The 224741-nt window shown below is 45.1% G+C and overlaps 2 protein-coding genes and 1 long non-coding RNA gene across 8 annotated transcripts; 1 reads left to right on the top strand and 2 right to left on the bottom strand.

The window, feature by feature from the left end:
• Nucleotides 1–26151: 26151 nt before the first annotated feature.
• Nucleotides 26152–48993, bottom strand: DDX59 (DEAD-box helicase 59). Of its 5 annotated transcripts, none has more exons than XM_040407737.1 (8): nucleotides 48530–48993; nucleotides 47523–48322; nucleotides 46261–46428; nucleotides 37133–37222; nucleotides 36682–36933; nucleotides 30900–31052; nucleotides 27302–27430; nucleotides 26349–26609 (listed from the first exon to the last, which is right to left on the bottom strand). In XM_040407737.1, the coding sequence occupies exons 1-8, from the start codon at nucleotides 48855–48857 to the stop codon at nucleotides 26349–26351; spliced, it is 2181 nt and encodes a 726-aa protein (XP_040263671.1). In that variant the 5' UTR covers nucleotides 48858–48993. The 5 variants fall into 5 exon arrangements, with proteins under 5 accessions (XP_040263667.1, XP_040263671.1, XP_040263670.1 ...); XM_040407736.1 differs by having other exon boundaries at nucleotides 48479–48993; XM_040407735.1 differs by having other exon boundaries at nucleotides 47523–48376; nucleotides 48479–48993.
• A 38645-nt stretch (nucleotides 48994–87638) lies between these two features.
• On the top strand, nucleotides 87639–216260 carry CAMSAP2 (calmodulin regulated spectrin associated protein family member 2). 2 transcript variants are annotated; one of them, XM_040406809.1, is made up of 18 exons: nucleotides 87639–88486; nucleotides 110444–110703; nucleotides 139318–139479; nucleotides 142468–142551; nucleotides 146601–146633; nucleotides 148969–149110; nucleotides 158054–158193; nucleotides 159626–159716; nucleotides 168907–168979; nucleotides 169240–169274; nucleotides 173721–173790; nucleotides 185123–187313; nucleotides 205355–205491; nucleotides 206781–207004; nucleotides 209546–209618; nucleotides 211414–211538; nucleotides 212289–212407; nucleotides 215824–216260. In XM_040406809.1, the coding sequence occupies exons 1-18, from the start codon at nucleotides 88345–88347 to the stop codon at nucleotides 216127–216129; spliced, it is 4407 nt and encodes a 1468-aa protein (XP_040262743.1). In that variant the 5' UTR covers nucleotides 87639–88344; the 3' UTR covers nucleotides 216130–216260. The 2 variants fall into 2 exon arrangements, with proteins under 2 accessions (XP_040262743.1, XP_040262744.1); XM_040406810.1 differs by lacking the exon at nucleotides 146601–146633.
• LOC120978585 lies at nucleotides 188518–208989 on the bottom strand. Its single transcript, XR_005774129.1, has 3 exons — nucleotides 208979–208989; nucleotides 203966–203968; nucleotides 188518–188659 (listed from the first exon to the last, which is right to left on the bottom strand). It is a non-coding gene; the product is annotated as an uncharacterized LOC120978585 (long non-coding RNA).
• Nucleotides 216261–224741: the final 8481 nt, after the last annotated feature.

Below are 224741 nucleotides of genomic sequence, written 5' to 3' on the forward strand. Positions count from 1 at the left end.
TTTTATAACAAATAGATTTATACAAGTAGGTCTGTCCAAATGCGGCTTGTACTGTATTGCAGACACTGGCGCTATATATATATATATATATATATATATATATATATATTATATACACATACATACACTCACCTAAAGAATTATTAGGAACACCATACTAATACGGTGTTGGACCCCCTTTTGCCTTCAGAACTGCCTTAATTCTACGTGGCATTGATTCAACAAGGTGCTGATAGCATTCTTTAGAAATGGTGGCCCATATTGATAGGATAGCATCTTGCAGTTGATGGAGATTTGAAGGATGCACATCCAGGGCACGAAGCTCCCGTTCCACCACATCCCAAAGATGCTCTATTGGGTTGAGATCTGGTGACTGTGGGGGCCATTTTAGTACAGTGAGCTCATTGTCATGTTCAAGAAACCCATTTGAAATGATTCGAGCTTTGTGACATGGTGCATTATCCTGCTGGAAGTAGCCATCAGAGGATGGATACATGTTCTCATTCTGTTTACGCCAATTCAGACTCTACCATTTGAATGTCTCAACAGAAATCGAGACTCATCAGACCAGGCAACATTTTTCCAGTCTTCAACAGTCCAATTTTGGTGAGCTCGTGCTAATTCTAGCCTCTTTTTCCCATTTGTAGTGGAGATGAGTGGTACCCGGTGGGGTCTTCTGTTGTTGTAGCCCATCCGCCTCAAGGTTGTGCGTGTTGTGGCTTCACAAATGCTTTGCTGCATACCTCGGTTGTAACGAGTGGTTATTTCAGTCAACGTTGCTCTTCTATCAGCTTGAATCAGTCGGCCCATTCTCCTCTGACCTCTACCATCCACAAGGCATTTTTGCCCACAGGACTGCCGCATACTGGATGTTTTTCCCTTTTCACACCATTCTTTGTAAACCCTAGAAATGGTTGTGCGAGAAAATCCCAGTAACTGAGCAGATTGTGAAATACTCAGACCGGCCCGTCTGGCACCAACAACCATGCCACGCTCAAAATTGCTTAAATCACCTTTCTTTCCCATTCTGACATTCAGTTTGGAGTTCAGGAGATTGTCTTGACCAGGAGCACATCCCTAAATGCATTGAAGCAACTGCCATGTGATTGGTTGACTAGATAATTGCATTAATGAGAAATAGAACAGGTGTTTCTAATAATTCTTTAGGTGAGTGTATATACACACACACACACACACACACATATACATATCTACATCTATATCGTCAGCATGTTGTTTTCCATGTCTATGTAGTCTGCTGCTTATTGTTTGTATTTTGTCTCTATCACAACCCTGTTATTGACGTCATCAGTGGCGGACTATTTAAATCCCATATTTTTTGTTTAAATTGTACTTGACAAAGACTCAGTATGTGAGTCGAAACGCGTTGTTTTTCTAGTCCTCTACATGGCAAAATAAAGAAAGATTGAAGATCATACCTTACTGCGATGCCGATCCTTTACTTTACATCACAGCACTGGTGCTTTAAAATCGCTGCGGTGAAGTTGTGGTAAAGGGGTTCAACGTGGTGTATATCAGATCATGTTAGTTGCTCTTTTGCTTGTGCTCTCATAGATAATGTAAATGCCAAGTTAGGGCTTTCTTACCGCAATCATCCTCGGTAACAGGTAAAATCTTTTTCACCAAAAATGCCCTTGGGCGTTCGGCTGGATCCCGTGCTCGTCTTTCCTATTCACCTGGCATGCATGCGCAGTGCAATTCTCTCCATGCTGAATCTCCGAAGGTCAGGTATTTAGTAAGTGCTGTTACATAGAGGTTTAAAACTAGATTTTTGTACTCACTGTAAAATCTCTTTCTCGTAGGATGCATTGGGGGACACAGCACCATGGGTATATGCCCAGCTGCCACTAGAAGTAAAAAAAAGAGTTGTCGCCTCCTATCTGGGCTATACCCACTGCACATGCAGGAGCAAACCAGAAGGTAGAAAAGTAGTAGGAGCACAACTGAAAAAAAAATGAGAAGCCAACAAGTCCTAAACCAGAGAGGATCAACAAAGAGGGTGGGATCTGTGTCCCCCAATGCATCCTACGAGAAAAACATTTTACGGCGAGTACAAAAATCCAGTTTTCTCGTGAATGGCATTGGGGACACAGCACCATCGGACGTCCTAAAGCAGTCCACGAGGGAGGGCAGAAAACAGTCAGGCAAAGCAACAAACTCACGGCTGCTTGTAGAACCCTGCGACCCAAACTGGCATCAGCAGAAGACAAGGAGTGGATGCGGTAAAACTTGGAAAACGTATGGACAGAGGCCCAGGTGGCGGCCTTGCAGACCTGGGAAGCTGAGGCCTGATGTCGAACCACCGAAGAAGCCCCGAACCGCCCTAGTGAAGTGAGCGGTCAACCGAAAGGGAGGAACACTACCCTTTGCAACATAGGCCTCCTTGACAGCCAACCAAATCCAACAGGATATGGTGGCCTTGGAGGCTTGCAGGCCCTTGAGAGGGCCCTCAGGGACTACGAAGAAGGAGTCCGACCGATGCAATAAGACTTTGCCTTCCCCGCAAACCAAATCGCTCTGTGCGCAGTGCCTTGACCCCATGCCTCCTCCTGAGTCTCTGGCCCCCTCTGTGGTGTCGGTCCCTCCTGATTGGGCCGCCTCACTGTCCCAAGTCATAGGGAATCTTGCCAGCCTTTCCCGGTCCATGGTGCAGTCGTTGTATCGCTTGCCTGCTCAAATTGTGGCAGTTTCAGCCCCACGCAGGCACCATGTTGCTGAAGGGGCACGTCTCCGCTCTGACACCAGGTCCTGTAAAAGACCTTGAGTAGTCTCAGCCACGTCCCTCATCCTCGGCATTTCAAGTGTGCTATTTGCATTTGGAATCTGTTGCTGTCAACTCTCAAGATGAGATCCAAAGAGCTGTCACTATCAGTGAAGCAAGCCATCATTAGGCTGAAAAAAACAAAAACAAACCCATTCGAGAGATAGCAAAAAAATTAGGCATGGCCAAAACAACTGTTTGGAACATTCTTAAAAAGAAGGAACGCCCCAGTGAGCTCAGCAACACCAAAAGACCTGGAAGACCACAGAAAACAACTGTAGTGGATGACCGAAGAATTATTTCCCTGGTGAAGAAAACACCCTTCACAACAGTTGGCCAGATCAATAACACTCTCCAGGAGGTAGGTGTATGTGTGTCAAAGTCAACAATCAAGAGAAGACTTCACCAGAGTGAATACAGAGGGTTCACCACAAGATGTAAACCATTGGTGAGCCTCAAAAACAGGAAGGCCAGATTAGAGTTTGCCAAACATCTAAAAAAGCCTTCACAGTTCTGGAACAACATCCTATGGACAAATGAGACCAAAATCAACTTGTACCAGAGGGATGGGAAGAGAAGAGTATGGAGAAGGAAAGGAACTGCTCATGATCCTAAGCATACCACCTCATCAGTGAAGCATAGTGGTGGTAGTGTCTTGGCGTGGGCATGTATGGCTGCCAATGGAACTGGTTCTCTTGTATTTATTGATGATGTGACTGCTGACAAAAGCAGCAGGATGAATTCTGAAGTGTTTTGGGCAATATTATCTGCTCATATTCAGCCAAATGCTTCAGAACTCATTGGACGGCGCTTCACAGTGCAGATGGACAATGACCCAAAGCATACTGCAAAAGCAACCAAAGAGTTTTTTAAGGGAAAGAAGTGGAATGTTATGCAATGGCCAAGTCAATCACCTGACCTGAATCCGATTGAGCATGCATTTCACTTGCTGAAGACAAAACTGAAGGGAAAATGCCCCAAGAACAAGCAGGAACTGAAGACAGTTGCAGTAGAGACCTGGCAGAACATCACCAGGGATGAAACCCAACGTCTGGTGATGTCTATGCGTTCCAGACTTCAGGCTGTAATTGACTGCAAAGGATTTGCAACAAAGTATTAAAAAGTGAAAGTTTGATTTATGATTATTATTCTGTCCCATTACTTTTGGACCCTTAACAAGTGGGAGGCACATATGCAAACTGTTGTAATTCCTACACCGTTCACCTGATTTGGATGTAAATACCCTCAAATACCCTATTAAAGCTGACAGTCTGCAGTTAAAGCACATCTTGCTCATTTCATTTCAAATCCATTGTGGTGGTGTATAGAGCCAAAAATGTTAGAAATGTGTCGATGTCCCAATATTTATGGACCTGACTGTACATATAATATCGGTCATATACAAATAATCATATCATAAATGACCCAAAAAAAATAATATAATAATTCAAATGACATGGATTAATCCTGCTGGTAGGGAGATGGGGGGACTTTACCTGGCACCAAGGATAATTGCGGTAAGAAAGCCCTGACTTGGCATTTAAATTATCTATGAGAGCACAAGCAACAGAGCAACTAACATGATCTGATATACACCACGTTGAACCCCTTTACTTGGCGTTAGGCCTCTTTCACACTTGCGTTGTTGGGATCCGGCATGCACTTCCGTTGCCGGAGGTGCCCGCAGGATCCGGAAAAACGCAAGTGTACTGAAAGCATTTGAAGACGGAACCGTCTTCCAAATGCTTTCAGTGTTACTATGGCACCCAGGACGCTATTAAAGTCCTGGTTGCCATAGTAGGAGCGGGGAGCGGGGGGAGCGGTATACTTACAGTCCGTGCGGCTCCCGGGGCGCTCCAGAATGACGTCATTGTGGAGCGCCCGGGGAGCCGCACGGACGGTAAGTATACTGCTCCCCCGCTCCCCACTGCACTTTACCATGGCTGCCAGGACTTTAGCGTCCCGGCAGCCATGGTAACCATTCAGAAAAAGCTAAATGTCGGCTCCTGCAATGCGCCGAAACGACGTTTAGCTTAAGGCCGGATCCGGATCAATGCCTTCCAATGGGCATTAATTCCGGATCCGGCCTTGCGGCAAGTGTTCCGGATTTTTGGCCGGAGCAAAAAGCGCAGCATGCTGCAGTATTTTCTCCGGCCAAAAAACGTTCCGTTCCGGAACTGAAGACATCCTGAATGGATTTCTCTCCATTCAGAATGCATTAGGATAATCCTGATCAGGATTCTTCCGGCATAGAGCCCCGACGACGGAACTCTATGCCGGAAGACAATAACGCAGGTGTGAAAGAGCCCTTACCGCAACTTCACCGCAGTGATTTTAAAGCACCAGCATACATAGCGCCAGTGTCGGCAATACAGTACAAGCCGCATTTGGACAGACCTACTTGTATAAATCTATTTGTTATAAAAGGGGAAGTTTGCGGACATTTATGCGCATATATAAAAGAGATCATACAGCTGTAATATATACCCCTTTGGATGCAAATTAAAACATTTTGCATATACATAGCGGCAATTATCTGTCACACAGCGCATGAATAACAAACTAACCGTGCTGCAGCAATATATGTCCTCATAAATAGAAGTGTATTACACAAGTGTATTATACATCCGAGAGCTCCACATGTTATAAAAGTGGATGGGACCAAGATCTTATAGTATTTATTATAATATATAGTGCGATTTTTTAAAATATTTTTTAATTTTTATTGATTTTATTGCAACATCGATTTTGTACTAACTATGGCAATATACGTTTAACTAGTGTGTTTAATAAATGTAATACAATTTATATGTTTATGTGAGCCAGTCAATTAGTATATATTATTCAGAATTTAACCATTGCTCTGGTGGTAGGGAGCAGACTGTGCTCCATATTGGTGGATCTGGTGAGCCCAACTGTTTTTCTTCTTTTTTCTTTTCATGCAGATTTATTTCAGGCTAGCAGCTCAGGGGGGTGGCGGGCTGTCCTTTCTGGTGCAGCTCAGGGGGGTGGCGGGCTGTCCTTTCTGGTGCAGCTCAGGGGGGTGGCGGGCTGTCCTTTCTGGTGCAGCTCAGGGGGGTGGCGGGCTGTCCTTTCTGGTGCAGCTCAGGGGGGGTGGCGGGCTGTCCTTTCTGGTGCAGCTCAGGGGGGTGGCGGGCTGTCCTTTCTGGTGCAGCTCAGGGGGGTGGCGGGGTGTCCTTTCTGGTGCAGCTCAGGGGGTGTGTCCTGTCTGCTAAGACTATATGTACTTTTTGATGCCACACTCCACAAAGATTTGTATCTAATCTAGGCAATCCTCTGAGAACTTAAAGGGCCTTTTTCAGCATGATTAACCCTATTAAACCAAGTCAAACTATAATTTTCTTTTCTATAAAGAGTTATTACTGGCCGAGATATATAAACTTTTATATTTATGTAAATACCTAGCAGGAGCACTAGGGGGCTGGCCATAGCATTAGGAGCACTGCTGGCACAACGCCCCATGTCCTCCCTGCACTCCACCCTCCCCCTTGAATGACAGGCTAGACATCTCATATAGCTTTGTGTTCTCACGGCAGCGCCGAAGGTCAGTGACTTAGTGCCAGCGCAGTGGATCTGATAATCTCGGAGAGCAGCACTCTGATCAGATACACTTTGGAAGCGCCTAGTCAAAATGGCAAGGAGGCAGCATCTGACTCACTACACAAGCGACAAGTCACTGAGCCTCAGCGCTGCCGAGAGAACACAGGGCTAGATCAGATATCTCAAAGGGGAGGGGCGAGAACATAGACCATAGGGGGCATTGCACTAGCGCTGCTCCTAACGCTATAGCCAGCCCCCTGGTGCTCCAACTCAACATTTACATAAATATAAAAGTTGATATGTCTCAGCCTTTAATAACCCTTTATAGAACAGAAAGATATTGTTTTACTCAACATCAACCCTTCCAGGCAGTATGCCTAGTTACATAGGGTTGATAATGCAGACAAATAATGAACAGGCCCACAAAACACATTTATTACCTATCCACAGCAGATGTGATAAATGTTTATAGCTAGGGTCCAACCTCTAGGACCCCTAGCGATCACGAGTATGGGGGTCCCCTGTGTGAATGAAATGGTAGAGGGTGTGTGTGACCACTGCTACATTCTTCTCTGAAGAGTGCTGAAGACAGCTAAGTGCAGTACTTGGCAGTCCCATACACATAGGGTGTAGCCAGTTGAGGGTGTCCCCGACACCATCCAGTCAGTGCAGGGACACAACCCCAAATGGTAACACCCATCTGGACCTTCATTGTAAGCTTCTAAGGGTACTTTCACACTAGCGTTTTTCTTTTTCGGCACTGAGTTCTGTCAAAAGGGCTCAATCCAAGGCGACCAGGAATTTGGTCCTGGCGCTTGGGTATTTGTCAGCCCGTTTTCAAAGATGCCTGGGCGACGGGTGGGGAGCTCCGGAGGGGGGCCGTTCTGTCCAGAGGCAGCACAGGAGTGGAGATGAGCAGAGAGCTGTGTGACGGTGCCTTAGGTTCCATATATGCGATATGATCGCGCTCTCGGCGCGCACCATGGTTTCCTGAGCCGGCACAGTGGAGAAGGAGTCCCTCCCTCCCCACTGTGCGCGGCTGCCGCTGACCACCAATGAGAACAGAGTAGGAGGAGGAGGGGAGGGACTGTGGCCACTGCGCCACCAATGAATGCCTGAATACCAATGTGCCGGCCATGATGACGGCCCCTATGACTGCATGCTGTGATACGCGCGATTAACAAATCGCGCGGATCACAGCGTCCTGTCAGAGGTCGGGTGCCGGGAATGTTTGTCTGCATTGGTGACAGTGGGCAGTTCCGATCGGAGTCCCAGCAGTGTAATGCTGGGGCTCCGATCGGTTACCATGGCAGCCAGGAGTCACGCTACTGAAGTACTGGCTGTGATGGTATGTTAGTGAGCAGCATTATACTCACGTGCGCCGTGGCCGCCGGTCGCTCCTTCTGTCTGTGCGGCTCATTGCTAATGCTTATAGCATTAGCAATGCGCCGCACAGACCCATGAGAAGAAGGAGCGCCTGGCGATCACGGTGCAAGTGAGTATAATGCTGCTCACTAACATACCATCGCAGCCAGGACTTCAGTAGCGTACTGGCTGCCATGGTAACCGATCGGAGCCCCAGCATTACACTGCTGGGACTCCGATCGGAACTGCCCACTGCCACCAATGATGGGGGGGGGGACCCTGTGGCCACTGCCACCAATGATTAATACTGGGGAGGGAGGGGGGGGGGGGGGGGTTTGTTTACCAGAGGGGGCTGATAAGAGGGAGGGGCTGATCAGGGGCTGGGGGGCACATGATAGGCTGGCTGCCATGGTCAGATCCCTGCTGTGTGTACTATGCACAGAGCAGCAGGGAGAGTGTACAGTCCTATTCACCCTAATAGAGCTCTATTAGGGTGAATATGACAAAGGTTCTAGCCCTTAAGGAGGCTAATAGTTATTAAATAAAAAGTAAAAAAAATAAATAATTTAAACCCCGCCCCAAATATAGAAAACAATATATTGCGATATATTGCATATCACACATGCTTAAAATTATATTGCAATATAGATTTGAGGCCATATCGCCCACCCCTACACTGTATGTCATAGTCCTATATACTGTACATATATCATGGACCTGTATACTGCATATACCATACTATACAGCTCATGTACACTGCATATGTAACATGGTATACAGCACATGTACACTGCATATGTAACATGGTATACAGCATTATTGGGAAGGAGCACTATGGGAGCATCTACTGGGGACTTTATGACGCGGCTCCGCCTGGCTCCTAACTTTTTTAGCTGGCTCCTAGATTCCAAGAAAATTTGTCAAGCCCTGAGGTATACTCTCCATTCAGAATGCATGAGGGTAAGGGAACTTTCACACTAGCGGCAGGACGGATCCGACAGGCTGTTCACCCTGTCGGATTTGTCCTGCCGCTCCGTCCCCATTGACGGGGGCGGAGCTCCGGCGCAGCACGGCAGTGCGCGGCCGCCAGACTAAAAAGTCGGACATGCAGTACTTTTAGTCCGGCGGCCTCTCGCCGTGCTGCGCCGGAGCTCCTCCCCCGTCCCCATTATAGTCAAGAGGGATGGAGCGGCAGTCAGGCGGCGCGGCGAAAAAGCGGCAGGACGAATCCGACAGGGTGAAAAGCCTGTCGGATCCGTCCTGCCCACCCTGTCGGATTCGTCCTGCCGCTAGTGTGAAAGTAGCCTAATTTGTTCAGGATGCATAAGGATGTCTTCAGTTCAGTCATTATGACTGATCAGGCAAAAGATAAAACTGCAGCATGCTACGGTTTTATCTCCGGCGAAAGAAACTGAAGACTTGCCTGAAAGCCGGCATTTTTTTTCTCCATAGGAATGTAGTAGTGCCGGAGCCGGTATTCAAAATACCAGAATGCCGGCCCCTATGCGCAAACAGAAAAAAAAAAGGTGAAAAAAATAAATGCCGGATCCATTTTGCCGGATGACACCGGAAAGACAGATCCGGCATTTCAATGCATTTTTCTGACTGATCAGGCATTTTTAAGACTGATTAGGATCCTGATCAGTCTTACAAATGCCATCAGTTGGCATACGGAACCGCTTGCCGGATCACTCTGCTGCAAGTGTGAAAGTAGCCTAAGTAATTCATTTATAACTTCTAGTATGAATAGTAGAGGAATGGCACAACAAAGAGTCATAAGAGTAGATACTCCAGTATTGTTGTTACAAGGGGAATCAAAGTAGTTACTAAAACAGACGTTATCTTCTCTTTTAAGGCGGTGTATGCATTTTTTTTTTATAATGATTACTTGTGATGAGCGCAGAGAGCTTCGGATGTTACATCCGAAGTCACTTCGCGCAAAACTTCAGATTAATACTGTCCGTCTTTGTACAGTATTCAAATTTATGGGCTCCAATGAGCTGAGGTTAGTTATTCCGACTGGTACCTCAGAACCGAGGGCCGAGTTCGGTCAAGTTTTAAAGTGGTTTTCCACTTTATACAAAATCAATCACCGAAGTTATTCAATGAAGTCACGCTTGACTTCACGAATAACTAACTTCAGCTCATTGGAGCCCATACATTGTAATTTCCGTACAGTATTAGGGTCCATTCACAGGTCCGTAGAATGTGTCTGCACCCGTTCCACAATTATCCGCAACGGGCGCGGACACAATAATTCTCTATGGGGCAGGAATGGATGCGGACAGCACACAGTGTGCTTTCTTAATTCGCATTTCCGGAGCGCGGCCCGAACTTTCCGTCCGCGGCTCCGGAAAAAAATAGAACATGTCCTATTCTTGTCCGCAATTGCGGACAAGAATAGGCAGTTCTATGGGGGTGCCGGCCGGGTGTATTGCAGATCCGCAATACACTACGGACGTGTGAATGGACCCTAAACCTGAAGTTTTGAGTAAAGCGAATTTGGATGTAGCATTCAAAGCTCGCTTCGCTTATCACTATTGATGATTGGAGGAGATCCGACACCCAGCACCCCCGCCGATCAGCTGTTTGAAGGGAAGGCCGCGCTCGTACATGTGCTGCCTTCTCTTCTCTGTTTGCCTGCCCTCCGTCGCTACTGCAGAGGTGGATGGGTGTAATTCTATCTGAGCTGTCCCATTCACTTGAATAGGAAGGAGCCATCTCATTGAAGTTGTAATTACACTGCTCACCGCTGCACTTCTGGCGGCGAGCAGGTAAACATTGAAGGCAGCGCTTGTATGTGTGTGGCCTTCTCTTCAAATAGCTGATCGTTAGGGGTGCCGAGAATTGGCCCCCTGCCAACCCGTTATTGAGGACCTATCCTGAGAATAGCTCATCAATATAAATAACCCCTTCAAAGGGCAGTTCCCACAAGAAAGACATTCCCTATCCAAAGGAATAAGTGCCCGATCGCCTGGGGTCTGAATGCTGGGCCCCCACAGATCACGAGAACAAGGGGTCCCCCTGTTTGAATGGAGCAGCAGTTGCGCATGTTTCCACTGCAATTGTGTATCTTCTTCAGCACATTTCAGGGTGTATTAGACACCCGATCACGCAGACGATTGTCGGGGGGAAGCGTTCCTTCCCGGCAATCGCCTGCTCGCTTGAGGAGGAGATCACCCCTATTACATGCAGCAATCTCTTCCGCAACAAGGGGAGAAGCGATCATCACTCGTCCCCATGCCGTACAGTGGTTTGCCGGTGGCAGATCGTAATTAGACAGCACGATCTGCCGGTTGTGATGTTTCAGCACACTGAAAGATCTGGATTGCCAGATGAACAAGCATTTGCTCATTCATCATACAATCGGCAGCAGTATTCCACTGCAAGATGATCACTGCCCGCCTAATACACCCTTTACATTAGAATTAATGAGGTTCTCCTGGACTGAACTATTGATGACTTATCTTTAGAATAGGTCATCAATGTAAGATAGCCAGGTGAGGGGGGGACCCTCACATAAGGGTCCATTCACACGTCCACAAAAAATTAGTCCGCATCCGTTCAGCAATTTTGCAGAACAGTGCGGACCCATTCATTTTCAATTCGCACTTCCGTTCCGCAAAGAAAGTAATAAAAAAAAAAAAAAAATTGCGGACAAGAAAAGGCATTTTCTATGAAGTGTCGGCGATGTGCAGTCCGCAAAATGTGGAACGCACATTGCCGCTGTCTGTGTTTTGCGGATCACCAAAACACATACGGACGTGTGAATGGACCCTAACAATCAGCTGTTTTGCAGTCTCCATAGTTCTGTCCGCTGTGTAGTGGTCGGGGCTAATTAATGCAGCGCTGCTCTCATTCACACGAACGGGAGCAGAACTGCAATAACAAGCCTCGACTCCATACATCATATAGTGGTAATGTAGTCCAGATTCCTGGTTCCATGCACTGGAGCTACTCCAAAACAGCCAAACATTCGGTCATCAGTAGTTCAGCCCCAGAGAACCCCTTTAGGTTCCCATGACTTTTTACAAAAAACAAAACAAAATTTAATATAATTTATATCATATGGAATACACGACATTAGGTTGGCGCCCTACTTACCTGGTACTAAAGGGTCTGACTCTCACCGCTACAGTCATTGCACAGTTTTCTGCTGTGAGAAGATCATCCACTGTGGTAGAATGATAACTACTAGTCTCATCCATTTTATGCAATGCCTCAGCTGGAAAGCTTAATTCCCGAGTCTTTTCGGCCTGTCCAACCACTGAAGGGACCTTTCTGTGGGCAGCAGGTAGTGTTCCAACTGGACGTTTTGGTGTTACTGCTGGGCTCTTTATTTCCAGAGCTGAAGTTGATCTCATCAGACTAGAAGGTCCCACTTTTGGTGTTTTTTTGGTTTTCAGACTTCCGTTTTTTGCTCCTGTGGTTTTGTGGATTCTTGGCCCAAACTGCATAAGTTTTTGTCTGAATCGATTCCCTTTGTGTTCTTCAAGCTTTGAAACTTCAGATAATCTGATGATCCATTCACATGCAGATTTCCAGCTTTATGGCCTATTAAAGGAAATTTAGGATGGAGCAGTTTTCCATTCAAGTTGGTCAGTTTAGTCCTTAACTCGGTCTGACTAGAGGAATCATTGTTGGCTGAGACTGGTTGTGTTGGCTTGGCTTTGTCAGTTGAATTTGGAGTCTTCTCAGCATCTTCCTTCTCAATGGACCCAGTTCTAGGCCGTCTCTGTAAAGTCAGGCGCTTTTCCGGTTCATCCCGCTGGCTGACATCCTGACCACATGGCTCCACTTGAGGAGAACTCTTCACCATAGTCTCCCTCCTCTGAAGCTTTAGGTTTCCTGGAGATCTCACATTTTTACATGCAGAAATTACATATGTTCGGTTTATTTCTTTGATATTAGCAGGATGGTGAGCTTTACGTGACATTTCTATAAAAATTTGAAGATCACTTAGTAGGAAAAAAGTTAAAAATCAGCCTTTAATACTAAATTATACTCTTGACTTCAAGGAGGTGGAAGAGCCATCAAACATCGCTGTGAAATTATCCATCAAATGAACTAGGGACACCATCGTTCTGAAAGAAAGAAAACGACTGGTCACTTAGATATCAAACAGAAATCTATGGAAGACTCTGATCATCAATATTATCTTCTTACAGCACCATATTCTGACCTCCATAACTTTTTGAGTTATGACTAGGGATGAGCGAAGCGTGCTTCAGATCCTGGATCCAAAGTCTCTTCGCTCAACACTTGGTTTTAATGCTGTGCAGAGATTCATCTCCGTACAGCATTAAAATGTATGGGCTGCAGCGAGGCAAATTTGTTATCACCGAAGTCTGGATCAACTTGCAGGATGACAGGCCGAACTGGATGGATAAATGTCTTATTTCGGCCTTATGTACTATGTTACTATGTCTCACAAGACTACGGTGAATATAACTTTGGGATTCGATTTTTCAACTTGAAAACTATTTTAAAACTTGGTCCAAAAGTCAGCTTCTGTACCAAGGTACCAGTCAGTACCGAAGACGACTTCGGATTCCTGTCTTAAGATGGTTTTCAAGTTTAATAATCAAATGCCAAAGTTATTCACTGAAGTCTTGCGTGACTCGGAGGATAACTCATTTTGCCCTTACATTTTAATGCAGTACGGAGATTCATAGAAGTGTTGAGCGAAGCAACTTCAGAGCTAGGATCTGAAACTCGCTTCGCTCATCCCCAACTATTAAAAAAAAAAAAAGTATGGCGGTGCAAATATAGCACTGTAAAAAAAATTATTCTTTTTTCAGTATTAAAACACAAAAACCCTATACATAGCTGATTGGTGGAAGTCCCGACATCAGATATTGGTGACCTGTCCTGAGGATAGATCATCAATATTCTGCTCCCAGGAAACCCCTTTAGAGAGGCTTCCAAACCTTCACAAGTGATGACTTAATCTACTTTCACACTTGCGGTAGCCTTTTCCGGCAGGCTGTTTAGGCGGGGGAACAGCCTGCCAGATCCGTGCTACCGCTAGTGCACCGTGCCGCCGGAAGTCCGCTTTAGCCCCATTCACTATAATGGGGCGGGCAGCACGGCAAACATCCCGAGAGGCGGCCGGACAAAAACGACAACATGCTGCGCCCTCTCGGCTTGTTTGCCATGCTGCGGCAGGACTTCCGGCCCGCCCCCATTATAGTGAATGGGGCCAGAGCGGACTTCCGGCGGCACCGTAGACTTGCAGTAGCACGGATCCAGCAGGCTATTCCCCCACCGGAACAGCCTGCCGGAAAAGGATACTGCAAGTGTGAAAGTAGCCTTAGCACTGGCAATCACTATCTTCTCGTCAGGAGTCCGACACCTCGCAATCAGCTGTTCTGTAGTAGCTCAGGTGTCAGAACCACAGAACCAGTCCATTGTGCTGTGGACAGGGCACTGATCTGATTCATGCAGTAACTAGCTGTGTCCACAACACAACAGGTGGCGCTGTGAAGTCCCAGCATCAAAGTTAGGGCAAAACAGCTGATTGGCGGGGTGCTGGGTGCCCCAACCAATCACAGTGCAGCTTTTATTTTTCAGGAGCAGAATATAACATGGAAGCTGTGCTGTTGCTAGGGGCAACAAAGACCATTTCTCTTTTAGACCATTCCCTGCCACCCCCATCTTTATAGCGGGCAGTCTCTGAGCGGCACCACTCTTTTCAAGCATTTTCACATTAAAAATTTTCTATTACTGCAGAGATTTTTCCTTATTGGAAATGTCAAACATTACATGGCCAGTGGTGGCAGCCAAGGCAGGCTCCTGCCAAGAAGTCCCTCCAAGACACCCAACCCCTTTAACGTGGAAACCCCCTTTAAGAAAAACCAAACACAACATGCAGGGACCCCCGACAGCGGCTCTTCCGTCTCTCATACCAAATGCAGTGAAGGGCGGCCATACACTGCGATCAGATCTCAGCAAGCAGCGCGGACCGTACCACTTCTGTTTTCCAGGGGCAGCATCTTCTCCTACTTCTTCCGTTTTGCCAAGGCAGCGACTCATTCGAATCCCCCTCCGCCATCCCGATTGTGGAATGACTGGACAACGTCAGACTGGTGACATCACACGTTCCATATCAGGAAGTAGGGCATATGGCGGCCATTTTTGTTCAGGGCATTCCGACCAGTGTGTGTGACGTATTGCGACGATGCAGAGTGTCTGTTGTGTGGGCAGGCTGAGCTCTGAGAGGCTGTGTGTCCTGCCTTACTTCTATGATTCACAGTATAAATGTAGCAGGACCTGCTGAGGTAGTTACACTGTACTAAGCTTCCTTCACATAATTGTTTTCTTTTTGTGGCGTTTTTCTGGTCAGACATTTTTGATGTATTTTTCCAGGCAATTTTTTTTCCCTATGGAGAAGCCTATAGAAAAATGTCAAAAAAATACCAGGCTGCAGCTTGACAAAAACATCATGGACCCAAAGAACACCAAAACTGAGGAAGAAATGCCACAAAAAAACACACTGGGGGAGATTTATCAAACTGGTGCAAAGTAGAACTGGCTTAGTTGCCCGTAGCAACCAATCAGATTCCACCTTTCATTTGCCAAAGGAGCTGTGAAAAGTGAAAGTAGGAATCTGGTTGCTATGGGCAACTAAGCCAGTTCTACTTTGCACCAGTTTGATAAATCCCCCCTGCTGTGTGTAGTGTGTCTCATACTTTTAGCAAACATCTGGCTGCGGAGTCTTTTGAGAGAAAAAAATGCAGCAAAAATGTTGGGAAAACCAAAAACCTCTACACGACACAAATCTTATCCTTATCCATAACTTTTTCATATTTGTGTTTTCATTTTTTCCTTCCCACATTCAAAGAGCAATAACTTTTTTATTTTTACGTTCATAGACTAGCTGACCTTTCTAATCGCACCATTTAATATTCCATGCAACGTATTAGGGTCCATTCACACGTCCGTAAGTGTTTTGCAGTCCGCAAATTGGGGATCCGCAAAACATGGATACCGGCCATGTGTGTTCCACATCCGTTCAGATAATACAACCGTCTGCATCCGTTCAGAACGGATCCGTTTGTATTATCTGTAACAAAGCCAAGACGGATCCATCTTGAACACCATTGAAAGTCAATGGAGGACGGACCCGTTTTCTATTGTGCCAGATTGTGTCATAGAAGACGGATCCGTTCACATTGACTTACATTGTGTGTCAGGACGGATACGTTTGGCTCAGTTACATCAGATGGACACCAAAACGCTGCAAACAGCGTTTTGGTATCCGTCTCCAAAGTGGAATGGAGACAGAACTGATGCATTCTGAGCAGATCCTTTTCTAGTCAGAATGCATTAGAATGCAAACTGATCCGTTTTGGACCACTTGTGAGAGCCCTGAACGGATCTCAGAAACGGAAACCAAAACGCCAGTGTGAAAGTAGTCTAAAGAAAGTTAATGCAAGACACTAATGTATTGTAATTGTCCATGTTGCCTCCTTTGCTGGCTAGATTTGTTTTTCCATCACATTATACACTGCTTGTTTCCATGGTTACAGACCACCCTCAAATCCATCAGTGGCGGTCGTGCTTGCACACTATAGGAAAAAGTGTCAGCCTCTCTGGTGGCCAGGACCATGGGAGAGCACATAGGCTGATGCTTTTTCTTATATTGTGCAAGCACGACCACCACTGATGGATTGCAGGGTGGTCTGTTACCATGGAAACGAGCCGTGTATAATGTGATTGAAAAATGAATCCAGCCAGCAAAGCAAGCAATATGGACAATAACAATACATAAGTAAGTGCCTTGTATTAACTTTCTCTACATGATAAATGCCACTTACTGAAGTGAGACGACCTCTTTAACCTTTTCAAGAGCAGGTGATTTTCCTTTTTTATTTTTTACACATGGCCATATGAGGGCTTTTTTTTTTTGCAGGACAAGATGCACTTTCTAATGGCACCATTCACGGTTGCATACAATGTAGTGGGAAGTGGAAAAAAAAATTCCAAATGGAAAAAATAACAATTCTGCCACAATTTTATGTTGTTTTTTTTTACAGTTTCCTGTGCGGTAAAACTGATCTGTTACTTTTTTTTTTCCGGGTCGTTACAATTTCAACAATACCACGTATGTAATGTTTTTCTTTAGTTCTAATACTGATAAAAATGTAAACACTTTTTCTTTTGCATTGCCAAATTCTGACCCCCATAACGTTTTTTAATTTTACGTGTACAGAGCTGTGAGGGGGCTTAATTTTTGCCGCACAATCTGTACTTTTCATTGATACCATTCTGGGGAGCGTATGACTTTTTGATAACATTTTATTCATTTTTTTTGTGGGAGGTGAGGCAACCAAAAAGCGGCAAATTGGCCATTTTGACTTTTTTATTTTAAAATGTGTGGGTGTTTTCACACTTGGCAATGCCCATGATTATTTATGTATTTTTCTTTTCATTTTGGGGAAAGGGGAGTGATTTGAATATTTTTATTTATTTTAAAATTGTTAAAAACGTTTTTTGTTTTTTTTACACTTTTGATAGTTCCCCTAGGGACTATAACAAGCAATAATTAGATTGCTTCTCTAATAGACTGTATTGCATTAGCATTAGAGTCTATTAGGGCTGTCTCACACGAGCGAGTCCCTTGCGGAAAATCACGCTCCGTGTGTGAGTGTGATCCTCCGCTCTGGACTTGCAGGAGCGCACGGCATTATCATGATTTATAATGCTGCGTGTCTCTGCATGGCCTTTTTTCCACAGAATCATAGTGACATAAGGCTGTCAGTATGATTCTGTAGAAATAAGGTCAAGCAGAGACACATAGCATTATAAATCATGATGATGCCGTGCGCTCCTGCAAGTCCAGAGCGGAGGATCACACTCACACACGGAGCGTGATTCCCGCAATGGACTCGCTTGTGTGAAACAGCCCTTAGAATTGCACTGTGTTCCTATGAAGCCCCAGGCAGGCTCTCCATATTAACTAGTGTCCGACAGCTCTCTACCACTCCTAAGTACAGGGGCTGCCGCACACTACATCCAGCTCCCTCGATCCTCACCAGGAGAACCGGAGCACAGCCGGGACCGCGCGCTCCCGGTCTTTAATTTTTCAGATGCCAGGGGGTCTCTTGGAGGTGCCACTAGCCAGGTCTGTATTGTGTATATTTCATCAAAAGACCACGGCACTCTGTAAATATTTTAGTTGCTTATTTTATTTCATATCTTTTTTAGATATATATTTTTCTTTTGTATATCCATCCAAAAGTAATAGCCACTGGCCAACGTTTCGGTCTAGTCTTAGACCTTGTTCACGGCCTTAGTTCTGTGGGGTAGGGAGAATACTCCACAGAACTAAGGCCGTGAACAAGGTCTAAGACTAGACCGAAACGTTGGCCAGTGGCTATTACTTTTGGATGGATATACAAAAAGAAAAATATATTCTAAAAAAGTTATGAAATAAAATAAGCAATAAAGCAACTAAAATATTTACAGAGTGCCGTGGTCTTTTGATGAACTTTGCACGTACCCCTACCACTGAGCACCTCCCAACCTCTAACAAGGAGTGCCGCTGAACCCCCTTTTTTCTCAACTGTGTTGTGTATATGTTGTGAATCTTGCTTTTTTTTTATCTAGGTGGGGGAACCACATGGTTTGATTTTGTATTTATTTATACTTGTTTCTTCATCCCACCTTTTCCACTACTTGCAATTAGGGATGAGTGAACTTTGTGTTACAAGTTCAGTGTACAAGGTTCGGGTTATCTAAGAATTCTATTATGGATTCCGCTATCACGGACCATATAAGTTATGGTCCGTGGTAGCGGAATCCATAACAGAATTCTTAGAACACAAAGTTCGCTCAACACTACTTGCATGGCTATAACTTGATGTCCCGACGTGTTTTGTGCACTCACCATGTGGTTGTATTTGTCTTTGCCAATTTATTTGTTTTATCGATTTTAATAAAGATATATTTTTGGATATATATTTTTGTATTCTATTTTTGTATATGCTGAGTGTCTGGGTTTGTCCCATCTCGGAGCTATTCACTTTTGACACTTGCGTTTTATTCGTGCTGTACAACCGTATTCCGGTTTTGTGTTTTATTGCTCATTAGTATCCCATGGCATCTGAGGGGGTTAAATGTATGACATCAATGTTTTCGTCGATCGCATACATTAGTCCCGGGTGTCTGCTGTTTAAAACAGGGGAGGTTTAACCCCTTAAGGACTCGGCCAAATTTCACCTTACGGCCATTTTTTGCAAATGCTGACCAGTGTCACTTTAAGAGTGCTGATAACTTTAAAACGCTTTGACTTATCCAGGGCCATTCTGAGATTTTCTTTCGTCACATATTGTACTTCATGACACTGGTAAAATGAAGTAAAAAAAAATTCATTTTATTTATAAAAAAAATACTAAATTTACAAAAAAAATTAAAAAAATTGCAAATTTACAAGTTTCAATTTCTCTACTTTTATAATACATAGTAATACCTCCAAAAATAGTTATTACTTTACATTCCCCATATGTCTACTTCATGTTTGGATCATTTTGGGAATGACATTTAATTTTTTGGGGATGTTACAAGGCTTAGAAGTTTAGAAGCAAATCTTCAAAAATTTTCAAAAACACAATTTTAGGACCAGTTCAGGTCTGAGTCACTTTGCAAGGCTTACATAATAGAAACCACCCAATAAAAGACCCAATTCTATAAATTACCCCCCCCCCCCTCAAGGTAATTCAAAACTGATTTTACAAACTTTGTTAACCCTTTGGGTGTTCCGCAAGATTAATGGAAAATAGGGATACAATTTCAAAATTCACTTTTTTGGCATATTTTTCCATTTTAATAATTTTTTTTCCAGTTACAAAGCAAGGATTAACAGCCAAACCAAACTCAATAATTATGGCCCTGATTCTGTAGTTTACAGAAACACCCCATATGTGGTCGTAAACTACTGTACGGGCACACGGCAGGGAGCAGAAGGAAAGGAATGCCATACGGTTTTTGGAAGTGCAGATTTTGCTGGACTGGTTTTTTGACACCATGTCTCATTTGAAGCCCCCTGATGCACCCCTAGAGTAGAAACCCCATAAAAGGACCCTATCTAAGAAACTCCACCCCTCAAGGTATTCAAAACAGATTTTACAAACGTCATTAACCCTTTAGGTGTTCCACAAGAGTTATTGGCAAATGGAGATGAAATTTCAGAATTTAAATTTTTGGCATTTCCATTTTAATTCCATTTTTCCCCAGTAACAAAGCAAGGGTTAACAGCCAAACCAATCTCAATATTTATGGCCCTGATGCTGTAGTTTACAGAACACCCATATGTGGTCGTAAACAGCTGTACGGGCACACGGCAGGGTGCAGAAGGAAAGGAATGCCATACGGTTTTTGGAAGGCAGATTTTGCTGTACTGTTTTTTTTTTTTTTGACACCATGTCCCATTTGAAGCCCCCCTGATGCACCCCTAGAGTAGAAACTCAAAAACAGTGGCCCCATTTTAGAAACTACGGGATAGGGTAGCAGTATTGTTGGTACTAGTTTAGGGTACATATGATTTTTGGTTGCTCTACATTACACTTTTTGTGAAGCAAGATAACAAGAAATAGCTGTTTTGGCACCGTTTTTATTTTTGTTATTTACAACATTCATCTGACAGGTTAGATCATGTGATATTTTTATAGACCAGGTTGTCACGGATGCGCGATACATAAATAAAAAAAAAGTATACATATTAGGTAAGTTTTACACAATGATTTCATTTTTGAAGCAAAAAAATCATGTTTTAGTGTTTCCATAGTCCTGAGAGCCATAATTTTTTCCGTTTTTGGGCGATTACCTTGGTAGGGTATGATTTTTTGCGGGATGAGATTACGGTTTTATTGGCACTATTTTGGGGTGCGTGTGACTTTTTGATCGCTTGCTATTACACTTTTTATGATGTAAGGTGACAAAAAATGGTTTATTTAGCACAGTTTTTATTTTTTACGGTGTTCATCTGAGGGGTTAGGTCATGTGATATTTTTATATAGCCGGTCGATACGAACGCGGCGATACCAAATATGTATACTTTTTTTTTATTTATGTAAGTTTTACACAATAACAGCTCTTTTAAAAAATAAAAAAAATCATGTTTTAGTGTCTCCATATTCTGAGAGCCATAGTTCTTTCAGTTTTTGGGCGATTGTCTCAGGTAGGGGCTCATTTTTTGCGGGATGAGGTGACGGTTAGATTGGTACTATTTTGGTGGGCAAACGCCTTTTTGATCGCTTGCTGTTGTACTTTTTGTGATGTAGGGTGACAAAAAAATTGGTTTATTTAGCACAGTTTTTATTTTTTTATTTTTACGGTGTTCATCTGAGATGTTAGGTCATGTGATATGTTTATAGAGCCGGTCGATACGGACGCGGCGATACCTAATATGTATACTTTTTTTTTTCCCTATCTTTTACCAATTTTTTTTTACTTTATTTGGGGAAAATGACGTATTTGTTTATTTTTACTTGAAACTTTTTATTTTTTGGGGGAAAACTTTCTTTTTTCAACTTTTTTTTTCACTTTATTTTTTGTCCCACTTTGGGACTTGAACTTTTGGGGGTCTAATCCTTTACAATGCATTCCAATACTTCTGTATTGGAATGCATTGGCTGTATGAGTAATACTGTGTGTATTACTCATACAGCTTCCAGCCTGTGAGATCCAGGGGGCTGGATCTCACAGTTTCGTCACCGGAAGGCAGCGCAATGCCTTCCTTAGACATTGCGCTGCCTTCCATGCCATCGGGTCCCCCCCACAGCCGCATGGGGACCCGATGGCACCACCGACCACCGCCGCCGCACCAGGTAAAAGCCGCAAACCGCAGGTCTGAATTGACCAGCGGTTTGCGGCGATCGCCGATATGGGGGGGGGTCACATGACCCCCCCGGCGTTGACAGGATGCCCGCTGAATGATTTCAGCGGGCATCCTCTCACAATTAACCCCCGCCGCAATCTACTTTTAAACTTAGGACGTACCGGTACGTCCTGAGTCCTTAAGGACTCTGCAAACGTGGCGTACCGGTACGTCCTAAGTCCCTAAGGGGTTAAAGGTTCTGGGAGGTTGATGGGGAAAAAACAGCAATACTGACACTGAGTTTTTAGGTTATAAATTTTGCAACGTAAATTTTTCGGCATAAATGGCACAATGACTATTCTCTGGGTCAGTATGATTACAGCGATACCAAATACATATAGTTTTTATGTTTTATTACTTTTGCACAATAAAAACCCCTTTTTTTAAAAAAAAAAGTAGAAAATGCTTCAATCTCCTAGATTGTAAACTCTCTCAAAGGGGGTCATTTATTAAGCTGAAATACGCCTATATTAGGAGTATTTCAGGCGCAGATTGCAGCGTCTACATGAATCCCTGAATTGTAAAGCGCTGTGGAATATATTGGCACTATATAAAGATTTTTTTTTTTTTTGCATCACCACATCCCAAGATCCATGTTTTGTTTTTTTTTCCTATAGTGTAAGGCATTTTATTACTATTCCTATAGTGCAATGCATTTTAATGTCAGTGGTACACTGACATTCACCAGCAGCCTGATGGGAAATGCTGTTGGCAGGCCCGCACTGACATCGGCACACTGTGATCTCATTTGCAGGGTGCCGATGGGATAGAGGGAACCCACTCCCTCTGTAACAGCCTACATGCGGCAGGCACCATTGCCCACAGCATGTAAGGGGTTAAACAGCCCCGATCAGCGCTTCTGCCATTCCGGACTGTTAGAGCAGGAGAGTGGCTCTCATATGAGAGCTGGGCCCGTGAAGCGCTTAGTCTGGCCCGCTATAAAAAGGCGGTGTCCCAGTCTATAACCCCCAGTTGAACAAACATCTGGCGAACGTTTGTTTCAAGACACACCCATATACATTTTGGACCACATTGGCCGTTAAAGTTATTCAGACTGCTTGTACACATTTAATGAAACCAGGTGATGGACGAAAGACCCTACTGGGAACGCTCTGTCAAAGAAAGATCTGAACGTTCATTTTAGTTGAAATAATCTGTTTTGATCAATTTAAGACTTGTGTACGGCCACCTTTACATGTAGTTATCAGAGTTCCAGCATCCTTACTTTACATATAGATGTTCCACAGACTTTATTTTGACTAGCATCACTGTTGTTGTTTTGTCTGACACCACTGTTTTTCTCTGCCAAAACAGCCTGCCGGATCAGTAAAGCGGAGGTGTGTACCTACTCTAACAGAACAGTTGGCTGTTGTTGAAGTGTTTACTATGCCTGCAAGTTGAAGGCATGCACCATTTGAAAAGAGCCAAATAGTTCAACTTCAAGAGGCTGGATGGTCCATCAGTCATGTCTCGGAAAGTGCTGGAGGTTTCTATAGTGCATCAGTGGTGGAGGAGTGCATCGTCACATTGGTCAGGGCAGGGCACTCACAAATGTAGAGAAGGTTCTGCATAGTCAAGACAAATAAATTCACACCAAGACCACTGTATATGAAGAGATCCTGTATCTCATTTACAGCAACAACATCACAAATTGTTTCTGAAGTAGCCCGTGGACAGTAAAAAAAAAAAAAAAGTCTACTATCAGGACTGTATCCATGCACTCCACTAGCTTGTTTGCCACTGACCTCTTATCGCAGAGAGCGCCTGCACTGGTGCCACGAGAGTCCACTGTAGGCATGAATGGCAAACAGTAGTGTTCAGTGATAAAAGCAGGTTCTGCCATGGTACCAATGATGGCCACATAAGAGTTCACAGGAGCATCTACTGTCATCATGCATAGTGCAGAGATACACAGCAAAAACATCATATGTCATGGTGCTAGGTGCCATCAGCTACCATGGCTGTTGCCATCTAGTACACTGCGTGCAGAATTATTAGGCAAATACGTATTTTGACCACATCATCCTCTTTATGCATGTTGTCTTACTCCAAGCTGTATAGGCTCGAAAGCCTACTACCAATTAAGCATATTAGGTGATGTGCATCTCTGTAATGAGAAGGGGTGTGGTCTAATGACATCAACACCCTATATCAGGTGTGCATAATTATTAGGCAAAATGGGTCAAAAGAAGGACTTGACAGGCTCAGAAAAGTCAAAAATAGTGAGATATTTTGCAGAGGGATGCAGCACTCTTAAAATTGCAAAGCTTCTGAAGCGTGATCATCGAACAATCAAGCGTTTCATTCAAAATAGTCAACAGGGTCGCAAGAAGCGTGTGGAAAAACCAAGGCGCAAAATAACTGCCCATGAACTGAGAAAAGTCAAGCGTGCAGCTGCCAAGATGCCCCTTGCCACCAGTTTGGCCATATTTCAGAGCTGCAACATCACTGGAGTGCCCAAAAGCACAAGGTGTGCAATACTCAGAGACATGGCCAAGGTAAGAAAGGCTGAAAGACAACCACCACTGAACAAGACACACAAGCTGAAAATTCAAGACTGATTTTTCTAAGGTTTTATGGACTGATGAAATTAGAGTGAGTCTTGATGGGCCAGATGGATGGGCCCGTGGCTGGATTGGTAAAGGGCAGAGAGCTCCAGTCCGACTCAGACGCCAGCAAGGTGGAGGTGGAGTACTGGTTTGGGCTGGTATCATCAAAGATGAGCTTGTGGGGCCTTTTCTGGTTGAGGATGGAGTCAAGCTCAACTCCCAGTCCTACTGCCAGTTTCTGGAAGACACCTTCTTCAAGCAGTGGTACAGGAAGAAGTCTGCATCCTTCAAGAAAAACATGATTTTCATGCAGGACAATGCTCCATCACACGCGTCCAAGTACTCCACAGCGTGGCTGGCAAGAAAGGGTATAAAAGAAGAAAATCTAATGACATGGCCTCCTCGTTCACCTGATCTGAACCCCATTGAGAACCTGTGGTCCATCATCAAATGTGAGATTTACAAGGAGGGAAAACAGTACACCTCTCTGAACAGTGTCTGGGAGGCTGTGGTTGCTGCTGCACGCAATGTTGATGGTGAACAGATCAAAACACTGACAGAATCCATGGATGGCAGGCTTTTGAGTGTCCTTGCAAAAAAAGGTGGCTATATTGGTCACTGATTTGTTTTTGTTTTGTTTTTGAATGTCAGAAATGTATATTTGTGAATGTTGAGATGTTATATTGGTTTCACTGGTAAAAATAAATAATTGAAATGGGTATATATTTGTTTTTTGTTAAGTTGCCTAATAATTATGCACAGTAATAGTCACCTGCACACACAGATATCCCGCTAAAATAGCTAAAACTAAAAACAAACTAAAAACTACTTCCAAAAATATTCAGCTTTGATATTAATGAGTTTTTTGGGTTCATTGAGAACATGGTTGTTGTTCAATAATAAAATTAATCCTCAAAAATACAACTTGCCTAATAATTCTGCACTCCCTGTATTCATGGAGGGACCATTGAGCAGCCTTTAGTATGTCCAGGACATCATGGAAACAGTCCTACTGACTTTATTGACTCAGAAGACATGGTCTTCATCAAAACACCGTCTGCCCACACACTGCCTGTGCTACTTCAGGGTATCCAGCAGCTCCTCTAGACCAGCTGATCTCAAGATCTCTCCATCATCAAGAGTGTCTGATCTCCCATGTACAGCGGCCAACAACCACCTTAGCTGAAATACGGGTGCAAGTTAAAGGAGCTTGTAATACCAAACCACAGGAGCAACATCTGTATGACAGTTACCACACCATAGTCGCAGCCTGTATCACAGCAAGGGGAGATGCATCCCGAAGCTCCTCTGGACCACCTAATCGCAAGATCTCTCTCTCATCAAGAGTGTCTGATCTCCCATGTACAGCAGCAAGGGAAGATGCCACTCAGTATTAATGTGACCCCCTGATGGCCTATCCACAAGATAAGGGTTTATTCACATGACTGTGGGACGGTTGCACCGGTGTTGCAGACCACAAAACACAGACCCGCAAAACACAGGCACTGGCCATGTGCACTCTGCATCATGGTGCGGACCGATTGACTTCACGGTCCGAAAGATGCAACGAAAGATAGGACATAGGACGCAGACACATGGAAGCCCTTCTGTGTACTTCAGGGTCTGTGCCTATGCACAGGCAAAGTTAAAACATGTCCTATCTTTGACCACATCTTGCGGTTCGCGGATCCACTGAAGTCAATATGTCCGCATCACGATGTGGAGTGCACATGGCCAGTCCCCGTGTTGTGCAGGTCCATGGTTTGCGGTCCGCAACATGGGCACGACTGTCTCATGGACCCGAAGCCCTCAATATCTGATGGTGGGGGTCCAAACTCACAACCCCAACTGATTCAAACCCCAGCTGTTTCAAAATAGCTCTGGCTCCGGAAGTCAGCATAAAGACGGCATGCAAAAGATAAACTAAATGTATCACACTGGCACACATTGTATGATAAAATGGGCACATCTTGGTAGAAGACAAACACTTTTCCTCAACTGCAGGGTTAGTTTACACCATTAATGGCAAGCAAATTTGTGTTCTAGAAATTTTTATACACAGACAACTTTACAAAGAAGACAGTAACAAAAAATCCATGAAAAAAACTCTCAATAATGAGAGAAATATTGTTTTTTTCCCTGAGAAAGCATAATTTTCCCAAGGTCAAAAACCGAAAGGAGTCCTTTATATACAAGTCACAGAGTGTTCTGGTCACTTGCGTGGTTTTTTTCTGTCATGTTTTCGGATGAGATTAAGAATCTGGTCTCCTGTGACCACCTTGTTTTGGTCATGATGCTTTCTCTGTTCTGTCCGCTTCTGCTCCTGGAGATACGGTGAGTTCAGCAGCTGCGGGGGAAGCAGGGACCCTGTTGGCTGCACCCTCTTTACCAGATCCCAGAAGAGATTTTTGTTGTTTTTATTAATAAAGGTAATTGCAGTTCCTCGGTGACCCAGTCGTCCTGCTCTTCCAATCTTGAAAGAAACAAATAATTAGTCAAAAATTACATACACATATTGGTTGTGCTAATTATAACTTACAGTGAGACTTTGCTCTTCTAAATAAATGTCCTGTATGTGGCAAAAATAAGAAAAAAAACAACTATGTAGTGTCCCATATGTACACAAAAAGAGTGCGACAGAGCCACTGAATGATACGACCACATGGCTATTTCACATAACTGATGAACGTGACAGTTTTTTTTAATTTTTTATTCAAAGTTGTCCGACGACAAACACTTATCCACTATCCACATAACACATTAGCATTGGAGTCTATGAGAATTTTACTGCTATCCTAGGGAGCCCTGCCAGAGGCAGGCTCTTCATAGGAAGCTATCTGAGGCAGCCTCGGATCATTCAGGAGGACCGAGGCTGCCGCACACACCATCCAGCTTCCTCCATCATTGCTAGGGAGAGCCAGTGCATGTCCAGGTTTTTGAGCTCTCAGATGCCATAGCATCTGAGGGGTTAAATATGTGCAATCGACGTTATCGTCGATCACAAACAGCAGGCACCCGGGTCTGATGTATAAAATAGAAGGCGCCCGCGAGCAGGCACCATGTTTAAATGCTGGACAGCTGATGTAAATTTATGTTAGGCAGTCAAAAAGGGGTTAACAAATGAATTATTTATATGAGCACCACTGTTATATCAAACATCCTCACCTGGTGAACATATTCATCCATGCTTGATGGCATGTCAAAATTCACAACCAATTTCACATGAACTAAATCCAGACCTCTGCCCAGGACACCGGTGCTGACTACAACATCATATTGCCCCTGCAGTAAGCCCTGTAAAAAGAGAGGGATGTGTTACTCCAAGAAACCACATTCCACCATTCAGTGCTTGGCTGAGATCGGAAGAATCCTCATAAGCCTTAAAGGGGTTGTCTCCCTTTAGCAAATAGAATTTATTATGTAGAGACAGTTAACACCAGGCACTTACTAATGTATTGTGAGTGTCCGTATTGCTTCCTTTGTTGGCTTCATTCATTTTCCCATCACATTATACACTGCTTGTTTCCATGATTACGACCACCCTGCAATCTATATCTATCAGTGGTGGTCGTACTTGCACACTTTAGGAAAAAATGTTGGCCTCTCTGGTGGCCGAGACTGTGGGAGCTAACATAGGCTGGTGAGCCATATCCTTATGATATTGGAAACATTCTGACGCAGATATAGGGAATTTTTTTGCGAGAGGCTGATCTTCCTCGGTTGTCACGTGAAGATTGTGAGTCACTTGATGCCCCTATACAACTTGAAGAACTACAGGAAGCGGTGAGATCTATGGCGAATGATAAAGCGCCGGGGTTGGACGGTCTCCCTGTGGAGATTTATAAAAATTTTGCGGACACACTTCTACCTGAATTGCTTAAAGTATTTAATTATTCCCTTGAAAAAGGTGATTTACCTGCCTCCATGCAGGAAGCATTAATTGTAGTTTTTACCCAAACCAGGTAAGGATCCACAGTTGCCGGACTCTTACCGACCCATATCGCTGCTATCGGTAGATGTTAAAATACTTGCGAAGGTCTTGGCCAGGCGTCTTTCCAAAGTAATATTGTCCGTCGTACATTCGGATCAGACGGGATTTATGCCCCAAAAATCCACGGTGATAAATATTCGGAGGGTGTTTGCTAGCTTACAGATACCGGCGGATAATATGGGAGACAGGGCAATCTTCTCTTTAGACGCGGCCAAGGCCTTCGATAGCATAGAGTGGAGATTCCTGTGGAGTACACTGGATCGTATGGGATTTGGATAGACATTCATTTCGTGGGTAAAGGTTTTTTACTCTAGCCCTAAAGCGTGTATCAGGGCGAATGGAGGTGTGTCTGCGAAATTCCAACTCCGAAGGGGGAACCCGTCAAGGGTGCCCCCTATCGCCGATGCTGTTTGCGTTGGCGATAGAACCACTTGCGGCCACGATACGTAAAGCCCAGGACATACAGGGATTCAGATATGGTGGAGTACATAACAAAGTAGCTCTGTATGCAGATGACACACTGCTGTTTTTGGGAGACACTGAACGATCTTTGTCCGCAGCGATGAAGGTCATTGATAAGTTTGGACAACTTTCCGGCTTGACAATTAACTGGCAAGTCGGTATTAATGCTGATAGATAATCAATCCAAATCGCAAGTGTTGGTAGAGAGTCGGATTCCCTGTGAGGAGAGGATTAAATACCTGGGTATACATATCTCACCTAACATTAGAGATTTTGAAGATAGGAATCTAGTCCCACTGTTGAATAAATTTAGGGACAAATGTAAAGCCTGGTGCAAATTATATCTATCTGTAGTGGGAGGGCGAATTTGATAAAAATGATGATGCCGCAGCTCTTATATATTCTGCATAATTCTCCAGTTTAGTTACCTAGGGACAAATTTGGGAAAATTAATACAATATTCAGAGAATTAATTTGGCGTAGGGGTCAACCCAGAATAAAATTAGAAACATTGCAGTATTCTAAAACGGAAGGGGGCTTGGCGATACCGAACCCCTGGATATATTAACACTTCAAGGGCTGGCTAGACCCTAGGGCTACGGACATGACTAGCCAGATTTTAAGGTCACAGTTGCAAGGACAAGATATTATGTTATTACTGGAGGGAGCGGACATAAGAACTGAACGGCTAACTAGATCCCTGCGACGTGCAATGTATACAGTATGGAACAAGGTAAAACAACTTCGAGGGATCAGTGGACTTACGTTGTATACCCCTCTATGGGGAAATCCGATGATGCCAGAATTTAGTTCCCTGGAAGGGTTTGAGATTTGGAGGAGAAAGGGGGTGTTGCGGGTGGAACATTTATTAGAAGGGGGAGTTTTTCGAACATTTAATACTTGGTAAGAAGTATTCGATACTCCTAAAGCACACTTTTATAAGTATTTGCAAATTAGACATGCATATGACACTACGATTAAGAAGGGCTCTATGATACCACAACGTGATTTGGCGCTTCAACTTACTCTCTCTAGAGGAGAGAAGAAAGGGTTAATTTCCGCACTATACAGACTTCTGTTGGATAAACAACTAGAATTCCACCCGCTATGCAGAATGCGCAGATGGGAGTGAGATATAGGTGAAATCTCAAAAGATCAATGGGAAGACATACTGGAAGCAATACCGTTATCATCGTTAAGTGAGGGAGGGAAACTATCGCAATTATTCCTAATCCACAAAGTGTACAAGACGCCAATATTTTTATACCGTTTGGGGTGTAGATCGGATGCTAAGTGCCCGAGGTGTTCAGTGGACTCTGCAGAGCTCTTACATATGTTATGGCAATGTACAGCATTAACACGGTTCTGGGAAAAAGTGTTGGAAAGCGTACAAAACGCGTACAGTGTACAAATACCAAAGGACCCTAAGGTCTGTATCTTGGGGTATACTACAGAACTGACCACTGATAATGTAAGTAAGATAGCGATAGGGCGTCTTTTATATGTGGCGAGAAAGTTGGTGGCGCAGCATTGGATACAAGCTGAGCCGCCGAGGTTTAATGAATATATAACCAAGGTTAATACCATGCTCTTATATGAAAGGATTATCTTTCAGAGAAGAGGTTGTCCCGCCAAATTTGATAAATTGTGGGAACCTTGGAGGGAATACGTGACTTCCACAAGGAATGATAGATAGAACAACCGACACTGGAATAGAGGGGGGGGGGATGGGGGGAGGTTGAACAGTTATATTGTAAATTTGTGTATTAGTGATATAGAACAGCAAGGGATGATCTATGCAATTAATATGTGGATTGCCTTAATTGTAAATTGAGTAATGTAATGTTTATCAAAACGTTCAATAAAAAAGATCTGATTTTAAAAAAAAAAAACATAGGCTGGTGTTTTTTCCTATAGTGTGCAAGCACGACCACTGCTGCTGGATTACAGGGTGGTCGTAACCATGGAAACAAGCAGTGTATAAAGTGTATATATGTAAAAATAATCCAGCCAGCAAAGGAGGCAATATGGACAATCACAATACATTAGTGTCTTGTATTAACTTTCTCTACATAACGAATGGTATTTGCTGAAGTGACACAACCCCTTTAAGAAAAAGTGGACTGAGCTCCGATGTTTCCGTAACTCCCATAAGAGTGAACAAGAACTACACACAAAGTGTTCTATCCATTCACTGCTATGGGAATTATGGAAACAATGGAGCACAGTCCTCTCAGCCGTTTGCTTAGCTCTGGCCATCCCAGCCTGGCGCTTACTAAGGTGACTCCCATCCATCTCAAGTCATTTTACCTGTAGTATCTTAGTCCTTTCTGACTGGGACTTTTCAGAATGAATAGCAACACAATGTAATTCGGTAATCTTATGAACAGCTTCACTGAGCAGATCTGCACCCAGGCGGCAATCCACAAACACCAGTACAGGGGGCTGGAAAAGCTTTGAGTCCTATTGAGAGAAAGGCAAGACGATCATACGTCATATGAGACAATACAGATTAGTCCATCCAAGGCTGTTTTATTTAAATGTCACCTAAAGGGTTTGTATGTCAAGCAGGAAGTGGCTGTCCAAACCAGAAATACATAGATTACTCTTACCGGTAATCTGTTTTCCATGAGCCCATGACAGCACCTGTAAGAGATCCTCCCCCTCACGGACAGGAAACAGGAACTTCCCCGATCTTTAAAAGGATCCTCCACTCCTCAGTTTGTGACAAGATCCATAGGACTGAAATAATTCTATATACAGTGAAACACTCACTTCAAAAACACCTATATACATAGTCAAAAGGTCCAGTCTGTAATGCTTATAAAAAGTATTTGGAGAGCTCCAGGTAGCAGCTCTACAAATGTAATCAATAGAGGCACAGCCTCTCTCTGCCCATGATGTCGCTAGGGCTCTTGTGGAGGGTGCTGAAAATCCCGTAGGAACCTGGAGACCCGCAGAAGAATACACTAAACCTATTGCTCTAACAATCCAGCTAGCAATAGTACGACTTGTGACTTTCAGACCTCTATTTGGACCCTGAATTTGAATGGACAACTGAGAAGCCTTCCTCCAATCTTTAGTAGATTTTAAATAATGACACACACATCTCCTTATGACAACATCTTAATATAAATGGAATCTAAGGGTTCAAATGGACTTTGGGTTAGACTAGAAAGAACCACATGGAGATCCCAAGGACACGATTTGGGCATAAGGGTTGGATTTAATCTGGAGGATGCTCTTCTAAACCTTTTAATCCAGGGGTGAATCACCAATCTAATGTCAAACAAGGCACTAAGTGCTGAACCCTGAACTTTTAGGATACTAGGTATTAATCTCTTATTTTAGCCCTTCCTGCAGAAAGTTTAGGATCAATGGAATATCCGGAGGTGAGGATAAATCCAAATCCGATCTGGAACAATGGATAAATGCTCTCCAGATTCTTCCTTCCCCCATGCTTGCGACAGAGCATCTCACCCCTGAGACTGATCCGCTGGGTTGGGATAAAAAAAAAAAAACTTTTGCATTTCTTGTTCTCTCTGGAAGCAAACAGGTCTATTGAGGGGGCCCCTCATAGATGCACTATTTGGTTTAAGACTTCTTGACAAAGGCACCAATCTCCCTGTTTGATCATATGCCTGCTTAGGAAGTCTGCCTGAATATTTTCTAAACCTTTCAAATGGACTTAAAAGAGAAAGAACCTTTCCTTCCAATAGGTGGAAGATCAGATTTAATAATTGAGGAGACTTTGTCCCCCCCCCCACCTGTTGACATAGGCTACTGCTGTCGGAAAAGATCTTCACGTGCCTATTTATTAAAAAGGAAAGGTATTCTCTCAGATCACAAAATATTGCCCTTAACTCCCTGTAATTCTGACATTGTGATGAAAAAATAAAGTTACGTTAAAACCAAGCACACCATTGTTTTTCTTGTGAAATTCCCAATAAGTTTGATATGTCACATGACCCTCTTCCTATTGAAAAAACTAAAGTTGGATTCAAAATGTCCGACTTCAAAATGGCCACCATGGTCACCACCCATCTTGAAAAGTTTCCCCCCTCACATATACTAATGTGCCACAAACAGGAAGTTAATATCACCAACCATTCCCATTTTATTAAGGTGTATCCATATAAATGGCCCAGCCTGTAGATCCGGGAAAGATACACCCCCCTGTCCTATGGACAGGAAACAGGAAGAAACTGAGGAATGGAGAGAGGAGGATCCTTTTAAAGATCTGGGAAGTTCCTGCTTCCTGTCCGGAAGGGGAGGATTTCTCACAGGTGCTGTCATGGGGCGTAATAGAAAAACCCTTTTGTGGAATTACATATGGTATGGCTTGCTGCAGTTAAGGGCTCATGCACAAGAGCGCGTGTGCTTCGTGCTGCGGACAGAAAATAGAGGTTTGCAATGCACGGGCATCATCCGTGTGCACGTCGTTTGCGGATGCGGACCCATTGACTTGAAAGGATCTGTGATCCGCCGGTTCGCACTACACAAAAAATAGGACTTGTTCTATTTTTTTGGGCGGTGTGGAGGCACGGGCTGAAATCCCACGGAAGCAATTCGTAGTCCTTCTATGGGAATCCAATCGGTGCCTCCACTCTGCAACGCTCCATATCTAGACGATAGCAGACCAATTTAAGTCCATGATACGGAGTGCACACGGCCAGTGCCCGAATATAGTGGATCTGCTGTTTGCGGGCCGCAATACGGGCACGAGGCACACACGCTCGAGTGCATGAGCCCTAAAAAAGGAAACAAGCATGTCCTAAAAAGTTAGTTGCAAAGACTGACATTTTTGAGAGTCTGAGCACTCAAGTGGGTGGGCAATGAACCTGTATCCATGTGAATGGCTTCTATGCAAGCAGGACAGGGGTGAATGTTTGACCACACTACCAGTGGTTTTCCTGTTTTCTCTGCAATAGAAATACATGTGGACGAGTGTATGGAAAAAAGATAAGACAGCCGGAAAATTGGGCAAGAGTGGCGAGCCAGTACGCCTCCAAGATGCTCATAGCCAGTGACATCACCACAATATTTCCAATCTGGCAGAGATGAACGGTTCCCAAAATGTAACATCTAAAAGTATATATATATATATACAAACACACATACAGTACAGACCAAAAGTTTGGACACACCTTCTCATTCAAAGAGTTTTATTTTTTTTCATGACTATGAAGGCATCAAAACTATGAATTAACACATGTGGAATTATATACATAACAAACAAGTGTGAAACAACTGAAAATATGTCATATTCTAGGTTCTTCAAAGTAGCCACCTTTTGCTTTGATTACTGCTTTGCACACTCTTGGCATTCTCTTGATGAGCTTCAAGAGGTAGTCCCCTGAAATGGTCTTCCAACAGTCTTGAAGGAGTTCCCAGAGATGCTTAGCACTTGTTGGCCCTTTTGCCTTCACTCTGCGGTCCAGCTCACCCCAAACCATCTCGATTGGGTTCAGGTCCGGTGACTGTGGAGGCCAGGTCATCTGGCGCAGCACCCCATCACTCTCCTTCATGGTCAAATAGCCCTAACTTTCAAAGTTTTCCCAATTTTTCGGCTGACTGACTGACCTTCATTTCTTAAAGTAATGATGGCCACTCGTTTTTCTTTACTTAGCTGCTTTTTTCTTGCCATAATACAAATTCTAACAGTCTATTCAGTAGGACTATCAGCTGTGTATACACCTGACTTCTCCTCAATGCAACTGATGGTCCCCACCCCATTTATAAGGCAAGAAATCCCACTTATTAAACCTGACAGGGCACACCTGTGAAGTGAAAACCATTTCAGGGGACTACCTCTTGAAGCTCATCAAGAGAATGCCAAGAGTGTGCAAAGCAGTAATCAAAGCAAAAGGTGGCTACTTTGAAGAACCTAGAATATGACATATTTTCAGTTGTTTCACACGTGTTTATTATGTATATAATTCCACATGTGTTAATTCATAGTTTTGATGCCTTCAGTGTGAATCTACAATTTTCATAGTCATGAAAATAAAGAAAACTCTTTGAATGAGAAGGTGTGTCCAAACTTTTGGTCTGTACTGTACATATATACAGTGCCTTGCAAAAGTATTCACCCCCTTGACTTTTTCAGATTTTAGTGCCTCACAACCTGGAATTAACATGGATTGTTTGAGGATTTGCATCATTTAATTTACAGAACATGCCCACAACTTTGAAGAAAAATAACAGAAAAAGTCAATGTGCATAACTATTCACCCCCCTAAAGTCAATACTTTGTAGAGCCACCTTTTGCAGCAATCACAGCTCCAAGTCGCTTTGGATAAGTCTCTATGAGCTTGCCACATCTTACCACTGGGATTTTTGCCCATTCCTCCTTGCAAAACTGCTCCAGCTCCTTCAAGTTGGATGGTTTGCGCTTGTGAACAGCAATCTTCAAGTCTGATCACAGATTTTCCATTGGATTGAGATCTGGGCTTTCACTAGGCCATTCCAATACATTTACATGTTTCCCCTTAAACCACTCATGTGTTGCTTTTGCAGTGTGTTTGGTCATTGTCCTGCTGGAAGGTGAATCTCTGTCCTAGCCTCAGATCACGCACAGAGTGGTACAGGTTTTGCTCATGAATATACCTGTATTTAGCACCATCCATCATTCCCTTAACTCTGACCAGTTTCCCAGTCCCATCCCCACAGCATGATGCTGCCACAACCATGTCTCACTGTGGGGATGGTGTTCTTTGGGTGATGCGATGTGTTGGGTTTGCGTCAGACATAGCGTTTTCTTTGATGGCCGAAAAGTTCAATTTTAGTCTCATCAGACCAGAGCACCTTCCTCCATACATTTTTGGAGTCTCCCACGTGCCTTTTCGCAAACTCACAACGTGCCTTTTTGTTTTTAGCTGAAAGTAATGGCTTTCTTCTGGCCACTCTGCCATAAAGCCCAACTCTATGCAGTGTATGCCTTTTTGTCGTCCTAGTCCTATGTACAGATACTCCAGTCTCTTCTGTGGAACTCTGCAGCTCCTCCAGGGTTACCATAGGTCTTTGTGCTGCCTCTCTGACTACTGCCCTCGTTGCCCGGTCCGTGAGTCTGGGTGGGCGGCCGTCTCTTGGCAGGTTTGCTGTTGTGCCATGTTCTTTCCATTTGGTTATGATAGATTTGATGGTGCTCCTGGGGATCATCAAAGATTTTTATTTTTTATTATTTTTTTACCTAACCCTGACTTCACAACATTGTCCCTTACTTGTTTGGAGAGTTCCTTGGTCTTCATGGCAGTGTTTGGTTAGTGATGCCCCTTGCTTAGGTGTTGCAGCCTCTGGGGCCTTGCAAAAAAGGTGTGTATATGTAATGACAGATCATGTGACACTTAGATTGCACACAGGTGACATCATTTCACTAATTATGTGATTTCTGAAGGTAGTTGGTTGCACCAGAGCTTTTTATGGTCTTCCTAACAAAGGGGGTGAATACATACGCACATGCTAATTTTTTGTTTTATATTTCTAAACAATAGTTTTATTTTTATATTTTTCTCATTTCACTTCACCAACTTAGACTATTGTGTTCTGATCCATCACATACAATTCAGATTAACAAAACATTGAACTTAAGGCTGTAATGTAACAAAATACGAAAAAAGTCAAGGGGGTGAATACTTTTTCAAGGCACTGTGTATGCGTATATGTATATATATATATATATATATATATATATATATATATACACATATATACATACACACACACACTTTATCTGTACTATCTGTTACTTGATAATTCCCTTGTGTAAAGGTGCCAGCCATTGGGTGAAAGCTACGTTGATGTGGACACCTAAATAATAGTTTCTGCACAGCAGATCATGCTGTGTAAACTGTGATCTGCTCCCCAGAAATAATGATTCTCCATAGGGAAAAGCAATTGCTGTAGCGGTCACTCAACCCCATACAGAAGAGATGATTGCCTGTCCAGCAGGCAATTATCAGGAACGAACAGTTCTTTCCCAATAACTGCCTGCTGTGTTAACCCATGTGAATGCCCCTTAAGAAATGGCTGAATAATAAATAAATGCGGTAAATAGGACAACTTCAAGGAAGTTACAGTAAGAAGTGCTTACATTCAGTATTTCAAACAGCTTTTTTTTCTTGGAAGGCTCTTCCACCCAAAGTACAATCTGACGAACATTAGAGCATGGTTGGTTCTTCTCGCCAACAGTTATCCGCACTGGATCCCTCAAAAGCTGCTGGGCAAACCTCTCAATGCTGTCGGGAATGGTGGCTGAGACCAGCACTGTCTGACGATCTGGTGAGCTGTTCTCCAGAACCTCAAGCACTTGCTGCTGAAACCCCATCTTTAGCATGGTGTCTGCCTGCAAACAGAAGCGTATGCCAGACTGTTTTCTGTGTCGTCATTTTAAAGAAATAAATCATTTATAAGGGTAAATGGTTTAGCACATTCTGCATTATAACAAGGGGCAAACAGCCTGCTGGTGCCTAGTGGAAATTTTACACATCCAAGGGACTATGAATATGGAATACACAGGAGTGGAAGTATTAATATTTACTCACCTCATCCAGGATCAGGATCTTCAGTTCCCCAAGGTTCACAGCATTTTGACTAATGATTTCTAAGAGTCTTCCAGGAGTTGCAATAATAACCTGAGAAGATTGTGTGGAGAAAAAAAAAAAAAATAATCAATGGATTAGCAGAGCAAGTAAATCTGGAAAAATGATGTAGGTTTCATCTGTTTTTCATTAATGTTAACCACTTTCCGCACACAGCCATAATAGTACATGGGTAGTTCCAGCACCACGCCATAGTATTAGAGCGCAGGGGTGGCACGCACCATCCACAGCAAGTGTCAGCTGTAACATACTGCTGACACCTCGGTTAAAGTGTTCCTAGATGAATAAACTTTATTAAAACCTATTCTAAATGTGATAAACTGAATTTTTGTAATATTCCTTAAATATTTTTTTCATTTTCCTTGAGAACTAGGAACTTCCGGTGCCTATAGCGCTTTGGAATCCATACACTTGATTCCTCCGTAGGGCCGCAGTGAGCGATGTACACGCAGGAGCAGCGATGTGAGCTCCTGCCCTGTGCTTGCTCCACTCTGCTAAAGCCTGTATAGATGTGGTATGAAAGGCTTTTAGCATAGCGGAGCGAGCACAGGGCAGGAGCTCACATAACACATCGCTGCTCCTGCCTGCACTCACTCCACTATAACCTAACATGCAGAGCTTTTAACGAGTGGAGAGGGTGCAGGAAGAAGCAGCTATGTGAGCTCCTGCCCTGCACTCGATCTGCTAAAAGCCTTGCATACCACATCAGTACAGGCTTTAGCAGAGTGGAACAAGCACAGGCATGGGCTCGCATTGCACATCGCTGCTCCTACCTGTAGATCGCTCACTGCAGCCCTACGGAGGATTCAATACACCAGTTCAGGTCATTGGTGCACGAGTGTACGGATTCCAAAGAGTTATAGGCACCTGAACTTCACATGCCTATTTCACAAGAGAAATGAAAAAAAGTAAAGTATAATATATTACAAATATTCATTTTTATGACATTTAGAATAGGTTTTAATAACGTTTATTCAAAAGTTTAGATACTCTTTAAAGGCTATGGTACATCTTTGGTGGCATTTTATTTTTTGAAATTATTGAATTGTACTCATTTTGAGCAATAAATAATTTTTTCAACTGGTCTTTATTAAATATATTGAGACCTTTTTCCTGAACCGCTTTGAGTTTATCTAGTAGCTGGTTCAGGATTTTCTCTCTGCTGGGGGCTCCTTATCTCTGACATTAAAAACACTCCAGGCTCATTTTCACCTTAAAGACCCGGCCATTTTTTGCAAATCTGACCAGTGTCACTTTAAGTGGTGATAACTTTAAAACGCTTCGACTTAGGGTACTTTCACACTTGCAGCAGGACGGATCCGACAGGCTGTTCACCCTGTCGGATCCGTCCTTCCGCTATTTCGCCGTGCCGCCGGACCGCCGCTACGTCCCCATTGACTATAATGGGGATGGGGCGGAGCTCCGGCGCAGTACGGCAGTTCACGGTGAGAGACCGCCGGACTAAAAAGTCGGACATGCAGGACTTTTAGTCCGGCGGCCTTTCGCCGTGCACTGCCGTGCTGCGCCAGAGCTCCGCCCCCGTCCCCATTATAGTCAATGGGGACGGAGCGACGGTCCGGCGAAATAGCAGAAGGACGGATCCGACAGGGTGAACATCCTGTCGGATCCGTCCTGCCGCAAGTGTGAAAGTAGACTAATCCAGGCCATTCTGAGATTGTTTTTTCGTCACATATTGTACTTCATGACACTGGTAAAATGGAGTAAAAAAAAATCATTTTTATTTATTAAAAAAATACCAAATTTACCAAAAATTTAGAAAATTTAGTAAATTTCAATTTCTCTACTTTTATAATAGATAGTAATACCTCCAAAAATAGTTATTATTTTACATTCCCCATATGTCTACTTCACATTTGGATCATTTTGGGAATGACATTTAATTTTTTGGGGATGTTACAAGGCTTAGAAGTTTAGAAGCAAATCTTGACATTTTTCAGAAATTTTCAAAAACCCACTTTTTAAGAACCAGTTCAGGTCTGAAGTCACTTTGTGAGGCTTACATAATAGAAACCACCCAAAAATGACCCCATTCTAGAAACTACACCCCTCAAGGTATTCAAAACTGATTTTACAAACGTCGTTAACCCTTTAGGTGTTCCACAAGAGTTATTGGCAAATGGAGATGAAATTTAAGAATTTCAATTTTTGGGCTAATTTTCCATTTTAGGGCTCTTTCACACTTGCGTTCTTGTCTTCCGGCATAGAGTTCCGTCGTCGGGGCTCTATGCCGGAAGAATCCCGATCAGGATTATCCTAATGCATTCTGAATGGAGAGAAATCCGTTCAGGATGCATCAGGATGTCTTCAGTTCCGGAACGGAACGTTTTTTGGCCGGAGAAAATACCGCAGCATGCTGCGCTTTTTGCTCCGGCCAAAAATCCGGAACACTTGCCGCAAGGCCGGATCCGGAATTAATGCCCATTGAAAGGCATTGAACCGGATCCGGCCTTAAGCTAAACGTCGTTTCGGCGCATTGCCGGACCCGACATTTAGCTTTTTCTGAATGGTTACCATGGCTGCCGAGACGCTAAAGTCCTGGCAGCCATGGTAAAGTGTAGCGGGGAGCGGGGGAGCAGTGTACTTACCTTCCGTGCGGCTCCCCGGGCGCTCCAGAGTGACGTCAGGGCGCCCCAAGCGCATGGATCATGTGATCGCATGGATCACGTCATCCATGCGCATGGGGCGCTCTGACATCATTCTGGAGCGCCCCGGGAGCCGCACGGACTGTAAGTATACCGCTCCCCCGATCCCCGCTCCTACTATGGCAACCAGGACTTTAATAGCGTCCTGGGTGCCATAGTAACACTGAACGCATTTGGAAGACGTCTTCAAATGCTTTCAGTACACTTGCGTTTTTCCAGATCCGGAGTGTAATTCCGGCAAGTGGAGTACACGCCAGATCCGGACAACGCAAGTGTGAAAGAGGCCTTAATCCATTTTTTCCAATAACAAAGCAAGGGTAAACAGCCAAACAAAACAATATTTATTGCCCCGATTCTGTAGTTTGCATAAACACCCCATATGAGGCCGTAAACTACTGTACGGGCACACGGTAGGGCGTAGAGGGAAACGTGCGCCGTGTGGTTTTTGGAAGGCAGATTTTGCTGGACTGGTTTATTTACATCATGTCCCATTTGAAGCCTCCCTGATGCACCCCTAGAGTAGAAACTCCATAAAAGTGACCTCATTTTGGAAACTACGGGATAAGGTGGCATTTTTATTAGTACTATTTTTAGGGTACATATGATTTTTGGTTGCTCTATATTACATTTTTGTGAGGCAAGGTTACCAAAAATAGAAATTCTGAAATTTCATCTCCATTTGCCATAAACTGTTGAGGAACTCCTAAAGGGTTAATAAAGTTTGTCAAATCGGTTTTGAATACGGCGTTCCTTTCCTTCTGCGCCCTGCCGTTTGGTCATACAGCAGTTTACGACCACATATGGGGTGTTTCTGTAAACTGCAGAATCAGGGTAATAAATATTAAGTATTGTTTGGCTGTTAACCCTTGCTTTGTTACTGGAAAAAAACGGTTTAAAATGGAAAATTTGCCAAAAAGTAGCTGTTTGGGCACCGCTTTTATTTTTTATTTTTTTGACCATGTTCATCTGAGGGGTTAGGTCATGGGGTATTTTTATAGAACAGATTCTTACAGACGCGGCGATACCTAATATGTCTATATTTTTTACATTTATTTAGGTTTTACACTATATTATCCTTTTATTAACAAAAAAAAAAAAAAAAAAACATTTTAGTATCTCTATAGTCTAAGAGTCAGTTTTTAGCCGATTATCTTAGGTAGGGGCTCATTTTTTGCGGGATGAGAGGACGGTTTTGTTGGCACTATTTTGGGGGGCATATGACTTTTTGATCGCTTGCCATTACAGTATTTGTGAAGTAAGTATAAGTAAGTGTAAGTTTTAGTGTTTCAAGTCTAAGAACCATAGGTTGTCAGTGGCTAAATTGGGGAAGGGGAACATAAATTTAGTACTCCATGGAAGTGTGGCACTCCCTGAAGCCACCAATAATGCAGAGGCCCGGATGATCGGGGCATGTGTCGCACTGAGTGGTGGTGGTGTCCTTCCGTATCCCCCTCCTGTGACACATTCTGCACCTTTTTTGGGTCGTTCCCTTCTTTCCAGTATGGGGGACCACACCTGGAAAGTGTTAGCCAGGGACGATCCGGGCCCCTCCAGTTCCCGAGGTACTCCGGCCTGCTCTTTCCCGGTCAGAAAAGATAAGGGCCTTGAGGACTGCCTCATAGAACTGAAGGAATGTCCCTGTGTTGCCAGCGCTCCGGGACAGCACAAAAGAGTTGTACAAGGCAACCTGTACCAAGTAGACGGCAACTTTTTTGTACCATGCCCGGGTTTTGCGCATGGCATTATATGGCTTGAGGACTTGATCAGAGAGATCAACTCCTCCCATATACCGATTGTAGTCGACGATACAATCGGGCTTGAGGACTGTTGCCGCGGTACCTCGCACAGGAAAAGGGGTGATGCCGTTACTGTGAATTGTGGACAATACAAGGACATCCCTCTCGTCCTTATATCTGACCAGCAACAGGTTTCCACTGGTAAGGGTACAGGTCCCACCCCTGGGGATAGGTACCTGGAGGGGGTGGGTTGGGAGGCCGTGTTGATTTTTCCGCAAGGTCCCAGAAGCATACGTGGATCTGGCGGCCAGGGACTGGAAGAAAGGGATACTAGTATAAAAGTTATCCACGTACAGGTGGTAACCCTTATCTAGCAGTGGGTGCATAAGGTCCCACACAAGTTTCCCTCTTAGGCCTCTTTCACACTTGCGTTGTTGGGATCCGGCGTGCACTTCCGTTGCCGGAGGTTCCCGCCGGATCCGGAAAAACGCAAGTGTACTGAAAGCATTTGAAGACGGAGCCGTCTTCAAAATGCTTTCAGTGTTACTATGGCACCCAGGACGCTATTAAAGTCGGGAGCGGGGGAGCGGTATACTTACAGTCCGTGCGGCTCCCGGGGCGCTCCAGAATGACGTCAGAGCTCCCCATGCGCATGGATGACGTGATCCATGTGATCACGTGATCCATGCGCTTGGGGCGCCCTGACGTCACTCTGGAGCGCCCGGAGAGCCGCACGGACGGTAAGTACACTGCTCCCCCGCTCCCCGCTACACTTTACCATGGCTGCCAGGACTTTAGCGTCCCGGCAGCCATGGTAACCACTCTGAAAAAGCTAAATGTCGGGTCCGGAACTGAAGACATCCTGATGCATCCTGAACGGATTTCTCTCCATTCAGAATGCATTAGGATAAAACTGATCAGGATTCTTCCGGCATAGAGCCCCGACGACGGAACTCTATGCCGGAAGAAAAGAACGCAGGTGTGAAAGAGCTCTTACACCCAGAGTGGGGGGACATTCTGGGGGTTGAATATGGGAATCTCGCCCCTCGTACACACAAAACTTGTAAGTTTACCCTGAGGTACTCTCACAAAGTTTGTACAGCTTCACGTCATACCTCGCACGCTTAGAGGGAACATACTGGTGAAAAATTAGTCTCCCCTTGAAAAAAATTAGAGACTCATCAACCACGACCTCCCTTCCAGGTTCATAGGCCTCCAAAAATTTGGCCCCAAAGTGATCGATGACCGGCCTGATTTTATACAGGTGGTCATAGGCAGGATCACTTAGGAAGGGGGGGGGGGGGGGGGGGACATGCTGCATTATCTGCATAACCGGGAGCGTGTCATTGCCTCAAACTAGGAGCGTGTCATTGCCGTACTGTAAAGTGGGTTCTGGTAGAGGAAATCCCGACTCCAGTAATGCCTGACACTATGCTTTTTGACTAGGCCCATGTGCAGCACGAGGCCCCAAAACGTCCTCATCTCGGCTGCACTGACCGGAGTCCAGCCACCGGCCCTAACCAAAAAGGAGCCCGGGTGTTGAGCAACTAACTGTTGGGCGTACAGGTTCGTTTGCTCCACCATCAGATTTACAAAGTGGTCACTGAAAAAAAAGACTAAAATAGTCGTATTCAGTGAAGCCCACTGTGGAAGTCTGGATTCCTGATAGGCCTACAAAATCAGGAATCACAGGCTCAAAACGCTCTGGGGTACACCAGACAAGTTCACCGGCAGGGGGCTCCGGGGGATTTAACTGGTGGGCCGGAAAACTAGTACGAGCCTCAGAGATGCTCGTACTAGTGTGGGCCACAGGGTCCCCTTGCTCCGCCTGGCGGCATCTCCGCCGCCTTGGTGGCTCATCATCATCACTAGATGATGAGGAGGACACGGATGACAAAAGGAAAGTGGGGTCAGCCTCGTCCTCACTGGGGCTCTCAGACTCGGAGGCAAGCTGGGCGCATGCCTCCTCGGCCGAGAAAATCCGGCGGGCCATAGGGGAGTGTGTGTGCGTGTGTGGAAATCTTTATTTGGTGTGCGTGTGTGGGGGGGGGGGCACGGGTGTTCACGTACTTACCCTAAACCTAAACAGACAAACAATAAAATAAAAAATAAAAAAAGGCCAAAAAATGAGAAAAAAAATAAAATAAAAATTCTAACTTGCTGATCAACCGTCCGAAGTTGATCAGCGGTGGGGTGTGTGTTGCACTAACAGTGGCCGGACTCTAAGAGTGCCGGCCACAGTCAGCGTACGCAAAAAAAAAAAAAAAAGGTAGGCAGGGGGACAAGCTGCAGCACCCCTGGGGGGGTCTAGGGTCACACAGGTGTGCTGTGGGCCCCAGACACCCGATTTAGGGTGATGCAACCAAAAACGTTTTTTTTTTTCAAATAAACTTTCCCTGAATATCCCGGCCTATCCTAACCTGTCCCTAACCTTTCCCTAAATACCTTGTCGAAGGTGAAGGGGGTGCTGGGCACAGATGGGGGTGCTGGCTCTGGAGATCCGATGCACAAAAAGGAGGAGGAGAGGAGCGCTGCAATAATTTGAATGGCCCGCCCCGGTAGCCAATGAGAGCCGATCCTGAGAGGTGATGTCACCATCACCTCTCAGGATCACAGGATGGTGATTGGTGGTGTATTATCACACCACCGATCACCATCCTGTTCCGGGTCATCGGGTCCCCAGAGACCCGAATAACCTGGAAACGCAGCAAACTGCCGACACGGGAAGGGGGGAGGGGGGTGTCACAGGGTCACTCCGCGGTGGTGATCAGAACTACACGTGTCCCAAACAGGTTAAAGCTGAATTCTTATCTTACTAATAACAATGTGGCTTAAAGGGGTTCTGCTGTCCCCTGGATAGATCAGCATCTGATCGGCGGGAGTCCGACACCTGGGACCCCTGCCGATCAGCTGTTTGAGAAGGCAGCAGCGTTGGCAGTAGCGCCGCGGCCTTCTCACTGTTTACCGCAGGTCCAGTGACGTCACGACTAGTATCAATGGCCTGGGCGGAGCTAAGCTCTGTTCATTTAAATGGAGCTTAGCCCCACCCATTTGAATGGAGCTTAGCTTCGCCCAGGCAATTGATGCTAGTTGTGACGTCACTGGACCTGCGGTAAAGAGTGAGAAGGCCGCGGCGCTACTGCCAACGCTGCTGCCTTCTCAAACAGCTGATCGGTAGGGGTCCCAGGTGTCAGACCCCGCCGATCAGATGCTGATGATCTATTCAGAGGATTTGCATAATAAGTGTGTGTGCATGAGCCCTAACTTCGAGCCCTGATGTTTATCCTCTCTGATAACATGGCCCATACTAATCATGGTTTAATAGAGGTAGGGGGACTCTCTCTGTAAGCTTGTCTGTGCCCCCTAATAGCCACTAGGTCTGCCATGTATAAAAGCCTAATAACAGATACAGGCATACAGGGGTACTGAAGTGTATTATGCAAGTTTAAAAAAATAAATCTTATACAATGTTTTTATTTATAAATAGAAAAAACAAAACTACACATATTTGGTATTCTTGTATCCATAAGGATCCATACTATAAAACCTAACCAACAATGCCAGAATAGCTGTTTTTTGTTCATTCCACTAAGGTCTTACTCACTCCCCCCCCCCGCAAAAAATAAGTCCTCAAAATAGAAAATACAAATGTCAAGGGTCTTGGAATGCAGCAACTCGAAATAAATTATTCTTTAAGTGCAAATGTAATAAAATGTGCTTTGCGTTAAGGCTGTATCTCACTATACTGCAGGGGATTGTCAGGATGGAAGCCTTCTTTCCCAGCAATCGCCTGCTCGTTAGTGGAGGAGACTAGTATGGGGAGAAGAGATCGCTAATGCCATCACTCTTCCCCATACTGACCCCATTGTTTGCCAGCAGCAGATCATGATTAGACAGCACAATCTGCTTGGATTGCCAAGTGAATGAGGGTTTGCTCGTTGATCATTTCATCGGCAGCATTATTACACTGTCAGCTAACGAGTGTTCCTACGAAGGAAGGAACGGCAGTGTGCAAGTGTGACCCCCCCCCCCCACACACACACTCCAATCAAACTCCTTTGTGACTTAGAATGGGTATCTCACAGCCCCCGTTTTATTTGATTGGTGGATGTCTCACAAACATGACGGCTTTAAAGGGGTTCTCTAGGAAACAAACAAAAAAATCTCAAAATAATGAAAAAATGTTATTATAAATAAACTCCTAAATGCCTTTAATTATTAAAAATGGCTGTTTTGTCTAGGGGCAATCAGTGGAGGAATTAAAATAGCCACTGTCAGATTCTTCAGCATGGAACCTGTCGTAATCACATGGCAGGACGACAGAGCCCTATGTCAGCACCGTTCTATGGCTGTCTCAGCCCTGTGCACCACAATGTTATGTGCAGATCACAGCTGAGGTAAGTGCCGAGCTGTATCTATGTGCACCAGGTACTCACCTCCACTGACTGCACCCCAGACAAATTGAGCCATTACTAATAATTAACCCCTTAACACATAATGCCGTACATGTATGGCATTATACGCCCGCAACTGTATGTGGGTTGTGTACAAGTGACTGTAGGTGTGACAAAAAGTTCTATTGTGACAAAAAAAAAAGTGTATAAAATAAGCTACATGCATAAACCAAGCAATGCCATATAAGATTCTGAAATCCGGACATGTCTCCAATTACCTGCACATTCTGCCGAAGTCGGTGCAGCTGGGGTGGTAATGGCATCCCACCCACAAGTAAAGCAGTCTTCATTTGGGGAAGTTTGAACATCAGCTCCTGGGCCTGTTTCTCTATCTGCACTGCCAGCTCCCTTGTGGGCGTAAGGATGAGTGCAGCGGGGGCGTCCTTCTAAACACAAGATACACAAGAGGTTGAGGACACTTTTCTGATATCTGCAGGCATCCTCCTACACTTTAGTGGTTCCAACCACCCTGTGGCTCTCCAGCTGTTGAGAACTTCCAGTCTCTTTCTGTCAGGGCATGCTGGTAGTTTTGTAATAACAGGAGAGCCGCAGATTGAAAATCAATCCATGCTGCCAGTATCAGAGGAACACGCCTTAAAGGGGTTTTCTCATCTGAGACGATAGGGGCATATCGCTAGGATATACCCCCATTATCTGATAGGCGTGGGTCCCATCGTTGGGACACACTACTATATCGAGAACAGAGCGGGCCATAGTGGTGGCTGGAGGACTCTGGTCCAGCCACCACCAAGCGCTTTCCGCATAGAAGTGAATGGGAGCGCACCGTGCATGACCGGCCACTGCTCTCATTCACTTCTATGGGCTTGGCTATTTTCGGCGGTCCCAAAGAAATGAATGGAGGGCGGCTGTGCATGCGCAGTGCACCTTCCACTACTTTCCTAGCGATAAGCCCCCATTGTCTCAGATGAGACAACCCTTTAATAGACAATGGCTATACCCAGTTGTCAATTTATTCATATATTTCTGGGAGGAATAACACAAAGACCAACGCTAAGAAATAGGTTCTCTAGCACTGACAGTAAATGAGGTATTCCCATCTCAGATGGCCTCACAACTATCTTGTGAATGGCCCTGGACCCACTTTGGCGGCTGCTGTGACTGAATAGGTACCAGTAGTTCTTCCCATCCACTTCTACGATGGGTCCTAAGATTTTTTTTAAACGCCAAAAGAAGTGAATGGAGAGAACCGTACATGTGGGGCCACCTCTTCAATCACAGCAGCCTGGCCTAACGTCTATTGGCCATTTTGAAAAATCCATAAAAAAAAAAAATGAAAGCAACTTGTATGCCTGGCTGCCATATTTAGGATTGTGGGGGGTCCCAGCCATCAGACCTCCACCATGCAAACAATGATGACATCTGGAAATTCCCATCACGAGAAAGGAGAAACAAGCCATGATATATCCTGGAGACACAAATACACAGAACCAGTACTGGGAGATGATTACGTATGGAATACCTGTTCCATACATCTGATGACAGCTGGAAGGAGGAAAGCAGCAGTCTTCCCAGATCCGGTGTCAGCACTCGCCAGGATATCCCTTTCCATCAGTCCAACAGGGATCATCTGCATCTGGATGGGAGTAGGCAGTTCATATCCGGCCCGTTTCAGGTTTGTGCAAAGCGTGGGAGGAAAGTTGCAGTGCTCAAACTCTATGATTGGCCTGCACACCAGGTTTCCATGTACAGATAAGCCAAGCTGCTGTCTTAAAGTGTCAATCTGATCCTGCCCCAGCTGGGTGATGAACTCGTGCTCTCTGTAGGTGTAGCTTGTATCATTTGATCGTGAAGACGCTGCCTCCATGGGCTGATGCACAGGGGGTACAACTGTCACAATGTCACCCGGACTAGAGAAAGGGGATTGTTCTACAGCGGTTACATTAACTGATGACTGGCGAGCAAGTGCGGTGTCTTCCGATGAGGATACCCCTGTAGATTGCAGGAGGTCTTTGGCTTTACACTCTAAACTACACACATCGTGCTCCGTCTGGTCACAGATGTACTCTCCATATCTCTCACATATAACACAGACAGGTTCCCCCTGGAGCGGCCAGCGCTGAAGTTTGCTGTAGGATTTGATGGGTTCATCCTCAGCATCAGAGGCAGGGGGTAAGGATGGCGTAAGAGAGGGAGATGGTGGAAGAGGAGCAGGAGGTGGTACAGGACCCAGAGAAGCAGAAGAGGCTGAGAGATGGGAAGATGGGGTGACATGTGCTGTAGAAGCATGGGCAGATGTTGATGAATACGTTGCAGCATCACCTGCGGTGTCAAGTGTTGAGGCATCAGAAAGGGAGCCAAGCGTTCCAGCATCACCTAGGGTGGTCAGTGTTACGGCAGACGGGGAGCCATGCGTTCCAGCATCTCCTGGGGTGGTCAGTGTTACGGCAGACGGGGAGCCATGCGTCCCAGTATCACCTGGGGTGGTCAGTGTTACGGCAGACGGGGAGCCATGCGTTCCAGCATCACCTGGGGTGGTCAGTGTTACGGCAGACGGGGAGCCATGCGTTCCAGCATCACCTGCGGTGTCAAGTGTTGCAGCATCAGATGGGGATCCATGTGTTGGTACAGCAGCAGGAGGAGGAGGTGAGAGAAGGACAGCACAGGAGGAGGACACTGCAGTGGGGAGCAGGGCATTATGAAGAGAAGTGACAGCAGGTGCTGCTAGAGAAGTCAGACATGAAGAAGCATTACTATTTACTGACGACTGACAGTTCAGGCCCCCCGCCCCCCTCTTCTTCCTCACTGCAGGTCCCTCGGTTTCCTGTCGCCTCTTCACTGCTCTCGGCACAAACATTGTCACATAAAGCCTCTGGCCGGTAATAACGTGTCATCCCGCACAAAGTAACTCTAGTTCCGGTCAGCAGAGGTCGCTATGCAGAAAACCGATCACTAGATGAAATCAGCCAGCTAGCCGCACAGCGGTCCTTCCGTCTCACGCTGATGACGTCATGTCTCGTGGCTCTCTTAATCCTTTCCTTTCCCATAGGGTTGTGAATCGCAGCTTGCCATTAAACTCCATGCGCCGTAAGGACCGTGTGACGTCACCTGGGTTTGAAGGAGCCGTGGGATGTATCAGCAGGGGAATATTTATTTCCCATAAGCCCTGCTAATAAAGATTATTAATTAAAAATGATAAAAACATGCTATTGATGGTGTTAACCGTGAGGCGCATGGTCACTGGGCTTAAGGCTTCCCCTGTGACCAAGAGCCTCTGTGAGCTCTCTTTTAACCCTTTCCTGACATGGCAATTTTCTGTTTTTGCATTTTCGTTTTTCGCTCCCTGCCTTCCCAAAGTCATAACTATTTTATTTTTCCGTTCATGTTTTTTGCGTGACAAGTTGTACTTTCTAATGCTACCATGTAATATTACATAGGATGTAGTGGGAAGCTGGAAAAAAATTACAAATGGGGTTGAATTGGGGAAAAAAAACACAATTTCTCCACCGTTTTTATGTTGGTTTTTTTACAGCGTTCATTATGCGGTAAAACTGACCTGTGCTGTTCATTCTCCAGGTCAGTATGAATCCAGCGATACCACATATGTATAGTTTTCTGTATGTTTTAACACTGAAGAAAAAAAACTTTTGAAATCGCCATATTCTGACCCCATAACTTTTTTATAATTATGTCTATAGAGATGGGGGGGCGCATTTTTTGTGGGACAATCTGTAGTTTTTGATACCATTTTGGTGTGTGTATGACTTTTTGATCACTTTTTATTACCATTGATCGTATGGGCTAATTTTTTTTATATTTTAATAGTATTGGCGTTGTCGCATGCGGTGATGCCTATGTTGTTATTTTTTGTATTGTTCATTTTGATTTTGCAGAAAGGGGTGTGATTTTGAACTCTTATTTTCTCGCCCAATTCCTTGGGGGACACAGGAAACCTTGGGTATAGCTCAACTCCCTAGGAGACGTGACACTAAGTGAAAACTGTTAAGCCCCTCCTCCAGCAGCTATACCCTCAGCCTGGAGAGAGAGACTGCCAGTTTTTGCTTACGCTGGGTTCAGACCTGAGCGTACTCTGTATGCGCGATTTTATCGGGCGTTTACAAACGCGGGAGGGAAACAAGCAAACGCCCATTGTCACGCGTTCCCGGAAGTCTATGTGCGGGAACGCGCGACCATACGCCCCAAAGAAGCTCCTGTACTTCTTGGGGCGTACGGCGTTTTACAGCGTGTTCGTACGCGCTGTAAAACACTCAGGTGAGAACCATGCCCATAGGGGATCATTGTTTTTTGCCTGTTGAGCGTTTTACAGCGCGTAGGAACGCGCTGTAAAACGCTCAGGTGTGAACCCAGCCTAAGTGTCCAAGGAGGCAAGACACTCCCTGCTTTGCATGGCTGTTTTTCTCCTTCATTTTTAATTTTTTCTTTTTACATTTATTTTTGTTTTTTTTCACAGGGACAACAGAGACACCTGGACCTCTCTGTTTCTCCCGGGGTCAAGCTGCGCCAGTGCCGGTCACCCGCACTGCTGCCTCCCCCACAGAAGATAAGGAGGACCAGGGCAGCCCAGCTCCCCTGCATCCCGCCAGTGTAAGGGTCGCCTACGCGCCAAGCCCCTCTCCAGCTTCCTGCCACTGCGGTGCCAGTAGCTGAAGGGGCAACCCTGATGGAATGGACAGACGGTGAAGACGTCAGGATGGTGAGAGTTGCTGTTCCAGCCCTGCTCTCCCCCCCCCCCCCTTTCCCCGCAAGGCCTCCATTCACCGGTCTGCTATGCACGCATGCAGAAGTCCTGGGGCTACAGAGAGCCCCCACCCCCCTTAGAAGGATATCTATCAGGCCTTGCCTTCTCACAGGGGCGATATACAGTGGGGCAGGGGGGAGTGCCTTACAGCATGGACGGAGCGGCGGCACACAGGGATCGCCGGCAGGCAAGGCCTGCCGCAGTATCGGAGGTCCGGCACCCTTTCACTGCCGGCCGGCATTGCGACTGCCGCACAGGAGATCGCAGCATCGCTCTATTTCGTGGATGGTCTTATCTCTCTGCGGCGGCATACATCTTACAGCGCCGCAAACCGCCCCCTCCTCCTCTCCATATATATAATATATATTACAGTAGTCGGCATCCAGCGCCGCAGGCCGTTACTTCAGCCCTTTCATATATAAATCGTGCGCGCGAACAAAGCCGGCGGGGCTTCGCTTTCCGCTTCTCTATGTCCCCACTTTCTGATCAGCCCAGGAGTCCAGCAACTGCTGGTGCCGCTTCTTCCTGAGGAGATCGTGTCGCTCGGAGGGGAATTCTTCTGCTCTGCTCCTGCTGCTGTTTTTTCTGACAAGATCCCTGTGCTGCTGACTGCCCTGAGGTCTTCGGTCTGGTAGGACTGCTAACCCCTTCCTAGCCCCTAGCGTGGACGGCCATACCCTTTTTTTGCCAACATGTTGTCACGGAACCATGAACCAGACGTACAACAAGGGATAAGTGAAAATAAGAAGGCTTTATTGAAAATAAAGCTGTAAAGCAAAAGTCCAAACGGATGGCGAAACCGAAGCAGAGTCTTTGCGAAGCCAGAGGTCAGGAACCAGAAGGGTAGTCAGACGAAGCCAGGATCAGGAACCAGCAGGGTAGTCAGACGAAGCCAGGATCAGGAACCAGCAGGGTAGTCGGACGAAACCAGGATCAGGAACCAGCAGGGTAGTCGGACGAAACCAGGATCAGGAACCAGCAGGGTAGTCGGACGAAACCAGGATCAGGAACCAGAAGCAGCAGCAGTCTAGAAGCATGTGAACACAGGAGGACCAAGCAAGGAACTGAAGCCACAGACCTCCTATATATATGAGCTGGGCATCCAGCTCCTCCCAGTGGGAAGGAGGAGCCGCAGGGTGGGAGGCTACAAGAAACCCAGAAACCAAGATGGCCGCCAGCACATGTCAAACGAAGGAGAACAGCAAGAAGGTAAGACCATGACACATGTCCGACCCCTCAGGGGCCTCTGGGTCCTGATATCACGCCTGCACCGCCTGTGATGCACCCTTTCCACGGGGGCAATCAGACCCGCATTGCTCTGCATGCCAGGTTCCAATACAGGGTCCGCCACTTGCTGTGCCGCCCCCTGTCCTCTTGGATCCTCCTGAATGGGCAAGATCCCTGTCCCAGGCCGTGGAAAGCCTCACTAATGTCGTGGGCCGCCTTGCGAATGCACAGCCTGCCACGCAGCCTGATACACCCCCTGCCGTACCCTCCGGGTCCGCTACATTGGCCGACCCATCTGGGTCCCTCGCTCCCAGTGACGCCTCCAGGGCCCGGCACCCCCAGAAGTGGTCCAGGGCAGAGTGCGTGTCATCCTTGAATGCATCCCTGTCACCTCCAAGGGTACGGTCTCAGTCGGGCCCCTCCTCCTCACAGGACATGCCCTCGGAGGGAGAATTAGTGGATTCGGATTGGGATATGGACTCTGCTTTACCGTCCAAGCTGGCCTCTGCTGTGGGCCTTCTCATTACCAACATTCGTGACACCTTTAAAACTCACGATGACCCTCCCAGCTCTGACAAGGCCGGTGTGTCCTTTTTCCGCCCCAAACAGGCGTCCACAGTATTCCCTCTCCATGCCGACTTCTCGTCGGTAGTCTCTAAGGCTTGGTCTCGCCCTGATGCCCGTTTTACCCCCCCTTAGAAGTTGGATATCTGTTATCCCTTCCCGGCAGATTGCATCTCCACTTGGGCGTCTCCGCCTAAGGTTGACCCTCCCGTGGCCCGCTTGTCTAAAAGCACGGCCATTCCTGTGGCGGACGGCTCCTCTCTTCAGTCCGCTGAGGACCGGCGCATGGAATCCCTTACAAAGGCCATATTTGCCGCCTCCGGTTCAGCCCTCAGGCCGGTCTTTGCTTCCGCCATGGCCGGAAAAGCGGTTTCGGAATGGGTTCCCAGCTGGAGCAGGAACTTGATTCGGACGTCTCCATTCAGGACCTCCGTGCTTTAGCCCAGCTCCTTGTTCAGGCAGGGAAATTCATTTGTGAGGCCTCCCTTGATGCAGGTGCCCTCATGGCCCGTTCCTCTGCTCTGGCCATTTCAGCTAGGAGAGAACTTTGGCTAAAGGTTTGGACGGCGGATGCCGCTTCCAAACGGTCGCTTGCTGCCCTTCCCTTCGCGGGCTCCCGCTTATTCGGGACCCGCCTGGACAAGATCATTTCTGAAGCCACGGGGGGGAAGAGCACCCATCTTCCCCAGCCTAGGACCAAGAGCACCATTCAAGGCCGTCCCGGTTTCTCTCGCTTTAGGTCCTCCCGCAGGGCCTCCGGTCCTCGATCCGCGTCCGGTCCGTCATCTAATTCTTCCCAGGACAGATGTAAAAAGCCTTTTTTTCGGACTCAACCCTCCTGGCAAAAGTCCCAGCCTGCTCGCCCTCCCTCGGCCAAGCAGACCCCCGCCTGAAGGTGCGCCCCCACCCACCCGGGTGGGGGGACGACTCCTCCTGTTCAGGGACATCTGGCAGGCGCACGTCTCCGACGCCTGGGCTCTCGAAGTTGTATCTTCCGGATACAAAATCGAATTCGCGTCCCTCCCTCCGGTTCGCTTCTTTGGCTCCCGTGTCCCGAGGGACCCCCAGTGTGCGGCCGACTTCTCTGAAGCCATTCGCACCCTTCTGGAAAAAGGAGTGATCACTCCCGTTCCTCTAAAGAACCGATTCAAGAGGTTCTACTCTAAACTTTTTGTGGTCCCCAAAAAAGAAGGTTCGGTAAGACCAATATTGGACCTCAAACGGTTAAACCGTTTTCTCAGTCTTCGGCGGTTCAGGATGGAGTCCCTCAGATCCGTGGTGGCCTCTCTGGAAAGAGGGGAGTTTCTGTCGTCTATCGACATCCAGGATGCTTACCTTCACGTCCCGATCGCTCGGTGTCACCAGCGTTTCCTTCGCTTTGCGGTGGGGAACGACCATTATCAATTTGTCGCCCTCCCCTTCGGCCTGGCGACGGCTCCTCGGGTGTTCATCAAGATCCTTGCCCCTGTCCTGGCCTTGCTCCGCTCCAGGGGCGTTTTTCTACTTCCCTACTTGGACGATCTGCTCATCAAGGCTCCTTCCTTTTTCCAGACGTCCACCAGCGTAACCCTTACGCTGCAAACCTTGGAGCGGTTCGGTTGGATAATCAACCTTCCCAAGTCCTCGCTTACCCCATCCAGACAACTCGTCTTTCTGGGGATGCTACTGGATACAGAAGCGGCGGAGGTTCGGCTCCCACCGGAAAAACGTCAGCTCGTTCACCGTTCGATTCTGACCCTGTTTCTCCACCGCCGTTCGTCCTTCCGGTCCAGCATGCGGGTATTGGGACAGATGGTGTCCTGTTTCGAAGAGATTCCTTTCGCGCAATATCACTCCCGCATCTTCCAGACGGCAATTCTGTCTGCCTGGGACAAGTCTCCGGAGAGTCTGGACCGGCCCTTCCCCCTTCCTCCCCATGCTCGGACCTCCCTCCTCTGGTGGTTACGGACTCCCCTCCAGGGAAAATACTTTCTGCCGATGTCCTGGTTGGTGGTTACCACCGATGCCAGTCTGCAGGGTTGGGGGGGGGTGTTTCCTCCCCGGTCCGTCCAGGGCACTTGGTCTCCATCGGAGTCCAAACTACCGATAAATATTCTGGAACTGGGCGGCGGACTTCCTCAGCCGGACGACGATCGACCCGGGCGAGTGGTCTCTGCATCCCGACGTGTTCGAGTCCATTTGCCTCCGTTGGGTTCGTCCGGATGTGGATCTCATGACCTCCAGGTTCAACCACAAGCTCCCCACCTTCCTGTCCAGGTCCAAGGATCCGAGGGCGTACGGCGCCGACGCTCTCGTTCTTCCGTGGATGCAATTTTCCCTCCTGTACGTGTTTCCGCCCCTCCCTCTTCTGCCACGGGTTCTCCGGAAAATCGCGTCAGAGGGCATGCCTACGGTTCTGATAGCCCCGGATTGGCCTCGCCGGCCTTGGTACGCCGATCTAATGCTGCTCCTGGGAGACGCGCCTTGGCCGCTGCCTCTAAGAGAAGACCTCCTCTCTCAAGGGCCGATCTTCCACCAGCATTTAGGGTCGCTACGTTTAACGGCATGGCTATTGAGACCGCAGTTTTAACGCAACAGGGTTTTTCGGCAGATGTGGTTCGTACCATGATCCGCGCACGAAAGCCGGCCTCGTCCAGGATTTATTACCGGACCTGGCAATCTTACCTGGGTTTTTGTGAGAATCTGGATGTTCATCCCCTTTTGTTTTTCCCTTCCCACGGTCTTGTCCTTCTTGCAGTCTGGTCTGCACCTGGGTCTGGGTCTCAGCTCGTTAAAGGGTCAGGTCTCGTCGCTTTCCATCCTCTTCCAGCGCCCTCTGGCCCCTCTCGGACCTGTCAAAACCTTTATCCAGGGAGTCGCTCACTCTGTTACCCCGTATCGCTCTCCCATTCCACCCTGTGATCTTAATGTTGTGCTTGCGGCATTCCAATCTACCCCCTTCGAGCCCTTGCGGAAGGTTTCTCTTCGCCTTTTGTCCTGCAAGGTCATTTTCCTTGTGGCCGTCACGTCCCTTCGACGGGTGTCTGAATTGGCGGCACTCTCTTGCACGGAGCCCCTTTTGGTCTTCCACCAGGATAAGGTGGTTCTCCGTCCGGTTCCTTCCTTCCGAAGGTGGTCTCCGCCTTTCACCTCAATGAGGACATCGTCCTCCCTTCCCTTTGTCCGTCTCCTTCTCATCCTCGAGAATGGGAGCTTCACCGCCTGGATGTTGTTAGGGCTCTGAAGATTTACCTGGAAGTCACCGGACCCTTTCGGCGCACGGATTCTCTCTTTGTGGTTCGGGAAGGTCTGCACAAAGGGTTGGCGGCGTCCAGGGTGTCTATTGCCCGCTTCATCAAGATGGCTATTGCTGAGGCTTACCGCGCCAAGGGCAAGGAGACGCCTTTTGGTGTTACCGCTCATTCTACCAGAGAGGTCGGTGCCTCTTGGGCTCAGAGGCATCGGGCTTCGGCTGAACAACTGTGTAAGGCGGCCACCTGGTCTTCCTTGCACACCTTCACCAAGTTCTACAGGGTGAACACCTATGCATCGGCGGATGCTGCTTTGAGCTGCCTGGTCTTGCAGGCGGCGGTTTCTTGATACCTCCGGTGGTTTTCGCCTTGGGCTGTAGTCCCTCCCCTCTTGGACTGCTCTTGAACGTCCCAAGGTTTTCTGTGTCTCCCAAGGAATTGGGCGAGAAAACAAGATTTTTGTATAACTTACCAGTAAAATCTCTTTCTCGCTCTCCCTTGGGGGACACAGCAACCACCTATTGTTCTGGTTTACCGTTACGGTTTAGTTGCCCCTGTCGGGTAGTTGACTTGTTTGGTTTTACATGGTTGGTCATTACCTTTCTTTCACTACTTGGACACGCAACTGGTAGCCTCTCTCTCCAGGCTGAGGGTATAGCTGCTGGAGGAGGGGCTTAACAGTTTTCACTTAGTGTCACACCTCCTAGAAAGTTGAGCTATACCCAAGGTTTCCTGTGTCCCCCAAGGAAGAGCGAGAAAGAGATTTTACTGGTAAGTTATACAAAAATCTCATTTTTACAGGTGAACTTATGCAGTACATTGTATTATACTGCCAGGCACTATAAGGCATTGCAGGCGGACCTGGGGCTCCTCATTAAGCCCCTCAGCACCTCACAATCTCATTTGCGGGGGTGTTGATGCCTGAGAGAGGAAGACCTATCTCTCTAGACCACTTCGATGTCACAGTTGCTATTAAACACGGCATCTGAGGGGTTAATCGGCCCAGATCAGTGCTTCTGCCAATCTGGGCCACTAGAGCAGGAGCCTAGTTGTCATGAGTGGGCCAGGCCTAAGTGAGGGTTATAAAAAGGTATATTGGCAGTCACTAAGGGGTTAATTGTGCTCCCTTTTTTTTTTTACATATAAAACAGCTGTAATTTTGCTACTGTTTAATCAGTGTACCAGATTAGTGTCTTCTCATCGTTTAAATAGGACTCATAATAACGTCTGCTAAATGACAGAGTGGGAAATACCTGTTCCTCGTCATTCGCGAGTCAGAAACAGTACATGAAATACCCCCGCTTAGTGCCCGCAGTTGAGCTAATGTCCCCATAATGTATGCCAGTATAAAATACCCCTATATAGTGCCCCAGTAAATGCCTTCATAGTGCTCCTCTCCCTATTCCCCATAGTGTCCCCCATAATATGCCAGTAAAAAAAATGCCCCTTCTTAGTGCCCCCAGCAGATGCCCCTATAGTGCTCCTCTCGCCCACAATGTGCCAGTAAAAAATGCCCCTTTCTTAGTGCCACCATATACCCCAATAGTGCTCCACTCCCCGATAGTGCCCACAAATAATGCCCCATAGTGCCGCTCTCCCCTATAGTGCCTCCCATAATGTGCCAGTAAAAAATGCCCCTTAGTGCCACCAAATGCCATAGTGCCCCCCATAATGTGCCAATACAAAAGGCTTCTTTAGAGCCCCCACTTCCCCATAGTGCCCCCAAATAATGCCCCTATAGTAACACCAGATGCCCCATAGTGCCTCTCTCCCCTATAGTGCCCCCCATAATGTGCCAATAATAAAAAAAAAGCCCATTTAGAGCCCCCAGAATGAATTAACTGACGTAGCAGAGGGGGCGGCGCCGTTAAACTAGGCTGTGCGACGATACTACATAGCGAGAAGGCGTGCTTAGCCTCTAATCTAAGGCAGGCTAGGCACTGCAGGGGGGGCGTTACTGGGCACAGAGGGTGAAGAATAATGCCCCTCTGGGCACCTTCAGGGTTCATTTGCATAATACAATGATCGCTTTTTTAGCAAAATTAAAGCATGAATATAAGAAAGAAAACCACTGCAGGAGATAAGGTATTTTATTAAACATAGCAATGGTGAAAGCTTAATATGGTCAAACCAGGTGACAGATTCCCTTTAACCCTTTTAGGACACAGCCTTATCTCACCTTAAGGACCAGGCCATTTTTTGCAAATCTGACCAGTGTCACTTTAAGTACTGATAACTTTAAAACGCTTTGACTTATCCAGGCCATTCTGAGATTGTTTTTTCGTCACATATTGTACTTCATGACACTGGTAAAATGAAGTAAAAATAAATAAATTTTTATTTATAAAAAAAAATACCAAATTTAACAAAAAAATTAAAAAAATGGCACATTTCCAAGTTTCAATTTCTCTACTTCTATAATACATAGTAATACCTCCAAAAATAGTTTACTTTACATTCCCCATATGTCTACTTTATGTTTGGATCATTTTGGGAATGATATTTTATTTTTTGGGGATGGCTTAGAAGTTTAGAAGCAAATCTTGAAATTTTTCTGAAATTTTCAAAAACCCAATTTTTAGGGACCAGTTGAGGTCTGAAGTCACTTTGCGAGGCTTACATAATAGAAACCACCCAATTATGACCCCATTCTATAAACAACACTCCTCAAGGTATTCAAAACTGATTTTACAAACTTTGTTAACCCTTTACGTGTTCCACAAGAATTAATGGAAAATAGAGATACAATTTAAAAATTTCACTTTTTTGGCTGATTTTCTATTTTAATAATTTTTTTCCAGTTACAAAGCAAGGTTTAACAGCCAAACCAAACTCAAGATTTATGGCTCTGATTCTGTAGTTTACAGAAACACCTCATATGTGGTCGTAAACTGCTATACGGGCACACGGTAGGGCGCAGAAGGAAAGGAATGCCATACAGTTTTTGGAAGGCAGATTTTGCTGGACAGTTTTTTTTGACACCATGTCCCATTTGAAGCCCCCCTGATGCAACCCTAGAGTAGAAACTCCATAAAAGTGACCCCATCTAAGAAACTACACCCCTCAAGGTATTCAAAACTGATTTTACAAACGTCGTTAACCCTTTAGGTGTTCCACAAGAGTTATTGGCAAATGGAGATGAAATTTCAGAATTTAAATTTTTTGGCAAATTTTCCATTTTTTCCAGTAACAAAGCAAGGGTTAACAGCCAAACAAAACTCAATATTTATTGCCCGGATTCTTTAGTTTACAGAAACACCTCATATGTGGTCGTAAACTGCTGTACGGGCACACGGCAGGGCGCAGAAGGAAAGAAATGCCATACGGTTTTTGGAAGTCAGATTTTGCTGGACTGTTTTTTTTTGACACCATGTCCCATTTGAAGCCCCCCTGATGCACCCCTAGAGTAGAAACTCCAAAAAAGTGACCCCATTTTAGAAACTACGGGATAGAGTGGAAGTTTTGCTGGTACTAGTTTAGGGTACATATGATTTTTGGTTGCTCTATATTACACTTTTTGTGAGGCAAGGTAACGAGAAATAGCTGTTTTGGCACCGTTTTTATTTTTTGTTATTTACAACATTCATCTGACAGGTTAGATCCGTGGTATTTTATAGACCAGGTGGTCACGGACGTGGCGATACCTAATATGTATACTTTTTATTTATTTATTTATTTATGTAAGTTTTACACAATGATTTCTTTTTTGAAACAAAAAAAAATCATGTTTTAGTGTTTCCATATTCTGAGCCATATTTTTTTTATTTTTTTGGCGATTGTCTCAGGTAGGGGCTCATTTTTTGCAGGATGAGGTGACGGTTAGATTGGTATTATTTTGGTGGGTAAACGTTTTTTTGATCGCTTGCTAAAAAAATGGTTTATTTAGCAGTTTTTATTTTTTACGGTGTTCATCTCAGGGGTTAAGTCATGTTATATGTTTATAGAGCCGGTCGATACGGACGTGGCGATACTTAATATGTATACTTTTTTTTTTTCCCCCTATTTTATACCAATTTTTTTAACTTTATTTGGGGGAAATGACGTTTTTGTTTATTTTTACTTGAAACTTTTAATTTTTTTGGGGGAAAACTTTATTTTTTCAACTTTTTTTTTTTTCACTTTATTTTTTGTCCCACTTTGGGACTTGAACTTTTGGGGGTCTAATCCCTTTACAATGCATTCCAATACATCTGTATTGGAATGCATTGGCTGTATGAGTAATACAGTGTGTATTACTCATGCAGCTTCCGGCCTGTGAGATCCATGGGGCTGGATCTCACAGGCTTGTCACCGGAAGGCAGCGCGATGCCTTCCTTAGGCATCGCACTGCCTTCCATGCCATTGGGTCCCCCCTACAGCCGCATGGGGACCCGATGGCACCGCCGCAACCGCAGGTAAAAGCCGCAAACTGCAGGTCTGAATTGACCTGCGGTTTGCGGCGATCGCTGACACGGGACCCCCCCGCGCATTTAGCCAAGGTGCCTGCTCAATGATTTGAGCAGGCACCGGGTTCCAATCATCGGGCGGCGGTGATCGGAACAACACAGGACGTACCGGTACGTCTTGTGTCCTTAAGTACCAGGACAACATGCCGTACCGGTACGTCATGTGTCCTGAAGAGGTTAAGTAAGTCTCCAGACTCTGATTAGTGTCCCACGATCCGAGACCACGTCAGAGGGAATGCCATGAAGTTTCACAATGTTGTCAACAAACACTTGTGCAAGTGTTTTAGCATTAGGTAGGCCAGAGAATGCTATAAAGTGCACCATTTTACTAAAGCGATCAACTACCAACAGAATAACTGTCTTTCCTGATGAATTAGGTAGATCCAGGGGCGGACTGAGCGGTCGGGCACTTCGGACGTGGTCCGAGGGCCCGGCCGGGAAGGGGGCCCGCCAGCCGGCCTTTGGGGTGTGCGGAGGGCGGAAAAAAATGAATGACCTTTTTTTTTTTTTGCACCTGTGACCTACTTGAACCCGCCGCCCGCCCTGCGTGTGCCGGTGTTCCGAAATTTTTTGCTACCCACGTCACTTCCGGTAGTGACGTGGGAGGTGTGTCTCTCACCTCGGCTTCTCATTGGCTCTGCCGGGGGTTTGTCGGCGGAGGATTCACCCATAGCGTGAACGCGCCCAGGGTAGCAGAAAATTCCGGACCACTGCGCATGCGCGATAAAACACGGCCGAAGGCAGCAGAAAATTCCAGCCCACTGCGCATGCGCGAAGAAGACCGACCGAAGAAAGCAGAAAATTCCGGCTTCGCGCATGCGCAGTAGGCCGGAATTTTCTGCTACCTTCGGCTCCTACTGCGCCGAGCCGTCTTTCCTAGCGAGCCGAAGGTAGCAGATCATTCTGGCCCACTGCGCATGCGCGAAAAAGGACGGTTTGGCTCAGGCGCAGTAGCGCCGAGTCAGTTAACAATAAAGTTTAACAAAATTCAAATATCTAGACCTCTTCAGCACCTCTGTGACGTTTACTTGACAGTATTATGTCTATATTGTGGAAGATAGTTTTAAGGAAATGAAATAAAGATTTAAAGTGTTATATTAGTCAGCACTTCAAGCTAGACGTAATGTGGTCTGAGTGACCAATTAAGAAAAATACTGTGAACGTGCCGAAGGTAGCATAAAATTCCGGCCCACTGCGAATGCGTGAAGCCGGAATTTTCTGCTACCTTCGGTCGTCTTCTTCGCACATGCGCAGTGGCCCGGAATTTTCTGCTACCTTCGGCGCGTTCACGCCACTGCCCAATTTTGAATGTTATTTTATAATAATTATTATTATTAGTTATTTATAATAATGTAGCTTCGCTTGTGTTGGCAAAAATCCTTGCACCGGCCCTGCCTGCAGCTTACCGAGTCCCGCCCATCCCCAGCCTGCTGCTTGTGATAGGTAGCCCGGCCGCCACTGGCACTGCCCTCTGCCTCAGCAACATGGGATCAGGGCAGGCCACGGGGGCGTGACGAGCGGTGCCTCGGCGGCGGGAAGCAGGAGACAGGAGTGCAGCCGCAGGTCCTACCTAGAGGTGAGCTGACTGACTGTCTGTGTGTCAACCGCCCTCAGCCCAGAGCCCCAGATTGAAGACGCTGAGCGCAGGTCACACAGCCAGCAGCAGGAGACAGCTGGACAGGAGAGTCAACTCAGCCTCAGGACAGCTGTTAGGGTAGGTGGTGACGTGGTGTGATGATGATGATGATGATGATGAATCATACAGTGTCTGTCTCAGATGTCTGAACTCTGGACTGAAGTCTGTCGGTGATCTTCTAAGTTGTAAATGATGAGAGAAATCTTCCATTAAATGCAGGCAGGCAGTGGCCTAGCTAGCAGCCATGAAAATGTACCAAGGGTATGGGCAGGCACAGCAGCATCCATTAAATGCAGGCAGGGGGGCCTAGCTAGCAGCCATGATAAAAATGTACCAAGGGCAGGCACAGCAGCATCCAACTAAGTGGCCTAGCGCTCATCTTCTCAGAGAAGATGAGCGCTAGGGCCTAGGCCACTTAGTTGGATGCTGCTGTGCCTGCCCGTGGTACATTTTCATGGCTGCTAGCTAGGCCACTGCCTGCATTTAAGGGCCCATTCGCACGGCCGTATGAACGGATCCGTACCCGTTCTGCAATTTTGCACTTTATGTTGCACTTGTTAATAAATTATTGCACTTTTGTTCTTTGTGTAGTGCGTGGCTGGAGGCGGGATAGGGGCATGGCTGGAGGTGGGACATGGGCGTGGCTGAAGGTGGAACATGGGTGGGGCCTGGAAAGGGGCCCTTGATTTATTTTGCCCAGGGGCCCTGAGGGTTCTCAGTCCGCCCCTGGGTAGATCAGTAATTAAATCCATAGACAAGTGAGGCCATGGTCTGGACGGGATGGGCAATGGAACTAGAGATCCAGAAGGTCGAGACAGTGTCACCTTAGCGCGTGCACAGATATTACAGGCCGACACATAGTCCTCAACACACTTGCGCAACCCCGGCCACCAGAATCTACGAGAGATGAGGTCGGAAGTGGATCTACTCCCAGGGTGTCCCGTGAGAACCGTACAGTAATGTTCCTCAAACACCTTATGACGTAATTCTGATGGAACAAACAATTTCCCAGAGGGACAAGACTCTGGTGTTTCTCCCTGAGCCTCTAACACCTTCACCTCTAGGTCAGGGTATAGAGCAGATATCACCACCCCTTCCGACAGTATCGGACTCATATTTCCAAAATCACCACCTCCAGGAAAACTACGTGACAAGGCATCTGCCTTGACGTTCTTAACCCCAGGACAATAAGTGACAATGAAATTAAATCTGGTGAAAAACAAAGACCATCTGGCCTGCCTCGGGTTCAGTCGTTTAGCCGACTCCAGGTAAGACAGATTTTTGTGATCTGTGAACACTGTGATCGGATAATTCGCCTCTTCCAACCAATGACACCACTCCTCAAAAGCCAACTTAATGGCCAGCAACTCTGTTACCCACATCATAATTTCTCTAATTTTGCGTACAATTTATTATCTCTTAGGATCTGTAATACCTGTCTAACGTGATCCTGATAAGTCTCCACATCTGGAGAATAAATTAGTATGTCATCCAAATACACGACAACAAGCCTCCCCACCAGGTGATGAAAAATGTAATTCACAAAATGCTGGAAAACCGCAGGAGCATTGGTCAACCCAAAAGGCATGACCAGGTTCTTAAAGGGAGTCTTTCACGCCGATTCACCATATTAACCTAATAACAGACTTATGTACACGGCATCCCCCCTATTAAAACTGTGCTTACCTTATGTTGCTTGCTATCATCGTTCTGCCGAAAAACACTTTTAATCCATATGCAAATTAGGCTGTGAAGGTGCCCAGGGTCGGCGTTACAACGGCCGGTGCCCAGGCCCCTGGGTCATTTTCATACGAATCCAGTCCCCCTCCGCCGCGTTTGCCCGCCCTTGGTCTCTGCTCTAACCTCCCTCCTCCCGTCCGTAATCCCGAGCATGCGCCGATATCGGCGCGTGCGCATTGAATGACCACAGTCTGGCCGGGGCATCACAGTTTACCGTGCGCATGCCCCGGCCTAACTTACGTTCTTGCCGTGATCACAGCGCATCACGGCACCTCTGGGACTGGATTCGTATGAAAATGACCCAGGGGCCTGGGCACCGGCCGTTGTAACGCCGCCCCTGGGCACCTTCACAGCCTAATTTGCATATGGATTAAAAGAGTTTTTCGGCAGAACGATGATAGCAAGCAACATACGGTAAGCACAGTTTTAATAAGGGAGATGCCGTGGACATAAGTCTGTTATTAGGTTAACACGGTGAATCAGCGTGAGTAAGACTCCCTTTAAAGTGACCCTCTAGTGTATTAAAAGCCGTCTTCCATTCATCCCCTTCCTTGATCCTGACCAGATTACATGCCCCCCTTAAGTCCAACTTGGATAACACCTTGGCATCAACAATCTGGTTAAACAAATTTGGAAATGACGTGCACAGCATCATTGTAATCTATGATGCTGTGTACTCCCGTGCACACGATCGATGCTGCTTCGGGACATATGGCCGTGTGCAAGGGCCCTAAGGTTGATAGGACAATCATATTCCCCATGCGGAGGTAAATCTTGGCATTTACTTTCAGAAAATACATTGGCAAAATCATATATATAGAGGGTAATGTTTTAGTGGTTAAAGCAGAAAGAGATGTATTCAAACAATTGTCAACCTAAGAATCACCCCAATCCAGAATCTGTTTAGCTTGTCAATCGATGGTTGGATTGTGCCTGCTTAACCACGGTAAACCCAGAACCAACGGAGCAGGGAGACCCTCCAACACGAAACACAAGATGAATTCCTGATGAAAGTCACCCACTCTTAATTGGATGTCATGCACCATGTGAGATAAAAACTTCTGAGTTAGGCCTCATGCACACGACCGTTGTGTGCATCCGTGGCCGTGGTGCCGTTTTCCGGTTTTTTTCGTGGACATATTGACTTTTAATGGGTCCGTGCAAAAATCGGAAAATGCACCAGTTTGCAGCCGCATCCGTGATCCGTGTTTCCTGTCCGTCAAAAAAATATGACCTGTCCTATTTTTTTGACGGACAACGGTTCACGGACCCATTCAAGTCAATGGGTCCGTGAAAGAACACGGATGCACACAAGATTGGCATCCGCGTCCGTGATCCGTGGCCGTAGGTTACTTTCATACAGACGGATCTGAAGATCCGTCTGCATAAAAGCTTTTTCTGAGCTGAGTTTTCACTTCGTGAAAACTCAGAACCGACAGTATATTCTAACACAGAGGCGTTCCCATAGTGATGGGGACGCTTCTAGTTAGAATATACTACGAACTGTGTACATGACTGCCCCCTACTGCCTGGCAGCACCCGATCTCTTACAGGGGGCTGTCATCCGCACAATTAACCCCTCAGGTGCTGCACCTGAGGGGTTAATTGTGCATATCATAGCCCCCTATAAGAGATCAGGGGCTGCCAGGCAGCAGGGGGCAGACCCCCCTCCCTCCCCAGTTTGAATATCATTGGTGGCCAGTGTGCGGCCCCCCCTATATTGTAATATCATTGGTGGCCAGTGTGCGGCCTCCCCCCCCCCCCACTGGTAAGTGACAGGTCTGTGCGGCGCATTGCTTAATGATCTGTCACTTACCAGTAGGAGGAGCTCCTGGCCGGACACAGACAGCGCTGCAGCCAGCAGGTAAGTATGATGCTTCTAATATTGTAATATTGCTAAGTAACCATGGCAACCAGGCCTGCAGTAGCGTCCTGGTTGCCATGGTTACCGATCGGAGCCCCAGAGCGATTAAACTGGGACTCCGATCGGAATCTCCGCTGCCACCAATGATCGGGGGGGGGGAGAGAGAGGGGAGGCCGCACACTGGCCACCAATGATATTAATACAATAGAGTGGGGGGGGGGGGCGCACACTGGCCACCAATGATAATACAATACAGGGAGGGGGGGGGGCGGCGACGGAGGCCGCACACTGGCCACCAATGAAATTACAATAGAGGGAGGGGGGGGGGGGGGCGGCGACGGAGGCCGCACACTGGCCACCAATGAAATTACAATAGAGGGGGGGAGGGGGGCCGACGGAGGCCGCACACTGGCCACCAATGATATTACAATAGAGGGGGGGGGAGGGGGGCCGACGGAGGCCGCACACTGGCCACCAATGATATTACAATAGAGGGGGGGCCCGCACACTGGCCACCAATGATATTCAAACTGGGGAGGGAGGGGGGTCTGCCCCCTGCTGCCTGACAGCCCCTGATCTCTTACAGGGGGCTATGATACGCAGAATTAACCCCTTCAGGTGCGGCACCTGAAGGGTTAATTGTGCTGATCACAGCCCCCTGTAAGAGATCGGGTACTGCCAGGCAGCAGGGGGCAGTCATGTACACAGTTTGTAGTATATTCTAACTAGAAGCGTCCCCATCACTATGGGAACGCCTCTGTGTTAGAATATACTGTCGGATATGAGTTTCACGATGTAACTCAAATCCGATGGTATATTCTAACATAGAGGCGTTCCCATGGTGATGGGGACGCTTCAAGTTAAAATATACCATCGGATTGGAGAAAACTCAGATCCTATGGTATATTAACTCCTGACTTTACATTGAAAGTCAATGGGGGACGGATCCGTTTGAAATTGCACCATATTGTGTCAACGTCAAACGGATCCGTCCCCATTGACTTGCATTGTAATTCAGGACGGATCTGTTTGGCTCCGCACCGCCAGGCGGACACCAAAACGACTCAGGAAGACTCATGGACGAAAAAATGGTCACGGAAAAACGGAACCCCGTTTTGCGGACCGTGAAAAAATACTGTCGTGTGCATGAGGCCTTAGAGGTGCAGAATCAATGGCAAAAATTGAAATGTTTTTCTCTAATGCACTTGGAGAGGACCCGTGTAAACGGACAAACTGACCATCGATCAGATTCACCCCTGCCCCACTGTCGATAAACACCTCAATCCCCACAGTCTTGGACTCTAGCGCCACCTCAGCAGTCAGGAGAAATCGGGTACTACCAGGCAAAGACAAATGCACATTTTCTGACTCTTCTCCTATCCCTCCAAGAGTCAGATGGGAATTAAACGTCCCTTTTTTTTTTTTCTTTTTAAGGCTGAATGCATGGACATACATCGATAAAATGTCCTTTCTGTCCGCAGAAAAAACACACTCCCTTCCTCCGACTCTATCAAAAGCTTTTTCAGCATCAAGCGATAGAAAGATAGTGGGGGTCCTGGACCAAGTTAATAAGATGTCTCGTTCCATCTCTACATTGATGTTTGGGGTCAAAGCCCACCTGGTCTTCTGCAACCAATTCAGGCAATACTGGGTATAATCTAGTTGCTAGTAGTTTAGAAAAGAGTTTCAGATCCACATTTAACAGCGAGGTGGGTCTAAAATTAGCCGAGTGGTTCGGAGTCTTTCCTGGTGTAGGTAATGTGACTATAGTGGCTGATAACAGATCTCTAGGGATGTTCCCCGTGAATAGTTTGGTCAGGTAAGGTGCGAGTACAGAAGCGTAGATCTTATAATATACAACATATCCATCTGGGCCAGGGGCTTTATTGGGCTTAAGGGATTTGAGGGCAGATTTTACTTCTGACTCAGAGATAAGGGTATTGATCACAGCTAAATCCTCCGTAGACAAGGAAGATAGGGCGATAGAGTCCAGAAACGACTTGACCTCAGGTGTAGAGGGTTGGGGGGTGGCTAAATCGTCTCAGAGATTATATAGAGAGGAGTAAAATTTAGCAAATGCATCAGCAATCTGCTGGGGATGTGTTATTACTGAGCCATCTGGGAACTGGAACGACTATTCTGCTAGACGCCGCCCTTCGATGCAAACGTTTAGCCAGTACGACACCTGATCTGTCTCCCATGTGGTAAAATGTTGCCTTCTTGTGGCGAACTCAGTGTTCATATTCATACAGTAAGGCCTCATGCACACGACCGTATGTGTTTTGCGGTCCGCAAATTGCAGATCCGCAAAAAAACGGATGACGTTCCGTATGGCATCCGTTTTTTTTGCGGATCCATTGTAATAATGCCTATCCTTGCCTGCAAGCTAGAAGAAAATAGGACATGCACTATTTATTTTGCGGAGCAACGGAAAGGACATACTGATGCGGACAGCACACGGTGTGCTGTCCGTGTTTTTTGCGGACCCATTGAAATGAATGGGTCCGCATCCTATCCGCAAAAAAACGGATCGGACACGGAAACCAAATACGGTCGTGTGCATGAGGCCTAATAGGGAGCGTAGTTTAAAGAGTAGAGCTATGAGTTGCTGTTGGAGGGCTAGTATGGGTGTGGTTTTGTGTTTCTACAGTGTGTAGAGCTTGAATCGGCTCTCCCCCGTGCTTTTTTAAGTCTGGAAGCGGTTTTGATAAATAGACCCCTCATATATGCCTTTTGAGTTCCCCACAGTGAGATAATAGATATTAGTGATAAGCGGCATAGGCAATATTCGTTTTTGCGATATTTCGCGAATTTTTCATATAACATTTGAAAATGTCATTATTTTCGTGATTGCGCAAATCGGCACTAATGATGCGCATATTATATTTTTTCCACAATACATGCAACTTCACATTTTATCAGGTCTGAGTACATATTACTGATTGGTGCACTAAGTATTGTTGTGACATCACAGCACTATGTCTATAGCATGTACTGTATGTATGGACAGCAGAGAAACAGTAATTCCTATCACACTGCCTAACACCCTGCACTGGAACCTATCAGCTACACTATATCACTATCTAACCTACACTGACTATCTCCCACTAACTATCTATCTATCTATATATATATATATATATATATATATATATATATATATATATATATATATATATATACACACAGTACAGACCAAAAGTTTGGACACACCTTCTCATTCAAAGAGTTTTCTTTATTTTCATGACTATGAAAATTGTAGATTCACACTGAAGGCATCAAAACTATGAATTAACACATGTGGAATTATATACATAACAAACAAGTGTGAAACAACTGAAAATATGTCATATTCTAGGTTCTTCAAAGTAGCCACCTTTTGCTTTGATCACTGCTTTGCACACTCTTGGCATTCTCTTGATGAGCTTCAAGAGGTAGTCCCCTGAAATGGTTTTCACTTCACAGGTGTGCCCTGTCAGGTTTAATAAGTGGGATTTCTTGCCTTATAAATGGGGTTGGGACCATCAGTGGCGTTGAGGAGAAGTCAGGTGGATACACAGCTGATAGTCCTACTGAATAGACTGTTAGAATTTGTATTATGGCAAGAAAAAAGCAGCTAAGTAAAGAAAAACGAGTGGCCATCATTACTTTAAGAAATGAAGGTCAATCAGTCAGCCGGAAAAATTGGGAAATATTTGAAAGTAAGGGCTATTTGACCATGAAGGAGAGTGATGGGGTGCTGCGCCAGATGACCTGGCCTCCACAGTCACCGGACCTGAACCCAATCGAGATGGTTTGGGGTGAGCTGGACCGCAGAGTAAAGGCAAAAGGGCCAACAAGTGCTAAGCATCTCTGGGAACTCCTTCAAGACTGTTGGAAGACTATTTCAGGGGACTACCTCTTGAAGCTCATCAAGAGAATGCCAAGAGTGTGCAAAGCAGTAATCAAAGCAAAAGGTGGCTACTTTGAAGAACCTAGAATATGACATATTTTCTGTTGTTTCACACTTGTTTGTTATGTATATAATTCCACATGTGTTAATTCATAGTTTTAATGCCTTCATAGTCATGAAAAAAAATAAAACTCTTTGAATGAGAAGGTGTGTCCAAACTTTTGGTCTGTACTGTATATATATATATATATATATATATATATATATATATATGAGCTAACTAACTATCTAATGTAATTGGATAAGGAATATGATCCAGATGAAAGCACAGAGCACAGCAATGACACTGCTCTCTCTCTCTCAAAACTGCAAAAAAACAGCAGAAAATGTAGTAAGGGGTAGGCAACTTTCCTATTGGTTGCTAGGGATGTTGCTAAGCTCAGACAAAGATATTGCAGCCTTCTCATTGGCCCACAAGCAAGAAGGGAGGTTAGTGATGGAAAAAAAAAAACAATATTTGCGATTACGAATCTATATCACTATACTCTACATCTTCACAAATTCTCGAAGTGCCGATATTCACGTTTAGAATATTCGCGATCAACACTAATAGATATACCTTCTACATCATTAAGATTGAAGAATTCTTTCAAGGTAGATAGAAAGTCTTCCGTTCTGGTTGGGCATCGGAGTAGATATGGATTGAGCCGCCATTGTGGAGGAGTTGGACTCGAGACAATATTGTCAACTACCACAGTGATGGGAGCGTAATCTGTCCTTGTGGCACATCCAATATGAAAGGAAGTGACTTTGTGTATCAGGTCAGCTGACACCAGAAAATAATCCAGTCGGGATTGGGATACATGGGCCTGGGAAATAAAAGTATAATCCCTCTCTCCCGCATGTTGATATCACCAGATGTCATGTAGGGGGTAATCCCTGAGAATTTGTTTAAGTTCCCCCTGGCAAAGGAGGAAACTCTGTCACAGTCCATCTTAATGTCTATTGGTAAATGGAAGTCCCCCCCAACGAGGATTGAACCACTAGCTACGTACATCACCTTATTAAGAAACTGCTTCAAGAACCTGAGCTGATGTGCATTGGGAGCGTATACTGCTGCTAGGGTTAAGGGAACATTATCAATCAGACAGACTAAAATCACATATTTTCCAAGAGGGTGCGAGATACACATCTGTACTGAGAAGGACGTCATATTCCTAACAGCTATAAACACACCACCTTGGCGCTTTTTAAGAGTGTGAGAGCGATATGTACAGGTAAAACTCAAAAAATTTGAATATCGTGCAAAAGTCCATTTATTTCAGTAATGCAAATGAAAAGGAATTGCATTAATGTAGCTTAAAATTAGAATTTTGTGAAAAAGGTTCAATATTCTAGGCTCAAAATGTCACACTCTAGTCAGCTAATTAATCCATACCCCGTGAGCAAAGGGGACCTCAAAATTGTGACTTTGGGGTTTCATAAGCTATAAGCCATAATCATCCAAATTATAACAAATAAAGGCTTGAAATATCTCGCTTTGTATGTAATGAGTCTATCTCATATATTAGTTTCATCTTTTAAGTTGCATTACTGAAATAAATGAAGTTTGCACAATATTCAATTTTTTCGAGTTTCACCTGTATAAGCGGTGTGAGCACCTATGCACATCTGCAGATAACAAATGTGTCTCTTGCACAAAAAGAACATCACAATGGGACTAAATGGCATCCCGCCATAGCTGTGCTCATTTAAAGGGGGAGTTTAATCCCTTAACATTCAGAGATATGCAAAATAACTGTGGAGCCCCAGTTATGGGTCTTCAATACAGAGAAAGCCAGATATCATTCAAAGGAAGGAAAACCGAGCAAAGGGGTGTCTCCATTACAGAGATCACCAGATCCACCATTTTAAGTGGCCCCTATGTCAAGATCCCACTCCTTTACAAGCTTTAAGGATGTGATAGGGAAGACCTAAGCTGGTTATCCATCCACAGACAGCTGTTTCGGGGTGTTGCCCCTCATCAGTGTGGAGTAGGATTCTGGCTAACGAGGAGCAATGCCTTGGAGACTACTCAAACAAAACAATAGCTGATCTTAAAGAGGACCTTTCATCTGAATCAAGTAAGTAAACTGAATATACATACATGGAGAGCGGCGCCCAGGGATCCCCCTGCACTTACTGTTATCCCCGGGCGCCGCTCCGTTCTCCGGTTATAGGCTCCGGTAAAGTCACAGTTAGGCTCCACCCATTTGAGCCTGCCGCGGTCTCCTTCTCCTATGCTGTAGCGCTGGCCAATCGCAGCGCTCAGCTCTTAGCCATGCTATGAGCTGAGCGCTGCGATTGGCCAGCGCTACAACATAGGAGAAAGAGACGCCGGCAGGCTCAAATGGGTGGAGCCTAACTGTGACTTTACCGGAGCCTATAACCGGAGAACGGAGCGGCGCCCGGGGATAACAGTAAGTGCAGGGGGATCCCTGGGCGCCGCTCTCCATGTATGTATATTCAGTTTACTTGATTCAGATGAAAGGTCCTCTTTAAGGAGACCAGCTAAAGAAAACACTGTGGAGCCTCATTTAAGAGTCTCAACACAGCAATCCAAAGTGCAAAGCTCCCTGGGAAACAGTAATATGCAAAATAACTGTGGAGCCCCAGTTATGGGTCTTCAACAAAGAGAAAGCCAGATATCCTTCAAAGGTAGGAAAACTGGGCTGGCTTTCTCTGTGTTGAGGACCCATAACTGGGGCTCCACAGTTATTTTGCATATTATTGTTTCCCAGGGAGCTTTGCACTTTGGATTGCTGTGTTGAGACTCTTAAATGAGGCCCCACAGTGTTTTCTTTAGCTGGTCTCCTTAAGATCAGCTATTGTTTTGTTTAACATTCAGAGAGAGAACCTTTACCCTCCCCCCCCCCACCCCCATTGTGTGAAGGAGGTAGATCTACTGAGGTAGCGGCATTCCAGATAAGCATGTGCATAGTGTACTTAAGGTTCTGTGCAAAATGTCTAAGTAACAGAGGATGGTCATACCATGAAAAAGAATATATATAACAGGTCAAAAAAGTAACAAAGAAGAAAATATGGAAAAAAACTGAGAAGATACTCAGCCAGGAGTCCTGAGAGACGTGACTCTTTCATAAGTCACACCTAGAAAGGGGTAAAAACTGAACCAAACGGCGGGTCCATAACACACCTCAGGAGGTAGCAAAGAAAATGGGGAGCACCCCATATAACAAATATCTTGAAGTGTCTTTAAACCATGTCCCATTCAGGACAGACCTTGTCAGGCTTGTCCTGTTGGACATCAGGGTTTCAGGTCGACGGAGATAGGAGGCACCATTCCTGGAGCTTCTGAGAGGCTATCTAAGAGGTGCGGCACACGTGTTGCACTCCATTGTAGAAGATGAGAAGGTGAACCGGGGAACCCCACGGTATCTGACCTGTGGTCTCGGAGAATCTTGGTGGTTTTGCTAATTCCTGGCCCTTAGCTAGAGTGGTCACAGATAAATCAGGTAAAACGGAAATTCTGCAGAAAATATCCGCCGGCATAGGGTTTTGGCGTAAAGCACGCAGAAAGGCCTCTTTGGTCTGAAAAAAGTGCACTCGGGCCAATACATCCCTAGGTGTTAATGGGCCTAGTCCTGATGGTTTGGGAATTTTGTGGATGCGGTCGATAGTGACATCCATATCTGAGGTTGTGGAAAGTACAGCCTTTAGCATGTCCTTGAGTAGTGGCTCCAAGTCGGCAAGCCCCACCGTCTCCGGAACACCAGGAAGACGCACATTATTGCGGCGGTGTCTGTCCTCTATATATCACATATCTTGGCAGACAGTCTACTGACCTCTCCCTCCAATGCTTCGTTTTCGTCAATGAGAACGTTGTGCGACGAGGCCAGCTCCCCCATCTGAGGCCAGCTCCCCCATCTTGTGCTCCAGGTAGGCTGTGCAGTCTCCGAGATGTATTTCTCGCCTCATTTCCTGTATCATCCCTCACATGTCGTCTTTGAGGGAAGCCCTCAGGGAATATAGGAGAGCGCGGAGTGTACCCTCCGTGAGTGGATGAGGGTACAAGCCCGGGCGATCGTCTGCCCCAGAGCCTGAACACAGGCTTAACGAGGACGCAGTTGAGGCCGCAAGCGCAGGTGGTGAGGCATGCAGTAGGCCCGAGTCCGGGGTCGCCGCTTTACCAAAGAATTCGGTGAGTTTAGCCAGGGCTGGCCTCCTTTTTATCTTTCCCATGATGTGGATCAAGTATGTGGCCCGTAAGGGTTGCTCTACAAACGCTGGGTTAACCGCTTTGGGGTGGTTATGGATTTTCTAGGTCCAGAGCTACAACATCAAGCAGCCGGCGCCATCAGTGTGCAGGCCATGCCCCTAAAATATAATTAATTTTTAACACAAAACTGAATTCATGCTGAAAATGTAGTAAAACAGAAAAAAAACTATATAAATCTGGTATCACCATAACTGTATCAACTCACAAAATAAAATCATCATATCATATATACCGCATGATATTCAATTTTTGCACACCTCCAAAAAAAGAATAAAAAAGTCATATGTACCCCCAAATGATACCAATAAAAACGTTAGCCCGTCCAGCAAAAAATAAGCCCTCATGCAGCTCTGTAAAAAAAAAAAGTTATGGCCCTTGAACGCTGCCGTCTGCCCATACAGCAGTTTATGAACACGTATGAGGTTTTGCCGTATTCAGGAGAAAATGGCAAAAAAATTGTGGGGTGCATTTTCTCCTGTTATCCCTTGTGAAAATGAAAAATGTGAGACTAAGGCTACATTCACATGACTTGTTGTTTGGGTCCGCATTCGTGCCGCATTATTTGCAGCCTGGATGCGGACCCATTCACTTCAATGGGGCCACAAAAGATGCGGACAGGAATCCATGTACTGTCCTCATCCGTTGCTCCATTCCATAGCCCCGTTTTGTAGACAAGAATAGATACAGTGTAATACAGCCTCTTGCATCCACTGACGTCTCCTCTCTGATGTACATATTCTCTGTCCTCATCTTCTCCATTCAGACCAGACCACCATGATGATTTCTTTCAGCCATCTCTTCTCTCTGCAGAGTTTGACAAACAGACATCTTAGGCTACTTTCACACCTGCGTTAGGTGCGGATCTGTCTGGTATCTGCACAGACGGATCCGCACCTAGAAATGCAAACGCTGTTATCCGTTTAGTACAGATCCGTCTGCATAACTAAGTTTAAAAAAAAAGTCTAAGTGTAAGTCAAACGGATCCGTCCTGACTTACATTGAAAGTCAATGGGGGACGAATCCGTTTACAATTGCACCAATATTGTGTCAATGTAAACGGATCCGTTCCCATTGACTTACATTGTAAGTCAGGACGGATCCGTTTGGCTCTGCACTGCCAGGCAGACACCAAAACGCCTGGCATTCTGATGCATTCTGAACAGATCCTCATCCATTCAGAATGCATTGGGGCTGAACTGATCCGTTTGGGGCCGCTTGTGAGAGCCTTGAAACGGATCTCACAGGCGGACCCCAAAAAGGCAGTGTGAAAGTAGCCTTAGTTTCCTACTTTTCCATCATCCTCCTCACTTTCTGAACACCCCATCCTGCCACCCCCAATACTGTGCCCGCTGTGCTCCCCAATACTATCCTGCAGAAACAGTTCCCCTGAAAATACTGGTACCACACAGATAGTGCGCCAGTACAAAAAATACCCCCTTACCTTTCAGATCAGACCCCCATATCAAACCTCAGATGAGACCTCCATGTCAGAAACCCCCCAATCTCAGACCAAACCCCCATGTATCAGACCTCAGACCAGACCCCCATTAGACCTCTCAGACCCCCATATCAGACCTCAGACCAGACCTCCAGACCCCCATATCAGACCCCATTAGACTTCCAGACCCCCGTATAAGACCTCCAGATCCCCATATCAGACCCCCATTAGACATCCAGACCCCTATATCAGACTCCCATTAGACCTCCATACCCCATATCAGACCTCAGACCAGACTTCTATACCCCTATATCAGACCCCCATTAGACCTCCATACCCCATATCAGACCTCAGACCAGACTTCTATACCCCTATATCAGACCCCCATTAGACCTCCAAATCCCCATACTAGACCCCATTAGACCTCCAGGCCCCCATATCAGACCCCCATTAGACCTCCGAAGACCGAGCAGGAGGAGGGGGTAAGTACAGTGCTCACAGCGCTTCTCTCCCCCACCTCCTGCATACTAGTGAGTGCTTCCATAATGGAAGCGCTCACTAGTATTCCCTTTATAAGATGAACTGCATCTTATAAAGGGAAAAGTAAAGCACTACTGGCAAGGGGGGCATCGCCTGATTCTCATCTCGCCTCATAGCAAAAGTGGGCCTGGTCGAGTCACGTGTTAAATGCGACTTGTGATGCGCAACACAAAATTCAACATGTCTGGATTTCTAACAACAGTCACGTTGCACTGCGACACCACTGACAAACATTACATTAAATGTCGCCGTGTAGCCAAACCCTGATGGTCTGGCACAGAAATATTCCATAAATCCCAGGCATTACTCCCTCACCACAGGCCTATGCCCTCCTTCTGCTTGGTGGGAAGAGAAGTGGCTTTTAAAGACTGAGGCACATTTACTATAGTGTTTGTGCCTGTTCTTAGTCTAAAAAATGCTGTTGAATGGGTCTGCATCCGCCTGTGCCAGCCACACGGACTGTGCCCGTGCATTAGGGACCGCAATTTGCAGTCCCCAATGCATGGAACGGGTGGCACACGTTCGTGTGCATGAACCCTTAGACAGTCTTATTTTTTTAAATCACCATTACCACCAAAATTGCCTCTTTTGGAGGCTTTTGCACCTCGTTCGGCTATTTAGATTTTTTAGACTAATTTAGATGTTTTCTTACTTTATTTACTAATACTAATTTAGATGTGACTTTTTTCTAATCTATTTATGGTCTGGTGTAGTTTTCTTTGTCTGCTTTCAGTGCTGAAGTGCAACTTTTTTTTGCATTAAAAGTCACACTTAACTGGAGACATGCGACTTTTCTCCACAAAGATGCAACTTTTTTAATCCGTAAATAAATTAGACCAGTCTTAAGCACTAAAAACAGATGAAGAAAACTACACCAGCCCTAACTAAAAAACAACGAGAGGTCAGACTAATAAAAATATGCCCAGTCTAATTCATCAACGAGAGGTCAGACTAATAAAAATATGCCCAGTCTAATTCATCAACGAGAGGTCAGACTAATAAAAATATGCCCAGTCTAATTCATCAACGAGAGGTCAGACTAATAAAAATATGCCCAGTCTAATTCATCAACGACTTTTAATAAATACTTGGCAAAAGAAAGACAGCAGAATGAAATACGCCAGTCTAATTTTGTGGCCAAAAACAGGCTGAGTTCACACTTCCGTTATTTGGTCAGTTATTTCCATCAGTTATTGGGAGCCAAAACGAGGTGCAGGAGGAAATCTTTTCGTTAGGGCTTGTTCACACGAATGTGCTGTATTTTGCGGTCCGCAAATTGCGGATCCACAAAACACAGATGCCGCCCGTGTGCCTTCTGCAATTTGCAGAACGGACGGCCCTTTATAGAAATGCCTATTCTTGTCTGCAAAACGGACAAGAATAGGACATGACTAATAATTTCTGCGGGACCACGGAACGGAGCAACACACTTTTGCGGCCCCATTGAAGTGAATGGGTGCGCACCCGAGACGCAAAAAATGTGGCTTGGATACGGAACCAAACCATGGTCGTGTGAATGAGCCCTTATACCATATTTCTGAGTAGGCTTCACTACTGGTTTTGGCTCACAGTAACTGATGGAAATAATTGACGAAATAACTGAAATGTGAACTCGGTCTAGCTACACGTCTCGCACCCATCTAATTATGGCACCCAGGTCTTACATCCCTGTCACCATCTTAGCTTGGTGGCAGCCTAACACCTGTTTTAAGGCAGCCACCCAAACCAGAACAACAAAGGATGCGACCAGCCACACTACCATATAATAACAGCAGCTGCTTGCACCTTGAGCCAAACCTTACAAACACAGTTAAAACATGACACCAATTCACACCAGGGCTCGATCTTTACCACCAATCAAAAACAAGCAATAAACTAGCAATAACAGTCCTGAGCATGTCCGGGGGAAGTCACTGCACCACCTTCTAAGTGTATGATACTGCGAGTTAATGCTTTTGATGATCAAAAGTATTTATTTTATTTTTGTTTCAGTCATTATTGTATTATTTTATGAGATAAAATACAATATAAAACAATAATTAATATAACAATAGTTAATAATAGTAACATGTGAAAAGATGGTTACAGCAAATAGGATCCTGGCCTCTACAACCAGTGTCTTGCTTAAATTAGACAAGATTGGGATTCAGACGAGTTCTGAAAATATTGCCATCCAGATAGTGCGGTTCTCTCATTCTTCTGAAATGATCTGTTCTCTTAAAGGGGTTGTCCAACCTTTTACAAGTGATGGCCTATCCTCAGGATAGACCATACTTCTGGATTGGCGGTGGTCAGACCCTTCGATGATCAGTCATTCTGCAGTAGCTCCAGTGTCTGAACTACACAGCGTTCTGCACTGGACGGAGATGGTTACGGCCACACTGCTTCTGTCCACTGCACAACCAACTGAGTAGTAGGGTGTAGTTCTGGCACCATGTTTAGGGCTGGAGCTGCTGCAGAACATCTGATTGTATGGGGGTGTGGGGTGTCAGACTCCCACTGATCAGCTAGTGGTGGCAAATCCTCAGGATTAGGACCCTTTCACACGGATGAGAATTCCGCGCAGGTGCAATGCGTGAGGTGAACGCATTGCACCCGCACTGAATCCGGACCCATTCACTTCAATGGGGCTGTTCAGATGAGCGGTGATTTTTACGCATCACTTGTGCGTTGTGAGAAAATCGCAGCATGGTCTATATTCTGCGTTTTTAACACAACGCAGGCCCCATAGAAGTGAATGGGGATGTGTGAAAATCGCAAGCATCCGCAAGCAGGTGCGGATGCAATGCGATTTTCACGCATGGTTGCTAAGGAGACGAGGGATGAGTTACCCGGGACCCCATTTACTTTATTATTTTCCATTATAACATGGTTATAATGGAAAATAATAGCATTCTTTAATACAGAATGCTTAGTAGAAGGTCTTTTGTGGGGTTAAAAATAAAACAATTTAACTCACCTCATCCACTTGATCGGGCAGCCGGGCACTTTTTCCAGCCAGGTCCTGAAAGAAGAAGAAGAAATAATACGAGCCCGGCTGTGCGATCAAGTGGATGAGGTGAGTTACATCTTTTTTTTTAACTCCACAATGGACCTTTTACCTAGCATTCTGAATTAAAGAATGCTATTATTTTCCCTTATGACCATGTTATAATGGAAAATAATAAAATATACAGAACACCGATCCCAAGCCCGAACTTCTGTGAAGAAGTCCAGGTTCGGGTCTGGGTACCACAGTTAGTTTTTTATCACACGCGTGCAAAACGCATTGCACCTGAGCGATAAAAACTGAACAATGGAACGCAATTGTAACATCCCAGAATTATGTTACTAAACTCTTTTACCCCGCTACAACCTGTTAAGTGTATCTGCATTGTCATCCTGTGTAATTTAACATCACATTCTCACAAATGTGCATATTGAAACCCTTGTTAAAGGGCTTCTACCACCTCATTTTGACCTAATTAGCTCTCAGACACTAGCGATCTGCTAGTGTCTGATCTACCTAACCATGCTATTCTCAGACCTGTGTGTGGATCCGTTTCACAAAAAAAAGAACTTTTATTAATATGCTAATGAGCCTCTAGGTGCTATGGGGGCGTCTTTTCAGCACCTAGAGGCTCGGTCTACTCACATTGTATGCCGCCCCGCTCGTCCGTTAAGCCCGCCCATCTCCTCTTGAATGCCATCCTCCATCTGAGCCAGCGGACGAATTCTCGCGCCTGCGCCGTGCGCGTCTGTATTCGGCGCAGACGCAGTGAATGTCTGACCGCTGCCTGCACAGACATCTCGGTCATCGGCGCAGTGGAGATGTCTGTGCAGGGAGCGGTAATTTTTTTAGTGAAACGGATCCACACACAGGTCTGAGAATAGCATTGTTAGGTAGATCAGACACTAGCAGATCGCTAGTGTCTGAGAGCTAATTAGGTCAAAATGAGGCGGTAGAAACCCTTTAAATGTATTTGCTGTAATTTCCATGTACACCAGCAGGTGGCAGCAATGTGTTACCAGGGCCTTAGTTCAGTTTAGCATATCTAGACTGGAATAGTACATTCCAGTTTAGCCCCCCCCCCCTCTATGAGCAGAAGTGGGCTGGCCCATGTCCTGCCTCATGGGGAGGGAAGGAAGTTCAGTTAGTGTGCCAGCCACCCCGGCTAGGGGAAGGCTGTGCTGGTAGGAGCTCCCAGTTCTAGGGTTCCAACCCAGGATCGTGTCTCGGCTGAGACCAAAGATCTTCACCCCCAGTCTGAGCCTTCAGCCTCAGCTGGTTGACAAGTAAGCAGCCACCTCCAGATCTCCAGAAAGAACCATTCCCTGTGAGCTGTGAGTACATCCCTAGACCAGGAGAAGCCAAATTCCTCCTCAGCTAGTCAGTCCCCAACACAGCAGAAGATAGACAGAGCAGAACACAGATTCCTGCCATATTCTCTAGGCATATGATAGACGCAGAAGAGATAGTAATCCCTGCCATATATTGCCAATACCTGCTGGGACCCAAGACTATAGCTGTATCTCATGTGGATTAATGCTGCCTCCAGTAAAGACAAGTTTGAATTATATTTCAAGTCTGGATCTCATTCATTGCTACCAAGTTCCTCAATTACTCCTACTAGCAACACACTCATTTATTGCAAGTGAGCCAGGATCCAGGAGTCCAGCCGTACCAAGGTAGGAGACACAGTTGACACTATTACTACTGCTACACAGAGACATTACACCACTCTGGCATTCCTAACCTGGTATGTGAGTTGCAACACCTTAAAGGGCCCTGAGACTGTACCCTGCGCACGCTGCAATTGGCGTCACAAACAAAAACTCTTAACTATAATTTACACCTGACCCAGTCATTGCATATTATAGCGTCGGTGTGCATAACCCCAATCCGGCTTACTGCACAATCGCAGTCAAAACTGACTGCAATCGCACGATTTTCCCTAATCACAGACGCAACGCATCCGGACCTAATCCGGACATGCTCGTCTGTAAGGGGCCTTAGAGATGAGCCAAATTTACAAAAATTCAATTTGGCTGCTTCACCGAATTTCACAAAGAAATTCACTTTGTGACGAATTACTTCATCACGAAGCGCATTTCTTTGTAAGTACAACAACAACAACAACGAAACATTTGTAAAGCGCTTTTCTCCCGTAGGACTCAAAGCGCATAAGCTTGTCTCAGATCGGTACATAGTGATATGTACAGGGGGAAAAAGTTATGTGATCGTAAATGCCAGGCTAAACATGTGGCTTTTCAGTTTTGATTTAAATGTGTCCAGGGTTGGAGCTGTCTTGATTGCGTTTGGCCGGGCATTCCACAAGGTAGGGGCAGCATGACAGAAAGCTCTGGCTCCAAAGGTTTTTAGTTGAATTCTGGTGGTGGTCAAGTTATTGGATCCTTTTGTTCTGAGGTTGTGTGAGGTGTGACGCAGATGCAACAACACCTTCAGGTATCTGGGGCCTAGGTCGTAGGGATTTGAATGTTAGCATGCCAATTTTAAAAAAGGATTCTCCATTTTATGGGTAACCAGTGTAGTGAGCGGAGGATTGGTGTTATGTGACAGTGGCGGGGTTGGCTTGTTAACAGTCTTGCGGCAGCATTCTGTACTAGCTGCAGGCGGTGTAGGTCTTTATTAGGAAGGCCTACATAGAGGGCTTTGCAATAGTCTAGCCGTGATGTGATGAAGGTGTGAACTAGGGTTGGAAGATCTTCTGAAGGAATGAGGTGCTTAATTTTTGCAATATTCCTTAGGTGAAAAAAGGAGTGTTTCACCACAGCTGAAATTTGGTTCCTGAGGTTTAACTCCTTATCCATCAGTAAACCCAAGCTGTGCAGAGTGTTGGAGCTAGTAAGGTCTGAGTTCCCTACCCTCAGTGGTGTTGACTGTGTCTGGAGCTGTTTTGCTGTTAGGCGCTGGCCTCCGATGACAAGAACCTCTGTTTTGTCAGCATTTATTTTGAGCCAGTTTCCATTCATCCACTCCTGAAGCTCGGCTAAGCATGGGTTTATTTTTGGGATTGGGTCTGTCATATGGGGTTTGAATGACATATATAGCTGGGTGTCATCAGCATAGCAGTGGTATGTTAGACCGTGTTTTTGGATGATTTTCCCGAGTGGCAGCATGTATATGGTAAACAACAAAGGGGATAGGATTGAGCCCTGGGGCACACCATATTTTAGTGGTACAGGGTAGGACTGGAAAGGCCCAAAGGCTACCCTTTGAGTTCTGCCAGCCAGGAAGGAGGAGAACCATTGGAGGACTAAACCATCAATGCAACAGTACTCTTGCAGATTTCTTGATCAATTGTATCAAAAGCCGCTGAGAGATCAAGCAGTACCAGGATGGAACACTCGCCTCTGTCTCCGGACAAGAGCTGTTTCACAGCTGTGGTGCTTCTTGAAGCCAGATTGTAGGGGGTCAAAGATGTTGTTCATTGAGAGCCTGGCTTCAAGTTGGAGATATGCAGCCTTCTCAATAACTTTTCCCAAAAAGGGAAGGTTGGAGACCGGTCTGTAGTTGCTCAGAATATCCTGATCTAGGGATGGTTTCTTGAGTAGTGGCCTGATGATTGCTTCTTTCAGACAGGTAGGAAACTTCCCCACTTGCAAGGAGCAGTTGACTATCTTATGGAATGCTGGCATGAACAGATCAGGGCATTTCAACATGAACTGTGTGGGTCCAGGGTCCAGGTAGTCTGGCGAAGGTTTAGATTAGAAGGATGTTTGAGATGGCGGGTGCAATGACAGGGAACGGTGATTGTGCTGTCCCCCTTCATTGAACTTCTCAGATGCCGCGTTCATCGTTGATCATGGCATCTAAAATAAAAAAATGAAGGCTTTCAGGGGTTAATCAGTTAAAAAAAGATACTCATCTCATCTATTTGAGCGCGAAGAGGCCGCCGCGGCCATCTTGCTTGAAGATGCCACACAAAATCTTGTGCGGTGCATGATGTCATCACACTGGCCGGTTATATATGTAACCGCACTCGAGATTTTGCACGGTATCTTCAATCAAGATGGCCGCAGCAGCCTCTTTGCGTTCAAATAAATGAGATGAGTATGATTATTTTTTTTACCGCCATTTCAGTGAAAATTGATTCGTTACCACGAAGCATAAGGTAATTCGGCTACGCAGTCAATTAAATTTTTCCTGAAATTCGGATTGAAGCCCACTTTGGATACTTCGATTTGCTCAACACTACTAAGGAAAGGTAAAGGGTTGGAAAAACAAATGAAAAAAGCTACAGCTAAAGCTGCATTTTGAAAAATATACAACTGATGTAAAAAACAAACCACGAGAAAACAAGCTGCTTGTGGAGTGTTTTTAATTTCTCAGCTGTACTCGGGTCTCTCCGGTGCTCCTATAGAAAGAAATTGAGGGGCAACGTGCATTTCCGATCAGCCGTTCCATTCATTGGAGGGAGGGAGGTAGGAGGCACCTGTTCACGTGATCGGTGGGGGTCCCAGCAGTTGGACCCCTACCGATCTAATAATCATCCCTATCCTGTGTATAGGGCATAACTTTCTCTAACAGGAATAGCCCTTTAACCTCCTCCCGACCGCCTAACGCAGGGATGCGTCCTGCGGGCGGCCGGGTTATTCCTCCTAGACGCATATACGCGTCATCTCGCGATACGCGAGATTTCCTGTGAACGCGCGTTCACAGGATTGCAAGGTAAACAAGTTGATCTACAGCCTGCTAGCGGCGATCATTCGCTGGCAGGCTGTAGATGCGATTTTTTTTTTAACCCCAGAAAGGTATATCAGACGCTGTTTTGTTAACAGCGTCTGATATACCTGCTACCTGGTCCTCTGGTCCCTTTTGCTTGGATCGACCACCAGGCAGCTCTGTAAGTAGCACCAAGCACCACACTACTGTACACTACACCCCCCCCCCCCCCTGTCACTTAGTAACCCCTTATTAACCCCTGATCCCCCCATATAGACTCCCTGATCACCCCCCTGTCATTGATCACCCCCCTGTAAGGCTCCATTCAGACGTCCGTATGTGTTTTGCGGATCCACGGATCCGCAAAACACGGACACCGGCAATGTGCTTTCCGCATTTTGCGGATCCGCACATTGCCAGAACTATATAGAAAATGCCTTTTCTTGTCCGCAATTGCGGACAAGAATAGGACATGTTCTATATTTTTGCGGAACGGAAGTGCGGACCCGGAAGTGCAGATCAGCAATTCCGGATCCGAGCGGGACAAAGTCTGTCCCCATAGAAATGAATGGGTACGCAATTCCGTTCCTCAAAATGCGGAACAGAATTGCGGACGTGTGAATGGGGTCTAAGGGTCCTTTATCAACGCCAGTTAGTTAGCCACTTGTTAGGTAGTTAGCGCCCACCACACCGCAGTCACTGATTAGCGTCATCGCTGTCGCTAATCAGCACTAGTACTATATAGTATCTGTAAGTGATTAAGACTGATCGCAATCAGATCTATATCAGTACATTAGGGTCACCTTAGGCTCTACAAAAAACGCAGTGTTCGCCCGATCAGGCCTGATCTTGTGCACACACTTGCGTTCAGTCTGCCCCTAAGGAAGTGACAGAAATGGGTTTTTTTTCTGATCACTGCAAAAACACCGTAAAATCGCTGCGGCGCTATAAAGATTACTTTTGAGCTTTTTGGATCTTTATTAGCAATCGCACATTTTTTGGCAGAGATTTTTTCATCCACATTGATCGATGCGAATGAAGAAATCTGTGCCGTTCATTTTTTCTTTCAGCCCAGAGGCTGAACGGAAAAAAAAAATCTCATTACCCCTATGCTCAATATAAGGCCTCATGCACACGACCGTGCCGTTTTTTGCGGTCTGCAAAGCGCGGACAAGAATAGGACATGTTATATTTTTTTAGCAGGGCCGCGGAACGGAGCCACGGATGCGGACAGCACACGGAGTGCTGTCCGCATCTTTTGCGGCCCCATTGAAATGAATGGGTCCGCAACCGAGCCGCCAAAACGGCGGCTCGGATGCGGACCCAAACAACGGTCGTGTGCATGAGGCCTAAGCAGAATAGCAGAAACTCCTAATGCTGGCCATACATGTAATGATTGCGGAGACCCTCAAATGCAAGTACAAACACCCCACAAATGACCCCATTTTGGAAAGAAGACACCCCAAGGTATTCGCTGAGGGGCATATTGAGTCCATGAAAGATTAAACTTTTTGTCACAAGTTAGCGGAAACAAGAAAAAATCAATTTACGCTAACTTGTGCCCAAAAAATAAATCTTCTATGAACTCGCCATGCTCCTCACGGAATACCTTGGGGTGTCTTCTTTCCAAAATGGTGTCACATGTGGGGTATTTATACTGCCCTGGCATTTTAGGGGCCCTAAAGCGTGAGAAGAAGTCTGGAATCTAAAATGCCTAAAAATGCCCTCCTAAAAGGTACTCGTTGGACTTTCGGCCCCTTTGCGCATCTTGGCTGCAAAAAAGTGTCACACATGTGGTATCGCCGTACTCAAGAGAAGTAGGGCAATGTGTTTTGGGGTGTATTTTTACATATAACCATACTGGGTGAGAGAAATATCTCTGTAAAATGACAACTTTGTATAAAAAAATGTAAAAAGTTGTCATTTACAGAGATATTTCTCTCACACAGTATGGGTATATGTAAAAATACACCCCAAAACACATTGCCCTACTTCTTCTGAGTACGGTGATACCACATGTGTGACACTTTTTTGCAGCCTAGGTGGGCAAAGGGGCCCAAATTCCAATGAGTACTTTTAGGATTTCACAGGGCATTTTTTACGCATTTGGATTCCAAACTACTTCTCACGCTTTAGGGCCCCTAAAATACCAGGGCAGTATAAATACCCCATAAGTGACCCCATTTTGGAAAGAAGACACCCCAAGGTATTTCGTGAGGGGCATGGCGAGTTCATGTAAAATTTTATTTTTTGTCACAAGTTAGTGGAATATGAGACTTTGTAAGAGAAAAAAATATATATATCATTTTCCGCTAACTTGTGCCAAAAAAAAAATATTCTAGGAACTCGCCATGCCCCTCATGGAATACATTGGGGTGTCTTCTTTCCAAAATGGGGTCACTTGTGGGGTATTTATACTGCCCTGGTATTTTAGGGGCCCTAAAGCGTGAGAAGTAGTTTGGAATCCAAATGCGTAAAAAATGCCCTGTGAAATTCTAAAAGTACTCATTGGAATTTTGGCCCCTTTGCCCACCTAGGCTGCAAAAAAGTGTCACACATGTGGTATTGCCATACTCAGGAGAAGTAGGGCAATGTGTTTTGGGGTGTATTTTTACATATACCCATACTGTGTGTGAGAAATATCTCTGTAAATGAGAACTTTTAAAAAAAAATTATACAAAGTTGTCAATTTACAGAGATATTTCTCTCACCCAGCATGGGTATTTGTAAAAATACACCCCAAAACAGGTTGCCCTACTTCTCCTGAGTACGGCGATACCACATGTGTGACAATTTTTTGCAGCCTAGGTGCGTAAAGGGGCCGAAAGTCCAACGAGTACATTTAGGCTTTACAGGGTTGCTCACAATTTAGCCCCGCCCAAAATGCCAGAACAGTAAACACACCCCACAAATGACCCCATTTCGGAAAGTAGACACCCCAAGGTATTCATTGAGGGGCATAGTGAGTCCGTGGGAGATTTATTTTATTTTTTTTGCCAGAATATTTTATTCTCAGAAAATGTCATTTTCTGCTAACTTGTGAAAAAAAATTAAATCATACATGAACTCACCATGCCCCTCCGCGAATACTTTGGGGTGTCTTCTTTCTAAAATGGGGTCATTTGGGGGGTATTTATACTATCCTGGCATTCTAGCACCTCAAGAAACATGACAGGTGCTCAGAAAGTCAGAGCTGCTTCAAAATGCGGAAATTCACATTTTTGTACCATAGTTTGTAAATGCTATAATTTTTGCGCAAACCAATAAATATACACTTATTGGATTTTTTTTTATCAAAGACATGTAGCACAATAAATTCTGACACAAACTTGTATAGAAATGTAATTATATTTGAACAATTTAACCAGAGAAAGTTAAAAATACACTTTCTTTGAGAAAATTGCGGTCTATTTTGATTAATATCGGAAAAACGAAAAATCTTAGCAGCAATGAAATACCACCAAAAGAAAGCTGTATCTGTGAGAAGAGAAGGAGGTAAAATTCATTTGAGTGGTAAGTTGTATGACCGAGCAATAAACGGTGAAAGTAGTGTAGTGCAGAATTGTAAAAAGTGGTCTGGTCATTAAGGGGGTTTAAGCTAGGGGGGCTAAAGTGGTTAACAATACAGACCCACTGAACAGTGTGGTCTTGATTAGTTTAGAGAGGCCACTGAGATCCTTTTGGCCACGCGGTTCTGAAACGCAGCATGGGTGTGTTAGAACTGTAACACGACCAGGCTCTGCGGTCATACAGTTGTGCTCAAATCGTGGTAAGTGTGCACATAGAACTGGAATAATTGCCCATATCAACCAATCAAATTCCACCTTTCATTTTTGACAGCTCTGTTGGAAAATGAAAGGTGGAATCTGATTGGTTGCTATGGGCTACTAAGCCAGTTCTACTTTACACCAGTGTGATAAATGACCCCCATAGGCTCATTGAATGGCGCTCATCTGTGGTCAAACTCAAAGGTCAGCCTTGGATTTCTGCGACACGTACAGGTCTGAATTTTCTGGCGTGTGAACATACCCATACCCTGCAATACTGCCACCCATATATTTGTGTGAGGGAATAAGCTTTACGTCTGTGTTCTAGCTTTATTGGTGGAACGTAAATGAAAAGCATTCCAGATAGCAGCACCGTGTGCATGTGCACATACAAGGAATTGCTCAGGTTAGTGTTACACACAAACATCACAACGTCCGCCACTGACAAGATGCTCCCAGAGCGAGCGCCAGGCCGCGCATGCGTACAAGAATCCTGCTCGGCTCTCTGGCTGCGCCTGCGTCTCTCCCGCCTCTTGCAGACAACGCGCATGCGCTCTATTGACGACTGTGTCTCCTGTCCAGTGCGGCAGGAAAACCCGCAGCGGCGGCGGGCGGGGAGGAAAGGAAACTGGGGAGGGAGACAGGGAAGAGGGTGGAGGAGGAGAGGGGAAGGCGAGGGCGATAACCGGACGGGGGGAGGACGCCAAAATAGGAAGAAACCTAATTGATTTTACCGCTGCCCGGGCCTGGATATCAGCTGCATCTACCAGACATCATCGGAGCCCGGTCATTGGGGCGATAACGGAGCCGCGGTTACCACGGATGACCGGCTACTATGGAAGATATGACAGCTGTCAGCCGGGAATGTATTCTCAATGAATGGGACGTGTGGCCCCGGGGGCCCCGGCACGTCTGAATGTGTGTACCTGGAGGATCACATGACCCGAGGAGAGGAGCTGACAGATTGCTGTAGATCGGAGCATGGAGATCAGCAGGTCGTGTCCTCCCTCACCATGACATCTGTGCTCCCCATCACCTGGCAGTCCCATGTAAACACTACCTTATATATATAGGATCCTGTGGAGGCTGCTATAATTTAAAGGAATAGTCCATGGACGTGAAATCGCTCATGTGATCCTGTCCAGTGGACGGCATTGGATCAGAAAGGTTCTCCGGGTGCGGAGTCTGGTGATGGTGCAGGATTTCCCTCCATACTCCGCTTGTGTTGGAGCCTGATATCTTACATTGACTGGTTTGATGCCGAAAATCATGTAAGTTGCAAGGCCAGCCGATATCAACCATGGTGGATATAGCGGAAAGTGGCCAGGAGGTGAAGAAGACCTTCATTGTTCCAGCCATCAAACCTTTTGATCATTATGACTTCAACAGGGCCAAGGTGGCCAGTAACTTGGCCTGGTTGGTTGCCAAAGCCTTTGGTGCAGGTAAGTCATTGCCGTCCAGAGAAGGGATGTATGCCTGTAGGTTCCTAATGGCAGTAATTGGGGCCTTTCAAGAGTCAGGAATCAAATTTGCGATGCCAGGTTCCCCACCAGTGCGCTTCAAGGGGCCCGACAACCCAACACATTGGTAGGCCCTTCTGGGTTGTATGATTCTGAATAGCTCCAGGTAACATCCCATTCATGTCGTTGGTGCATATCCAAAACCCAAGGAGTTGGACTAAGGCCACTTTCACACAGTCAGGCCTCGTTCACACTTCAGTGTTTGGTCAGTGATTTCCATCAGTGATTTGTGAGCCAAAGCCAGTAGTGAAGGCTGCACAGAGATAAGATATAATGCAAAGATCTGCACCTGTTCTATGTTTAGACCTGCACCTGGTTTTGGCTCACAATCACTGATGGAAATCACTGACCGAACTCTGACAGTGTGAAAGCGGCCTTAGGGCTCATGCACACGACCGTATGTATTTTGCTGTTCGCAAAAAATACGGATGACGTCCGTGTGCATTGCGTATTTTCCGGAACGGAACAGCTGGCCCCTTATAGAACAGTTCTATCCTTGTCCGTAATGCGAACAATAATAGGACATATTCAATTTTTTTTTTTTGCGTAATGGAAATACGGACATATGGAAATGAAATGCACACAGAGTAACTTAGTTTTTTTTGTGTACCCATAAAAATGAATGGTTCCGTATACAGTCCGCAAAAAAAATTGAACGGACACGGAAAGAAAATACGTTTGTGTGAACGAGCCCTTACTTCGAGCTGGCGGCCTTTGGTATAAGTGTGGGCCTAGTTCCTGGATCCTGTCCAGCAGACCCACCATTCCTGAATGACTATCACTTCGAAACCCCATTTACAACTTGTGTGAGTCACATTTTTAGGGCGCATGCACACAACTGTATGTATCTTGCGATTCGCAAAACGCAGATCCGCAAAAAATATGGATGACGTCTGTGTGCTTTCCGTATTTTGCGGAACGGAACAGCTGGCTCCTAATAGAACAGTCCTATATTTGTTCGTAATGCCGACAATAATAGGACATGTTTTTTCTTTGCGGAATCGGAATGCACTCGGAGTAACTTCTGTTTTTGTTTGCGGACCCATTGAAATGAATGGTTCCGCATACAGTCCCCCCCAAAAAACGGAACGGGCACGGAAAGAAAATACGTTTGTGTGCATGAGCCCTTACAGTGACAGTCCTGCTGATGACTGTGGCGCCCTCTGTTGGACAGGAAGGTGCTTGTAATCCAATCCTAGCCTTGGGTAAGTGTTTATAGCAGAATCCAGCAGATGACAGGCTATACCCTGACCTAGAAGATGCTCCTGAGGAGATTTGGTGGCCACCTCCACCATACAAGGTGGCAGATCCTTCCTGGGTGGCCTAGTAATACTCCGGCAAACTTATTGTTTTACCTAGTGCCACAAGTTCAGTTGCTATGGATTAATAGGATTATACATGCAGCTTGGTGTCTGCTGAGGACGCAGATAAAAGTCTGGAAATAAATCTCCTTCTAAGAATTCTCTAATACTGTACATGGCGGTCCTTTTTCATTTGAAGTCAATAGGAGGCGGTTGGTGGTGATTTGTTAGCGGATTCTGCAGCAGAAGACAACTGTTTTCCACAAAGAAATCCAAGGTAGATTTTAATTGTGGAAACATAGCCTGAAGGTATGACTGCACGGCGCAGTCACGTTGCTGCGGTAAACTAATTAGGACCACGCTGTTTATTAACAGTATAGACGACTAAGCAGTGTGGTCATAATTAGTTTAATTGCAGCCCACTGTGGCTCCTAGGGCCACACAGCACCCGGCTGCAGCACAGCCATGTCGTGGTCAGGCCGAGACTTGCAGCTGTTATAAGGATGTCAAAATGCCGCCACATAACAGCTGTCTGAATGAGGTCTTAAAAGGGGCTTATCCCCTCAGATTATACTTGCCCTGATCCCTGCACTGCGGCTGCTGCACCTTCCCATCGCGCAGATCAAAACATGCGGGGATGAGCCTCTCTAGCGCCACCCGCGTCACGGCCGGCTATTGGCTGCTCCCCCCGTCACCGGATGCTTTGATGCAGTGGCTGCCATGCGGGGATGAGGAGTGATGCGGATGCCGGGGAGCAGGGTAAGTATAATCTATATGAGGGGCCCGGGCATTGGGGGGGGCATGTTTTATACTTTGGATAGCCCCTTTAAGCTCATCTCAGTCCATGAAATACGCTCCATGTGACATTAGCATTTCCGGGACCAAGCACATAATGATTTATAAAGCTGTGTGTTCCTGCCGGACCTCAGCTGTACTGAACTGCAGCCACATCATGCCCTCAGTCCCATTCAGTACAGTGACTATACTAGTGTGAGATTAGCCTTAGACCTCTTTCACAAGACCATTGGTGGAGCAATGGTGCATCATGCGGAGTAACTCCACCCAAGGTGCGCCAAAAGCCTTACTTGTATAAGAATGAGAAATCGGTGTTGAGTGTTCCCCAAGTCCAGGCCTCAGGGCCCACCTACCGGTCAGGATTTGAGAATATCCCAAAGAATGAATACCTGCTGGGGTAAGTCCTGATGCACTATCCTTGGGATAGCCCATCAATATCTGATTGATAATCAGCCATTTGGGAACAGCTGAGGCACTGGAACCTTAAAGGAGTTGTCCATGTTTTACTATTGACGACCTATCCTCAGGATAGGTCATCAATATCAGATCAGCGGGGGTCCGACACCCGGCTGACGTGAATCAAGGCAGCCATAAACATTCAGTAGCTGTCTGCCGACCGCCATCTCTCCCAACTCCCTTGTACACGTTCGGCTTGGCTGAATATATGTATTAATGCAGAGCGTTTACTTGCACGCCATCGACATTGTAGCGGCTCTGCAGTGTAAGTTCTAGACTTGACAGCGGCGAATCAATGGATGTCGTGTATCTGGACTTCTCCAAAGCATTTGACACTGTACCACATAAAAGGTTAGTATATAAAATGAGAATGCTTGGACTGGGAGAAAACGTCTGTATGTGGGTAAGTAACTGGCTGAGGGATAGAAAACAGAGGGTGGTTATTAGGCTACTTTCACACCTGCGTTTAGGTCGGATCCGTCTGGTATGTGCCCAGACGGATCCGCACCTATAATGCAAACGCTTAGATCCGTTCAGAACGGATCCGTTTGCATTGCCATGAATAAAAAAAAAATTATTATTATTTTTTTGTTCATGATAATGCAAACGGATCCGTTTTGACTTTACATTGAAAGTCAATGGGAGACGGATCCGTTTTAAAATTGAGCCATATCTGTGTCAACTTCAAACGGATCCGTCCCCATTGACTTACATTGTAAGTCTGGACGGATCCGTTTGCCTCCGCACGGCCAGGCGGACACCTGAACGCTGCAAGCTGCGTTCAGGTGTCCGCCTGCTGAGCGGAGCGGAGGACAAACGGAGCCAGACTGATGCATTCTGAGCGGATCTGCGTCCACTCAGAATGCATTAGGGCTGGACGGATCCGTTCGGGGCCGCTTGTGAGAGCCTTCAAACGGAACTCACAAGCGGAGCCCCGAACGCTAGTGTGAAAGTAGCCTTAACGGTACACACTCAGATTGGGTCACTGTCACTAGTGGAGTACCTCAGGGGTCAGTATTGGGCCCTATTCTCTTCAATATATTTATTAATGATCTTGTAGAAGGCTTGCATAGTAAAGTATCAATTTTCGCAGATGACACTAAACTGTGTAAAGTAATTAACACTGAAGAGGACAGTATACTACTACAGAGGGATCTGGATAGACTGGAGGCTTGGGCAGATAAGTGGCAGATGAGGTTTAACACTGAGAAATGTAAAGTTATGCACATGGGAAGGAATAATGCAAGTCACCCGTACATACTAAATGGTAAAACACTCGGTAACACTGACATGGAAAAGGATCTAGGAATTTTAATAAACAGCAAACTAAGCTGCAAAAACCAGTGTCAGGCAGCTGCTGCCAAGGCCAATAAGATAATGGGTTGCATCAGAAGGGGTATAGATGCCCGTGATGAGAACATATTCCTACCACTTTACAAATCATTAGTCAGACCACACATGGAGTACTGTGTACAGTTCTGGGCTCCAGTGAACAAGGCAGACATAGCAGAGCTGGAGAGGGTTCAGAGGAGGGCAACTAAAGTAATAACTGGAATAGGGCAACTACAGTACCCTGAAAGATTATCAAAATTAGGGTTATTCACTTTAGAAAAAAGACGACTGAGGGGAGATCTAATTACTATGTATAAATATATCAGGGGTCAGTACAGAGATCTATCCCATCATCTATTTATCCCCAGGACTGTGACGAGGGGACATCCTCTGCGTTTGGAGGAAAGAAGGTTTGTACACAAACATAGAAGAGGATTCTTTACGGTAAGAGCAGTGAGACTATGGAACTCTCTGCCTGAGGAGGTGGTGATGGTGAGTACAATAAAGGACTTCAAGAGGGGCCTGGACGTATTTCTGGAGCGTAATAATATTATAGGTTATTGCTACTAGAGAGGGGTCGTTGATCCAGGGAGATATTCTGATTGCCTGATTGGAGTCGGGAAGGAATCCCCCCCCCCCCTAAAATGAGGAGTTTTTTTTTTTTGCCTTCTGGATCAACTTTCAGGATAACAGGCCGAACTGGATGGACAGATGTCTTTTTTTTGGCCTTATGTACTATGTTAGAAAACTACTGGGATATGATGTTCCACCTATTCATGGTGAATGAGAGCAGCCCCTAAAATTATATTTTCTAAATTTCATCTACACAGTAAAAAAAATGTATGAATTTTTTTTAATGCACAAATTGACCTGCAGTGCAGATTTAGAAACTTGCGCTATGTCGGTTGTCTGTGCAGATTTTACCCTTTGCAATGGATAATGGATGAGATCCGGGGCAAATGCACATCTTCTGATCCGTCAGAAGAACAGAAAAAAATAAGAAAAACTGGTCTGTTATTTTGATCATTGGTTTGTATCACCTTCGTCAGAGATCAGTTATTTTTGACGGATCAGTTTTTTTTTTGTTTTGTTTTTCTGATGGATCAGAAAAAAGGAAAGCTAAATGGTGAACTCACCCTAAGGCCTCCTGCACACGGCCGTTGGGCGGCTGTGGCCGTATTGCTGCCCGCAAACGGCTGGTCGGCAATCCACGGCCGCTGGCCGTGTGCACCCCACATCACGGATGCGGACCCATTCACTTGAATGGATCCGCAATTCCGGAGATGCGGAACGGAACACCGGAAGCACTACGGAGTGCTTCTGTGGTGTCTCTTTCCGCAGTCAAATTTTTTTGCGGTGCGGACTAACCATGGGTCCGGCTCGCTGTATGGATGTTGCCCGTGCTATGGGGACCGCAATTGCGGTTCCCAATGCACGGAGCAGCCACACAACGACCGTGTGCATGAGGCCTAACACATGCTGATTTTGGTGGTGATTTGTTACAGAAAAGCAGTGAAATCCAAGGGAAAATGAGTGCGTAAAATCCCCATAAACTACACTGCCTGAGGCTTCTTTCACATGGGCGTTAGGGATTTTCTCAGGGTGCGTTCAGTTAAACCTGCATCATTCTGCAAGCAAGTTCTGTCAGTTTTGTCTGCAATTGCATCCAGTGTTTGTTTTTCCGCACGGGTGCAATCGGTTTTGATGCGTTTTTCACACGCGTGAAAAAAAGCCTGAAGAATTCCAAGCATCATTTCCTAACAACCATCAGTGAAAAACGCATTGCATTCAGATTGCGTCCAGGTTACATCCGGATGCAATGCGTTTTTCGCGGAAGCCCCATGCACTTCTAGGGGCCAGGGCTCTAGAACATGCTGCGATTCTCACGCAAAGCAGAAATGATGCGTAAAAAACAACGCTCATGTACACAGACCCATTGAAATGAATACGTCGCCAGCGAGTTTTCCACACGGATGCAATGCATGAAGTGAACGCATAGCACCTGCGCGGAAAAGGGACCTAAAGCTTTCACTTTATGCATTTTTTGCTGAAAATCATTAGGTCTAGATGTTAGCTGAAAGTCTATGGGAAATAGGAAATACAGGGCATGCTACTGGTTGTGTTTTTTTTGTGTTTCTGGTGTTTTTTTTAATTCTGGCAATCCGTTTCTCCTCTGGAGGACCTTCTATGTAGGAAAAATGTCATTCAAATGTGTTATTACAAAATGCCACTTAAAAAATAAGTATGTGCTATGCAATAAAAAGTGTCATTCTGCCGGCCTATGCTTGCGGGGTCGATGATCGGAGAGGGGGGACATGCCCCATTACTTGGTTTCTCTAATGACATCAGAGATATCTAGCAGCCACGTATCGCCCCACGTAATGCAACACACATGCATGCCTACCCGATCTGAATGTGCATGTACAAGGGTCTGTTCTAGGAGTACGACACCGGGGGCTGGGACTTCAGCCCTGACAAATTTACAGGCAGAAAAACCGGCTTCAATGTTAGCGTAAAACAGCAGGACCACCCATACAGTCAGATGGGTGTACATTTGGTGGGTGCTTGAGGTATTCACAGCATCATGTTGTCCCCTTTCTCCATGGACCACGGTCTTCAGTGGTGTTTTTTTTAATCTGTGGACCTCTTTGGGGGATGATTATGGGAATATGTCATCTTTTTGTGCCCTTTCAAACCCATTCTTCTCCCTGGCCTCCTGTTCTCCCTGTGTATTAGGCCCCATGCTTACGACCATATCCGTTTTTGTGGTCTGCCAATAGTGGATCCGCTAAACATAGATACAGCCGTGTGCATGCTTCATTTTCCCTATCTGCACGTCTCGTTCTATGTTAGAAATGCTTATTCTTGTCTGCAAAACGGACGAGAAATATAATCATTTTTTTTATTTTTTTTTAGCGGTGCTGGGGAGTGGACATACAGATGCAGATCGCATACAGTAGGCAACGCAGAACTTTTGCAGCCCCACTGAAATGGATAGGTCCGCCGACCTATTGTCCTTGCACCAACAATGTGGCGATTCCCTCTGGTCTGGGGTTCGGGTCACCAGTTGCTGCAGGAATTTCTTCCACTCTCCCATTTTAAATCCATATCGTCCGTTTTTTGCCAGATTTCCCCCCTTGCCCTTTACATTCCATGTGGACGCAGCCTATACCATGTGGAGAGATGATTTGGTCTTTCCTGGGGTAAACCACATTCATGTTCAGCAGCAGGCATTGCTTGTTCGGCCATTGTATATTCTCCATCTCAGTACTCCTATTACCCAAACAGCCCAATTTTTGTGTTAGATTCGTCGGGTCAGTGACCCCCCTGAGAAGCCCTGCATCGTCTTCCCATTACTGGTCTTGTGGAGCTGTTGGAATTTTACTGTTATTGTGACATCCTGAAGAGCAGGGTAGGAGCTCGTGCTGTGACATGTCCTCCATCAGCTTTACCTCCATGACGTGGACATGGAAGATGAAGGTGCGAAGAAATATGTGCTGAGATGCTTGAAGTGCGTGAGTCAGATGAGTCCTTAGCAGCCATGTAATGCCGGTTAATCCGCACCGCCGGATATGTGTAATTACTGTGAAAGCCTCTGTGCAAATCACACTTATTCCTTCCTCCTATAAAGAAGAAGGTCCCGGATTTCAAGACTTTATCCCAAAAAGCTAGTCAGTCATTATTTATTTCTTAATGAAATTCCTTCTGAAAAGAAATGAGCACTTTATGACTCGTCACAGTGATTAAGGCGTGAAGGTTAATAAGACGCAGCGCTTGTTCCTTCTCATCTGGTGATGTGTGCCCATACCTGCTGAAGAAGGGTCCGCAGCTTCGGTAAAGGCACATTCACACGGGCGGGTGAACAGATTGTCGGGTGCTTGTTCAGTGGAGGTGAAGCTCTACATTCAGATGCAGCGATCACCTCCACAGTATGACGACGAGGGATCGCAATTGTGATCCCTCGTCAAAATACATACAGTGCCTTGCAAAAGTATTCACCCCCTTGACTTTTTTTCGTATTTTGGTGCCTCACAATCTAGGATTAACATGGAATGTTTGAGGATTTGCATCATTTAATTTACAGAACATGCCCATAACTTTCAAGATGTTTTTTTATTATTTTTTTTTTTTATTGTGAAGCAAACGACAAAAAGAAAAAAATAACAGAAAAGGTCAATGTGCATAACTATTCACCCCCCTAAAGTCAATACTTTGTAGAGCCACCTTTTGCAGCAATCACAGCTCCAAGTCGCTTTGGATAAGTCTCTATGAGCTTGCCACATCTTACCACTGGGATTTTTGCCCATTCCTCCTTGTAAAACTGCTCCAGCTCCTTCAAGTTGGATGGTTTGCGCTTGTGAACAGCAATCTTTAAGTCTGATCACAGATTTTCCATTGGATTGAGATCTGGGCTTTGACTAGGCCATTCCAATACATTTACATGTTTCCCCTTAAACCACTCATGTGTTGCTTTTGCAGTGTGTTTGGTCATTGTCCTGCTGGAAGGTGAACCACCGTCCTAGCCTCAGATCACGCACAGAGTGGTACAGGTTTTGCTGAAGAATATCCCTGTATTTAGCACCATCCATCATTCCCTTAACTCTGACCAGTTTCCCAGTCCCATCCCCACAGCATGATGCTGCCACCACCATGTCTCACTGTGGGGATGGTGTTCTTTGGGTGATGTGATGTGTTGGGTTTGCACCAGACAAAGCATTTTCTTTGATGGCTGAAAAGTTCAATTTTAGTCTCATCAGACCAGAGCACCTTCCTCCATACATTTTGGGAGTCTCCCACATTCCTTTTTGCAAACTCACAACGTGCCTTTTTGTTTTTAGCTGAAAGTAATGGCTTTCTTCTGGCCACTCTGCCATAAAGCTCAACTCTATGCAGTGTACGGCTTATTGTCGTCCTATGTACAGATACTCCAGTCTCTGCTGTGGAACTCTGCAGCTTCTCCAGGGTTACCTTAGGTCTCTGTGCTGCTTCTCTGATTACTGCCCTCCTTGCCCGGTCCGTGAGTCTTGGTGGGTGGCCGTCTCTTGGCAGGTTTGCTGTTGTGCCATGTTCTTTCCATTTGGTTCTGATAGATTTGATGATGCTCCTGGGCATCATCAAAGATTTGGATATTTTTTTATAACCTAACCCTGACTTGTACTTCTCAACAACATTGTCCCTTACTTGTTTGGAGAGTTCCTTGGTCTTCATGGCAGTGTTTGGTTAGTGATGCCTCTTGCTTAGGTGTTGCAGCCTCTGGGGCCTTGCAAATAAGGTGTGTATATGTAATGACAGATCATGTGACACTTAGATTGCACACAGGTGGACATCATCTCACTAATGATGTGACTTCTGAAGGTAATTGGTTGCACCAGAGCTTTTTTATGGTCTTCCTAACAAAGGGGGTGAATACATACGCACATGCCAATTTTCTGTTTTCTATTTCTAAACAATAGTTTTATTTATATATTTTTCTCATTTCACTTCACCAACTTAGACTATTGTGTTCTGATCAATCACATACAATTCAGATTAACAAAACATTGAACTTAAGGCTGTAATGTAACAAAATACGAAAAAAGTCAAGGGGGTGAATACTTTTGTAAGGCACTGTAGTTACATAGTTAATACGGTTGAAAAAAGACACAAGTCCATCAAGTTCAGTAGAATCATGGCTTCTGAGCAGCAGGTTACTCTTTAGACCACATGATCTGTTGCCCAGAAACTATGATCGGTGGCGCCTGCACGAATCACAGGGTCAGTGGCAGATGTCGGGAAGGTGCGTGTTGATATCTAACTTGACGTGAGGCCTGCAAAAGAGGGTGTAGACCCATTGGGGACGGATTTGACATGGGACGCTAAACCAGATATGGGAGTTTAAGGACTGTATTACACCAGGTGATCAGTCAGACAATTGTCGGAAAGGAAGCGTTCTAGAAGTCGGCAAGGAAAAAAACTGCACAAAAATGCACCAAATCGCTAATAAATAGTGTGGATTTATGTGCGGGTTTGGTGCAGATTTTCCGCACACTAATCCCCACTGTGCAGGAAGCCTAAGGGTACCTGGACATAGGTGGGGGTGAACGCGCAAAATATCTGTACAAACTTCCCTGCAGATTTCTGTGTGTTTCTGCACCCAAACTGCACCAAAAACCTCAATTTCTAAATGCGTTTTTTGGTATGGAATTGATGCAGTTTTGCAACAGATCTCATCCTTCATTTGAATAGGGTGAAATCTGCAGCTAACGCCGTAAACATAATTGACATGCAGATTTGGAAATCCTAACCGCGGGTCTATTTTCGCACAGAAAAATTATGCAAAGTTTAGATGAGATTTGGCAAATGTCCTTCACTTTGTTGAAACTTTATTACGCTTCGGTTTTTCCACACAAAAATCCATGTGGAAAAACCGCATGAAATCCATTATATGTGCAGGTGGCTGCATTGCAAAGGGTGAAATCTGCACAGAAGAACCGCACAAAAAATGGACATACTGCGGTTTTCAAAATCTGTATGGCAGGTCAATTTCTGCACGGAACAAAAAAAAGCTAAGTTTACATGTACAGTCGTGGCCAAAAGTTTTGAGAATTACATAAATATTGGAAATTGGAAAAGTTGCTGCTTAATTTTTTATACTAGCAATTTGCATATACTCCAGAATGTTATGTAGAGTGATCAGATGAATTGCATAGTCCTTCTTTGCCATGAAAATTAACTTAATCCCAAAAAAAACTTTCCACTGCATTTCATTGCTGTCATTAAAGGACCTGCTGAGATCATTTCAGTAATCGTCTTGTTAACTCAGGTGAGAATGTTGACGAGCACAAGGCTGGAGATCATTATGTCAGGCTGATTGGGTTAAAATGGCAGACTTGACATGTTAAAAGGAGGGTGATACTTGAAATCATTGTTTTTCCATTGTTAACCATGGTGACCTGCAAAGAAACGCGTTGCATAAAAATGGCTTCACAGGCAAGGATATTGTGGCTACTAAGATTGCACCTCAATCAACAATTTATAGGATCATCAAGAACTTCAAGGAAAGAGGTTCAATTCTTGTTAAGAAGGCTTCAGGGCGTCCAAGAAAGTCCAGCAAGCGCCAGGATCGTCTCCTAAAGAGGATTCAGCTGCGGGATCGGAGTGCCACCAGTGCAGAGCTTGCTCAGGAATGGCAGCAGGCAGGTGTGAGCGCATCTGCACGCACAGTGAGGCGAAGACTCTTGGAAGATGGCCTGGTGTCAAGAAGGGCAGCAAAGAAGCCACTTCTCTCCAAAAAAAACATCAGGGACAGATTGATCTTCTGCAGAAAGTATGGTGAATGGACTGCTGAGGACTGGGGCAAAGTCATATTCTCCGATGAAGCCACTTTCCAATTGTTTGGGGCATCTGGAAAAAGGCTTGTCCGGAGAAGAAAAGGTGAGCGCTACCATCAGTCCTGTGTCATGCCAACAGTAAAGCATCCTGAGACCATTCATGTGTGGGGTTTCTTCTCATCCAAGGGAGTGGGCTCACTCACAATTTTGCCCAAAAACACAGCCATGAATAAAGAATGGTACCAAAACACCCTCCAACAGCAACTTCTTCCAACAATCCAACAACAGTTTGGTGAAGAACAATGCATTTTCCAGCACGATGGAGCACCGTGCCATAAGGCAAAAGTGATAACTAAGTGACATTTTGGGTCCATGGCCTGGAAACTCCCCAGATCTTAATCCCATTGAGAACTTGTGGTCAATCCTTAAGAGGCGGGTGGACAAACAAAAACCCACTAATTCTGACAAACTCCAAGAAGTGATTATGAAAGAATGGGTTGCTATCAGTCAGGAATTGGCCCAGAAGTTGATTGAGAGCATGCCCAGTCGAATTGCAGAGGTCCTGAAAAAGAAGGGCCAACACTGCAAATACTGACTCTTTGCATAAATGTCATGTAATTGTCGATAAAAGCCTTTGAAACGTATGAAGTGCGTGTAATTATATTTCACTACATCACAGAAACAACTGAAACAAAGATCTAAAAGCAGTTTAGCAGCAAACTTTGTGAAAACTAATATTTGTGTCATTCTCAAAACTTTTGGCCACGACTGTACTGTGTTACGTGTTTTTTCCGTTCCAGAATCTTGCAGAAAAACCACATGTAATCCTCAATGTGTGCAGGTAGCCTTAGGCCTCATGCACACGACGGTTGTTGTGGTCCGCATCCGAGCCGCATTTTTTGCTGCTCGGGTGCTGACCCATTCACTTCAATGGGGCCGCAAAAGATGCGGACATCACTCTGTGTGCTGTCTGCATTCGTTGCTCCGTTTCGTGGCCCCGCAACAAAAATATAGCATGTCCTATTTTTGTCTGTTTTGCGGACAAGAATAGTCATTTCTACAATGGGCCGCCCGTTCCGTTCATTGTGAAAGGCACGCAGGCGGCTTCCGTTTTTTTTGCGGATCCGTGGTTTGCGGACCGCAAAATTCGGAACGGTCGTGTGCATGAGGCCTTAGGGTAAGTTCAGATGAGAGATTTTGTCCCACTTCAGAAAAACCACTGGTGCGGACCCGCCATCGAATGGAGAGAAACCATGAGCAGGCTCCCTCTGCAGCTTTGTGAGGGGTCCGCACGATAACCAGGCCAAGAATGGACCTCTACATTCTTGACGCGGTCTGATAAACCATGTGACAAAAACCCTTCACCGCATGAATGCAACTGCTGCCTCCCCATAAAAACAATGGGAGGCAGTTTTTGCGGATTTGGCCCGGTTTTCAGTGCTGAAGCTCGCTCCCTGTGTTCTGCATGGACAGCACATGTTCCCATTCATTTTAGAGTGAATTCACATGACTTTGCAAAAGGCAGATCCGCAAAAAATATGGGTGACGTCCGTGTTACATCCATTTTTTTTTTTTTTTTGCTGACCCATTCCGAAATGGACAAGAACAGGACGTGCTATCTTTTTTGCGAGACTGCAGAACAGACATACGGATGCAACTTTTTGAAATGAATGGGTCCACATCCAATCTGCCAAAAATGTGGATCGGATGCGGACCAAAAATACGGTTGTGTGAATGGGGCCTTCATTAGTGTATGCACACATCAGTGTTTTAGCACGGAGGCATGCCCTGCTTTTGTCCATGTTTACAGATCAATCACGCCATCCGTGTTTCACAGACCATTGAAAGGAGATGGTCTGACAATGAATTTTCAGCCTAGCGGGTTCCGTGGAACACATGGACCAAACAGATTCTTCACAGATATTTTCACAGATCAATCACTGACCATCTTATCACGGACTTCATTACGGACATGGATGTGTAAATAAGGCTATGGTGAGGGGATTGATGGCCATGGATTTCTACCTACCGACGTGATCAGTGACTGAGGCGTGTACTGAACTGAGATCATGAATAAGCCTTTGTATCAACATCCATTCAGCCGATTATCAGCCTTTAGTCCTTGAAGAGACGTATTAAGATTTACTTTACTAAAAATATTACATTTGTCAACTTTTTTGCCTGAATACTTTTTTGATTACACATTTCTATCAGAAGGGACACAACCCCTTTATCATATGAAAACATGATCTATGATTTGTCCTGTTTTCAGGGACCAAATTGCTGCAGAAAGTATCTTATAAAATGTCCTCCCATCCGCTGCTCAGCTCACTCTTCTGTATCCATACTACCCAGTAGAACGGGGGTAGGCAACCTCTGGCACTCCTGTTGTGGTGAAACTACAACTCCCAGCATGCATAGTTACTCTGCTCTTCTCTGGACTCTGATAGAAATGAATGGAAGGAGGTTGCTGACCCCTGCGGTAGGAAATACATTTTGCGCCGCTGCCGTTGTCAGAATGACACTACTGTGTGCAGGAGGTGAAAAGTGGACAAATCACTTACTGTACCGTTTGTATGTTTCAGAGAGAAACTTGAACTAGATTAGGATGGTAATGCAGCCAGGTTTGTCATTGTGATTAAAGTGAAAAGCATTTGGCTTTTTTCCACTGTCGAATCCTTGACTATTGTATTTTGCATGTGTTTCAGGTTAAAGGGGTAAAATAAAAAATGTAATCTTTTTTTTAAAGTGTTATAATGGCTTAACATAGTACATAAGGCCGAAAAAAGACATCTGTCCATCCAGTTCGGCCTGTTATCCTGCAAGTTGATCCAGAGGAAGGCAAAAAAAAGCCTGTGAGGTAGAAGCCAATTTTCCTCACTTAAGGGGGAAAAAATCCCTTCCCGACTCCAATCAGGCAATCAGAATAACTCCCTGGATCAAAGACCCTTCTCTAGTAGCCATAGCCAGAAATACATCCCGGCCCCTCTTGTACCCTTTTATTGTACTCACCATCACCACCTCCTCAGGCAGAGAGTTCCATAGTCTCACTGCTCTTACCGTAAAGAATCCTCTTCTATGTTTGTGTACAAACCTTCTTTCCTCCAGACGCAGAGGATGTCCCCTCGTCACAGTCCTGGGGATAAATAGATGAAACTAGTGAATAACCCTAATTTTGATAATCTTTCAGGGTACTGTAGTTGCCCCATTCCAGTTATTACTTTAGTTGCCCTCCTCTGGACCCTCTCCAGCTCTGCTATGTCTGCCTTGTTCACAGCAGTCCAGAACTGTACACAGTCCTCCGTGTGTGGTCTGACTAGTGATTTGTAAAGTAGTAGGAATATGTTCTCATCACGGGCATCTATGCCCCTTATGATGCAACCCATTATCTTATTGGCCTTGGCAGCAGCTGCCTGACACTGGTTGTTACTGCTTAGTTTGCTGTTTATTATAATTCCTAGGTCCTTTTCCATGTCAGTGTTACCGAGTGTTTTACCATTTAGTATGTACGGGTGACTTGCATTATTCCTTCCCATGTGCATAACCTTACATTTGTCAGTGTTAAACCTCATCTGCCACTTATCTGCCCAAGCCTCCAATCTATCCAGATCCCTCTGTAGTAGTATACTGTCCTCTTCAGTGTTAATTACTTTACACAGTTTAGTGTCATCTACAAAAATTTATATTTTACTGTGCAAGCCTTCTACAAGATCATTAATAAATATATTGAAGAGAATATGGCCCAATACTGACCCCTGAGGTACCCCACTAGTGACAGTGACCCAATCTGAGTGTGTACCATTAATAACCACCCTCTGTTTTCTATTATTGAGCCAGTTACTTACCCACATACAGACATTTTCTCCCAGTCCGAGCATTCTCATTTTATATACTAACCTTTTATGTGGTACAATGTCAAATGCTTTGGAGAAGTCCAGATATACGACATCCATTGATTCGCCGCTGTCAAGTCTAGAACTAACCTCCTCATAGAAACTGATTAAATTAGTTTGACATGACCGATCCCTCATGAAGCCATGCTGATATGATGTTATTTGCTTTTATTGAGATCCTCCAAGATAGCATCTCTTAGAAAACCTTCAAACAGTTTACCCACAACAGATGTTAAACTTACCGGCCTATAGTTTCCAGGCTCTGTTTTTGCACCCTTTTTGAAAATTGGCACCACATTTCCCATGCGCCAATCCTGTGGAACACTCCCTGTCAGTATAGAGTCTGTAAATATCAGAAATAAGGGTCTGGCTATGACATTACTTTATTATTTTAGGATACGGGGGTGTATGCCATCTGGTCCTGGCGATTTGTCTATTTTAATCTTTTTAAGTCGCTGTTGTACTTCTTCCTGGGTCAGACGGGACACTTTTAATGGGGAATTTACTTTTACATTCTGCATGTCATCTGACAGTTTATTTTCCTCAGTGAATACAGTGGACAAAAAAATATTTAATAGCTTTGCTTTCTCCTCGTCGCTCTCTGCAGTTTCCCCCTCATTGCTCTGTAGAGGGCCGACACCTTCAGATTTATACTTTTTACCATTTATATAATTGAAGAACATTTTAGGGTTAGTTTTGCTCTCTTTGGCAATTAATCTCTCGGTCTCTAGTTTGGCGGCTTTTATTAGTTTTTTACATATTCAATTTTTTTCAGTGCTTCCTCGCTACCGTCCTGTTTTAGTGATTTTAAATGTTTTCTTTTTGTCATTTATTGCCTTCTTTACAGTTCTACTTATCCACATTGGTTTCTTCTTGTTCCTTAACCCTTTATTCCTATAAGGTATGTACCTCTCACAATTAGATTTTAGGATGCTTTTAAAAATATCCCTTTTTGTGGCGGTATTTTTATTTTTGAGGACTTTGTCCCAGTTAGTTAGGCCTATGGCCTCTCTTAGTTGGCTAAAGTTAGCTTTTTTGAAGTTTGGTATTTTTGTTCCTCCCTGTAGAAACGCTCGTTTGAAGGATAATTGGAAGGTTATTAATTTATGGTTACTATTTCCCAGGTGTCCCCCAACCTGCACATCTGTTGTTCTGTCAGGTCTATTAGTTAATACTAAGTCCAGTATGGCCGTCCCTCTAGTCGGGTCCTGAACCATTTGGGAGAGGTAATTGTCTTTGGTTATTGCCAAGAACCTGTTTCCTTTATGACAGGGCTCGACAAATCCCAGGCGCCAGGTCGCCATGGCGACCAGGAATTTAGTCCTGGCGCTTGGGTATTTGTCAGCCCGTTTTCAAAGGTGCCCGGGCGATGGGTGAGGAGCTGCCGTTCTGTCCGGATGCAGCACCGTTTGAAACAGCTCCTCAGTCAGTGAGGCACAGCACACAGAGAGCGAGACGCTGGCAGCAGGGAGGGGAGGGGCTCGGGAGGAGTGTAATCTGATCCTAGAGTGGAAGCTGCTTCTGCCAGCCCCTCCCCTCCCCGCCCACCAACCAATCAGAGCTGAGGCAAGGCAAGCACTAGCAGCTCCGAGTCACACAAATAAGTACAGGGAGTCTAAGTTAGGCCTCTTTCACACTTGCGTTGTCCGGATCCGGCGTGTACTCCACTTGCCGGAATTACACGCCGGATCCGGAAAAACGCAAGTGTACTGAAAGCATTTGAAGACGGAACCGTCTTCCAAATGCTTTCAGTGTTACTATGGCACCCAGGACGCTATTAAAGTCCTGGTTGCCATAGTAGGAGCGGGGAGCGGGGGAGCGGTATACTTACAGTCCGTGCGGCTCCCGGGGCGCTCCAGAATGACGTCAGAGCGCCCCATGCGCATGGATGACGTGATCCATGTGATCACATGATCCATGCGCTTGGGGCGCCCTGACGTCACTCTGGAGCGCCCGGGGAGCCGCACGGACGGTAAGTACACTGCTCCCCGCTCCCCACTACACTTTACCATGGCTGCCAGGACTTTAGCGTCCCGGCAGCCATGGTAACCACTCTGAAAAAGCTAAATGTCGGCTCCGGCAATGCGCCGAAACGACGTTTAGCTTAAGGCCGGATCCGGATCAATGCCTTTCAATGGGCATTAATTCCGGATCCGGCCTTGCGGCAAGTGTTCCGGATTTTTGGCCGGAGCAAAAAGCGCAGCATGCTGCGGTATTTTCTCCGGCCAAAAAACGTTCCGTTCCGGAACTGAAGACATCCTGATGCATCCTGAACGGATTTCTCTCCATTCAGAATGCATTAGGATAATCCTGATCAGGATTCTTCCGGCATAGAGCCCCAACGACGGAACTCTATGCCGGAAGACAAGAACGCAAGTGTGAAAGAGCCCTAAGAAAGAATCGAATGAGTCACAGGTTAAAAGAATCTAAAGATCCGACTTAGTTAGTGACTCATTCGATTCTTTGAGTTAAAACAGGGGTCTCCAAACTTTTCAACAGGAGGGCCACATTGAAGATTTTACAAGTATTCGGGGGCCGGAAAAAAAAATCAGTTATGTATTAAATTAAATGTATATATTTTACATGGATCGTTTTTGTAATCAGCATGATATGACTGAGAACAAAAGAGAAAAAACTTTAGCAAAACAACGCAAAGACACCCGTGTCCCTATCAGCGGTGTCCCCATCAGCACAAAAATGTCCCCATCAGCACAGCAATGTCCCAATCAGCACAGCAATGTCCCCATCAGCACAGCAATGTCCCCATCAGCACAGCAATGTCCCCATCAGCACAGCAATGTCCCCATCAGCACAGCAATGTCAGCATCAGCACAGCAATGTCAGCATCAGCACAGCAATGTCAGCATCAGCACACCAATGTCAGCATCAGCACAGCAATGTCAGCATCAGCACAGCAATGTCAGCATCAGCACAGCAATGTCAGCATCAGCACAGCAATGTCAGCATCAGCACAGCAATGTCAGCATCAGCACAGCAATGTCCCCATCAGCACAGCAATGTCCCCATCAGCACAGCAATGTCAGCATCAGCACAGCAATGTCAGCATCAGCACAGCAATGTCCCCATCAGCACAGCAATGTCCCCATCAGCACAGCAATGTCCCCATCAGCACAGCAATGTCAGCATCAGCACAGCAATGTCAGCATCAGCACAGCAATGTCCCCATCAGCCGTGTCACCCTTAAGCACAGCAATGTCCCCATCAACGATGTCCCCATCAGAACAGCAATGTCCCCATCAGCGGAGTCCCCATTAGCAGCTGATAGGGGCCACCACTGATGGGGACACTGCTGTTGGGGACGCGGCTGATGGGGACACCATTGATGGGGACACCCGTGTCCCTATCAGCGGTGTCCCCATCAGAACAGCAATGGCCAAATCAGAACAGCAATGTCCCCATCAGAAAAGCAATATTCCCATAAAAAAATAAATATTCCCATCAAAAAAACAATATTCCCATCAGAAAAACAATATTCCCATCATGGGGACACCCACTGATGGGGACGCTGCTGTTGGGGACATTGCTGTGCTGATGGGGACACCACTGATGGGGACACCATTGATGGGGACACCCGTGTCCCTATCAGCGTTGTCCCCATCAGCACAGCAATGTCCCCATCAGCGGTGTCCCCATCAGCACAGCAATGTCCCCATCAGCGGTGTCCCCATCAGCACAGCAATGTCCCCATCAGAACAGCAATGTCAGCATCAGCACAGCAATGTCCCCATTAATGATGTCCCCATCAGAACAGCAATGTCCCCATCAGCGGAGTCCCCATTAGCAGCTGATGGGGACACCACTGATGGGGACACTGCCTTTGGGGACGCGGTTGATGGGGACACCCGTGTCCCTATCAGTGGTGTCCCCATCAGAACAGCAATGTCCCCATCAGAATGGGGACGCTGATGGGGACATTGCTGTACTGATGGGGACACCATTGATGGGGACACCTTTGTCCCCATCAGCAGTGTGCCAATCAGCGGTGTCCTCAGCAATGTCCCCATCAGCACAGCAATGTTCACATCAGCAGTTTCCACATTAGCAGCGTCCCCATCATTGCTGATGGGGACGCCGCTGTGCTGATGTGGAAACCGATGATGGGTCACCGCTGATGGGGATACCCATGTCCCCATCAGCGGTGTCCCCAGCAATGTCCCATCAGAACAGCAATGTCCCCATCAGCAGTGTCCACCGCAACATCCCCATCAGCACAGCAATGTCCCTGTCAGCGGTGTCCCCAGCAGCATGTGTCCCCATCACCGCTGATGGGGACACCTCTGATGGGGACATTGCTGTGCTGATGGGGACATCGATTATGGGGTTACCGCTGATGGGGACATTGCTATCCTGATGGGGACACCATTGATGTGGACACCCATGTCCCCATCAGCAGTGTGCCAAACAGCGGTGTCCCCAGCAATGTCCCCATCAGAACAGAATTGTCCCCATCAGCAGTGTGCCCATCATCGCTGATGGGGACACCTCTGATGGGGACATTGCTGTGCTGATGGGGACACCATTGATGGGGACACCCGTGTCCTCATCAACGGTGTCCCCATCAGAACAGCAATGTCCCCATCAGCACAGCAATATCCCCATCAGTATGTGTCCTCAGCAGCTTGTGTCCCCATCAGCGCAGCACAGCAATGTCAGCGTTCCCCATTGTGTCCCCATCAGCGTTGTGCAACACTTGCCTCCGCTGTAGCCGGCTTCTGCTCCTCTTCTTTTTTTTTTCTTCTTGGACTCCTGAGTCCCGACTCCCGCCCGCTGCTACACACGTGGATTTGTTATTTCAAACAGCGGGCGGGAAGAGGGGAGGTGCCGCACCTGTGACGTCACTGGTTGCCGGGACATCGGCGGTCCCAGCAGCCAATCAAAAAGCACAGCGTGACAGCATGGGCGGTTGTGCGGCTTTCGTTCCTGCAACCTGTCAGCTGCGGGCGGGCGCGGAATCGAACACACAACACAAGCGTGACAGCATGGGCGGTTGTGCGGATTTGGTTCCTGCAACCTGCCAGCTGCGGGCGGGCCGGATCGAACGCACAAGCGGGCCGGTTCTGGCCCGCGGGCCGGGGTTTGGAGACCCCTGAGTTAAAAGAACAGGTTACACTGAGGCTGTGCTGATGCTTTTGCAGCAGTGATGTGACAGTGACAGGACACAGTTTAGATTACAGTGTGAATTAACCCTTTAGGATCAAATTGGCTTCTCAAGGAGATCTATATGTTAAAGGCATCCCTTCTCCTGTCTCATTCAGTAGCTATAGAACTAAGGCTACTTTCACACTTGCAGCAGGATGGATCTGGCAGGCGGTTCACCCTGTCAGATCCGTCCTTCCGCTGTTTCGCCGGACCGCAGCTCTGACCCCATTGACTATAATGGGGGCAGAGCTCTGGCGCAGCACGGCAGTGCATGGTAAAAGTACTGCATGTCCAACTTTTTAGTCCGGCGGCCTCTCACCGCGAACTGCCATGCTGCGCCGGAGCTCCACCCCCGTCCCCATTATAGTCAATAGGGTCCGGGGACAGAGCGGCGGTATATGTAACATGGTATACAGCATTATTGGGGGGGCTCTATGGAGAAGTGGGGGGGAAGCACTATGGGGGCACCTACTGGGGGCTTTATGACACGGCTCCGCCTGGCTCCTAACTTTTTTAGCTGGCTCCTAGATTCCAAGGAAATTTGTCAAGCCCTGCTTTATGAGATGTACAGCTTTCAGTTTCCCAGTTTATATCTGGGTAGTTGAAGTCCCCCATAATAACCACCTCATTATGATTTGCCGCCTCGTCTATCTCGTTTAGTAGTAGATTTCCTTAAAAAATCATAAAAGTAATACTCACCTCTGCTCCGATTCCTATGCCTTTTGGTCCCTGGCGGTCTCTGCTTCCCGGCCCCTCTTGATACAGAAATGGCTGAGGTGAGTCACTGCTGAGGCCAGTGATTGGGTGGTTACACTTCCTGTATCGAGAGGGACCTGGAACTGGAGACTGGCACGGCACGGGGGCAGCAGGGTACCAGTGAGGTGAGTATTTAAGACCTTTTAGGCTCCATTCACACGACCGCAAATGGTTCCTCATCCGTTCCGCAATTTTGCGGAACGGGTGCGGACCCATTCATTTTCTATAGGGACAGAATGGATGCGGACAGCACACAGTGTGCTGTCAGCATCCGCATTTGCGGAGCGCGGCCCCAGTCTTCAGGTCCGCAAAAGATAGAACATGTCCTATTCTTGTCCGCAGCTTGCGGACAAGAATAGGCATTTCTATAGGGCTGCCGGGCGGGTGTGTTGCGGATCTGCAATTTGCGGGTCCGCAACACACCACGGACGTGTGAATGGAGCCTTAAGCAGATGGACAGCCCCTTGAAGCTAAACCTTTCCAGGAGTCTTGAATGGGAGTTTGGATAAGCAGTAATCCATCTGCTGTGTTCATTTCATAACTAGGCAGGAGTGCGGGAAACTATGTGGTGAGCCTCGTAGGAGTTGGCAGCCATATTAGATGTCACCCAGCAGATATAACCAATGAAAGGCTTAATTTGGTTACAGATGATAGTGTGATTATATAAAGTCACTAATGTGTGTGTGTGTGTGTGTGTATATATGTATATGTGTGTATATATGTATATATATATATATATATATATATATATATATACACACACATATACATACACATACAAATTCTGGCTCAGATGTTCTTTGGTATCTTGGGCATGAAGACGTCTGATGACTTGTTCTATCGAAGCTAAATCCTTTCATTTTTTTTATCACCCAGAGAATATCCCAGAGGAGCTTCAGGAACCCTACTATACGGATCAGTATGACCAGGAGCATATGAAGCCGCCGGTGGTGAACCTTCTTCTTTCTGCGGACTTGTACTGCCGAGCAGGGAGCCTTATTCTGAAGAGTGATACGGCCAAACCACTTCTGGGGCACGACGCTGTCATCCAAGCCCTGGCACAGCGTGGGCTCTATGTGACAGACCATGAAAAGCTGGTGACTGAGAGAGACCTGAGGAAGAAGCCGATTCAGATGGTAAGGGAGCGATGTGTATAAGTCGCTGGTCTGATACCAGCAGTAATGAGAATGGCTGACCACACGAATAATGGCCTGACATTAATAGATGCTGACCCCGCTGTATGTAAAAACGTTGGAATATGGGGTTTTGTTTCGAGACTATTTGTGACTTATCACCATGGTCTGGATTTGGAGGTTCTTCCATAATAAGAACTGATGTACACTTTGGGTTTTTAAGTTCTTAGTCTCACATTAACTTATAATAGGGTCCATAAGATTTCACAGAGGTGTAGTTTTAACAGAAAAACACTTCTATCAAATATGGCATCGGAGGCTCCAAACAAGGTCCTGACAAAGGTGTGAACACGGCCTTAGTGATGGTGCCTTCTGGTTTAGCTAATAATATGAATCTTTAGAAACATATTGAATAAAAAAGTAAAGTACATAAGAGCAAAGTGTGGCGCCATAAGAGCACGCGGGACGTGTTTGTACACTGTGCAATTTGCTGTCAATCCATTGCAAAAATAGAGCATGGGTGAAAATCTGCAGCAAAGCCACCACCTATATGGCATGCAGTGAATTAGAAAACTGGTATTATCATGCCCTTAAATTCATTTTCCACCATGTGTGTGTGGGGGGGGGGGGGGGGGGGGGGTTGTCTCCTTATAGAGGGAGAGCGCGTCCTGGCAGCTCCACCATCTGTGAGGAAGGTGTTGTCTCTGTATAGAAGGAGAGTGCGTCCTGGCAGCTCCACCATCTGTGAGGAAGGTGTTGTCTCTGTATAGAGGGAGAGTGAGTCCTGGCAGCTCCACCATCTGTGAGGGGGGTTTAAGTGCGTCCTGGCACCTCCACCATGTGTGAGGGGGGTGTTGTCCCCATATAGAGGGAGAGCAGGTCCTGGCAGCTCCACCATCTGTGAGGGGGGTGTTGTCCCCATATAGAGGGAGAGCAGGTCCTGGCAGCTCCACCATCTGTGAGGGGGTTGTTGTCCCCATATAGAGGGAGAGCGCATCCTGGCAGCTCCACCATCTGTTAGGGGGGTGTTGTCCTCATATAGAGGGAGAGCAGGTCCTGGCAGCTCCACCATCTGTGAGGGGGGTGTTGTCCCCATATAGAGGGAGAGCAGGTCCTGGCAGCTCCACCATCTGTGAGGGGGGTGTTGTCCCCATATAGAGGGAGAGCAGGTCCTGGCAGCTCCACCATCTGTGAGGGGGGTGTTGTCCCCATATAGAGGGAGAGCAGGTCCTGGCAGCTCCACCATCTGTGAGGGGGGTGTTGTCCCCATATAGAGGGAGAGCAGGTACTGGCAGCTCCACCATCTGTGAGGGGGGTGTTGTCCCCATATAGAGGGAGAGCAGGTACTGGCAGCTCCACCATCTGTGAGGGGGGTGTTGTCCTCATATAGAGGGAGAGCAGGTCCTGGCAGCTCCACCATCTGTGAGGGGGGTGTTGTCTCCACATAGAGGGAGAGCAGGTACTGGCAGCTCCACCATCTGTGAGGGGGGTGTTGTCTCTGTATAGAGGGAGAGCAGGTCCTGGCAGCTCCACCATCTGTGAGGGGGGTGTTGTCTCTGTATAGAGGGAGAGCAGGTCCTGGCAGCTCCACCATCTGTGAGGGGGGTGTTGTCTCCACATAGAGGGAGAGCAGGTACTGGCAGCTCCACCATCTGTGAGGGGGGTGTTGTCTCTGTATAGAGGGAGAGCAGGTCCTGGCAGCTCCACCATCTGTGAGGGGGGTGTTGTCTCTGTATAGAGGGAGAGCAGGTCCTGGCAGCTCCACCATCTGTGAGGGGGGTGTTGTCTCCACATAGAGGGAGAGCAGGTCCTGGCAGCTCCACCATCTGTGAGGGGGGTGTTGTCTCCACATAGAGGGAGAGCAGGTACTGGCAGCTCCACCATCTGTGAGGGGGGTGTTGTCCCCATATAGAGGGAGAGCAGGTCCTGGCAGCTCCACCATCTGTGAGGGGGGTGTTGTCTCTGTATAGAGGGAGAGCAGGTCCTGGCAGCTCCACCATCTGTGAGGGGGGTGTTGTCTCTGTATAGAGGGAGAGCGCATCCTGGCAGCTCCACCATCTGTGAGGGGGTGTTGTCCCCATATAGAGGGAGAGCAGGTACTGGCAGCTCCACCATCTGTGAGGGGGGTGTTGTCCCCATATAGAGGGAGAGCGCATCCTGGCAGCTCCACCATCTGTGAGGGGGGTGTTGTCTCTGTATAGAGGGAGAGCAGGTCCTGGCAGCTCCACCATCTGTGAGGGGGGTGTTGTCTCCACATAGAGGGAGAGCAGGTACTGGCAGCTCCACCATCTGTGAGGGGGGTGTTGTCTCTGTATAGAGGGAGAGCAGGTCCTGGCAGCTCCACCATCTGTGAGGGGGGTGTTGTCTCTGTATAGAGGGAGAGCAGGTCCTGGCAGCTCCACCATCTGTGAGGGGGGTGTTGTCCTCATATAGAGGGAGAGCAGGTCCTGGCAGCTCCACCATCTGTGAGGGGGTTTTGCAAACAGAATCTGTAGTAAGAATCAGCAGTACCTCTGCTCATGCCTCCGTCTAGGACTGCTCTTGCCCTGACAATGGCTGTTGTATTGCTGAGGGACAAGCGGTAAATAATGGGCAGTCTATTATCCGGCATCATACTGTCTGATGTGTCGTGTCCACTTCTCCAGTGCCAGGCCCCATGAAGGAGCTCATAATCCGCTCTCTATTTCCTGCCATGTGAATCCTATTCTTCATGATAAATTAAAGGGGTCGTCTCACTTCAGCAAGTGGCATTTATCATGTAGAGAAAGGTAATACAAGCCACTTACTAATGTATTATGATTGTCCATATTGTCTCCTTTGCTGGCTGGATTCATTTTCCCATGGTTACGACCACCCAATCCATCAGCAGTGGCCGCACTTGCACACTATAGAAAAAAGCACCAGCCTATGTGAGCTCCCAGGAGAGAGGTCGTCACTTTTTCCTATAGTGTGCAAGCATGGCCATCGCTGATGGATTGCAGGGGGGTCGTAACCATGGAAACGAGCAGTGTATAATGTGATAATATAACGAACCAAGTCAGCAAAGGAAGCAATATGGACAATCACCATACATTAGTAACTGCCTTGTATTACCTTTACTACATGATGAATGGCACTTACCGAAGTGAGACAACCCCTTTAAGTAAATTTAGTGCGGAATGTGTCGTTTTATATAATTAACCTTATTCTTCAGCTGTACCCGTAATGAGTCAGAAAGCAGAAGAATGTATCTGATCTATATCCTATGGGTAATATCCAGTTGCTATGATGCAAGCACAGTAATGTATGAAAACCACTGTGCCCTTCTCACTATGCCAGCTGCTCTGCCCCCCCCCCCCCCCCCCCCCCCCCCCGCACTGTGCCAGCCACTGTGTCTCACATATCATTAGAAATAGTATCTTCTCATAATCAGAGGCAGTACTGAGCTAACCAGGTCATGTACCCAGGATAGGCCATCAATATCTGATGGGTGGGGGACACCCTGCACCCCTGCCGATCAGGTATCCAAGAGTACCTCCAGCACTGGACCCACACAGCTCTGTCCATTGTGTAGAGGATGGAGCTGCAGAAACTACCCCAGTCAGTGAGGACAGGACAAGGAGAGGACAACCCCTAGTCACATGCAGGAGTTTCGGTGACTGTTCCCTTCATCTGAATGCGGACTGCAGAAGTCCACGCACTTGTCATCTTAACCCCATTCAGAACAGATTTTTCAATCGCGGCATTGTCTGCCACATGTGAATATACCCAAACTGTGCGCTGTCACTGAGACATTCAGAAGATGGCATCAGTAAGGGTATGTGAGCTGGCGCCCCACCAAAATGAATGGGTTGCAGTGCCAAGCACGATGCATCCTTCTGTTTAACTCTCTGATGTCTGCATCTCTGTGTTATGTTGACAGCTCCCCCCCAAAAACTTATCATGTACTTCCCTGCTGCATCCATGTGGCCTCTTATTACTTGGTGGCGTGGTCTTGACGTGACACTGTGCGCCACATTTCATGCCCTTTATACTGCTCGTCTGCCCATCGCCCCTTCTTTTTTCCTGCACAACCTCATTTACAGTGCATCCTTATATCATAAAAAAACTGATAGTAAGGACCCCCTAAATCCTAAGGACCCTGTGAGCGTTTGCCCAGCTGTCCTGTAGAAGGTGCGGATTCTCCATCGGTAGAACTTTTTCAGCATTATGATTATTAGACTTTATGGATCCTTCACGAGGAAGCTGCTTAGTGCCTCTGTGACCCGCACAGTCATGTCATGCAATCCGCTTCCTTCCATGTGACAGATTAGAGATGTAATGTGTTACCGTAGCAACCCCAGCCATGTAGAGTTATGGTCCTCTCGGTGACCGCCATCTGGACTCGTCCTAGTGTGAGGACAGCTTGTCCCTGCCACCCACTGCGGCACCATTAAGCAGCGGCCCGTAGCCCGTTCCTCAGAGAGCATATAGCAGGAGGGTGTGGAGGGGACAACTGACACTGAGCTCCTCATTGCTACAATGTTCTACTATAGACGATGGATCTGGTGTAAGGTCCTTCTGCGTAGTCCTGTGCTCGGAGAACACAATGGGATTTTATGCAACTACTGTACAAAGCAATACATCCATACGCCGGGCATTCATCTTCTGCTGCATAACACCAGGCAGTTTGTAGGAGTTTTGATGCATAGGCCCACTCACCACGTCATGGTGGCCTCCTTTTCAAATGGGTTCCTACACTTGGTAGCCGTGGCCACCACAGCACCGGCAGGCAGCGAGACCCGGCAGCCCAACAGCTTTTTCTCTGTAGTTGTTGTCCTACTATTTTATGTGTGTTTTTTGTTGTTGTTTTTTGTGCCAACCACTTGCTAGATTTTTTTAATTCTATCTTTTAACCACTTGGTTGGTTAAGAAGAGGCATCTAGTTTCCCCCCGCCATCACTGGCACATGGAGAGGTACGTTCTGGCGTTTCCTTCCTTTCTTTGTTACTCTGGTGAAGGTGTCAGAAGACCCTTACGCTCCCGGGCACATACATTCCAAGTGTGTATTCGGACGCTGCCGCCTCCTCTTTTGGAGAGGATATCCTGTGACATGTCTGTAGTGACATCACAGGAGCTCTTTAGGCAAAGGGCCATCCAGAAACTGCACGTTCCAGATCTGTGCTAGTGACACTGAACCGTTCTCTCCTTGGGGCCACACACACATTAGTGTTTTTTGCGGACCCACTTTTCTGTTCCTTGGATTATACAACATGTTCTTTTCTGGTCCGTTTTTTTGGATGAGAAGAGTCCTTTCTGTTGACGAGAGTGAGGATAACGTAAAGCAGACGGATGGTATCAGTATTTTGTGGATCCATTGTTCGTATACCGAAATATGGACAGTCATGTGCATGAGGCCTTGCGTTTCGCCCTAACACACCACATGGCGCAGCATTGTAGATGGCGCTTGTACTTCGCCAGTCCCATAGACTTTAATAGAGCATTATTAAAGTGGCTGTCCGGGGTTTTTTAAGTGATGGGCTGTCCTCACTAGCTGATCGAAGGGATCCGACTCCCCGCACCCCCTGCTGCTCAGCTGGTCTGTGTAGCTCTGTTGACAGAAGTCAGCACTGAAGTTACACAGCATCAACATTGTAGCGTTGGGAGCCCGCTACTAGAGCGCTGCTCCAGTTGACGTCAGTGGGAGCTGTATTAGCGAGCTCATGCCGCTGCAATGTCGACGATGCTGACCGCTGTTGACGGAGTTACACAGCAGGTTCCGCCGATCAGCTAGTGATGGCCTATCCTTGGGACCCTGGACAACCCCTTTAAGGCCCTTTCTGGCCCAGTCATAAAGGGGTTAAAGCGCAATGACAGATTGTCACCTTTGTGGCTGGCAGCAGAATTTGGTTTTCTCTGATGTGTCCTGTTTAGTGTGGATTCAGCTGGATGCTGCGTCGCTCTGTTAGAGAAGGCTTTATGTAAATGGAGGGGCTTGCCCTTTAATTCTGACGAGAAGTCCATTCAGTGCGAGGCTGGAAAATGTGAGCCTCCCCGCAGTTACAAAGGCAGCTTTGAGGGCAGTGAGTAAGAGCTGGCACCCCGCCTGTAACTGTTTACTGGGAATCCTCCGAGTCTGGCCACAGGCTCTGGAGCCGGTGATGCCATCTTTTCTTCTCCATGTCTTCCATCGCTGCCCGAGCTTCAGTAAGATGGAGTGGATGCAGACCTGCAGTAGACGTGCACACGTGTCTTCTTCACCCCTCTGAGATCCTGTAGTATATGGCAGTCTATGTAACCTATTCATATAACTGTCTGTACCCTTGCTTACATACAGTAGATATGAAAAGTCTACACACCCCTGTTAAAATGTCAGGTTTCTGTGCTGTAAAAAAATGAGACAAAGTTAAATCATTTCTGAACTTTTTCCACCTTTAATGTGACCTATAAACTGTACAACTCAATTGAAAAACAAGCTGAAATCTTTTAGGTGGAGGGAAGAAAACATATAAAAATAAAATAATATGGTTGCATAAGTGTGAACACCCTTAAACTAATACTTTGTTGAAGCACCTTTTGATTTTATTACAGCACTCAGTCTTTTTGGGTATGAGTCTATCAGCATGGCACATTGTGACGTGGCAAAAAGACTCCAAATCTGTCAGATTGTGAGGGCATCTCCTGTGCACAGCCCTCTTCAGATCACCCCACAGATTTTCAATCGGATTCAGGTCTGGGCTCTGGCTGGGCCATTCCAAAACTTTAATCTTCTTCTGGTGAAGCCATTCCTTTGTTGATTTGGATGTATGCTTTGGGTCGTTGTCATGCTGAAAGATGAAGTTCCTCTTCATGTTCAGCTTTCTAGCAGAAGCCTGAAGGTTTTGTGCCAATATTAAGTGGTATTTGGAACTGTTCATAATTCCCTCTAGCTTAACTAAGGCCCAGTTCCAGCTGAAGAAAAACAGCCCCTTGGCATGATGCTGCCACCACCATGCTTCACTGTGGGTATGGTGTTCTTTTGGTGATGTGCAGTGTTTTTGTGCCAAACATATCTTTTGGAATTATGGCCAAAAAGTTCAACCTTGGTTTCATCAGACCATAACACCTTTTCCCACATGCTTTTGGGAGACTTCAGATCTGTTTTTGCAAAATGTAGTCTGGCTTGGATGTTTTTCTTTGTAAGAAAATGCTTTCGTCTTGCCACTCTACCCCATAACCCAGACATATGAAGAATACGGGAGATTGTTGTCACATGTACTACACAGCCAGTACTTGCCAGATATTCCTGCAGCTCCTTTAATGTTGCTGTAGGCCTCTTGGTAGCCTCACAGACCAGTTTTATTCTTGCCTTTTCATCAATTTTGGAGGGACGTCCAGCTCTTGGTAATGTCACTGTTGTGCCATATTTTCTCCACTTGATGATGACTGTCTTCACTGTGTTCCATGATATATCTAATGCCTTGGAAATTCTTTTGTACCCTTCTCCTGACTGATACCTTTCAACAATGAGATCCCTCTGATGCTTTGGAAGCTCTCTGTGGACCATGGCTTTTTCTCTGGGATGCGATTAAGAAAATTTCAGGAAAGACCAACTAGAGCAGCTGAACTTTATTTGTGGTTAATCGGAGGCACTTTAAATGATGGCAGGTGTATGCTGACTCCTATTTAAAGGGGTTGTCCGGGTTCAGAGCTGGACCCGGACATACCTCCATTGTCACCCAGGCAGCCCCCCTGACAAGAGCTAAATCGCGCAGGGCAAAGGCATTTTTTGGCGATCCGGTGACGTATCGGGGCTCTCCATGGGGCAGCCAGGAACCCCGGTGAAGTCACTGGCACTGATGGGCGGGATTTAGTGCTGCCCTAGCCAGTAAAACGGCTAGTGCAGCGCCAACGTCCGCCCATCAGAGTCGGTGACGTCACCGAACACACTGCCGGGCGGAAGTTTCCGCCCAGCAGTGTGTTATTCAAAACAAATGAGCCCATGCCCTGTGCGATTTTAGCTGCTCGGATGCTAGCCTCAGGGGGGCTGCCTGGGTGAAAATAAGGGTATGTCCGGGTTCAGCTCTGAACCCGGACAACCCCTTTAACATGATTTTGAATGTGATTGCTTAATTCTGAACACAGCTACATCCCCAGTTATAAGAGGGTGTGCACACTTATGCAACTACATTATTTTTGTTTGTTTTTTTGTTTTTCTTCCCTCCACCTAAAAGATTTCAGTTTTTTTTTTTTAATTGAGTTGTACAGTTTATTAAAGGTGGAAAAAGTTATGAAATGATTTATCTTTGTCTCATTTTTTTTTTACATCACAGAAACCTGACATTTTAACGGGGGTGTGTAGACTTTTTATATCCACTGTACATGTACATGGCGCTGTGACACCAAGCCCTGGCCGCCCATCACACCAGCCGTTCTCAGGATTCCCTCTCAGACACTGTTTCCATGGAAACTGGACTCTTCACTCTGTTTTCCAATCCCCCAGTGTGGAGGGGGCGGAATGTGGGGGTGTAATGGTGAGTCAGAGGGCCCTAGCCGTTAGTTTAGCATTTTTCAGCGCTCCCTCCTTTACATTTGATACGTCCTCTGAACAACCTGACATGAAGTATCAAGGATCAAACTGCAAACACCTCAGGCTATTAACACATTAACAACGTCCAAAGCAAACGTCACCTGAAACTGGCACCTCAGCCCCCCAAGCTTATAGGGGGTCATTTATAGTTTCAGGCACAAAGTGCGGCGCAACGGTTAGCTGCGCCGTAATCTACGACTTCTCCCTGCTCAGGCCAGGTCTAAAATTGTGGGCGGGGAAGGGGACGAGCCGGCTGGGCTGTCTCATTTACCATTTTCTAAATCTGTTTTAGGCGTATAAAGAGGTCTAAATGTAAGACAGCAAGGAACCTGGCTTACATTTAGAACTGGCATGCTGTGGTATTATCTCCGTCCAAAATTTCGGATCAGTTGCCGGAATGCCGGATCAGTTTGCATGCAGATTGCCTGATCCGGCAGGCAGTTCCGGCGACGGAACTGCTTGCCGGAATACTCTGCCGCAAGTGTGAAAGTAGCCTTAGCTGCTAGATGTTACTTTTACGTCTGTAGCAAATGATTGAAAAGTCTAAATACTGTGGTTTTGGTGTTTTCTTTGATGTTATGGTGGTGTTTTTTTTTTTTTTTCTTTTTTAAGATAGCTTGTCTTAAGTATCCATTTTTTTTTTCTGTCATTTTCCCCAACGCAAAGGGCAAAAAAATGCATCAGAACAGCATGTGCGAAAGGCCTCTTAGGCTACGTGCACGTGGTGCATTTTAGGCGTGGATTTTTGTGCAGAAAATCCACAACATTAGGCCTCATACACAACCCTTGAATGGGTCCACAATCCGGAATGTGCGGTGAGGAACGGAGGCACGGATCGGACTATGGAGTGCTTCTGTACGTTTTCTGTCCATGCCTCCGCGCCGCATGCACTACTTTTTTGTGGTATGGACCATCAGATGCGGATCGCAGACCCCTTTCAAGTGAATGGATTTGCATCAGCATATGGCGGGCACATGGTCGGCGCCCATGCAATTTGCAGTCTGCAGCACGGGCACAGGCCAACAACGGCCATGTGTATGAGGCCTTAGGTCTCCTGCACATGACCATATCAGTTTTGTGCTTTCTGAAAATCGTGGATCTGCAGAATTCGGATGTGGTCCGTGTGCATCCTGCACTTTTTGCGGGCCCCATTGTAACCATGCCTATTTTTGTCTGCGAAATGGACCAGAATAAGACGTTCTATAATTTGCAGCATGGATGCGGAGAGCACGCTGATGACATCCGTGTGCTGTCCACATTTTTTGCGGCTCCGTAGAAATGAGTAGGCCCACATTCGATTCGCAAAAAATGCAGACCGAAAATACGAGACCAACTAAGTAGATGACATTTTCAAAATCTCATCAGAAGTTGCCTTGCAGTGCGGATTTTGACAGCCTGTCAGTTGTGTGGGTTGTCAGTGCAGAATACAATGCACAGGGTGAGGTCTGGGGAAAATCCGCATCAGACAGTCCTCATAAACCACACTGCGGTGTGCTGTACCCTTATTGCACCCTTTAACAGCCGCTGAATTGAGCTGACTTTAAAAGTAAGTGCGTAGATCTGTATCGCCCAGTTATATAAAATAATCGTGGATTCATGAATGTGCTGACGAGCTGCCGGCTGTGTATTTCCTGCCCGCTGTGTATTCAGACGCTGGAACGTACTGTACGTACAGCAGGATTGCTGATGACATGGAAATGCTGACCTGTCACAGAGGAGAATGTGAGATAACCACTTTTATGTGCCCCCTGGGGGAACACAATAACCGCAGCAAGCATATACAGGATTGTAGGACATGAGTGCACAGGATTGGGGGCCAAAACTGTGCACTGAAAAGTGCCCCAGAACATCTAGTGTTAGAGAAGCCTTCCATATGGCGTCATTTCTGAGTCAGCAGGAATTGTGCGCTTTGTAAGGCTAATTCAGTCCCTTTGGCAGAAGGCCAGTAAAACTATTGTGGGAGCCGTGAGAGGGTTAATGGAGCAGCCTGAGGGGCTTGTGTTAGGATCTCGGGCAGCGGTATGTTTGGAATGGTTGGCGACACCCTTTTCCCTGGTGGTTTACATGGACGGGAACAGGAGGCTTCTGTTTGCAGGACCTCTGTTAACCCTTTATGGCCTGTTCTTCACTGCTTTCTCCTGCTTGAGGGTCTGCAGATGGGGGTCTAATTATTCAGTATTTTCTCTTTTTGTAGAATTTGTTCTCTATACCTAGGCCCAGCGTCGCCATCAGGCACTCCAGACGCTGGTCAGTGAGTTCTCCGGGGTGCCGGATATTATAGAGGTCCATCATTTGAGGACGAGTGCATGTGTAGTGACGTTCGGCCATAACGTGGATCGCACTCTCACATTAGGAGCCGCTCAGTCCTTGGCTGCTGTCTGCACTTACTGCAATTTGTCTAAATTCCTAACCTGTCGGATTAATTTCACTTACTGTATGATGGCAGCCATTATCATCCACTGAAAACTGCTTGGGGCCATTTACAGGTACGGATTATGGTTCGCTGCAGTCGGGATTAATTAGATGACATACAGAACCATGGTGCATACATCCTATGATAAGCTGGCATCTGTCTCAGCCTTCAGAGTGCTGAAACCTCCTAGATGACATTTAGTCAGTGAGCTTCTCCCAAATTGACTTCAACATCACCCCCCTGTAATTCATGTAGACTGAGATGGGACACGACGTGGCTGATCAGCACAGTGTCCACATCGGAGGTCTGTGGTAGACTGGGTAATGGGGACACGGAGCCTTAGAGCCCTGTTACGTGGGCCGATAGAGCGGACAGTAGGAAAGTTCATTCCTCATTGCCTGCGCTGTCTGCATGCAGTAATGAACGCTGCTGTATGGGGATGAATGATCGTTAACACAATCATTTGTCCCCTATGGTTTCATTATTTGTTGCCTTCATGTCCCAATATGATGAGCTGCCGACAAACTATATTTTTGGCCACATGAACGATCAGATCAGCCATCAAACAAACATTTTCTGGTTTGTTGACTGGTCACTGACTCAATTACACGCACCAATTACCGGAATGGACATCCCTATGTTTCTTCTCAATAATTGGTCATTGGCCCTTGTAAACGGTCATCTAGGCTATGTTCACACAGGGTGTTTGCTCTGGAATCCAGGACCAAAATCCTAGGCTGTCTTTTGGATTTTACACGCTTTTCCAGTTTTCATTCTGCGGATCTGGCTCCATTCAAGGACGTCAGTCAGCGTGCGGACACCATCCATTTTTTCCACACCGAAGTCATGCCTAGAATGGCTATGCTCATGGCATGGATTCCCATATAAATACACGGACAACTGTTTAGATAAAAAGGGTTTTCTGAGATTTTTTTTCTTTTTACTGATGACTTATCCTCTAGATAGGTCATCAGTATCTAATCTGTGGGGATCCGACACCCAGGACCCCCGCCGATCAGCTGTTTTGAGAAGACACCGGCGGTCCTGTGAGTGCCGCTGCGTTCTCGCAGCTTACCAAGCACAGCACCGTACATTGTATGGCGGCTGTGCATGATATCACACTCTGCCCTATTTACATGAATAGGGCTGAGCTGATCCAAGGCCACATGATACATGAGTGTCGTCACCTAGGAAAATCAGAGAGAGAAGGCCACAGTACTCACAGGAGCGGCAGATGTTCGGCAGGGGTCTCTGGTGTCCCGACCGCCACCGGTCAGATACTGGTGACCTATCCAGAGTATAGGTCATCAGTATAAAAATCTCAGAAAACCCCTTTAAATCAGCTGACAAACAATATGCTGCTAGTTTGTGGGCTCATTGGTGGGTCTTTTACTTCGGTTAATGATCGGGAACACACGTTCCTTTCGGCCATTAATTGATCATTGTAGAAAGCCTGAACCCGCAAAATCCATTTGAATGGGGTTGACAGGTAGCATATCCCCAATAACTAGTCTTGGATCACTCAGTTACGCCATGGCTGTCCAGCTTGTACAGGTAAAACACCTTGAAACCATGACCTGTACCCACTGAGCAGCCAAAAACCACTAAAACTGCACATGTTCTGGGACATGTGCACCAACATACCACCATTCTAAAGACTCGTGTGTGTGGACATGTAGGACTTCTTGAGCAGCCATATGGTCCCTCTGTAAGGCATGATGACATCTGTGTGCTGTCCACATTTTTTGTGGCCCTATAGAAATGAATGGATCTGCGTGCAATCCTAAAAAATGCGTATCAGACGGAAAACACGGTCGTGTTCATATAGCCTTCCTGTTAGCTGCTAGCTATTATTCACATTGAGTTGGTAATGGGATACTATAGGGCGGAAGGAAAAGCTTCTTCTATCTATTTAGCAGACTGTGCTATTTCTATGTGTGTGATTCACGGCATGCAGAGTGCACCAGGAACTCATAGGGGGCAGCACAAGGGGTCTTCTACATGAAGGTAATGCAGAGCAGGCCGGGATATCACACCTATAAAACTGCACTCCTCTCTAGTAAAGGTCCATAGAGGTCCATGGCACTTTGTAACGGATTTTTGTCTTCAGTTCTGCACAGATCTGACTGCAAATGCCTGTATAGCAGACACAGAGGCTGTATGACAGGACGCTGCCCGAGCCCCCAGAATTTTACTGGAGACCATTTTATACCAACAGGTTGCTGGTACTGGACTGTAGAAATACCCAGCAAAATCTGCTGACGGGGGTTGCATCTGATCATTCTGCTCTTTTAGGGTCCATTCACACGTCCGCAATTGCGGACCCATTCATTTCTATGGGGCAGCACGATGTGCTGCCCGGATCCGGAATTACGGATCCGCACTTCCGGGTCCGCAATTCCAATCCCGAAAAATAAATAGAACATGTCCTATTCTTGTCCGCAATTGCGGACAAGAATAGGCATTTTCTTTTAAGTGTCGGCGATGTGCGGTCCGCAAAATGCAGAACGCACACCTCCGATGTTCGTGTTTTGCGGATCCATGAATGGACCCTTAATGGGGTTCTCCAGTATATTTATAAAAACTGGGCATTCTTCTGACCTATGGCAGAAAGATCATTTGGTTAAAAGAGTTTTCCGTGAAAATTTTATTAATGACCTATCCTCAGTATAGGGCATCAGTATCTGATTGGTGGCGGTCAGACACCTGAGACCCCGCCGATCAACTGCCTGAGCTGCCCAAGCACAGCACTGTTCATAGTATAGCGGCTGCACTTGGTATCGCTCTCAGCCCCATTTACTTCAAGGGGGCTGAGCTGCGTCTAGGCCATGTGACTGATGAACGTGATATCACACGGCCTAGGGAAGGCTGACAGAAGCCACGGCGCTACTGCAAGTGCTGATCATGGGGGTCCTGCGTATCGTACCCCCACTGGACAGGTACTGATAGGATAGGTCATCAGTAAAAGTCTCTTGGAAAACCCCTTTAGTACTAAGCATCCCCTGCTGATGCCACAGTCCCCACTGCACTCACACAGGCGGCAGGCTCTTCTGCAGCTGAACAGGAACAGAAGCCCACACATCCGGGTGGAAGACCCCGCAGCTTGTGTGGTATCAACCAAACTATATTTTTTCCACAAGCGGGAAGTCCACGTTTTATAACTAGCCCAGAGAACCCCTTTAAAGGAAATCTGGACCATTATCTACAGTAATACATGAGTAGTACCGCAGAAACGGGGTCCAGAACACTACATAAAAAGTATATAAACATGATATACCGTGCGCTTAACTTTCTAAGAGACAAACGTGTCAGTAAAGCGTCTCATGTCTGTCTCCTCACTGCCTAATGACCTGCAGGAAGCGTCCATGGCACCATCAGATTGTGCTCCTCAATAAGGCCTCATGCATATGGCTGGATGTATTTTGTAGTTTGCCAACCATGCATCTGCCAAATATGTATTCCTGCCGTGTGCATGCCGCATTTTTCTAATAGAGCTTTTTATTCTTGTCTGCAAAACGGACAAGATTAGGACATGTTCTACAATTAGCGGAACGGCTACATGGATGCTGACAGTGAAATCTGTGTGCTGTCCTTATATTTTTCGGACCCATAGAAGTTAATGGGTCCACTTGCAACGCGGGCAAAAAAAATGTTCATATGCCTGAGGCCTAAAGCGTTGAAAGAAATGATCCAGTGTTGCCGTAGACACTAGGTCAGTGATGGCGAACCTATGGCACAGGTGCCAGAGGCGGCACTCAGAGCCCTCTCTGTGGGCACCCGCACTGTGAAAAAAGTCTATGGTGTACCAATATGCCTTAGACTTTTCCTGCCATTCATCAGCGCAGGGCACACTATGAACAGCACAGGCAGGGCACTGAATGTAGGCAGGCTTTAATAACTAAATGATAAAGTACATGGAATATATACTATATTGAACTATAGTATTCAGATTAAATTGCCGTTTTGGCACTTTACGATAAATAAGTGGGTTTTGGGTTGCAGTTTGGGCACTCGGCCTCTAAAAGGTTCGACATCACTGCACTAGGTTCATCTAGGTGGAACCCATCTCCAGGTTAGCGCAACTTTACCTTGTGGCCACAATTATAAAAGAAAAAAAAGAGGGATATACTGTCTCATGATATTACATGTTTGTAGTGGATTTTGCAAACCTGTAAATGGAGATTCCCTTAATAAATGTTCATTTTGGACTCCTCTAAATGGCAGCAAGGAGCAGAGGTGACCATGCTTGACCTCCTTGCTTTAATGGAGGAAAGCATAAGTGTCCTCAATACTGAAGTGCTGGTGGCGGGAGCCATACAGGGTTTGGAGGGCAGGGTGGTCGCCGGTTCTCGGTGATTAGGTAAGGCTCTGTTCATGCTTCTGTCCACGTTTTATAAGAGCAGAGATATGCACATAATGGAGCGCCGATTCTGTCCTGTGACTGATGCCAGTGGCACCCAACAGACCCCTTCTACTGACTTAGGAGCCCATTGGGTTTCTATCATGGTGCCATCATTTAGACGGGAGGAAATGCCCAGTATATATGCTACTATCTGGCCAATGCTGACAATATTTTCAGCTGTTTTTTTATTATTATTATTATTAGTTTTGTTACAGTGAGGGGGAAGAGGGGCAAAATGCAGGGGGCAGAACATTAAAGAGGGTTTTCCGGGACTTATATTGATGACCTAACCTTAGGACAGGTCATCAATATCTGATCAACTGTTTGAGGGGGGCACTGTGTTTGAATGCTCTGGCTTCTTTACGGGATACCAAGCACAGCGCCATACGTTGTATAATGGTTGTACTTGGTATTGCAGTCAATTCTCTTCACCAGAATGGGACTGAACTTCAGAAAGGCCATGTAAATGATGAATGTGACATCACAGGCTGAACACTGATGGCGGGGGTGCTGGGCGTCAGACCCCTACTGACCGGTATTGATGGCCTGTCCTGGAAAACTGTGGTGAACGTGTTTTATTATAGATTATTGTTCTAGATTACGAGGCCGTTATCTACCCTTCTGTATTATATAAAAGAAATATGGAAATGTGCGGTATAGGATTGTTCGTATACTATTCCAGTACCCGTGCAATCTGTATAGTGCACTTTAGATATATTCAATACTTTTCTAGATTTTTGTATGCTTTAAGGGTATTCCAGGTCTCCTGTATTGATGGCTTATATTCAGGATAGATCATCAATATATGATTGGTGGGGGCTGACTCCCAGCTGTTTGAAGAGGCCATGGAGCCGCGGTGAGCGCCTCAGTGTATTCCTAGGCTAAGGACGTCACTGTGGCAAAACCAACCTCGCCACCACGTTTTGGAGAGGACTGGCTGCTGGCCTCTTGCCCCTGGATTATGGGCCATATACTAACTTTTAAACCCCTGAACCTATTCAAGTGAATTTTGGATAGGTTTGTCCCCAAGTTATACTGTTTAAATTGATGTAAGTTATATGTATGGCCAATGTAAACTCACAAAGTTGTAACAATTTATAATAAGTGTAACTTGTCAGCTTGGGAGGAATATGCTGGGTGTGTTTCTATTGTGCCATTGTCCCATTGTGTGTTTAAATGGTGATGTCTGTTCTGTTGTCCCCACATGTGTATTGGCGATCTCCCTTTGTCCTCAGAGATAATTGGATTGCTCCTCAGGTTGTCTCCGGGACAGAGAGGAGGAGACCATGATGCATTGTGGGGATATGTTGTATCGGTCTTATGTCACAAGTCTTCCTTCTGGTCCCCTAGGGGCGTGTACTTGCATTGTATGTGTTGTAACATATTGATTGGCTGTATTTCAAACCCCTGTGGGCGGACCTGTATTTGCAACAACTGTAATAAAAACCAGGCTGGGTGTGCCAGCACCTCAGACCACTGCTTGACCCTCAACACGGAGCCTTGTCTCGTTATTGGGGGGATTCACTGTATGCTGTTAGAAGACCGATTGCCAGAAGTGTAAGCTGATCCCTGTTCGTCTGCTAGCAGTTATTTGTGAGGTTCCAGTTTGGAGTGCTACTTTGTATCCAGTTCGGGACATTGGTGTTCTGCAGTAGCTGGGCCTGTCTCTCAGAAAGGGGCATATCGCCTAAACGGATTTTAACCCCTGTGGACGGTCCGTTACAGTCACATTCATCGGTACATAGCCTGTTTGCAGCTCAGTCCATTGAAGTGAATGGGCCTGAGGTGCAATACCAAGCACAGCCAATGGATGGCACTGTGCTTGGTAATCCGCCTGGAGGCCGCAGTTCTCACCGGAGCATCGCCGCCTCTTTAAACAGCTGATCAGCAGGGGATACTGGGAGCCGAACCAGCAATTGATCAAATATCGGTGACCTATCCTGAAGATAGTCCATCAGTATAAAAGACCTGGAAAACCGTAAAAATTTGGCAAAAACGTAATATTTGTGGTAAAGTGTTTGGACAGGCGCAGACCTAGAGGAAGGTTTCTGACTAGTGATTTGATGGCACGTCTGGGTGGTTAGCTCGCTGTTTATCCTGCACAATTAGCCGATCAAGCAGAGCACAATGTTAATTACAGTTATTACAGACCCAGACTTCTAATAACTGCAGTCAATGAAACAAAGATATTATCATGTCTGCAAGACTAATTACAAATGACCTTGTCTAGCCCTGGAGGTAAGTGATTGCTGTGATATCGGGGGTATGAATATATCAGCAACTTATTTCTTATAAGCAAGACCCAAAATGCAGTAGGAGTACAGGGCCCATCTCATGGGAAGGAGAAGACTAAATTCATTAGCAGGGATCATTTCAATGTGATATTGGGAAAGTACTAGGGTAGACCGTTCTCTAGAGGTGGGTTTTGTAGGAATGGTAAGGAGATGTTCACACACAGCAGATCTGAAAATCAGTTCCATACATCCAAGCATATGGATTCCTGCAATCCCAATGTAGTTGAGTAGGACAGTCACTTATATGTGCCATGTGTGACTATACCCTAAAAGTGGCATGAGTGTAATGAAGCAGGGGAGAGGGTCTCGGAGCATAGGGGCAGCTGGAGAGGAACCCTGTAGTCCTACATGGAAAGAGCTTCGGAGTTCGTTGACATCCCATATGTAGGACATGAGAACTTCATAAGTCATGTTGCTGAGCCCAGGGCTAGAGTCCGGGTCAATGGGGGCATGTCCCCCGGCAAGGCTGTCCTTTGTCCCCTCTTCTGTTTGCCATTGCCATAGAGCCTCTAGTGTGCCCGCTCAGAACTACACCACTAGTAAATGGCTTTAGAAGGGGAGGTATAGAGGAGCGAGTCTCGTTATACGCAGACGATATGCTGCTGTATGTAGGAGATCTGGCCTCCTCAATAGACCCCATCATATCTCTGATTTCTGAATTTGACAAGCAGTCGGAGTTGCTTATTAATTGGAGCAAGTCGGTGATACTGCTGTTGTCCCCACCTCCACAGAGTCTTTGTCATACCAATCTCAAAGTTGTGTCATCCTTTAAATATTTGGGAGTTGAGGTTTTTCATTTTTGTTGTGGAAGACTAAAGGAAGTAGAATTAGATATGAAACTTGGCGAAGAAACAAAGAATCGGGCGGTCTAGCAATGCCCAACCCTTTATTATATTTCTATCAGCTCAGCTGCAGCATTTTAAAGGATGGCACACAGCTGGAGGAGCGGGGAGGAATGGCAGATCAGTTGAATGGGCATCGGGACGCTCCCCACCCCTGGCGGCCCTGGAAGGTGGAGTGGATCCAAGATTAGGATCTGCCCCAACTTTGGTGCTTATGAGGAAAGTGTGGGCTAAGGCTAAAGTGCTTCTTGGGGTCTCAGGACTTCTAAATATGTTTCCCATATGGAAAATCCCTGTCTTACCAGAACTTTCCCAACTGAATGGATTTTCCCTATAGGAAAGGAAAGGGATTTGGGACATTGGACAGTTGTACTCCCAGGGCCTCCTGAAGCTATTTCAGCAGTTGTGCTCGGAGTTTGATCTACTACCCTCCAGTCATTTCTAGAAGTACTTATAGATAAGACACGCATTAGATGCCCAATCCAAAGCACTATCGCTGCAGTATCCATCCAGTCAGGCGCTTGACTCTGTGGTGGCGGTAGGATCTGTAAGGGGAGCTTTTCTGAGAATTTATCAATCATTGCATGGGGAGTTTCTGAAGGCCTTACCTCTTAGGGTAAAGGCACAATGGGAAAACTATGTTGGGAGTATTACTGATACTTAATTGGAGGAGACGCTGGCATTGACCCCGAGCCTATCCCTGAGTGAAGCTGCTAGATTGTCCCAGCTGTTTTTGATCTATAGGATGTATAAAACCCCGCTATTCCTGTTTAAGATTGGATATAGAGGAGACTCCTGTTGTCCAACATGCAGCGAGTCAGAGGCTGATCTGTTAGGCCTCTTTCACACGAGCGTGGCGTGTGAGGGCCCGATAAGATGCGGGTGCGTTGCGGTAAAATGCACGATTTTTTTTTTCCGCACGAGCGCAAAGCGTTTTAATGCGATTTGCACGCACGTGAGAAAAATCGCCATGTTTGGTACCCAGACCCAAACCCGGACTTCATCACTGAAGTTCAGGTTTGGGTTTGGTGTTGTGTAGATTTTATTATTTTCCCTTATAACATGGTTATAAGGGAAAATAATAGCATTCTTAATACAGAATGCAAAGTAAATTAGGGATTTTTTTTTTTTTTAATTAACTTACCTGCTCCATAGCTGTCGGTCTCTGTTCTATCTTCAGGACCTGGCAAAAGACCTGTGGTGACGTCACTGTGCTCATCACATGGTCCAATCACATGGTTCATCACCATGGTGGGGGACCATGTGATTGGACCATGTGATGTCACCACAGGTCCTTAGCCGGCAGCTCAACATTACAGAAGAAGACAGAGATCCGCAACTACGCGATCAAGTGGACTCGGTGAGTTAATTATTTATTTTTTTAACCCCTCCATCACTATTTTACTTTGCATTCTGTATTCGGAAGGCTATTATTTTCTCTTATAACCATGTTATAAGGGAAAATAATACAGATCGGGTCCCCAGCCCGATCGTCACCTAGCAACCATGCGTGAAAATCGCACCGCATCTGCACTTGCTTGCGAATGCTTGCGATTTTTTAACGCGGCCCCATTCACTTCTATGGTGCCTGCATTGAGTGAAAAATGCAGAATATAGAGCATGCTGCGATTTTCACGCAACGCACAAGTGATGCGTGAAAATAACAGCTCATGTGCAAAGCCCCATAGAAATTAATGGGTCCAGATTCAGTGCGGGTGCAATGCGTTCACATCACGCATTGCACCCGCACGGAATACTCGCCCGTGTGAAAGGGGCTTTACATATGCTATGGAGCTGCTGTGCATTAAGAGAATATTGGAGGGAGGTAATACAGCTAATGCTACTTTGGATCCATTCAGATAATACAACCATCTGCATCCGTTCAGAATGGATCTATTTGTATTATCGTTAACATAGCCAAGACTGATCCGTCTTGAACACCAGTGACAGTAAATGGAGGACGGATCCGTTTTCTATTGTGCCAGATTGTGTCAGTGAAAACGGATCCGTCCTCCATTGACTTGCATTGTGTGCCAGGACGGATCCGTTTGGCTCAGTTTCGTCAGACGGACACCAAAACCCTGCAGGCAGTGACATAGTGTGTGTATAAGAAAAATTATATCATAACTCCCGAACGAATAAAGTCAGCAAGCAAGGAAGCTAACAGAGAATAACACAGCTCGTCAAGTCCCACTTCTGAAGGCACAATGACAGGTGAGTATTATGGCGATCAAAAGATCACTGAACAACAGGAATACTTGCGCTATACACGCTTCCAATGCATCAGTGTGGTCCTGAACGTCCCGATTTCCTGGAGACCCAATCTTCCGCTTCTTTGGGGTCAGAGAAGAAGATGGTTTTCTCGCCGTCCACTACTCGTAATATTGTAGATTTAGGTCCCGGAGGCGCCGTTTAACCGAGACAAAGGTGGCTCCCTTCTTTTGAAGGTCAGCTGAGAAATTCCTCGCTTGACTGAGGATGAGATCCCTGTCTTTCCAGTTTAATAATCTCGCAAGGAGAGGCCTCGGTGGAGCTCCAGGAGGAGGGTATTTGGCAGGAACCCTGTGCGCTCTTTCTATGGCATATGCAGTGGAGAATGGCGCTTCTGGGAACTGCTTTGAACCACAGCTCAAGAAAAGTGGCAGGGTCCCGTCCCTCTGCTTTTTCTGGCATACCCAGGATTCGGACATTATGTCTGGCTCTGTTCTCCAAATCATTACATTTCTGCTGCCACTGATTTACAGAGCGCTCCAGGTCTTGCACTTTAGGCTCCATTCACACGTCCCATTCATTTTCTATGGGGACGGAATAGATGCGGACAGCACACAGTGTGCTGTCAGCACCCCGATCTTCAGGTCCGCAGCTCCACAAAAGATAGAACATGTCCTATTCTTGTCCGCAGCTTGCGGACAAGAATAGGCATTTCTATAGGGGTGCCGGGCGGGTGTGTTGCAGATCCGCAATTTGCGGGTCCACAACACACCACGGACGTGTGAATGGAGCCTTACCCACCATGGGCCTTGTCCTTGGTATTCTTAACACGATCTCTTAGCTGCGGCACATCGTGCCGAAGCAGGCCCAGGTCCACCCTCACCTCCTCTATCTTTCCAGTGAGCGATGTCTGGCAGGAGGAGATCGCTGACATTAGCTGGACGTAGGCTGTCTTTAGGGTGAACTCCAGTTCCTCTGAGCCCTCAGCTTCAAATTGCTGCGCTGCCTGACTGCGGGTGACCGCCGCACGCCATGGTGAAGGCGCGACGGCGCCATGTTGGGCCTCTTGCCGCAGTTTGCACTTTGTTTGGACCCATATTTGGTGTGTGGGGTTTCCTCTTGCGCTTGCACACCGTCCACTCGATGGTAGGAGTCGGCAGGTTGCTAGGATTAAGCAGGATTAGGGTGCATTCACACGACCGTATTTTTGGCTCCGCATCCGTTCCGCAATTTTGCGGAACGGGTGCGGACCCATTCATTTCAATGGGGCCGCAAAAGATGCGGACAGCACACAATGTGCTGTCCGCATCCGTAGATCCGTTCCGCGGCCCCGCAAAAAAGATAGAGCATGTCCTATTCTTGTCCGCAATCGCGGACAAGAATAGGCATTTCTATCATAGGGGCGGCTACATTCACGCGGCCGGTTTCCATGTTTTGCGGATCCGCAATTTGCGGACCACAAAACACATACGGTCGTGTGAATGTAGCCTAATGAAGGGGATTCGGAGCAGGTCTCGGATGCATGCTCACATGTCGGCAGCTGGCCACGCCCACACAGACTCTAGGAATAAAAAGGATGTTGTACCAGGCACGTAAAACACTGGCAGCCAAATGGATTCAACCACTGCCTCCTGTTTATAGCAGAGTACATAGCAAGACTGAATGTTATTAGACTGGAAAGGGGGGTCTATCTCAAGCGAAACCACCTCTCAAAATTTGCTGCTACCCCAGGGGAGCCACTTCGCTCTCCTTCTCTTCAGGAGCCAACCCTGAATCTTTACTTCTCCTCTTCTTCCTGCATCTCTGGCAGGCAACTGTTAGGCTCCATTCACACGTCCGTGGAATGGGTCTGCATCCGTTCTGCAATATCCGGAACGGGTGCGGACCCATTCATTTTCAATGGGACAGGAATGGATGCAGAGAGCACACTATGTGCTTTCCGGAGCGCGGCCCCGATCTTCCGGTCCGCAGCTCCGGAAAAAAATAGAACATGTCCTATTCTTGTCCGCAATTGAGGACAAGAATAGGCAGTGCTATGGGGGTGCCGGCCGGGTGTATTGCGGATCTGCATTACACCACGGACGTGTGAATGGACCCTTATTGTGATTTTCTCGAGGGGGGGAGTTAGTTGTAAGCTTGCACTTAATTAACACTTATCAAGTGAACAGAGCTTAGCCGCGCCCAGGCCAGTTGATACTAGTCGTAACGTCACTGGGCCAGCGGTAAACAGTGAGAAGGCAGTGGCACTGCTGGAGCGCCGCTGCCTTCTCAAACAGCTGATCGGTGGGGGTCCCGGGTGTTGGACCCCCACCGATCAGATGCTGATGATCTGTCCAGAGGATAGATCATCAGTTTAAACAAACTGCAGAACCCCTTTAAGTCTAACACTTCTGTCTTGAGGCGTTACTACACTTTCTACACCCCCCTTTACAGGGCTAAGATTACAACAATTTTTACAACTTTTCAAAAAGTTGCAGTTGATAAAGCTGAGTAAAATCAGCTTAAAGGACAAGTATGCCCACTTTTCTAAACTGAAATGAGTGGTATAAAATGCAAATGTTACCAATTTTTCTTTCACAACAAGCCCAAAAAGTAATTTTGTGACTTTTTGAAGCCAGACTTCTGGAGAGCAGAGCTTACAATTTTTCTGACAGTCCCTATACAGTAGATGTCAGATTTTTTAGCAGATCACTTCAGAGTTGACTAGCAATCTAATGTACATAGGCGGCATTAGCTGCAGTATTTATAAAGGGTCGTCACTACTTTTGCCTTCCCAAGGTTTGTCATGTTCAGGCCTCATGAACACGACCGTATGTATTTTACGGTTCGCGCAATATGGATATCGTCCATGTTGCATCTGCATTTTTTGATGACCCACAATGGGTTTGTGGTCTGCATTTTGTGGCTATGTATAGGACATGTTCTTTTTGTGGAATGTACATGCGGATGCAGAAAGCACATCAATCATCCATATGTCTGTTTTGCCAAAATATAGACTATGTCCCCGAAATGCCGACTCCAGACCCATTGAAGTCAATGAGTTTGCAAAAACAAAAATGTAAAAATACGGACGGCACATGGAGTACATCTGTATTTTGCGGAACTGTGGTTTGTGGACAGCAGAACAGACACGGTCGTGTGCATAAGGCCTTAGGCCTCCTGCACACGACCGTTGTGTGCACCCGTGGCCGTTGTGCCGTTTTCCGTTTTTTTTTTCGCGGACCCATTGACTTTCAATTCGTCCGTGGAAAAAACGGAAAATGCACCGTTTTGCAGCCGCATCCGTGATCCGTGTTTCATGGCCGTGAAAAAAATATGACCTGTCCTATTTTTTTCACGGCCAACGGTTCACGGACCCATTCAAGTCAATGGGTCCGTGAAAGAACACGGATGCACACAAGATTGGCATCCGTGTCCGTGATCCGTGGCCGTAGGTTACTTTTTATACAGACGGATCCGAAGATCCGTCTGCATAAAGCTTTTTCAAAGCTGAGTTTTCACTTCGTGAAAACTCAGAACCGACAGTATATTCTAACACAGAAGCGTTCCCATGGTGATGGGGACGCTTCTAGTTAGAATACACTACAAACTGTGTACAAGACTGCCCCCTGCTGCCTGGCAGCACCCGATCTCTTACAGGGGGCCGTGATCAGCACAATTAACCCCTTCAGGTGCGGCACCTGAAAGGGTTAATTGTACTATCATATCCCCCTGTAAGAGATCAGGGCTGCCAGGCAGCAGGGGGCAGACCCCCCCCCCCCCCTCCCCAGTTTGAATATCATTGATGGCCAGTGCGGCCCCCCCCCCTCTATTGTAATTATTAGTTGGTGGCACAGTGTGCGCCCCCCCCCCTCCCTCCCTCTATTGTATCCCCTATTGGGAGGGGGGGGAGGGGGGGGGGGGGGGAGATGGGAGGCCGCACACTGGCCACCAATGTTGTTAATGCTATAGAGGGAGGGGGGGGGCCGATGGGGGGCGCACACTGTGCCACCAACGATTTATTACAATAGAGGGAGGAAGCGGGGGGGCGCACACTGGCCACCAATGTTGTTAATGCTATAGAGGGAGGGGGGGGCCGATGGGGGGCGCACACTGTGCCACCAACGATTTATTACAATAGATATTCAAACTGGGGAGGGGGGGGGGGTCTGCCCCCTGCTGCCTGGCAGCCCTGATCTCTTACAGGGGGATATGATAGTACAATTAACCCCTTCAGGTGCGGCACTTGAGGGGTTAATTGTGCTGATCACGGCCCCCTGTAAGAGATCGGATGCTGCTAGGCAGCAGGGGGCAGTCATGTACACAGTTTGTAGTATATTCTAACTAGAAGCGTCCCCATCACCATGGGAACGCCTCTGTGTTAGAATATACTGTCGGAAATGAGGTTTCACGATCTAACTCATATCCGACAGTATATTCTAACATAGGGGCGTTCCCATGGTGATGGGGACGCTTCAAGTTAAAATATACCATCGGATTGGAGAAAACTCCGATCCGATGGTATAAAAGGGACTCCAGACTTTACATTGAAAGTCAATAGGGACGGATCCGTTTGAAATGGCACCATATTGTGTCAACGTCAAACGGATCCGTCCCCATTGACTTGCATTGTAATTCAGGACGGATCCGTTTGGCTCCGCACGGCCAGGCGGACACCAAAACGACTTTTTTTTCATGTCCGTGGATCCTCCAAAAATCAAGGAAGACCCACGGACGAAAAAACGGTCACGGATCATGGAAAAACGGGACCCGTTTTTGCGGACCGCAAAAAAATACGTTCGTGTGCAGGAGGCCTTAAAGGGGTTGTCTCATGACAGACAATGGGGACTTATCGCTAAGATATGCCCCCATTGTCTTTTATAGGTGTGGGTCCCACCTCTGGGACCCGCACCTATATCGAGAAAGGAGCCCTGAAAGTGAAGGAGGGCGCACTGCGCATGCGCAGCCACCCTCCAGTCATTTTCTATGGGGCAGCCGAAAATAGCCGAGCACTGGATCGGCTATTTCCGTCGATCCCATAGAAGCGAATGGGAGCGGTGGCCGGTCATGCGCGGTACGCTTCCATTCACTTCTTTGGGGAGCCGACTTGGTGGTGGCCAGACTGGGGTCCTCCAGCCACCACCTTGCAGGACTCCGTTCTCGATATAGGTTTGGGTCCCAGTGGTGGGACCCGCACCTATAAGACTGGGAGCATATCCTAGCGATATGCCCCCATTGTCTATGATTTGATGAGACAACCCCTTTAAGGAAAGTAGTAGTGACCATATTGTGCAGTGTGCATAATATATCTGACAGCAGGTGCACCATGATTCTGACAGTCTAATCTGTATGGGGATCTCCTGAATCAGGGGAGTAAAGATTTGAAGATACAGAATTTTTCGTACCACTAGCGCTGTCTAGCAGTGGATTCCTCCATTCTCCCCACTGACGACTCTGCCAAACCAGGCATGTGCCGTATGTGCATAGGGGATGGGCAGAGGTGGCTGTCAGCTGACGGCTATTGGGGCTGTTTCCAGTCCAGTAAAGGCCCTGGGTTGTATTGCATAAAGATGAATACACAAAACCTTATGACTTTTTATTTATATAGGGCAAGGATAGGGCTCATAAAACGGGGCTATTTTTGGTACAGCGTGACGTGCATGCTGCAGCTTATTGTGACTGTACATCTGGTAACACTGCAGCCGGGCACTGAAGAGAGATTAGATCAAGGTGAGGAGGTGATTGTTTCATTGCTGCAGTTGACACATACATAAAACCCTACAACCGTATTACATGGATTAGGTTATAATCCCTTTGTCTATTATGTGACCGCACCATTCACCACAGCATGGCCCTGTACTCGCTATGAACTCAGATCAGGCTTTAAAGCGGCTCTGTCACCGGGATCAACCCTATTAAACGAAACATACTGCCTGGTAGGGCTCATCATGTCAATTAAAACAAAACCTTTCCTTTGTCTGTATGCTAAATAGCTGTAGAGATATCTGCATGGTATCATTATGCAAATGAGCAACTTAGAGCACCAGGAGGCGGGGCTGAACCTTTGAGTACTGCTGTGTAACCCCCCCTGTGCTCTGCACTCTTCCCCATCCCCTTGATTGATGAGACCTGCTGAGGGCAGAGCTGTGTCCTAGTATCTGCATATCATATACTCTATGTACTATAGCAGTACCACACTGAGATCTGCTCAGAAAACGAATCTACACATCACTGCTTTATTCAGAGGCACAATATAGGATTATAAAGACACCAGTAATGTGTGTTCGCTTGGATTAACGCTATAGCGATATTTATATGTGCTCATTAGTCTCCATGCAGTACTTAAAATGATCTCACTGTTACTGCTCTGTGTGTTAGATTCTTATAAAAACCGATCTTATTGATAGTAAATCACCTCTGTCAGGAGCCCAAGTGGTTGTCCCACGATATGTTGGACCCCAGCCGTGCCCATCGATCACTACAGCGTCCACTGCGCCTGCGCGAGATTACGGCACTGAGAAGAACTGACGTCAGGGCAAGTGGAGTGAATAAATGAAGTGGTAGGCGGTGCTGGCTCCGGATCGATGGGCGTGGCTGGGCTCCAACAGATGGTGGGACAACCACTCGGGCCCCTGACAGAGGTGATTTACATATCAATAAGATCGGTTTTTATAAGAATCTAACACACACAGAGCAGTAACAGTGGGATCATTTTAAGCACTGCATGGAGACTAATGGGCACATATAAATATCGCTATAGCGTTAATCCTGGTGACAGAATCCCTTTAAAAGCATAGAAAAAACATCCATCTCTATGTGGTAATCCTATAGCTTGGTGGTAAGTGTGTGGTTTTGCATGTAGAGATTCCCAGTTCGAATCTTGGGAGAGACTTAAACTTTTTTTTTTTTTTTCTGTTCTCTCTTCTTTCTCTCATTTAACCCATAATAAAAGGCTGTACTGTAATAAATAATATGTAATCATATAATGATAAAATGCCTTACTATATTGAGAATAGTGTTCTTACATATTATTGGCTTATTCACAAGCTCAATATATAGTTATAAAGAAACCAGCGATATTTATTAACTCTTTAAGCCTTAAAACATTATTCTCAATATGATAAGGATATAGACTTTTATTATGGGTTAAATGTGGAAGAAAAAAGCCCTGTAAGTTTTTCCCAGGATTTATACCTGGGATCTTTACCTGCAAAACCATGCACTTATCGCAAAGCTATAGCATTACCACATACAGAAGTATATATTTTTTCTATGCTTATAAGCTATCACACAGTACTGGTGTCTTTATAATCCTATATTGTGCCTGTCAATAAAGCAGTGATATGTATATTAGCTTTCCGAGCAGATGTCAGTTTGGTACAGCTATAGTACATAGAGTATATGATATGTATACTGTAGATGCTAGGACACAGCTCTGCCCTCAGCATGTCTAGCTCTGTCAGTCAAGGGGAGTAGGGAGTGTGTGGAGCGCAGGGGGTGTTACACAGCAGTGCTCAAAGGATTCGGCCCCACCTCCTGGTGCTCAAACATCTCATTTGGATATGAAAAAGAAAGGCTGATATCTCTGCAGCTGTTTAGCATGCAGACAAAAGAAAGGTATAGTTTTAATTGGCATGATGAGCCCTACTAGGCAGCATGTCTGGTTTAATAGGGTTGATCCCTGGGACAGAGGCGCTTTAATGAGAACCTGTTACCACTAAATGCAGTGCGATCTAAAGGCAGCATGTTATGGAGCAGGAGGAGCTGAGCAGCTTTATGGGAAAAGATTCAGTAAAACTTGTAATTTGTCCATTTAAACCTCTGCTCTTTCTGACTTCCGTTGTAAATGGGGGACATTTTATCCGTGTGTGCACACTGTATAACATCTCCAGTAATATTCTTGATTCTTATTGGTATTGGTTTTTATGATACGTTTTATTTTAATGCAGAGCGCTCATCTTGCAATGATTGACACCCTGATGATGGCGTACACAGTGGAGATGGTCAGCATAGAAAAAGTCATTGCATGCGTCCACAAATACTCGCCCTTCTTCCAGACTGCGGACCTGCCCTATGACATTGAAGATGCTGTCATGTACTGGATAAATAAGGTAGGGGACAACCACCGCATGTAGCCTTACATAAGCCCTACTCAATAACGGCCAGTTCACGTCACCGTTTATTTTTCCATTCTTCTGATCTGTCAGAAAAACAGAAAAATAAAGAAAAAAGAGGATCCTGAGCATCAGCTATGCACGTTGGTTTGAGCCTTTTCTGTCTGAGATCCGTTATTTTAGATGGGAATCTGCGTGCAGACGGAAATGGCTCAAATAGATGCCAAATTTGCATAACTGATGCACAGGATTAGTTTTTTTCTACAGGATCTGTTTTTTTTTCTTTATCTTTCTGTTCTTCTGATGGATCAGAAGAACGGAAAAATAACGGTGATGTGAACTCAGCCTATAACACTGCTTGCTTTGTCTATATAGACAAGACCTTCCCCAGTGATGGGGTCGCTGAAGAAAAGTCTATCCAGATCACTACACAGGATTTGATCTTGACTCATGCATGGAGTTGCAATACCTCCATGTGCATGGAACCTAAGGCAGAAGTTCCAGTCGTGCCACCCCCATACTCTACAGTTGGTAGAGGATTGTTCTCATTGCTTCTTTAATCTAGCCGCAGCAAAGTCCAAAGATTAAAGGGGTTGTCCGGTGTTAAAGGGGTTGTCCGCTCTGATCAGCTGTATGAGGAGATGGCATGCGTGTGCTGTCTCCCTTCTCTCTTCCTGCTCACAGCTGCTGTCTATGGCAAAGATGATAGACGGCAGCAGCGGACAGGAAGGGAGACTCCACGTGCACACTGCACGCGCCATCTCTTCATACAGCTGATCGACGGGGGTGTCGGACCCCCGCTGATCTGATATTGATGACCTATCCTGAGGATACGTCATCAATAAAAAAAAAGCCCAGGCAGCCCCTTTAAAGTGACAATGAAGTTCTGATTCTACATAGAGTGCCAGCATTTACAAGGAATGTCAGATACTTGCACCAATATTCAAATGTCAGATTCTAATATTTAACCTACTTCTTATTATTGGCATCTGAGATTTGTGTTAGGTTCCCTTAGTTCTGCTGAATTCGGTTTCTTTACCACCCGACTCAGTTATTCATGGTGGAATGGTAATCCTGTTATTCCTGGATAGTTTACTCCAGGTATGCCCAACCCGCGGCCCTCCAGCTGTTGTAAAACTATCACTCCCATCATGCCCTGCTGTAGGCTGTCCAGGCATGCTGGGAGTTGTAGTTTGGTAACAGCTGGAGGGCCGCAGGTTGAGCATCACTGGTTTACTCCATACATGTGAGTCCTCTTTGTGTTACTATGTGCTGTCCATTGCGGTGGACACAGATTATAATGTATCGTTTCTAACTAGTCATCAAGCAGAATTGTATCCACCAGCGGCAGACATCATCTAGTGCAGTGGTGGCGAACCTATGGTCCGGGTGCCAGAGGCAGCACTCAGAGCCCTCTCTGTGGGCACCCGCACCCTGGAAAAGGTCTATGGTGTACCAAATATGCCTTAGACTTTTCCTGCCAGTCATCAGCGCAGTGCATTGAATGTAGGCAGGATATTATAGCTAAATGATAAAAATACATGGAAGATATACTGTATTGGTATTCAGGTTAAATTGCCATGTTGGCACTTTGCGATAAATAAGTGGGTTTTGGGTTGCAGTTTGGGCACTTGGTCTCTAAAAGATTAATCGTCACTGATCTAGTGTGTGCCATTTATTGACTTGAGTTCACATTGTCCGCCTTCCCATAAACACTTCTGCGCTGTTGACCTAGAAGAATAGTAACTATCCCCTTCCTGGACATCTAGTAGCCATCATCAGCTGTCTGCTTGTTGTTTCCTTACTGTCAGGTGTCTGCCTTGTACCAAGGTGGTCGGCTTTTATCTAGATGTGTCGTGTTTATATGAAGGCAATTTCAACATTTCATGTCACTGTTGGCATTAACTGAGACTTATGAGTTAGGACTTGTACAGAGCCATGATCCACCATCAATACAAGTCTGCGGGCCCATTCTGACACGTTTGGAGTGACTATTGATGGCAGTGCAGTACTGCAGAGCTCATTGTCTCTTTGTACAGGCCGTACATCTGTGTGCACAAGGCCTTATCTAGCATTTCCGCCTGGATGGTTGGGCCACAAGGCTCTTTACACAAATTTCCTACATAACTAGTTACCATCTAATACAAGCATTTTGGCCGTACAGTTTTGGAGGGGGTTGTAGTTCCCATAATGTATACCCTCGGAGTCACTCCTGTTTCAAATAGGAGTTGTGATAGTGGACAATTCCGATTACTCGCAGCTCCCCTGTCAGAAGCCACAGGCTGTAAGTGATACCCCGTAGGAATACCAGACTGCTTCAGCGGGTGAATGTCAAATTCCTCACCGCATTGTGACCTTTGTGTCAGTCATTACCACAGAATACAGGCTGTTGTAAATGGCCCCTATATTTCCTCAACAGCGTGCGAGGAAAGCGGAGACTTTTCCTACACCTCTGCATGCTTGTGAAGAGTTAGGCCCCACGCACATGGCCGGAGCAGTTTTTCCTATCTGCAAATTGCGTATCCGCATAATACAGATACCGGCCGAGATCCTGCCGCCATTTTTTTTTTTTTTTTGTACTTCTTCAGAAATGTCCTATTTTTGTCCGTTTTGTGGACAAGGATAGGACATGTTCTATTTTTTTGTGGGACTGCGGAACAAACTTACGGATGAGAACAGCACACCAGTGTGGTGTCCGCATATTTTGCGGCCCCATTGAGATGAATAGGTCCCCATCTGATCCATAGAAAATGTGGATCTGATGCGGACCAAAACCATGGTCATATGCATGAGCCCTTAGGATGACAGGAGACATCTCCTAGAGCAGCAGATGCTTTGTTTAGGCAGATATTCCTATATTATATCAGAATATACTATATCAGTAGGAGTTTGTATTTTTACCCCCAAAACCGTATTTATGTCCTTGTTATGACGATAGAAACGGGAATCTTTTTGATTGAACACTTTTATGTCTGGATATTTCAGGTAAACGGACACTTGAAAGGAATCCTGGAGCAGGAGCAGCGAGTGAAAGAACAGCAGAACATGGACCTAAGTGGGACCCAAAAGGTACGTCCGTAAAGGTGACATGGCTGGTGGTAACCATAATGGAGGCAGAAGACAGCAGAGCTCAGCTTTTAGATGATGCCGTCTAATAACCTCACGATCATGACGACCTCTTAGGCTGAAACAACCACGCTGTTTTCGTTTGTTCTGATCCATTAGGGGAGGAGAACAATGAAAATACCAGAAGTCCTAGGTTCACTACCGTTCCCATTGACAATAATGGGTTCCATTCGGTTTCCTTTTGGGAGCCCGCTATTTTAGCGGAGTAAGAAGGCCTGCGGTGCAGTCCACAGAGTGCTCTCCTATGACAATGCACTAGGGCTGGGTTTACACATTCAGGTTTTTGTTGCAGTTTTTGCAGCCCAAGACAGGACTGGATTCAAATAGATTAGGAGATTCGGTCTTTCCTTATATGCGTTCTCCATTTATATTCGTTCCTGGCTTTCTCTTCAGAAAATATAGCTAATCTATTTGTAATCTAATTTACAGATATTTTTGATTAGTTCATTCTAGGATATCTTTTTACCCGACAGTCCATCTAGGTCAAATGTGTGAGGTGGGCAGCACGGTGGCTCAGTGGTTGGCACTGGTGCCTTCAAGCGCTAGGCTCCTGTGTTCGAATCTGATTAGGGACAACAGCTACATAGTTTGTTCGTTCTCCACTTCTTTGTGTGGGTTTCCTCGGAGTCCTCCGGTTTACTCCCACACTCCCAAAAATATACAAATAGGCAAATTGGCTTCTTATGACATTAACCCTAGTATGCGTTGTGCGGTGGGGTTGAGCGCCTATATGGCAGCCACTGACTTCCCAGGGAGTCACCCCGGCCACACAACTATCCCTGCTCTTTGAGTCCCTTTGAGGAAAACGCATTACAAATATTTGTCATTGTCAAGATCCCCATATAGATTAGGCTGTTGTCGGTCAGTCTGCCAGTCACATGCTGACGGTCTAATGTGTATGGGGTCCTCCCAATTCTCCCCAGACAGAGGATTTGGTGTGGAGGAGAAGGATTGGCCGCTTCGATTTTAACTCTCAATCTTCTTTTCTCCCTGTAGTTGTCTGGCAGCAGCCTTCTCTTGGTCGACTGAAAACGCATACATGCTTGGCAAAGTGTGCATGGAAAAGTTAGGAAGATAGCTGTCAGCCCTCAGTTCTGGATGGCGTACGGGCACCTTTACCTTCTAGGCATGCTACCTTCTTAACACCCAGCTGCTATGGTGAATGTCTCATTACTGCAGCCATCAAGAATGGTTGCTGACATTCATCCTATTAGCTTTTTTATTTACATGTACATTCTCACAGTCTGGAATGACTAGGCACAAGAACTTGTTAATTTAACCCCTTCCGGACCTCCACTGTACACGTCCGGTCTTTAAAATTAATACCCTCTTGCAAGGGCAGCAGGCGCGATAACTACCGGGTTTCTGCTGTTTTAAACAGCAGAGGCCCTGGGCTAATTTCTGCCATTAGCTCAAATGCCAGACACAGACACTTAACACGTCAGATTCCTTGGTCAAATGTGACTATGGCATCTAAGAGCACCTAAGCCGTAAGCTGCGAGCTTCCCATGCCTGGGCTGCCTTACCCTGGTTGATATCAGGGAAGGCGTCCCATAGTAGTAATAGGCCTGAGGCTATATAAAGCTTCCAGGCTTATTACTGGTATATTCCAATGCTGGCCTGCAATTGGAATATACTAAATCCTGTATTCTGTAATACAAGTAGCAATGTGCTTTTTTTTAGTCACCTAGGGTGAAGTTTTTAAAAATACTAAATCATATAAAAGTTTAACTCGCCCCCTCTTCCCCAGAATAAAAAAATAAACAAGAAAAAAATTAAACATCATGGGCATTGCCATGTCTTTAAATGCAAATAAAATTAAAATCTCTAAAAATATTTTTCCCACATGGAAAAAAAAAAAATCTAAATGGCTGATTCCCATTTTTTTTTGCCACTTTATGTATTTTTTTTCAGTATTAAAACGCAAGAAAAACTATATAAATGTGGTATCACAGTAATCGTACTGACCAAGAGAATGAAGGGGACAGTTCAGTTTTGCGGCATAGGGAACACTGTAAAAACGAAACCTGGCAGAATTCCCACATGATATACAATAGTAAATGGTGCCATTATAGAGTGCAACTTTTCCCCAAAGAGCAAGCCCTCATGCGGCAATGTGAACAGACAAATAAATAACTTATGGTGACGGGAAGGCAGGGAGTAAAAAACGGAAAATGACAAGGTCCTGAAAATGTTAAAGGAATTACCTGTTTAAAGAATGTCAAATGTACTAAACTGAAAAAAACAAAAAAAAACAAACAAAACATTCTATTAGGGGTTGTCCAAATTATATTTATTGATGACCTATCTTCAGATGCAACGGCGAGCAGGTAAACAATGAAGAGGAGGCAGCGCTGGCACGGCGCGCGCCTTCTCTTTAAACAGCTGATCTGATATTGATGACCTATCCCGAGGATAGGTCATCAATAAATATAACTTGGACAACCCCTTTAAGGGAACATTTGGGGCAATATGTCCAAAAGACCATTATTGTCATAATAAGCAAAAAATCGGCACTCTTCGATCCACTGCGGATTCTGAGCAGATGTTTCTTTGGCAACATGCCGATATGGCATGCCATTACTAATAGCATAAAAAGAAATGCTGGTGGTTGGCCACCGGAGCATCTGTGTTAAATAGGCTGGAAATTGAGGAAGTGAGTAGTACCTGTATGCAGAAGCCAGCGGCGGACCTCTGGCTGTTGGCCGACTACTTCAGCACTCAAGTTCAGGACATTGTTGGGTTACATCAACCAGACCCTCACCAATATTAATGGTATTTCCAAAATGATAGGGAACCTGTCATTAGATATAACGAGCTGTCACCCTCGAGAGCTTGCCCTGCAGACATATTACAAGAATCTCGTGGTGTTATGGTCGTGTTCTGTCTCTATGGTAAAGTTGTCTCCTGTATGTCTGCTATTGGCTTCTTAAATTTGGAAATCATGCAGGTTATTTATTTGATTTATGGTAATGACTGGTTTACACAGATATTATAGGGTCCACAGCATACCTTAGTAAGATTCCTAGGAATTAATAGGACTCGAGGAATCTTTTAATACAAAAGTTATTTAACCCACATGATCTGACTTTTATGTGAAGCAGCTTTAGAAATATGTCTCTCTTTCTGAACACACTATTTCTCTGTGTATTTACTGGCATAAATACACTGATAAATCTTCTGCTTGCCCTCCCGTGCTTGCAGCCTCCACTGTAGGGAGCTCAGTGCATAGGAAATTATTCAACTACCATCGAACTCAAAGGAGGCTGTAAAAATCTATGCAATGGGCTCTCGCTATTGGTGGTTGCAGGAAATGTCTTTTTTTTTTTAAGTTGGTAAGCAGAATAATTGTACAGTTTTCACTGGTCCCCCCCCACCACCACCACCACGGACCCCATGGCAGTAGCGTGTAGTAATTTGTTAGCAGTGTGGATTTTTTTACACTGAAGCCAGAACACAAATAAAAGTTGTCCACATTGTGGGAAAATTGCCTTTGTAAGTGAAGCCCCAGCTTTACAGTGTCTTCGGTTAGTTAGGTAGAGTCAGAAAAGTATAGCATTTAAAGGGGTTGTCCAACCCTTTACAAGTGATCACCATCTGCTTGGTGGAGGTCAGGTCCCAGCGTTCAGCTGGTTTGCAGTGACACTGGCAGCAGTGCTGCAGTAACCAGCTCTGTCCACTGCACAACGGATGGCGCTGTGTAGCTGATCGATGAGGATGCAGGGTGTTTGACCCCGCTAGTCAGGTAGTTGTAGCCGATCCTAAGGATAGGCCGTCATTTGTAAACGATTGGACAACTCCTTTAATGTGTTTAAATAAAGACTGATCAGTTTTCTTATACTTTACTATGCACATGTTATCACATGCTGTTGTTCCTAAGTCTCCAGTATCGTCTATTTGTAAGGCAATGGCTGCTTCATTGAGCTAAATATGATTCATTCTCTCTCTTTGCTTTTTTCCTTCCCTTGCTTTCTCTGTAATTCCCTATGAAGTCGTCTTCCAAATGGTTTTGGAAACTGGTCCCTGTAAGTTCTGCTCAGCTTCTGATCTGTGGTGTGGTAGTTCATAGTGGCGTGTCCTCCATATCATGCTCTCCCTTCTCGCCTCCCCTTCTTGTATGAGCCTTTATTCCAGATTCATCGTGACGTGGAAAGCAATCCGCACTCATTTTGCATTGCCACATATCATGCTCCCCAGCCAAGGTATAAAACCAGCTATGTGATAGTACAAGGTAGAGAGGTGCTAGAGAGGACCCGGCAGAGCTTCTCATCAGCCCATCTACGTGACATGTAATCCAGTCACTTGGTGCAGGCGCCTTCTCTGGGTCATTAGTGGATCTATGCCGTCCCCAATATATGCAAAAAGCGCCACCCGTTCTACTTTGATATTCACCAGGGTGGCGCCCGTGCTACCATTTTCTCTTTGTTAGTACACTTTAGCGTCTTTTTGCTTCACAGTTTGGACCTATGTTTAGTGTATAAGCGGAGAAATCCCCAGCGTATATGCTGAATGTACCCAGAGGCCCTCCTCACCCCTGCCGGTATAGAGTATATTGCGGTATAGAATCATGTAGCCTATATCATACAGTGGTATATATATATATATTTTTTTTTTCTTAACCATGACACTTTAGGGCTATACAGCAGGATACGCTACAGCCTTTTGTTTTGTGGCGACGACCATTTTTGCAAAATTAACAAGACATGCCGCCATTTTGGTTTTTACGTTTAAAATAGCTTCTCTTGAAATTGTCACTTGGCTATTGATAGAACATAATGACAATAATGATAAATGACAGAAGATCGTGTGTTGCCGAGACGCAAACTTAAAATTGACAACTTTAGGCTACATTCACATCCGCGTTGGAGACTCCGTTAGCGCCTCTGTCGCAGAGTCCATCAAAAATGGCAGGCAGAATAGCACAGCATGCAATGCCATTTTGTCCAGTAAAATCATAGACCTCAATGACAGAAGCCAACAGCCCCCATTACAATTAGTGGGATCCGTCCATTGATGTCCTTCATGTGACAGATCCATTTTATGTGTTGCATTCCATTTTTCTTTTTATATCTTTATCACCACAGGAGAATGGCCAATATGGCTGCCTGTCCTATTGTCATTTTTGCAAAAATAGCTACAGAGCCCTTAATGATCAGACGTTGTCTACAGCGCTGACTTCTGACTGTATGGCACTTTTTATATTTTGGGTGCAGTTCCGCTTTTAAAACTAGATGCAAAGTCAGGATCCCGCTACATAATTGGGCCATGAAGTTAAAATTGCAGGTAGTGGAAATAGGATTTTCTAGCCCAATGGTCTGCATTCCAGGTAGACGCAGATGTTGATACCATAGGTTCAGGAGCTTGATTGTGAGAGTAGCATGCTTGAAATGAACTGGCATGGAGAGCGTAGAGGAGGTGGTGCAGTAACTCCAAAATGGCTGCCTATAAACATTTAGGAATAAGTTCAGGCCCTTTTACATGGGCCAATGATCTGGTGAATGATCGCGCTCTGAATGCGCCTTTTTATGTGAACATTCCCAGCGATCACCTGACTAATGAGCAGTCCATGTCACTGATCGCATGCCGTCATACAACCATTGGTTGACGGCAGGGATAAAGCTGCATGTACCCAAACGATCCCACTGACGAACGTTTGGTGACATACAGTGCCGATAATTGCTCGTGTAAATGGGGCTAATCAACTTGCCATATGCTCATGTGAATGGGCCTTTAGTTTTATTATCTGAATTCTGTTTTGATCCAGGTAAGGCTCTGTTCACATCACGGCATTGGTTTACATTTGGCATATGCACACACTGCATGTAAACCCCTGATGTATGAAGCTTGTATACTATACAGCAGGGGTCATCAACCTCCGTCACTCCAGTTCTTCTGAAACTACAACCCCCAGAATCCTCTCTTATCCTCAATGGGAGTTAAAGGAACCACAGGATAAGTGTGCATGCTGGGGGTTCAGCTTCAGACCTAGCCTTAGGATCCATGATAAAGAAACGTACCGGTATACTGCTCGGTGAAGGCCATGATATAGAAAAGAGACCTGCTAAATATGTTTCATAGTAATTGCCTTGATTTTTAGTGTTAATTTGCCTTAAAAAGTTGGTTTGTATAAAATTATCAAACAATGCCTCAAACCAAAATGTAGGTTTTTTTTGTTGTTTTTTTGGCAGCCTAGTTCTTTTCTTTTGCTTTGTGGTGTTGTATAACATCCTTGTTTTTTCATTCATGTCTTTTGAGTCTTGGAAGCTCTGATTCATCTAAAGCCGTCACATTACATAAAGTACAGGCTAAGTTCACTTGGGTGCAGCCTCTCTGATTGTCTCCACTTCTATCCCCATGCAGGCCAGATACAGGAAGGAACAGAATCTGTACAAGCAGCTGCCATGTATCCCTCTTATGGAGAACATCTTGAAAGATGGCACTGATGGATGTGCCATAGCTGCCCTCATCCACTTCTACTGCCCTGAAGTGATCAGATTGGAAGGTGGGTTTGTTTGGTGATATATGTGTCTGAGAATTGCCTATAATGTACCATATTTTTTGCTTTATAAGACGCACCTGATAAGACGCACCGCAGGTTTTAGAGGAGGAAAATAAGAAAACAATATTTTTCGTCAGACCCCTCATATCAGGACATTGGATCAGACCCCCATACATATCAGGACATAACATCAGACCCCTATATCAGACCTTAGATCAGCCCACAATGTCAGAACCCCATCAGACCTTATATCGGCTTTTTATGTCAGACCCCCATCAGACCTCAGATCAGCCTTCAATGTCATAACCCATCAGACCTCAGATCAGCCTTCAATGTCATAACCCATCATACTTCAGATCAGCCTTCAATGTCATAACCCATCATACCTCAGATCAGCCTTCAATGTCAGACCCCCATCAGACATCAGATCAGCCCTCAATGTCAGACCCCCATCAGACATCAGATCAGCCTTCAATGTCAGACCCCCATCAGACATCAGATCAGCCCTCAATGTCAGACCCCCATCAGACATCAGATCAGCCCTCAATGTCAGACCCCCATCAGACATCAGATCAGCCTTCAATGTCAGACCCCCATCAGACATCAGATCAGCCCTCAATGTCAGACCCCCATCAGACATCAGATCAGCCTTCAATGTCAGACCCCCATCAGACATCAGATCAGCCCTCAATGTCAGACCCCCATCAGACATCAGATCAGCCCTCAATGTCAGACCCCCATCAGACATCAGATCAGCCTTCAATGTCAGACCCCCATCAGACATCAGATCAGCCCTCAATGTCAGACCCCCATCAGACATCAGATCAGCCCTCAATGTCAGACCCCCATCAGACGTCAGATCAGCCCTCAATGTCAGAGCCCCCAGTCAGAGTTCCTTGCTAGAACACAATCAATATAAAATAAAATAAACTCCCCTTACCTCTCCTGCGTCGCAGCTCCTCTCCACGTCAGCGGTCTCTGCAGAAGTTGTGCTCCCCTGTCTTCTCCGGCCCGCACTGCCTTGTCAACTGACTGCGTGCACTATGTCCTGACTCTGTACGTGGTCAGGACATTGCATCCTCTGCCCCAGGAAGGAAGACCAGGGAGGGCGAGTACCAGAAGCTCTCGCAGCACTTCACTCCCCTCTCCCGCCACCTAATGCATACCAGGGAGCTCTTCTATAATGGAAGCGCTCACTAATATTCGCTTACGAAGATGCACCAACATTTTCCCCCACTTTTGCATCTTAAAAAGCAAAACAATATAGCAATTCTTTCATAGAGGTTTTCTTACTGGAGGAAGCGCTGGCGCATCACTAGGACATACCTTAATTTACAGTGCTGCCGTGCAGGGGAAATGCAGAAGGGACTTCTGTCTCGAATTGATGGGAGGTCGGACCCCACCAGTCAGATTGTGGGGCATTAGCTACATTCCAGTATTCCAAAATGTGAATACCTATTTAATAGGGCTTAAATTGTGTAGCTGGGTGTCGGCAGTACGCTTCATGTTTTAGTATGATTCGCCTTAGGTTTTTTAGTCTACAGCAAGCGTGTGATCCCACAGAAGCGTTATGTAGTAGAGGAGATTCCGGAGTGCCGCCTTTTTACCGGAATATCCTCCGATGTAACTGCAGGTAGTAATAGTCACAACTGTAAGTGGAGCTCAGTCCAGTCAGGGTGATAATTTAAGAGGACCTACCACCTCTCCTGACACATCTGATTTAGTAACTGCTTGCACTCTCCATGTAATAACAATTCTGGGGCATCTATTCTTATCACCCTGTGTTGTGCTATTCCTCTATTATAACGTCTATAAGTTTATGAATGAATTGCCCCTTCACAGTATAAAGCTGCCAGTGTGAGACTGTGCAGGGACACTCCTCCTACACCCAGGTGCACCCATATGGCAGACTTCTGGCAATTTATTCGTGAACTTCTAGTAGGAATAACAGAAGAATGCCACAAAATAGTCTGAAATTGTTATTACGTGGAAAATGCGTATGGGCACTTAATATATATTAAGTGGTTACTAAAACAGACATGTCATGAAAGATTACTGGACTAGTCAGTATCTTTCAGTGCCCATATGTTACCCGCCATTAGTGATGGCAGTGGCTTCTGGTGCAGCCATTCTTCATGGGGATCCTTGTGGATTCGTGGATGAAAGGTGTCCTTTGCACAGTATAGACGTTTCATTATTAGACTATGATATAATCTACTATTTGCCTGTTCGGTTTTGCACAGTTCATAGGAACCTAAGAATAAAATATGACGTAAAACCATATTATTTTCGATGACTGAGCGAGAATCCGTATGTTCTGAACCTGCGTCATTCATTCAGTGTGAGATAAAGCTTTACAGACCGCTGACAGTCGACACAGGTTGTCGCTTGGCTGCAGAACAGGCGGATTAGGTAATGGTTTGCACAAATAAACAGTGTAAACTGCAGGCAGCATATAATGTGGAAAGGTCTCGGATGCTGCCATTCCCTGTTAGTGGCATATTATTTAGAGAAGAGAAAAAAAAGAAAACATGAAGACTTTTCTGGTGGTTTACCATAGAGGTGTGCTTAGTGCCACCAGCCATGGTGACGGAGAGCAAGTTAAAAGACATCTGACAGCAGATTCATAGCTATAACACTGGCTGACCAGTTACATGTGCACTTGGCAGCTGAAGTTATCTGTGTTGGTCCCATGTTCATATGTGCCCGCATTGCTGAGAAAAATGATCTTTTAATATATGCAAATGAGACTCTAGGAGCAACAAGGGCGTTGCCGTTACTCTAGGGGGTAATCCTGGTCATACGGCAGTATAGCAGCAGGAAGGTTGCTGTAGGGCAGGGATGGGACCTGTGGCTCTCCAGTTGTTGTAAAACTACAACTCCCACCATGCCCTGCTGTAATTGTGGGAGTTGTAATTTTGCAACAGCTGGAGAGCCACAGGTTGGCCATCCCTGCTGTAGGGCATAGGCTTGTCTGAAGACGTGGGTTTTCAGGTTTCTTTTCAAGGTTTCCCTGTTAGTTGCGCATCTGACTTGTTGGGGTAGAGCGTTTCAGAGTATGGGGGATACACGGGAGAAATCTTGAAGGCGATTGTGGGAAGAGCAGATAAGAGTAGAGAGGAGAAGAGGATCTTGTGAGGATTGGAGATTGCGTGTGGGAAAGTACCAGGAGATCAGCTCGCAGATGTATGGAGGGGATAGACTGTGGAAGGCCTCATATGTCAGTGTTTATGTTCTGGATTCTCAACGGGGAGCCAGTGAATGGATTGGCAGAGAGAAGACACAGATTAATAACAGATGGAGAGATGGATTAGTGGGGCAAGAGCGTTGAGGATAGGTTGGATGGATGAGAGACCACAGAGGAGAATGTTACAGTAGTCTAGGCAGGAGAGCATGAGGGCATGTACAAGCACTGGTTGACCAACGTGCGGATCTGAGAGATGTTGTTGAGTTAGAGGTGGAAAGGGCTTGGATGTGAGGTTTGAAGGACAGAGCAGTATCAAAGGTAGCTTTGTTCTACGTAGACCCTGTCTGGATCTGAGCTGCACTGTTAGTACAGGGAAGAGACGCTCAACAACAATTTATATAAGGGAGGGGAATTTATCAAGACTGGCGTTTCATAAACCAGTCTTCATCCCCTTGTGTGACATGTGCCAAATTTATCGAGCAGCACAGGCATCTTAAAGGGAACCTGTCACCGGGATTTTGTGTATAGAGCTGAGGACATGGGTTGCTAGATGGCCACTAGCACATCCGCAAAACCCAGTCCCCATAGCTCTGTGTGCTTTTATTGTGTAAAAAAAAAAACGATTTGATACATATGCAAATTAACCTGAGATGAGTCCTGTCCCTGACTCCTCTCACATACAGGACTCATCTCAGGTTAATTTGCATATGTATCAAATCGGGTTTTTTTACACAATAAAAGCACACGGAGCTATGGGGACTGGGTATTGCGGATGTACTAGCGGCTATCTAGCAACCAATGTCCTCAGCTCTATACCCAAAATCCCGGTGACAGGTTCCCTTTAATAAATTTGGTATATTTTCTGTGTGCCTAAAACTGAAATTGACATTAGCCATGAGCAGTTGTAGAATTCATCTATAATTTACGCCAATTTATTGTTTAAATGACAATAGACCCAGAAGGCTACGCCCCTCACTGATCCCTGTCCCTATTCTTGCCACTTCAGAAAAGTGGTTGCAAAGCTCCAAAACTTGAAGATTATGCTGCAAATAATGCATGTGCTATAAAGTGCAACTGTTTACACCTTTAATAAATGTGCCCAGGGTCATCTTTGTCCTTTTTTCTTTTCTATGCCTTTTTTTAATTTTTTTTTTTTTTTGTGCTTCATTTTTTTCTGAACAAATAAAAGGCATGTGTGAACTGTCCTCAGGCACTGCTTCCCACACTGTGTGACAGAACCCTAAAGGGACGTGTGAAAAGAACACCTGATCATATCCCATCTCATATTGCAGTCAATACTCTGATTCTTCTAACAAACATCAGATCAGACTTGCCTCTGGCTGTAAAGCAACTTGCTGCAACAGGAGCCCCCCTCCCCCCACTGATTGGTTTGCATTTGAAGACCAGTAATGCTATGTCCCCACCACCACTGCTGGCTGACGGTCAGGAACGGAAGGCATCAGTAGAAAAGTGTCCTCTACTGGATTTCTATAGGTCTGCAGACAGGCAAATTGTTTTGCTTTTTTTGGGGGGGTTTATTGTCCATAAAGGATACAGGACACCAACACTTACTTGCTGCCTACATTGACTCAATGTTACTGGAGAGGTAAGAGGTGAACGTCGGCTATGAAGGTACATGAGGGCAGACTGACACGCTACAGTGGAGCAGCTCACCGCCCAAATGAACCAGGGGGCTACCTATTTGTCTAAAACAACAGTTCAGCGAGCCCTACTGCATATGAGGCTTCGAAGCAGACAGATGGCCACTTTACCTCTCGTGGGCGAACTGACCATAGACCCTACAGGGAAATTTCCAGGGGGCCGCCAGAGCCCTCCTCACTGCTGCTGACTGGGTACATAATGATCTGATGCTCTCAGCAATAATTAATGGTAGGAGCATCAGCTACTTATACACCTGGGCATCAGCTGCAAGTGCCCTCCTGCACTCAACTGTATCGCCATCCTCAGGTGGTGAGGGCGGCAGTACTTTGTGCTGCACTGTGGTATTCGGTTCTGCTGAGCCGGTATTTCTCGCTCGTATCATTGGGGGACCCAGGACACCATGGGTATAGCTTCTGCTGCCACTAGAAGGCGACACTAGGCAAAAAAAGTGCTAGCTCCTCCTCTCAGCTGTATCCCTCCTGCAGACACTGAGCTAATCAGTTTTTGCTTAGTGTCTGTAGGAGGCAGACCTCCATAACTCCCTCCATCCACCACCTCCCCCAATCTCTCAACCCCACCTCCCCTCTCCACCCCTCCATTCCCCGGCCAAATGCTGTTTCTTCCCGGCCCGTGTTCTCTCCTTGCTCCCCCCTCTCTCCACCCCATACATCCGGGGCTGTCCAGTACCAGTTCCCAGCAGTCACATCCCCTCCTGGGGCGACCGCTGCATCCAGCTGCCGGGCGTCGAGGACGCCATCCCTGGTCTCCACGGTCCGGTCAGCTCACTCCTACGCGAGTGTGGTGTCTGTTGCAGATTTAACCCCCTCTAAGGTGGTGCATGTGCACTCCGGTTATTGACGCACTTCCCTTCAACACGTCCACTGGATGTTTTTCACGCAACCCCCCTTCCACGGACACGCACTGGTGCTGTACATCCAGTCACGTTCCCCCTTCCTTAAGTGGAGTAGTTGCACTACCACTGCATACTGTACAGCCTGTCGTATTACCCCCCTCAATAGGCGGTATAATTGCACGACCACTGGATACTGTACAGCCTGTTGCATTACCCCCCTCCATAGGTAGCGTAATCGCACTACTACTGCATACTGTTCATCCGTTTGCATTACCCCCCTCCATAGGCGGCGTAATTGTACGACCACTGGATACGCCACAGCCGGTCGCATTACCCCCTTCCATAGGCAAAGTAATTGCTCTATCACTGGATAGTATATCCTGTGTTACCTACTCCCACAAGTTTAGTATTCACATGAACGGGTGAAGTAATTGCACCACCATTGGATACTGTCTATTATGCCACAGCACCAGGTACTATTTCCTTTCATATTCTTCCTCTTCCACGGGGGTGTATGCCAATAGACGGTACCTACTATTACCCGCTCCTCCCCCACAAGCGAAATATGGGTGCAACCACTGGATACTGCAGCTACTACCGCGTTATCCCCTTCGTTTTTTGGTTGTTGGTTTAGAGTGCCGATATGGCAGTCTCTGTCCTCCCAGGGTGTATCCCCAAAACAACGCTTCATGCTCAGGTGGGACTTCACTCTACATGGTTGGTCATGATACTCAACACCTTCTTAGGTGGTGTATCTGCCCTAGAAGAGAATTTGGTGGTTACTATCAAGCGAATTGCGTATTACACAGTCTCTGAATACTGTTTCCACTTCTAACTCTCCTTGTTTTCTGGTGGCGTATTTAGGCTAGTTCTCCATTCCATGGCTACTACGGTCCTCTTCCGCAGGCGGAGTATTTACGCTAGCACTAGAGATCGTAGCTACTACTGTAGGGCCTCCTTCCCAAGTGGCATATCTACTATGTGGCTACTATGGTATAGCCTCCTTCTCAGGTGGAGTATTTACGCTAGCGCTACATATCATGGCTACTTCTGCATGGCCTTCTCAGGTATTGCTCTAACCCTTGTTTTGGTGGTTACTATCTTTATGGGCTTCTTCTCAGGGAAAGGATCTGTGTTGGCACTCCATGCCATGGCTCCTACTGAACAGCCTTCCCCCTTAGGTGGAGTATTTGCCTTGTCTACCACTGTGTGGTTCCTTTCTCGGGCTCTGGGCTTACGTACCCCCTGCAATCCATGGTGGCACCCGAGTTGCTTTCCTCCTCACTCCTTGCATTTGCACTGGATATGGTTCTGTGGTTTCTACGACATTGCCTTTTGTTCCGTTCTATGTTTCGGCACTGTCTCTGTATGCAGTAGCTTCTACCGCTTCTCTCCTTCTATAGGTCAAACCCTCACACTGGTCCTAGGTGTGGAGGTTGTGTCTACATTCCCTCTCAGGTGGATCTCCGGCTCATTTTACGGGACCAATGGATGTCGTTGCAATAGGTGGAATCTTTATGTTGGCGCTTGCAGTTTTAGCTTATTCGTCCACTCATTCCTGATGACATGGTCATCTGCAGTACTTCTATTCTCTGACCAGGTATTTGCTTTAGTATGCATGCTATAGCTGGTGAGCCATTCACTTCTGTGCAGAATATTGCAGGGTTCTCCCTGGTTGGCCTAACCCCCTAGTTTCTATGACATTGGTCTTCCATATGGTTCTCATTTCAAGTGGGACATTGGCGCTAACTGTTGATGCTGTGACACCATCAACACTGCCTCTTTTAAGAGATGAGTAATAGCTTTGACATGTCCTTATGTAGGGGACACACCTATTCAGGGCACATACTGTGCATCAACTGCTTTCCCCCCTCAACGGACGGGACTATGGTGGCTCAGTGGTTAGCACTGGTGCCTTGCAGCGCTGGGGTCCTAGGTTCGAATCCGACCAAGAACAACATCTGCATGGAGTTTGCATGTTCTCCCCGTGTTTGCGTGGGTTTCCTCTGGGTACTCCAGTTTCCTCCCACACTCCAAAGACTGATAGGGACCTTAGATTGTGAGCCCCATGGGGACAGTTGTTTGCTAATGTCTGTAAAGCGCTGCGGAATATAGTTGTGCTATATAAGTGCATTAAATAAATAAAATAAATAATACCCAGATTCTACAGGTTCATTTCTGTTGAGTAAATACCCCTCGGTTTTCCATGGGGCCTATTGCCATGCAAGGCATCCTGGGTTTCCAGTCCAGGTCCCCACAGCAATTCTGCCTTCCGCACATCATCTTCGGTTGTCAGTCATGCTTATCCTTCTTGTGGATATTATGTGCTGCTATCCACATCTTCCGAAGCCTTTCGAAGCTCTTGGGCTTCGTTTAACTGTCTTTTCCTCTTTTTGCCGTGCGTTCTATGCTCTCTGGCTGGCCTTCCTGTGCATCCTTTCCCTAAATTTCTGTGCGCGATCCCATGGCCAGCCTTAGATTTGTTCTAGTCTTTTATTTCCTCCCCATAGTACTGCTTTGGAACGTCCCATGGTCTCCTGTGTCCCCCAATGATACGGGCGAGAAAGTAGGATTTTCTGTGCTTAAGGGTCCATTCACACATCCGTGTGTGTTTTGCGGATCCGCAAAACACGGACACCGGCAATGTGCATTCTGCATTTTGCGGACCGCACATTGCAGGCACTAATAGAATATGCCTATTCTTGTCCGCAGGTGCCCTTTAAAGGGTCACTGAACTTTCATAGCAACATATCAAAGGTTTTGACTGGTGGGAGTCTTAAGTGCTGAGAAGCCCCCAGCGATTGCTAGAACAACACATGGCACTCTATCTCTCATCTCTGCAGGAGATGGAATTGAGTCTGGCCCATAGGCTTTCTGTCTCGTGCACTTCTCTTTCCTTGTTTTAGCAATCTCAGCATCCAGATCCCTACCGATCAAAACCTTTGTCATGTTACTATGACATATCAAATGTTTTTTTGAAAGTTCAGTCACCCTTTAAATTTAGTTGTAGTGAAGTAACATTTAGAAGGTGCTTTCAGAGAGGATGACTGGTAACGAAAGGTCTAAGTACACGTGATTATCGTTATACGTGGCATATTAGGCAGTGCTGTTTGATGTCACTTTACCGCAGTGAACAGGCCACACATTCAGTTGTATCACCTCATTGAAAGGGCCCCTAATGATCTTGACCTTTTCATTATATTATGTTGAATTATTAGTAATATTTCCTTTTCTTTTTTTGTAGATGTCTGCTTCAAAGAGTCCATGTCCCTGGCTGACAGCCTGTATAACCTTCAGTTAATTCAGGAATTCTGTCAGGAGTATTTGAACGGATGTTGCCATTTTAGCTTGGAAGATATGCTGTACGCGTCGTCCTCTATCAAGGTCTGTACCGACTTTATGTTGTGGAGATTGCAAAGATCCTCCAATTGGAGGCATTGGACACATGGCATAGCTATATCTGAATTGCACGGAGGGTATGTGTATGGTTCAGGACAAAGCTTAAAGCTCTCCTGTCACCTGCTTTTTCCTCCTCGCCACTGTTCACACTGCCACGTACACAGTGGGAGTACAAGTCACCCTCACTATCCTGTATTACATGATAATTATTCCGATGCAGTAAATGACCTGGGTAAGTCTGATGTATTCATAAGCTCCTCATTGAACCCTACTCTGGTCTGCTGGCCGACACGCCAGTTTTTTTACACCTTGAACTCTTTCATAAAATTGTACTTATTAGAACCTAATAAAGTGAATATATTTAAAGGGGTTCTCCGGGATAGGATAGGTCATCAGTAATGACATTGGTGGGGGTATGACTCCCGGCATTGACAGCAATCAGCTGTATGAAGAGGCCGTGGCGCTCTGTGAGCACTTAGCACTATTCAAGTGAACAAGGCTGAGCTATAACATCAAGCACAGCTGCTATGCAATGTACGGCGCTATGCTTGGTAAGCTGCCAGGAGGCTGCCGTGCTCACAGTAGTCCTGGGGCGGGAGTGGGACCCCCACTGATCTCATATTGATGGGGGGAAAACACCTTTAAGGGTCTATTCACACGTCCGTTTTTTCTTTCCTGATCTGTTCAGTTTTTTCAGGAACAGATCTGGACCAGATCTGGACCCATTCATTTTCAATGGGTCCTGGAAAAAAACGGACAGCTCAATGTCTGATTTTTTCCAGGACCCATTGAAAATGAATGGGTCCAGATCTGGTCCAGATCTGTTCCTGAAAAAACTGAACAGATCAGGAAAGAAAAAACGGACATGTGAATGGACCCTAAAGGCTATGTATACCTTCAGGGGCAATTTGTTTTATGATTGCATTTTACTCACATTTGAGCTAAAAATCATTTTTTCAATTGGTCTTTCTTAACAATATTGAGCTGTTCTGTCACAAAGGGTTAACTGTTTTTCTAGTTGTATGACTGATACTTTTCCTTTGTGGTGGTCACCTACTAAACCTTATCTCTAAACTACTAAGAGGTCATAAACACTTGATTAAGGATTGAGCTTTATGAGTGTTTATAATGTCCGAGAGCAGAGATAAGGAGTCCGTCAGCTCCCTGCCTGACGGAGCAGAGAGAAAATTCAGATCCTGCTAATAGAGCATCTCAGCTCTTTACAGAGAAAATAATTTTTACCTCATAATGAGTACAATGCAATAATAATAATAAAAATTGCCCCCAAAGGTGTACATAGCCTTTAATGAAATAAATGTGTTTCATGTTAAATCTTTAAAGACCATAAGATATTAATTTATTAATGTTATAATTTGCTGCATTGAGCAATTATTCCTTGTTTCTCTTGTCCCAACAGGCCAATTATTTGGTATTCATGGCAGAACTGTTCTGGTGGTTTGAAGTAGTAAAGCCATCATTTGTACGGCCAAGAGTGGTTGATACACGAGGTAAGGTTTTAGAGCTAATAGTGTTAAATGGGGTTTTAGAGGAATATAGTATATTCATGGCATTTTCATAGAAGTTGTCACTGTAAAGAACCTTTTTAATAAATGTGTAGAAAGTATTGGGATGGCTCACCCTCCAAGTTGCAAGGAAAAGGGTGCTCCCCCTAAAAAGGTTACCCCAAACCTTTAGGGAAAAATCAAGTATGCAAATATGTAAGAGGGGCACACCTACCTGTAGGTGTGCCCCTCTTACATATTTGCATACTTTTGTCTTTTTTGACAGTACATTTATTAAAACACGTACATACAAAGCATTGACTTTGCCACAGGCAAAAAGAGCAATTTACTGACTTGTTTTGTTACACTAATTTCCATAAAAGTAAAAAAAAAAAAAAACTTTCCCAAGTTTTAGAAAAAAAAACAATAAAAAAAAGATCATTAGCATTGCTGCATCCCAAAGTGCTGTACTATTAACTTATAAAAGTATTTATCCTGTACGTTGAACGCCGTAGAAGGAAAATAAAGTCAGAATGGCTCATTCTTAGTTTTTTGGTAGCTTCACCTCACCAAAAAATGAATAAAAAGAGATCAAAAAGTCACACACACACACTTCAAAATGGCATCAGTAAAAACTACAGATCACCCCACAATAAATGACTCGCACAGCTCCGTAGATGGAAAAAGTTTTGGGGGTCAAAATTTTGCAATACAACGACAAACATTTTTTTTCGCAGCTTTTAATTTTGTTTTAAAGGGTTTCTGTTACCAGAAATACCTAAATTTAACTGGCTGACATTAGCGATGTGTTAATGTCAACTGAACCTAACTAGCCTATTCCTAGTTTTCGAACATTAAGTATTTTTTAAGTTTTCAAGGAAATTACAGTTTTCAAAAATCCAATGAAGCGTTGACAGCAAGCAAACATAATAATAACAGAATACAATGAATAAAGTTCCAGTGATCTCCAATGTTAGACATACTACAGTTAATATCCCATGAATATAATCTGAATCTAAAGTTGGTAATGGAAATCGTGTTAACCATGGACTCCAGGATTTCTGGAAAGAGATTAGTGTTTCTCCGATGAGCTATCAGTTTCTTGTATATGCAATGAGCAGAAGCTATGTCAGTGACATTGTCTAAAGATGGGATTTGTGTAGATTTCGTGCAGTCAGTAAGATATGACATACTAGTTTACGGTGAGTGTGTGTGATCTGGTCTATGCCTAAGGATAAGAGAGCTAGACCTGAATGAATCCTAACATTTGTGGCAGTGATGTTTTGAAGGAGCTTTTCTATGTCTGACCAGTAAGAGCTAAGCGCGGTGCAGCTCCAGAACATATGAAGGATATTTCCAGGAGATCTCTGGCAACGCCAGGTTAAGTCTGGCGGGGGTGTAGTACCATCTAGTCAGCAGTTTGTGATATCCCTCAAGCTGTGGACTTTAAGGTGGAATTAATCGCTGTCTGCCAATCTATGTTCGAGTAAGTACACTGAAGATCTTTTTCCCAATTCAGCATGTGTGCTCTCTTTACAAAGGAGAGATCTCCCATAATGGTTCTATATATTAAACTGGTAGAAGTCTGGGTGTCTCCATCTGGAAGAAAGAGGTAGTTATATAGGGAAAGCGGAAGAGAGACAGTTTTGGTAGAGAAATTCCTCAAGAAATGAGATATTCTTAAATAGTCAAGTTGACTTGAACTAGGGATGGCATAAAGGGACTGTATGGAAGAGAAGGGTCTCAGGGTGTTACCGTCATATAGATCTTTTAAGAAGTGGATTCCCCTGTTTTTTTCCAAATTGCCATAGAGAGGTCTAGCATAAAGTATTCCAGTATCTCTAAGGGAAGGGTTATTTCCTTCTGGGGCTGACTTAGTGCACTTTTTTAAGTACAGACTGCCATATTTGGATTGAGGCTTTCAGAGATGAGGCTAAAGGAAGGGGGCGTTGAGGGTCAATGGCATGAACCAATAGTAGAGTGTTAAGAGGTCTGCCTGAATTGAGTTCTACTTCTATTCCCGGCCACCCTATTTTATGGTCTTGTCTGCACCAATATCTCAGTTGCTTAAAAAGGATTGTTTCATAGTAGAGTTGGAGATTTGTGACACTCAAACCTCCTTCTATGCGAAAATATGATAGATGTGGCGACTCTGTGATTATCTCTTCCCCATATGTAGGAGAGCATTTGCCTTCTGAGTTTATGCAGTAGTTTGTTTGGTAGATGTATCGCAAGAGTGCGAAAATACTACAATATTTTAGGCAATACCATCATTTTGTAAATCACTATGCGGCCCGGCCAAGTGAGCTCTATTTTAGAGTATCTATCCAGTTCTGATTGTAGGGACTTAATTAGAATATCATAGTTGCAGGGGAGTAGCTTAGAAAGTGGGAAACATAGTTGAATCCCCAAATATGTTATGGAAGAGGATGCCCAATGGAATGGGAATTCTCTTCCTATTGCTTCCCTTAACGACGATGGAACCTTAATAGCTAGTATTTGAGATTTAGTCTCATTGATCTTATAATAAGATACCTCTCCAAATGATTGGATAATACTCGAAGCCATCCTTAAGGAATTCAATGGGTCTGATAAGGTCAGGATCACATCATCCGCGATAAGACCTAGCTTGTGTTGTCTCTGTCCAACTGGAATGCCTCTGACTTCCCCCGACATCCTAATCCTTTCCGCAAAAGGTTCCATCACCATCAAGAAAAGGAAAGGGAAAAGAGGGCATCCTTGGCGAGTGCCGTTGATGATGGGGAATGGTGTAGAGAATGTGCCATTCACTAAAACTCGGGCAGATGGTTGGGTATATAAAGCTTGGAGTAGCCGAATTTAGCTAAAACCGTAAATGCGAATCCCAGTGAATTTGGTCAAAGGTTAGAAGCGGAGAAGGCGCTTGTAAACTTCCGGCTTTCTGCATTATTTCTAGAATTCGTCTCGTGCCTTCTGGGGCTTGCCTACCTTTTGTAAATCCCACTTGATCGCTGTGGATTATTTGCGGGAGAACTCGCAAGAGTCTATAAGATATAATTTTAGCATATATTTTAATATCAAAATTAAGCAGTGAAATGGGGCGAAAGAGTGCTGGGGAGTCTGCTGGTTTACCAGGTTTAGGAATAGTGACTATGGTAGCTTGAAGCATTTCTGCAGGAAACTGTTCTCCCTTTAAGACTGTGTTAAACATATTGACCAAATGGGGCAGTAGGAGGGGAGTGAATATCTGGTAATATTCGTTTGAGAAGCCGCCAGGTCCAGGGGCTTTATTAGGTTTAAAGGATAACTGTCACCTTTTGGACCCTAATTTCAATTTTCATATATGTAGTTACTAATAACATGATATTCCAGAATCAGTTACTATTATACTTACTTACCCCATATTTCATAAGATCCAGCCCTTAGCAACCAGTCTGCACAAAACTGCAATTTCACTATTCAGTTAAGATGGCCGCTGATGACTCATCCTGTAGCTAATCCAGCCTGCCCTCACTACCCACAATGCATTGAGCTCCTCGTGCACCAGCTTCTGCACCTCAACCAATAGGTGCTCTCCACACTTAAACAAGCCCCCCTCCTGCTATCACATACACTTTAGGAACATCCCCCTCCCCTAAACAGTGCCATCCACAGATCCCCCTCCCCGACGCTCACAGGAGTACATTTATAAACTGGAATCTGTAACTTTACCTTTAATCATCGCTCATCTCTTTACTTGGATACCTTACTCTCAGCTCCGGTAACAGCAGGCAGTGCGGGCAGCGCTCACTCACTGATGTCACGTGCCTGCTCCTCCCACTAGGCGGCGCAGGCGCGTGACATCAGAGAGTGAGCGCTGCCCGCACTGCCTGCTGTTACCGGAGCTGAGAGTAAGGTATCCAAGTAAAGAGATGAGCGATGATTAAATGAGTAAATTTAAAATAACGCAACTGCATCAAAAACTGGGCAAAAAACACAGCATGCTTTTTTCAATGCTGATTTAACCACACCATCTGTATACACCCTAATGAGAACCTGCAGCTGGCATTTCTGGCAGGCACCTTCTGACACTCAGCACTTGCACAGAGTTTTATGCGAATTGCTACTATTTTAATAAGCTTCAGCTATGTTACTTAAGGAACCGCGGTAAAACCGCACCGTCTGAATATTCCCTGTGGCAGCTCACCTGCATTGCTCTCAGCCGTACAGGTGAGCTGACCGCAGGTGGGCGGATACACACATGAGGCGGAGCCGCTCGCGCAGAAGCGCCTAATGGGCGGGGCCTAATTATAAAGCGGGCGGGGCATGGTAAAGCAACCTGCGACTAGTGGTAAGAACGTGGGCGGCGCATACTAAGGAGGCGGGCACGGTCTCCTGACACCACGCCCACTCTATTGGAGTACGGGCCAGGCTCCGCCCAGTTCCTGGTTAGTGTTTGGCTGTCACCCGGTAAGATGTCCAAGATGCTGAACGGCGAGTTGTCCGCTCCGCTCACCCGAGCCGCTACCAGAGCTCCATCTACGAACTGACGTACAAGGTGCCGTATGCATGTACTTACCTACCTGTTTGTCGTCCGAGGGTAGGTGATGGCTGTGACTGGGGACGGCTTGTGTATGGCTACTGGTGTGGACCGGCAGAGTGGGGGTTAATCGTGAGACTTACAGATTACAGTTAATAAATGTATAATCCTTTGAGCTGCAGGGCCCTGTATATTCTAACCCCCAGGCAAGCGTCCCATCACCATGGGAATGCCTGGGGGTTAGAATATACCATCGGATCTGAGTTTTCACGATCTCACTGAGATCGTGAAAACTCAGATCCGATGGTATATTCTAACCCCCAGGCAAGTGTCCCCGTCACCATGAGGGGTTAGAATATCATGAACGCGCACGCACGTAGCAGGGCAGCCTGCTTGTGCGTCTCCCGTCCTCCAGCAGATAGACGGACCTCTCCTAGCAACGCAGTTTTAGGGTAAGCTGAGAATAGGCGCTATGGGGGACAAATTGAATGATTTTAATGGTTTAGGAAGAATTAATATAAAATTTGAAGATGGCCACTAAGGTTATACTAATCGCCTTTATCATAATGTGAAAAAAAAATAAAAAATTACAGTTATACTTTAAGAGCTTTTATAGCCGCCATGACCTCTGCTGGAGAAATAGGAGAATTAAGGTTGGTAGCCTGTTCTTCATTTAATGAAGGGAGATCAATGCTCTCCAAGAAGGAGGCAATTTTCTCAGTTGTGGGTTGGGGAGTTAAAGGGTCTGATCCCAGATTATATAGTATGGTGTAATAGCGGATGCAACTATGTCTTTGGGATGGTTAAGTTTAGTAACGCCATCAGCGTCTAACCCATATGGTATATTAGATTTTTGCAGCATTGGTTTTACTTTCCTTGCCATTATTCTACTAGGCTTATTATGGGATTTATAATAAGACATTCGGAGGGAAGCAATCTGGCGGTCATAATCTATTTGTAACACAGAGTGTATTTCATGGCAGAGGAACATTAGGGATTTGTGTAAATGCAGGGAGGGTTTTTCCTGTATCATATCTTCATATAGTAGTGATGCGAGTTTGGCTTCTTTACCTTTTTTAAAGTGGGAACTTTGTTTTAAGAGAGTTCCCCTGATGGTAGCCTTATATGCCTGCCAAAGGAGAAAAGGACTTATGTTATCAGTATTATTGGTAGTAAAATAATCGGTTAGATAGGACTCAGTTTGGTCCTGATATTTGGGATGTCTGAGTGAGTAGGTAAACGTTATTTCGCTATGATCTCTGGGGAGAGAAGCTCTGGGAAAGTGAAATGGTACAGACAATCGGAGCATGATCTGACCACGAAGTTACTCCTATTTTAGCTGAACTTATTCTGAAGAGCAAGGATCTATCAACAATAGCAAGATCAATCCGAGAAAATGACCTATGACGTGAGGAGTAAAATGTAAATTCCTGAGAACAAACATTCCGGCAGCGAAAAGTATCATATAAACAAGCATTTCCCAGCCATTTTGCTAAAGTTGGGGTAGGTGTTCTGCCGCTCCCTGTGGAGTCAAGATGTTTGTCAGGGATGATATTAAAATCTCTACATAACAATAAAGACCCCTTTTGTACTGTCTTAATTTTTTTCATCACCTTATTTAAAAATCCGAGATTTATTAGGTGCATAAATATTTGCCAACGTCATGGTAGTAGATCCTATTATGCCCACTATTATAAGATATCTTCCCCCTTCGTCTATCAGTACATTTTCTATCTGAATATGTAAGGAATCTTTCACTGCTATGGCTACACTGGCTTTTTTCTTTTCTGAATTGGCAAGAAATACCTTGGAAAAGCCTTTATGTGAGAAGGTGGGATGTTTTAGTCTGGCAAAATGAGTCTCTTGAACACAAACTATATCGGCTTGAGTCACCCTGGCCTCTCTCCACAGTGAAGCTTTCTTATAAGGGGAGTTTAAGCCCTTGGCGTTAATGGACATTATTTTAACCGCCATATCTATCATATAATGGAAATGCTTTAAGTGTCATTGATATTATATCCGCTAGTATCTTTTGCTGAGAATACTTAGACATTTGGAGATCAGGAAGGACAAAAAAGAACCTAAATAGAACAACATTAAACAAACGTAAAAGGTTCAACATTAGTTACGTCTAGTAACAGGAGTAGGGACCAATATATTTTGGGTCCTGAGAACTATCCGGGGTTCAAACAGTTCACCTTGGAGCTCCTACCCTCCAGACGGTTCGGATTCTAGAGGACAATCACAAGATTCGAAAGACAGCTGACAGTCAGTCTCCCACAGTAGACCGTTCTAGTGGTAAGTGGGACGGGTTCTTCATGCTTAAATGGTCTTTTGGTGAAGGATCTAGGAGTTTCCAGGACCTCAGAAGATTTTCCCCTTCTTCCACATTCTTTAGGCTACATGCACACGACCATTCAGTTTTTTGCAGTCCGCAAATTGCGGATCTGCAAAAAATGGAAGCTGCCCGTATGCCTTCCGCAGTTTGCGGAACTGGCGGCCTATTGTAGAAATGCCTATTCTTCTGTAAGCCGTTCAGGTACTCCATTACAGACTGATTGCTTTTTCATTATGCATCGTTAATGGCTGTGCCTGCAAAACTACGTGGCCAATAATGCACAGTGAAAAAACAATAAATTACTTTAATACTGGCGCTGCTAAAAGTCCAAAGAAAGAGGAAGTTAAAGGACAAGATGTGCAATACATGGAGTGACCTAAAAATTATATTCATAAAACCATCCATCTTTTTTTTTTTTTAAATTACATAGAATATTCACATTATAAGTTCTTAATATGTGATTTTGATGTGAAATTTTTGATGAAAGTGTCCCTTTAACCCCTAGGATACCAGTACCGTACATGTCCCTCCCCGTCCCCATCAGGTCCCCACGCTGAGGTGAAGGGGACCAGATGGCAGGAATGGCAGCCTGATGGCTAACTTGGGCATCAGGGCTTGTCTTCTACGGAAGCCTGTGAGACCCAGCCCACTGGGTCTCGCAGGCAGGCTGTCAGTGTATTGCACTGGTAATACTGACAGTCAGTGCTTTACAATACACATGTATTGTAATGCATTGTAGAGGGGATCAGACCCCCAAATGTTGAAGTTCCACAGTGGAACAAAAAAAAAAAGTTTCAAAAAGTGTTTTTCATAATAAAAAGAATAAACCAGCCAAAATGCAAAGATTCCAGCAATCGGGCCACTGTTAAAATCCCTGCGTTTATTGCATCATCTTAAAATCCATTAGCCGACCGGAGAGCAAAGCGTATCCGTAACGACCTGCTCTATAAAAATAACACATGATCTATCCTGTCAGTTGAATACCATTAAAAAAAATTAGAAAAATAAAAACTGTGCCAGAACAGCCGTTTTTGGTTACCTCGCCTCACAAAAAGCGTACTAGTAAGCGATCAAAAATCATATGTACCCCAAAATAGTACCAATAAAACTGTCTCCTTATCCTGTAGTTTCCAAAATGGGGTCACTTTTTGGGGGTTTCTACTGTGCATCAGGGGGTCTTCAAATGCGACACAGCAACTTAAAATCATCCCAGTGAAATCTGCCTTCTAAAAAGAGTGGGGAAAAGTCACAGATTGTGGTGCAGAGGAAGTTTGTGCCACAACCTGCCCCAGAAATACGCCTAGTATAGGCGTATTTCCGGTTCGTAGATGACCCCCATAGTTTGTATGATTTTTCTTCCAGCTATTCTGCAGTGACTGCGTCCATATTGAGGATGTGTACTATACAGTGTGAATTACAGAGGGGCAATGTTATATCTGAATCATACACTTTTTGACTTCTTATTCTGCAAGTTGTCTAACATTAAGGGTGAGGCCACATGAATGACAAGCGGTTGCGGTGCTGCGAAAACCGTGTGGCTCTGTAAGCCGTGCCTGTGTTCAGGTACCCCATTACAGACTGATTGCTTTTTTATTATGCATCGTTAATGGCTGTGCGGTAACCTGCAAAACTACGTGGCCATTAATAATGCACAGTGAAAAACCAGTTACAATAAATTACTTTAATACTGGCACGTCCTGTAGGTGGTTCTCACCACATCACACCCACTTCTCAGCGGCTGCGTGGCGTGTAGTCATGCCCTAATTGTTTAAGGCCCCATGTACACGACCTTGTGCCATCTGCGTTTTATTTGCAGACCCATCGTTTTCAATGGTTCAGCGGTCTGCATACAGATGTGGAAAGCACACAGATGATCAGTGTGCGATCAGTATGTCCATTCCGCAAAGAAAGAGAATGTCCTATATTTGTTCGCAAATTGTGGAGCCATTGAAGTCAATGGATCTGCAGAAAATGCTGATGCAACACGGACCGCATCCATATTTAGCGGCACAGTGATTTGTGGCTTAACTGCTTTAAATTCTTATTTTGCCATTTTTCTCAGCTGTGTTATATAGACTATATGGCAGGTATGGCCAATATTAGACTTTGTAGCTGTTGCAAAACTTTAACTCCCAGCATGCCCGCACTGCCTACAGCGATCGGCCCACAGCAGGGAGTTGTAGTTTTACAACAGCTGGAGAGCCGCAGGTCGGCCATCCCTGCTATATAGAATAACAGACTACTACTGCGGCCTATAACAAGTTTAAAATGCCCAGTACACACAGCCCTCTGTCTGTTGCACAATGACTTTATGAAACTGGATAATGGTATTCATTTTAATGTTTGCATTTTGTCATCAGGACCCATGAAGGCATCCTCAAATTCCTCACGTTTTAACAGGAGGCATACATTAGCAAGTTCCTCAAATGCAAGGTATACTGCACTTTTCCACTTTTAATAAATACTAAATCTGGTAAAATGTTAGGCCATCTAGATATTAAAGTGCCATTACGGGGCAGAAGACTTATTTCTGGAGCCAGTATGCCACAGTGAGATGGGTATGACCCTAGTACTATGTGGCACAGACACTGATGTCATTGGACCAGTGATGCCCTGGACCATTTCTTCTATCTTCTGCTCTGTTTACTGTGGCAGTGATGACAGAAGCAAATTAATTGTAATTTATCTTGTAGAAACCCACAAGATGCGTCATCATCGCCTGGTCCAGGTAAGAGTTCTCTATCTCTCTATTAGAATGATGATAATATACACCACCAGTCACACATTGCATGCTATAGTTGCATCCAGTGGGTCCAGTCCAAAAGATAACTGGTGACACAATATCAGTTCTAAATTATAAACTTTTTCCAGTTCAAAAATCTCTGAGGCATGCATCCAGATTACTGTCATTTACCTTCTATTCAATAAAGAATGTGTCGCCGGGCTGTAATCTGCGTGTACCTCCGGGACTCTGACCTGCTGCTTCTGAGAAGACGAGCTTGTTGCAGAGCAGTAAGGTCTGGGGCTCTCCGTAGGGTATATTCAGCACCTTTCTTATCCTTCCTGATCTCCTCTTGAGAGGGAGCGGTGGACAGAAATGATGATAGATGCTTCCATCCTTCACTGTAGGCTCTTGACTAATGTGAAAATTGAAAACCAGACATCATAAAGTACATGACAATCTATTTCTAACAAAGCTAGAACCAGCCCTGTACCTCACACGGGTCAAGAGTTCTCCCCATTCATTGCTCTGCTAGATTTATATCAAGCTGACAGCTCAAAGGGAGAGTCTTTTCTGCTGTAGCTCAGGGGGCGTGTCTCAGCTCTCCCTATCACAGCTCAGGGGGCGTGTCTCAGCTCTCCCTATCACAGTTCAGGGGGCGTGTCTCAGCTCTCCCTATCAGCTCAGGAGGCAGTTGAAGGATGAAACTGAGCATGTGCAGCCTTCTCAGTGAGCAGGACAAAGAAATAAGGAAAAAAAAAAACAAGCAGCAGGTGGCGCTATACATATGCATTTTATTGATTAACTCAGTGGCTATGCTAAATATTCAATTACATGCAGTTAAAAAAGTGTTCGGATCCAGATGCTGGTTTGAAAACTGTGAAGTATTTTTCATGGGACAACCCCTTTAAAGCGTACACGCCACCAGAAAATGGCCTATTGTTTAAATTGTGTTGTTATTTTAGACTTATTTTTGGTGATTTCTGCTTTAATATTTCATGTCACTATCTATATTTAAAAAAATATATAAAATCATGCAGTTTTCGCAGTTTGGTAACTTTTCAGTAGCTATCACATTATCTTACAATGACAAGTAACACCACTGTGTATTGATCAGACAGAATCCGCCATTCACAATAGGTGCTATCACAGCTTATCTGCTCCCTCCTGACTTCTGCACAGGTCACAGAGCATGCCTAGAAATCTCTCCCAATGGGGTAAGCCCCCGTCCATTGTGTCTATGGTCCACATAGCCACTCTTAAAAGACAGGAAGTCTTGCCATATTTTAGGCCTAGTGGCCAGTGCGAAAATTGCAGGATTTTAGCATTATTTTTTCAATATAGATAAGGACATAGAAAATTAAAATCACCAGAAATAAAAAATAAAATGTTTGACATAAAAACTTGATTTAAACAATAGGTCATGTTCTTATGGCAGATTCCCTTTAAACTGTCCGGTTGCTGGTGACAGCACAGTGTAGCAATGATCTCACACTAATGCTTGTGCCAGATGGTCACTGTGGGAAAGGGGTAATCTAAATGTCACAGTCACCATGAATACTGCCAGTATCTTACTGAGGAAAGGATAGATTAGGTCTGATTATAACCTCATATCATATGCAAAGGGATTCGGTGAACTTTTTCATGTTGACCTGGTGTCTGAGCTGCAGGCAGTGTGTTATAGAGCAGGGGGAGCTGAGCAGATTGATACAGTATATAGGTTTCTGGGAAAAGGTTCAGGAAAATTTGTAACATAGTCATTTAAATTCCTGCTCATTCTGGGCTTTGAAGTCCAGGAGGCGGTCCTATCAGTGATTGACAGCTCTCTCTGTGTACACAGTCATAGAGGGAAGGCTGTCAATCACTGATCGGACCGCCACTGGGACTTAAAAGCCCTGAATGAGCAGGAATGTAAATGTATGAAATACAAGTTAGGGCTCATTTACACAACCGTATGGTCGCTGGGCCTGTGTTGCGGACCACAAATAGTGGTCTGCGATGCACAGGCACCGGCCATGTGAATCCCGTGTTGTGGGACGGACCCATTGACTTGAATGGTTCCTCAATCCACAAAATACAGCGAAAGATAGGACATGTCCTATCTTGTGCGGTGGCACGGACCCAAAAGCCCACGGAAGCACTTCCGTGGGCTTCCGTATTTTGCGGATCGGGGACCCATTCAAGTCAATGGGTCCGCAGCACGGAGTTCACACAGCCGTTGCCTGTATATTGAGTGCACTTAGCCTAAGCTCTAGACATTTTTGCTAATGGTAAAATTGGCATTCAGTTTGGCACGATGCTTGCACAGTCTAGTTTTTATTAGTACACTGGCAGGGTGCTGTCATTTTTATACAGGGTTCCAAATAACAAAGGAGCTCACATATAGAGAAAAAGAGAGCGATGGACCTGGAACTGTCCAGTGTTCTTATCTGCATTGTTCTCCAGGATGGCACAGTCTATAAAAGTACCGGTTACATGGCCCAGCTGCCTGCTCCTTTGTTGTGGTCACTGTATACATATAATCCACATTCTGACTATGTAGTATTTCTGGGAGTCCACCTGAGTGTATTGTCATCTAGCTGATGTCTTGATGGAGCCAAGTTCACTTCTTTAGGCTACATGCACATGAACGTGGTTTGGTTCCGCATCTGCGGCTCAGGTGCGCACCCATTCACTTCAATGGGGCCGCAAAAGATGCGGACAGCACTCTGTGGGCCAGATTTATCATTACTCTGACAGCTCACTCCACTTTCACATATGGCTAAAGTCAGTTTTAGCCCAGTCAGATTTATGATCGGCCCTTTAAGACTGTAATAAATGTGGTTTGACGGTAGCAGTTTATCCGTCAGTAAGCAGCTTTACAGAAGTCGCACATCTTTACGAAAAAGTCGCACGATTTTATGAAAAAGTCGCATGTTCTATTAAAAAGTCTCATAAGATAAGCATGGTCCTCACTGGAGTGAAGTTGGGACTTTTTTGCGACTTTTTTGCGACTTTTTTAAATAGTCCCAATAGTAAATCTGTCTAGAGATTCATTTACATAAGAAAACACGCCCACTTTCAGAAAACTGGAGAGCATAGTGCAGAGCAGAAAAAAGTCGCAAATTTGTGCGCAGTTTTAGCGTTTGGGACTTTTTTGGGACTTTTTCACTCCATTATTCTGACTTGAGCTAATGATAAATCTGGCCCTGTGTGCTGTCCACATCCATTGCTCCGTTCCATGGCCCCGCAAAAAAAAAAAAAAAAATAGAACATGTCATATTCTTGTCCGTTTTGCGGACAAGGATAGACATTGGTACAATGGATCTGCAAAACAAACCGATGCTATAGCTATACGGACGTCTTTTTTTTTTTTTTTTTTGAAGATCCGCAATTTGTGGACCGCAAAACACATACGGCCGTGTGCATCTAGCCCAAGTTGTAGGCTAAGGTAGAAAAATCTAATTAAGGGTACTTTCACGCTTGCAGCAGAGGATTCCGGCAGGCAGTTCCGGCAATCCTGATGCCAACGGATGGCATTTGTCAGATGGATCCGGATGCAGATCCGTCTGACAAATGCATTGAAATACCGGATCCATCTCTCCGGTGTCATCCGGAAAAAACGGATCCGGTATTTTATTATTTTTTTCATCTTTAAAGGTCTGCGCATGCGCAGACCGGAAAACCGGATCCGTTTTGCCAGATTCGGCATTCCGGCAAGTGTTCAGGATTTTTGGCCGGAGAGAAAACTGCAGCATGGTGCGATATTTTCTCCGGCCTAAAAACTTAAGAGGGACTGAACTGAAGACATCCTGATGCCCCCTGAACGGATTGCTCTCCTTTCAGAATGCATTAGGATAAAACTGATCAGTTCTTTTCCGGTATTGAGCCCCTAGGACGGAACTCGATGGCGGAAAAGAAAAACGCTAGTGTGAAAGTACCCTAAAGGAGTTGTGCCATGAAAAACTTTCTACATTTTTCTAAACCAAAACCCGACTCTGAATACTTTAGTAATTGCATGCAATTAAAAAAAATTGTATAGCCACTGACTTATTCAATAAACTGTATCTGTATAGCGCCACCTGCTGTTTGTTCTTTTCCTTATTTTGTGTCCACCTCACTGAGGTGGTTGCACGCGCTCTGTTTAAATCTTCTACTGTCACCAGCAATATCTTCTGTTAGAAGCTGAGACAGTTACAGGGAAAGAGAGAGGACGCCCCTGAGCTGCCAGCCTGAAGACATTTAGAAGAACTGGAGCAATGAATGCGGAGATCTCTGGATCCATGTGAGGTACAGGGTTGGTTCTAGCTTTGTTAGAAAGAGGATTACGTGTACTATGTGATGTCTGATTTTTAATTTTTACATCATTCATGGCATAACCCCTTTAATTGATTTTTCACTGAAGCTTTTGTCAGGTTGCTAATGGGAACGCAGATATTGGTGTTACTAATATTACCTGTGTGAACATTTCAGCTGTCATTCGAAGATCCTCTTCAATGTCATACGTGGATGGACAGGTTGGGACTTGGCCCAAAGAAAAACGGTAAGAAAATTCAGATTTAGAATAGGCGAAAAAATATCTTACAAAGGGGTAGGAGTTTCATTTCTTAGAACTGTATATTTCCATGTGGTATAAACAATTAAACTCTTGAACAACTGTAAATGTTAAAATGCACATTCTAAAAGACGACATGAATTATGTTCATTCCCGATCTCTAGATGAAATTAGAGGAAACGTTTTCCTCTAATTGACGATTTAGAAGTCTAGTGCATCTTCTGATTTGCACAAAGTGAAAGTATGTGTGAATGTTGTTCCTGCCCTCCACAGAATTCATCTGTATTCACATCTTACATAGCAAAAAAAATCGTGATTCGTATTTATGCCAGTAAGGCCTCTTTCACACTTGCGTTGTCCGGATCCGGCGTGTACTCCACTTGCCGGAATTACACTCCGGATCCGGAAAAACGCAAGTGTACTGAAAGCATTTGAAGACGGAACCGTCTTCCAAATGCGTTCAGTGTTACTATGGCACCCAGGACGCTATTAAAGTCCTGGTTGCCATAGTAGTAGTGGGGAGCGGGGGAGCGGTATACTTACAGTCCGTGCGGCTCCCCGGGCGCTCCAGAATGACGTCAGAGCGCCCCATGCGCATGGATGACGTGATCCATGTGATCACATGATCCATGAGCTTGGGGCGCCCTGACGTCACTCTGGAGCGCCCGGGGAGCCGCACGGACGGTAAGTACACTGCTCCCCGCTCCCCACTACACTTTACCATGGCTGCCAGGACTTTAGCGTCCCGGCAGCCATGGTAACCACTCTGAAAAAGCTAAATGTCGGATGCGGCAATGCGCCGAAACGACGTTTAGCTTAAGGCCGGATCCGGATCAATGCCTTTCAATGGGCATTAATTCCGGATCCGGCCTTGCGGCAAGTGTTCCGGATTTTTGGCCGGAGCAAAAAGCGCAGCATGCTGCGGTATTTTCTCCGGCCAAAAAACGTTCCGTTCCGGAACTGAAGACATCCTGATGCATCCTGAACGGATTTCTCTCCATTCAGAATGCATTAGGATAATCCTGATCAGGATTCTTCCGGCATAGAGCCCCGACGACGGAACTCTATGCCGGAACACAACAACGCAGGTGTGAAAGAGCCCTTAGGCTCCATTCACACGTCCGTGGTGTGTTGCGGACCCGCAAATTGCGGATCCGCAACACACTCGCCCGGCACCCCTATAGAAATGCCTATTCTTGTCCGCAGCTGCTGTCATATATCTTCTATGTGAAAGAATCTTCATATAAAAGAGAGGATAAAAAAAAATATTAAAATTATATTATCCTTCAGGCGGACATAAAAAACGCCTCTAAGTTCTTTTATCGAGTATCTTAATTTGATTTGTGCAAGCAGTAAAACAAAGGGACAATTGTATATGCAAAAATATATAATCGTTTATTATAAAAACAAAGAATATAAAATTAATACAATTGCAAAACAAACTATGAAGTTACAAGATAATACCCAAAATGTACCACACGGTGGTGCTAACACACCCCTATCTGATCAGCACAGTATGATTTAGTGATTTATGACAACCAGTGTCATACTTTTAATAAACAGACTCATATACCAAGAGAAACTTAGGATCTTCTGTTATCAAACAGACTATAACAATAAAACACGGATTTACAGGAAAATAACTGTTATCCCTTGACTCTGTTTTCCTATGACCAATCAAAAATATATGATATTAATATGATAAAGTATTCAGCTCGGCAATCAGACTAAGGAAAATAACTTTCCAAGGGTTTAGTCCTCTTTTCAAATAATGTCAGATCTTCCATTAACAATATGCATCTTTGCTAAGAGAATAATCAGCATTATGGAGGCACCTAACACTATATATTCCCACAATATGGGAACTCTTGGCTATATACCGAGAGAAATTTCTTATTAATATCACGAGTAGTAAACAAAATATACGTTACCGGGTCAAAGGTAGACAGAGTTCAGATAGGACCAGTTCTGAAAAACTTTCCTAGTAATCCAAAAAGAATAATCCAAGTTTCTTCTGGTAAAGTTTTTCTTTTTGATTGAATCAATGGATGGATGGATCAATGGATATATGGATCTTTATGGCTTTTTTGGATCTATGGATCTCTAGATCTCCCTTGCTACTCTGCACACGAGTAATTATTCCCCCCCCCCCCCTTATCTAAAAATCATCCCCTTTAGATTAGGGATTCCCAATCAGGTAAGGTGGGTGTATTCGTATGCTAATAACACCATGATGTCATATCAACTCCTAATATGGTACAGAACAAATAATGAAATAATAATATAATATTGTCCATCTGCCTCCAGATGGCACTGCGGTACTGCAGATGAACATCACAACTTTTAAGCATTTAAATTAAATATCTAATAATACGTTCACATGACCTCGTTGACCATTTTATATAAATCACTCAGGAAGGTCTTTTCCTGACACTTTTAATTACCTATATCCTGGACTTGTTGGAGTTGACTGTGTTCTCCTATCTTTTATTAACATAAACTTACTTCAATGTTTCTGTACCTTCTACAATACCTTCTAAATGATAAACACATGGTATAACATATATATAAATCAATACATTGTTACACATAGATAACACATTATATGAATTATTGATTAACATATGTTGTAAACTAAATATACCATACAGAGATATATATAATATAATTATGAATATATAAATTAAACCTCATACAGCAGGTGTGTCTCAAGGATATGAGTCCTTATCAAGTCATTGCTTATCCACCAAATAACCTTGTTCCCACCAGACAGACCTGTCTTAGGAAGTTGGCATACTCCTTACAGATGGTCCCATATTTTTAGCAATAACTTTTAAATACAATGTCCGTTTATGTTCACAATTATTTTTATATAAACTGAACTTGCCATGAACTCATCTTGGCTTCCTCAGCCACATAATAGAACTTTGGTTCAGGCTGATTTTATTCTTAAAGGCAATGAGATGAGCATTCATTTTGATTATAATGTCATTAGATAATATTGTATACGTATGAAAATGCACAACACTGCGGACAAGAATAGGACGTGTTCTATCTTTTGCGGAGCTGCGGACCCGAAGATCGGGGCCGCGCTCCGCGGATGCGGACAGCACACTGAGTGCTGTCCGCATCCATTCCATCCCCATAGAAAATTAATGGGTCCGCACACGGATGCGGACCCATTTGCGGACGTGTGAATGGAGTCTTAGTGACAGGATACGCCAAGTCAGCATTTACTGACAGGCTGGAAGATATTTTGTCTGTCATTGCTGGAGAGACGCCTTTTTTACTGAAAGTTAGACCTGTTTGTGTAAAATATTTTGGCCACTTTCCTAGCACTTCTGATAACCTAGCACCTGAAGAGGTTAGGGTGGGCTCAGTGTTCGTTTATGGCATACCCCAGATATGGCATACCCGCTATATGGCATACCCCAGATAAATGATATGTTTTACTTTTTATTGTCTCTTTGTGCTATTTCTCAATCACTTTCACATTCCAAAGAATGAATCTAAAGAGTCGTCTTGTGTCTGAGTGGCCCACATTTATTTGTCCGTGTGTTACTCCAAAATAATTTTTAATCTGCCGTGGGTCACATTTATTAACCATTTTTGACAAAACCTAAAGCCTTTTACACCAAGCACGTAAGTTTAAAAAAAAGTGCAGTGAAAAGTGGGCGCGGCTTGATGGATTTAGACACATTTATGAATTGCAACTTTTTGAAATTTTTATGCAAGCTCACTCCACGAAGTGGGTGCCATAAAAATTGGAGAAAAATCTTTACACATATTTAAAGGAGTTTTCAGAGATTTCAATACCGATGTCCTGTCCTCTGGATAGGTCATCGGTATCTGATCGGTGGGGGTCCGACACCCAAGACCACTACTAATCAGCTGTTTGAGAAGGCAGCAGTGCTTGTGTAACATGGCGGCCTTTTCTCAGCTTTCCCTAGACCAGTGACAACGCGTTCATCAATCATATGGCCTAGGCACTGCTCAGCCCCATTCAAGTGAATAGGTCGAAGCACGATTCCAAACACAGCTGCTATACAATATACGGTGCTATGCTTGGTAAGCTGCGAGAAGGCCACGGCACTCACAGGAGCGCCACTGCCTTTATAAAAAGCTGATCGGCGGATGGCAAGGATAGGTCATCAGTATCAAAATCTCTGAAAACCCTTTTAACCTCAAAACACAAAATCACATACAGTAAATGTATGTAATTTGTGTTAAGGGGATCAATGGAGCAGGCTCACAAATTGAGCCTTCTCCATATATGCGGGGTGCCAGCTGTAATATACATCATATAATATCAAATAGTATAGCAAAAGTCCCGGGTTGGCACTGCCACGTGTGTCTGGGTAAAAAATTGAATCTGCATACCTCAGCAATATGACCCCGGCGGTCTCAGCATATAGACATATGTAACTTGTGTAATAAAGAAATGACTTGCGGCACTCACCGGACTACTTTGCAGCTCTTTATTTCATTTTTAAAAGCAGAACAGTCGCCGATGTGGACACTTACACAGTATATGGCAACGGCTGTTTTGTGCTTGCAGCGCTTCGTCAAGCCTCCCACCCAAAAAAAAAAAACGGAATTTTGTTTTTTTGGGGTTTGTTTCCTGCCCCCCCAGTTTCACCCTGCAATTTTTCAGTACAAGCTACGGTAAATTTAATGATGTCATTAAAAAATTACTACTTGTCTTTCAAAAAATAAGCCCTCATAGGAGTATGTGAACAGAAAATTTTATGGGTTTTTTGGGGATTTTAATATTGATGACCTATCCTCAGGATAGGTCATCAATATCAGATCAGTGAAGGTCCAACACCCGACACCCCGCGGATCAGCTGGTTGAAGAGAAGGCCGCGCTCTATGCAAGCCCAGCCTTCCCTTCATTGTTTACCTATTCAAGTGTATTGGAATGAGCCGTCCCATTGAAGTGAATTGGACGGCTTGTATTTACACCTGCTCACTGCTGCAAAGCCGATGGCGAGCAGGTAAACAATGAAGGGAAGGCTGGGCTTACGCAGCCTTCTCTTCAAACAGCTGATCGGCATGGCTGCCGAGTGTTTGCTCCCCAAGGGGGATTATGGCCGGCAGCATTCTGTGGCTCCTACATGATGTCTGCTCCCCAGGATGATGCGGCCCGCAAGCCTGTGGATCCTGGAAGCGCCCTCAGCCCGGTAAGCCTCCTCTTCTGCTTGACTCTTCATCCTATTTCTATAACACTGAATAGGTGTTGGTGGTGGAGGTTAAAAAAAAGTATATGTATTCTAGCCCCATATTTCAATATTGATTTTTAGGGCAGAGAAGCCTCCACTACCAAGACGCAAGGAGATTCGGGACGAAAGAAGTGTGCTATATGCAGAAAGTCTTTTGTCTCCAAATCCAAAAAGTCTCTGTGTGTGAAATGTACAGATAAAGTGGTATCTGAAGAATCTCCCTCTTTTTTTGGAGTCCATACGGAGTATGATTAGAGATGAATATAGAGGACCCTAAGGAAAGCCAATCAGTGCAGGACCAGATGTTTCAGGGTCTTGGAGAGAGAAGAAAGCGTGTCTTCCCAGTACACAATAGTATAAGAGATCTAATCTCTAAAGAATGGAGACCCAGAAAAGAGAACCCCGGTTACGAACTCCTTCAAAAGAAAATATCAGTTTGCAGACTCTGATGCGACCCTATAGAATAAAACTCCCAGAGTCGACGCACCAATAGCCCGCATCTCAAAAAAATAAATAAAGCGTCTCTTCCGTTTGAGTAAATGGGCCTGCTATATGATCCCATGGATAAAAAAATTGAGAGCTTGCTCAAGAGAGCATGGGAGACAATACTGCAATGCTGAGACCCAGTATTTCTTCCACTTGCACGGCCACGTCCTTGTCGGTATGTCTAGATCAGTTAGAAAATCATCTAGCGGCTGGTACCCCCAGGGAGGAAATCCTTGCATCCATACCGACATTAAAACAAGCAACTAGCTTTCTAGCCGATGCCTCGGCTGATTTAGTAAGGTTGTCTGCCAAATTAGCTGCAATTTCCAATGCAGCAAGAAGGATCGTCTGGCTTCGCTCCTAGTCAGGGGACACGGCATAAATAAATCGCCTGTGTTCCATACCATGTGAAGTAGATCGTCTTTTTGGGTCTGTTCTTGACGACCTCCTCGAAGAAGCTTCTGATAGGGAAAAAAAGGATTCCCTACAGAAAGTCGTTTTTTTCAACAGAGGCGGTCTTTTCGGAACTAGAGAAACAAACAGAGAACAGACTAGAAAAGGAGGGACTACTCGAGTAGATGGCAATCCACAAGAGGAAGGGGAAAAGGCTTCCTCTTTAATCCAATCAAACAAAATCCTCCCAATGTAGCCAGAGGTCCTGTCGGAGTAAGATTGAGAAATTTTGTTCCCGAATGGAAAGAAATAAACACTTGTCCCTGGATTTTAAACTGCATTCAAGAGGATTTCACCCTGGAGTTTAATTCCTATCCGGGAGACCGCTATGTAATCAACCGTCCAATACCCCAGAAAGAAAAGCAACTGTCTCTAGAGTTCTTCTCAGAAAACAAGTATTGATCCTGGTTCCAGGGCACCAACAAAAGAACGGATTTTATTCCCCAGTTTTTTTGATCAGGAAACCAGGAGGGTCATTCAGACTCATAATAAACAGGTACTTAACGGGAAGAATTTTGGGAAAAGGCCATACAGTCAAAAAACAGGGTATCAAAAAATGTCTCCCATAGAATTACTCGGTTTAATATATTATGCCGTTTATATTATTCCCCTAAGATTTTAATGAAATATTACAAAACCAAACAATTTAGCTATAAAAAATGTGGGGAGGAAGGGGCAGACGACGTCCATATATTATGGACATGTACAAAGATCCAGAAATTCTGGGGGAAGGTAAATGAAAAAATAGAGAAATATCATTATTTCAAATCCCTCCCTGCCTCGAGGTATGTATTTTGGGGTGATGGAGAAAATTTACACTGTTAAAGATCGAGAAATAGCATCTAAACTACTATTTTATGCAAGGAAATGTATTGTGGCACACTGGGGAGATAGGGTGGTACCCACAATTAGGGAGTGGGAGAATCTCATTAGACCAGGCATGGCCAACCTGTGGCTCTCTAGCTGTTGTAAAACTACAATTCTCTCCATGCCCTGCTGTAGGCTGATAGCTGTTGGCAGTCTGGGCATGCTGGGAGTTGTAGTTTTGCAACATTTGGAGAGCCTCAGGTTGGCTATCCCTGCACTAGACTATCGCTTGTCAGAGAGGAATTTCATTTGGTGTCAATCAAGAAAAAAGATAGATTTGTTAAAAAGTGGCAGAAGTGGCTGGAATAGCGGGCTTGCTTGGGGGGGGGGGGGGGGAGGGGAGCTGGAGCGCAACTGTTGTTCGTCCTTTTTTTTTTTTTTTTTTGTCGTTTCTCCTAGGAGTGGACTAAGCATCAGGGTGGTTTGGAGGGATAGGGCAATATGTAGAGGCTGATACCGGTAAAAATATAAGAAAAGGGGAAAAATGATTGCCTAAATATTTGTATTGTATGTATGAAACAAGAATTCAATAAAAGACTATTTATATAAACAGGTACTTAACGTACAAAAAATTCAAGATGGAGACAATCAAGTCGACCATAAATCATCTTCCGCACAATTGCTATATGGATAACGATGGATCTAAAGGACGCATACTACCACGTGCCAATCCTCAAGAAACATCAAAAGTACCTAATGATTGCAGTGTACATAGAAAGCCGCCTTCATCATTTCCAGTTCCAAGCCCTGCCCTTTGAGTTATCTTTTGCTCCGAGAATCGTTTCCAAGGTAATATCCGAGATAACGGTTTTTCTCCATCCAAAGGGAATCCTCATAATACCCTATCTGGACGACTTCCTAGTCGCAGCCAGGACAGAAGACTATCTTCTACTCCATCTAGGTCAGGTAAAAGAAACCTTTCTTTCCCTAGGATGGATTATAAACCACGAAAAGTCAAATTTCATCCCTGCTCGGCGGAAAGTATTTCTGGGTATTCTACTGGACTCAAGCCTTCAGATGTCCTTTCTGCCAGAAGAAAAAACAACAGATTATAGATCAGAAAATCTCTCAATTTTGCAAATTGGAAACTTCCACGATCAGAAACATCATGACTATGTTAGGTCTCCTAACATCCTCTATACCTGCAGTCAGATGGGCGCAAAGCCATACAAGAATACTACAATCCTTTCTTCTAAAATCCTGGGACGGTACTCAAACCTCATTGGAAAAAAAAGGTAAGCCTACCATCAGAAGTGTTACAGTACCTAGCCTGGTGGAGAATAAAATGAAATTTACAAACCGGAGTCTGCTGGCGGCAGGAAGATCTGTTAGTTGTCACTACAGACGCCAGCAGCAGAGGCTGGGGAGGACATGCAGCAGACCTAATAGTCCAGGGTCTTTGGGACGACTCTATGACAACGGCCTTGTCCAACCAAAGGGAACTTATGGCAGTATACAAGGTTCTACTACCACTCCTTGCATGATTTTTATATGGGCAGAGAGACATCTGACTTCCCTATCGGCGGTCCATCTAAAAGGAAGCAAAAATCTAGTGGCAGATTACTTAAGCAGGTAGACAATAAAGGAAGGGGATTGGGCCCTGAATCCCGAGATATCCGGGACTTGTTTGCAAACAAATACAACAGAAAGATGTTAAGATTTTGCTCCCTATCTTCACAGGATCAGCCAGAGATCCTAGATGCCCTGTCTCGCCCATGGCTGAAGGGTCTACTGTACGCATTTACCCCGTTCAACTTAATACCCAGAGTGCTGATGAAGGTGGCGGAAGAACGAGCTCAGGTGATCATGATCGCTCCTTACTGGCCAAGGACAGCCTGCTTCTAGATCTATCAGGAGGGGAATACTGGACTCTCCTGGCACTTCCAAATCTTTTATTTCAGGGACCAGTCAACCACCACCACACAGGCTCTCAGCTCAGATTGGCAACTTGGAGATTGAACGCCTAAACCTGAAGAATAAAGGACTCTCTGATCCGGTAATCTAAACCATGCTAAAAGGAAGAAAGACAGTGACCTCTAAGATTTATCTTAGGGCTTGGAAGGCCTTTCTTGCCTACGCAAGGAGCAGGAACTCTCTTCAATTCCTCACCAATGTTCCCATCATTTTAGATTTCTTGCAGTCAGGATTAGACAAGGGTCTAAAGCCCTCTACCCTAAGAGTTCAAATATCCAAATATGCGATTCTACCATCCTTTTGTGCTTCACCTTCCACAGATCAAGGAAGGAAATTCCATAATCTGGATGTAAGACGCTGCTTGCTATGTTATCTGGAAAGATCAAAGGAATTCAGGCAGTCAGATCACCTCTTTCTCCAGTTCCAGGGGCATAATTAATGTCTTGCGGCCAGAAAACCTACAATCGCTCGATGGATTAGAGACATTATCTCCTTGTATTATACCAGAAGGAATCTGGTTGCTCCACCAGGGCTTAAGGCCCACTCGACCCAAGCTAGGTCAGCCTCTTTGGCAGAGAACGCCACAGTATCAATTGATAAAATTTGCAAGGCGGCGGCCTGGGCTAATCCCATGACCTTTTTTAAGCACTACAGGCTGGATGTGGCACATAATCAGGACTTGTACTTTAGGGAGGGACCACTGTAGAAAGGATTCTATGCCCGAAGGACAACTATTCTGTTATTCCTCCTGTCAGTGCCGTTGGGGAGGAGCCGGGGAAAAGGGTTAATTACTCTTACCGGTAATTGGATTTTCCATTAGCCTCCCCAACGGCACTGGGAGTTCCCGCCCTTAGGTTGATTTATTTTCTGGTAAGAGTGTGATTACCTTGATGAATTGTGCTGAAAATTCTGTTAATAATAATAATAATTTGTTTTGCATAATTTGCGTGTCCTTGGTTATTAACTGGTTTAGGTAAGGAGAGGAGGCCCTTTTCAGTCTGGAGCTCCAGTGTTTCCTGTCCAGGGGGTTGGGGAGGCTAATGGAAAATACAATTACCAGTAAGAGTAACCCTTTTCCCCCCTCTTTGGGGGGGCGGGGGGGGGGGGGGGGGTCTTATGGGGCGAAAAATACGGTATACTGTAAAAATAAAAAATAAACATTTCCCGAACTCGCTCACTCCGTACAGTATTGTAACGAAGTTTTATGCGAATCGACTTCAGATGTTTCATCTGAAGTCGATTCCCTCATCCCTGGTAATCAATATTAAAATCCCAGAAAACCCATTTAAAAAGTTATGGCTTGTGGAAAGCAGAAAGGAAGAAACTAAAGCACCACATTTTTATACTTTTGTCACAAATAACAGCTACGTTGCTTACAGCAAAATTGACTTCACAAATAAAAAAATAAGTCTAAAGGCTGGGGCAGCACTAAGCACTTAGGATCGAATAATCAGCTGCCAAATCCTGTGTTGTAATCTGCACTCAGGTTATTGTAGTTTTTACTCCATATTGTATAGTAATTTGATGTCAGGTTGCAGTAGCAACCAGAAGAATTGTGAATGAAGAAATAACTTGTGACACCTACAAAATAAGTAACTTAATGTGTGTACAAAGTCACACATGTTTGTAGGGTCTCTTCACACTGCATGTTGATCATCTGTTTACCATATGTGCTGAAGAAAAAAACATTCTTTTGGTCAGTATAATGGGGGCCTTGGGTGTACACAGATCTCATAGGACCTCATAGCCAAACCTAGTATGGGCACCCCTGTACCACCAATTTCCCAGTACACATGTGTCAAACACTCTCAGGCAATGTATAATGCAAAGCACAGTGTCCCAGATTTCTGAAAAATTAACTTTTTTTGTAAGCAGAAGAAATTGTGATAAAAGTTTCCCAATGTATTTACACCAGACAACTGGCATAAATACATTGATAAATCTCCTGCTTCACTTCACATATTACAAAGCTGTCTGCCTACAGCTACCACTAGGGGGAGCTCAGTGCATTGGAAGCTATAATAATGTCTGTGCTATGAGCTCCACCTAGTGGCACCTGCATGAGAATGCAGTGTTTTTACCTCAGAATGGAAGAAGGAGATCAGTGTTGGGCTCCCTCTACCGCCAGGTCCTGTAGCAGTTGTGTGGTCTGCCTTTATTGAAGGTACACCACTGATGAGGCCTATAGGTCTGCTTTCGTGCAACATGCGGTAAACGTACACTGCTGATGTATTGTGAAAAGATCCTTAGGTGTATATATTATTGCCACTATTCAATTACTTTGTCAATGTCCCCTGTTTGCTGTACACTGTCTTGTATTTTGAACAATAACACTTTTTGGCGCCAATTAATTGGATATTTGTCTCTTTCGATTTTAGATCTTCAATGCATGGTGTATCATTTGATATTTCTTTTGATAAAGAAGATGAAATCAGAGTAACAACCCCAAGCAGACCAATCCGAAGATCTATTAGTAATGAGGGCTTCTCTTTGAACCTGACTCGTGTTCCAAAACACATTCTGAAAAATCTTTCCTTCCAATCCATCAATGGACAAGGACAATCAGATAGCATTAATGAAGAATGGAGTCAGGTGCCACAGAACTATGATGACCTCTCACCCACCAGCAACCAGTGGAACTCAGATGAAGTTGACCGAAATAGACAACCCAATGGTCCACATGAGAATAGGATACCTGCAGATGAACAGGATACTCAGATAGAAGCTCCTAGTATTGAGGAAGCCCTTGAAATAATTCACAACCCAGAGAAGAATACTCCTACCATTACAGATCAAGTAAATAATGGATTTTTCCTTCATAACACTGATGCGAATAGGGGCTTGCTATTATCTCCGCTACCTCTTTCAGGGACTAATTTAGACATTATTGACACAAAAGGATCCCAGAGCCCCATTACTGACAATACAGAGGTGGACACTGGTATACATATACAATCTGAAGACATTCCAGAAACAATGGATGAGGATTCTTCTTTGAAAGACTACACTGTTAGCTTGGATTCTGACTTAGATGACCATCTGAAATTGCAACAGGAATATGGCATTCACATAAATAATGCTCGGGAAGCAGTCAGTCCTTGCCCTAGCTCTGTTAGTGGCAGATCACAAGCAGGTAGTACAGCTTCTTCCAGTTCTGGTGTCAAAATGACCAGCTTTGCAGAGCAGAAATTCAGAAAACGTAATCATGGAGATAGCAGGAGCAGCGGAAGCAGTTCCCAGAAAACGACTCCAGAAGGTTCAGAACTAAATATTCCACAAGTGGTTGCACTTGGCCAGATCCAAGAGGTAAACGCTCTTCCACAGAGCAAAGACGCAACACAGCTCCTGGCGTCTGAGGTGGTGCAGCTCAGAATGAAATTGGAAGAAAAAAGAAGAGCCATCGAGGCACAGAAAAAAAAGGTAGAGGCAGCATTTACACGTCAAAGGCAGAAAATGGGAAGGACTGCATTTCTAACAGTTGTAAAAAAGAAGGGAGATGGTATTTCCCCCCTGCAAGAAGAAGCTGCATCTATGGAAACTGAGAAAGGTCATCAAGAAATCTCAGAAGAAAAGGAAATGCAACCTTCTGATACTGGTATCCCTTACCTAAAATTGAATAGTGAGCAAGCATCATCTAGATGGCTGAAATCTCCTACAACACCTGTAGATACCGAAAAATGTTTCAGCCTAACAAGCCCAAGTGAAGAAAACTTGACTGAAATTGATGTAGGAGAGTACACTAAGTCAATTGAAAAACTAAATTACTCTCTGAATTTTCTCCAGCAAGAAATGCAAAGACTGGCTTTACAACAGGACATGTTAATGCAAATGAGAGAGAAGCAAGCTTGGGTTATCTCTCCACCACAACCTTCACCACAAAAAGTGCCCCAGAAGGAGTCAAAACCAACAACCAAGCCCTCTGTAACATGGTCCCCAATTCCTTGCCTTACCTTGGAGTCCCCCCGCCAAACTCACAGATCCCCTCAAGCTACACTCAAAAAGACTGTCTCTTTTCCTGTAAAACCCCAGAGGACACCTCGACCCAATGAGCTTAAAATAACACCTTTAAATCGCACTTTGACTCCTCCGCAATCTGTAGATAGCCTTCCACGACTCCGAAGGTTCTCACCAAGCCAGACACAAACCAGATCCTTTGTTTACTTTGGAGATGATAGAAAACCTGTAACCGAAGATCAAGAGGCTAAGGAAGTATCAAATACATACGAATGTTCTAATATTGAGACCAGTGGAAATGAAGACATTGACAGGGAAGGAGTATCATATCAGACTCCTCATCGGACTGGGAAAATTATGGAAGTGGGGAAAAAGCCCATTGAGTCGACAGTATCTGAAGTTTTGTCGCAGCCTATTATAGAAACTGTGTGTCTAACACCAAATGATGAGGTGTTCAGTCAGAGGAGCTTTTCAACCTCTAAAAATGGTAGTCTTATTGAAGTCCCTCTCTCAAAGTTACAGCCTCCAGAGATGACTTCTGAAAAAAGTGAAGCAGAAATTGAAAAAGAACAGATCTCCGAGGACCAGAAAGTTTGCTGTGGCTTCTTTTTCAAGGTTTGCATTCTTTGTTACTTTTATTATTATTTTCTCCTATTTGTTAACCTCTAGTATGTAAATACAGGATAGAGCTTATTGTGATGGGACAGATGGTAAAGTATACCGTTGTATGCCATGCCAATAGTTGTGAGCCTCCATACAAATTTAAAACTCGCTCTTGCAGTTTCTGTTTGTGTAACCATTTCTTAATGAAAGGCATAGTGTTGACTGTCTCCATTCGTTCCGGGGTGAGAGCTAAAAGCCATTCAGTGCCCCGTAAGAGTCTTCCCAACATGAAACCATACTTCTCAAAGAAATATTCTTAGTGGTGCATCTGTCGTTCCTGAGAACAGGAACAAACCATTTCCTGGAAGATTGGGAATCTCCATGCATTACACAGGCACTCCCATCAATTTCAAAGACAACTGAGACTTTATTTCCTCTGCAGTGGTTCTCCAGGGGCACTGACACCATATGTTACAACTGATCACTGGATGTCCCTGCAAGGGGATACCCTGTGGTCAGCTTATTCTAAGGGCACCATTTGAATGCAAAGTCATTGTCCGAAGGAGAAAACTCCTTTAGCCCCTTTACGCTCTGCACAGTAATAGCATATCGCATCAGAAGGTAGTTAAAGGGAACCTGTCAACATAAAAATGCAATGTAAGCTACAGGCAGCATGTTTTAGAGCAGCAGAAGCTGAGCAGATTAATATATGGGTTTATGGGAAAAGATTCAATAAATATTGTAATTCATTCATTTAACTTTCTGCTCATTCTGAGCTTTGACGTCAAGGAGGTGGTCCTATCAGTGATTGACAGCTATCTCTGTATACACAGTCATAGAGGGAAGGCTGTGAATCACTGATGGGACCACCTCCTGGACTTCAGTCACTGATGGGACCGCCTCCTGGACTTCACTCACTGATGGGACCGCCTCCTGGACTTCACTCACTGATGGGACCGCCTCCTGGACTTCACTCACTGATGGGACCGCCTCCTGGACTTCACTCACTGATGGGACCGCCTCCTGGACTTCACTCACTGATGGGACCGCCTCCTGGACTTCACTCACTGATGGGACCGCCTCCTGGACTTCACTCACTGATGGGACCGCCTCCTGGACTTCACTCACTGATGGGACCGCCTCCTGGACTTCACTCACTGATGGGACCGCCTCCTGGACTTCACTCACTGATGGGACCGCCTCCTGGACTTCACTCACTGATGGGACCGCCTCCTGGACTTCAAAGCCAAGAATGAGCAGAAATTTAAGTGAATGAAATACAGGTTTTACTGAATCTTTTTCCATAAAACTATATCATTCTGCTCAGCTCCTCCTGCTCTATAACATGCTGCCTGCAGCTCAGACACCATGTTTACCGTGACGGGTTCCCTTTGACACTCGGTGACATAGTAGTATGATGGTTGCTGATAATGGCTGTTACACAGCTGGAACCCTGCTCTAACAGCTGGGATTGGGGGTAACTTCCATATCAGTCGTTTAACTTCTTAAATGATGACCACAGCATTTAAGTGGTTAGAGAGAAGGAGGGGGATTTTTCCCTCCCTCCATTGCCCAGGTAAGTGCAGGCTAAATAAATTGTCCCATACATGGCAGTAGTGATCAATCCCAGTAGCATGGTATACTGGTTACTGGGTTATAACCTTACTAACAGTGGGACGCCTCTCTTAAAGGGAACCTGTCACCAAAAAAATCGCTTATTAAGCTGTTCAGAGTACCTTATAGTGCTACATAGTAGTGTCATATTGCACTTTTTCTTTGTTTTCCAGCATTTAGCCTCATTGAGAAATCGATGTTTTATTCAGCTGCTGCCCCGTGCTCCAAGTCAGGCTCGAAGTCAAGGGGGCAGCGGCCTAGTCGTCTCCAATCCTGTTCTCCCCGCCTTTCGCCGCCTTGATTGACACGCCGCATCTCAGTGCCGGGACCGCGTTCTCAGCCCGCATGCGCAGTAAAGGGCTGCTGTAGCGCGATCCCGTCTCCGGCTCGTACACTCAGCCGGTTTCAGTCTCACTACAGCGCATGTAAGGCTGGCGGGCGCTACAGCAGCCCTTTACTGCGCATGCGGGCTGAGAGCGCGGTCCCGGCACTGAGATGCGGCGTGTCAATCAGGGAGGTGGGGAGAGCAGGATTGGAGACGACTAGGCCGCTGCCCCCTTGACTTCAAGCCTGATGTGGAGCACGGGGCAGCAGCTGAATAAACCATTGATTTCTCAATGAGGCTAAATGCTGGAAAACGAAGAAAGTGCAATAGGACACTACTATGTAGCACTATAAGGTACTCTGAACAGCTTAATAAGCGATTTTTTTGGTGACAGGTTCCCTTTAAGCACCAAACTGTCTGCTTGTACCACAAATCATAATATGGGTGATTTTTTTTTTTTTTAAATCAGATATTTCTTTATTAACATTTTCCAGTCTTATTTTATCACATTAACATGATATTTTGTAGACCACAGATGTATACATTATCTGTCATATATAGTATATAATATATACATTCTATTACACATATCTACATAGGACATGGCATAAATCCACATATAGCCTCTGGTATCAAAAGTATCTTCAATGTGAGTACAATTATCCATCCTAAACAAATAAACCCATACCTCCCCCCCCCCCCCCCCCTCCCTAATCCCTTTAAGGCAGGACACACTCCTAAAACATCTTCCTTAGTCATCACTCTCGGGGTGTCGGCACCACATTACTCTTAAATAAGCCATCTACCATCATCTAATTCCAATCAGCGATGTTCCATATAACATCCTAGTCCATCATCAATCTTCCCATACAGCCACATTCTAGTTCCAGGTAACCCCCTCACTATCAGGCTTCTATAAATGCCCCACACACCTGCCACCATCCAATATTCTATATATATCATCCATTCTCACTGCATTCACCTTGTCATAGAAAAAGTCCTTGTAAGTGCCAGCCAGGAGCTACAGCACCCAGAATTATCAATCCAGCTGCCCCAGATTGCTTCGAATTTGGACAGACACTTCCTTTTTTGATATACTCCTCTTTCTAGACGAATCACAATATTTAATCTAGCAACATATTCTGATATATCAGGAGGTATGGGCTGGATCCACTTTGCTGCCAATGTTTTCCTAGCTTGATATAACATTCTACCTATTCCAGTAGTTATAACAGACTGTAAATTATTATCTGGTACCAGGCCTAATACACACAGTTTGGGATCCAACTTAAAACTAGCACTATATACTTTGTTCACCAGATGTAGTATTGCTTTCCAATAAGATGACAGTGATGAACATGACCACATCATGTGTAGAAGGTCAGCTTCATCACTTCCACACTTCGGACAGGCTGGACTATTTCTGTAGCCTATTTTATGCAAGAACACTGGGGTCTTATATACCCTATGTATTAAATATAGATGGGATAACCGTGCTGCCTCACTAAGGGATAAAGTAGGGGTAAGTTCCACCGCCTCAGTCCACTGCTCATCCGTGAGTACCCCTAGATCTTTTTCCCACTGACGTCTACTTGTTAATGGATACCCTTTAAGAAAGTCCTCTAATAGGGCCTGATACACCCTGGAGATTGCTCCCTTCACTGAACCAGCTGCAACCACCATATTCAATGTCTGGCTTGACATAAATGTCACTGGGGCTATCTTAGATTGAGCTTCTAAAGCATGTCTAAGTTGTAAGTATCGATAGAACTGTGAAGAGGGCAGCCCATATTCAGAGCACAATTGTTGGTATTGTTTTAAAGTTCCTTTAAAATAAATATGGCTCAGATTCCATACCCCTTTTTTATTCCACTGGGAGAATCCATTCAGATTTTCCAATTCCTGAAGTGCGGGGTTATGCCATAAGGGCGAGATGTTCATCAATCCTGTCATCCCTAAAATACTCTTTGCCTTATTCCATACTTTCCTCATAAGAATCAAGGTCGGAATATTTCCCATTTCTCCTTTTATTTCTCCTTCAATGGCTACCAACGGGGGAGACCTATTTGCAGCCCACTTTATCAGCTGACCACTCTTCCCTCCCATGTCATCTATTACCCCCCACCCTTTAAAATGTTGGAGTTGAGCCGACAGAAAATAGAGCATAGGATTAGGCAAGGCCAGACCACCGGCTTCTTTATTCCTCTGCAGAATTTCATATTTTATTCTTCCTCTATTATTTTTCCAAATAAAAAATCGGAACAGCTGCTGTATTTTATGGAAGAAGTGCACTGGGATCCATATGGGGGAATTATGCAAAATATAAAGCAACTGAGGCATGAATATCATTTTAAGCAAATTGCCCCTACCGATCATAGAGAGAGGCAATTTATGCCAAACAGCAACCTTGCTTCTAAACCTCCCTAACAAGGGTATTAAATTACTAGGAATATAATCTGCAGGGTTCATTGACACAGTCACTCCAAGATATTTAAAAGATTGCACCACCTTGAGTTCAGAGAAAGTAGCATGAGTGGTATGCATTCGAGACGATACCGGGAGAATTACTGACTTATCCCAGTTTATACGAAGTCCAGACTGATCACCAAACTGCGATATTATAGAGATTATGGAGTCTATGGAATCCACCAGATTACCTACATAGATTAGCATGTCATCTGCATATAAAGATACGCGCTCCTCACTAGAGCCCCTCCCTAGCCCTCTCATCAGTGGAGTAGATCGTAAAAGGCACGCCAATGGCTCAATTGCTATTGCAAATAGCAAGGGAGACAACGGGCAGCCCTGTCTCGTCCCCCTCTCCAATGCAACCGAGGGTGATAATTGTCCGTTTACTCTAATTCTGGCTCTGGGCTCACTGTACAGAAGCTTGACCCATTTTAGAAAACTTATTCCAAAGCCCATCCTAGTCATGACCGCCCACAAATACTCCCACTCAACGCTGTCAAAAGCTTTGGCAGCGTCAAGTGAGATCACAGCAGCTTCACTATCCTGACCTTTCCTCCCCTCCAACTGCAGGTTTATAAACAAGCGCCTAAGATTCAATGCCGTGGATTTTCCAGGCATGAACCCAGATTGATCATCATGAATAATAGATTGAATGACCCTAGACAAACGATTAGCCAAGACTTTGGCCAGAATTTTCACATCCACCGTTAGGAGTGAGATAGGCCTATATGAATCTACGAGCGAAGGGTCTTTTCCCGGCTTGGGTATCACTACAACTATGGCTTCTCTCATGGAACATGGCAATTTACCTTCACCGTATGCATCTTTAAAAACCGTTAATAAATGTGGAAGTAATATCTCCCCATGCCTTTTATAAAATTCCCCAGGAAGACCATCGGCACCAGGTGCTTTTTCATTAGGCATAGAATTCAGGGCCATCTCCAGTTCCTCCAGGGTTATATCCTCCTCAAGAAGTGAGCTATTCTCCATAGATAAGGTAGGGACACTAATTCTTTCAAGATAACCAGCTCTATCAGAAGTAGTGGTGACCAGTCTGGACCTATACACCTCTCCAAAGTGGGTATAAAATTCTCCCAGGATATTCTCATCTCCTGTTATTAGTTGTCCATCTATTCCTCTGAGCGAGGCTATGCAGGAGGGACCATTCTGTGCTTTAGTTATTGTAGCCAACAGATGCCCCACACTTTCCCCTTCAGCAAAATACCTCTGGGCCATAAATAAACGTTTATCATCTGCTCTATTCTGTATATGTTCCCTCAAAAGCTTCTGAGCTTCCTTCCATTGTGCTTCATTAGACAACGTGGGTTGTGTTATATACGTTGTTTCCAGTTGCGTAACTCTATCTGATAGCTCCCTGTCCAGAAGACGACTTTTAGTTTTCCTAACACTAATGCGCTTAATGTATAAACCTCTCACAAACGCCTTCAGGGTGTCCCAAACCACCGCCCCTGAAGTCGAGCCTATATTAATAGTTAAAAAGTCAATGATAGCTTTAGATATATCAGTTCCTGTATCCACTATTGATAGCCAGAATGGGTTTAATCGCCAGATGGGTCTAGGAGCACATATGTGCCTCCCCACCTCCAGTGTAATCAACAGTGGAGAATGATCAGAAAGGCTACGTGGCAGATATAAAATCTCTTTTGTTAGGGCTACCAATGATGAGGATCCTATTGCCAAATCTATTCTGGACAGGGAGCCATGTGATGCTGAGTAACATGAATATTGACGCCGATCAGGATATTTGGTTCTCCATATATCACACAGGTCTATCTCCCCCATCAGTTTCGCCAGAGAGGTAGGGGCAGCAGTGTATGTTCCCGACCCATTGTGAAATTTATCCAAAAAACCATTGAGATAGGTGTTAAAGTCACCTACAATTAATGTAGGAACTAACGGAAATTTAGAAGTAAAGGTAATAACCATCTTCATAATTTCAGCCGAATATGGAGGGGGAACATACACCGCCACTAAGATAATCCTAAACTGAAAAATACAGCAGTCTATGCATATAAATCTTCCATCATCATCAACGTACGATTCCTGAGCATTAAACGGAATAGCTTTATGCACCAAAATGCTAACCCCTCTAGCATGTGTGGAGTATGTAGAGTGAAATTCACACCCCACCCATGCTTTATGTGCTAGGTGTGTCTTATCGGCAGTCAAGTGGGTCTCAGATAAACATACAATAGCTGGCTGTATATCTTTTATAGCATGGAAAATAGCTGAACGTTTAGATGCCAAAGACATTCCTCTCACATTCCATGCACAAATATTAACGGAAGACATCATGGTATCTCATAAGCAAATGCAGAGTGTGGTGCCGACAACCCCAAGCAAACCTGCCCCTAGTAGTAATACTGAAAATATATCCTACCTTACCCCTCCCCCCTCCCAACTGTCCCCAAACTACCCTAAACATTCTGTCAGTCATGAACCCAATAAACAGGGGTACACCATAGACATTGAAAGTGAACCTAACCGTCATGGGTTAACACTAAAGGCACAGATGAAAAAAAATAAGTGCTTAGCTTATACCAGCGCTACACCCTGGATGCGCCAGTGTGTTGGCTCACCCAACTTCCCCCCCGACCACATATTAACCCATACAGTGTAGAACCAAACCAGTGAAAAACCAACATATAAAACCTTCCTTTTTAGAAAAGCATTAGATAACTCAATACTATTTCTAGCATTACTGTGTGTCAAATAAAGGACACAAGAAAAAACAAAAACAGTTCCATTGCAGATATCACCATCTCATCAGGTATTGTTGTCACGCCGATCATTTTCATGAGTGTCCAGCCACTGGCTTGCCTCTAGCGGATCCTCAAACATATGTGTGGATCCATTCGCCACCACCCGAAGCTTTGCCGGATACAACATGGAATAAGGCCACTGCAATGATCTCAATCTCTTCTTTACTGCCAAAAATTTCGCTCTCCTCTTCTGTATTTCTGCAGAAAAGTCCGGGAACATTAGAACTCGGCTATCGCCAATTTGAATATCAGGGATATCCCTGGCTGCTTTAAGTATGGCATCCCGGTCTCTATAATGTAGGACTTTAATCAGGAGAGGTCTTGGAGGCGCCCCCGGAGGCGGCGGGCGAAATGGCACTCGATGTGCACGTTCTATTGCAAAGAGTGGGGATAACTTTTCTTTCCCAATTATGTCCACCAGCCACTTTTCCATAAATGAGACAGGGTCTGAGCCCTCAGTACGCTCCGGTATTCCAATTAACCGCACATTATTCCGTCTTAGACGGTTTTCCATATCGTCAGATTTGGATATGAGTAGGGATACGTTATGTATAACTCGTTGCAAGTCCCTTTTAACAGGCGGTAGCTGGTCCTCCATGTCGCTAACGCGACCCTCCAACTCTCCCACTCTTTCTTTAAACTGCCGCATATCTTGCCTTATCAGCAAAACTTCCTCCTTTAGGCCTCCCATATTGGTATTTAGGGACGTGAGGGCTGTGCTGCATTGTGCCACCATTTTATATACGTCCGCTATAGTGGGTTCAGAAATGGGCTCCGCTTCTGGCGGCAACTCAGGACCCACCTTCAGCTTTGTCACCGATGCATATGAGGCCTGATCCACGAACTCCTCTCCTCCAGCCTCATCGGACATCTGAGCATCAGGCTCCGGATCAGCTACTGCAGCTGCTGGGGTACGGGCAAACTTCCCCAGCTTCGCCGCCACATCAGAGATCTTAGCATTCTGCCCGGCGCCATTTTGTTTAGCCGGCGTGTCTGTGCTGCCGTCCTTACTCTCCTTCTCCCTCTGCTTTTGGCGGGTCATATCGAGTCCGGAGTAAACCCCAGCGTTCAGGGAGGCTTCCAGTCACGATCGGTCTCCTCTGAGGTCAGATAGGAAGCGGGTGAGCGATTATATACAGGATACTATCCAGGAGCTCAGCGCCATGCGTCTTTCTACATCGGCGGTTAGGCCACGCCCCCATGGGTGATTTTAGTAGTTGAAGTTAGAACTTGTACATTTTACATTTCGTTTTTACTAATAGCTTTATTATACGTTATCTATCATTTATTAACATCTTTTCTAATGTCCTCTAGCAAAAAGGCTTCTCTGAAAACAATATTTTACAATTTCCTTTTGTAAATATGTGGCTTTAAAGGGAACCTGACATCTCCATAATACTCCCCCCCCCCCCCCCCCCCCCAACCTCCCAAAGTACCTTAAAGGAGTTATACAGGAAGAGATATTTATAACTAATCCTCAGGATAGGTCAGATCTGCGAAGTTGCATCACCCGAGACCACCTCCGATCAGCTGTTAGAAAAGTATTTTGCTCGCAGAGCAAGATGGCGGTTTATTGCTCCCCTTTCTGCGGGGTTATTACTTGGCGGCTCAGATCCAGTGGTTCTCCTGCAGTTCTAATAATATAATGTGTCTTCTTACAAGGGATTATTTAGGTTCACAACGAGATTTATTTAGTATTCTAGAAACGGGGTATATGGGAACACAAGGAAAACAATGTCCTATTAGTAAGTCCTATGCATTTGATATGGATTAAAATAAAACAGATATTAGGGATCGCTGGCTCACTTAATTTCAACCCTTTATGGCACAATTATAATTTAAGTGAATTTATGAAGAGTAAAGAGGGTGGGGAATTTTGGGGAAAGCTAGGAATCACTCGGGTAGTGCATATAATTTCCTCAGGGTACATTAAAAATATTGAGGAACTTTGTGGGGACAAAACAAAGGGCCAGATTTATCATGACTCTGACAGCTCACTCCACTTTCACATATGGCTAAAGTCAGTTTTAGCCAAGTCAGATTTATGATCGGCCCTTTAAGACTGTAATAAATGTGGTTTGACGGCAGCAGTTTATCCTTCAGTAAGCAGCTTTACAAAAGTCGCACATCTTTACGAAAAAGTTGCACGTTTTTACGAAAGTTGCATGTTCTATTAAAAAGTCTCATAAGATAAGCATGGTCCTCACTGGAGTGAAATTGCGAATTTTTTTGCGACTTTTTAAATAGTCCCAATTGTAAATCTGTCTAGAGATTCATTTACATAAGAAAACACGCCCACTTTCAGAAAACTGGCGAGCATAGTGCAGAGCAGAAAAAAGTCGCAAATTTGTGCGCAGTTTTAGCATTTGCGCATTTTTGGGCGACTTTTTCACTCCATTATTCTGACTTGAGCTAATGATAAATCTGGCCCCTAGTTCCTTGGTTCATTTTAGATATGCACAACTGAAACACGCCTCTTTTAAACACTAAGAATAAAAATGATTTATAGTTACTGCACATGAGTGTCTGGATTTTTGCCTTAATATTAAGAGGGTGTCAATGGCACAAATGTATAGGAAAATAAGGAAAGGATTAGGCGGAACTGTAAAGTTTAACAGTGAGAGTAATTGGGAACATGAGATTGGGCCTAATAATAAACTTAATTGGGAGACTATATATCAAAACATTAAAACCTCCTCTCTATCCTCTAAACAACGCGGTGGGTGGGATGGAAAAAGCGAATCTATATTGTTACATTTTAATGATTTGGAAACGGTCTTTCTGCACAGCTTTTTTTTTTGTACAATTTTCTGTTTGATCTGTGCGGAGGTCTATAAAAATGGATATATATGTTTCAATTTTTCATTTCTCTGTTATTGTTTTGTCTTTTTTTAAAAATAATAACAAACAAAAAAAAGTCATTGAGCGCTGCAGCCTCTTCTTAGACCAGGGACCTCACTGAACATCGAGAGCAGCACCAATGACCTTGAAGATGTATTCAGGAATGCATCAGCTCGTCCTTGACCTCAGATCCATTCGGTCATTAGAATAGCATACAAAATCCAGATTGACGGCAGCATATCCATACAAAAAAGCTTCTTTATTCACAGTGGGTCCATGAAAAGGATCTGTGCAACGTTTCAGCTACATGGTAGTCTTTCTCAAGCGTAACATGAAGTGAAATACAGGGGTTTGAATAGTGCTCATACTCCCAGCCCCTCAACTAATTATTCCAATTAATTATGTTAATATATATAAAAAAAATCACTACCTCCAAAGAGACATAAACCAATGCCAATAGTGACTAAAAATCAGACCACATGGGACACAGCCATAGGCTTCACATCATGTTGCACATCTCGGCGTTCCTTTAACGCTAATGCGGTCACAAGGCTTAGTTGCAGCTCAACCCCATTGACGTCAATGGGGCAGAGCTGTAATACCAAGCACTGCCACTGTACAATGTACGCTTGTACAGCTCACAGGATCCTGCATCACTCACCTGAAGCAGCTGATCAGCAGGGATGCAGGTCCTTAAACCCCCACTGATGTGATAAGTTATCATTATCTTTTCCAGGATAACCCCTTAATCTGATTAACCCTTTATTAACCTGTTATCTGATGACCAAGTACACTGAAATTCAACTTTATTCCCTGACTCGGCAAATGTAAATGCTTGAGGTCAAGGGGAAGCTGCCTTCGTGCTTTAAGTCAAGCTTCCTGCCTCCATCACTCCTGATGGACAGCTATTTTTTCCCCTGATATCTTGTGTCTGCGACTCTGCGCGGTCCTCTATTGTTTTTGGCGCCTGCGCAGTGTGCCCAGCTGTTATGTACTGGACTTCTGAGGCTCATTGCGCAGTTGCAGATTCCCATGAACGAGCACCAAAAACATTAGGACAGCGCAAGATATTAGGCCCATCTCTTCTGAAGAAAAAACAGTGCACCAGTGAAAGAGGCAGGAAGGGGACGCAGCAAGCTTGACTTGAGCGTAAAGACTGCTGCCCCCTTAACTATAAGCTGCACCATTTACAGATCCAAGAAACAAAGGTAAATGTCCAGCACAGGAAAATAAAATCTTGATGCTTTATTGGAAAAATGATTAAAAATCCGTCTTCATATATCCAGTGTACTTTAAATTCCAACGCGTTTCGATCAGAAAGATCTTAATCTGAGAAAAGGTGTACCATGGAAAAATCGCCAAGGGGTCTTAATTATGTGTCAGGTGTGTTTATCTCAAGGGTCGAACTTTCGAACTTCTCTAGCTATGTCCAATTAACCCTTTCCTCTCCTTGGTGATTTGTCCATGGTACACCTTTTCTCATATATATATATATATATATATATATATATATATATATATATATATATATATAATATTCCTGGCATCCTCATGCAATATATAAGCCATGATTAAGATCTTTCCGATCGAAAAGTGTTGGTCTTAAATGTACACTGGGTTTGTGGAGATGTATTTATAATCATTTTTCCAATAAAGCATCAAGATTTTATTTTCCTGAGCTGGACATTTACCTTTGTTTCTTGGATTACAGCCACACTAGCTGGATTGAGTCCCTGCACGAGAGCAATACAGATGGTGCTGGCTTAAAGGGTTTCTGTCGCCTGAAAAATGGTTATTAAGCTGGCTGAGATTAGTGATGTGCTAATGTCAGCTGAACATAACTATATTAGTGCCATCTCACTGCCTGCCGCCGTTATTGAGAAAAACTAACTTTTATAATATGCTAATTAGCCTCTAGGAGCAGGGGGGGGGGGGGGCGGCATTGCACCTGCTCCTAGAGGCTCCGTTCTCCCACCTCTGGCCACGCCCTCCTACACTTAGATTGGCAGGGCCAGGCAGCCTTCACCTCCTCCTGCCGGCCCTGTGGAGATCTCGGCGCAGGCGCAGTGAGGAAGCTGGGGCCGTCTACTGAACCGGAAACTGCAGACAGGCCGGAGGTGGGAGACCAATTATGCCTGCCCCTGTCAATCTAGTGTAGCAGGGCGTGGCCAGAGGTGGGAGAACGGAGTCTCTAGGAGCAGGGGCAACACCCCCTCCTGCACCTAGAGGGAAATTAGCATATTATACAAGTTTGTTTTTCTCAATAAGGCAGTGAGATGGCACTAATATAGTAATGTTCAGCTGACATTAGCGATGTACTAATGTCAGCCAGGTTATTAACCATTTTCCTTCTGACAGAAACCCTTTAACCCCTTCACGCAACATCACGTACATGTACGTGGGGGAATGTGGTGCCTCACCGCATCCCCACGTGCATGTACGTGATCGGCTTTCACTGTCAGCGCAGGGAGCGAAGCGCTGAAGCTTCAGTGAAGCCGGCGTGCTGGGGTTGCTAGGCAACCAGAGAAGCCGGCAGGAGCTGTATTGTAGCTCTGACCCGCCCGCGATCGCTGTGATTGGTCCATTACTGCAGAGGGACCAATCGCAGCGCATCGGGGCAGGTAAGGGGGGGTTAGGGAGGGACTATGTGCTTCTCCTTCTCTGATCGCCCCAATTCCTGTCAGGGAAGCGATCAGAGAAGGAGAAAGTGTGAAAATATTCCCGACCTATGACGAGTATACTCGTCATGGCGCACTGCTACTTAGCGCGCCATGATGAGTATACACGTCATGGCATAAACTGTCACCATGTCTGCAGACATGGTGACAGCGCTGAGATCCCGGCTGTCACACACAGCCGGGCACCTTAGGTCAATGCCGAGGGGGGTCCTGTGACCCCCCTATGTCGGCGATCGATGCAAACCGCAGGTCAATTCAGACCTGCGGTTTGTAGCACTTTCTGCGGTTACTGATCCCCGCGGTCCCTGACCGCGGGGATCAGAAACTTTAGTATGCCCAAAATAAAGATGTTTCACCCCCCCTGCACCCCTGAATGATGTTATGTGGGCGGGTGGTGCAGGGGGGGTGTCGCAGGCAGTGCGGAGGTGCGGTAAGGTGCGGGAGGCGGGTGGTGCGGCAGGCGGGATCGCGATCCCCCGCCCGCCTCCCCTTCAATGATCGTTGGTGTCTAGTGGGGATACCAGGGTGCCAGCACATTGCTGGCACCCTGGTATAAACGGCTGACATCTGCGATGCGATGTCAGCCGTTTAACCCTTTCCATACAGCGGTCCGTACGGACCGCTGTATGGAAAAGGTTAACAGCGCAGGGAGCTCCCTCCCTCTCCCATCGGGGGGCTGCTGTGCCTTTGCAGCCCCCCGATGGGAGAGGGAGAGAGCCTCCAGAGAGCCCCCCTCAGCCCTGTACTTACCCTTCCCCGTCTGCGCAGTTCTGACCAGTACTGAGCAGACGGGGAAGGTTCCCATGGCAACAGGACGCCTCTCAGGCGTCCTGCTGTCCATGGTGCTGAACAGATCTATGCTAAAAGGCATAGATCTGTTCAGACAAAGTGTAAAATACAGTACAGAACAATATATATTGTTCTGTACTGTATTATACAGACATCAGACCCACTGGATCTTCAAGAACCAAGTGGGTCTGGGTCAAAAAAAAAGTGAAAAAAGTAAAGTTTCAAAAAAACACATTTATCACTGAATAAAAAATATAAAATACACTACACATATTAGGTATCGCCGCGTCCGTAACGACCTGATCTATAAAACGGTCATGTTACTTTCCCCGCACGGTGAACGCCATAAAAATAAAAAAATAAAAACTATGAGGAAATTGAAATTTTGCCCACCTTACTTCCCAAAAAAGGTAATAAAAGTGATCAAAAAAGTCGCATGTACACCAAAAAAGTACCAATCAAACCGTCACCTCATCCCGCAAAAAATGAGCCCTTACATGAGACAATGGCCCAAAAAATAAAAAAAACTATGGGTCTCAGACTATGGAGATACTAAAACTTGATTTTTTTTTTTTGTTTCAAAAATATTATTGTGTAAAACCCTGATAAATTATAAAAAGGTAGACATATTAGGTATTGCCATATCCGTAAGAACCTGATCTATAAAAATACCACATGACCTAACCCCTCAGGTGAACACTGTAAAAAAAAATTAAATAAAAACGGTGTCAAAAAAGCTATTTTTTTGTTACCTTACATCACAAAAAGTGTAATAGCAAGCAATCAAAAAGTCATGTGCACCCCAAAATAGTACCAATCTAACCGTCATCTCATCCCGCAAAAATGATACCCAACCTGAGACAATCGCCAAAAAACTGAAAAAACTATGGCTCTCAGACTATGGAGACACTAAAACATGTTTTTTTTTTGTGTCAAAAATGATATTATTGTGTAAAACCTAAATAAATAAAAAAGTATACATATTAGGTATCGTCACGTCCGTAAGAACCTGCTCTATAAAAATAGCACATGATCTAACCTGTCAGATGAACGTTGTAAATAATAAAAAATAAAAACAGTGCCAAAACAGCTATTTTTTGGCAAATTTTCCATTTGAATTCATTTTTTCCCATAACAAAGCAAGGGTTAACAGCCAAACAAAACTCAATATTTATTGCCCTGATTCTTTAGTTTATAGAAATGCCCCATATGTGGTCGTAAACTGCTGTATGGCCACACGACAGGGCGCAGAAGGAAAGGAGCGCCATATGGTTTTTGGAAGGCAGTTTTTGCTGGACTGGTTTTTTGACACCATGTCCCATTTGAAGCCCCCCCGATGCACCCCTAGAGTATAAACTCCAAAAAATGACCCCATTTTGGAAACTACACCCCTCAAGGTATTCAAAACTGATTTTACAAACTTTGTTAACCCTTTAAGTGTTCCACAAGAGTTAATGGCAAATGGAGATTAAATTTCTGAATTTCTATTTTTTGTTACTTTGCCTCACAAAAAAGTGTAATATAGAGCAACCAAAAATCATATGTACCCTAAAATAGTACCAACAAAACTGCCACCTTATCCCGTAGTTTCCAAAATGGGGCCACTTTTTTGGAGTTTCTAACCTAGGGGTGCATCAGGGGGCTTTAAATGGGACATGGTGTCTAAAAACAATCCAGCAAAATCTGCCTTCCAGAAACCATATGGTGTTCCTTTCCTTCTGCGCACCCTGCCGTGTGGCCATACAGCAGTTTACGACCACATATGGGGTGTTTCTGTAAACTACAGAATCAGGGCCATAAATAAAGAGTTTTGTTTGGCTGTTAACCCTTGCTTTGTTACTGGAAAAAAAATATTAAAATGGAAAATCTGCCGAAAAAGTGAAATTTTGAAATTTAATCTCTATTTTCCATTTATTCTTGTGGAACACCTAAAGGGTTAACAACGTTTGTAAAATCAGTTTTGAATACCTTGAGGGGTGTAGTTTCTTAGATGGCATCACTTTTATGGAGTTTCTACTCTAGGGGTGCATCAGGGGGGCTTCAAATGGGACATGGTGTCAAAAAAAACAGTCCAGCAAAACCTGCCTTCCAAAAACCGTATGGCATTCCTTTCCTTCTGCGCCCTGCCGTGTGCCCGTACAGCGGTTTACGACCACATATGGGGTGCTTCTGTAAACTACAGAATCAGGGCCATAAATAAAGAGTTTTGTTTGGCTGTTAACCCTTGCTTTGTAACTGGAAAAAAAATATTAAAATGGAAAATCTGCCAAAAATGTGAAATTTTGAAATTGTGTCTCTATTTTCCATTAAATCTTGTGCAACACCTAAAGGGTTAACAAAGTTTGTAAAATCAGTTTTGAATACCTTGAGGGGTGTAGTTTCTTAGATGGGGTCACTTTTATGGAGTTTCTACTCTAGGGGTGCATCAGGGGGGCTTCAAATGGGACATGGTGTAAAAAAAAAACAGTCCAGCAAAATCAGCCTTCCAAAAACCAAACGGCGCACCTTTCACTCTACGCCCCGCTGTGTGGCCGTACAGTAGTTTACGGCCACATATTGGGTGTTTCTGTAAACGGCAGAGTCAGGGCAATAAAGATACAGTCTTGTTTGGCTGTTAACCCTTGCTTTGTTAGTGGAAAAAATGGGTTAAAATGAAAAATTAGACAAAAAAATGAAATTCTCAAATTTCCTCCCCATTTGCCAATAACTCTTGTGCAACACCTAAAGGGTTAACAATGTATGCAAAATCAGTTTTGAATACCTTGAGGGGTGTAGTTTCTTAGATGGGGTCATTTTTGGGTGGTTTCTATTATGTAAGCCTCGCAAAGTGACTTCAGACCTGAACTGGTCCCTAAAAATTGAGTTTTTGTAAATTTCGGAAAAATTTCAAGATTTGCTTCTAAACTTCTAAGCCTTATAACATCCCCAAAAAATAAAATATCATTCCCAAAACAATTCAAGCATGAAGTAGACATATGGGGAATGTAAAGTCATCACAATTTTTTGGGGTATTACTATGTATTACAGAAGTAGAGAAACTGAAACTTTGAAATTTGGAAATTTTTCCAAATTTTTGGTAAATTAGGTATTTTTTTTGTGCAAAAAAAATAAGTTTTTTGACTTCATTTTACCAGTGTCATGAAGTACAATATGTGACGAAAAAACTTTCTCAGAATGGCCTGGATAAGTCAAAGCGTTTTAAAGTTATTAGCACTTAAAGTGACACTGGTCAGATTTCCAAAAAATGGCCTGGTCCTTAAGGTGAAAATGAGCCCGGTCCTGAAGGGGTTAAAGGATAACTGTCGTATTATTATATATTTCTTTTGGAGTATTGGATTGTGGTGATTAATATCTCCTTGGTGGCCCTATTTCAACTTTTCACTGTGTATTCAATTACCCCTTAATTCCACATTTTTGTTCCCTGTACTGCCTACTTTTACCTGTGCTTAAAATAGGGTTGCTAGGCATGGTCCGTCCTCTGTTGAAGGACGGAGGACGCAGAAGCAGGCTGCGTGCAAGGTCAGATTACTGACAGCCAGGGACTGTAAGTAAATGATTATAGCCAGGTCCTCCCCAGCAGCTGATAACCGTACCTGGGCTGTGTGCACTTCTCCCTGTCCCTGCACTTGGCAGACGCTCCCTCACTCAGCAGAGCTGGAGAATGCAGATTTGGAGCAGCGCACAACAGGGAAGGGAGATCAGCCATCTGCCATCTGCTCCGTGTATAAATGAAAGCAACATGTGGTAAGAGGACCCCTCTGTGCTGCAGGAGATTAACCCTTTAGGAGGAAGGGCTCTGATTACTGACACTTTTGGGGGGCTATTGTTACTGGCTAGTGAGGGCAGGCGGGATTAGCCTCAGGGTGAGGGCAGTGGCGGCCATCTTAACTGAATAGTGAAATTGCAGTTTTATGCAGACTGGTTGCTAAGGGCTGAATCTTACTAAATATGGGGTAAGTCAGTCTAATAGTAACTGATTCTGGAATATCATGTTATTAGTAACTACATATAGGAAAATTGAAATTAGGGTCTAAGTGTGACAGTTATCCTTTAAGTGTTGTTGTTTTTTTACTTGCACTATGTATATATGCCAGGCCAGAAGAATAAACATTATTTTCAGTGCCATTGGCTGTCAGATGACGAAACAAAATACAGCATTGGAGACGAGATTCGGGGGGGGGGGGGGGTCTTTATCGGGATTTCTAGAATTTTCTTTTTTTTTTTTGCCTTGGGCTGTGTTTGTTGTTGCACTTTTAGAGAATGGGCCATCACCAAACATAAATGAAAACAGACGATATTTTCTAACTCTGGATAACTCCCCTCTAATTACACTTTGGCTGCTATATGGCACTATGATTATAATCTATATTATTATGGTGGATACTAAAATGCAATTTTTTTTATAGTTTATTATTTTTTTCTATCTGATGAGGTCACACAATTATTTGTTTCTTTGGGTAACTAGTAATAGTGGAGGAGAATTAGTTTTACTAATACATTTTCCCTTTGGGACTTCTGCTGGATCGAGTCGTGTAACATAATTCTTTGCTGCAGGATGATCGCAAAGAGGAAAATGATATGGCTGCAAAACGTGCGGCTCTTTTGGAGAAGAGACTGAGGAGAGAACGTGAAAATCAACAGAAGAAGATGGAACAAGAGATGGAGCTGGAACTCAAGAAAGAAGAAGCCAGGTGAGAGCAAAAGACCATTTTCTATCATTTTTAATAACTGGCTGACAAATAGGAGCCCAGCTTTTAGACAGTAAAAGATGACGTATGACTGCACTGGTTCTTATCGCAGTACTTGGCAACTATGCCAGAAAATAAAGAACTGGTATCATTCAGAACATTTATTTAAAAAGCAAATACAATCAACATCTTAACTCTGTGAGGTCCTTGACCTCATGTTGATTCTCATAGATTATGCTGACTGAAGCATGAGTCGCCAGTATTTACTGCTGGAGATTCTTTGTACAAGTCATTCAAATTGAGAAACGTAATCGAGTGACTAATAGGATCAGTAGTGTGTGAAGAATATGTACGGCCTGCTGTTCGGGTACTTGACTTGAGTGGAAGCAGCAAGCTTCCTTCACTATAATGTTGATGGTGCTTCATAGCTCCAGCGCCGACTTCTGATTACAGTAAACAGGTGATCAGTGGGTGCTGGACTCACAACAATCAGCTAGTGATGGCCTATCCTGGCGCACTCACAGGCACTATAGCTGCCAGGTGCCTGCTGTTTTAAACAGAAGACACCTGGGGCTAATGTCTGCGACAGGCAGTAACACTGATCACAGACATTTAACCTCCTCAGATGCAGTGGTCAACTGTGACCACGGCATCTGAGAGCTAAAAAAAAACTGAGCGTGCGCTCCTGGGCCTGCAATGGCTTCCTCTAGTGGTGTTTGGGGATCCATTTATTTCCTGTGACAGCCCTGATCCCAGTGAATGATCAAAGGCTGCCACAGCTATGTTCCTATGTAGACCCTGCCTGTGGCATGATCGCATGTTCAAGTTCCCAAAGTGTAAAATAAAAGATGTTTTAAAAAAAATGTAACAAAAATTTTAAAGAATAAACTCAAATCGCCCCCTTTCCCCAAAATTTAAATAAAAATACATAGAAAATGAACACCATATAAAATATAAAAATATTTATTCCGAACGCCGTAATGGAAAAAAATTTAAAATGGCCAGTGCCTCCTGCTGCTGATTTAAATTTTTATTATATTAAGTTTTTTTTTTTTTTTTTTTCATTTTCTTATTCAAGTTCTCCAATATTCAAATAGATGTTAATTAGTAGTAATGAAATGGCGAAAATTTCAAATTTCTATAAAAATTTTTTTTTTCAAATTTCATTTTATTTTTGGCCGCTATTACCTCCCATAGGAAGTTTAGCAACAATACAAATGATCATCTGATAATCTTTCTTGGGATTTTGGGCTGTAACTATATATAACACTGGTGTACAATTTTACTTACAGACGAAAGTCAGAAGAGGAACGTAATAAGAAAGAGGATGAGAAGTTAAGACGAGAGTTTATCAAACAAGAATACCTACGCAGAAAACAGCTGAAATTAATGGCAGACATGGATTCTGTTATCAAACCTCGGATTAATCTTAACAGGACGAAAAAGCCCAGGCCTAAATCCCTCCACAGAGACCAACATGTGGAATTGCCTAGAACACCAATCGGCGCTCCTCCAGGTAATGTGACTGGCATGTAGAATATGAATATATAGATAGGAAATACTTTACATTAATGGGGACAGTCCCAGACAACTGTTCTCTCTTAGGCTCTGGTTACATTAGTAATACGACAGGCCGAGTAAAACTGTAAAAAAAACAGATGTGCACACCATAGGGTAATTCTGTGAGTAAGAAAGTAGGAAGGAAATAACTTGCAAGGCTCACCTTACGTGGTTGTGCAGATGTAGGCACAACGCTAATGAAAGTTGGTATGGTAAGTCTGGACACCTGAAGGTGATGGTCTGCAGCCACGGGATCACAGAGAGTCTTCAAAATGGAGATGCCTGGAGTCCCCAAGAAGATTAGCACAGGAAAATACAAATACGTCCCACGGCGCGAATTACCATCAACCAGGCGCCAGGATCAGAATAAGAATCTTTTTTTGCAGCGATACAACGCGTTTCGGGGAATCACTCCCCTTCATCAGGTACAAAAAAGCTGCACAACCAAAACAGCACAAAGCTGCACATATTTATACATACAAGGTACCGCCTACACAGGGGTCACAAGGTCAGAAGAGGTGTTGACCAAATGAATATGCGCAAATGTGATGTGTAAATCAGCAAGTCCTCAAGACGGACTGCTGGTGTACACAAACCAATTGTACTCACACATTATACAAATGAAATTCACAATGCTACATACTCATTTGAAAAAACTTTCGTAATCACATGATATGACGGCGCCCACTAAGGGGGCCGGCCCTATGTGGAAAGTAATTAGAGGCGCATCAAAGTGCGCATACAATGTGCTCAAATCCGCGCTTACTGATGATACTGTGATGATACTGGGTGTTCCGGACCCACATCACATGAACAAAGTCGAGTCACGTGGGGGCCATTGTCATGGTTACGAAACCGCTCCGATGGCAAGGGAGCGGGGCCGGGTCACGTGGGGGCCGTTGTCCAGGTAGCAGACGCTCCGGTGGCAGGGAAGCTGTCTGCTTTATAGGGGCGTGTTATGTGTTTCGGCTTCATCACGTGGTGTCAGGCCGGATCACGTGAAGGCCGTTACTAAGCAACAGAGACGCTCTAGCTATATAGAGCGATCTACTGTTTGCGGAAACATTCTGACTCGTGCTAAGAGGGCGGGATTAGAATAGTTTATACTAGTGCACTAAAGACAGCAAGATGTGGTTCCTAAAGTAAAATGCATATATACACATGTATAAACTTGCATATATACATGTACAAAAACATATGCATATATCCAATTGCAATAAATAAGAGTTTTATCACTTTAATATGCCACTCTTATTTATTGCAATTGGATATATGCATATGTTTTTGTACATGTATATATGCAGGTTTATACATGTGTATATATGCATTTTACTTTAGGAACCACATCTTGCTGTCTTTAGTGCACTAGTATAAACTATTCTAATCCCGCCCTCTTAGCACGAGTCAGAATGTTTCCGCAAACAGTAGATCGCTCTATATAGCTAGAGCGTCTCTGTTGCTTAGTAACGGCCTTCACGTCATCCGGCCTGACACCACGTGATGAAGCCGAAACACATAACACGCCCCTATACAGCAGACAGCTCCCCTGCCACCGGAGCGTCTCTGCAACCTGGACAACGGCCCCCACGTGACCCGGCCCCGCTCCCTTGCCATCGGAGCGGTTTCGTAACCATGACAATGGCCCCCACGTGACTCGACTTTGTTCATGTGATGTGGGTCCGGAACACCCAGTATCATCACAACATTATATCATCAGTAAGCGCGGATTTGAGCACATTGTATGCGCACTTTGATGCGCCTCTAATTACTTTCCACATAGGGCCGGCCCCCTTAGTGGGCGCCGTCATATCATGTGATTACGAAAGTTTTTTCAAATGAGTATGTAGCATTGTGAATTTCATTTGTATAATGTGCGAGTACAATTGGTTTGTGTACACCAGCAGTCCATCTTGAGGACTTGCTGATTTACACATCACATTTGCGCATATTCATTTGGGCAACACCTCTTCTGACCTTGTGACCCATGTGTAGGCGGTACCTTGTATGTATAAATATGTGCAGCTTTGTGCTGTTTTGGTTGTGTAGCTTTTTTGTACCTGATGAAGGGGAGTGATTCCCCGAAACGCGTTGTATCGCTGCAATAAAAGATTCTTATTCTGATCCTGGCGCCTGGTTGATGGTAATTCGCGCCGTGGGACGTATTTGTATTTTCCTGGTTACATTAGGGCTTTCATTAAGGCAGCCCTTTTTGCAGAATTGGCGTTGAAGCACAGGCAGAATGTGATTGTGTCATTGTTTCTGCTTCTGATATAATCAGTTTGAACCCTTAAAGGGACCTGTCAGGCGCATCTCTTCCCACACCCAAACAGGGAGAACCCGAGCTGTCAGCCGCCTTAATGACTATTCTCGTTCCCAGTTCACTTTCAAGCTATGGTTTCAATAGCATATACCTGTTTGTAACCAATAACCTTTCCAGATTTGATGCTGCTTTTAGATTGCCTTAAGAATGTATTTTCTTTTAATTGTTTTTCTACAGCTTCATCCTTTTCCCTGGCTTCACTGAACACAGGTGACAATGAAAGTGTCAATTCTGGGAAAAGAACACCAAGGTAAGAGCCTTTCATACAGGAGGTGAACCTTTTTGATTACCTCAGATGCCGTTTACGGTTCCTACGTTTACTGTGTTTTTATAATGGTATTTATTTTTATTATAAATAAGGCTACTTTCACACCTGCGTTCGGTGGGGATCGGTCTTGAATCTGCACAGACGGATCCGCACCTATAATGCAAACGCTTGTATTCGTTCAGAACGGATCCGTTTGCGTTATTCTTTAAAAAAAAAAGTCTAAGTCAAAACAGATCCGTTCTGACTTACATTGAAAGTCAATGGGGAACGGATCCTTTTTCAATTGCACCATATTATGTCAGTGATAATGGATCCGTCCCCATTGACTTACATTGTAAGTCAGGACGGATCCGTTTGGCTCTGCGTCGTCAGACGAACACCAAAACGCTACAAGCAGCGTTTTGGTGTCCGCCTCAAAAGCGGAACGGAGACCAAATGCAGCCAAACTTATGCATTCTGAGCGGATCCTTATCCATTCAGAATGCATTGGGGCTGAACTGATCAGTTTTGGGCCGCTTGTGAGAGCCTTGAAACGGATCTCACAAGCGGACCCAGAAACGCCAGTGTGAAAGTAGCCTTACTATATTTTTGTGCCTTAAAGATTTAGGACTGTAAGGCCCCTTGCAGACGAGCGAATGTCTTGCTGCGGACTTGCAACGAGGCACCCGCCCTGAACTTTCAGCACTACCAGGGTCAGATAGCATTATATTGACTTACAGTATGATGCTATGTAACCCTTACAGTTCTGGAATGTACTGGATGACAGCATTATGTGAGTGTTATCCAATGCTGGGAGTGCAGGCCGGGTGCCTCGCTGACACTCGCTCGTCTGCAAGGGGCCTAATGCGTTTTGGTAAGAATGTTCCACCAGTCTGTGTACCAAAACAAGGGGGTTTTCCTCTTCAGCAGCTTATAGCAAATGAAAAGTCAGCTTGTTTCGGTCCCCTAAGTTAAAGGGGTTATCCCACCTTCTGCTTTCCATGCTGTTGCTGCTCTGTCCTCTTCAAGAAACTGCTCAGTCAGGGGGCGTTGTCCTTTCTATTGGCTGACAGTGGGATCAGCGCTCTGCTGATTTACTGACTCGGCCTCCTTTCTTTACGTGCGCGCTCCCGTGTGAGCCGGAATTCATTCCAGCAGCCGCTTCTGCGCTCCTCCTCTCCTATACCTTCCTGCAACTAGATACCCATGGTAAGTGGACTGACAAGCACAGGAGAAATAACCAGCGCGCAGGTACAGAGATTTCTCTGGAAAAAAAACAGGACTGAGGAAAGTAATTGATCGCGCATGCGTAAAAATGCGCAAGCCCGTGAGTCAGGTCGGGCTGCGTAGAATAAAAAAACAGGAGGATAGTGCGCAAGCGCTGCCACCGGGCCAGTATCGCTGGGGTGGCCGTAACTTATAACTACCAGATGTAAATAAGGCTGCAAAAGGAGGTCATTTATAGAGGAAAGGAGGAGGAATCGCTAATAACATGTATTGGGTAAGTTGCTGGTGGTGGCCTAAACAACTTGAAAACATAAAGATCCATCAATTTTCACCTTATCTAGTTCTGGAAAGCCCCTTTGTGTATGGTCGTCCTTGGAGTTCATAAATACAGATTGTGTACGCTCGGGCTTAGTGCCATGTCATGTATAACCACAGCAATGATGTCATATTTTGCCTCGATTACCAGCAACTCAAACTCCTCCATTTTACTTGCCAAACTTCTTGCATTTTTAAACATACATTTATATCTTCTATTACATATTGCTTCTTTTTTGCCTGTTTTATTCGGCAGTCCCTTTAGGTCGGAATCTGTAGAAGGATTTCTGTCACCTGTCCGTTCTGGTAGTCGTAATGGGGAAAAAGACTGGGAAAATGCTTCCACTACTTCTTCAGTGGCGTCAGCTACCGAGTACACAGGTGAGTGGTTGAGGGGGCTTCCTGCTGCAGTAGGAATATCTGCTTTGCTTAATAGAGGGGTTTTGGGGCAGAGGACCACCTCTCTGTGACTTGCATATACCTTATGGACAGGAGCTGTCCTTTGTGCACAGTACCTGGTTTATATCACACACATACAAGCCGGTTTTAGTGAAAGCAAGATGTGCTAATTTATTAAGAGGCACAGAGCATTTTCTGGAAGTGCATGCGATGAGCTGGCGTAGATATGAACTATAATTTACACCAGTTTCTGTGATTTGCTTCTAGCTTTTTTCACTTTTTGTCTTGTTGATTTGTCACATGAACATGCAGCGTCATGGAATGTGCTGCAGCAGGGTAATAAGCCTGTGTCTGTCACCAGCCTAAAATGGAGGAGACTATACAGAAAATTATTGACACACTAATATCCAAATTATTTCCACACCCATAAAGCCATCTTTTGTCAAACATTAGATCTACACACAACGTGACTGTCTGTCTCATATCCATCTGTCGATCTATCTGTCTATATAATCTTACACACAGCCATTTTTTACACCAGATTTGTGCCATCAGGGTTCCAAACAGAAGCAAGCTACCGTATATACCATCACGTCAATCATAACATTGCATTTAAGAAGTCATTAAAAAGTGAACTGAAAATTAATTGAAAACTCAATTAGCAATTCTTTGTTTGCTCCTTTAATTTTGTGAGAATTGATATATAGCTTCAATCTCGCTTCTTGTTTACAGGACCGAAATTGTACAAGGAACCCAGTGCTAAATCTAACAAGTACATCATCCAGAATGCTATATCCCATTGTTGCTTGGCTGGTAAAGTGAATGAAGGGCAGAAGAACAAAATTCTGGAGGTCAGTGTGATGATCTCTGTTATGGCTCAAAGGAGACAGATGTGCCAAAGTGGTTCATAATTATTTCAATATTATGGTCTTTGTGTAAAAACTGTCACTTTATAGATACTCTCCTCAACATTGAAAGTGCAACACCAAGGAGGACATGCCGTAAGGTTCTGCAAATTGAGGAAGAAACATGTGTCACTAAGAAATGCAGATTATCAAATTTTAAAGCACCTAGCTCCAGTCTATGGGAGGGGCATAAAACCAGATTCAATGCAAAGTTTTTTTTTAGCCACATGAAATATCAAAAATCTGATCAAGTCATGTGGGGTGATTGTGCGAGGCCTCCTGTTTCTCAACATGCCAGTTATCACCACTGAGAGGGACTGAATCCTTGAACTGAGAGACCTTGGTTTATCACTTCAGCAGATCGCTATGTATCTAGGCTGAGACATCAATACTATTCAACATTGTGTGTCTTGGTGGTTGGGAGAACAATGACAAACTGCAATGACAGCAAGAGATGCACAACCTCTGCATGGCCCAATTGTCTGATTGGAATAATGGCGGATGGTGGTCCATTCTGTACTGCAAGTGACGTCGGACGTCACGTTCCAAGCCTAGGGCAGCAAATAGTATCTATACGGCCCCTCCAAAAATGCCCAACCTACCATAAAATGGATTAAAGAGGACCTGTCACCATGAAAATGCAGTGCAATCTGCAGGCAGCATGTTATAGAGCAGGAGGAGCTGAGCAGATTGATATATAGTGGGGGGAAAGATTCAGCAACACTTGTAATTTTATTCATTATAATCTCTGCTTTTTCTGAGCTCTGTGGACTGTCTTGTCAGTCACTGACAACCATCACTGTATATACACTTACACAGGGATGGTTGTCAGTAGGGTTGTCCCGATACCGATACTAGTATCGGTATCGGGACCGATTCCGAGTTTTCTCGGCGGTACTCAGCCGCCGATACCCCGCCCCGATACATAAATAGAATACTTTTTTTTTTTCCCGCAATGAATATTTTTGCGGCCCGGCAAAGATGCAGCATCGGGAGAGAGGAGGGGCTGGAGTCCGTAACTATGGGCGGGGCCCGGTGCAGTCACTGTACTCTTACACCGGGCCCCGCCGCTCACCAAAGTATTTATAAACGTGAATCCTTATCCTGTTATTAAGTTGAACTAACGCTGCCCTCTCCCATGTTCCCCTGTATCCCCCTGTAAGCTTCAATAGCAGGCAGAGCAGACGGCAGCAGTAACGTCACTCACTGACGTAGAGCGCCTGCTCCGCCCACTTTATGAATGAAGCAGGCGGAGCAGACGCGCGACGTCAGTGAGTGACGTTACTGGTGCCGTCCGCTCTGCCTGCTATGGAAGCTTAAGTAAGTGCTGTGGGGATACAGGGGGATACAGGGGAACATGAGAGAGGGCAGCGTTAGTTCAACTTAATAACAGGATAAGGATTCACGTTTATAAATACTTCGGTGAGCGGCGGGGCCCGGTGTATTGGGGGACACTGTTATGAGGGGGATCTGTGGATGACATATAGCAGTGTCATCCACAGATCCTCCCCATAACAGTTCCATCCACAGATCCCCTATAACAGCACCATCCACAGATCCCCCACCAAATAACAATGCCATCCTCAGATCCCCCCACCCCATAACAATGCCATCCACAGATATCCCACCCCATAGCAGTACCATCCACAGATCCCCATAACAGTGCCATCCACAAATCCCCATAACAGTGCCATCCACAGATCCCCCATAACAGTGCCATCCACAGATCCCCCATAACAGTGCCATCCACAGATCCCCATAACAGTGCCATCCACAGATCCCCATAACAGTGCCATCCACAGATCCCCCATAACAGTGCCATCCACAGATCCCCCATAACAGTGCCATCCACAGATCCCCCATAACAGTGCCATCCACAGATCCCCCATAACAGTGCCATCCACAGATCCCCCATAACAGTGCCATCCACAGATCCCCATAACAGTGCCATCCACAGATCCCCCATAACAGTGCCATCCACAGATCCCCCATAACAGCGCCATCCACAGATCCCCCATAACAGTGCCATCCACAGATCCCCCATAACAGTGCCATCCACAGATCCCCCATAACAGTGCCATCCACAGGTCCCCCATAACAGTGCCATCCACAGATCCCCCATAACAGTGCCATCCACAGGTCCCCCATAACAGTGCCATCCACAGATCCCCCACATGACAGTGCGTCATCCACAGATCCCCCAAAACGGTCACATGACATTTAAAAAAAGTATCGGTATTCGGTATCGGTGACTACTTGAAAAAAAGTATCGGTACTTGTACTCGGTCCTAAAAAAGTGGTATCGGGACAACCCTAGTTGTCAGTCACTGATAACACCTCCCATACAGACACTGAACTCAGGAAGAGCAGAGATTTTAAAGAATAAATGAATTTTGCTGAAACTTTTCCCGCAAAACTATATATCAATGTGCTCAGCATCTGCTCCTATAACATTGCTGCCTGCAGATTGCACTGCTTTTTCATGATGACCGATACTCTTTAAAACAGAATGTGAAAAAAAAATTTTTAAACCATTTCTGTATGTGTTTTACTTATGTAAGACCTACAAATTAAGTAATAGCAGTTCCAATTTTAAATAAAGCCCCATGTGTCTGTCAAAAAAATGGGATAAACTAAAAGATGAAAAAAAAATCTGTGCAGTACAGAATTTTAAAAGATGAAATTCTGCTCTGGGCATCGAGGCCCAAAACACATCGTCTTAAAAGGGTGAAATAGTGTGTAGCGTCCTTTTGTTCTGGAAATAAGTAGCGGTGATCCGGGCAGATTGGCCATAGACCTTACAGGGAAGTTTCCTGGTGGGCCGATGCCCGTCTGCCACTGGTCAGGTACATAATCCGCTTTCAGGGGTAACTAACCCTGCGAGAATCAGGTACTCGTGTACCTGGCCAGCGACCACACATGCCCTCCGGAATTCATCTGCTGCTGCCGCACCTCACCTCCTAAGCCTCCTGCTTCATATCTTAAAGACACCTGGAGGAGGAGGACAGAAAATGGCATCTATTGATGGCCACCACAGAGGATCGGCCTTTGGGGCAATATATTGTGCTACACTGTGGTATATAGTTCTGCTGACCCCGACTACTTGTGTTGCTTCGCCTTCTGTCAATGTGGACCGGCTTACTACATAGGGCCACTTTTAGTAGTTTTTTTTTTCCAGGGCCACTTTAAGCTTCCATGTGGTGATCCATGCTCAGAAATTCCACCTGACCTCATGTATCAGAAGATCCATTTGTGTGGATGTTTGGCAATAAGAATAATTACTGATTGCCTTCTATAATGTTGGGAATGATGACGGTCTTCCTATGTTTGTAATGTTCTGCTTTTCTACCCTACTTCCACAGGAAATGGAAAAATCGAATGCCAACAACTTCCTGATCTTGTTCCGTGACTCGGGATGTCAGTTCCGCTCTGTATATATGTACTATCCTGAAACTGATGAGATAACCAAGCTGACAGGCATTGGACCACGTTCTATAACTTGTAAAATGATCGTCGGTCTCTACAAATATAACTCCGATCGCAAGCAGTTCAGCCACATCCCAGCCAAAACCATGTCTGCCAGTGTTGATGCGGTGACCATTCACAGCCACCTATGGCAAGCTAAAAGACCTATGACCCCCAAAAAACTGCTTTCTTCCAAAGCATAGCAGTGGTCGACAAACAAGTTGTGGCCTCCTGAAGTTTTATGGAGATAGCAATTACTTGTTGCCAATGAGACTTGTATGATGCGAACGCAGACTCTTCCTCCTGCTGTCTTTACACACAACTGGAATGTAGGACAGTGTTGTTTAAGGGGAGGGCAGGGTGGGCAAAGCAAAGGGATGTGTGGGGGAGGGGGGTTATTTATCACAAAATGTTTTTGACTCACTTATTTGGGAGGGTAAGGGGCATGTGCGGTATGACACTGAAGCACTGACGTTTGTCCATGTTAGGTGAGTGCTGTTACTCGACATCTCTTGCCTTATCTATTATTTTTTATTCTGCATTTGCGAGTGTGCAAGATGATGTTGAGTTACAAAGGATAAATTATGTGTTTTTTTTGTCCTATTCTGTATTTTTCTCTATTTGGAGAAGGGCGTAAAATGTGTTTTTGAGAAGATGCATCGGTATCACTGCCAAGAAGGGTGGCAGCATGTACTGTCCTAAGTGTTTCCAGGCTCTCTGGCAGTGAGAGAGGATTGTGGGATAGGCAAGCTTACCTCAAAAATGCAAGCCAGTAAGCATGTATTTTGGTGATAGCATTACTTCCTTTATATTTATGTCTCAGAATTTTGCAAGAAAATGGCGTATTTAAGTACTCTCTCCAGTCTGACATTCCTAGAGTGCAACTTGCTCGCATACGACGCCTAGCGTCGTCAGCATTTATGCTATGTTTATTTTTAATGACTGTTTTTATCGCCTCATTAAGAGTAACTGTATCTTTATTTTATTTTTTTACTTTTATTCCTATGTATTTTATTCAGCATCTGAAAATGTAAGATCTTGTTTGTCATTGGGGTTAGGTCCTTTATAGGTGGGCAAACACTAGTCTTGAAAAGTTTGCTGCTGCCAGCAGAATATCTCCTGATACAAGATTTTGCTTGATTTTTAGCCTTTTTAGTAAGATATTTATTGAGACCATCTGTTGAGTGAAGTCACCTTATTGTGGGCATGGCTAGACGTAAAGGTCTGGCTCTTTCAGCTGGCATCACCAGTGTGACAAGCCCGGCATTGATATCTTCTGAGAAATATGACACTAGAGAAATAAGATAACCAGGGCGGTGAGTAGTGACGAGTTCGGAGAGGGTGTAACACTAATGCTGCAGGACAGGGCCATGCATCTCGTCTACTTAGTTGCATGCACTTTCCAGGATGAAAGGTAAGCGTGTTTGTGGGTGTTTTTTTATTCTCCATTTCAAGGACAAGTATGGTTGTTTTTATGAGACGTGTTGTAAAGTATTTCATATCATGTGAGAATTAACATTTTTTTAAGCTAAATGCAAAGATAAACCGTATGGTCATTACATTTTGAATAGTGTTTTTCACTTTAATATCTATTTTGTTATATACAAGTTGACATGTCAAGAGGATGGATTGTATATTAATTTACATTTTTGTTAACTTAACAGAGATGCAGAATGTAATTTAGTTTATTTACATGGATGTAACCAAAAAAGAAAGAAAAAGAAAAAAAAACCAGGCAAAATGGACCTGTATAAACAGGCCAGTGTATGGGAGACGGGTAGCGGTGAATCATTGCAATGTATGACGGTGCTGGAGGGAAAGGTGAGTTCATTACCTGCCCCTGAGATCCAGGCCTTTTATGTCTGAGCTGTAGAAATTTCCATCGGTAATTGCAGTAAAGACGTGTAGGGGGAAGGGTATAGTTCTCTTACTTTATACTGTAATGAATAATTAAGCGTGCAATTCAGCATCTGTAGAACGCCATACAAAAATCACCTCCTCTCCCCCCCTAGTGATGGCATCATAGAACTAGGTCATACGAGTATTGTCCGGTAATTTATTTTCAAGCACTGTCTTGCCTTTTATAGCATAATTTGAGAATTCTGCTTGTACAAGATGTACACATCTATACTTGAAATCACAGGGTCGTGGCACAAAATTTGACAAAAAATTGCTTAATAATACTTCATTTTTAATACACATTGCAGTAAAGCTAGTCCGAGTATTAGTGGAGCTTACAAAATAAATTTCCCTGCTACACACTCGCCCCCTACTGTTTATTTTCTATGGATAGCCGCTGAGACTATGAGAAGAAATACCGTAGCTTTCTTAGTAAACCTATATAGACCTGGGGCAAACATAAAACCTAAGGCAGTCATTAATCACATTACTAGGTCACTGTGCTCCTCTACTGCCCCAACGTTCCAGCCAAACGTGAGCCGTCATTACTGAATAGGAATATACCCTTCTTTATCCTATGTGCTTCTGCCACTAGCTGCAATGATAAGACGATAGAATGCACTTACACGTAGCAGTGTTGCAGGATATGTCCTGAGTAAAGTATTATCTCTAGAATAATGGGTAAGATGCTGCATTGCAGTTGTGTGATCAGTCTGTGGCGGTTACGTCTTTATGCACCGCCACTTACACTACAGAGACACAAATAATACACACATATATTGACCTCTATAGGAACATCCATTCCCTCTTGCTGCACCTTGGCTGCTGACAGGCATAGAGTACGATCCTTCTGGTGTGAACATATCGGAGTATGTGTTGCTACGTCAGGCTATTGCCTTCCAAGTAAAAGGGCCATATTGTGTCCTAGGCTATAAGCATGACATTCATCACTGACCACAAAAACCTGACATTGACCCGTTTTACTGAAGCCATGATTTAAAGGGATTCTGTCACCTCGATTTCGGTTATAGAGCTGCGGACATGCACGGCTAGATCGCCACTAGCATGTCCGCCATATACCGGTCCTATAGGGCTGTGTGCTTTTATTTTGTTTAAAGGGAACCTGTCACCGGGATTTTGGGTATAGAGCTGAGGACATGGGTTGCTAGATGGCCACTAGCACATCCACAATACCCAGTCCCCATAGCTCTGTGTGCTTTTATTGTGTAAAAAAAAACATTAACATAAGAGTCATATCTTACTTGTGTGACCAGAGAAGAGTCATATTTTCAAGCTCTGACTCATCTCAGGTTAATTTGCATATGTATCAAATCGCTTTTTATACACAATAAAAGCACACAGAGCTATGGGGACTGGGTATTGCAGATGTGCTAGCGGCCATCTAGCAACCCATGACCTCAGCTCTATACACAAAATCCCGGTGACCGGTTCCCTTTAAAAAATGATATTAGAGATATGTAAATGAGCCTTGTAAGGGGCCCAAGGGGCTGTACCAACCTTCCTGGTTCCCAGCCACGCCCCCTGTAAAGGAGCCCAGCACCGCCTATGTCCTCCGAATCTCCTCCTTTTGACACAGTTAGATTGCCGTAACCTCGCGATGCGTGAGCTCGCGCATGCGCAGTTCCTTCCCTGAGGCTGATGCCAGCACAGGGAAGGAACACTATACCGGCACTGCGCATGCGCGAGCTCGCGGCAATCTAACTGTGTCGAAAGGAGGAGATTCGGAGGACATAGGCGGTGCTGGGCTCCTTCACAGGGGGCGTGGCTGGGCACCAGGAAGGTTCGTACAGCCCCTTGGGCACCTTACATATGTCTAAAATCATTTTTTAAACAAAATAAAAGCACACAGCCCTATAGGACAGGTATAATGCAGACATGCTAGCGGCGATCTAGCCGTGCATGTCCGCATCTCTATAACCTAGAACAAGGTGACAGAATCCCTTTAAGAACAGGGCACAAAAGAGGGATGGTAAGGTAAGTAGTTACATGTACGTAAGGCTGTCTACACACAGGCAGATGCTTCTATACAATTGGAGGTTAAAAATCTGCCCATATAGTCCCTTGGGTAAGTCTGTTAGATCACTGCAGGGTACACTATAGACTGCAGTCAGATTTGGCTGCTTGCAGATAAAGGGGTTGGCCACTTTCTAACGCCCGAACCATGTTGGCACTGGCCTAGGAAACCCCAAGCCCACTCATGACTCACCTGAGAATCCCGGTTCAGTGTCCCCCACTGCCCATGGATTCGGTCTGTATGCAGCAGAGGGTGGCAGCTACTGCGTCCATGGCAATCAAGATGGCATCTGTCACATTACTTACACACTTGACAGGGCTACCTGCTGCCCATGGATCCAGTCTGTAAACAGTGGACGCTGCCACATCCATGGCAATCAAGATGGCAGAAGTCACATGATTTACCCACAGGAAACTGCCCTAGACGCACCCTCTGTGTCAGTGCAAGCCGAGAAGAGCATGCATCCAGGGCATGTGCCTGAATGCCATGGATGTGGCAGCTGGATCAGTGGGAGACACTGAACCAGGGTACACGGGTAAGATATGAGGGGTCTCAGGGTTTCCTAGGCTAGCCCACAAGGTTAGAGTGTTAGAGAAGTGATCAAACTCGTCAATTCTCCAGGTGGTAGGGCCGAGGTTTATGCCCATAGTCTTGCAGAATGCAAGTCTAAAGAAAATAGTAATACTGTATGAAATACAAGGTGTTTTTATTTTATTTTTTATGGGTTCAGCTTCAAAAGGGTTTGTACTAATGTGGTCAGACCTTTTAATTCACAGTATATTCTAATCACAGCCCTATCTGAGATTATGAAGGCCATGACTGTCCAGGGGCGCTGTGCTTATTCTGGCTCTGTTCACACTTTCTTTAATAGCATCCCACTAGGTTTCCACTTTGCTTTCCTGTATTTTACAAGGTAAGACTATTGCAGCCTGTTCTGGTGTTCCTGCTGTCAAAAATGCCAGATGCATAAGGATTTGCCGTGTCTGCACCAAAACGGAGGCATGGCCCCAGTGTGAACACAGCCTTACTCATGTCATACAGCACTATTTATGAATCGGCTGCAATGCAAAGAGTTCATTGTTTTCTTTGACTTTGTATGGACTTGAATGTCAATATCCACAGCGCCCCTGACAGGTATCGGACTGGGACATACTGTGAATTCTAGTTTTCCATTTATTTGAGCTTAAAGGGGTTATCCCATCTTAGACAATGGGGACATATCACCTCTGGGACCCGCACATACAAGGAGAACGGAGCCAGGGAGAGTTGTGCAGCTCCCCGCCTCTCCCATTAAAGTGAATGGGAGCGCACCGTGCATGCGCGGCCACCGCTCCCATTCATTTCTATGGGGCCGATGGAAATAGCCGAGCCAGCGCTCGGCTATTTTCGGCGGCTCCATATAAATGAATGGAGGGCGCATGCGCAGTGCGCCCTCCTCAAGTTTCTCCGCTCCGTTCTCCCTGTAGGTGCGAGTCCCAGAGGTGGGGGCATATCCTAGCGATATGCCCCCATTGTCTAAGATGGGATAACCCCTTTAACGAGGAAATAGACCAGAACTCTTACTGTCATGTTACATTCCTTCTCATAGTGGGTTAATTTATACTGCCCAAAATTATGTATTCTAAGTATTAAAAGTGTATTATTTTTCATGTTTGTTTCTTTTTTTATTAGTATTAATATTGCTATTCGTATTGTCACTGTCAACACTATTTATGCAGTATTATCATTTTTATACTTATTTTTTCCCTTTTTAAACCCATTTATCTTTCTGCAGTGATTCAGGATCTTTTTTTTTTTTTTTCAGAATTTTTCTGTCATACTCTAATTTAACCTTTAGTTTGCCATCGTGCTCCAACAGTAGAAACATGCACAGTTCCTTAAAGAGAGTACCATGTTTGGTATGATGATCATTTGTCTTTTTCATGCAGTAACGCAAATTATTGAAGGCATCCCAAACCTTTACATGACTGACATTTTGTATGAATGTTCACGAGGACTTGTCTCATTAATATGAATCTGTGTCATATTGTTTGCATGTAAATGAGATCTAAACAGTTGTGTAGATACTATGTATATTGGTGTGTATGTACATATATGTGATAGGTAAAAGGAAACCTGCACATTTTAGCTTGCGTCGTCATCACTGCAAGCAATGGAAAATAAAAGATCTCTTCACTGCATTGTGTTCTTTTGTTCTGGTCATTTTACGAGAAGGGACAGTGTCCATTGCTGCTCCTCTCTGCGGATTACATAGTCATGACATAAAACTTTGATTCCTATGGTTTTAAAGGACATCTGTCAGCAGATCTGTACCTATGACTGTCACGGGTAATGGGGAAGGGGAAAACACCAGGTACACCCAAAAGCAATAGACAACAGTCTAGGCCTCAAAAGCTAAGGTAGAGGGATGGTGACCTCCTAGTAAGGCCTTTCCCTAACTCCTGCCAGTATGAGCAGATCCTGATTGTGGAAATGCTCATATGCCTGATACCTTAAAGCCCTGCTAAAACTGACGAGCCCTAGGAAAGGTAGCAGGAGATGAGACAGCTGGTTCCTTCCCAGATGAAGAAACCCACGTCTCCCTGAGGCCTAGAACCAAAACACACCAGAGAACAACAGACAGCACAGGCAACTTGTACTTAGCTTTGAGATGAATGGAGAAGCAGGAGATCCAAGACAAACAAGCTCTAGCAACTTCAAGAGGAAATATCAACCGCATGGTCAGCAGTGTGAGGCGGATCTAAATAGAGCCTCATCACTGATAATGAGCATAACCTGAGGAGAGGTGAGATCCTGCCAAACAACAACATACAAAGAGGAAAACAGAGAGACCTGTCAGATAGCCTCACGTGCAGCAAGTCTATCCGATCTTCTCACCTCTCTCACAGGAGGGACCGTGACAATGACACTGGCTGACCTGTTGCATGTGCACTTGGCACCTTAAGGCATCTGTGTTGGTCTCATGTTCATATGTGCACGCGTTGCTAAGAAAAAAAATGTATATGCAAATTAGCCTCTCGCAGCAATGGGGGTGTTGCTGTTACTCCGAGAGGCTCAGCTCTCTCTGCAAATGCCATCCCCTCTGCACTTCAATTGACAGGGCCAGGCATTATGATGTTTTCACTGCCTGGTCCTGTCCAGCAAACACAAAGAGTGCGGCAATTGCAGAGAGAGCAGAGCCTCTAGAGGCTCATTTGCATATATTAAAATATAATTTTTGCTCAGCAATGCAGGCACATATGAACATGGGACCAACACAGATGCTTTCAGGTGCCAAGCACACATGTAACAGGTCAGCCAGTTTCGTAGGTACAAATATGACAGATCATTTGATCTTCTGAATGGGGTATGCCATAACATATTAATCACTCTAATTCCAATGTTTGCTCCACCCCCTGCGATCCCTAGAATGTTGTGGCCATAACCCTGTGCCTTTTTGGATCCAGCAGTCAGACACCCCTGCAATATCCCTTATCCCATTAAAAGCATTTACAGGGAATGTGATAAAGGTGTCATTTTTGTGGGCCCAGAGCTGCCACCAGTCACTAGAAAAAAGAGAGATATATCCAGCTCACCAGTAATACTCCTGTGGGTAGGTGCACGGAAAAGACCCAAGTGAGTCCTGATGAATATTCATGTAACCAGAATGGAAGGATCCAGCACCACTGTGAAAGTTTTCGGTCCGGTCTTTATTTCACCAATAGACATGTACAAATCCAGTGACACTTTCTCCCACTCACACCCGATTTACGCGTTTCGAACACTTCTGTTTTTCATCATAATCAAATGTGTTTGTTCCGCCATAGACTTAAATAGGCTCAACCCCCTTCCCACTTAGAAGGAGGAGGGGGCCAAACCCAATTATTGGCGTATCAAACACCTGTTCAGACATATATATACACAATATATTATGTTCGAAACGCGTAAATCGGGTGTGAGTGGGAGAAAGTGTAACTGGATTTGTACATGTCTATTGGTGAAATAAAGACCGGACCGAAAACTTTCACAGTGGTGCTGGATCCTTCCTTTCTGGTTACATGACCAGTCACTGGAGTCATGCTGATAAAAGAGCAAGACTGGTAAGAACAAAGCTTATAGTAAAACTCAAAATTTTATTTGCAAGGTGGGTTTTGCCCAAGCTTTGAGAAAATGATCTCAAGCTTTGCCCAAGCTTTGAGAAAATGATCTCGGCTTGAGCCTTAGAAAAAACATTCTCTCATGACCCCTGGGGGAGGGTGAGATACTTATGTGCATGTTACCTATCCCCCTCTTCTCCATCAATCACAGAACATACTTATCTCTGTCACATATTGGGGTATTTTTTCTCAAGGAAAGGAGTGAGAAGGTGAGCACTTACCCATCTAATCACCACTCTGTGCCAAATTAGGCCATTTATTGACGTCATGACCCAGACATTTACCAGTGTCCGGATAACATAGTCAAAAAGATCTCCCTTCCCTGGTCTGCGCTGCTTCCACTCTGCATTCTCCAGCTCTGCTGAGTTAGGGAGCGTCTGCCAAGCGCAGGGACAGAGAGAAGTGCACACAGCCCAGGCACTGTTATCAGCTGCTGGGGAGGACCTGGCTTTAATCATTTACTTACAGTCCCTGGCTGTCAGTAATCTGACCTTGCACGCAGCCTGCTTCTGCGTACTCCGTCCTTCAACAGATAGACGGACCATGCCTAGCAACCCTATTTTAAGCACAGCTAAAAATAGGCAGTACAGGGAACAAAAATGTGGAATTAAGGGGTAATTGAATACACAGTGAAAAGTTGAAATAGGGCCACCAAGGTGATATTAATCACCACAATCCAATACTCCAAAAACAATATATACTACAGTTATCCTTTAAAAGATCAGTTAGTGCCTAGTTTTCTGCA

This window comes from Bufo bufo, chromosome 9 (genome assembly GCF_905171765.1).
Source record: "Bufo bufo chromosome 9, aBufBuf1.1, whole genome shotgun sequence".
NCBI lineage: Eukaryota > Metazoa > Chordata > Amphibia > Anura > Bufonidae > Bufo > Bufo bufo.

Excerpts from the sequence above, each read along its gene's own strand:
- DDX59 (XM_040407733.1), bottom strand. The coding sequence starts at position 48,857 with ATGTTTGTGCCGAGAGCAGTGAAGAGGCGACAGGAAACCGAGGGACCT. Across the intron at positions 46,429-47,522 it reads TCATCAGATGTATGGAACAG|AAGGACGCCCCCGCTGCACT; the intron begins GTATTCCATACG and ends TCTTGTGTTTAG. Across the intron at positions 27,431-30,899 it reads AAAGGACTAAGATACTACAG|GGCTTACTGCAGGGGCAATA; the intron begins GTAAAATGACTT and ends CTCTTTTTACAG.
- CAMSAP2 (XM_040406809.1), top strand. The coding sequence starts at position 88,345 with ATGGTGGATATAGCGGAAAGTGGCCAGGAGGTGAAGAAGACCTTCATT. Across the intron at positions 168,980-169,239 it reads GCAAGTTCCTCAAATGCAAG|AAACCCACAAGATGCGTCAT; the intron begins GTATACTGCACT and ends TTTATCTTGTAG. Across the intron at positions 209,619-211,413 it reads TCTGGGAAAAGAACACCAAG|TCCCTTTAGGTCGGAATCTG; the intron begins GTAAGAGCCTTT and ends TTTATTCGGCAG.